Source organism: Homo sapiens, chromosome 2 (genome assembly GCF_000001405.40).
Source record: "Homo sapiens chromosome 2, GRCh38.p14 Primary Assembly".
Classification (NCBI taxonomy): Eukaryota; Metazoa; Chordata; class Mammalia; order Primates; family Hominidae; genus Homo; species Homo sapiens.
In genome coordinates this window covers 64,958,013-65,173,822 of record NC_000002.12, presented here as the reverse complement: position 1 = coordinate 65,173,822, position 215,810 = coordinate 64,958,013, and the positions used below count along the sequence as shown (strand labels likewise).

Sequence of the window (215,810 nt, the reverse complement as noted above, 5' to 3'; positions counted from 1 at the left end):
TAATTTACAAAATTTATCCCAATTTTGTAAAATGTATACTTTCTGGAGAAATAAAAACTTTAATTTGAGGGAGAAGTTATACCAATTACCAAATAAAATTTACTTCAGCAACTCACCCTAGCATCCAGAGCTACCTTCATGCTGTTAAAAATGTTAGAATTCAGCCGGATGTGGTGGCTCACGCCTGTAATCCCAGTGCTTTGGGAGGCTGAGGAGGCAGATCACAAGGTTAAGAGTTCGAGACCAGCCTGGCTGACATTGCGAAACCCTGTCTCTACTAAAAATACAAAAATTAGCCGGGCGTGATGGCGGGCGCCTGTAATCCCAGCTACTTGGGAGGCTGAGGTGAGAGAATCGTTTGGACCGGGGAGGCAGAGGTTGCAGCTCACTGAGATCATGCCACTGCACTCCAGCCTGGGCAACAGAGTGAGACTCTGGATCAAAAAAAAAAAAAAAAAAAAAAAAAAAAGATGGAAAATACCAAGTATGGTGAGGAGGTAGAACAAACAGAAAGAACACTCATACAATCAGACATACAAAAGTGCTTTCTTTATGATTTTATTTACATAAAGTACAAAGACCAGCCAAAACTAATCTATTAGTTTGAAGTCAGCATAGAGGTTATCTCTGTGGGAGGGAGGGTAGTGATTAAAAGGGAACACAAGGAAATTTGGGAATAGTGATACTGTACTGTTTCTGGATCTCGGTGCTGATGACGTAGTTGTGTTCAGTTCATAACAATTCATCAAGCTGTATACTTATGATATGTGCACTTTTATGTATGTATAGTATACTCAATAAAAGTCTTTCTTAAAACTACAATGCAATACCACTTCATACCCAGCAGAATGGCTAAAATAAAAGAGACACAAAATACAGTTGCCCCTTGGTATCCATGGAGGATTGGTTCCAGGATCTCCCTTGGATACCAAAATCTGCAGATGCTCATGTCCCTGATGTAAAGTGGTGTAGTATTTGCATATAACCTATGACATCCTCCTGTATACTTTAAATCACTCTAGATTACTTATAATACCTAATGTAATGTAAGTGCTATGTAAATAGTTGTGATACTTTTTAAAAAAATTTTGCTGTTTATTGTTGTTTTTTATTGTGTTTTTTTCCTGCAAATATTTTCAGTCCTTGGTTGGATGAATCCACGTATGTGGAACCCATGGATATGGAGAGCTGACTGTAACAAGTACTGGCAAAGATATACAGCAACAAGTATGCTCACATGAGGTGGTTGTGATGGTTCACATCTGTAATCCCAGCACTTTGGGAGGCTGAGATGGGAGGATTGTTTGAGGCCAGAAGTTCCAGAACAGCCTGGGTAACATAGCAAGAAAAATAAAAAATAAAAATAAGCCAGGTGTGGTGGTGCATGTCTGCAGTCTCAGCTACTCGGGAGGCTGATGCAGGAAGATTGCTTGAGCCCAGGAGAGATCAAGTCTGCATTGAACTATGATCGTGCCACTGCCCTCCAGCCTGGGCAACAGAGCAAGACCTGTCTCTAAATAATAATTTTAAAAAATTTAGAAATAGAATGCTCATATATATGGTTGGACACATCTAGTAACACTATACACACACACACACACACACACATACACACACACGTGTGTGTGTATGTATATGTAATTTTATTTATATTACACAGGTGTACATACCCAATAGAAATGAGTATATATGGTTATCAAAGGACACTTTTTTTTTTTTGAGACGGCGTTTCCCTCTTGTTGCCCAAGCTGGAGCACAATGGCACGATCTTGGCTAATTGCAACCTCCGCCTCCTGGGTTCAAGCAATTCTGCCTCAGCCTCCCAAGTAGCTAGGATTACAGGTGCCCGCCACCACCCCTGGCTAATTTTTGTATTTTTAGTAGAAACAGGGTTTCGCCATATTGGCCAACCTGGTCTCTAACTCCTGACTTCAGGTGATCCACCCGCCTCGGCCTCCCAAAGTGCTGGGATTACAGGCGTGAGCCACCACGCCCAGCCTAAAACATGCATTTAAGAATATTAAGAGCAGTATCCATAATAACCAAAGCTGGAAGCTGCCCAGATGTCCCTCAATGGTAGAATGAATAAATTGTGGTATATACACATGATGGAATGCTAATGTATCAATGAGAATGAATGAACTACAGCTGCATAAAACAACATAGGTGAACTTCACAAACTTAAAGTTGAGAATCCAGATATCAAAACATAGTATTCTGGCCCAGAGTGGTGGCTCACACCTATAATCCCAGCACTTTGGGGGGCTGAGGTGGGCGGATCACCTGAGGTCGGGAGTTTGAGACCAGCCTGACCAACATGGAGAAATCCTGTCTCTACTGAAAAAACAAAATTTGGGCCGGGTGCGGTGGCTCATGCCTGTAATCCCAGCACTTGGGGAGGCCGAGGCAGGCAGATCACCTGAGGTCAGGAGTTTGAGATCAGCCTCACCAACATGGAGAAACCCCGTCTCTAGTAAAAATACAAAAATTAGCCGGGCTGGGTGGTGCATGCCTGTAATCCCAGCTACTCTGGAGGCTGAGGCAGGAGAACCGCTTGAACCTGGGAGGCGGAGGTTGCGGTGAGCCGAGATTGCACTATTGCACTCCAGCCTGAGCAACAAGAGGGAGACTCCATCTCAAAAAAAAATTACCCAGGTGGGGTGGCGCATGCCTGTAATCCCAGCTACTCGGGAGGTTGAGGCAGGAGAATTGCTTGAACCTGCGAGACAGAGGTTGCAGTGAGCTGAGATTGTGCCATTGCACTCCAGCCTGGGCAACAAGAGGGAAACTCTATCTCAATTAAAAAAAAAAGAAGTGCCCTTTGATCTGAGATACAGTCTGATTTAAACATTACCTGAATGCTATCTTGTTTCTTAGGGTCACTTTTTTTTTTCTTCCAGGGCTTTCAGAAAGACTGTAACTATTAAAAAGGAAAGTTGCTTCTTTCAGCACTGTGAACATAATATACACAAATGTTCTAGAACAGCCTAGTGACACAGCATTAAGCTACATCATTAGTGTGCAATAGCTAACCAGTTTGGGAAAATAGACTGAAACGCAGCGTTGCAATAGATATGGCTTTTACCTCATTTAGATAAATCATTAACCCAGCCACTCTGTGGTACAGGGTATTTGACTAACCTTGTAAACCAAGTCAGGGAGCAAATGCAGAGGCTGTGGTTGCCTTCCTCCCTGAGGAAACAAAGGAAGTGAAATGATTTGGTGAAGAATTCCAAACACCAAGTGTCCCCTGTCTAGCTCTTGATTCTCATCACTAAATGTGTCTTTTCTCTGATTTTGAAGGGAAGAAACACCTTCGGAGAGGATTTTTAAGTGACTGTATAGAAATGTCCAACCAAAACATCCCATTCCCCTGTCAATTAAGCCGTGGGAAAATTTCAGGGGAGTTGGAAAGAGCTGTTGGTTTATCTACCACCAAATGTCGACAAATAATCTAATGAAAGTTCACATTTTATCTTTCTGTGTTAAGCACTTCCACACTCTTTTTTTTTTTTTTTTTTGAGACGGAGTCTTGCTCTGTCACCCAGGCTGGAGTGCACTGGTGCGTCTCGGCTCACTGCAACCTCCATCTCCCAGGTTCAAGTGATTCTCCTGCCTCAGCCTCCCAAGCAGCTGGGATTACAGGCACCCACTACCACACCCGGCTAATTTTTGTATTTTTAGTAGAGACAGGGTTTCACCATATTGTCCAGGCTGGTCTTGAACTCCTGAACTCAGGTGGTCCAACTGCCTTGGCCTCCCAGAGTGCTGGGATTACAGGCATGAGCCTCAGCGCCCAGCCTTTATCTTTCTTTTTCTTCTTTCTTTTTTTTTTTTTTTCACTTATCACTAGAGAAAGAGACTTTTTTTTTTCACAATAAACTTTTCCTTCCCATGGCAACAGCAATTTCTGCATCAATGTCTGTCTTTGTCAGCCACTACAGTTAATAAAATGGCTCATTTGTTGGCCGGGCGTGGTGGCTCACTCCTGTAATCCTAGCACTTTGGGATGCCAAGGTGGGCAGATCACCTGAGGTCAGGAGTTCGAGACCCACCTGGCCAACATGGTGAAACACAGTCTCTACTAAGAATACAAAAATTAGCGGGGCATGGTGGCGTGGACCTGTCATCCCAGCTACTTGGGAGGCTGTGACAGAATGGCTTGAATCCAGGAGGTGGAGGTTGCAGTGAGCCAAGATCATGCCACTGCACTCCAGCCTGGGCAAAAGAGCGAGACTCCGTCTCATAAATTAATTAATTAATTAATTAATTAAATTTAAAATAAATAAGAAATAAAATGACATCATTTAGCGATGAGCGCTTACTCAGCCAGAAGGGGGCGTGCAGAAACAGCAAACGAACATTTTGATTAAGTCTGAGATCTGTTTATATCCCACCTGTGGCTGCCAGATTAAGCTAGCTGAAGTTAAAGTGAGACTTCCTCAAAGACTTTGAACAGCTCTCCACCGCTTCATATATTAGGTGCAAACTCTCAGAAATTCAAGCTTAACTCAAAATAATTATTTCAGTTAAGGATGATGGTGTATTTTGGTCTCTGTTGGAAAAGTCTGAAATCAGATACTGTATATTGTAGCAGTGTGAGTAGTGGGAGCTATGGCAACTTTTTTGTTTCTTTCTTTATTTCTTTGAGACAGAGTCTCACTCTGTCGCCCAGGCTGGAGTGCAATGGCACTTTCTCAGCTCACTGCAATCTCCGCCTCCCGGGTTCAAGTGATTTTCCTGCCTCAGCCTCCCGAGTAGCAAGGACTACAGACATGTACCACCACGCCTGGCTAATTTTTGTATTTTTAGTAGAGACGGGGTTTCACCCTGTTGGCCAAGCTGGTCTGGAACTCCTGACCTCAGGTGATTCGCCCTCCTCGGCCTCCCAAAGTGCTGGGATTACAGGCATGAGCCACAGCACCTGGCCAATTTTTTAATTTAGTGACCTCATTTCCTCTATCTCCTCGCCATTGTCAAAAAGTACATTGCTCTTGAAGGTAGGTCTTATGAGAACAAAGCAAAGAGAGCTTTGCTTTGTTTTTGTTTTTGTTTTTTTGAGATGGAATCTTGCTCTGTCGCCCAGGCTGGAGTGCAGTGGCACGATTTCTGCTCACTGCAAGCTCCGCCTCCCGGGTTCACGCCATTCTCCTGCCTCAGCCTCCCGAGTAGCTGGGACTACAGGCGCCCGCCACCACGCCCGGCTAATTTTTTGTATTTTTAGTAGAGACGGGGTTTCACCGTGTTAGCCAGGATGGTCTCGATCTCCTGACCTCGTGATCCGCCCGCCTCGGCCTCCCAAAGTGCTGGGATTACAGGCGTGAGCCACCGCACCCAGCTGCAAAGACAGCTTTGCGTTGGTAAATACCGAACACCCCAAATGGCTCTCTCTGGTATTTAAATTTAAGCAATTATTTGCACCTATTCTTAATATTCATCCCTAGGCCTTGCAAAGTAACTAGAATATTTTCAAGGACTGTCACGTTTTTCAAGTAACGTTGAGGAAAAAAGTCACAGATTAAAGATCCTCATCTACACACACCTATACAGTCCTAGCTGCTTGAAAGGCTGCAGTGGGAGGATTGCTTGAAGCCAGGAGTTCAAGACTCGACTGGGCAACAAAGCAAGAACCTCCCCACCCCATCTCAACAAAAAATAATTTAAAGTTATTTTTATCTGTATTTAAAACAATTTTTAATTTAAATTTAAATTTTTACAATTATATGTGTTTTAAAAATAAAAATACATATAAAAATCATCTGTAGGCTGGGTGCAGTGGCTCACGCCTATAATCCCAGCACTTTGGGAGGCCGAGGCGGGCAGATCATCTGAGGTCAGGGGTTCGAGAGCAGCCTGACCAACATGGAGAAACCCCGTCTCTACTAAAAATACAAAAATTAGCCGGGCATGGTGATGCATGCCTGTAATCCTAGCTACTAGGGAGGCTAAGGCAGGAGAGCTGCTTGAATCCGGGAGGCAGAAGTTGCAGTGAGCCAAGATTACGCCACTGTACTCCATCCAGGGTGACAGAGCAAGACTCCATCTCAAAAAAAAATAAGATAAAATAAAATCTCTCCTAAAATTAATAAGCAAGGAAAAATCCAAAGGAAAAATAGGCCAATAATATGAAAAGGAAATTCATAGAAGAGGAAACAGGAGAAAGTCCTCAGTCTCACTGGGGGTCAGGAAAAATGCAATGAATTCATGGATATAAGTATATTCATGTGAAGGTATAAAAATACGCAATTTATGAGTGGTTGCAGGGTTAAGGAGAGAGTAATGGGATTGGGATTGAAAGTCAAAGGAGGCTTCAACTTTAATTACAATGCTTAATTTATTTTATTAAAATATATCGCTGGGTGCGTTGGCTCATGCCTGTAATCCCAGCACTTTGGGGGAGGCTTAGGCGGGCAGATCACCTGAGGTCAGGAGTTCGAAAGCAGCCTGACCAACATGGAGAAACCCCGTCTCTACTAAAAATACAAAATTAGCTGGGTTTGGTGGCACATGCCTGTAATCCCAGCTACTCGGGAGGCCGGGTCAGGAGAATTGCTTGAACCCAGGAGGCGGAGGTTGCAGTGAGCCGAGATTGTACCTTTGCACTCCAGCGTGAGCAACAAGAGCAAAACTCTGACCCCCCACCACCCCGCCCCGCCAAAATATATATTAGGCTGGGGCTGGGTGTGGTGGCTCATGCCTGTAATCCCAGCACTTTGGGAGGCCGAGGTGGGTGAATCACGTGAAGTCAGAAGTTCACAACCAGCCTTGTCAACATGATGAAACCCTGTCTCTACTAAAAATACAAAAATTAGCCGGGCATGGTGGCACATGCCTGTAATCCCAGCTACTTGGGACACTGAAGCAGGAGAATTGCTTGAACCCTGGAGGTGGAGGTTCTAGTGAGCCGAGATCACACCACTGCACTCCAGCCTGGGTGATAGAGCAAGACTTTGTCTCAAAAAAAAAAAAAAAAAAAAAATTAGGATTTAAGGTGAAAGTGACAAAATGATAAGAGTTACTGAACTTGAGTGGTGTCTTTTGGTGAACACACATTTGCATTTCTTTTTTTTTCTTTTTTTTTTTTTTTTGAGACTTAGTCTCGCTGTCGCCCAGGCTGGAGTGCAGTGGCGCAATCTCGGCTCACTGCAGGCTCCGCCCCCTGGGGTTCGCGCACATTTGCATTTCTGTTAGGTATGTACCTAGGAGTAGAATTGCTACGTGATAGAATATGCACATGTTCTAGTAATGTTCTGTTTCTTAATCTTTTTTTTTTTTTTGAAACAGGGTCTTGCTCTGTCGCCCAGGCTACAGTGCAGTGACATGATCATGGCCCACTGCAGCCTCGACCTCCCAGGCTCAATCAATCCTCCCATCTCAGCCTCCCAAGTAGCTGGGATTACAGGCACACACCACCACACCCAGGTAACTTTTTATTTTTTCTAAAGACAGGGTCTTGCCAGGTTGCCCAGGCAGGCTATTTTTAATTTTAAACTTACTAATCAAGTGAAGTCAAAAGTTATTCAGTGCCAGCCAGGCACAGTGGCTCACGCCTATAATCCCAGCACTTTGGGAGACCGAGGTGGATGGATCACCTGAGGTCAGGAGTTCAAGAATAGCCTGGCCAACATGGTGAAACACCATCTCTACTAAAAATACAAAAATTAGCCAGGTGTGGTGGTGCGCGCCTGTAGTCCCAGCTACTCGGGAGGCTGAGGCAGGAGAATCATTTGAACCCGGGAGGCAGAGGTTGCAGTGAGCTGAGATTGTGCCACTGCACTCCAGCCTGGGCGACAGAGTAAGACTCTGTCTCAAAAAAAAAGAAAAAGGTTATTCAGTGACAAGGATTGTGATGCTGAGGCAGGAGCTGCTAGTGAAGTCGGTAGGAAAGAAGCAAGGGAGGTGGAATGCAATTAATGTTAGCAGATCGCCTGGCCCTGCGAAATGGACGTGTGGGCTTTTACAAGACACAGATATTTTCACATCAACTCTAGATGCTTTGTTACTGGGGAAGAACTTGAGAAAAAGGGAAGTGTCTCCATGCAACGGCAACAAGGGAAACTCACTATGCAGCCAAAACAGGGAGGAAAACAACTTGTAAAAGATCATGTGTTAGTAAGTCAGTTCATTCATTTATTCAACCATTCAATCAGCATAAACTCCAAAGCACTGTGCGGGAGGTCAAGAACATGGCAATAAATGAGGTATGAAAACAGTACCGTAAGCCACCCCCCTGGCCAAGTCTTCTCCTGGTTGTGTGCTGCCATCTCAGAGGAAAGGTGGGGCTGAGAAGGCTGCACCCCCTCCAAGCCTGCCTCCCACCCCTCCTCAGCCCCACTAACAGTAATACCACTTTCCCTGTCCTCTTCAATTCTCTACCTTCTACCCATGGGGCTTGGCTTCTCCCATCCTCCCATCCACCTTCCCCCAACTACCAGGATAGTCCTCAAACCATAATAATCCCAAGCAATCTACTTCTGAGGCTGACTTTTGCAAATAATTCTATGGGAGTGAGGCAGGGGGTGATTTCTAGGACCCAAGGAAGCAAGAATGGGGCTTATGTCTGGAATGAACAAATTGAATGAATAGTTACACTTTGGTTGTGTCTCTTAAGCAAAATAACCTATAATGAGCACTTTAATAGGCCAGAAATTAAAGGAAGTGTACAAGGCAGAGCAGAAAGGAGGAGCAAGGACCGTTCAATTCCCATCCTCCGAAGTGTTTAAAATCCTGCTGTCTAAGGTCCAGATTACTTGGGTTCAACCCGGCTTGTCCATTTGTCACTTGAGTGACCTAGGACAGATCCTTTCACCTCTCTGTACCTGTTTCCTTATTCACAAGGTTGGAGGAATAGTTATTTCACAAGGTTACAAAGATAAAGCCTTGGGAGCAGCACCTCGCATGTAACAAACACTACATGTTAGCTGAACGCATGATTTTGGGCCCCTGTGCCATTGTGACAGTCAGGACAGGCCTGCCCACTTCCCCCAGCTCTCTTCTGCAACTCTATTCCTGGTGGCCCGTGGGTAGCTCTTGGACAAAACTCAACATACCCAGTCTCCCAAGACTAGCAGCAATTCCTAGTGACAACAGTTTAAATTCATGTTAAGCTGAAAAAGGAAGTCTGCGTCAAAGGAACAAATCTGCAGAGGTTTCCCTGGTCCAATTGTGTAGCTCACCTCTGAGGTTATTACACAAAGTACTTTTATTCTTCTTTTCTAAACTTCCTGCTTCTAGATTAGGCCTAGGGAACCTACTGCTGCATTATAAAGCCCATTTCAGTGCCTTTCTGCATCCCTTGGCAACCCTCCTAGAATGTGGAAGCAGCTCATTTAAAAATAGAACTCTTTTTTTTCTTTGGTCCTTCTACACTTAGTAGACAGTGTACTAAGTGGAAAAATAGTCATCATAGTCTTTCCCCCCATTTTCTTCCCTTCTCTCTGCCCCTCCTCTTTTCTTCTCCACTTTTTTTTTTTATTTTTTTTCCCCTTTTTTCCTCTGTTTCTTTAAATCCCTCCCTATGGGTCAGAATGGAGCTGATTCTGTTCTGGACTTCATTTTGTTCTGAACTTCATTTTGTTCTGAACTATATAGACACAAGTCTAGGAAATGGTAGTTTCTTTTCTGAACTTGGTGCATGGCTGAAAGATGAGACAGAAGAGGTTCCTGGACAAAGAACAGGAGATGAAGAGAAAAGGAGCTGGCTCTGGGAAGGGGCTTAGAGACATTTCCCAAGCTGATTAGTTCGTTACTAGCAATTACTATTTAGCCTCCCACGAGTGGCCAGACTTAGATTCTCTTAGAATGAAATTCATAATGCTAGAGCCAAGCATTTCCTTGGTCTTCAATCCAGTGTCTTTTATCTCTGGATTTCTTTTCTTTCTTTCTTTTTTTTTCTTGATACAGAATCTCTATCTGTCACCCAGGCTGGAGTACAGTGGTGAGATCTTGACTCACTGCAACCTCCGCCTCCAGAGTTCAAGTGATTCTCCTGCCTCAGCCTCCCGAGTAGCTGGGACTACAGGCGTACACCACCACGCCCGGCTATTTTTTGTATTTTTAGTAACGACAAGGTTTTGCCACGTTGGCCAGGCTGGTCTCCAACTCCTGACCTCAGACGATCTGCCCACCTTAGCCTCCCAAAGTGCTGGGACTATAGGTGTGAGCCACCGCGCTTGGCCTTATCTCTGGATTTCTAGCTACAGCCAACATCAACTTCTTTTTTATTATTTATTATTAAATACATGTCTGATGTTAGTTCCACATATGATTTATTTTGTTGGTTGTTATTTTCTGAGTCGTAAAGGGAGGGGTTCCAGTGTTCAGGAAGCCCAAAATGAATGAAATTTGCTTGACTGCTTAGCAACCTCCTACCTAAAAATCAATCTTTTGAGCCGGGCGTGGTGGCTCTTGCCTGTAGTAGTCCCAGCTACTCAGGAAGCTGAGGTGGGAGGATCCTTTGAGCCTAGGAGTTCAAGGCTGTGATAAGTCATGACCATGCCAGTGCACTCCAGACGAGGTGACAAAGCAAGACCCCCTGTCAATAATCAATCAATCCATCTGTTTGTAGTTATGCCCAAGGACCAGGTACAGGAAAGGAGTTTGCCCTGAAGCTGCAGATACCCTATTTTATGTCAGCTGTGGACAGGCTATGAATAATATTTACGACGAAAGAAGGTAGTTTCAGTTTTTAAAAAAAATTTAAATATGTCTTGCTTCTTTGAACAGTCATACTTTTAGTTTTTAACCAGTTTATTTTGTGTAGGTTGATGTGAGGAGCACTTTTTAAAAAGTGTTAACTCTGTGGTTAAAAAAAAATCAAAATTGTCATTCAGCTTCTTAATTTCCTAAATTAGCCTCTGACTTTGATTGATTGGTTTGCTTTGAGTTTGTGCTGAAAACTGAACTGAATCTTTGCCAATTCAGACAGCAATACTGTGACTTGATATCTTCTTCTTCTTTTTTTTTTTTTTTTTTTTTTTTTTTTTTTGAGACAGGGTCTCACTCCTCTGTCACCCAGGCTGGAGTGCGGTGGGGTGATCACAGCTCACTGTAGCCTTTACCTCCCAGGCTCAGGTGATCCTCCCACCAGAGCCTCCCAAGTAGCTGGGACTACAGGTGCACAACAAAGCCCAGTAAATTTTTTTGTAAAGATGGGGTTTCACCACATTACCCAGGCTGGTCTTGAACTCCTGGACTCAAGTGATCTGCCTACCTTGCCCTCTCAAAGTGCTGGGATTGCAGGCGTGAGCCACCATGCCCAGCTGACCTCTTCATTCTTTATGGAGTCTATGCCCCTGGGTGTATTAGGGTGCTCATTTCAAACAATCAAAAGGAATTATTTGATTCCTTTTGTAATTACCCCAGTCTTAAGAAGACTAAGAAAAAAATAGTTTGTTCCACAAGTGTGAAGAAGAAATTCTGAAATTAGAAGGACAATTTGCATGCATGCCTTTTGTATCTGCCTCTTTACATTTTGGTAAATTTCAGCAATCAGCTGGGTGCAGTGGCTCATGCCTGTAATCCCAGCACTTCGGGAGGCTGAGGCGGGTAGATCACCTGAGGTTAGGAGTTCAAAGGCAGCCCAGCTACCATGGTGAAACCCTGTTTCTACTAAAAATACAAAAATTAGCCAGGCGTGTTGATGTGCACCGGTAATCCCAGCTACTGGGGAGGCCGAGGCAGGAGAATCGCTTGAACCTGGGAAGCAAGGGTTGCAGTGAGCGGAGATCGTGCCATTGCACTCCACCCTGGGCAATAAGAGTGAAACTCTGTCTCAAAAACAAAAACAAACAAACAAACAAAAATCAGCAATCAGAAGAAAGTGTCCGCCCGCCCTACATTACATCTACTTTCTCAGGTTCCTCCTCCCTTAATGGCTGCTCCTTCTCCCAGACCTCTTACCCTTGGGGTGCCCCAGGGCTCCTTCCTTGACCCTGGTCATTGTCTGCATTCATTTGCTTCGTTCTCATTGATTTGGGGGATTTTACATTCCTTTCAGGAATGCCAGAGTATTCAAGAGTGAAGCAACAAGATGTTTCCTACTCTGAAATGGCTCAGTTAAACAAACAAATAAAAGCGTGTATAAATAGACAAATATGGCTGGGCGTGGTGGCTCATGCCTGTAATACCAGCACTTTTGGAGGCCAAAGCGAGAGGATCGCACGAGCCCAGGAGTTTGAAACTAGCCTGGGCAACAAAGTGAGAACCTGTCTCTATTTTTATTTTAAAAAGATAGAGAAATATAGAGCTAATATGGCAAAATGTTAATAATTGTTGAATGAAGGTAGAAGGTATATGTACTAAATGTATGCACATTTGTGTATGCTTAAAAATGTTCATGTTAAAAGGATGGGAAAAAATGAATAACTATTATCTATCTATATACTTACAACTCCCAAATTATGTCTCCTGCTCAGCCTCTCTCCTGAACTCCAGATTCACATATCCAAAGCCCACTTATGACCCCATTTGGATGTCAAAGCAGTGTATCCAAAACTGAACTCCTGATCTACCCCCAAGCCTGCTGCATCAGCAGCTTCCCCACCACAGCTGATGACAACTCCATTTTTTGTAGTTGTTTAGGCTTCAAACCTTGGAGTCACTTTGACTCTTCTCTTTCTCTCCCAGCCCGCATCCCATCCCTCTGTAAATTCTGTTGGTTCTGTTTGCAGAACTCATCCAGAATGTGATCCTTTTTTACCCCTGCCACTCTACACGCTGGTTTGAACCACTCCCAGCTCTTGCCTGGATCATTACAGTAGGCTCCCACCTGTACCACCTGGTCTCCTTGTTTCTGTCTTGTCCCCTTCAGTCTATTCTCAACAGGGAGGCACAGAGCCCCCCGCCCCCCCGCCCCCCCGCTTTTATTTTTTTTTATTTTTTTATTTTTTTTTTGAGACGGAGTCTCGCTCTGTCGCCCAGGCTGGAGTGCAGTGGCACAATTTCGGCTTACTGCAACCTCCACCTCCCGGGTTCAACGCCATTCTCCTGCCTCAGCCTCCCGAGTAGCTGGGACTACAGGTGCCTGCCACCATGCCCAGCTAATTTTGTTGTTGTTGTTTTTTTTTTTTTTGTATTTTCAGTAGAGACGGGGTTTCACCGTGTTAGCCAGGATGGTCTTGATCTCCTGACTTTGTGATCTGCCCGCCTTGGCCTCCCAAAGTGTTGGGATTACAGGCGTGAGCCACAGCACCTGCCTCCCCCGCTCTTTTTTTTTTTTTTTAAGACACTGTCTTGCTCTGTCACCCAGGCTGGAGTGCAATGGCATGATCTCAGCTCACTGCAACCTCCGCCTCCTGGGTTCAAGCAATTCTCCTTTCTCTTGCCTTAGCTGCCCAAGTAGCTGGGATTACAGGCGCTGCCACCACACCCAGCTAATTTTTGTATTTTCAGTACAGATGGGGTTTCACCATGTTGGCCTGGCTGGTCTCGATCTCCTGACCTCAGGTGATCCACCCACCTCGGTCTCCCAAAGTGCTGGGATTACAGGCGTGAGCCACTGCTCCTGGCCCACAGAGACCCTTTAAAATGAAAGCCAAATTGAGTTCCTCTCTGCTCAAAAGTGCTTTGTTCAGAGGAAGCAAGGAAACAGTGGAAACTGAAATCCTTCAACAGCCCTAGGCCCTACCCAATCTCCTTGACCTTCCCACCTGGCCCGCTATGCAGTCACTTTGGCCTCCTTGCTGTTTCTGGAATAAGCCACTATACTGCTTTCTTGGGACTCTGTGCAGCTGTTACCACTTCCTGGATTGTTCTTCCCCTAAACATTTGCACCGTTTGCTTAAAATTACTTCTCAACAAAGCCTACCCTTAAGATTGCAACTTGCTTCTCCACACATGCCAGATCCACCTAACCTTGATCTTATTTCACTATAGCACTCACCACCTTCTAACACATTACCTGATTTCCTTATGCATTATGTTTCTCGTCTGTCACCTTCACTTGAATATCAGCTTGGTGAGGATAGGGATGTTTTACTTGCTGTTACATATCATGTGCCTAGAACAGTACTCAGCTCAGTGTGGGGCCTGGCACGCAATATTTGTGGAATGAATAGGTACACTTTGGTTGTATCTCTTAAGCAGAAAGACCTATAATGATAACGTTTATAAGTCAAAAATGAAACTTGGCTGGGCACAGTGGCTCACGCCTATAATCCCAGGATTTCGGGAGGCTGAGGTGGGAGGATGGCTTGAGGCGGGGAGTTCCAGACCAGCCTGAACAACATAGTGAAACTCCATTTCTACAGAAAAATCAAAACATTAGCCAGGCGTGGTGGTGCACGCCTGTAGTCCCAGCTAACTTGGGAGGCTGAGGTGGGTGAATTGCTTGGGCCTGGGAGGTCAAGGCTGTAGTGAGCTGTGATCGTGCCACTGCACTCCAGCCTGGCCAACAGAGTGAGACCCTGTCTCAAAAAACAAAATAAAACAAAAGCAAAAACAAACAAACAAAAAAATTAAACTTGGCTGGGCATCGTGGTTCACACCTGTAATCCCAGAACTTTGAGAGGCTGAGGCATGAGGACTTCTTGAGCTCAGGAGTCAAGACAAACCTGGGCCACATAGCAAGACCCTATCTCTAAAAAAAAAAAAAAAAAAAAAAATCTTTTTGAAAGAAAAGAAATTAAACTGAACCCAAAACTTTTTTTTTTTGAAACAGGGTCTTGCTGTGTCACCCAGGCTGGAGTACAGTGGCACAATTTTGGCTTACTGCAACCTCCACCTCCTGGGTTCAAGCGATCCTCCCACCTCAGCCTCCTGAGTATCTGGGACTACAGGTGTGTGCCATCAGGCCCAGCTAATTTTTTGTATTTTTAGTAGAGACAGGGTTTCACCATGTTGGCCATGCTAGTCTCGAACTCCTGACCTCAGGTGATCCGCCCGCCTCAGCCTCCCCAAGTGCTGGGATTATAGGCGTGAGCCACCACACCTGGCCTCAAAATTATTTTTTTCAACAGAAAAGATTGTTTGCACTCAGATTAGGACCGACTCCACAGGAGTCATTTCACTCTCAGAAGTGCAAAACACTGCCCAAAGGTATACTTGGCCCCACACCAAAACAGCACCCGGAGCCAAGCCTCAATTAAGACAGTGCTTGCTGTTCCAACAGTGAAACACCATCACAGGCATCACACTAGCCAGGAGAGCTAACGACTGCTGGATAAAACTTTTAAAATCCAGAATCCTGAGCTATACTTTCCTTTCACTTCAGTTTGTTCTATATTTTTTTTTTACTACAGTTGTACCAAGCTGTCTGTGAATGGCCTCTTTTGTGAATGATTTCATTGTTCTTTTTATTCTATTTGTTGCAATTCTTGGAACTCCTATCAATTCAGCTGTTTCATTGAAACTTTGTACTTCCTTAAAGGAAAATGACACAACTCGATATATTAGAATTAATGTGGGTTAAAGTCAGAATAAGAATAATCTCCCTTTGACCTGGCAAAATTTAAACAAGTGTCCTATGGGATATGAAGATGTACCTTTGACATCCACTGTTTTTTTTTTTTTTTTTTTTTTTGAGACAGAGTCTCACTCTGTCACCAGGCTGGAGTGCAGTGGCGGGATCTCAGCTCACTGCAACCTCTGCTTCTTGGGTTCAAGCGATTCTCGTGCCTCAGCCTCCCAAGTAGCTATGATTACAGGCACACGCAAGCACGCCAGGCTAATGTTTGTATTTTTAGTAGAGACAGGGTTTCACTATGTTGGCCAGGCTGGTCTTGAACTCTTGACCTCAAATGATCTGCCTTCCTCAACCGCCCAAAGTGCTGGGATTACAGGAGTGAGTCACCACTCCCGACCATGACACCCACTGTCATTAACACTCACCCACATCCTCTACATTCCATGGCAAGCCAGGTTCTTCCTAAATGTTGTTAGTCCCTTGGACTAGTATGAAAAATTGCTTTTTGACAATATAATTAGATTTCTCCCAACCTTTCTTGGCTGACTTCTTAAAAAGCAGAAGCAGAGTTATCACTATGCTCCCAGGAAGAGCTATTTATGAAATGTAACATAATTCTTACGGCCAGGCATGGTGGCTCACGCCTGTAATCCCAGCACTCTGGGAGGCTGAGGCGGGCGGATCACGAGGTCAGGAGATCGAGACCATCCTGGCTAACAAGGTGAAACCCCGTCTCTACTAAAAAATACAAAAAAATTAGCCGGGCGTGGTGGCGGGCGCCTGTAGTCCCAGCTACTTGGGAGGCTGAGGCAGGAGAATGGCGTGAACCTGGGAGGCGGAGCTTGCAGTGAGCCGAGATCGCGGCACTCCAGCCTGGGCAACAGAGCGAGACTCCGTCTCAAAAAAAAGAAAAGAAAAAAACCCACTCACCCACATCCTCTACATTCCATGGCAAGCCAGGTTCTTCCTAAATGTTGTTAGTCCCATGGACTAGTATGAAAAATTGCTTTTTGACAATATAATAGATTTCTCCCAACCTTTCTTGGCTGACTTCTTGAAAAGCAGAAGCAGAGTTATCATTATGCTCCCAGGAAGAGCTATTTATGAAATGTAACATAATTCTTTTCTATAGTAATTCTGCTAGTAAAAATAGCCTATTCTAGAAGGTAGCTCCTCTTTTTTTCCTAGCTTGACCATATTTATAGACATGTTAAATGCCTTTCTTAGTGTCTCAATAATAAATCTCATAATTGTATTTATTTATTTATTTTTGAGACAGGGTCTTGCTCTGTCACCCAGGCTGGAGTGCAGTGCTGCGGTCACGGCTCACTGCAGTCTTTACTTCGTGGGTTCAAGCGATCCTCCCACTTCAGCCTCCCTAGTAGCTGGGCCCACAGGCACCTGCCACCACACCTGGCTAATTTTTGTACTTTTTGTAGAGACAGAGTTTTGCCATGTTGCCCAGGCTGATCTCGAAATCCTGGCCTCAAGCAATCCACCCACTTCCGAAAGTGCCGGGATTACAACAGGCATGAGCCACCATGCCTGGCCAGTCTCGTAGTTTTAAATGGATGAAAAGCCAATGGTTCACAAGTTCATCTGATCCTTTTTACTCCCTCTCCTCCCTTTTGTTGGTGTATGAAAATTGCTAAATTCAGAGAGAAAAGACAACTAATATAAGGCACTAAATGGAAATGAAAGTAAGTTGAACAAAGGATTTAATAAAAAAGACTGATTCCTGAAAGAGAAAATGATAGAGCTAACATGGCAAAAGATGAACAATTGGCGAATTGGGCAAAAGGTATCAGAGAGCTTTTGTAGAATTCTTGTAGCTTTTCTGCAAGTTTGAATTACTTAAAAATAAAGAGATAAAAACATGTCTGATCTTTTTGGGCTAAGTATTAGTAAATAAGTCATCAATATCTAGTAGCTGCTAGGGATACAATGATGAATCATGCATAGATCTCGTCCACAATCTAGAAGGAGAGAGAGACATGTAAATAAATGTCTCAAGATTATGAAGTGGGGCTCCTTCGTTTCAGCAACACTGTGGCACCAGTGAACAGGTAATCAGGTTAACAAAGTCAGCTGAAGCTAACAGTCCTCTCTGCCTAGGAGGAATTTTCAAAGGGAATGGGAAAAAACCTGTTTTACAATTCTTAGACTCCTCAGTTCTACCAAGGTTATAGAAAGGAGAGAGAGCCCATTCCCTGAGGGAGGAGAGCTGGAATGCCACCTTCTTAATCCCACACTTGCAGAACAATGCCAAGAGGATACCTTGGAGAACTTAAAATGCATTTCTTCAGAGGGGACAAACAGAAAACCAAAAACAAAATGGCAGATGTAAACCCTAACTTATTATTGAAAATAAATAGTCTAAAGACAGCAGTTAAAACACAGAATTTGGACCAGGAGTGGTGGCTCATGCCTGTAATCCCAGCACTTTGGGAGGCCAAGACGGGCAGATCACTTGAGGTCAGGAGTTCGAGACCAGCCTGGCCAACATAGTGAAACACTGTCTCTACTAAAAATACAAAATTTAGCTAGGCGTGGTGGCAGGCGCCTGTAATCCCAGCTACTCGGAAGGCTGAGGCAGGAGAATCACTTGAACCAGAGAGGCGGAGGTTGCAGTGAGCCAAGATTATGCCATTGCACTCCAACCTGGGGGACAAGAGCAAGACTTCGTCTCAAAAAAAAACCAACCAACCAACAAAACAAACGAACAAAAAACACAGAATTTGGTCTGGGTGTGGTAGCTCAGACCTGTAATCCCAGTGTTTTGGGAGGCTGAGGCAGGAATATCACTTGAGGCCAGGAGTTTGAGATTACAGTGAGCTGTGATTGCACACTGCACTCCAGCCTGGGTGACAGAGCAAGACCCTGTCTCTCAAATAGTAGACAGGGAAAGTGTAGACCCTGTCTATTATTTTCAACTTGTACCAGAAGAGAAACTCCACTGAATAAAAATGCTGATATTGATAGTATTAAACAATTATGGGGTCTGGGTGCGGTGGCTCACTCCTGTAATTCCAGCACTTTGGGAGGCTGAGGCAGGTGGATCACCTGAGGTTAAGAGTTCGAGACCAGCCTGGCCAACGTGGAGAAACCCCCTCTCTACTAAAAATACAAAAAATTAGCAGGGCGTGGTGGCAGGCAACTGTAATCCCAGCTACTTGGGAGGCTGAAGCAGGAGAATCGCTTGAACTCGGGAGGTGGAGGTTGCAGTGAGTGGAGATCACACCATTGCACTCCAGCCTGGGCAACAAGAATGAAACTCTGTCTCAAAGAAAAACAAAAAAGGAGAATTATGGGCTGGGTGCAGTGGCTCACGCCTGTAATCCCAGCACTTTGAGAGGCCGAGGTGGGCAGATCACCTGAGGTCAAGAGTTCGAGACCTGCCTGGCCAATATGGTGAAATCCCGTCTCTACTAAAAATACAAAAATTAGCCAGTCATGGTGGCGGGCGCCTGTAATCCCAGCTACTCGGGAGGCTGAGGCAAGAGAATCGCTTGAACTGGGGAGGTGGAGGTTGCAGTGAGTCGAGATTATGCCACTGCACTCTAGCCTGGGCAACAGAGCAAGACTCCAGGAAGTGGAGGTTGCAGTTAGCCGAGATTGTGCCACTGCACTCCTGCCTGGGTGACAGAGTGAGATTATCTCTCCAAAACAAAAACAAATAAATAATAAAAGTAAGAATTAAAAAAGAGGCAAAATAAGAGCCTAAAAATGTACTACCAAGGTAAAAGGTAATATCAAAAAGCTACCTGGTGTCTGGCAGGAATGTTGCAAGAGTGTTATTGTATAACAGGGCTTCACAAACTTTCATGTTCCTAGAAATCACTCAGGGATTGTGTTAGGATGCAGATTCTGATTCAATAGGTCTTGGGTAGGCCTGAGAATCTGCATTTCTAATAAGCTCCCAAGTGATGCTGATGCTGCTGGTCCAGGAACCTCAGTTTAATGAGTGAAGTAGAGGACATGTGGACCATGGTATCTGCCTTACTTGATAACCCCTCATAGCTGAAACTGATCATACTCCTCCACGGTCCTCCATTCAGGACTTTTGTGAGGAGTCGAGAGGGGAGCATATTCATTGGCCCCACAGTGGGCTTCTGACTCAAGGAGAACTCTTCCATAGGCTAGGCTTCAAAATGCAAGATGCTGGGGCCTAAGGCAGCTATGACAATTAGCTGGGCCACTTGGACAAGGAATTTGCACGAAAGCACAGGCCAGGCCCCAGAGGTAGTGACTATAACTCCCAAGGGGCCAGATAGGCTTGCTAGTTCCATTCATTCTGTGTGTCCAAAACACTTCCTCCCCTTTTCTTCACATAGTCTGGATACATTCACTCACTCATTTCTTCCTTCAACAAGTATGTATTGAGCATCTACTCTACTGGAGGCACAGTTCTGGGCTCCAGAGGTACAACGGAGAGTAAAATAAGGCCCCTCATCTCAGGAAGTTTGCATTCAGACTTTTCAGACAAATTGGTGCATGAATTATATACACTTCCAGGTGATAAAGAAAGTGAGAGGTGAATGAAAATACTCTTTAATTTTTTCACAATTATACTTTAGAGCAGGGGTCCCCAATCCTCAGGTTGTGGACTGGTACTGGTCTGTGACCTATTAGGAACTGGCCCACACAGCAGGCGATGAGTGGCGGGTGAGCAAGCAAAGCTTCATCTGTATTTACAGTCTGTCCCCATGACTCACATTACCACCTGAGCTCTGCCTCCTGTCAGATCAGTGGTGATATCAGATTCTCATAGGAGCATGAAACCTATTGTGAACTGTGCATGCAAGGGATCTAGACTGCACGTTCCTTATGAGAATCTAATGCCTGATGATCTGTCACTGTCTCCCATCATCCCCATATGGGACTGTCTAGTTGCAGGAAAACAAGCTCAAGGCTCCCACTAATTCTACATTATGGTGACTTGTATGACTATTTCATTATGCATTACAATGTAATATTAATAATAGCAGAAATAAAGTGCACAATACATGTAATGTACTCGAATCATCCCAAATCAATCCACCCCGCCATTCTGGTCCATGAAAAAATTGCTTTCCACGAAACTGGTGACTGGTGCCAAAATGTTGGGGCCTGCTGCTTTAGAGGGCATTTATTTTTAAACAACATTATCTGAAAATGGCGTGGGATAAGTTGTTGGTTCCCACTTTAATGCTGAGCTTTTTTTTTTTTTTTTTGAGACAGGGTCTCGTTCTGTCACCCAGGCTGGAGTGCAGTGGTGCCATCTCGGTTCACTGCAAGCTCCACCTCCTGGGTTCTCGCCATTCTCCTGCCTCAGCCTCCCGAGTAGCTGGGACTACAGGCGCCCGCCACCACACCTGGCTAATTTTTTTTTGTATTTTTTTGTAGAGACGGAGTTTCACTGTGCTAGCCAGGATGGTCTCGATCTCCTGACCTCGTGATCCACCCGCCTCGGTCTCCCAAAGTGCTGGGATTACAGGCATGAGCCACCACGCCCGGCCTGAACATTTTTTAAGTACTATTGTAGGATACAAAAGAAAGTCACATACTTATATTGAATGTATGAACTTAAAAGAAAGACTACAAGTCAGCCGGGACAAGTCTAAAATGGAGCAACTAAAAGCATTTGGAATTCTGACATTCCAAACCTGTCCTTGTTTTCCTTTTTTTTTTTTTTTTTTTTTTGAGATGGAGTCTTGCTCTGTCACCCAGGCTGGAGTGCAATGGTGCAATCTCGGCTCACTGCAACCTCAGCCTCCCGGATTCAAATGATTCTCCTGCCTCAGCCTCCTGTGTAGCTGGGATTACAGGCACATGCCACTATGCCTGGCTAATTTTTGTATTTTCAGTAGAGATGGGGTTTTACCATGTTGGCCAGGCTGGTCTTGAACTCCTGACCTCAAGTCATTTGCCCGCCTCGGCCTCCTAAAGTGCTGGTGTTACAGGTATGAGTCACGGCGCCTGGCCTGTCCTTGTTTTCTACATTAGGAAGCAGTAAAGCACAGCAGTTAAGAACATGGGTCTTAGGGTCAAATATACTTTGGTTCTAATCTCAGCCCTGCTTCTTGGGAGCCATGTGGCCTAGGGAAAGTTACTTAACCTTTCTGAGGCTCACTTTCCACATCTGTAAAGTGGAAATAATAATAATAATAATACCACCTTCACAGGATATTATTATAGGGGTTAAATAAAGCTATCTGTGTGTAATTCAATATCTACTGGCTTTTATGAATTGCTGTACTCATAAAGAGACTCTCAGGCTGGGTGCAGTGGTTCATGTCTGTAATCCAAATACTTTGGGAGGCTGAGGCAGGAGGATCAGTTGAGGCCAGGAGTTTGAGACCAGCCTGGTCAACATATCGAGATCCTGTCTACAAAATTTTTTAAAATAAAAGGTTAAAAACCTAAAAAATAAGAGATTCTCTCCTCCTTCCCTTCACAGTGACCCTGCATTACTATTTGGAATAGCCAAAGGGGTGCTTCCTAGTGCCCATCATGACCTGCCCCCTGCCCCCGCCACCCACCTGCGTCTTCTCCAGATTTGGATCCTCTTCATCCACAGTTGCTGTCTGTGGCCTCATGGTGCTACTACCCCCAAGCTGTGGTCTCTGGGTACCCTTAATGCTTCCGGGTCTCAGAGTCCAAGAACAGTGCTGGGACAAACAGAAGTGGGAGAAAGGGGCCTCTTCCTCTTCCTTCTCTGTTATTGACAGGTCTCTCAAAGTCCCTCTTGAATAATTCCATCAACGTCTGCCTCTAACCCTCACAAGTGAGCTCAAAACCAGTCCAAGGAAGGAGGTAGGATCCTTTTGCTCTCTTCCCATTCTCCAGTTCCTTAACTTCAGCTTCTCCCCTTCTCTGAATGAGCTCAGTGAGTTCCTGTGGGAATGACTTTCTCTCCACATTCTCAGTTTCAAAATAAAAACTCCCTTACATATGAATCCATATATGTTAACTGATACTGACTTAGGTGTAGGGGTTCATGGTAGAAGAAGGGGGACTATGCCATCTATAGCCACCAGGCAACAAATGCCCTGACTTATATGCATTTAAATATTGACTGCACTTCATCCCACATGAGTTGCGTGACAACTCTTTTGCAACTTTGAGTAGTATAGAGAATAATTTTGTGCACAATGCACTCTACTAGAGACACACTCAATTTTTTCTGTTACCAACAGAACAAATCAATTTCACAGACATAGTGTCAAACGTTTATTAATAAGATTTTGTGCAAAGGAAAGAAGTGGGGTGCTGCTTGTACCTTGCTTTCCCAGTCGATGAGAAAAACAATATTAATTCTCAACTCCTAATGATCTGAATGATTTTTGATGTTAATGAACTAAATTCAAGGTTGGGACTCAGAAAAAAAGAATAAAGAGGGCCAATTTCTTCTGAATGTCAGAATGAGCTCAGTGAGTTCCCATGGGAATGACTTACCTAAGCAATTGGATTTCAGGGATGACCGAAATCACTGGATTGACTATAGTGCAGTCCAGCAGGACATTTGGAAACATATTAGATAAAATTCCAAGGAACAGTGAGTATGTCCATGGATATCACACAGAAAAGAGCTTTTGGTGAATGAAATATTAAGGTTGCATGTTTTTATGTACAGTATATATTGCTGAATGTTTGATTTGATTTTTTATTGTGGTAAGATACATATAACGTAAATTTATCATTTTAACTAGTAAGTATACAGTTCTGCGGCATTAAGTACTTTCCCATTTTTGTACAAACCATCACTACTATCCATTGCTAGAACTTTTCCATCATCCCAAAGAGAAACTCTATACCCATTAAAAGTTAACTCCCCAGACTGGGTGCAGTGGCCCATGCCTGTAATCCCAGCACTTTGGGAGGCAGAGATGGGAGGATCACTTGAGGCCAGGAGTTTGAGACAAGCCTGGCCAACATGGTGAAACCCAGTCTCTACTAAAAATACAAAAATTAGCTAGGCGTGGTGGTGGGTGCCTGTTATCCCAGCTACTCAGGACACTGAGGCAGGAAAATTGCCTGAACCTGGGAGGTGGAGGTTGCAGTGAGCCGAGATTGAGCCACTGCACCCCAGCCTGTACCACAGAGCGAGACTCCGTATCAAACAACAACAACAACAACAACAAATAAAACTCCTCATTCCCTCCTCCCTCTAGGCCCTGGTAATCACCATTCTACTTTAGTTTCTATGAATTTGACTAATCTGGTACCTCATATAAGTGGAATCATACAATATTTGTTCTATTGTGACTGACTTACTTCACTTAACATAATATCTGCAGGGTTCATCCATGTTGCGGCATCTATCAAAATTTCATTCCTTCTTAAGGTTGAATAATATTCCACTGTATTTATATGTACCACATTTTCTTTATCCATTCATTTACTGATGGACATTTAGGTTGAGCTCACCTTCTGGATATTGTGAATAGTGCTGAAAGGTACATTTTTGACTAATGGAGGACTTTTCAGTTATCTCAAAGTACTTTGAAAATAACTTTTTTTTTTTTTAAATGGAGTCTCACTCTGTCACCCAGGCTGGAGTGCAATGGGGTGACCTCTGCTCACTGCAAACTCCACCTCCCAGGTTCAAGCGATTCTCCCCGCTCAGCCTCCCGAGTTGCTGGGATTACAAGCACCCATCATCATGCCCGGCTAATTTTATTTTTGTATTTTTGTAGAAAGGGGATTTCACCATGTTGGCCAGGCTGGTCTTGAACTCCTGACCTCAGGTGATCCACCTGCCTCGGCCTTCCAAAGTGCTGGGATTACAGGCGTGAACCACCACACCCAACCTTGAAAATAACTTTCTTATGAGGAAATTAAAAAGAATTCAAATAAATTTCCCAAGATAATGTAGAGTTTTTATAATTAAGAAAACATTAAAGATATTATAAATCTAAAAGAAACAGAAATTATTGAACATGTTAGAAAAATATCAAGAAAGAGCATTCTATAGCTGGGCGCGGTGGCTCACGCCTGTAATTCCAGCACTTTGGGAGGCCGAGGCAGGTGGATCACGAGGTCAAGAGATCGAGACCATGCTGGCTAACACGGTGAAACCTCGTCTCTACTAAAAATACAAAAAATTAGCCAGGCGTGGTGGCAGGTGCCTATAGTCCCAGCTACTAGGGAGGCTGAGGCAGGAGAAAAGTGTGAACTCAGGAGGCGGAGCTGGCAGTGAGCTGAGATTGTGCCACTGCACTGCAGCCTGGGCGACAGCCAGACTCTGTCTCAAAAAAAAAAAAAAAAAAAAAAGAAATAGCATTCTATATATCATAAGTGAGGAGAAGAATGTGAACCCGTTATTAGGTCTATACATCATACAGTTCAAAGATAGGTGTTTGCTCTTGGCTGCCTGCCCGATTTAATAATTCTATTTGTACTTAAATGTGGCCAGAACATGGGCAAGAGGGACAATTTTGATCAAATTGTAGTGTTCCCAGGCCAGGCATATCATGTAATCCCATGCCTGTAATCCCAGCACTTTGGGAAGCTAAAGAGGGAGGATCACTTGAACCCAGGAGTTCAAGACCAACCTAAGCAACATAGTGAGATGACCCCGCCACCTCTACGAAAAATAAAAAAAAAAATTATAGTGTTCCCTTAATGAAAAAATCTTGTCTTTTCCTTTCTATATTAATTCCAGTTCTGAGCTGTAGTTTTTGACCTTCAGATAAAAACTGAATAGAGTTTGGAAATATGTTTAGAACAAACCCACTAAAACAGTGTTTTTCAATTGGAGAACTGTCTGAAACATTTGGCAATGTCTGGAGACAGTTTTGGTTGTCACAACTAGGGGAGTGTGACTAGCATCTTGTGAATAGAGGCCAGGATACTGAGAAACATCCTACAATGCACAGGACAGCTCCCACAGCAAAGAATTATTCAGCCCAAAATGTTAGTGGTGCCACTGTTGAGAAACCCTAATTAAATGAACAATGTATATCAAACAAGTATAATTAACACAGAAAGAATTGATATTTGAAAAAGGATGATAGCTGGGTGCGGTGGCTCAAGGCTGTAATCCCAGCACTTTGGGACAAAGTGGGAGGATTGCTTGAGCTCAAGCGTTCAACACCAGCCTGGGCAACATAGTGAGACCTTGTCTCTACTAAAAATAAAAAATAAAAAAATAGGCCAGGCATGGTAGCTCATGCCTGTAATCCCAGCACTTCGGGAGGCTGAGGTGGGTGGATCACCTAAGGTTGGGAGTTCAAGACCAACCAGGCCAATAGGGAGAAACCCCTTCTCTACTAAAAATACAAAACTAGCCGGGTGTAGTGGCACATGCCTGTAATCCCAGCTACTCGGGAGGCTGAGGCAGGAGAATTGCTTGAACCCAGGAGGTGGAGGCTACAGTGAGCTGAGATCACGCCATTGCACTCCAGCCTGGGCAACAAGAGAGAAACTCTGTCTCGAAAATAAAATAAGATAAAATAAAATAAAATAATAGCTGGGCGTGGTGGCCCGTGCCTGTAGTCCCAACTACTCAGGAGGCTGAGGCAAGAGGATGGCTTGAGCTCAGGAGATCAAGGCTTCAGTGAACCAAGCATCCAGCCTTCTGGGTGACAGAGTGAGACCCTATCTCAAAACCAAACCAAACCAAACCAAAACAAAACAAAAATGCAGAGTTATTATACATAACTTCACTCCACTCCAGCATGGGTGACAGCCTGTCAAAAAAAAAAAAAAAAGAAGAAAGCAAGCAAGAAAGCAAGAAAGAAAGAAAGAGAGAGGAGAAAGAGAAAGAGTTAATCAAAATGAAGCTAAATTTCCAGTTCTCATAGAGGTGCTCAGTTCAGCTGGTAACAGGGCTCCAATAGTTTCTTCCTTCCTCCCTCCCTTCCTTCCTTCCTCCCTCCCTTCCTTCTTTACTTCATTCCCTTCTTCTTTCTTCCTTCCTTATTTTTTTCCTCCCTTTCTTTCTGGTGTAGTGATAAGAGGGACACATATACCATCCGCACTACTCATTTTGGAGTTCTATCGTTCATTTTAAAGTGGTAGGGGCTGAACACAGTGGCTCAAACCTGTAATCCCAGCACTTTGGGAGTCTGGGGCAGGCAGATCACCCGAAGTCAGGAGTTCAAGACCAGCCTGGCCAACATGGTTGAAACCCCGTCTCTACTAAAAATACAAAAATTAGCCGGGTGTGTTGGTGGGCGCTGGTAATAATCCCAGCTACTTGGGAGGCTGAGGTGGGAGAATCACTTCAACCCAGGAGGCGGAGATTGCAGTGAACCAAGACCACACCACTGCACTCCAGCCTGGGTGATAGAGTGAGACTCCATCTCAAAAAAAAAGAAAAAATTAAGTGTGGTGGAAAGTATAATGGGTGGAGGGGTTTCAGATTGGAAGTCAGGCAGCCTGACAGTCCTACTACCTTGAAGTAGAAAATATTGACCATGTGACCGCAGGCATAGCTTTCCCGACCATCCATTTCCTCCTCTCACAAATGGCCAGGGCCGGTTTTCACTGCGGGATCTGCTCTGGCTTTATGAAGGGTTCACTGCTGCCATCACTTCTAACTAGTTCATGTCTCATTTAGACTGGTGGGGTGCCCAAGTCCAGTATCTTCATTATCACCACTAAAAGTAGATATAATAACTACGTTGCCCACCTCAAAGGGTTTGGAAGGATCTCGTGCAGTTATTGAAAATACTTTCAGAAGCATAACAATTATAAAATGTGAGGTCCTGAGGAAAGGAAGGATTGGAAAATACTAAAGATGACAACCCAAAGACCAAAATCTGTATGGTCCCATCTGGGGACTTAGGGAGAGGTTATTTTTAAGTTGTTTTTTTTTAAGCTGAGTTTTTATTTTTTGCGGCGATTTAATTTGAGGGAAAACAAAGGCCATTATGGCCTTGAATTTTATCTCAGAGTTATTCAAATCCCTTTTTGGTCACAGGAGAGTAAATTATAACAGAAAAGAAAAAAAACCCTAAATAATTGGGTCGTCATGGCTTGGATCCATGTGAGCTCTTCTGGGACAAGATTTAATCACTTCATAAATTGCATATGTTGATTGTGTTATAAATAATAATCCTGTGTGCCTCATTAAGCCCCAAATGCATGTTCTTATGTGAAACTCATTCCTGTTCTTGCCAGCCTGACTAGATGCATTGTCCGTGGAGTTCTGTCTTGGGAAACAGGTGCACGTGGCTCAATGTTAGCCAGATGCCAGATGTCTCAAGAGCAGTGAATTTATATGCTCATCAGTTTTGACAACCCATGCACTACATTAACTATGTAGACTTCTCTCCTTTCCCTCCCACCTTAACTGGAGGATCAATTAAAATTAATAAAAATTACCAGATAGGAAAAGTAGCTTGCCTCCTAAGACTTGGGACAATCTGTCTTACGCTACATTTAAGACTTGAGATGGAGTTTTACAAAAGGCAAGCCTGTCCTAATTTCTTCTAACAAAACCATTTAAAATATATTTACCTTGAGCCAACTTTTTTTTTTTGATGCAGCAATGCAAAATAAACCATTGGCTGGGTGCAGTGACTCACGCCTTTAATCCCAACATTTTGGGAGGCCGAGGCGGGTGGATCACCTGAGGTCAGGAGTTCAAGAACAGCCTGGCCAACATGGTGAAACCCTGTCCCTACTAAAAATACAAAAAAAATTAGCCAGATGTGGTGGCGTGCGACTGTAACTCTAGCTACTTGGGAGGCTGAGGCAGGAGAATCACTCGAACCTGGGAGACGGAGGTTGTAGTGAGCCGAAATTGTGCCACTGCACTCCAAAAGTAAATAAATAAATAAATAAATAAATAAATAAACAAGCCATAGAAATAGAATAGATTTTCCTTTTTTTTTTTTTTTTTTTTTTTGAGACAGAGTCTCACCCTGTCGCCAGGCTGGAGTGCAGTGGTGCAATCTTGGCTCACTGCAACTTCTGCCTCCCGGGTTCAAGTGATTCTCTTGCCTCAGCCCCCCGAGTAGCTGGGACTACAGGTGCGCACCACCACACCCAGCTAATTTTTGCATTTTTAGTAGAGACGGGTTTAACCATGTTGGCCAGGATGGTCTTGATGTCTTGACCTCATGATGTGCCCAACTTGGCCTCCCAAAGTGCTGGGATTCCAGACGTGAGCCACCGTGCCTGGCCCTAGATTTTATTTTAATAATAAAGAATGTAATAAGGAATTCGCACCTGTTTTGTTTTTTTAATTTAAATTTAGGGTTTTCTTTTGTTTGTTTGTTTGTTTTTTGACAGAGTCTCACTCTCTGTTGCCCAGACGAGTGCAGTGGCACGATCTCAGCTCACTGCAACCTCTGCCTCCTGGGTTCAAGCGATTCTACTTGAGTAGCTGGTATTACAGGCACATGCCACCATGCCTGGCTAATTTTTGTATTTTTAGTAGAGACAGGGTTTCACCATGTTAGCCAGGATGGTCTCAATCTCCTTACCTCATGATCCGCCTGCCTCAGCCTCCCAAAGTACTGGGATTACAGGTGTGAGCCACCGTGCCTGGCGAGTGAGTTGATTTTTTCAGCAACTCTTCAGAGGGCAAAGGGGAAGTTTCCCTTGGCCTCTACAGCAGAATGCTCTCCACCCCCTCCATCAGCCTTCATAGTGTGCCTCTACCCTCTCACTTCTTGTGCTCCAGCCTCACTGATTTTGCAAGTACTTAAATACATCATGTTCCTTCCTGCCACAGGACCTTTGCACATGTTATCTCAGCCTGCCACATCCACCTCTCCACTTCCTCAAGCCAAACTCAACATTTTGCATTAGTTCAAAGATGAGTTTCTCAAAGATGCTTTTTCTGACCTCTGTAGAATTGGTAAGGTGCCCCAGTTATATGTTCCTATTGCACCCTATATTTCTCCACAGCATATTTCATAACTGTAACTACATATCCTTAATTGTGTAATTACTTTATTTCGCCTAAGGTGCATATTTTTGACATGTTCATGACATAGCTTACCTTAAACATTAACATGGCTTACTATTATACTGCCATCCTCAACATAATTTTACTATTCCAGGAGATGCTTACCAATGAAGATAAAAGTTGAAAATAGCCTGGGCATGGTGGCTCACACCTGTAATCCCAGCACTTTGGGAGGCTGAGGCGGGTGGATCACCTGAGGTCAGGGGTTCGAGACCAGCCTGGGTAGCCTGGTGAAACCCCGTCTCTATTAAAAATACAAAAAACTTAGCTGGGTGTGGTGGCAGGCGCCTGTAATCCCAGCTACTCGGGAGGCTGAAGCAGGAGAATCACTTGAACACAGCAGGCGGAGGTTGCAGTGAGCCAGGATTGCACCATTGCACTCCAGCCTGGGCAACAACAGAGTGAGACTCTGTCTCAAAAAAAAAGTTGAAAATAATTTTATTATTGATTTCAGGACTTCCAGAAAGACCCGTCAATTCTTTAAAATAAGGCATCAAATGACAAATTGTATCCCAAGATTCTTTGAACCCCTTGCCTCAAACTGCTGTGCCTACCAATCCTAAATTGTTGTATCATGACTCTTATCCAGGGCCAGCCAAGACTTCCCTTTTCCCTCATTAAAAGATTCTCCTTAAACCAAATTTTTACAGCTCAATAAATAGCCCAATCTTGCCCTTACTCTCCTCTGAGATGCTACAAACAAAGACTGTCTAGAAAGTGCTCTGCCTTACCAGAATAAGCAATAAACTAAATTTTGTCTTAGTGACGTTGCTTTGGTGATATTTTGGGGAAGACATTTTTGATACTAACATCTAATCAATGTGTATATTTAATGTGGTAGCACTTTTTTTTCTTTCCTGAAAAGCTGTTATGAAACCCATTGTGGCAATCAATGGTGCCTCAGATTTGAGGAAATACAGTAATTGATCAATAGATCTCTCTCATGAAATTTTTTTTTTTTTCGAGACAGAGTCTCAGCCTGTTGCTCAGGCTGGAGTGCAATGGCGCGATTTTGGCTCACTACAACCTCTGCTTCCTGGGTTCAAGTGATTCTTCTGCCTCAGCCTCCCAAGTAGCTGGGATTATAGGTGCATGCCACCACACCTAGGTAATTTTTGTATTTTAGTAGAAATAATATTTCACCATATTGGCCAGGCTGGACTTGAACTCCTGACCTCAAGTGATCCACCCACCTCAGCCTCCCAAAGTGCTAGGATTACAGGCGTGAGCCACCACGCCCAGCCTCTCGTGAGAATTTACATTATCCATGAGGGTCTAGACTTGGTGAGTTTTGATCACTGGTATATCTCCATATCACAACAGAATAGGTAATTAATACATAATTGAGTGAATGAGTGGATCAATGAATAGTTGAAAGATCAACACAGAATGGATTTCATGGAGTATGCAAAGGCAACTCTTACTGATAAGACTTCCTGGCTGACCCTCTTGTGGCAAAGTGAGTAGGAAAAGATAACTGCACTTTCTCACCCTTCCATTCTAACCCAATTCCAGAGAAATCGCTCAGTATATAACATTTCACATGGAGCTCTGATGTGAACTCATATTGTCATGTAGCTGCTTATCTGCTCGTTCAGGATTCTGATTTGCCCAGCCTAGTTATGTGGTATCACCATTAGATGAAATAGAAGTTCTCCACAGGGTTGTCAATGACAAGGGAGCAAAGATGGGTTCCTTTGGGGCACATAGCATGTTGTTATAGCTTGGCTGACAGAAGAGTGTCAGCCCACATTGAGTAACCAGTGAGGAAGGCTATGGTACCACACCCATAGGTGGTGCCACAGCAGCAGCAATCTTTCATAAGAGAGCCATTATTGAGATTTATCAAACAATGGTTTGGTTGATACAAGCCTCTCATTGTTACATACATATTAGAATACAAGTGACCAGAGGATTGTGACTTGCTTTTTTATTGAGTTTATCTAGAAACTTCACATACTAAACATTTCCTCAGTGCTTAAAACATCTTAGACACTGTGTAAAGTGCTTTGAGATATATAATTTTTTTATTTTTTAGAGATGGGGTCTTGCTATGTTACACATGCTGTAATGCAGTGGCACACGACATCCCCCAAACTCCCGGGCTCAAGCAATCTTCCTACCTTAGCCTCTCAAGTAAGTGGAACCACAGACACATATTATGGTGCCCAGTGATATACTGATTTTTTTTGTGTGTGTGAGATGGACAGTCTGGCTCTGTCGCCCAGGCTGGAGTGCAGTGGCACGATCTCGGCTCACTGCAACCTCCATCTCTTGGGTTCAAGTGATTCTCCTGTCTCAGCCTCCCAAGTAACTGGGACTACAGGCACATGCATGCCTCACTAATTTTTGTATTTTTGTATTTTTATTTATTTATTTTTGAGATGGAGTTTCGCTCTTGTTGCCCAGGTGGAGTGCAATGGCGCTATCTTTGCTCACTGCAACCTCCACCTCCTGGGTTCAAGCGATTTTCCTGCTTCAGCCTCCTGAGTAGCTGGATTACAGGCGCTCGCCGCCTTACTTGGCTAATTTTTGTATTTTTAGTAGAGACGGGGTTTCACCGTGTTGGCCAGGCTAGTCTTGCCACCCGCCTTGGCCTCCCAAAGTGCTGGGATACAGAGGTGAGCCACCACGCCCGGCCAGAAAGTGGACTTTAAACTGCATCTTTAGAAAGAGCAAGACTTGAAGAAATAGAGAAAGGAGGCATGCTTCAGGTCTAGATTTTGGGAAAGGAGACAAAAGCAGAGGGAGTTTACATTTTTGAGGCATCCTCTATGGAAGGCACTTCCACAAACATCAGCTTCATTTAATCATCTCAAAGAATGTGTAGGACAGTGATGGTAATGAGGGCCCTGCCCTCAAGGGTACAAATATAACACTTATAACAATGAGACAACAATAGATGTTAAGTTAGAAAACAATGAACTGAATATAATCAGGTGTGGCTCAGCTCTTGTTTGCTGGTGAATTTCTTTTTTTCTTTTTTTGAGACAGAGTCTCACTCTGTCACCCAGTCTGGAACGCAGTGGCATGTTCTTGGCTCACTGCAACCTCTGCCTCCTGGGTTCAAGCAATTCTCCTGCCTCAGCCTCCTGAGTAGCTAGGAGTACAGGCACATGCCACCATGCCTGGCTAATTTGTGTATTTTCAGTAAAGATGGGGTTTCCCCATGTTGGCCAGGCTGGTCTCAAACTCCTGACCCCAAGTGATCCGTCTGACTTGGCCTCCCAAAGTGCTAGGATTACAGGAGTGAGCCACCACGCCCGGCTTGCTGGTGGATTTCTTAGGTTCCAGGAACTAAGTCCTAAAGCTATCCTGATTGACTAAGATCAGTAGGTGGGTGAGAGCTGGGTAAGGTTGGAGGTGTGCTCTGAAACAGGTCATCCAGGTTGACTAACTGAGCCTTGTGTCACCCTGAGCCCAGGGTATCTGGAATGGTTCCGAGCCCTATTTAGAAAATTTCAATTTGACTTTATCCAACACAGTTGTGGCCTGCTCTACCTATTGCTGAAGGCCACACGATGGTGGCCTTGGCAGTACTCTGGCCTCATAAGGAATATTTCACCATGGGAGCTGGGAGTCAGGGAACTAGGTGTTCAGGTAGATGTTCCTTTCAGAAGATCGAAGGTCTGGACTCTGGTATCTACAGTAGAACCCTTCTTTTGCCCTTTCTTCACACTTGCCATGCCTGGATGGACAGAATTTTTTTTTTTTTGGGGGGATGGAATCTCGCTCTGTCTCCCAGTCTGGAGTGCAGTGGCACAATCTAAGCTCACTGCAACCTTTGCCTCCCGTGTTCAAGCAATTCTCCTGCCTCAGCCTCCCAAGTAGCTCGGATTACAGGCGTCTGCCACCATGCCCCAATAATTTTCTGTATTTTTAGTGGAGACAGGGTTTCACCACATTGGCCATGCTAGTCTCAAACTCCTGGCCTCAGGTGATTCCCCCACCTTGGCCTCCCAAAGTTCTGGGATTATAGGCGTGAGCCACCACGCCCTGCCTGAAATTTCTGATCTGTTAGGCATCAATATATTACTCCTCTTCCTGGAAGATGGGCTGATTTATTTTTGGCTGAGGAAAAAGTAAAGAGATTTATGTCATCCTAAAGCTTATTAATATGACAGTTCTGGCCAGGCTCGGTGGCTCATGCCTGTAATCCCAGCACTTTGGGAGGCCGAGGCAAGTGGATCACCTGAGGACAGGAGTTCAAGACCAGCCTGGCCAATATGGTGAAACCCTGTCTCTACTAATAGTACAAAAATTAGCCAGGCATGATGGCGCACACCTGTAATCCCAGCTACTCGGGAGGCTGAGGCAGGAGAATCGCTTGATCCCAGGAGGTGGAGGTTGTAGTGAGCCAAGATCATACCATTGCACTCCAGCCTGGGCAACAAGAGTGAAAATCCATCTCAAAAAGAAAAAAAAAAAAATGACAGTTTTTCCTGAGGAGCACATCAACGAGTATGTCCAACATCTATTAGGTGTAAAGTACTGTGCTAAATGCTGGTGGGAAAGAGTACAGAAGGGTAAAGAAAGCTTCCTGCACTCAAGGAGCTTATAGTCTAGCTGGAAAAATAAAACATACACACGTAGAAAACATACACATGTAAAATTATAACTAATTGTATACTAATTGCTATCCAATGGAACTTTCTGCAGTGATGGAAATAGTCTCTATCTGCACTAATATGGTAGCCACTAGCCACATGTAGCTGTTGAGCACTTGAAATATGGATAGCACAACTGAGGAGCTGAATAATTGAAATTTAACTTAATTTTAAACACATTAAATAGCCATATGCATCTCATGGCTTCTTTTTTTTTAGACAGAGTTTTGCTCTAGTTGCCCAGGCTGGAGTGCACGATCTCGGCTCACTGCAACCTCCACCTCACAGGTTCAAGTGATCCTCCTGCCTCAGCCTTCCCAAGTAGCTGGGATTATAGGCATGCGCCACCAAGCCCGGCTAATTTTGTATTTTTAGTAGAGATGGGGTTTCTCCATGTAGGTCAGGCTGTTCTCGAACTCCCGACCTCAGGTGATCCGCCCAGCCTCCCAAAGTGCTGGGATTACAGGCGTGAGCCACCGCGACCGGCCTTTTTTTTTTTTTTAATGGCTTCTTAATTGGACAGCTTAGTATGAGACATTCCATGCGCACTAAAAAAGAAGAACCGAGGTAGATCACAAAAGATGAAGGTCATCCATTTCAGGTTGATGTGGACAGGTAAGGTTTCCAGGAAGGGGTCCCAACTAGAGTTGGGACCTTAAAGACATGTAGGATTCTGATAGGAGAATAAGTAGAAAGTAATATTAGCTTCTGGGAATTTTCAGAGAACTGTTGAGGAAACCAGAGAGTAAATACGGAACAGAGTAGAGTCCTCTTCTGGCTTTCATTTCATCTATGGTGTTAAAAAGATAATTGGAGGCTGGGTGCAGTGGCTCACAGCTGCAATACTTAGGGAGGCTGAGGCAGGCAGATCTCTTGAGCTCAGAAGTTCGAGACCAGCATGGGCAACATGGTGAAACCATATCTCCACAAAAAATAAAAACATTAGCTGGGCATGGTGGTGCGCACCTGTGTTTCCAGCTACTTGGGAGGCTGAGGTGGGAAGATCGCTTGAGCCTGGGATGTGGAGATGGCAGTGAGCCATGATCGGGCCACTGCACTCCAGCCTGGGTGACAGAGTGAGACCCTGTCTCAAAAGAAAAAAAAAAGACAATGAAAACAAAAACAAAAACAAAACTCAACAATGCTCGAGAATTTATTGTTTGTTCCAGTCAAAACTTGATGATAAGGAGATAAGCCCTGAACCCCCTCTTAGAGCAGTTACTTTAGAAAGTTTGCAATTATATGGCCAAGTGTGGTGGCTCATGCCTATAATCTCAGCACTTTGGGAGGCAAAGGTGGGAGGATCACTAGAGCCCAGGAGTTCAAAACGAGCATGGGCAACACAGGGACACCTCATCTCTCTCTCTCTCTTTTTTTTTTAAGATGGAGTTTGGCTCTTGTTGCCCAGGCTGGAGTGCAGTGGTGCGATCTCGGCCCACCGCAACCTCTGCCTCCCAGGTTCAAGCGATTCTCCTGCCTCAGCCTCCCGAGTAGCTGGGATTACAGGCATATGCCACCACGCCCAGCTAGTATTGTATTTTTAGTAGAGACGGGGCTTCTCCTTGGTCAGGCTGGTCTCGAACTCCTGACCTCAGGTGATGTGCCCGCCTAGGCCTCCCAAAGTGTTGGGATTACAGGCGTGAGCCACCACATCCAGCCATCTCATCTCTATTAAATATATATATATATATATATATATATATATATATATATATATATATATATATATGAAAGTTTGCAATTATACATCCCTTTTCTGCCCTTTGAGATGTAAAGCTACCATCCAGAATGGTTCTTCAAGGACCTGAAAGCCTCTCTTTGAAAGGCCAACATTCAAGGAGGTAACTCTTGCCCTTACTCCCAGCCCAGTGGGCACCTTGCTGTAACTTGCACTACTGCCTCCTGTCATAAAGATGCAAAAAGTTTATTTCTCCTCCAGATAAGTGCCAGTGAACAATCCCTGGTGGCCTAATCATATGGACTAGCCCCCTTAACACCCCTCAATGCCTTTCCCTTAGCACATCACAGCCTTTAAAAAGTCTCCTGCCTTTTGCTTCCACGATGTTGAGTTCGGCTTACACTGGGCACTCTTCCCTATTGCAATAGTTATTTCTGAATAAAGTCTATACTTACTATTTTAACTAGTGCCTGGCTTTGTTTACCTTTGATAGTTCTATTTTTTGTGCTGATTCAGAAGGCGAACAATGTCCAGTATTTCTAGTACTTTCACACCAGGGCAGCTCTAAGTCTGACCTCAAGCCACACAGCACTGCCTGTCTTCCTCCTCCATCCCACTCCAAGCCCCTCCTTGTCTGTTTGCTCACTTGGGGCCCTTGTTCCCTTGTGGGAAGGTAAGCTGGATATCTCTGGGTTATCTTTAGCTCCTCCTTTCATGCCTTTAGAGTCTACCTCCTCCTCTCTGGCATCTCCCCTTCTTTCCCTTCTTGATGCAACTGCCCTAGGTCAGGATACAACATCTCTTGCCTGAATGAATCTAATTACCTTTTTTTCTTATTTATTTATTTATTTATTTATTTATTTATTTATTTATTTATTATAGAGATGGGAGTCTACCTATGTTGACCAGACTGGTCTCATGGAACTTCTGGCCTCAAGCAATCCTCCCATCTCTGCCTCCTAAAGTGCTAGGATTACAAGGCTGAGACACCACGCCCAGCTTTAATTACCTTTTAACTAATCTTCCTACCTCCAGTTTCCACAGAGCTCCCAAGAGTTCCTTCTAAAACACTGAACTGGGCTGGGCATGGTGGCTCATGCCTGTAATCCCAGCACTTTGGGAGGCCGAGGGAGGCGGATCACGAGTTCAGGAGTTCGAGACCAGTCTGGACAACATACTGAAACGCTGCCTCTACTAAAAAATGCAAAAATTAGCCAGGCGTGGTGGCAGGCATCTGTAATCCCAGCTACTAGGGAGGCCGAGGCAGGAGAATTGCTTGAACCCAGGAGTCAGAGGTTGCAGTGAGCTGAAATCGTGCCACTGGACTCCAGCCTAGGTGACAGAGCGAGACTCCATCTCAAAAAATAAAATAAAATAAACACTGAACTGATGAGCTCACATCCCTTCCTTCTCATTACTCTTCTTGGCTCTCCACTGCCTACTGAATAGAGTCTAATTCCCTTAGCAGGCATCAAGGCTCCCCATGATCTGACCTTAGCCTAAGCTTCTCCCACCTCATCTCCCATGGAACCTGTGATCACTATTCCTTAAACTCATGTGCATTTTCACACATTTGTGATTCTGCTTACATCCTCTTGTCATTCTGAGATAAATGGCCTCCTCACTCCCATTTCTGCCAATGATCAAAATTTTATCCCTTTTTAAGACCTAACTCAAATAATACCTCCTTCATGAAACTGTTCCCAGTTGTTTGAGTTGGAATTGTTTCTTTCCTCTGTACTTCCACTTTCATTTTTTGTTTTTAGATGGAGTCTCACTGTCACCCAGGCTGGAGTGCAGTGATGCAATCTCAGCTCACTGCAAACTCTACCTCCTGAGCTCAAGTGACCCTCCTGCCTCAGCCTCCCAGGTAGCTGGGAACACAGATGTGTGTCACCACGCCTGGCTAATTTTTGTATTATATTTTTGGTAGACATGGGATTTCACCATGTTGCCTAGGCTGGTCTCAAACTCCTGAGTTCAAGTGATCCACCCACCTCAGCCTACCAAAGTGCTGGGATTACAGGTGTGAGCCACCATGCCCAGCCCACCTTGTATCTTTTTTTTTTTTTTTTGAGACGGAGTCTCACTCTGTCTCCCAGGCTGGAGTGCAGTGGCACGACCTCGGCTCACTGAAACTCTGCCTCCTGGGTTCAAGTGATTCTTCGGCCTCAGCCTCCTGAGTAGCTGGGATTACAGGCACCCACCACTGTGCCTGGCTAATTTTTGTATTTTTAGTAGAGATGGGGTTTCACCATGTTGGTCAGGCTGGTCTCGAACTCCTGACCTTGTGATCCACAGGCCTTAGCCTCCCAAAGTGCTGGGATTACAGGGGTGAGCCACTGCGCCCGGCCAATTGAGGTACAATTTATGTACAGTTAGGTTACCCCTTTTTGGCACACAGTTGTTGTTGTTGTTGTTTTTTGAGACGGAGTCTTGCTCTGTCACCCAGGCTGGAGTGCAGTGGCACTATCTCAGCTCACTGCAACCTCCACCACCCAGGTTCAAGAAATTCTCCTGCCTCAGCCTCCCCAGTAGCTGGGACTACAGGCACATGCCACCACGCCTGGCAAATTTTTGTATTTTTAGTAGAGACAGGGTTTCACCATAATGATCAGGTTGGTCTTGAACTCCTGGCCTCAGGTGATCCACCTGCCTCAGCCTCCCAAAGTGCTGGGATTACGGGAGTGAGCCACCACGCCTGGCCTCAGCACATAGTTCTAAGAGTTTTGACAAGCATTTGCATTTGAGTTACTTATCATCACCACAATGAAGATACAGGATATTTCCACCAAACCAAAAAGTTCCTAGCCTGGGAAACATAGTGAGACCCCATCTCTTTAAAAAATTTTAAAATTAGCTGAGCATAATGGCACATGCCTGTAGTCCCAGCTGCTTGAGAAGCTGAGGTGGATCACTGGAGCCCAGGAGGTTGAGGCTGCAGTGATCTGTGACCCCGCCACTGCACTCCAGCCTGGGTGACAGAGGGAGACCCTGTCTCAAAAAACAAAAACAAACAAAAAACGGTCCCTTGTGTCTCTTTGTAGAAAATTCCCTCCTCCCATTCCTAGTTTCTGGCAATCATTGATCTGATTTCTGTTCCTATACAGTTTGTATCATTTTAATATATTTTTGCATTTTTCCTATAGGCGTTCTCTGTGTTCTTATCTTTCTCCTGCTGGATCTTAATTTCATTGAAGACAGAAAGCTGTAATAATTTATCTTTATCTTCCTCACTGTTCCAAACACAAGTACAAAACACATTTACTATGTGTCAGGTCATAAACATTTGATAAAAGCAGGAGGGAGGAAAAGGAAAAGGAAGGAAGAAAAAACTTTTAAAAAGAAAGAAAAAAGCAAGCTAATGAACAAATGGACAAACAGCCCTAGGATAATTCTGATTCAACAATAGGGCAGCCAACAAGGCTCACACTAGTTTAATGAATTAGATTCTGAGTTATTCACTTGAGCTAGAAATGTAACTACTTCTAAAAACCTAAACATAAAATATATATTAAAATTTGAGCTGGGCGCAGGAGCTCACGCCTGTAATCCCAGCACTTTGGAAGGCTGAGACGGGCTGACCACCTGAGGTCAGGTGTTCGAGACCAGCCTGGCCAACATGGTGAAAGCCCGTCTGGTCTCTACTAAAAATACAATAAATTAGCTGGATGTGGTGGTGCGCACCTGTAATCCTAGCCACTCGGGAGGTTGAAGCCAGGGAACAGCTTGAACCCGGGAGAGGGGAGGTTGCAGTGAGCTGAGATCGTGCCACTGCACTCCAGCCTGGGAGACAGAGTGAGACTCCATCTCAAAACAACAACAACAACAACAACAAAAAAACACACACGAAAATATATATATTAAAGTTTGAGTCAGCAAAACTTTTAAAAAGTTTAATTTTTAGCCACTTTAAATTTGGAAAGGAAGTCTTAATGTAATTGCACATAAATTTCAGTGGGGGTAGAAAACACCCACCTACCATTCCCAGGCTAAGCTGCCTCTGACCTCTTCGCATAATATTCTACAACACGGAAGCTAAGCTATGAGGCTTTCTGTCCTTGGTACACAGCAGGTACACTTAAGACTTTCAGAGAAGCTGAGAGAAGTAGATGTTGGGGACCAGGACATACCACCTCAAATATCACTCTGGGGGACCAGAATATGCTCTCCTAAAATATTCTTCTTTGGTGGCATATTTTGAGCTGGTTATTCTAAGAAACTGTAGACACAGGAGTAGCTCTGAAAAGCTGTCCTTTTGTAAAATAAGTTTATGTCTACAAAGGAAATCTACATTAGTAACGTATCTATATCAGAGAGAGGGCTGCCTCAAGATAACTTTTATTACCTGAGAGACTTTTTATCTGCATGGCAGGACAATCTTTCTTTACCATGCATTTCCCCTCTTGCCCTCCTGTAGCTTATCATTACCTCTCCGAAGGCCCCAAGCCCCAGTTTTGTTTTTTTTTTTGAGATGGAGTCTTGCTCTGTCACCTAGGCTGGAGTACAGTGGTGTGATCTCAGTTTACTGCAACCTCTACCTCCCGGGTTGAAGATATTCTCCTGCCTCAGCTACCTGAGTAGCTAGGATTACAGGTACCCGCCACCATGCCTGGCTAATTTTTTCAATTTTTTTTTTTTTGAGATTGAGTCTCGCTCTGTTGCCCAGGCTGGAGTGCTGTGGCACAGTTTCGGCTCACTGCAATCTCCGCCTCCCAGGTTCAAGCGATTCTCCTGCCTCAGCCTCCCGAGCAGCTGGGATCACAGGTATGTGCCACCATGCCCAGCTGATTTTTGTATTTTTAGTAGAGACGGGTTTTCACCATATTGGTCAGGCTGGTCTTGAACTCCTCAAATGATCCACCTGCCTTGGCCTCCCAAAGTGCTGGGATTACAGGCGTGAGCCACTGTGCCTGCCCAATTTTTTGTGTTTTTAGTAGAGACAGGGTTTCGCCAGGTTGGCCAGGCTGGTCTCGAACTCTTGACCTCTAGTGATCCACCCACCTTGGCTTCTCAAAGAGCTGGGATCACAGCCGTAAGCCGTAAGCCACCGCGCCCGGCACCAAGCCCTATTCTTTTTTTTTTTTGAGATGGACTCTCGCTCTGTAGCCCAGGCTGGAGTGCAGTGGTGCCATCTCAGCTGACTGCAAGCTCCGCCTCCCGGATTCACGCCATTCTTCTGTCTCAGCCTCCCGAGTAGCTGGGACTACAGGCAGCCGCCACCACGCCCAGGTAATTTTGTTTTTGCATTTTTAGTAGAGACTGGGTTTCACCGTGTTAGCCAGGATGATCTTGATGTCCTGACCTCGTGATCCACCCGCCTTGGCCTCCCAAAGTGCTGGGATTAGAGGCGTGAGCTACTGCACCCGGCCACCAAGCCGTATTCTTTTCTGTAGCTCAGGATGCTTCAATCATCAGACCCTTCTTGGAGTCTCTTATTTTGAGGAACTCCCATGCATATGTACTTAATCAAATATGATTTTCTCCTGTTAATCTGTCTTAGGTTAATTTAGTTCATAAACTAGCCAAGGAACCTAGCAGGGTGGAGGGAAGTCATTTTTTTGCTCTCCTACAGAGAAAAGTAATTAACATTTACCAAGGGTCCCAAAGCCATTGTACTATATGCTTTACATTGTGTTTATTCAACGCTTACAGCTATCCTGTCACTTAGATTAAAAGCTACTAGGAGGTAATTTTTTTTTTTTTGGTGGTTGTTGTTGAGACTGAGTCTCGCTCTGTTGCCAGGCTGGAGTGCAGTGGCGCGATCTCGGCTCACTACAACCTCTGACTCCCTGGTTCAAGCCATTCTCCTGCCTCAGCCTCCCGAGTAGCTGAGATTCTGTAATCTCACGTGCCACACGCCACCACGCCCAGCTAATTTTTGTATTTTTAGCAGAGACGGGGTTTCACCATGTTGGCCAGGATGGTCTCGATCTCCTGACCTCATAATCTGCCCGCCTTGGCCTCCCAAAGTGTTGGGATTACAGGCGTGAGCCACTGCGCCTGGCAGGGGGTAATTCTTTGTTGGGAAAGAAAATAGTTAATTAAAGGAAGTTTGGGAGTATACTTCCCAGGGGAGGACAGATTGTATTTTTGGCTGAGGACGAGTTCTGGACAGTTTTCTGAGGGTTTTTTGGGGGTGTGTGTGTGTGTGTGTGTGTGTGTGTGCCTTTACTAGTGACTCAGGTCACAGTTTTCTGAGATTTTTTTTCTCCCCTCAAGACAGAATCTTGCTCTGTCGCCCAGGCTGGAGTGCAGTGGCCTCTCGGCCCACTGTAGCCTCCGCCTCCCGGGTTCAAGCAATTTTCCTGCCTCAGCCTCCCGAGTAGCTGGGATTACAGGCACGCGCCACCATGCCTGGCTAATTTTTGTATTTTTAGTAGAGACAGTGTTTCACCATGTTGGCCAGGCTGGTCTTGAATTCCTGACCTCGTGATCTGTCCGTTTTGGCCTCTCAAATTCCTGAGATTACAGGCATGAGCCACCGAGCCTGGCCAGTTTTCTGAGTTTTTATTTGAAATCAAAATAAGCTTTTTTTTTTTTTAATGGGCTTTAGAGTCCAGGGTAACGAACACTTTTTGGTGCCTATTACTGAACCATTCAGGGTATTCCTGGGGTGGTGACCGTGTTCATTTCAGAAACCAACATGTTCATTTCAGAAACCAAACTCGGGTAACTTTTGATAAGTTCATCAACTAAGGCCCATGGCAGAATTTGAGGGCTAAGGGGTGTAATTAGTGTATGGGTAGAAATAAGTGCCTTCTTTCTATATTTTGGCGTTGTAGGAATTTAAAGTGATTCTGCAGTAAGTCTCAGGAGACAATTTTCTTAGTTCTTAGAAGTTGGAAGATAAACTTTGGACAATGTATTACACTATGCCCTTTGTAATTAAATAACTCAAGATAATGTGTTAAAGTTTAGCGGAGATTTAAATTCCTGAGCTGATTAAAGAGAGCTGTTAAGGCCATAGGTTTTTTAAAAATGAGTTAATATTACTCCCAGAAATTGTAGGCACTATATAGTGATGAATTGCCTATTTTTATTGCTTATTATTTTCCAGTCTTGCAGAATGGCTCAGGGTTAGTAGCAACTAAAAGATAATACATTACAATTCAACCTGAAGGCCGGGACGAAGGTAGGAATTGGATTTTAGGCTGGCTCTGGGCTGTGTCCCTCCCATCCATGGGATGTGGAGCCATTGAAGGTTGTGGGGTCACGATGCAGGTGCTGTCTCAGAAAGATACATCCGACTGTGTGTGCAAATGGGCTGGGGCGGAGAGGAGAGAGAGAGGTAGAGTCCATTTGGAGACTACTGCAATAGCCAGGCTGACGAGTTAAGAGCGGGGCACAGTAAGAATGGGAAGAAATCTAAGAAGAAAATGGTAGTGCGCGGGGCCAACAATGGACGATGACCGAACCCAGGTGGGGATGGGTGAGTGACGAGAAGAACCGCTCCGTGCCGTCCAGGGAGCCCCTTGACTTCCCTTCTGTTCTTAGAGCGGACGTCCTCCTACCAGCCCCCAACCAGCGCCACCAGGGTGGCGCAAGCCTCAAGCTGGTCAGGTCAGCAACAGCCGCAACGGAGGCAGGAGCCGACACGCTCGTACCCCGGCCCCCTCCCCGCCCCCGCACCCCCGGCAGTCCCTCCGGTTTGACCACTCCCCCCGGTCCCTTGCCTCCCCCGACCCCCAGCCTCCGTCGGCCGCCGGCACCACCCTCCGCCCCTCTCCGCCCCCTCCCCCGTGGGGCGCTGACTCGCCCGGCTGCCACGTCTCACTGATGACATCACTAGGGCAGCTCGGCCTTAGCCAATCCGCCAGGGGGAGTCCGAGCGAAGTCCTAGCCAGCGAGTCAGAGGGGAGGGGAGCAGGGAGGGGCCGAGGGTGGGGAGGTGAGGGAGTGGGGAATGGGGCGGGCGACAACCCTTCAGGTACGCATGCCCCAGAGGCGCGGCGCTTGGCGGGAAGCTGAGTCCTGGCCTTGCGTCGCACTGTCTGTCCTCAGCTCGCGTAGCCGCGCTCGCGACTCCCTTTCCCGGCATGCCAGGCGGTGCGGCCGCCCTCTGGGCCGTGTAAAGGCCCCTCGGTCTAAGGCTTCCCTATTTCCTGGTTCGCCGGCGGCCATTTTGGGTGGAAGCGATAGCTGAGTGGCGGCGGCTGCTGATTGTGTTCTAGGGGACGGAGTAGGGGAAGACGTTTGCTCTCCCGGAACAGCCTATCTCATTCCTTTCTTTCGATTACCCGTGGCGCGGAGAGTCAGGGCGGCGGCTGCGGCAGCAAGGGCGGCGGTGGCGGCGGCGGCAGCTGCAGTGACATGTCCAGCATGAATCCCGAATAGTGAGTTCAGGAGAGCACCGGTCGGCTGGGTCCGTGGGCCAGCTTGGGGGATCTTAAAGGGGTCGAGGAGGGTTGGGGCAGAAGTCGGGGCATCGGCTGGGGTGAGGCGAGGGTGATGGGTCAGGAGAGGCTGGCGGCCGGGAGTCGGGCCCCATTGTCTGACGCGGAGGGGCGGCCGCGCGGGGGAGGGGTCGGGCCGGAGGGGTGAGCCGCCCGGGCCTGGACCGGGTCAGGTTAGAGGGCCTGACTGCGGGGCGGGTGCTGAGGAAGCCTGCCGAGGGGCCTGGGGCGGTGTGAAGGGGTATCTTCTCTCGGAGGCAGTGACTTTTGAAGGAGGACTTGTCTCTAAGGGGAGGGGATGGGGTGGGAGAGCCCTTCTAGAGGGCACTGTCAGACCCTGCGCCCGCACTCTGCGGAGCTGTCAGGATCTTCGGGGTAGAAACCAGCTTTACTTGTAAATCCTGAGCTTGTTGGCTCTCTCTCCTTCCATCCTCCCCGCCAGGTTTCAGGTAATATGGATGCTTTTCGGGACTGCGTGGGATTGAGGGGAATGAGTAGATGGTGAGAAGCAACTGAACATTTATTAGTTCTCTTTTTGAGTTGTGTCTTGGAGGAGTTGTTTAAGAGCTCGCCGGGTCCATTGCCCTCCTATAAAAACCTGGGCATTTGTGAGAATTTTGTTTTTTTTTTTTTTAAAGAGGACACCTAAGTCATTTTGTCTTCTGTGGGTCAAGGGAAAAAAAAAAAACTAAAGCCAAGAAATGTCTTTTTGATACTCGCAGATTAAAGGAAGCTTGCTGTCAAGTTGAAAGAGAAACGAACGGGACCTATGATAGATCTGTATGTAGGTTTTGGATTACCTGCTTGGATGCTTGCAGATAGGGAATGAGGTTCCATGACGTGTCATGAAAAGTTAATGCATTTCTTTTTCTTGCTTACTCAAGAAGTCACCACAGCAGATGTGACACACCTGGCACCTTTCCTGGGAACTGGTGTTCACTTCCCTTGGGTAGAGTTTGTTGGGCTCTCCTCAATGGCCCTTTAAAAATTTCCTCTACAGTTTACATGCATGTAAAGTAATGAATAATTGGAAGAGACCGAATTGGTATTCCTTTTCAGTGTCAAAGGCCTTTGAGGGATGGGGGAACATCAGTATTTGTTGTAAAAGTTGAGTTTATTTGCTGGTTTGGTCAATTACTGCTAGACATTTTCCCCTAAAAGGTCCACCCACCAGTTTAGCTGACTGTCATATGTGTGTCACATGGCTCTTGCAAAATGCTTACAAGTTTTGTAATAGTGTGGCTTGAAGCTGAAATCTTTTGCACTAAACAGAAACCGTAGTATTTTATTAGAATTTCATGTTTTAGAAGTTGAGGGTAGTGTTCTTGTAGTGACATTTGCTGTGTTGACAGTTTAAAAAAAATTTTTTTTCAAGGGCTCCAAGGACAAAGTTGGTTTTGCACAGTTGAACGGAGGTGAACTTGAGGTTCTTAATTTAGTAGTTTTCTTGGTAACAATAAAGAACATGGATTTACTGCTTTATCGAGGTTTATAGACCTCTACTGTTCAGGAAATTTTCTGAATTTGCTATATATATGTTTATTAGTGTAAATAAATCTTCAAGATTAGTTGAGAACTTTGACAAGTTACTCAGCCTCTGAATTTTTTTTCCCTTTTGTAAAATAGGATAATTGGAGTCATTATTCCTGTCAGGGTAGTGGTGAAATTCAAATGTATATAAAAGAATTTGAAAAACCGTGTGAGCATTCTTCAGGTGGTATGCATCATTTTCATGAAAGGCATTCTATTAGTACCAGGATTTAGGAATATAATCCTTGCGCTTAAGAAGTTTAGATATAGGCCAGGCGCGGTGGCTCACCTCAGTAATCCCAGCACTTTGGGAGGCCGAGGCGGGCGGATCCCGAGGTCAGGAGATCGAGACCATCCTCGGTAACACGGTGAAACCCCGTCTCTACTAAAAATGCAAAAAAATTAGCCGGGCGTGGTGGTGGGCACCTGTAGTCCCAGCTACTCGAGAGGCTGAGGCAGGAGAATGGCGTGATCCCGGGAGGTGGAGCTTGCAGTGAACCAAGATCTGGCCACTGCACTCCAGCCTGGACGACAGAGCAAGACTCCGTCTCAAAAAAAAAATTATTTATTGTTTTGAGACGGAGTTTCAATCTTGTTGCCCAGGCTGGAGTGCAATGGCGCAAATCTCCTCTCACCGCCACCTCCGCCTCCTGGGTTCAAGTGATTCTCCTGCCTCAGATTCCCGAGAAGTTGGGATTACAGGCATGTGCCACCACTCCCGGCTAATTTTGTATTTTTGGTAGAGACGGGGTTTCTCCATGTTGGTCAGGCTGGTCTCAAACTCCCGAAGTGATCCGCCCGCCTCAGCTTCCCAAAGTGTTGGGATTACAGGCGTGAGCCACCGCGCCCGGCAGAAATAGATTTTATACATGTCAAATACCAGTAGATATAGCAAATTCCAGATGTGTGGCATGGATGAGAGCAACAAGATTTCAGGGGGATGGTGGGTTGTGGTTGGCTATCTGGGTTTTGGAAGACTTTATAGAAGAGAGACCTGAAAGGGATTTATCAGCAATTAGATTTGGAGGAACAGAGGGAGTGACTAGGAATTTTCAAGGGGGAGAAGAAGGAGGAATGGCTCATAAATGACAAGGACAGTAATTAATAAGTAAATACGGTGTCAAATCATCCTTTCTTTTGAAGACTAATGACCTCAAAGGGATCAAACCCAGAAACAGTTTTTATATTTTTTCTGGGATCAAATACATGGGTATCTGGCCTACTATATTTGTATTCTAGACTGTTTAGTAAAATAATACAGGAATTTGAGAAAACCTTTGCAAAAGTGTTAGTGAAAATTACTTAGGGTGAGAGGAAGTGAGGGATATTTTATTAGGGGAGGTCACAAGGGCAGTGAGCAATCAGATTTTTAGTAATCTGACTTAAGCAGTTTCTTTTTGTTTTAATGAAGCTTGTTATCTTTATAAAAGTAATTAGAGAAAATTTGGAAAATAAAGGAAAGAAAGAAAAGTTCTTTAGTGTTTTATCACGCAAATACAAGCTCATTCGTTTTTAACATCTTGTTCCAAACTCCAAAGTCTTGCTTTCTCTTCAATTAAAACTTTAATGGGTGGATGCTTTTCCTGCTTCCAGTATGTTATCTTAATAACTAACAATGGTATATTAGCTAATGTTTACAAATGTACTCCAGATGTTCCTTAAGTTACTTTGGTTTATCATTACCAATTTATATTGTTTCTTTTAGAAATTTATAATCTTTGTTAATGGGTTCTGCTAAATTTGGTAGTGAAAATGGGATCTTGAGAAAAAAGATTCTGAAGCAACAGAATTTTTAGATTTATATTGGTTTACATAAGAGTTGGTAGCTGTATTACTTTTTTTGTTTGTTTTGTTTTTTTTTTGAGACGGAATCTTGCTCTGTCGCCCGGGCCTTGGCCTCCCAAAGTGTTGGGATTACAGGCGTGAGCCACTGTGCCTGGCTGTTTGTGTTTTTTTTTGTTTTTGTTTTCTTTTCTTTTTCTTTTTTTCGAGATGGAGTCTCACTCTGTCACCCAGGCTGGAGTGCAGTGGCGCGATCTTGGCTCACTGCAATCTCTGCCTCCTGGGTTCAAGCGATTTTCCTGCCTTGGTCTCCTGAGTAGCTGGGATTACAGGCATTTGCCACCATAACCAGCTAATTTTTGTATAGAGTACCCAGCCATCTCTAATGTTGATCAGGCTGAAGCAGGTGGATCACCTAAGGTCAGGAGTTCAAGACCAGCCTGGCCAATATGGCAAAACCCTATCTCTACTAATACAGAAAATTATCTGGGTGTGTTGGCTGGCGCCTGTAATCCCAGCTACTCGGGAGGCTGAGGCAGGACAATCTCTTGAACCTCGGAGGTGGAGGTTGCAGTGAGCCGAGATCACACCATTGCACTCCAGCCTGGGCAACAGAGCAAGACTTGTCTCAAAAAAAAAAAAAAAAAAAAAAAAAAGGCAATTGAAAGTGTAATCTGAACAGTTAAAAAAGTAGATAGAAAGGGTTAAAGCTTTTTTTTGAGGATCTGAAGAAAAATGTGGATTTTTTTTGAGCTACGTTTTGAAGCAGGCAGTGATTATTTCAGCACATTAAGAAATGCTTAACATGGCCAGGCGCAGTGGCTCACGCCTGTAATCTCAGCACTTTGGGAGGCCGAGGTGGGCGGATCATTTGAGGTCATGACCAGCCTGGCCAACATGATGAGACACTGCCTCTACTAAAAATACAAAAATTAGCTGGGTGTGGTGGTGCACGCCTGTAATTCCAGCTACTCAGGAACCTGAGGCAGGAGAGTCACTTGAACCTGGGAGGCGGAGGCTGCAGTGAGTCCAGATCATGCCACTGCACTCCAGCCTGAGGGACAGAGTGAGACTCCTCAAAAAAAAAAAAAAAAAAAGAAAGAAATACTTAACATTATTCTCGTGATTATTCTCATAACATTTTTCATAATCCACTGGCTTCCAGTGGATTTTTTTAGTGTCAAGAAAATAATTTTGATTGGTTCATCTTTAAGGAATGTGTTAAGAATAAAGCATGTCTACCTGTCTTCAGTATACCAGCTAACTATAGTAGGAAGAAATATAGTAGTCTACTTAGATCAACTATAATTCTTTAATGCAGAAAAAGTTTAAAGTATTTACCTTATTTTTAGCCCCCATCCCCTTAAGTATATCATGGCTCCAGAATCTCTGAAAATGTTATCAGTCTTTCAGACTTTGCTCTTCTTTCATGTTATACTCAAGAAACATTTGACCTTTTTTTTTTTTTTTGCTTGCATTGTGTTTCAAATAATTTTTAACAAAACTTAAGTGTTTGAAAGTGAAAGCAGGTTGTCTTTGTGACTTTTGGTGGTGGTTTGAAAAACTCAGAAAAGTTTAAAGAAGAAAGATAACTAGTATTCTCATTGTCCAGAATATGATTTTTTAAATGTCTATAGAATATCACCATCTGTAATTCTTCCGGTAATTTAAGTATTCAGTAGTTGTATAAAACCTTTAAAATATATATATTGAGAATTTTGTGTGAATGAGATGATGAGATAATCTTGTAGGATCATTTAAAGATAAGAACTGAGGCCTGGCACAGTGGCTCATGCCTATAATCACAGCACTTTGGGAGGCCCAGGCGGTAGATCACCTGAGGTCAGGAGTTTGAGACCAGCCTGGCCAACATGGCAAAACCCTGTCTCTACTAAGCATAGAAAAATTAATTGGGTGTGGTCGTGCCTGCGTGTAGTCCCAGCTGCTTGGGAAGCTGAGGCGGGAGAATCTCTTGAACCCTGGAGGTGGGCATTGCAGTGAGCTGAGATTGCGCCACTGCACTCCAGCCTGGGCGACAGAGCAAGACTCTGTCTCAAAATAAAGTAAAATAAAATGAAGATAACAACTGAAATTTCACATTAAAAATTTTTTTGTAGCGACTGTGCCTCCTATGTTGTGCAGGCTGGTCTCAAACTCCTGGCCTCAAGCGATCCTTCCAAAGCACTGGGTGGGCCACCATGTCCAGCCTGAAATTTTGCATTAAAAAATTTCCCGCTTTTGGCTGGGCGAGGTGTCTCACGCCTGTAATAGCAGTTTGGGAGGCCGAGGCAGGCAGATCACTTGAGGTCAGTTCTAGACCGGCCTGGCCAATGTGGTGAAACCCTGCCTCTACTAAAAACACCAAATTAGCTAGGCGTGGTGGTGTGCGCTTGTAGTCCCAAGCTACTGAGGAGGCTGAGACAAGAGAATCGCTTGAATCTGGGAAAAAGAGGTTGCCGTGAGCCAAGATTGGCCACTGCACTCCAGCCTGGGTGACAGAGTGAGATTCTGTCTCAAAAAAATAAAAAATAAAAATTTCCCCCTTTAATCAAATTAAGTTAAAATGAGGGATGTTAGACAGTTTTTAACCATCAAATATTTTAGTTTAGTTTTTTTTTTTAACGTTGTCTTAAAGATGGAAGTGCTTCAAAATCAAATCTTCCTTGCCAGTTCTCTACTTGGCTTCTTTTTTTTTCTTTTTGAGACAGAGTCTCACTTTGTCACTGGAGTGCGTTGGCGTGATCTCGGCTCACTGCAACCTCCGCCTTCCAGGTTTAAGTGATTCTTCCACCTCAGCCTCTCAAGTAGCTGGGAGTACAGGTGTGTGCCACCACACCCGGCTAATTTTTGTAGTTTTAGTAGAGACAGGGTTTCACTATGTTGGCCAGGCTGGCCTCAAACTCCTGACCTCGTGATCCACCCACCTCAGCCAAATTGCTGGGATTACTTGTGTGAGCCACGCGCCTGGCTTCTACTTGGCTTTTAAAGGGAATTTTGCTTTCTGAGTAATTTTATTTCTCAGGTATCTTGGTCTTTTTAATTCTGGAAGCAATCTTAATAATTTATGTATGTGCCCTGTAATCCCAGCACTTTGGGAGGCCGAGGTGGGCGAATCACGAGGTCAGGAGATCGAGACCATCCTGGCTAACACGGTGAAACCCCATCTACTAAAAATACAAAAAATTAGCTGGGCGTGGTGGCAGGCGCCTGTAGTCCCAGCTACTTGGGAGGCTGAGGCAGGAGAATCATTTGAACCCGGGAGGCAGAGCTTGCAGTGAGCCGAGATCGCGCCACTGCACTCCAGCCTGGGCGACAGAGCGAGACTCTGTCTCAAAAAAAAAAAAAAAAAAATTTACGTATGTGCTAACATCCTGCTATATTCACCTTCCATAGCAATCTGTTGGCTGTGTGTTGTGTATGTGTGTGTTTTCTCTTCTGGGTAGTTTTGACTATACCTATGTGATGGTTTCACTATTTGTAGTTTGAATAGTTCAGTTTTATTTTGGATAGTAAAGAAGAGCTTGCTTTTTTTTTTTTTTTTTTTTTGTCTGAGACGGAGTCTTGTTCTGTTGCCCAGGCTGGAGTGCAGTGGTGTGATCTGGGCTCACTGCAAGCTCTGCCTCCTGGGCTCACACCATTCTCCTGCCTCAGCCTCCCGATTAGCTGGGACTACAGGTGCCCGCCGCCAGGCCCAGCTAAATTTTTGCATTTTTTAGTAGAGATGGGGTTTCACTGTGTTAGCCAGGATGATCTCCTGACCTTGTGATCCACCTGCCTCTGCCTCTCAAAGTGCTGAGATTACAGGCGTGAGCCACCACGTCTGGCCAGAATAGCTTTCTTTTGTGGCAAGCTATATACTTTCCTAATATATGAACATGTTTAGGGTAAAATAAGATGCTTCTTAACGTTTTGAGATTTAAAAAAAATTTGCTAATCAACTTTGAGTGTCTGTTTTTTGAGATATAGGGTCTTACTCTGTCACGCAGGCTACAGTGCAGTGATGCAATCATAACTTACTATAGCCTCCAACTCCTAGCCGGGTTTCAGTGATCCTCCCACCTCAGCCTCCTGAGTAGCTGAGAATACAAGCGCGTGCCACCACACCTGGCTAATTTTTTTTTTTTTTTTGTATTTTTTGTAGGGATGGGATTTCAATATGTTGCCCCAGGCTAGTCTCAAATTCCTGGTCTCGAGATCCACCTGCCTCAGCTTCCCAAAGTGCTGGGATTATAGGCATGAGCCCCACGCTTGGCTGAGTGTCTTAAGATGAAGAAAAACTGAAAATGGGTGTAGTGTGCCAGTGCATGAGGTATTTTAAATGTGTAGCTTACCAGCTTTTTTTTTTTTTTTTTTTTTTTTTTTTTTGAGATAGAGTCTTGCTCTGTCACCCAGGCTGGAGTGCAGTGGCACAATCTTGGCTTACTGCAACGTCTGTCTCCCGGGTTCCAGCATTTCTTCTGCCTCAGCCTCCTGAGTAACTGGGACTACAGGCGTCCACCACCACGGCCAGCTAATTTTTATATTAGTAGAGATGGGGTTTCACCATGTTGGCCAGGCTGGTCTCCAACTCCTGACCTCAGGTGATCCGCCTGCCTTGGTCTCCCAAAGTGCTAGGATTACAGGCGTGAGCCACTACGTTTGGCTGCTTATCAGCTTTTTACCACTTTGTCGCCACTACATTTTGGAATTTTCCTTTGAGAATTAGGCAAAATGCCCAGACTCCCCCCCGGCCCCCGCTTTAGAGGGAGAGGGGAGCAATTAGACTATTCCTTTGTTTCCCTATAGAAGGTGGGGCTGAGATTACTGCTTTGATATCTGGAATGTAATTTAGGGAAGAAAATTTAGGTCTTGGCCTTTCTTTGGAACCACCCTGGGAGTGTTGCAGATTATTAATAGGGTAATGGTGGAATGATATTCAGGGGAAAAATGGTCCTGAGGAGCCAGAGAACTAAGTGTTAGTTTGTTGGCTGACTGAAACATGTGAGAGATAGGGTACAGAAGAAGTAGGAAATAGTTTTCCTTGGTACTTCTGTGACAGGTTGGCTCAATTGGCTGGAACACCCTACACTGCTTTATTAAATCCAAGGTTGTGATAGGTTCCAGTTAAGTTTACTGTGTTCTATGCTTGTAGATTTCCTAATTAGGACAAGTAGTGTTAAATATGCATGCCTTTATTCACAAGAGGGACCATTCTTTTGGAAACATCACTTTTTAATAATACTAGGTGCTATTTAGCACTTACTCGGTGCCAGCCACGTGGCTATGGTTTTTTTTTTTTTTTTTTTCGAGACATGATCTAGCTCTGTCTCCCAGGCTGGAGTGGTGGTAGCACAGTCATGGCTCACTGCAGTCTCAACCTCCTGTACTCTAGTGATCCTCCTGTCTCAGCCTCCTGAGTAACTGGCACCATGCCTGGCTAATTTTTTTTTAAGAGATGAGATGTCGCTATGTTGCCTATGCTGGTCTCGAACACCTGGGCTCAAGTGATCCTCCTGCCTGAGCCTCTCAAAGTGTTGGGATTACAGGTGTGACCCACCTCACTTGGCCATCTATGGTCTTTACATAGGGCATTTTGTGCAGTCTGCGTCTCAAACTAGTGATCTTCAACAGTGAAACTCAGTGAATTATGTAATTCATGTTTTCCAAGAACAATGATGGATTTAATTTCTCTGAATGTATTTCCTTTGTATAATAATAGTACTTAAGTGGAATTACTCTTTGTCCTTTCTACTCTCCTTATAGATATTTTCTGGTATCTTGATTTGGGACTGTTACATTTAACCCATTTATGGTCGTGTAGCCATACTCACGTTACATTTGATGCATCTGCTCCCTTTGTGTCTATATACTCATATAACATTTTGCATAAAGTTATAGGCAGTTCACACCAAGGCTGTTCATGAACCTCAGATTAAGAATACTTGATTTAGGAGATTGAAAACAGAAAAGAGAATGTTAACTATCATTATCAATATTAAAATGTGAAAATCTGAGAGTGACAAAGCTTAGCTTTAAATCTGGTATCCCAAACTCATTTGAGTTTTTTTTTTTTTTTTTTTTTTTTTGAGACAAGGTGTCGCTTTGTCCCCCAGGCTGGAGTGTAGTGGTGTGATCTTGGCTCACTGCAACCTCCACCTCCCAGGTTCAAGTGATTCTCCTGCCTCAGCCTCTGAAGTTGCTGGGATTACAGGCTGCGCCACCACGCCCAGCTAATTTTTTGTATTTATAGTAAAGACGGAGTTTCACCTTATTGGCCAGGCTGGTCTCAAACTCCTGATCTTGTGATCCTCCCGCCTCGGCCTCCCAAAGTGCTGGGATTACAGGTGTGAGCCACTGTTCCCGGCCTAATTTGAGTTTTAAAATGTGGAGTTTAAGATGTTAGTCTTAAAGTGGGTTAGATGAAATTTATAAAAATAGTCAAATAGCTAAATTTATAAAAGGCCATTTGAAACAATTTTGTGAAATATATAATGTGGATAATTATGTAGTGCTTTATGTGTAGATTGGTGGTTAGCATCTGCCTGATGAAGAGCAGTTGGATTTCTTACTTACTAAAGCTAGTGAAATCTGAACTCCAAATTAGGCATCTTCACCAGGCTTTTTTGAGCCGAGCTAACTTACTCTCTTTTTTATTTTTATTTTTTAATTAATTAATTTTTTTTTTTTTTTTTTTTTTTTTGTAGAGACAGGATCTCCCCATGTTACCCAGGCTTGTCTCTGGCTCCTTGGCTCAAGCAGTCCTCCTACCTTAGCCTCCCAAAGTGCTAGGATTACAGCTGTGAGCCACTGCGCCAGGCTGAGCTTATTCTCTACTAACACAAGTGTTCTAATTTAATTTAAGCAGTGAATCACACTTTTCTTTGTATTTGGTCAGGTTCTGGGTGCTAGTTTATATATGATTTGATTCATTCTGATAGGGTTTTTTTGTTTTTTTTTGTTTTTGTTTTTTTGTTTTTTTTTGAGACAGAGTCTAGCTCTGTCGCCCAGGCTGGAGTGTGGTGGCTCGATTTCGGGTCATTGCAACTTCTGCCTCCCACCCAGGCTGGAGTGCAGTGGCTCGATTTCGGGTCATTGCAACCTCTGCCTCCCAGGTTCAAGCGATTCTCCTGCCTCAGCCTCCTGAGTAGCTGGGATTACAAGCACCCACCACCATGCCCGGCTAATTTTGTGTATTTTTAGTAGAGACTGGGTTTCACCATGTTGACCACGCTGGTCTCGAACTCCTGACCTCAGGTGATCTGCCTGCCTTGGCCTCCCAAAGTGCTGGGATTACAGGTGTGAGCCACCACACCAGGCCTCAAGAACTTTTTATTTTTGAGACAGGGTCTCACTCTGTCACCCAGGCTGGAGTACAGTGGTGAGATCATGGCTTACTGCAGCCTGGACTTCCCAGGCTCTGGTGATCCTCCCATCTCAGCCCCTGGAGTAATTAGGAATATAGACACACACCCATGCCTGGCAGTTTTTGTATTTTTTTTCTTTTTTCTCTTTTTTTGTAGAGACTGGGTTTCACATGTTGTATCAGGCTGGTTTTGAACTCCTGAGCTCAAGCAATCCTCACTCTTTGACCTCCCAACGTGCTGGGATTACAGGCATGAGCCACTGTACCTGGCCTTTTCTACATTAAAAACTTTTTATTAAAAAACCCAAATCTTCCTTGTGGTTGTATATACATATATACATAGGTACACACATGGAGAATTTTACCTTGGAGGAAGGCTTGGTAAAGAAAATAGCCCTTTGGGCCGGGTGCGGGGGCTGACGCCTGTAGTCCTAGCACTTTGGGAGGCTGAGGTGGGCGGATTGCCTGAGCTCAGGAGTTCAAGACCAGCCTGGGCAACACAGTGAAACCCTGTCTCTACTAAAATACAAAAAATCAGCTGGGTGTGGCAGCATGTGCCTGTAGTCCCAGCTACTTGGGAGGCTGAGGCAGGAGAACTGCTTGAACCCGGGAGGCAGAGGTTGCAGTGAGCCGAGATTGTGCTACTGCACTTCAGCCTGCGCGACAGAGCAAAACTCTGTCTCAAAAAAACAAACAAACAAACAAAAAAGGAAAATAGCCTTTCTCTATCATCAGAGTATATTAAGAGTTGAGTTTTTTTTTCTGTTTTTTAAAATTTTTGTTGTTTATTTTAAATTACAAAACATGGACTCTGCTTACAAATTAAGAAAATGACTCATGTTCAAACAAGCATAATCAATATAACAGTTAATACAAGTTAAATATTGTAATATGTTTACGGAATAGCATGGCAAAATAGTGCAAAAGATTTGGGGAAGGGGCCTATAATTTCTGTTAACAGAAAGTTTTAGTTATGTTGATTCAACTGGAGAGGAACAGAGCTCCCAGAAGGACTCCAGAACACTTGATGCTTGTCTGAGTGGGGTCAGCAGCACTGAGTTCCCACCAGACAGAAAGTTTGTGTGTGTACATTATTTCCCTTAACTGCCACAATAATCCCATGAAGAAAATGCCCTAGTTTTACAAACAAGGAAACAGAGGCAGAGAAGAGTTAAATGACTTGCCCAAGGGCATTCAAAGTAAGCAACTGAATTGGAATTTTAACTCAAAGGCTTGGATGTCCCACTACAACAAATAGGCTGTTTCTGCTTTACTACATGTGCTTACTTCTAAGAATTTAACATTTTAGGCTGGTTGTGGTGGCTCACTCCTGTAATCTCAGCACTTTCGGAGGCTGAGGTGGGTAAATCACTTGAGCTCAGGAGTTTGAGACCAACCTGGGCAACATGGTAAAACCTCATCTCTACCAAAAAAAAAAAAAAAAACTAGCTGGACGTGGTGGCACGCGCCTGTGGTCCCAGCTACTCAGGAGGCTGAAGTAGGAGGATCGTTTGAGCCTGGGAGGTGGAGGTTGCAGTGAGCCCACATTGCATCACTGCACTCTAGCCTAGGTGACAGAGTGAGAGCCTATCTCACACACAAAAAAAAGAATTTAAAATTTTAGTCAAGTAATTAGGCACTAACATTTTGTGGTCAGTTACTTTACGAATTCATGGTTGGAGGCCTGATGTGGTGGCTCATGCCTGTAATCCCAGCACTTTGGGAGGCTGAGGCAGGAGGATTGCTTAAGGCCAAGAGTTCAAATCAGCCTGAGCAACCTAGTAAGATCCCCTTTCTGCAAAAAATTTAAAAATTAGCTGGGCATGGTAGTGTGCACCTGTAGTCCCAACCACTTGGGAGGCTGAGGTGGGAGGATTGCCTGAGGCCAGGAGTTTGAGACCTGGGCAGCATATGAAGACCCTGTCTCTAAAAAACTAAAAATAAAAAATAGCCAGGTGTGGTTGGTGTGCTTGTGGTCCCAGCTACTCAAGAGGCTGAGGCAAGAGGGTTGCTTGAGCCCAGAAGTTGGAGGCTGCCGTGAACTGTGATTGCACCACTGCACTTCAGCCTGGGTGACATAGCAAGACCCTGTCTCTGTGGTGGTGGTGGGTGGGGGTGGGGGAAGGATTTAAGAAGGGTTTGTGAGGTATGTATTATTTATAAATGGGCTTTTAACTTTACCCTTCACATCTTGGGTTGAAATTAATTGTATCCATTCTCAGTTTTTCTGTCTTGCTATATATTTAAACTTGGAGACTTAGAGGTCATGGATGTCTTTCTATGAAAAGCAAATGAAGCAGAGGGCTGCCTTCTCTTGCTGTAGAGGGCACACTTGCTGCAGAGCATGTTACTGTTTTATGCATTGCTAGGCTTTGGGAGTTGTGACTTGTATGATCATAGTACTTACAACTATTAGTTGGCAATTTTTAAACTTTAACTTTAGATTATATATGTAAACTCCTGTGTTCCTTTGTCACTGATAATCTGAACAGAAGCCTTGGATAAATAATTTTGAAGTTTTTGTCTGAACCTCTGAAATTTGTATTGTTATCTCATGGTTTTGCTGGGAGGAAGGAGAAATAACAATGGCCACTTACTGTGCTTCTGTATGTGCCAGACAGTATGTGCTAGATGTTTCAGAAACGTGATTTGTAATCCTGACAAGAAGCCTAATTGGGTGGTAGTGGGTGCTAATTGAACCTTATAGATGAGGAAATTGAGGCTCATGGTGGTAAGTGAATAACTTGCACCAAGATCCTATGGCTGGTATGCAGTAGAGCCTCAATTCAAGTACGGGTCTTCCAGGTCCAAACCCATGCAGGCTTTGAGAGGTAAGGAGGTAGAGAACGTTGACACCCCGTTCTTGGTGTGTTTTTCAGCAAATACTTGTATGCATATTAAAGACTGTCTACCCTTTTGTCATCTTGTGTCACTTGCTGCTTCCTTTGGTACTACCCAAATTTCTTTCAGCATTTCAGCTTTGAATTTTTATTTTTATTTTATTTAATTTATTTATTTTTTTGAGATGGAGTCTCACTCTGTTGTCCAGGCTGGAGTGCAGTGGCGTGATATCAGCTCACTGCAACCTCTGCCTCACAGGTTCAAGCAATTCTTCCTGCCTCAGCCTCCTTAGTAGCTGGGACTGGAGGTGCCCACCACCACGCCCAACTAATTTTTGTATTTTTAGTAGAGATAGGGTTTTACCTTGTTGGCCAGGCTGGTTTTGAACTCTTGGCCTCAAGTGATCCACCCACCTCGGCCTCCCAAAATGCTGGGATTACAGGCATGAGCCACTGCACCTGGCCAGCTTTGAATTTTTAGAATACTGTTCTAAACAGAACTATATTGGAACCTGGAAAATTAATCTATTGTCTCTAAATACCAAAGAAAAACATGTAATTTTAGTGGTTGATTATGGGAACAATTTTTTTTAAGATGGTTCATCTGAATGGAAGCATTTTTTTTTAATTGCTTGACTATTTCTTTAAATTTGGAGAAAAGACCATTGCCCTCTCAGATTTCTGGTAATTGGTCACATTGATCATTTATATTGACTGACAGGCTGCTTTGTCCACAGCTGAAGGATTGTTTAATTTTTTTTAAATTATAGGAATAATATGTGCTCACTGTAAAATTCACAGTACAGAAGCATATGAACTAACTAAAAGTTCTTACCTCTTGTCTCCAGCAAGGAGTAAGTGTTTCAACCTGAAGGTTGGTTTTGAATTGTGTTCTGTGGAGCATACTTAAAGTGAGTGAAGAAGAAAAATTTATGTCAATCATGATCATTGCAGCTGAAGTTTTTATTGTTTCACCCCCTAAAGGTTATTAAAATAGTATGTAGTTTAGTAGTCTTGATAATTTTCCCTTAAGATTTATTGGCCAGTATATCAGGATTTTGTTTTAAATTTGATATGTGAGCTTAGTTTTATGCTATTTTCAAATAAGACATTTAGAAGAAGATAAAATAACATTTCTGTCTTAGTCTGTTTTCTGCTGCTATAACAGAATAGCACAGACTGGGTAATTTATAAACAGTAGAAGTTTATTTGGCCTGTGGTTCTGGAGGCTGGGAACTTCAAGAGCATGGTTCTGCCCTTTGTGCTGTGTTATCATATGGTGGAAGGTGGAAAGGCAAGTGAGTATGTCAAGACAGAGAGCAAGAAGGGGCTTGAACTCACTTTTATAACAGAGTGACTCCAGAGATAGCTAACCCACTTTTGAGAGAATGCATTAATCCATTCATGAGGGCAGAGCCCTTGTGACCTAATCACCTCTCATTAGGCTCTGCATCCTTAAACTGGTTTTTTTTTTGTTTTTTTTTTTTGAGACGGAGTCTCGCTCTGTTGCCCAGGCCGGACTGCGGACTGCAGTGGCGCAATCTCGGCTCACTGCAAGCTCCGCCTCCCGGGTTCACGCCATTCTCCTGCCTCAGCCTCCCGAGTAGCTGGGACTACAGGCGCCCGCCACCGCGCCCGGCTAATTTTTTGTATTTTTTTAGTAGAGACGGGGTTTCACCTTGTTAGCCAGGATGGTCTCGATCTCCTGACCTCATGATCCACCCGCCTCGGCCTCCCAAAGTGCTGGGATTACAGGCGTGAGCCACCGCGCCCGGCCCCCCTTAAACTGTTGTATTGGGGATTAAGTATCTAACACAGGAACTTTGGAGGATACATTTAAACCATAAGAATTCCTGTCATGCAAATGAATCCATTCTAGATGAAAGAGAATGAATTTAGTTTCCATTGAACTTTATAAATAGGCCTTTTCTAAGGTACTTACAGCTGATATTATAAAATTTATATTTGTTTTTATAAATTTGTATTTGTATTTCTGTTTGTACAAATACAATTATACACTATAGTTCTCTGCTGTTAGATTTTTTTTCTTCCTTAGCATGTTTCCAAAGGGTGGAATGTTGAAAGTTGGGTTAATGTCAATCAGCTTTCTTTTGTAAAGTGTTCATTGACATGTGAACCTTGTCTGAGAATCTAAATTTTATTTCATGAAAGAAGAAAACAGTATATTCTCATTTAACCCAGAATTTAACTTCATATACTTGTGGCTGTATTGGGAGTATGCCATTGCTGTCTGTTTACAACCTGACCTACTCTACCTACTTAGAAGTAATTTGTGTTATGATAGGTGTGCTGTGCTGACATATGCTGAACATATTTGTAAGGGTGTTAAGTCATTGAATAAAACGCTTTTCTCCTCCTTTCAAATAACATTTTTTATTTCTGGTTATAAAAGTCATACAAGCTTACTGCAGGTTGTTAAAAAGGTATAAAGAAGAAACCGTCAATCCATTATAGTCCTACAGTTTAGACTTCCTGCTCCAGCCTCTCAGAGTGCTGAGATGAGCTAGCCATGCCCAGCCCCTCAAAAGATTTTTTAAAAAACAAAAATGAGGTTATACTTTAAAAAATTCTATATTCCTTTCACATAACAGTGTTATTTTGGAGGTTTTAGAATTTCCAGTAGCATTTTAGATTCAGAAACAAGCTGATTCATCCTCTACTTTGTACTTTAGGCAAGAAAAGAATTTTACCTAAATAGAATTTTGAACTGAAAATCTGTTTTTCTAACTTTTTATTTAAAGAATATTGTTCCATGCTTTCACAGTAGTGACTTTTAATTTTTATATTTTTTATTTTATTTATTTAGAGATGGGGGTCTCACTCTTGTTGCCTAGGCTAGAGTGAGTGCAATGGTTCTATTCCTAGCTCACTGCAACCTTGAACTCCTGGGCTCAAGTTACCCTCCTGCCTCAGCCTTCTAAGTAGCTGGGACTACAGGTGTGCACCACTGCACCAGGCTTTTTTTAAAGGCATAGAAAATGGTAGTGCTTGCATACAAAAATGGCGTAGGTACATACATCAGCGGACATCAAGACTATGTTCAGATCATAAATGTACATATATGTACCGATGCCATTTTTGCACGCAAACAAATAATGGAAATTGAACTCTAAACTGAAATTTGAAACAAGGGTTCTGGGGTGGGCCCTCTTGCTGATTTGTAATTGAATGTATAGTTCAATTTTTCCCCATCTGTTAAGCAAAAGACAATTCTAATGTTAGCAAAAATCCACATATCCTGTCATTGATCATTTTTTCCTTAATTTTCTTTAAGAGATGGGGCTTCTCTCTATGTTGCCCAGGCTGGTCTGGAACTCTTGGGCTCAAATGATCCTCCAGCCTCAGCCTCCCAAAGTGCTGGAATTAATAGGCACAAGCTGCCGTGCCTGGCCCTGTCATCAGTCATTTAACTTCATGCAAACTGAGTAGAATAAAACTCGTCCTTACTGTACCTTATTGCTTTTGTTTTATTGTTGGAACCTCCAATATTGCGAAAGTAGACCAAAAGTTGACTTATAGGAAAAACTGATAGCAAAAATAATTTTTCTCTTGTTGCTGTATTTCATGCCCACCATCCAGTTGTTAAAGCCTACTGTTAATTTCTCTCAGCCTCCTCCTTTCTGTCCAGGCTTATTCTATGCCATTCTTACCTTAACTGTTTTTAGCTTTCTCATAGAGTGAACTTTTTAAATTAAAATAAAATATCTGCTCGTAGTATTATAAAATTCAAGCAGTTCAACAGAATTTTTCACTAATAGAAATACTTGTACCTCAAAAGCAGCTTTATTTTACAAACCCAGCCCAATTTGTGATTAGATTTAACTTGAGAAAACATGAAATGTCTCTCATATTGTTTAAAAATATCATAAGTGGCTGGGTACGGTGGCTTATGCCTATAATCCCAACACTTTGGGAGGCTGAGGCAGGTGGATCACTTGAGGTCAGGAGTTTGAGACCAGCCAGGCCAACATGGTGAAACCCCATCTCTACTAAAATACAAAAATTAGCTGGGCATGGTGGCACACACCTGTAATCCCAGCTACTAGGGAGGCTGAGGCAGGTGAATCGCTTGAACCCGGGGGAGGTGGAGGTTGCAGTGAGCTGAGATAATGCCATTGCACTCCAGCCTAGGCAACAGAGCAAGACTCTGTCTCAAAAAAAAAAAAAAAATCATGAGCTAGCATTTTTGAAGTGATTGTTTGTCATTTTTCGTTTTGTTTTGTTTTGTTTTTTTTGAGATGGAGTCTTGTTCTGTTGCCCAGGCTAAAGTGCAGTGGTGCGATATCAGCTTACTGCAACCTCTACCTCCCAGGTTCAAGCGATTCTCCTGCCTCAGCTTCCTGAGTAGCTGAGACTACAGGTGCGTGCCACCACGCCCGGCTAATTTTGTATTTTTAGTAGAGGCAGGGTTTCACCATGTTGGCCAGGCTGGTCTCAAACTCCTGACCTCAGGTGATCCACCTGCCTGGGCCTCCCAAAGTGCTGGGATTATAGGCTTGAGCCTCGCCTGGCCTCCTCATAATTTTTTAACCTTTATAAAAACCTTTTCTAAAACCCTTTTTATTTTGAACTAAATTTAGATTTACTGAAATTGTGAAATCAATGTGGAGTTCTTGTATACCCTTCTTTCCGCTTTTCCTAATAGTAACATCTTACATACATGGTACATTTGTCCAAATTAAGAAATAAACATTGGTACAGTGTTAACTATAGACTTAATCTGGTTTCTCTAATTTTTTCACTAATGTTCTTTTTCTGTTCTAGGATCTAATTCAGTATACCATATTGTATTTAGTTGTAGGCCATGTTAGCCACCTTCAATCTGTGACAGTTTCTCAGTCTTTCCTTCTTTTTCGTTATCTTGACAAGTTTGAAGAGTGCTGATAGGTATTTTATAGAATGTCCGTCAGTTGTCTGTCAGTTTGTATTTGTCTGATGTATTTTTTTTTTTTTTTTGAGATGGTGTCTCGTTCTGTCGCCTAGGCTGGAGTGCAATGGCATGATCTTGGCTCAATGCAGCCTCCACCTCCGGGGTTCAAGTGACTGTCCTGCCTCAGTCTCCCAAGTAACTGAAACTACAGGCATGTGCCACCACGCCTGGCTAATTTTTTGTATTTTAGTAGAGAAGCAGTTTCACCGTGTTGCCCAGGCTGGTCTCGTGCTCCTGAGCTCAGGCAATCCACCCGCGTTGGCCTCCCAAAGCGCTAGGATTACAGGTGTGAGCCACCATGCCTGGCCAATATTTTGAGGGATATACTTTGGTGAGGTCATGCAGATATCCTGTTTCTCCTTAGTTTTATCCATTAATTTAGCATTTATCCAGTAAATCTTCCTTGCAGCAATTATTTTTTCTTTTTCTTTTTTCCTTAATTTTTTTTTTAAGAGATGGGATCTCACTCTGTTGCCCAAGTTGGAATGCAGTAGTGAGTTCATAGCTCACTGCAGCCTCAAACTCCTGGGCTCAAGTGATCCTTCTGCCTCAGCCTCTCAAGTAGCTGGGACTACAGGCATAGACCACCACACCCAGCTAATTAAAAAAAATATTTTTAGAGATGGGGGTTTTGCTATGTTGCTCAGGCTGGTCTTGAACTTCTGGCCTCATGTGATCCTTCTACCTCAGCCTTACAAGTAGGTGGGAATTACAGGTGTGAGCCACCACACCCAGCATTGCAGCAATTATTAATGTAGTGCTACTGGTCATTTTCTGTTTTTCTCATTTCTTCAGCATGTGTTATTGACTTGTCTCTTCCCTCCCATTTATAATCATTTATACTGCTATGAATTCATGAGTATTTATTTTGTGAGTTATAATCTAATACGTACTTAATTTATTTTGTGCCTCAAATTGTTCTGGCTTGGCCATTTTTTTTTTTTTTTTTGAGACGGTCTCGCTCTGCTGCCCAGGCTGGAGTGCAGTAGCGCCATCTCTTCTCACTGCAACCTCCACCTCCCGGGTTCAAGCGATTCTCCTGCCTCAGCCTCCTGAGTAGCTGGGACTACAGGCGTGTGCCGCCACACCCGTCTAATTTTTTGTATTTTTAGTAGAGACAGGGTTTCACCATGTTAGCCAGGATGGTCTCGATCTCCTGACCTCGTGATCTGCCCGCCTCAGCCTCCAAAAGTGCTGGGATTACAGGCGTGAGCCACCAAGCCCGACCGGCTCCTGTATCCTTTTAACATGAGGTGCTGTCATCATTTTTTCCCCCTAATATTTTGGCCAAAAATGTTAATCAAGGATGGCACAAATTTTCTGTAGCTGTATCTCACAACGAAAGAGGCCTGATTAAAAATGTAAAACTAAAATGTTCTCTGATCTCTTAGCACATGCTTTGTAAAAGGCACAGTGCTAGATCCTTGTATACGTAGATGAGTAAGTCAGCTTACCTTCCACACCCACAGATAGCTATGTCAAACGTAAGGGTGGAGAAACACAGACCCCAAACTTCTCGAGGGTAGAAAATATGAGGTTATAGTAGATTAGAACTACAAAAAGCTAGAGGAAGTTCTGAACTGGAAACAGTGGATAGGATTTACTAGAATAATTTACGAGGGTGACAATTGTAAATCTTCATAGGTTTCTTTTTTTTCCTTTCTCTTTTTTTTTTTTTGAGATGGAGTCTCGCTCTGTTGCCCAGGCTGGAGTGCAATGGCGCAGTCTCTCCTCACTGCAACCTCCGCCTCCTGGGTCCAAGTGATTCTCCTGCCTTAGCCACCCAAGTAGCTGGGATTACAGGCATCTGCCACCATGCTGAGCTAATTTTTGTATTTTTTTTTTTAGTAGAGACGGGGTTTCACCATGTTGGTCAGGCTGGTCTTGAACTCCTGACCTCAGGTAATCCACCCACCTTGGCCTCCCAAAGTGCTGGGATTACAGGTGTGAGCCACCGCGCCCAGCCAAATTTTTATTGGTTTCTAAACTAGCATAATTTAGTTTTTTTCACTTAAGTCAAAATTATATTATTGTAGGATAAAAACTTAGTGATCCAAATTCATGAGGAATGAAGAATAAATACATTTAAAGTCTTACCATTTGCTAAATTAGTCTTGGCTCTTTGTACCAAAATTCTGTCCTTGTGCTCTGTAATTTTATATTTGTATATTTTCTATCAACATTTTTACTGTGTGGTGTTTTGTAAATTATAAAAACGTTTTAAAGCAAACTCAGAACAATGAATTCTCACGAATATTCAGTATATTTACAGTTGAGAAATAAACTACTTCTGTAGTAGGTAATTTAAAATGTCCCAATGCAAGTTAACGTGTCACTGATCACGCTATTCAAGTGTGTGTCTTTGATAAGGGGAGGTGGGGAAGTTTGTGGGTTTGATTTTATTTGCCTTTCTCATGTGACTGTTGTCATGTTAGTAAACAAATGGTTTGCGAGAGAACCAGTAGTCTTTTGCAAAGATTGTCTTATACAGAGCACTCAATTCTTCATATTATTTATAATGGCTTTAATTTAAGCCTTAAATTATTAGAAACTCATAAATAATTTTTTTATTTGTTTTTTTGAGATGGAGTTTCGCCCTTATTGTCCAGGCTGAAGTACAATGATGTGATCTTGACTCACTGCAACCTCCGCCTCTCGGGTTCAAGTGATTCTCCTGCCTTTGCCTCCCAAGTAGCTGGGATTACAGGCATGCGCTACCATGCCTGGCTAATTTTGTATTTTTAGTAAAGACGGGATTGCACCATGTTGGCCAGGCTGGTCTCGAACTCCCAACCTCAGGTGATCCACCTGCTTCGGCCTCCCAGAGTGCTGGGATTACAGGCTCACTGAGCCACTGTGCCCAGCCATAATGCGTTAAAATAAGAGTGTTATATTTGTAAAACTTAAAAAAATGTAGTGGTTGAAAAAGGTAATTTAAAAAGAATTGACTATTAATTTCTTGAAACCATAATGTAACTTGTAGTGCAATTAGGAAACCTTCATGTTTCTTTCTTTCTTTTTTTTTTTTTTTGAGATGGAGTTTTGCTCTTGTTGCCTAGGCTGGAGTGTGTGATGTCAGCGCACTGCAACCTCTGCCTCCTGGGTTCAAGCAATTCTCCTGCCTCAGCCTCCCGAGTAGCTGGGATTACAGGCGCCTGCCACCACACCCAGCTAATTTTTGTATTTTTAGTAGAGGCGGGGTTTCATCGTGTTGGCCTGGCTGGTCTCGAACTCCTGAACTCAGGTGATCCACTGCACCTGGCCCCCGTTCATGTTTTTTAAAGCTTTATGGTTGCTCTGAAATAGAGTTGTTGATTTTTTTTTTTTTTTTGAGACTCCTCTTTTGCCCGTGCTGGAGTGCAGTGGTGTGATCTGAGCTCACTGCAACCTCCACCTCCTGAGTTCAAGCAATTCTCATGGGTCAGCCTCTCAAGTAGCTGAGATTAAAGCTGCCCACCACCATGCCTAGCTAATTTTAGTATTTTTAGTAGAGATGGGGTTTCACCGTATTGGCCAGGGTGGTCTGGAACTTCTGACCTCAGGCATGAGCCACTACGCCTAGCCTGGGTTGTTGATCTTTAAGGTGATACTTCAGGCAACATCTGAGGCCCAGTACAGTCCTTTACTTCAACTGGCTCCAGTACAGCAAATTCAGGGAATGTTTTTGAGTGTTTACTGGATGCCTGGCGTGGAGTTCAGGGAGATTGGTACATTGAGTCCAGTTGTTGTGTTGAAACTTCTGTTTAAAAACCTCCCTACTAAGTCCCAGCTACTCAGGAGGCTGAGGCCTGAGAATCACTTGAACACCTGGAGGCAGAGGTTGCAGTGAATCGAGATCGAGCCACTGCACTCCAGCCTGGGCGACAGAGTGAGACTGTCTAACAACAAAAACAACACCCCCCAAAAAACCAACCTACTATGGTAGTATCAATGCTGTGATAGTCTTCCTTTCTTCATACAGGTAAATTCTTAACATATACTCATTGTTAATGTTCAGTGTTCAGTATTCTTAAGAGTATTTGGGGCCAGGCACGGTGGCTCATGCCTGTACTCCCAGCACTTTGGGAGGCTGAGGTGAGCAGATTACCTGAGGTTAGGAGCTTGAGAACAGCCTCCAACATGATGAAACTCCCGTCTTTACTAGAAATACAAAAATTAGCTGGGTGTGTTAGCACATGTCTGTAATCCCAGCTACTTCAGAGGCTGAGGCAGGAGAATTGCTTGAACCTGGGAGGTGGAGGCTGCAGTGACCTGAGATTGCTTCACTGCACTCCAGCCTGGGCAACAGAGCGAGACTCTTGTCTCAAAACAAACAAACAAAAAAAGAATATTTGGGGCCAGGCATGGTGGCTCACACCTGTAGTCCCAGCACTTTGGGAGGCCAAGGCGGGTGGATCACTTGAGATCAGGAGTTGGAGACCAGCCCGACCAACATGGCTAAATCCCGTCTCTACTAAAAGTACAAAAATTAGCTTGAGCAACAGAGCAAGACTCTGTCTCAAAAAAAGAAAGAAGAATATTTGGTTTAATTAAGAAGGAACCTTATCAATAGTAGTAAAGTCAGCCAGCTGAACTGCCAAGTACAAATTGTTGGTATTAGGTATCAATCATTTATTAAGGATAATATTCTACAATAGCGATCTTTTTAAAAATTTTAAAATCTCAAACTGGAAAGGATGTCTAGTTCATTCTATGCTTCAGTCCCCTCTTCTGATTTACTTGTTTAGAAGATTTTTGTTTCCTTCTCTGACTTCTATTTTGCTGCTGACTGGCACTTGGGATTTTTAAAAAATTATTTTCCTCATATATAATTAAAGACAATAAGTATAACAATAAGTATAATATGGTAATTTGCTAAAACCCAAACAATGTTTTAAGTAATGCATATCATTATGTAAACCTACGTAATAGTTGAATATTCACAAAGATAATCGCTTATAGAAGTTTTATATCCTCTCTTCTTTGGCAGTGCAATTAAAACAAAAAAAATAAGTTTTATGTCTTGTTTACATGTAAATAATTTTAATCTAAATTGTGACGTGGTTTTCACTTTAGCATATTTTTGAAAGTAAATCAAAAAGGACAAAATACAAAATCATGTATATCTTCTACAAAAACGATATATAAATTCTAAGGTTTTTGTCCTTTTGAAATTGCTTAAAAGAATGCATAGAACTGGTGTCTGAGTTGGGAAGGATCTATGAGGGATTTCCTTGGAGACTGTGGGTGAATAATAATGTTGTCTTAGTTCCATGAAGGAATCTCTGGGGATAGTTTTTGAGTTAGGCCTGGCAATGTTAGAGATACATAAAGAGAGCCTTGTTTTATCACTGGGTGCGGTGGCTCACACCTGTAATTCCAGCACTTTGGGAGGCTGAGGCGGGCAGATCATGAGGTCAGGAGATCGAGACCATCCTGGCCAACACGGTGAAACCCGTGTCTACTAAAAATACAAAAATTAGCTGGGCGTGGTGGCGCATGCCTATAATCCCAGCTACTCGGGAGGCTGAGGCAGGAGAATCACTTGAACCAGGGAGTTGGAGGTTGCAGTGAGCCGAGATCGCGCCACTGCACTCCAGCCTGGGTGACAGAGCAAGACTCCGTCTCAAAAAAAAAAAGCTTGGTTTTCAATGGTTCTGAAAAATGCTTTAATACAAGTGTAGAGTGTTAGTCAAGTTTTGCACTTGGATAAACAGCCTGTGAATTTATCACATTTCTAGTTTATAATATGGGCTTTCAGAAGTTATATGAACATTGTTTTGACGGGAGAATTCAAGCTGGATGCTAGAGAAGGATCGTGAGAACCCCTTCATTGGAGGAGTGCTATGAAATTATTTGATCTTGGAATTTTTTTTTTTTTTTTTTTTTTTTTTTTTGAGACAGAGTTTCGTTCTTATTGCCCAGGCTGGAGCTGGAATGCAGTGGCACGATCTCGGCTCACTGCAACCTCTGCCTCCTGGGTTCAAGCAATTCTTCTGCCTCAGCCTACCAGGTAGCTGGGATTACAGGCATGCGCAACCATGCCCAGCTAATTTTTGTATTTTTAATGGAGACGGGGTTTCACCATGTTGGTCAGGCTGGTCTTGAACTCCTGACCTCAAGTGAACTGCCTGCCTCAGCCTCCCAAAGTGTTGGGATTACAGGTGTGAGCCACTGCGCCTGGCCTGATCTTAGAATTTGAAGGAGAGACTAATATTTCATGGGCAAAAACAATGAAAAGTTACCTTTCTGTATTCTAATACTATAGAGGAGTGGGATTTATTTAGAATGTTTTAAGTATCTTGGGCAGTCCAAGAGTGCGTATCACTTATTTTTCTTTTCCTTCTTTCTTTTTAAGTGGAAGTTCACTGATGTTAGAGATCATAGGTGGCATTGCCTACTTTTTACATAATTTTATCATGTTTAGTGATCTGTCAGAAGGGCTGTGGCTGTTTGCAGTTTTGGCTTAAGCCATGCATGGGCTTTATAGGAGATGTAGTCTTCACAGTGAGTTGTTATTTGTAGCTGTGTTTTTGTTTTTGTATAGCTTATAGCAATGCAGTGTGCTTTTTATTAACATCATTTTCTTTTTCTTTTTGCAGTGATTATTTATTCAAGTTACTTCTGATTGGCGACTCAGGGGTTGGAAAGTCTTGCCTTCTTCTTAGGTTTGCAGTAAGTTGAAATTGAAATGTCTTTACAATTAATGGTACAATTAATGCTATGTATGTTTTCTAGGTAGATAAAATTAAACAGTTTTATTCAGAATAAGTTAATTCTTCCAGAATTTATATATTTAAAGACTCCAAATATACATCCCCAGTGGTATCTTGGACTGTTAAATAGAAAAATATTGTTGCTCTTAAAAGAAATTCAGTGAAGTATGGTTATAAAGTCAGAATGTCTAATACTTTTGGTCAGAGTCAAACAGCAGTTCCAATATAGGCAGCAAGTTAAAGGGGTAGTTGGTGGCCTGTGTTGAAAGCGACTTGATGAAAATAAATCTTTAAATTAAACTTTAGTAGAATAAGAAGAAAAAGCAGAGCCAGGTGACGCAGTGGATCATGCCTGCAGTCTCAGCTACTCAGGGTGCTGAGGGTGGAAGGATCACTTGAGTCTAGGAGTTTTGAGACCAACCTGGACAACATAGCATGACTCTGTCTCTGAAAAAAAAAGTTAATAAAAGAAAAAGTAGGGTCTTGGACAAACTTCGTTGGCCAATGGCATAGTTCTAAATGCTGAAGCTGACAGATAAAGGACTTTTGACTTAACAGAATCCACAGTGTCCTTCATAGTCTTTATCAACTACCTTTAAATTTAGCATGTTTCCTGGCCAGGTGCGGTGGCTCACGCCTGTAATCCCAGCACTTTGGGAGGCCGAGACGGGCGGATCACAAGGTCAAGAGATCGAGACCATCCTGGCTAACACGGTGAAACCCCGTCTCTACTAAAAATACAAAAAATTAGCTGGGTGTGGTGCCACACGCCTGTAGTCCCAGCTACTCGGGAGGCTGAGGCAGGAGAATCGCTTGAACCCAGGAGGCGGAGGTTGCAGTGAGCTGAGATGGTGCCACTGCACTCCAGCCTGGCAACAGAGCAAGACTGTCTCAAAAAAAAAAGAAAAAAAATAAAAAAACAAATTAGCATGTTTCCCTTCTAGAGATCATTGTTTCTCAGAGCATGGACCAAAGACTCCTGGGGGTTACCAAGACCCTCTCAGGTAGCCCATGAGGTCAAAATATCCTAATAATACTAAGATGTTAGTATTTGTAAGGAAATATTTACTTGGTAATAATACTAATATAAAAGATGTTTGCGTTTTTCAGTGATGACATTGGCTCTGGTACAAAAGCATGTGGGTAAAATTGCTGCTGGCTTGGTACACATCAAGGCAGCGCTAAGCTCCAAATTGTACTCATGGTGATGGCATTCTTTACCTCTGTGCCCTCACAGGAACAAAAACAAGCCGTGCCATTTTTATTGAAGATTGTCCTTGACAAAACAGTTAAAATGATTAATTTTTGAAAAATGTTGATCCATGAGTATTCCTTTAAAAATATTTGTGAAGAAATGGGAAGTTCACATAAAACAATGTTTTTTTTTTTTTTTGAGACAGATTCTGGCTGTGTTGCCAAGGCTAGAGTGCAGTGGCGTCTGGCTCCCAGGCTCAAGCTGTTCTCCCACTTCAGCCTCCCAAGTGGCTGGGACCTCCCAAGTGGATGCGCCATCATGCCTGGCTGATTTTTGTATTTTTTTGTAGTGACAAGGTCTCACTGTGTTGCACAGGCTGCTCTCAAACTTCTGAGCTCAAGCGATGCATGTGCCTCAGCCTCCCAAAGTGCTGGAGAAAGCACTTTTTACTGCATACTGGCTAGTGTGTTGGTTATTTTGGAGAAAAGAAAAGCATTTGTAGTTTTTTGAGTTGTAAGCTGAGCTAACTGCTTTATTTTTTTCTGTGGAACACCATTTCTTTTTTTTTTTTTGAGATGGAATATTGCTTTGTTGCCCAGGCTGGAGTGCAGTGGCACAATCTCGGCTCACTGCAACCTCCGCTTCTCGGGTTCAAGCAATTCTTCTGCCGTAGCCTCCCAAGTAGCTGGGATTATAGGCACCTGCCACCAAGCCCAGCTAGTTTTTGTATTTTTAGTAGAGATGGGGTTTCACCATGTTGGCCAGGCTGGTCTCGAACTCCTGACTTCGTGATCCGCTTGTCTCAGCCTCCCAAAGTGCTGGGATTACAGGCGTGAACTACTGCACCTGGACATTTTTTTTTTTTTTTTTAACTTGAAAGAACAGCTAACAGACAGATTAGAACAGAATTGGCTATTTGACAGATTTTCTCAGATGAACTGTGATAGTCATTTCAAGGGAAGTAGCTGCAAGCATTTGTTGGCTGAAATAAAATTTAAGTTTATCATGGAAAATTAGAATTTGAAAAAACTTAGAGTTTACCACTTGACAGTATCCTAAATACATATGACTTTTCTGATGAGTGCCGATATTAATGAAGGTTATTTAAAAAATATTAAATAATGTATAATTCTTTTTATATAACAGTTAAAAATAAAACCATGAGTACTAGAATAAAACATAGGTGGCTCTTTAATCTTGGTTTGTGAAGGTATTTTTTAAAATAAGAAAAAAGCAAGAAATCACTGCTAAATTTGACTATTAAAATTAATTTATCACAGGCACAAAAATGTTAGAAAACTAATGGCAATAGCAAATATATATATATGAGGATTGGTATTCTCAACATATAAAGCACATTTGCACATCAACAAGAAAAGAATATTTCTCCTAATGGAAATAGTGGCAAATACATGAGCAGTCAGTTGAAAAAAGAAGTAATACAAATTGCTGGCTGGGTGTGGTGGGTCACGCCTGTAATCCCAGCATTTAGAGGCTGAGGCTGGCGGATCATCTGAGGTCAGGAGTTCGAGACCAGCCTGACCAACATGGAGAAACCCTGTCTCTACTAAAAATACAAAATTAGCCGGATGTGGTGGCGCATGCCTGTAATCCCAGCTACTTGGGAGGCTGAGGCAGGAGAATTGCTTGAACCCAGGAGGCGGAGGTTGTGGTGAGTCGAGATCGCACCATTGCACTCCAGCCTGGGCAACAAGAGCGAAACTCCATCTCAAAAAAAAAAAAAAAAAAAAAAAAGGAAGTAATACAAATTGCCAATAAATATGGAAAAAAAAAAAGGCTCAACTTTATTTGTAATTAAAGGCCTTTAAGTTAAACTTAGGTGTCATTTAATTTTTATTAAATTGGCAAATATTAAAATTAAGCATAATTCTTAAGCAACTCTCGGTAGGTGGGAAGAATCTAGCTGTAGCCTCAGGCGTTTGTGCCTCAAGGAAAACCCTCTCTGGGATGTCCATTGCTTGAAGTCAAAGGTTTTCCAATAATACCTGGAAACTATTTTTAAAATGCTGATCCCCATACCCTCAAAATATTAATAGAGACAATCGTGAGGACTATAATAAAGAAATGTGCAATAAGCTCTGGGGGCACAGAGGGAAGAATCTATTGGCTGAGGAGTTGAAGAAATTGTTTGGACACTCAGTATTGCCTGAGCTCAAAACTGAAGGATGAATAAATGCCACATGACCTTGGGGCTGGGGAGTAAGTAGGGTTATGCAGAGAGAGATAACTGAGGCTTTTGGGCAGACGAATAGTAACGGCTCAGGCATGGGAGTAAAGGTCATTTAGAGATTTACAAGAATTCAGCATTTCTTTCTTTTTCTTTTTTTTTTTGAGATGGAGTCTAGCTCTGTCATCCAGGCTGGAGTACAGTGGCATGATCTCAGCTCACTATAACTCCCACCTCCCGGGTTCAAGTGATTCTCATGCCTCAGCCTCCCGAGTAGCTGGTATTACAGGCGTGTACTACTGTGCCTGGCTAATTTTTGTATTTTTAGTAGAGATGGGGTTTCACCATGTTGGTCAGGCTGGTCTCCAACTCCTGAGCTCAAGTGATATGTGCACCTCTGCTCCCCAAAGTGCTGGGATTACAGGCGTGAGCCACTGTACCCGGCCAAGAATTCAGTATTTCTATCCAAGTACCTGGGGGATAGATGTGCTACATGAATATTTATTGCATTCATTTTGTTCTCTGCATTTTTTTTTTTTTTTTTTTGGTTTGAGATGGAGTCTCGCTCTGTCGCCCAGGCTGGAGTGCAGTCGTGCAATCTCGGCTCACTGCAGCCTCCACCTCATGGGTTCAAGCGATTCTCCATCTTGGTCTCCTGACTAGCTAGGTTTACAGGCGTGTGCCATCACACCCACTAATTTTTTGTATTTTTAGTAGAGACAGGGTTTCACCATGTTGGCCAGGCTGGTCTTGAACTCCTGATCTAAAGTGAGCCTCCCACCTTGGCCTCCCAAAGTGCTGGGATTACATATGTGAGCCACTGCGCCTGGCCTCTATATACTTCTATAGTACCTGATACTTATTAGGCACTCAATTACAACATAACTTTTTTTTTTTTTTTTTTTTTTTGAGACAGAGACATGCCTTGTCGCCTGGGCTGGAGTGCAGTGGCACAGTCTCGGCTCACTGCAACCTTCACCTCCCGGGTTCAAGTGATTCTCCTTCCTCAGCCTCCCGGGTAGCTGGGATTACAGGCGCCCGCCACCACGTCCAGCTAATTTTTTGTATTTTTAATAGAGATGAGGTTTCACCATCTTGGCCAGGCTGATCTCAAACTCCTGACCTTGTGATCCACTCACCTTGGCCTCCCAAAGTGCTGGTATTACAGGTGTGAGCCATCATGCCCGGCCCATATTTCTAAAAACATTTTCTTATAAAATGACATTGCCATTATCAACCTGCAAAATACAGTTTCCATTTGGTTGTTTTCTTGCTTAGTCTTTTAATCTAGAGTTTTATACCTTATCTTTTTTATTTATATATTTTTTATGTCATTGACTTTTTGCAGAAACTGAAGCACTTGTCCTGTAGATTGTCCAATATTCTAGATTTGTCATTTTGCTTCCTTGTGATGTCCTTATGCTTATTTGTTTGTCCCTCTTTCTGTAATTAGAAGACCTAGAACTGCACTATCCTTAGAGTAGCTACTAGCTCTATGTAGCTATTTAAATTTAAATTAATTAAAATTGAAAAAGTTTGGTGGCTCACACCTGTAATCCCAGCACTTTGGGAGGCCAAGGTGGGAGGATTGCTTGAGTGCAGGAGTTCAAGGCTTCAGTAAGCTACGATTGTACTCTAGCCTGGGAGACATCAAGACCCTGTCCCTTTAAGGGGGAAAAATAATTGAAAAAATCAAAAACTTAGTTTCTTGTTTCACAAGCTGCATAGGGCTAATGGCTACCATATTGGCTAGCACAGCTTATAGAACCTTTCCATTGTCACAGGAAGTTCTGTTTGGCAGTGCCGTTCTCATTAGACCTGATTCGATTAAGGTCCATCTTTGTTGACAGAGTACTTCTTAGGTGGTGCTTTGTGGTTCATATGATGATAGCCTGGTCTGTTCATTCATATATCTTTTCACGAGAAATATTTTTATTCCATTCTGAATAAAATTTCATGGCAGGTACTTGCAAGAAGCAGTTATAATTTTAAAAGTTTAACATTAGGTTAAAAAATTGACAGGAAACATATATTCACAGGAAAACTTGTACACAAATGTTCATGGCAGCATTATTCATAATAGCCAAGAAGTGGAAACAACCCAAATCAATTTATGAATGGATAAAATGTTGTATATTTGTAGTACATGTAATATTATTCAGCCAATAAAATGGGCCAGGCATGGTGGCTCACACCTGTAATCCCAGCACTTTGAGAGGCTCAGGCAGGGGGATCACTAGAGGTCAGGAGTTTGAGACCAGCCTGACCATCATCACGAAACCCTGTCTCTACTAAACGTACAAAAATTAGGCAGGCGTGGTGATGCACGCCTGTAGTCCCTACTACTCAGGTGGCTGAGTCATGAGGATTGCTTGGACCCCGGGAGACAGAGGTTGCAGTGAGCTGAGATCATGACACTGCACTCCAGCATGGGCAACAGAGCAACATCCTGCCTCAAAAAAAAAAAAAAAAAGAAGTACTGTTACATGGTACAACATGGATGAACCTTGAAAACATTCTGCTAAATGAAGGAAGACAGACACAGAGGGCCACATATTTTATGATTCCATTTATACGAAATGTCCAAAATTGGCAAATCTAAAGAGAAAGTAGATTAGTGGTTGCCAGGGAGTGAAGACGGGTTCTTTCTGGAGTGAAGAAAATGTCCTGGAATTCGTGGTTGTAGTTTGCAACCTTGTGAATGTATAAGGACCACTGAATTGTCCACTTCAAAAGGGTGACTTTTATGTTATGTGCATTATATCTAAAAAAAAAAATCATAATTAGGAAGCAAGATTGACTTCTAAGAAAAAGCGGAGTGAAATTGTTGTTTTGTGGTGAATAAATTGGGTGGGTGGGTCGCAAGAGTTTTGCTGATTAGTGATTAGAAAAATTATTCATAATCATTGAAAATATAAAATATTTTTCTATATGATGTATGTAAAGAATTTGGCAAGAGATGATGTTTGGAAAAAATAAAGAATGGCTATTGTAGAGATCTTAAGGAAAGAAACTACAGTTAAGTAGTGCTTTGTAATCAGAATATGAAGTAAGTACTGAAAGTGGATGGAGTGGCTGTTGTCAGCATGTTATACTTTATACATTTCATTCATAAATTTGGACTGTAGATAAAAGTAAACTTTTTTTTTATTTACTCTTGAACAACAGTTTTTTTTTTTCCACTTAGACTTGCATCTGCTCCACTGAACAATACATTTAATTGTTAATTATTTCCCCCTTCAGGATGATACATATACAGAAAGCTACATCAGCACAATTGGTGTGGATTTCAAAATAAGAACTATAGAGTTAGACGGGAAAACAATCAAGCTTCAAATAGTAAGTGACTTGGCTAGTAATTTTTTTGAAATTTATTTTGGTAAATTTGTAATGTATTGTTATTTTGTATATATTTACTATGCTAACAAAATTGAATGTAAAATGTCTTAAGATTCATGTACTTAAGATAGAATGGTAGAATAAGAATTACTTAGATTAAAAATAATATTTTCAAGATTACTTAAGCCTCATTGAATTTTCTATTCATGAAGCAGAGAAACTCATGTTTTAAGTCAAACTTGGTCCTCATCTTTTTCTTTTATCAGTGGAAATCTAAGTTCAAGTTTACCTTGTCCTACACTGCAAATGTTATAGACCATTTTTGTTTGTCTTTTACTGTGCTAAGTGCATGGAACATTAAAGGAACCCTAGGAAGAGATTCTTCATATGTGGCTCAGTTGAAGAGAAGTACTTATGTAGTTCTAAGTATTTTTATTAGATAGTGTGCACCAACTCTGTAGAAACACAGAATTTTGTTGGAAAAAGGAACTTAGTTTTTGTAACATGTTCATTTTACTGCTCAAAAAAACGAATGCTGAAAGATTTAATGACTTGCCTACAGTTACTGGTAGAACCAAGTGACCGAAGCTCTGTCTTCAATATTTTGTGTCTCTGTGCCATCCTATCCCCCTTATCCATCTTTACACCCCCAGCCCCCAATTAAATATAGGCAATTATAATAGTTCAGTTGTGCCTCTTCAGTATGGGTCTGAGTCCTGTCAGTGTGGGCATATCTGTGGTCTTTTAAAAAATAAATCTCTCAGTATTTTTCAGAGTAGGCTATTAGCAAGAAGTAGGCTATAAACACAGGAAACCAGTGACTGCCCCTTTTCATGGAACTGATGACACATGGAATTGGAAGGAGTCCTGCATTAGGAGTCAGAAGACTTAGATTTGTTGTCTTGGTTCTAGTATTTACCTGTTAGAGAATCATGGGTTTGTGTCTCTGGGGAAAAGGCCGAAGTAACCCTGAGACCCAGTTTCCTTTCTAAAATGTGTGTGATGACACCTGATTTACTAATTTATAAGCTAGTTGTGAGAACCAACTGTAATAGCTTTGTGTATGTGACAATACGTGTGAAAGCCCTTTGTAAACTTTTGGGCAGCATATAGATACTACTTATGATATGACATGCCCAGATAAATGGGTGTTTGATAGGTTAAGTTGCTCCCTTTTCTTACATGACTCTGATGAGGAAAAGAAGGTATGTTAACAAAAGATAGGTGGCTGTGGATATTGATATAAGTAAACACACTTGATGTGTCAAATTAGGACTTGCAAGGATTTAGTTTTCAGAAATAGCTTGAAATACTTTCAATCAGTGAACAAATTACCCTCCATATTTTTTCCCACGATATAAGTACAGTCTCAACCTTTTATTTGGCACCATAAAGAGCACATAAAGATCTACCCAAAACTGTACTTTAAAGCACTGGTATGGAATAATTGTATTATGTGTGATCATTGGTGTTTATAAGATTTGGGTGTGTATTCGTGTGTGAAACATTCATATTTTGTTACTTTCCTGTGGCTGGAAGGGATCTTATAGGACACTGTCTTTCATCTTTGTCTGTCTTTCATCTTTAATAGGAATTTCTTTTCCATGCCTGAAGGCCTCATTTTGAACATTTTGTTTGTTTGTTTTTTTATTTTTTGAGATACAGTATTGCTCTGTCTCCCAGGCTGGAGTGCAGTGGCGCGATTTGAGCTCACTGCAACCTCCGCCTCCTGGGTTCAAGTGATTCTCCTGCCTTAGCCTCCCTAATAGCTGGGATTATATGTGTGTACCACCATGCCCGGACAATTTTTTTTTTTTTGAGATGGAGCCTTGCTTTGTCGCCCAGGCTGGAGTGCAGTGGTGCAATCTTGGCTCGCTGCAGCCTCCGCCTCCCAGGTTCAAGCAGTTCTCTTGCCTCAGCCTCCTGAGTAGCTGGGATTACAGGCGTGCGCCACCACACCCTGCTAATTTTTTGTATTTTTAGTAGAGACAGAGTTTCACCATGTTGGTTAGGCTGGTCTCGAACTCCTGACCTCGTGATCTGCCTGACTCGGCTTCCCAAAGTGCTGGGATTACAGGCATGAGCCACTGTGCCCAGCCTTCCGATAATTTTTGTATTTTTCGTAGAGATGGGATTTCGCCATGTTGGCCAGGCTGGTCTCAAACTCCTTACCTCAAGTGATCCACCCGTCTTGGCCTCCCAAAGTGCTGGGATTACAGGCGTGAGCCACCACGCCTGGGTTTTTGAACATTTTTAAGAAGCTTACCATTTTTTCGAAATAGCTAGTTCCATTTTACACATAACTTCAGCTAGGCATGTTGCCTCATGCCTGTAATCCCAGCACTTTGGGAGGCCGAGGTCAGAGAGTCACTTGAGGCCAGGAGTCAACATAGCTCCTGTGACCAGCCTGGTCAACATAGAGACTCTATCTCTACCAAAAAAAAAAAAAAAAAAGTAACCAGGTGTGGTGGTCCATGCCTGTAGTCCTAGCTCCCCAGGAGACTGAGGTGGGAGGAATGTTTGAGCCCAGGACTTCAAGGCTGCAGTGAGGCAAGATTGCACCATTGCACCCCAGCTTTGGGGACAGAGTGAGAGACCCTGTCTCAAAAACAAAATAAGGCTGGGCGCAGTGGCTGTCCGGGCGTCGTGGTTCACGCTTATAGTCCTAGCACTTTGGGAGGCCAAGGTGGGCAGATTGCCTGAGCTCAGGAGGTCTAAGACCAGCCTGAGCAACATGGCGAAACCTCATCTTTGCAAAACATACAGAAAAAAACAAAAAAAACCACAAAACCTCTAGTTGCCAGTTATTTTTTTTATTTATTCCTAGTGATTCTTCTTTTTTTCTTTTTTCTGAGACAAAAATTTCACTTTGTCTCCCTCGCTAGAGTGCAGCGGTCAGCTCACTACATGATTCTTTTAGAGACATGTTAATTCTTTATATTGAGCTGAAGCCTGTTTCTTTTACTTCTGTCTCTTCTTATTCCTCCGCCTTGTAGAGCTGCCTGAATCAGATTAATTCCTCTTTTATTGGCAAGCCTGCCCTTCAGATTGATCTTATCACAACCTTTCTTCTACCTCTGAAGTCCTCATTCTTTCCTGTAATGATATTTTCAGAACCTTGTGCAATTTGGGTTATTCTTACATTTTATAAATGCCTTTTATTAAATTTGATTTCTTAAATCAAGTATGAGATATAACACATGAGGTAAATCCTGTCTTGATTTGGAGCCTGAATGAATTTCTCTCTTGAACTTCAAGGGCTCATGGCCCTTTCTTATTATTAATCAAAGACAACCATTTGTTGTTTCAGTAGCTATATTATTTCTAGTTTGGGTCTTAAGGTTTTTGATTTGCTTGTTTTTTCTTTTTTCTTTTTTTTTTTTTTTGAGACGGAGTTTCGCTCTTGTTGCCCAGACTGGAGTGCAATGGCGTGATCTCGGCTCACTGCAACCTCCGCCTCCCAGGTTCAAGCGATTCTTCTGCCTCAGCCTCCCTAGTAGCAGGGATTACAGGCATGTGCCACCACGCCGGGCTAATTTTGTATTTTTAGTAGAGATGGGGTTTCTCCATGTTGGTCACGCTGGTCTCGAACTCCCGACCTCAGGTGATCCGCCTGCCTTGGCCTCCCAAAGTGCTGGGATTACAGTCGTGAGCCACGGCGCCTGGCCGATTTGCTTGTTTTTAATTAAAATAGGGGCCTTGGCCAGGTGCAGTTGTTCACCCCTGTAATCCCAGTACTTTGGGAGGCTGAGGCAGGCAGATCTCTTGAGTTCAGGAGTTCAAGACCAGTATGGGCAACATGGTGAAACCCTGTCTCTACCAAAAACACAAAATTCAGCCAGGCATGGTGGTGTGTCCCTGTAGTTCAAGGTACTCAGGAGGCTGAGGTGGGAGGATTGCTTGAGCCCGGAGATGGAGGTTGCGGTGAGCCAAGATTGTGCCATTTGCACTCTAGCCTGGGCAACAGAGCGAGACCTTGTTTCAAAAAAAAAAAAGAAGAGGGTCTCACTTTACACTTCTGTGACTGGTGTTTTAAAAATCTAAACACAGGCCGGGCACGGTGGCTCACGCCTGTAATCCCAGCACTTTGGGAGGCAGAGGCACGCAGATCACAAGGTCAGGAGTTCGTGACCAGCCTGGCCAGCATGGTGAAGCCCATCTCTACTAAAAATACAAAAAAATTAGCTGGGCATGGTGGCAGGTGCCTGTAATCCCAGCTACTTGGGAGGCTGAGACAGGGGAATCACTTGAACCCAGGAGGCGGAGATTGCAGTGAGCCAAGATTGCGCCATTGCACTCCAGCCTGGTGACAGAGCGAGACTCCGTCTGAAAAAAAAAAAAAAAAATCTAAACACAAGATTTTACTTTTAATCCTATCATTTCCTCTTGCTTGGCTTCAGTAATCCTTCAAGTTTTCTAGGTCTTTTCAAAATCTTGATTCTGTTGATTTATATTTTAATTATCTTTTCCTTTCAGCTTTTCCTGTTCAGGTGTGACATCTGGGTCTTTATCTGAGTTTTATTAGATTATAAAACATTCAGCAAGATAGGGCAGGTACTGAGTCCAGTTGTACACCATGGAAGGCCTCTTTCTGTGATTGTTCATTCATGAGGCTTTATGAAAATGTCTACATTACACCAGGCACTTGGAGGTTACAGAGATGAATAAAACATAGTCCATTAGGAGGCAGACAATGGGAGAGACAAACATGGGAAAAAGTTACTCTGATTATGAGGAGTAATGAGAATTACATATGAAGGAAAGTATTGTTAGTACTGTTAGGATTTAGTGTCAGGAAAGTTTTCAGAGTAGCAAGGAAACATCAGAAATTTTACTCTTTCTGCCAGGCATGGTGCATGTATTATTCTGTTCTCACACTGCCACAAGGAACTGACCAAAACTGGGTGATTTATTAAAAAAAAGGTTTAATTGACTCATAGTTCTGCATGGCTGAGGAGGCCTCAGGAAACTTACTGTGGCAGAAAGGGAAGCAGGCACGTCTTACATGGCAGGAGGCGAGAGAGTGTGAAGGAAGTGAAGGGGGAAGAGCCCCTTATGAGACCATCAGATCTTGTGAGAATTCATTCACTATCACTTGAATGGGGGAAACCGTCGTCATAATCCAATCACTTCTCCATAATCCAATCACTTCCCTCAGTGATTACAACTTGAGATGAGATTTGGGTGGGGACACAGAGCCAAACCATATCAGTGCCTGTAGTCCCAGTTACTTGGAGGCTGAGGCAGGAGGAACACTTGAGCCCAGGAGTTCAAGATCTGCCTGGGCAACATAGCAATACCTCCATTTTGGATAAAAAGGAAATTTTACTTTTTGGGTGCCATTGCTTACTTTAATCAGCTGTAACTTCTTGTTGACTTTTAGTCAAAAAACAATTTTTCCTTCTATCTTTGTGAAAGAGGTTGGTGAGCAAGGAAGAAAAGGAAACTTGCTTTATTGAGCAGCTTCTATAGTCAGGCACATTTTACAAACATTAGTTCATTTAAACCCCTTTAGCTGTTGTACAAGGTGAATGCTATCTAGCATTTACAGATGAAGAAACTGTTAGGTGACTCTCCCTAATATTAAATAACCAGGAACCTGGATTTGATGTTTTGAAGTCAGGGTAGCTTGATCCTCGAGTTCATGCTTCCTCCAAGGATACACTGAAAGACTTTGAGCCTCTTTTTTTTTTTTTCTCTTTTTTTGAGACAGGATCTGGCTCTCTTGCCCAGAGTGCAGTGGTGTGATCTCAGCTCACTGCAACCTCTGCCTCCTGGGCTCAAGCGATTCTGCCTCAGCCTCTCGAGTAGCTGGGACCACAGGCGCACGCCAGCATACTTGGCTAATTTTTGGATTTTTAGTAGAGACAGGGTTTCACCATGTTGGTCAGGCTGGTCTCGAACTCCTGAGCTCGTAATCCGCCCGTCTCGGCCCCACAAAGTGCTGGGATTACAGGCGTGAGCCACCGTACCCAGTCCCAACAGTTTTTTAAAACCCAGAACTATAATGCAATAATGTTAGCATTTGTTTTGGGAGTTTGAGCCTAAATGGTTGAAGTGCAGTAAATTGTTCTTAAAATACGTTTTATGAAAGTATTTGGAGTCATCTTCCTTACATTTTTTTCTCTAGGATGAAGACAACACCTAGCCAGGCATGGTGGCTCATGCCAGTAATGCCAGCACTTTGGGAGAATGAGTTAGGATAATTGCTTGAGTCCAGGAATTTGAGACCAGCCTGGGCAATGTAGCGAGACTCTGTCTCTACAAAAAAGAAAAAATTAGCCGGGTGTGGTGGCATGTGCCTGTAGTCCCAGCTACTCAGGAGGCTCAGGTGGAAGGATTGCTTGAGGTGGGAGGTTGAGGCTGCAGCGAGCCATGATCATGCCACTGTACTCAGCCTGGATGACAGAATGAGACGCTGCTTGAGAGGGGAAAAAAAAGACACCTGCTTGGGATGATTAAAGTTCTGTCTTGACTGGTAGTTATTTGAATTAGGTCCCTCCAGTGCTTTTAATCATGGTAGAATGTGCTAGCAAGTGAGTTTGTCTTACATGGAAGAGTTCTGTGTTCAAGGGCTTTCGGCCAGTGGCATTCCTAAACACAGTGTTAAAGGCGGTAGGGAATGTGAAAAGTATGACATAGTTCCTGCTCTCAACAGCTTGTAATTTTAGTATTATTATCGTAAGCTCAATTGTAGGTACTACTTCTTTTCTGGACTTTCAGGTGCTTATTACCGTGCAATTTAGTGGTATGAGTTGAGGACTAATGTTTCTATATCACATCCTGATAATCTCCACAGTTATGAAAACTAAACTATTTCCCCTCCCTCCTACACTTTTCCCCAACTTTATTTTAATGGAATTGTTTGGATTTCTTGATTGTTTTGTAATAGTGGGACACAGCAGGCCAGGAAAGATTTCGAACAATCACCTCCAGTTATTACAGAGGAGCCCATGGCATCATAGTTGTGTATGATGTGACAGATCAGGTAAGTTCCAAGAGGAGATTGTGTTACAGTGACCAAGTAGGAAGCCATTATTTGATTAATGTCAGATTCATTTACTACTTCATATATAAGCCATCAGTATTAATTTTATGGCAGAAAACTTTGTCCACTCTCAAATATAAATGTGAATCACTTAAAAGACATTTGTTTTCCTGTAATAAATAAAAGATTAGTAATTAGTTTTACGTTTGCTTTCAAGGGATTCTGGTTGTATTTATTGTCAACTAAATAACTTTGATCAAATAGCCAAGACTCTAACATATAGGCAAGAGTTTGTAGGGAATCGTGAGTTGCTTGGCTTATACTGTGTTCTTGGTGTTAAGTATTAACAGGAATATGGCCTGGTAATTAGAACTTGTCCATCAGAATTGCCAAAAGTGGGATTCGGGGGTCTCTGCCTATGGAGGATGTGGTTCAGAAATAAAGAATTTGAATAGGATAAGCTGTAGGAGGATCTTAGTATGAGAATGAGTATCTGAAGATTAGCTGTGAGAGAGGGCAGAGCGATGGAGGGAACAATGTGGGACAGTGTGAAGCATGTGATCCAGGGGCCATAACTTTTTTTGTTACTATTTTTTTAAATCAGAAACTTAGATTTCAGTGTCCTTTCTATCAAAGAAAAGGACAAAAGATAAACGTTCAAAATTGGAATTTATTTTTCTTTTGGCAAATGTTAAATCTCACCTCTAATGAGAAATCATAGCTAATTAGGAGATAACTTACATGTAAGCATTTAGATTCAGTGCCATTAGAAGTGCTGGGTGGGTGATATCTGCAGGAGAAAAAAATGATGCTAGTTTAAAAAATCTCTACTATTACCGTGAAATATTTTTAAATGAAAACTTTCGTCCTCTAAATATGACTGTGGAAAAGAAAATGAGTATATTTAATAACATCTTTTGACATCTCTAGTAGTAACAGTAGGTCATCTTATTCATAAACCAAAATTTTACCAAATTTCAGGCCAGGCGCAGTGGCTCACGCCTGTAATCCCAGAACTTTGGGAGGCCGAGGCGGGCGGATCACCTGAGGTCAGGAGTTAGAGACTAGCCTCGCCAACATGGCAAAATCCCATCTCTAGTAAAAATACAAAAATTAGCCAGGCGTGGGGGCCCGTGCCTGTAATCCTAGCCACTTGGGAGGCTGAGACAGGAGAATCGCTTGAACCCAGCGGGCAGAGGTTGCAGTGAGCCGAGATCGCGCCATTGCACTCCAGCCTGGATGACAGAACAAGACTTTGTCTCAAAAAAAAAAAAAAAAAATTAATCAAATTTCAAAACCAGGTTTTGTAGTACATTTAAATTGCATATTCCAAAGCAGTTGGGTTTGCCTGCGTTGCAGTTTAATATTAAGCTATACTTCCCTTTCAAATAAGGTATTTTCATCGTTAAGCCTGTAAATTCTAGTTTGTCATTGTTTAGATATTTATAGTCATTTTAATATATCTGTTTACGGCCAGCTGCAATGGCTAACACCTGTAAACTCAGCACTTTTTGAGGCCAAGGTGGGCCGATTGAGCTCAGGAGTTCGAGACCAGCCTGGGCAACATAGTGAAACTCCATCTATACAAAAAATCCAAAAAAAAAAAGACAGGTGTGGTGGCATGTGCCTGTAGTCCCAGCTATCCCGGAGGCGGAGGCGGGAGGATGGCTTGAGCTTGGGAGGTCGAGGGTGCAGTGAGCTGTGATTGTGCCACTGCACTCCGGCCTAGGTGACAGAGCAAGACCCTGTCTCAAAAAAAAAAATCTCTTCACTCCTTAGCAGTGGTTATTTTGTAGCTAGAGTTGTCTCACTAGCTCTTTGTTATTTGTCTGTTAGGTCAGGAACGATGTTTCTGTTTATTCCAGAACTATATTATCGAACTATATTATCAGTCTTTCAAATGTCTTTTTAGGAGTCCTTCAATAATGTTAAACAGTGGCTGCAGGAAATAGATCGTTATGCCAGTGAAAATGTCAACAAATTGTTGGTAGGGAACAAATGTGATCTGACCACAAAGAAAGTAGTAGACTACACAACAGCGAAGGTATGTTTAAAGTTTAATTTTCATACTGAATTTGAAGGTGTTGAATTATGTATGGGTTCTGCAGTAACAGTAAGGCCACAGCCTTTTAAAAATATGTGCACTAGAATACTGTGACAGTGACAATTTGTGTAGCATCTGTTTGGATCCAATGAACTTAGTTCCTCACGCTCCATTATGGATGGTAGAAATGCACTAAGAATTAGTGAAAAAGATTTTTCAGTGTTAATTGTGCCTCATTATTCTCTTAGGAATTTGCTGATTCCCTTGGAATTCCGTTTTTGGAAACCAGTGCTAAGAATGCAACGAATGTAGAACAGTCTTTCATGACGATGGCAGCTGAGATTAAAAAGCGAATGGGTCCCGGAGCAACAGCTGGTGGTGCTGAGAAGTCCAATGTTAAAATTCAGAGCACTCCAGTCAAGCAGTCAGGTGGAGGTTGCTGCTAAAATTTGCCTCCATCCTTTTCTCACAGCAATGAATTTGCAATCTGAACCCAAGTGAAAAAACAAAATTGCCTGAATTGTACTGTATGTAGCTGCACTACAACAGATTCTTACCGTCTCCACAAAGGTCAGAGATTGTAAATGGTCAATACTGACTTTTTTTTTATTCCCTTGACTCAAGACAGCTAACTTCATTTTCAGAACTGTTTTAAACCTTTGTGTGCTGGTTTATAAAATAATGTGTGTAATCCTTGTTGCTTTCCTGATACCAGACTGTTTCCCGTGGTTGGTTAGAATATATTTTGTTTTGATGTTTATATTGGCATGTTTAGATGTCAGGTTTAGTCTTCTGAAGATGAAGTTCAGCCATTTTGTATCAAACAGCACAAGCAGTGTCTGTCACTTTCCATGCATAAAGTTTAGTGAGATGTTATATGTAAGATCTGATTTGCTAGTTCTTCCTTGTAGAGTTATAAATGGAAAGATTACACTATCTGATTAATAGTTTCTTCATACTCTGCATATAATTTGTGGCTGCAGAATATTGTAATTTGTTGCACACTATGTAACAAAACAACTGAAGATATGTTTAATAAATATTGTACTTATTGGAAGTAATATCAAACTGTATGGTGATAAGTATTGTTTTGATTCTTATGGTTAAAGGGAAATAGAGCCTTGCATTATATTCAACACAGCCATTTGTGTGTGCACAATGCAAACTAAGGTATTCTAGACCTATCTTAGAGCAGCATCCAGTATTTGCTTTCTAGATAATATGCCCAATAACATGACCTAGAGGGGCTTCTGTGCTGTGTAGGGATTTAACCAACTTCAGTGGTTCAGGGAGCTCAAACTATATGTAAAACAAGTTTAGAATGTATGCTATCTAGCCCGTTATCTCTGATCCTTCTCTAAAACCATTTGAAATAGCTTCATTGATCAACATTTCATAAATGCATCTGTGGTAGAGGTAGAAAGCAGCACCTTTCCTAATTGGCAAATGATCAGACTAATGTGTGCTAATGTTTTTCTTCCATGCTTTCAGTCAGATTCAACTATTTTATCCTCCACAGTTGCTTAACTTGGTGTTGGAGGAGGGTTTAAGCATTAAGATAGGAAGCAGGAAATTTGATTGCTCTAAATTTAGAAATTATATCCCTAAAAATTAAAACATGAATACTGGGTGGTAATGATAATTGAGGCAAATGTATTTATTTTGGTGACATTTTGCATATATGAAGATTTTCTGAAATAGGACCTTCAAGATCCTAGGGGGTTTTGTTTGGTTTTTAATTGTGAGGAATAAAAAATCTTCTGCCCACACTGGCATTTTAAGGTGACTGAGGTCAAACGTTGTTTCCTTAGGTTGAAATAGCAGCCAAAACATTCTTCACGCAGGGGCTTGGGATATGGCTGCTGGCAACACATTTTGTTGTGGGCTCCTTAATTTAATGATAAAATTTAAGCTAAACACAAGCCAAAAATGAATAGGTTTTTTTAATTTTTATTTTTCACTAAACAGGCAATTGAAATACATGGTACAAAAATAAGTGGTAAGATAATTGTAAAATGAAATGGACAGAATATTCAATTTTCCATCTATGAAAATTTCACAATAAAAATCATAGTTTACTTTGTATTATAGGCGTGCTTGGTGGATCTATTCATCCTCACATAAGGCAACTGACAAATTCCTGAAGTTACCAATAGTTATTTTGGTGAAGATCTTTAATGCTTCAGAAGTTTTGTTTTTGCCTTAATACAGTATAAAGGGGGAAAGAGTTCAGAAACTATTTTCTAAAGTAGCTAAATGACACAAAACAAATGTCAAGATACTGTGATGCCATGCCGTGCACTTCATTTTTACACAGTAAAAGTTGTTTAAATTGTCAGCTTATTCTTGGTGAGTTAGCGGAAACATTACATGAACTTAAGATGAGCATATTTACAGACTTAAGTTTGGAAAATTCCAGCGTTCTTTTCCCCATGGCAGTAAAGATTGGGATTTACAACAAATTTCAGCATGCCTTAAGATTTGCTTCTATGTATACGCCAATAAATGTGGTTCTGGAAAAAATATATACCCCTTTATACCCCCATTTTCAAGTACAAACGGTTCAAAGCTACTACAGGTTTTAATAATCTGTTCACTTAGTAAAGGGAATTACCACTTGTTCTAAATATAAGGTGCTGCCATAAATTAGTTTACATAGTGAAGAAGAGTGTTCTTAAATCTAAGCAGCTGCACACTCTGTGAAATCCTTTCAGAATGATAGTCATTGTGGTCTGAGCAGTAATTTCCTATTCTTCGACCTTGGATTGAATTTCCCTTAGCCTACATCTTGCCTTTCCAGCATATCTTACCTCAAACCTTCTTTGTGTTCCATTCCCACCTAAGCTTCAAAATAGCCGTGTTGACGTCGTCTTCCATTTGCTGAGCTTACCTATGGATCTCCAAGAACCCAGATCTTGAAACTGCTGATCCAGCTTTGAGTATCATCACTTCCCTGTGGATTTAACTTCCATTAATTTTAAGGGACTACTAAGTTATTCCAGTGTGGCATCACAGTGCAGTTAGCAAGCTCAGCTACTTGACTCTAATTTGGCCATGTTTGCTCATAGAAATGCTGCTGGCAGCATCTTACTAGGCTGAAACAATTTCAGCTTGATTTTTTTTTTTTGAGACAAGAGTCTCACTCTGTTGCCCAGGCTGGAGTGCAGTGGTGCCATCTCAGCTCACTGCAAGCTCCGCCTCCCGGGTTCATGCCATTCTCATGCCTCAGCCTCCCAAGTAGCTGGGACTACAGGCGCCCATCACCACGCCTGGCTAATTTCTTTTTGTATTTTTAGTAGAGATGGGGTTTCACCGTGTTAGCCAGGATGGTCTCGATCTCCTGACCTTGTGATCCACCCGCCTCGGCCTCCCAAAGTGCTGGGATTACAGGCATGAGCCACCGTGCCCAGCCTTCAGCTTGAGTTTTAAGGTAAGTCTTAAACTTAAAGCACGGCGGTATAATTAACAGTTGTGTTGATACTCTTCAGTAGCATTCACAGCCAGGTCCAGGGAGTTAGCACCCTTTAGTCTCACCTTATTCAGAGGATGAACAAAAATATCTTAGATCATCTCTAGGTAAGGTAGTACTTTCTTGGGAAACAGGGTATTGTGTAACATTCTGTGCAAATTCCTGTCAGTTGAAGCTGATTATTAGTTGAATGGGAATAGAATGCCACATTCTGCATTCAATTAGTATAATATTGGCCAATTTGTTTCTATAGGGTTTTCATCTCCAACTTTTATGCTAATTAATACACTTCTATGCCTGTCAAATATTAGTAAATAAATGGGTTTAATTTCCTAAGGGCTATTCAGTAACATACTCAGTGGAAGGACATGTTCCTACTTATAAATGTACATCTAAGAGAAGGTAAAATATATCAATTTAAGAAGAGGCCGTCAGACATCTCTACCTTTTTAACCAACTCTAGGTTTTCAAGAATGTTTTACATACAGGTTTATAATTGACAATTATTTGCTAGAGTGGTTTTTCCCTTTTAAAGTCTCAGTGTGTATGGAACTAAGATGATTAATATGGCAAACTCATAAGCCATTTTAATTTTGATCATGCCCTTAAGCATTATGATAAAGCATACCACAGCAGCATCAGGCACTTGAAATACTGCATTTTATGTGTAGCTACTGTTGAAGAGCTAATCTTTAAAGAATTTAATGGCTATTTTCCAGTGACTATAAAGTCTCAGAAATTCTGAAGCAGAAAAGTCACATTAATAATAGGACTTTAGTTTCCATTGTTACTGTGCTTTCCTCCTTCCAGGTTCATTCATGGCCCAACAGAACTTTAAAAGTGCTTTTCTGTAGAATCTGCAGTTACCAGCAATAACTGATCATCTTGCTGCAAAAAGCTATAGAATTGATGCTTTGAATGGTTGATCCATAGTTTTTTTTTTTTTTAATCAAAGTACTTATGTGTCAATGCCAAAGCAACGAAGAATTCCCCTTTTTCCTTCACTATTGACAGCTTCAGTTTCTGTACTTACTGTGTCATCCTATCCGTTCCCTTCCCTGAGCCTGGACTGCTCTTCCAAGGGAGACTAGGAGTGAAGGGAGGAGTCCTCCCAAAGTTACCCTTTAAGCTTGATAATTAGCTCCATAGCCATGCTAAAGCATGACTGTAGATCCCCAAGTCCCTGACACATTTTCTTCTAAGAAACTGGTTAGCCAAGAAAGTAAAGACGTAAGCCCTGAAGATGGCAAAAGGTGTCATAATCTCCCAAAGTCATCTGTATAGATGCTTCATTTAACCCTTTTTCTTTTGCAGACAAAGGGTTAAAAATCTCTTCTTTCTACCTATATCTTTAAAGAGGGATTGACAAGCCCAAATTTCCTTTTATGAAAAGACCCAAGGTTTCTGGCCAACAATTCACTTTTTTCAGTCTCTTAGGTCCTCTTGCATGCCTGAGAATATTGAGTATTCGGAATCTCCTACCAGCCCTTGGTAAATGACCCTACCAGGTGGAATAGTTTGAGCTTTATCTGCTCTTTTTTAATGGGATAGAGGGGAAGGCAACACGTCTTATTTTATCAAAAATTGCAAAGCTACACGCTCTTTGTGGAGAAGCACCAAAAGGAAAACCTTAGTTTGGAAGGATTCATTGTAAATAAAAATAGTAACTCAGCCCTCCATTCAGGGAGGAGAAAGGCATTTTAAAGCTAGTATATTGAAGGTTTCCCCCTTGACTTCAGTGTTGAATGGCTCTTGCAAGGACTTCTTGAAGGTTTTTTTTCTCACTAGCCAGTGTTTGGCCGACAGGTTGCACCTCTGCCTGAGAAGATGCCTGAAAGAGAAAAGGCAGCATTTGTTACAGGCATAATGTTGTAGAGGAAGAAACGACAACAGCAGTCCCCTGCATTCATTTTAGAACCAAGATGACGTCTCACAGTTGCTCTGATAAAAACACAGGGACTCCCTGCTCTTAGCATACCTATAGTGCTCACCTAGAAAATCTATGAGTTAAGCACTACAAACATTTTGTTGTAGGAGCGACGTACGACAGTCCAATTGCAGAATTATGAAAAGCATTGGCAGTAGCAACTCTGTGGTGGACACACCCACCTTTGCTCTCCTAGCTCCTTTTCTGTCATTCTGTTTGACTTTCTCAAGGGAGCAAAAGAAAGTTGTACTACCAGTTAAGTCTCCAAGGTGTCTTTAACCCCTCCATCCCCCTAGCCTTTTTGGAAGGGAGTGGTGTGGGAGATATGTGGAGACCCTTTGTGCAGGGCAGGGGTGGTGGTGCAAAGTTATCAGTAACTCTGGGTTTCTCTAAGCACTTGGTGCTGTCAGAGATGCTTGGAGATGGAGTACCAAATGAGCTGGGGAGAAGATCCTGCAGAACAGGGGTGGCCAGGTCATGGCCCCATACTGGAAAAGTGTACCTGTGCAGAAATAAAGTAGGTGTACAGATAAGTTGTGCTGCTCTTGTCTTGGGATGGCAGGGTTGGTGGTGAAGAAAGTGCCATAGAAATGGCAGCACAGAGGCACCCTCATCCTCAGCAGGCAGCAGGGGTGAACAGTAATGGAAAGCACCGCAGTGAGCCTTCATCATCATAGGAAGACCAGCAACTCCTTTTTTAGTACCATTGGCTGTCTTCTTCCAGTATCTCATTTGTTTAAATAATAGTTCTTGGCTCAACAAGCTTCTAAGTAGTGGCCAACTGTTACAGCAGGGTTGGTGGGCAAATTTTCTTTTTGAGTTCCTCCACTTACCAGGTTAAACCCCTTCACATGGGTGCTCCATTGCCGCCATGGGCTTTTTGTCAGGGATAAGGGTGCAGCCAGCCAGCATGTCCAGAGAGGCCAAGATAGAGTCATACAGGCGATCTGCGTGGCTCTCCAGCTCACCAGACTGCTTTGCGATCCTCCCAAGGACATCCTCTAAAACTAACAATGAGGTTCAAAGAAATTAAACCAGAAATAAAACCCATGCAAGTGTTGTCCAGTAAGCATTTTCAAAAGAACATACAAGGGTATAGTATTTTACACAAAGTAGGACCTGGCAGTAGTTTCTGAATGTCTGCCCTTTTTTAACAGTGATTCTCCAGGGACTTCTGTTGCACTGGAGAACCTATGTTGTTAACTTCTGATTAAAGCTAAGAAAAGAACTCACTGACTCCACTTTGAAATTACGTAATTCACAGAAGGGCACAGAGATATTATGGTTTTCTGATGGCTGGTATTACCTGACTTTAGAGGTAAGACAGGTATCTCTGTAAGGGCACATCCAGATCCTCTTGGGCATAAGGCTTAAATAAAACGACATGCCAAGGTTCAGATGCTTACCCCTGCTACCAGGTCTATCAGTTTCTATTGGCTGGGAAGAATGTTATTTCACATGGGTGGTCTGTAATAGATTTGGGAGTGCTTGAGACCCTTTGTTTTGTGGGCCTCAGTGAACAGACTGAAAAAGAAAATGACCTGGCCAGGCGCAGTGGCTCACGCCTGTAATCCCAACAACACTTTGGGAGGCCAAGGCGGATGGATTGCCTGAGGTCAGGAGTTGGAGACCAGCCTGACCAACATGGAGAAACCCCGTCTCTACTAAAAATATAAAAAAATTAGCCGGGTGTGGTGGCGCATGCCTGTAATCCCAGCTACACGGGAGGCTGAGGCAGAATGGCTTGAACCCGGGAGGCAGAGGTTGTGGTGAGCCAAGACTGTGCCATCGCACTCCAGCCTGGGCAACAAGAGTGCAACTCTGTCTCAAAAACAAAACAAAACAAAAAAATGACCCGAAAGCAGTCTAAGGGAAGATTCACTCCCGCAGTGTCAGAATTGTTGTTCATGTGAGGAAGGGATGGGCTAGGGTCAGAGTGCATCTCACACAGCAGGCTTTTTTCTTTCTTTTTTCAAAAATTTATTTTTGTTAAGCACAAAGGCTGTCTTAGTTTCCTGCACCTTTATCAGCTGTGCTTATACTCTCCCTAGTTTCCTGCCACAGCTGTAACATCTGTCAGTAGAGGAAGGGAAAGAGGAAGCTTATCTGCAGACAATGCTGACTGGATGAGTAGAAGGAGAAGGAACACAGGCTGGCTGTATTGAGATCTCCTAGGGAAGCCACATCAGTGCGGTGTCATCAGGGCAAAGTGCTGTCCACAAAGAGAGTTGGCAGAGTGTGGCAGAGGATTGCAGTCAGGCGCACGGTAAAGCTTGGCTGTAAGGGTGGCTGGGCTGGGTTCTACCCTCCAGTTTCTTTTTTTTTTTTTTTGAGATGGAGTCTCACTCTGTCACCCAGGCTGGAGTGCAGCGGCACAAATCTCGGCTCACTAAAACCTCCGCCTCCCAGGTTCAAGCGATTCTCCTGCCTCATCCTCCCCAGTAGTTGGAATTACTGGCGCCCACCACCACGCCCGGCTAATATTTGTATTTTTAGTAGAGACAGGGTTTCGTCATGCTGGCCAGGCTGGTCTCGAACTCCTGACCTCAGGTGATCCACCCGCCTTGGCCTCCCAAAGTGCTGGGATTACAGGCATGAGCCACCGCAGCTGGCTAACCCCTCTGGTTTCATTAGACCTTTGCCCAGTCTTCTTGTGCGATGTCACAGAAACATTGGTTCAGGGACAACTTTATGTTTTTGAACTTTTATTTATCTATTTATTTTGAGACGGAGTCTTACTCTTGTTGCCCAGGCTGGAGTACAGTGGCGTGATCTCGGCTCACTGCAACCTCTGCCTCCCGGGTTCAAGCGACTCTCCTGCCCCAGCCTCCTGAGTAGCTGGGATTACAGGCGCCCGCCACCATGCCCAGCTAATTTTTTTACTTTTAGTAGAGATGGGGTTTCGCCATGTTGGCCAGGCTGGTCTTGAACTCCTGCCCTCAGGTGATCTGCCCGCTTGGCCTCCCAAAGTGTTGAGATTACAGGCGTGAGCCACTGCGCACGGACGCTTTTGAACTTTTATTTAGACTGTCAGAATGTTTGGTTGGGGCCAAATAAAAGAAGTTGGGAAGGACTGGAACAAAACATGTTTGTAGGCTGGCTCTATGGACTTTTGACAGCATGCTCCTGGCGGAAGAAAAGTTAAGTTTTGCACCCGCTGGAGACAGACACTGACGTCTCAAGGGGGAAACAGCCACATTCCTGATTATTTCAAGCAGATGGATGGGGAAGGGCTGTGTGTCAATCTGAAAGAGCCTGGATACATATCTGAAAACCAAAGAAAACCCCAAAGCCAGTAAAAAACCTCTTGAGAGAGCAAAGTGGGACTAAGCACAGAAAAGTATTATTAAATTGATTTTAAAATGAAGGTCAAAAAACCTGAAGCTTTTAAGAGGCCTTTTTTTTTTTTGAGAAGGAATTTCGCTCTTGTTGCCCAGGCTGGAGTGCAATGGCGCAATCTCAGCTCGCTGCAACTTCCACCTCCTGGGTTCAAGCGATTCACCTGCCTCAGCCTCCAGAGTGGCTGGGATTACAGGTGCTCCCCACCACGCCCAGCTAATTTTGTATTTTTAGTAGAGACGGGGTTTCTCCATGTTGGTCAGGCTGGTCTCAAACTCCCGATCTCAGGTGATCTGCCCACCTTGGCCTCCCAAAGTGCTGGGATTACAGGCGTGAACCACCGTGTCCGGACTAGAGGCCTACTTTTACACATGGCCTCTGTGAAGAGAGGAGCCGCTCAGGCCTCTGCACCTCCAGACACTGGGAAGCTGCGGAAAGCCAGTGCCCAGGGGCTCTGCCAGGCTGCCACTTCTCCTGTGGCCTGTGGCAAATCCACAACTATCCATCTCACAGGGCTGTGATTAAATGGAGAACACTGATGTGCCAACTGCTTCAGTAAAATGCTGGTGTAAATTACATGCAGCAAAGGAGCTTGGCACATGGAATTTCTGCCCCAATAAAAAATCTAAGAACCCTAGTGAAAATGCCAGAAGAGCCAAAACAAAGGCCTTAAAAGGGCAGGGGATTGCAAAGAGCTCATATAATTCACACTAGAGAATCACTTACCTGCTGAAAACTATTCAGTGGTCCCTGTCCACTGATGCCTCTCAACCCTAGAGATTTTTCTTCCCAGGGTACACTTAGCAATGTGTAGAAACATTTTGGGTTGTCACAACTGTGGGGGAAGCAGGGATTTACTGGGGCCAGGGGTGCTGCTAAACATCCTGCAATGCATAGGACAATTCCCCACAAAATCATGCGGCCAATATGGCAAAAGCGCCAAGGCTGAGAAATCCTGCTGTACACCCTTCACGGTATGCACCTGCCCACCATGCTGGTCAGGAAAGTGCCTCCTCATTGCCTCTCAAGCCCGTGGGACCTGCCCAGCTTTGCTTCGGCGGTTGTATTCCAGTATAAATCCCATCTCACTCAAAAATGTAAAATGAGGCATAATATAGGCAGGCTGTCAGCACTTGATTTACAGTCTTGCAGGAAATTAGGGGCTGCCATCAGTTCAAGGCTTTACCCTACCATTCTCTTAGCTCATCCTCCCTATCATATCCTCATCCCCCATGCCCTCGTCCTGTAAAGACAATGAAAACTGTAAATCCTTGGCACCCAGCATGCTTAGATACATGCCTGAGGTCTGTGATTTTCACTTTCCTAAATGGGGAACCCATCCTACAAAATGGGCTCAAGTGGCTGGGTGCAGTGGCTCACGCCTGTAATCCCAGCACTCTGGGAGGCTGAGGCAGGCGAATCACCTGAGATAGGGAGTTCAAGACAGGCCTGACCAACATGGAGAAACCTCATCTGTACTAAAAACACAAAAAAAATAGCCGGGCATGGTGGCGCATGCCTGTAATCCCAGCTACTCAGGAGGCTGAGGCAGAAGAATCACTTGAACCTGGGAGGCAGGTGAACTTGCGGTGAGCCAAGATGGCACCACTGCACTCCAGCCTTGGCAACAAGAGCGAAACTCCATCTCAAAAGCAAAACAAAACAAAAAGGGGCTTGAGCTTGGTTTGCACACTACTGCCACCCTGTCCCCTCTCATCAGTTCTTCATTCAATCTGTTCCCTGAGGACAGACTGACTGTCCTCAGATACTTTTGAGCAATACAATCCTTTTCTGAAACAACTATTTCCCCAAAGCAGGACACAAGGCAGATAATCAGAGAGGAATTCAACCTGGGCTAGGTAAGGTGGGGAACCAAAGGGATACCCACTAAATACCCTAGCCACAAACTAAGGATGGTGGATTAATACTAGGATTCCTACCCAGACTACCACCAGAAAAATACAAAAGCAGAAGCAAAAGACAGCGTCATTCTTGCAGGCTCAATGCCTAATTTGTAATGGGCTTGGTTTTATAACCATGACTGCCTCTAAGCAGGTGTGTAGGGGCAGTGATGGGCAGCGACGCGTGGAGCTGGCAGATGGGGCATGGGGCATCTCGGGCAGTGGGTGTGGGCAGGGGCTCTTGTGGTACCAGCTCCTTACCAGGGATAGTGCGGTCCCTGGGCCTGCTGCTGACAGGGATTAAGCTCTGGCTAAATCCAAAACCTTAAGCATCTCACCTGGGGTGTTCTCCAACAGGCACTGAAGAAGAATCTCCCCCTTCTGTAAGACACTCTCCGTCAGAGACTGATGTTCATCTATATCTTTCTTAAATTGCTTAAGGCGTATCAGAAAAAGAAAAGGCAGAAGCTTCGTTACTATTGTTTTGTAAACGTTATTTGAAAAGCACAGCATGTAGGGAAGCCTTATTCCCCTCTAATGTGTAAGATTCACCCCATCAGGTCTGCAGAATTCCCCAAGTAAACAGTGCAACAGTTTAACTTCAGCTTCTTTGAACCCAAGGTAAATAGAGTCAGTAGTTTTTCCTGTTTAGTTTGACATCAGAAGCATCTTCCCTGACAGAGGCTGGCTCACAAACAGCTTGGAGTTAGGGTCTCCTTCTAGCGCCCTCACCTCATGGGGTTCTCTTTTAATTCAGGGCTATGGGAGTCTCAGAATTTATTCCATTCTAATGGACCACAGGAGATCTGCCATTAAACTGACCGCAGGGAGCCACTGTCTCTACCTCTGCTCCTCCCTCCATGTCTTTGCTCTGTGCAGACCACAGGGGTAACTACCTCAACATCTGGGAAGCTGTGAGTTTCCCAAGCAACTCATTTGCTTTCCCCTCTTGGCTACCGAGCTGGTGTTCTTGATGTTTGTTTAGCAGTTAAGAAGTGTAAAGTCAGCCAGGCGCGGTGGCTCACACCTGTAATCCCAGCACTCTGGGAGGCCAAGGTGGGCGGATCACCTGAGGTCAGGAGTTTGAGACCAGCCTGACCAACATGGAGAAACCCCGTCTCTACTAAAAATACAAAAAAATTAGCCGGGTGTGGTGGTGCATGCCTGTAATCCCAGCTACTCGGGAGGGTGAGGCAGGAGAATCGCTTGAACCTGGGAGGCAGGGGTTGCAGTGAGCCGAGATCACACCATTGCACTCCAGCCTGGGCAGTAAGAGAGGCTCCGTCTCAAAAAAAAAAAAAAAAAAAGGTAAAGTCAAATCCATGACCACCCTTAGTGCAAGGTGTAGAACTTGGTGACTGATTTTTATAAATTTTTAAATTTTTAACAGAAATAGAGACAGGGTCTCACTATTTTGCCCAGGCTGGTCTCAAACCCCTGAACTCAAGTGATCCACCTGCCTCAGGCTCCCAAAGTACTGGGATTACAGGTATGAGCCACCGTGCCCAGCCAGAACTTGGTGTTTTACCATTTTGAAGTGATAGTTTTACCCTTGGATTTACTATTTTCCTGTCTTCAGTTTTCCTTTACCCTGATACCTATACTTATTATTTTATTCTCTAGTACTGTAGTGTGGTTTATGTGCTGCTGCAACCCCGTGTTAAGACAAAATACAAGTATATAAGAAAATGAGTCACAGTTAAAATATGTGAACACAGACACGCTCGCTTATACTAGGTCTTAATCCAAGCAGGAGTCAAGATAGCACACACATACGCATGAGCCATGCACAATTCTGTGCGGGCAAGGGGCTAGCAGTACAGTCCCACTTTGTGACAGCTGTATGGGTGACACAAGAGGCCTATGCCTCACTGACCTGCACGAGTGACTCCCAGCTCAAATCTCAGCTCTACCTACAAAGCAAGCTGGTTGTTTCCGTCTAGCCTAGAAGCTGAGGTACAGAAGGCTGGCAGGAGGGATAAGACGGAGGGATGGAATTATTCTGTTTGCACCTGCTCTGACAAGCCAGGAAAGGCCACTAAGCTAGGTCTACCAGGGCAGCTTCCTCTCTCTGTAGTGGTACTGGTCCTGGGCCCTGCACAGCTGCGTGCATGCACGTGGAGTCTGCATACAGGACCCTTGGAGTCAGCCTTTCTCTCCTTCCTCAAGCTCACTCCACCCTAGTGGGAATGCTGTTTCCTGCAGTGTGGAGAGGAACTCATTGTGGAGTTCCTCAAAGTGAGGAACTCAAAGCAACCTCTCTCCACACTGCAGGAAACAGCATTCCCAGTAGGGTGGAGCAGCTGGCCCAGCCTGCCCAGGTCAAGCAAGGCTCCTCCCTACACTTTAGTTGGCCCCAAGTTGGAAAACAAAGCCCCTCCCTTCCTCTAGCTGGAGTACGGTCCCAGGAAGGCCCTCAGTCAGCTCAGCCCTGGCCCAAGCACATGTAAATTGTGTCCTCTGCTGCTGAAGATATGGTCAGGTTATAAGGTTGTAGGAATTCAAAGAATTGTTTTAGAAAACTCCTTCCAGACTAGCCTCAGGCTCAGACCATGGATATCCCTCTGCTTCTTCATGAAGAGATTAGAAAGGTGCAGCCAACCAGATATGCTAGAAGGCAGGAGTTCAGCCAAGGTTAACGTTAGACTTAGGGATGACAACTATATAATTTATCCTCCAATTCAGGACACTTCTGAGACTGAAAGGGGACCTATTATTATGCCAGAACAACAGGCACAAACTGGGACGCAGTCATCCTAAATCTAGGACCAAGTTAACAAAAATCCACATTAGTATTTTCAAAATAACAAAATCTTAATGAAAAAGAAACAAGAAAACTAAAACCAAACCCAAATACATACACACGCACACAAACTGACGTCAGAGTTTTTGTTTGTTTTTTGAGACGGTCTCGGTCTGTGGCCCAGGCTGGAGTGCAGTGGTGTGATTTTGGCTCACTGTAGCCTCTGCCTGCCGGGTTCCAGTGATCCTCCTGCTAGTGCATGCCACCACACTCAGCTAATTTTTTATGTTTTTTTTTTTTTTTTCTGTAGAGACGAGGTCTCACTATATTGCCCAGGCTGGTCTGGAACTCCCGGGCTCAAGCGATCCTCCAGCCTCAGCATCCCAAAGTGCTGGGATTAATAGTGTGAGCCAAGGTGCCTGGCCTAGATTTCTATTTAAATACCATCAAAATGCCCTATTGTAGATTCTGGAGTCAGTACAATTTCAGCTCAGATCTTTAAATAGTGGTGCAGTCCAATAGGACTTTATGTGGTGATGGAAGTGTTCTACATCTGCACTGTTCTACGTGGTAGCCACTAGACAAATGTGATGGTTGAACATGCAGAATGTGGCTAGTGCAAATAAAAAAATCTGAGTCTTTAATTTTACTTCAATAGCCATACATAACTAGAGGCGTCATAATAGTGCAAGTCTGTATTTATAATCCCTGAGACATTTGGAAAATTATATTGCAAATCACCCTAAAGTATTTTTGTTTTTAATTAAGAAAAAACTTTTTTTTGAGGGGGGGGGGTCTTGCTATGTTGCTCAGGCTGTACTCGAACTCCTGGGCTCAAGCAATCTTCCTGTCTCAGCTTCCAGAGTAGCTGGGATAAAAGACTTGTCCCACTGCACCTGCCAGCCCAAAACCTAAAGTATTTTTGATTTGAGATAAATATATTGTATCTTCAAGCTCCATTTGGCCTGGGAAATAATTCATGCATTTTACAAAGCGTTCCGCTTTAAGAATGTGAAGCTCTAATTAGATTTCAGGTATAATAGTCAACTGAGCTATAACATACCAGACATTGGTTATTTGAGATTTTACTTTGTAATCGAGTAATTTAGCCACACTCTTGTGAGGGAACAAGCCAGAGCCAGGACCGCATATTACCCGGTAAAGCTGCAGAGAAGACTTGAGACTTGTAAGATTGGACCTGGCTGCAGTCCCGTGGTCAGTAACATCTGCAACATTATACAGCCAGCAGATCAGCTCTTCCAGCTGACAGCAAAATGTCTGCAGAGACAAATAAAAGGACACATGGTGTTACTGATCGAACAGCTATTTATGTTATCAAAAGGCTAAAAATATCAGGAGGACTTGGAGACAGACTGTGCACCTTCAGTTTCCTCTCTCCTCCTTGCTCACCTGTCCCGACTCCACGACTCTGTACCTCCCTCTGCCAAAGCAATGAAAACCACAGCCTGGTGTGACATCAAAAATGACAGGCTGAGAAAACCCAGCCTTGCAGGTAGGAATGGAGCAGCCCAGAAGAGGCGTGCCTGCCATGGAAACCAATTCTTGGATCAGCACCATTACTAACTAGAATCAGCATCTTGGAGCCAGATACGTCCATGTTTCTCTGGAAAAGTGAACGTAAAATAAATGACTAAAATCATGACTAACCTGAAGCTATAGCGAAGAACAACTTTACCTCATGGCATCTCAATCTTTTATCAGTAAAGAGGGGTCCATGATAACGTGTCCTACCTACCTCACAAGACAAAATAACCACGTCACCTCCTGGGAAGGTGAAAGCCCCCCGCAAGCGCTAGGACACGTTCCTGGACAGGCACATTCCTGAACCTTCAACATGTCTGGGAATGCACCGAAGCCCTCAACATGAATTATTTAATGCACACAACATCCTAAGAAGGCAGGGCTCCACATTTTACAAATGAGCAAACTCAAGAGGCTGAGCCAACATTCCAAAGACAGCAGTGCCATGTTTCAAATTCAGATGCCTGACACCGATAACCCTATTCCACGCAGTGTTCTTTATACCTCCAGATATTAAGTCATTTGGTTCACAAGATGGTCCGGTGGCCACAAAGTCTAGGCAACAGTACATCCAATGCCCCTAACTTTGCACTTAAACCACTGTGGCAAATGAAGCTCTAGAAGTCCTGCAGTCAAGAAAGCCACTTACCTTTGTTTAGCCCAGTGTTTCCTAAAGGCATCTGTGCACAAAACCTTTTTTGTTCAGAATACCTCTGAGTTAGGAAGCAGCCAAGGGTAGTGGCTAAGAGCTCAGCCTCTGCAAATAGTCTACCTGGGTCTCATTCTTGGCTCAAGCCCTTGCTAATTATAAGTGGGCACGTTACCTAACCTCTCTCTGCTCTTTCCTCCAAAAAGTAAAATGAGAACAGTGCTTACCTGGTAAAAGTTGTGAGGACTGAATAAGATAAGGTACAGCACAATGCCTGGCACATAAAAAGTGCCTGGTCAACATGAACATGTTTTATTATGATGTTAGTGGATTGGGGGAAGAGACAAGACACCTGTACACAAAGCTTCCTAACGTTGAGTGTCATTACCTTCACACATTGCACCAGTGATTCTTTTCCCTGTTCTCCTCCTTTCCTGGGAAGCTGCCCTTCAACATCTGGGTCTGAGAATGGCCACCGGTCCAACCTAGCTGGCAAGGAGGGGCGTGTTTTCAGCAGTCCAGAGGAGACCCCGAGGGCCTGGCTGCTCCCCAGACTGCCTTCCCCTGCGGAGTCGTGGGCACGGACGAAGGAGCGCAGGAAACAGGGATTCTGGCCCTCAGGATCCCCAGATCCTTGGAGGGCAGCTCCAGGGGGAAGCTGGCTTTGGCTGGAGCTTGAAGGGAAGGAAGCTGGCCCATCACTGTCTGACACTTCCAAGGGGCTCTGCCCTTTGATATCCCCAGTGGGCAGGGTAACCAAGGTAGAAATGGATCCTAGATACGAAACCAGGCTAGAAACCTGTGTCAGCCGAGCGGGGAGGGCAAGATACTCGTCATCACTTTCCACTTCCTCTTCTGATTTCCACCTAGACTCTGTGCAGGTAGGGCGCCGGGCACTCTGGCTGGTCCTCTTCTCCCTCTCTGGCCTGGGCGAGGGCCACCCTCTGTCCCGTGTCCTTAGCTGGGGAGAGCCCATATCAAGGTGCTTGCCTATAGTCAGCCGGTCCTTCGCACCCCTCAGGGCTGGCTCTCTGCGCTCCCAACGAGCATCCCTACTGCCTGGGGCTCTGGGGGTAGATGCAAGTTGGCTCCAAGATGCCAAGCCCATGCCACCCTGTTTCTGGGGTACTCTGGAGGGCCACTGCTTAAGGCTTGGCTCTCTGGGCCCAGAAAATGGCAGGGCAGTGGCCTCTGCTGGTGGGCAGTTGGGGGAGACATTAGTAGGTGATTTGAGGGTGCTTGCTGGAGAGACAGAGAAGCTATCCAGGTCTACCCCGGAGTCCTGCAGGACAGGGTCAGCTGGCACACGGCTATCAAGGTGCTTTGGGAGCTGAGGCCCGGGCCTCAGTGGGTAAGTATAGTCAAGCAGATCTTCATACTCTTTATTTGGGTTCCAGAGAGGGGAGTGGCGGTCGGGTGATGGAGGCAGGGAATCTGGCAGCACACAGGCCCAGTACTCAGCCTGGAAGGAGAGGCGTCTCCTGCCTAGCCCAGAAGCATCACCCCCAGAGAACACAGGCTGTGGTGACCACTGGGGCCGAGGTCCTAGCCCCACCACAGAGGAAGGTTCCTGGGGGACGACCGGCTCCAGGGAGGAGGAGACCTTGGCCAGAGAACCACCACGAGGCTCCGCCCTCTCCTGGTGACCCTGGAGACTGCTGCCTGTGGAGGAAGCAGAGATGCTGCAGCTGGAAGGCTGAGCTGCGGAACCTGGGCTCAGCACGGACTTCCACTGTGACAGGCAAGAGAGACCTGAGCTGTGAGGCTGCTGGCTGAGGTCCAGTGCCTGGGGCAAATCTGCTAGGGATGGATCATCTTCGGTATCAGCATCATGTCCTGAGCAAATAGTTGTTGTTCTGGGAAGGCTCAGAGTCTGAGGGAACTCCTCGGAGGAAGAAAGCTTGGTCTTCTCCACCTGCAATGATCAAAGGGACAAAAAGCACTTGGGTAAAAATCAAACCCAATTTCTTTCTTAGATGACAACCCAGGAGTTTCCTTGTGGGTCTAGACAGTATTTAGGAAAGACCTTAAAATGCAAAGTCTGCTGCCTGAGGCAAGAACCAGGCAATATGCACTGCCAGCAGCAGCACTGAGACCCTGCCTGTCTGGGAAGCAAGATGACTCCCATCTCCAGTCCTCTCCAAGGTTCTTCCTTCCTCCACAGGTATCCAGGGTGTGAGCAAGCAGAACTCAGACAGCTCTGTCATGCTGAAGCTGGAAAACAGTCCCTTACCTCTGAGAAGCGTCTCCTGGCAGATGAAACCCTCAATCACTCTGTCGCTAACAGGACACGTCCAAACCCAGGAGGTCGCCCCAGACCCCATCCTGCTCAGTTCACACGCCAGTGGTAACTGAACACTAGCAGAATGACTGGTTCATCTCAGCTTCTTCACTGAATTTTTTATCTGCTTGATGAAGAACTCACCCCCGAGGGAAGCAGGACAGCACAGTGTTGAAGGACATGGGTTTTGGAGCCAGACAAACCTGAGGCCAGCCCCTAACTTTGCCACCTTCCAGATGTATGACTTCGAGCCTCACTTTCCTCCCCTCATAGCACCAGCTCCTCAGAAGGTAAGGATTAAATACACCCATGTGTGCAAAGCACATGGTAAGAGCTTAACGAACAACAGGAATTCTAATAATAAGCACCGGACTCATCCCCGTGAAAGGCCATTTCTGTGTCTGTTTATGATTCGCTTCCTGCCTCACCGAATCTCTGACTCACAGGTGCCAGAGCCTCCCACTGCCCCTTGCTCCCAGGCAGGTGGGGCCCAGCCTCTGTTCTCTCCCAGTCCCGCTCAGAGCCTCCTCACAGGGTGCAGCCCCACAAGGGGACCCTGCAGCAGCCAAGGCTACAATGACACCGAGAAGATCAAAGCCATTCCCAGGAAAGGCCTTGGCAAGCAGAACAGAAAAGAATGTAAGAGCTGGGCAGAACAGATCATTCCGGTCACCTCCCAATGATACTGAGGGCCTGAAAGATCTGGTGATTTGCCTGCAGTCACAGAACCTGGTAGGATTCCCTGCCCCATGTGACTCCCACTAGGAGAAGCTGCCTGGCAGTCAGAGAAGCCCAAGGAATTCTCCTTAACCAGGGACAGTGCTGCCTACTACAGGGCTCCAAGGTTCTGACATGTCCCTTGGGTCTGAAGAGGATTTAGGTTCAGAGCCCCCAGGAGCCCAAAGCCCTGGACACTCCTTTCCCAAGTCTCTTCAGGGTACCCCTAAAGCCTTTAATCACCAAGTCAGAAACACGGCAGGGCTCTCCTTGCCAGAATTCCCCTGGCCTGGACCTCTGGGCAGCAGCCTCTTGGCCTATAATCCCTGGTCCTTAAAAAGTCACCAGTCACTCTTGAGGAACAGGAGATAACCGTGGACAGTCCCCCCGGCCGGTCCTGAGGCCCAGCTCTCTAGCTGAACCCGCAAAACAGAAATCATCATACTCAGGCCCCTCCAATTCCTCACCCTGCACAGTAGCAAGGAAAGGATGCAAGATGGTGAGGAAATCCTGAACAAACTCCCAAAGGACAGCAATGGGTCCATCTACAGTCTTGCCTTAGTACCTACCTGGCTTTCCCCGGAGAGCAGAAGGTCTCCAGACCCCATGGTGGCAGGAGGCAGGCCACTGAGTGCAGGCTCAGACCTCTCAGCTACGGGCTCTCTGTTGGCATCACTGGCCTGTGGCTGGTGGGCTCTAGAGGGGCCGCCAGGGTCAGTCCCAATCCAGCAAGTAGGGGCAGGTATCCCTTCTGCCCCCCATACAGGGGAGATGAGCCCTCCCTCAGCTTCCAGGCGTGGGGGCTGCTCCCCACTCATGGGCCCTGGGATGTCCAGCTCCCGCTCCCTGCAGCTCCCTCTCCCATAGGACTGGGCCTTTGTGTCTTCAGATGCTTCCGCTTCTGCCTTTTCTTCACCCAGGGCCATTGAGACTCCCTACCTAGGTCAGGGTTCTGCTGAAGACTTCAGCTTCCTACAAAACAGGGGAAGGGAGAGAAAAATATAAATCTTCTACATCTGTGTTCAGGAAGTCTTGCTCTTTAACAATTAAGGCAAACATATTTTTGGTCAAAGAAAAAAGGAAACAAATGGTGACTACTTCCTCAGAGGAGCACCGAGTTCCGGCTTTTCCCTGGCCCCAGACCTTTCCAAAGGGGACACAGAAGCACACCATTTCCCCTCTGCTTTCATGGTGGATGGTGCCATCCCCACCAGCAGAAACCCAAGAGGGTCAACACAGGTCCAAAGTCCAATCAAGGCTGGGGTCCTGCCTAAGTCACCTTTTTGCCCTTTTAGCCCAACCCCACTGGGTAAGAGGCCTGGTGGGACCCTTCCTGTGCACAGGCCCATAGTGGTTCTGTTGTCGTAACGGTCCCCTCAGCAAGCAACTCAGGCCTGGCTCTGACTGTTCTATCCTAGAGAACAGCAAGTCAGGGCATGCCCAGGCCTCAGCTGGGCACTGGAAGAATGCCCTCCAAGATGCTTGGCTCTGCCTGGCAGAGGAGGCAGGACCCTCTCTTTTCTTTTCTTTTTTTCTTTTTTCTGAGACAGGGTCTTACTCTGTCACCCAGGCTGGAGTGCAGTGGCATGATCTCAGCTCACTGCAGCCTCGACCTCCCTGGGCTCAGGTGATCCTCCCACCTCAGCCTCCTGAGTAGCTGGGACTACAGGCACATGCCACCACGCCTGGCTAATTTTTCTATTTTTAGTAGAGACAGGGTTTCACCATGTTGCCCAGGCTGGGACCCTCTCAAAGCACAGAAACCACATCCAGCCTGTGGAACAGGTGAGAGCTACTTGTTCCAAGGATGGCCAGTGACCAAAGAGAAAGAGATCAGCAACTCTCCTCAGGCTGGCCTGGGTTATGCTGCACGTGGTGATGGAGGGAAGCTGTGGAAAGCTGGTGGGTAACAGTGGTAGGGTAAGTGTAACACAGCATGTGTGCACATGAGAGCAAGAGCCAATCAGCAGGCAGGCAGGCGAGGGAGCACAGGCCGAGCACTCAGGGAAGGATGATGATTTGGGAGCTGAATCTGCAAACAGGACCATTCCAACACAAAGAGGTTCAGGAACAACAGAGGGACATCACCCTCAGCCTAAGCATGCCAGCAAAAGTTGATGCTGAGAGCCCTGGTGGGATGGGGTAGGGGGCCAAAAAGCCAACAGGAGGAAGACCAATGCTGGGAGGATGTGGAAGGGGAGGTAACGGAACCGTGAATGCCCAGGATGTCGGCAGCCACCCGGAGTGCACTGGGCCAACCTCAAAGCTTAAATGTGGGCAGAAATGGCCTTGTTTCCTTAGTCAGGAGGCAAACAGATGGTAAGAGGAGATGCTGGTGGAGAGCCTGCAAAGGGGGAATGGCTGCGGGCTCATCTTACTCAGCTCACACGCTGGGAAATACCACCTAGATGGGCACTGCACACACTGAGGACGCCTTGCACTGGAATCCAAGAGGGCCCTTCCCTACTCTGCCTGATGGGGCATGCCAGGCTCCAGCCTGATTCAGAAGTGACCCTGGAGAAGAGCATGCCCTTCGCACGGACGCTCGTCTAGTTCCCACAACCACCAGGTGGGGCAGGAACTAATCAGAAAATTATTTTTGAAAGGTAATATACAGCTCAAATGTAAAATGCACAGCAGATGTAAGTCTCTCTCCGCCCTTGTCCCCCATTCCTTTGCCAAAATGAGCCAGGGCAGGCAGAACATCTATGACAGTGCCTGGCATGGTATGGACACTAAGTGTTGGCTGTTGTCATTAGTGTCATGGGGAGGCATGGACAGAATCAGTGTAACAGGTCACCTTACAAGGAAGGACAAAGGAGCCAAATGGGAGAAAAAGCAGCCCATTTTTAAATACAAATCAAACAAAATATTTACTACTAGATACTCCCACAAAATCAGGGAACCAGCCTTACTAGTTTTGTGTATGACCCTTGTTTCCTGATGCAAATATCTATGTTCATCCTTCCCCCACTTTTGTTCCCCCAGAAACTGAGTCTTGCTCCATCACCCAGGCTAGATAGAGTTCAGCGGTGTGATCTCAGCTCACTGCAACCTCCACCTCCCGGGTTCAAGCGATTCTCCTACCTCAGCCTCCCGGCTAGCTGGGACTACAGGCGTGCGCCACCATGCCTGGCTAATTTTTTTATATTTTTAGTAGAGATGGGGTTTCACCATGTTAGCCAGGCTGGTCTTGAACTCCTGACCTCAGGCAATCCACCCACCTCCCAAAGTGCTGGGATTATAGGCATAAGCCACTGTACCAGGCTTATCCTTCCCTCCCTTTTTTTTTTTACATAAAAGTAGCAAACTGTATAGGTCATACTATTCAGAACCTTGGTTTTCTTTTCTCTACAAAAAATATCTAGGGGCTCATTCCTAAGCAATACAGCAGGTCCTTCAGTAACATCACTTGGTACGATATCTTTTTTTTTTTTGAGACAGAGTCTCACTCTGTTGCCCAGGCTGGAGTGCACTGGTGCGATCTCAGTTCACTGCAACCTCCGCCTCCCTGGTTCAAGCAATTCTCCTGCCTCAGCCTCCCAAGCAGCTGGGATTACAGGCATGTGCCACCATGCCCAGCTAATTTTTTTTTGTGTGTGTATATATATATATATATATATATTTTTTTTTTTTTTTTTTTTGAGACAGAGTCTCACTCTGTCTTCCAGGCTGGTGTGCAGTGGTGTGATCTCGGCTCACTGCAACCTCTGCCTCCTGGGTTCAAGCAATTCTCTGCCTCAGCCTCCCGAGTAGCTGGGATTACAGGCACCCACCACCACACCTGGCTAATTTTTATATTTTTAGTAGAGATGGGGTTTCACCATCCTGGCCAGGCTGGTCTTGAAATTCTGACCTTATGATCCACCCGCCTCAGCCTCCCAAAGTGCTGGGATTACAGGCGTGAGCCACCGTGCCTGGCCAATTTTTGTATTTTTAATAGAGACGGGGTTTCGCCATCTTGGCCAGGCTGGTCTTGAACTTCTGACCTCGTGATCCACCCGCCTCAGCCTCCCAAAGTGCTAGGATTACAGGTGTAAGCCACACCGCCCAGCCGGTCCAATGTCTTTTCATTATATCATTGATAAGAAACCCTGATTCCTGACTGAGGTCACTGTCTGTATGGAGTGTGCACATTCTCCCCATGTCTGCCTGGATGATATCCAGTTCATCTGGATACTCGGGTTTCCTCCCACATCCTGAAAACATATACTTAGGTGAATGGGGCTGACTACATGGTCCTGGTCTGAGTGTGGGTAGATGAGTGAGCGTGCCCTGCCATGGGATGAAGTCCTGCCCATGATTGGTTCCCTCCTTACACCCTCAGCTGCTGGGACAGGCTCCAGCTACCTGCGAACTTGAACCCATTTGAGTAAGCAGGTAAATCATAATCTTGTGTTTTTTTTTTTTTTTTTAAGATGAAGTCTCGGTTTGTCACCTAGGCTGGAGTGCAGTGGCGTGATCTTGGCTCACTGCAACCTCCGGCCCCTGGCTTCAAGCAATTCTCCTGCTTCAGCCTTCTGAGTAGCTGGGACTACAGACACTCACCACCATGCCTGACTAATTTTTGTATGGGGTTTCACCATGTTGGCCAGGCTGATCTGGAACTCCTGACCTCAAATGATCCGCCCTAGTTGGCCTCCCAAAGTGCTGGGATTACAGGCATGAGCCACCACGCCTGGCTCATCTTACTTGTTTTTATTCATCTTTCATAAATGTATGTACAGCTCACATTTATTTCACTATTTAATTTAAAAGTGTTTTAGTCTTTACTTAGAAGTTTGGTGATGCTTTCATGACCAGAAATATGCCATAGGAGCTTAACTCTTATTTATATCAATTAGACTATGGTAAAATTGGTTTCGTTATATGTCCTTTCAAGTGGCAGAGTCACGGTTTCCAAGAACTTACTGACGACATCAAGTGAGGACTTACCGTACAAAGACAGCTTCCTCTTTTTCATTACTGACCAGTACTGTATTCTGGTGTAAGGACGCACTAGTTTATTTCACCAGTCCCTTATTAGTGGACATTTGGGTTATTTCTAGTCTTTTTTGCTAGTCCAAACAATGCTATGATGAGTCACTATGCACACACATTTGTGCTGGCACATCCTCAGCATGAATTGCAGAAGTAGAGCTGCTGAGGCGAAGGGTGCTTTTGCACACACTGCCAAGTGGCCCTCTGCTGAGTGGTATCACTCTACACTCCACCAGCACATGTGAGGGCCAGTTCCCACGGGAGCCAGGGTCTTTAATCCTCACGTCACAGATGGGGAAACGAAGCCTCTGAGTGAGACAAGTCCAGGACTGCCCAACTCCAGAGCCCAAGCTGTTTATGAGCCAACTGGGGAATAAGTGATCAAACAGTTAAGCCACAAAGCAGAAGAGAGAGAAGACTGGTGGAGGGACAAAGAGAAGAGTGACAAATCTTGCTGAGACAGAGATCTTACGGAGCCACATCCTCACCTTGTGGCTCATTAAGAAACTGCACATGAAGACGTTTACAGGCAAGTTTTGTTTTCATAAGTAGGGGAACAGCTGCGCCCGTGAGCTAGAAAAACCAGGGTGAAGGCTGGGTATAGCCCATAATTCCCAATTGCTACTTCTTGCTCCATTTCTTTTTTTTTTTTTTTTTGAGACGGAGTCTCGCTTTTTCGCCAAGGCTGGACTGCAGTGGCGCTATCTCAGCTCACTGCAAGCTCCACCTCCCGGGTTCACGCCATTCTCCTGCCTCAGCCTCCCGAGTAGCTGGGACTACAGGCGCCCACCACCGCACCCAGCTAATTTTTTGTATTTTTAGTAGAGATGGGGTTTCACCACATTAGCCAGGATGGTCTCGATCTCCTGACATCGTGATCTGCCTGCCTCGGCCTCCCAAAGTGCTGGGATTACAGGTGTGAGCCACCACGCCCGGCCTCTTGCTCGATTTCTAAAAACTCTCTCAATGGCTAGAGATTCCCCACACCTCTCACTAAAGGGTGCGATCTTGAGACAAGGTGCTGGAATAAGATGATGATGGGGCAAGGGAGGGGTGCAAACAAATTATCCCTTTGTTTTGATCATGTACTTTTTATTCATCTTGTCTGGACCTCATTATTCAAAAAAGAAGGTATCTATTTAGCCTGGAGAGATAGGGAGTGGTGAGCTATTACAAACTATTCAGTTGACATCCCTAAGTAACTTACAAGGATACACACAAACCTAAACTAGGTTAGTAGTGTGGCCAAAGTCCCTTCAGCAACCAGGTAAGAAGATCTGAAATTCAATGATTTTCAAGGAAATTGTACGTCTGTAAAGACGGAATGAAGGTAGTTACTTTCTTAGACTGGATAAACAGTCCCTTCATAATCTTATTAATCTGCCTGACAAATCATGCTTTTCCCCCCTATTATACAAGTTTATTATGAGAACCAAGACAGACACATGTGAAAGAAAATAAAAACCAATCTATAATGCATTCAAAACTGTCTATGAAATGTTACCAAAATGCAACGAAAGGGAGAAATCAGTTGGGATAAAAATAATAGGGGAAAACTTCCTGAAGTAATGACTGAAGACAAACCTCTTTTAAAACAGCAATCATGCCGAAGAAAACACTGGCCCAGGCTATGATAAACGCACAAGTTTTGGATTCCTAGGACTCAACCCTGTCTGCATCTGGCCGGTGGCCATCTGTAACACTGCATGAAGGTCTGGTCTTCATTTCCATAGATCCGAGATTTTACACATCATTCCTCCTAACCCTCTGGGGTAGGGGTGGGGGCGATAGATTCAGGTTGCACTTCTAATAAGAGGCAGCTTATCCTTCTCAGACTGGTGAATAGCGCTTGTTGTCTTGGACCCACACAGTCTCCCAGGTCATCAGCTTTAAACAATTTCCTAATGTGGGGCCTCCCGTTCTCGGATCACACATTTTACAGTGCTCCTGGAGGCTAGCAGCTCCATGATGGGGCACAGGCCCCCGTCGCCTCCCAAATGAAGGAAGTGCCAGGAGGTTGGACTGAATGACAGGAGACATCAGAGCACAGACAGTGAACTCAACCTTACCCTCTGAGAAAGGTCTGTACACAACAGAACTGCCTTGTCCTTTGTCAAACCAAGAGACAAGCCACATAAGCTTCAGGATATTCTAGGGACCATCTGGACTTTGCTATTAAAATTCTGTTAGTTTCCAGAACCTGAAGAGGCTGTATGATCCACCAGATATAATTAGGAGTGATGTAGGCTTGGCTTACTCTTGCCCTACAGTAAAAATACGCCCACAAATCATGCATGTGGTAACACAAACTCTAAGCCTGGACATCTGACCCTTCTTCGTATATGCTGCATCACCCTAGGACACTCCTGTCACAGCTGCCGGGCTTCCTCCCACTCACTTCTGTCCAAGATGGAGAGAGGAGGACTGGGAACTGTGGGAGGGGTGAGGCTCTGCTCTTGCTCTTGACTAAACCCCTCAAACAGATGAATGATCAACTAGAGAGCAATCCTCCTTTCAACAAAAAAGGACCTCCCCTAGGACTATTTTTTTTTTTGAGATAGAGTCTCGCTCTGTCGCCCAGGCTGGAGTGCAGTGGCACGATCTTGGCTCACTACAACCTCTGCCTCCCGGGTTCAAGGGATTCTTGTGCCTCAGCCTCCCAAATGGCTGGGATTACAGGCGTGCACCACCATGCGTGGTTCATTTTTTGTATTTTTAGTAGGGACAGGGTTTCGATATGTTGCCAAGGCTGGTCTCGAACTCCTGAGCTTAGGCAATCCACCCGCCTAGGCCTCCCAGAGTGCTGGGTTTACAGATATAAGCCATCACGCCCCGCCTCTTTTTTTTTTTTTTTTTTTGAGATGGAGTCTCACTCTGTCGCCCAGGTTGGAGTACAGCAGCGAGATCTTGGCTCATTGCAACCTCTGCCTCCCGGGTTCAAGCAATTCTCCTGGCTTAGCCTCCAAAGCAGCTGGGACTCCAGGTGCGTGCCACCATCCCCGCTAATTTTTCTATTTTTAGTAGATACGGGGTTTAACCATGTTGGCCAGGCTGCTCTCGAACTCCCGGCCTCAAGTGACCTGCCTGCCTCGGCCTCCCAAAGTGTTGGGCTTACAGGCGGGAGTCACCGCACCTGGCCAGGACTCTTTAAGTCGTGAGCTCCCTTTGAAACAATCTCATTTATACCAACTTTGCCCAGGGAGCTCTGTTCTGGCAAGGGCTCGTCTCTTACCTGAGCGCACAGTCACCTGTGCCAGCCACAGAGGCCAGGTGTTGCTAGACTGAGCAAGCCCTATGAGTTCAGGGCCAAAACCTCCAAACCTGTTTTCACAGGAGGCCACAGGAATAAGTGATAATTGCCATGAACACACAGTGGCAGAACCTGCCCAGAGAACCAAAGAGGCTTTCCATGCTGCTCTTTCTCCAATAACATGAAACTGTCCACAAGGAAACAGAAGGCAGGACCCAGCAGAGCTTGCTGGAAGAACTCTGGGGGAACTAGATTTATGGAATAAAGGAGCTTAAAGGCAGAGGCCAAGCAGGCATGGGAGGTCACATGAAAGGAGGTAAAGACACGTAGGGGAAGCCAACAAAGGGGCCAGTCACAAAAGGTGACTGAGGCCTGCTTCAGGGTGGCGTGGGTGCCAGGAAAACTGTGGCTGGAGGCCTGAGACTGGGAGGCCAGCAGCAAAGAGCAACTGCTGCTCCACCTGCTCCTGCCCTGCTGGGAAGTCCCCCTGGAGCCCCACAGTCCCCCACACCAGCCCTGTCTTTCACTGTGGGATAGGTCACTCTGAGCACTTTGTCCCCCTTCTCTGCAGGTAAAATCAAAGTAAAGTGAAAATGAAGAAAAGACTCAAAGCTACGGAGGGTAGACTGTGTCTGCTGTGGCTTGGCCATGGGCCGAGGCCATCCCCAGGATCCTTGGGCACCGGGAGCCCCTTCTTTTCTCCCCAGGGCTGCTTCTGGAAGTTTTGCTTAGAGTCAAAAGAACAGAAGGAATCTCCCAGGGCCCTAGGAGGAGCCAGTGGGTCCCTGTAGATCAATGCGGTAGGGAGGGCTGTGGGCTAGGCTGCTTGGCTGTCTGTTCCCTCGCCTTCTCACTCACTTATCTGTTGGCTGACTGACCAGGGCTACCAGACAGCCTCCCAGCAAGGCCAATGTTCTCATTTACAAGGCAAGGTCTTTAGGTAGCCCTTTTTTTTCTTTTTTTTAATTTGAGATGGAGTCTTGCTGTGTTGCCCAGGCTGGAGTGCAGTGGTGCTATCTCACTGCAACCTCCACCTCCCAGGTTCAAGCAATTCTCCTGCCTCAGTCTCCTGAGTAGTTGGGATTACAGGCACCCACCACCACGCCTGGCTAATTTTAGTATTTTTAGTAGAGACAGGGTTTCACCATGTTGGCCAGGCTGGTCTCGAACTCCTGACCTTATGTGATCCTCCTGCCTCGGCCTCCCAAAGTGCTGGGATTACAGGCGTGAGCCACTGCGCCCAACCTAGATAGCCTTTAAAGAGATGTAAGTCACATCTACAAGGAGCTTGACTGAGTCCCAGCTACTCCTCCCCTCAACCCCAAGCTCTCTGGCCTCCTCAGCAGTCAGCAGAGTGTCCATGTGTAACAAAGCTCAATGTACAAGGATGCTGAGGGCTGAATATGTCAATCAACAGCACCTTTTTTCTCACTAAAGAGCAAAGCAGAAAAACACCTTCCTTATAACAAAAGTCACTGTCAGAAGAGGCTGTACCTGGACCACATGGGTGCATTTCCACAGACCACTGCTTTTACTATACTGACAGTTTTTATTTTTATTCATTTATTTTTTTTTAAGAGACGAGGCCTCGCTATGTTGCCCGGACTGGTCTCAAACTCCTGAACTCAAGCAATCCTCCCTCCTTGGCCTCCCAAAATGCTGGGATTACAGGTATGGGCCACTGTGCCCGGCCCTGACACTTTTTTGTGAGGTCATCAGGCTGCACGTATGAAGACTGAGAAGAATCTTACCGCTCTCAAGAGATACTATTAAGATTGCCACTCACTGTACCATAGCATTCTCTTTGGAGAAGCCATGGGAGAATTCTCTGGCCTCAATAACAGAAACAGCTGTCTCCATTCAGCAGACATTTTCACTTTATAAGTACTGGCAAAACTGATAAAAAAAAATTTCCCTCTTTGCTTTGGCTGCTACAAAGCTCAGGGCCAAATACACAATCTCACCTGAGTAAAAGGCATAGGACAGAGAGGTACTTGCCTTTTTGTGCTAATTTCTTCCTTGACTTTCTCCTATTTTTTTTTCACTCCATGTGCCTCAATTGCTGTTATTAAAAATCTTATTACATCAAAGTATGTTGGAACAATTCCTCAAATAGTTTTTTTTTAACAAGATAGAGAAATTGTTAAAACAAAAAATAGAAAAAAGCTCCTAAACCCAAGATTTTATTCCAATACCATAAGAAAATAAAACCCATTTACCCAATACTTCTAAAAAGCAAATGTAGATACTAGGGTTAGCACTTCACTATCAAAGTGTGATCCAGCACCAGCAGCATCTGCATCACCTCAGAGCTCGTTGGGAATGCAGATTCTCAGGTCCTGCCCCAGAACCTTGGAATGAGAACCTGCATTTTAGCAATATCTCCAGATGACTTGGTAAGAAAAATGTTTCAGAAGCACTGGGTTGGTAAGTAAGGCTGTTTCAGCACCCTGAGAAGGAACAACTAAAATAGCTTTACAACCATTCCTTGGGTGCCTATATGCCAGCCACACACAAGAAGAAAATTTATGGCCCTTGTCTTCAAGGCCTTTGCAACAGGACATTAGAAAAGGCTTACACCTTGTGGCAGGTTTTTAATGGCTAATTATAGAATACCACAGCTGAAAGGGAGTCCCCAGAAATAATAGTATTCCCTAGAAAGAATTTGAGATTCATGATGGCTATGTTAAAAACAGAATCACAGACCTGAATTTCTCCTGTGCCAGTTACAAGTGAGGAGGGGAAAGGTATTTGTTTTGGAAACTGGAAATAATTTAAGAGAAACCAATATGCCAAGGGAGCTTACAGCTACAAGGAAATGTGCAACTTAACCTGTTTCCTGTAACCAGAAAGTGGTGCAGGAAAACCTGGAAGTGACGCAGTGTCCCCCAGGAGTTGTATCTGACACTTCTAGCTGGCAGACAGGTCTAAAGCCAACAGGAACATTTCTTGGGCTTTTCATGATGTTGGTGAACAACATTAAAGATAGGAGACAGTTTCTTCATGAGAACAGATTTAAGTTATAAGGAGAGTCCACCTCCATAAGCTCTGCTTCTTTCTGGATGGATCAACCAGGTAAAGATTTTTTGTCAGCCACATGAGGCCCCCATCTATTTAGCTCCTCTGATTTTACATGACCATTTCAGATAACAGACCCCGTTAAGAATGTATCAAGTACTACTGTAACTCTTGGCCAAATTGCTATTTGGCACCAAATCAATCTTTAGTTGGTGGTGAGACTCCAGACACATAAACAGATAATCTTCTACGGAATACTTTCACTGTGGAAAGAGAATCAGGAAAGGCTAAAGGGATGTTTAAAAATCAGACATCAGGCTGGGCATGGTGGCTCACGCCTGTAATCCCAGCACTTTGGGAGGCTGAAGTGGGTGGATCACCTGAGGTCAGGAGTTCAAGACCAGGCTGGACAACATGGCGAAACCCTGTCTCTACCAAAAATACAAAAATTAGCGGAACACGGTGGTGGGTGCCTGTAATCCTAGCTACTCGGAAGGCTGAGGTAGGAGAATTGCTTGAACCCGGGAGGAAGAGGTTGCAGTGAGCTGAGACTGTGCCATTGCACTCCAGCCTGGCCAAGAAGAGTGAAACTCCCTCTCAAAAAAAAAAAAAAAAAAAAAAAAAAGGAAAAAAATCAGCCATCGGATAAGGTGTCAGGCACCGTGGCTCATGCCAGTAATCGCTTGAGCCCAGGAGTTCAAGACAAGCCTGGGCAATATAGAGAGACGTCATCTCTACAACAAAATAGAAAATTAGCTGGGCCTGGTGATGTGCACCTGTGATCCCAGCTACTTGGGAGGCTGAGGTGAGAGGGACTCGACCCCAGGAGGTTGAGGCCACAGTGAGTTGAGATCATGCCACTGTACTCCAGCCTGGGTGATGGAGTGAGACCCTGTCTCAAAAAAAGGGATCGGATAAGGACCAAAAAACAGAGAGATCCTGAAGGGTCAAGTACTATACAGATATTTCATATTGGTGAGTGTATTCAAGTATCCATTTATTTTTCTCCTAACGACTGCTAACAGCTAACAGCTACTGATCATTTTCTTTGTGCCAGGAACTATATTAGGCACTATACATCAATATCTTATTTAATCCTAATAACTCACCACACAGGTACTACTATTATTCCCATTTTTAAGGATGAGGAAACCAAGGCACGGAGAAGTTAAATAACTTAATGACACGCCTGTAATCCCAGCACTCTGGGAGGCAGAGGCAGGAGGATTGCTTGAGCCCAGGAGTTCAAGACCAGCCTGGACAACATGGCAAGACCCCCATCACCATTAAAAAAAAAATTAATCAGAGTTAGTAACATGGCAGAGCTAAAGCCTGTTTGACTTAGAGAGCCTGAGCTTAGCTGCCTTCCTAACCTGTAAGAATAACTCGCTCAAGAAGTTAAATAAATGTTTCTGTTGTGTCACCTTTAGACTACCACGCTGATTTTGTTTCCTTTTGGCTTCCTTCCATCATTGAGTGCCTTTTATGTTCCAAGCATTGTGCTAGGGGCTGGGGAAACCACAATACAGTGTGATGAGTAAAAACAGAGGCTGCAGAAGGTAGCCCAAAAAAGGGAGGAGTTATCAGTCGCAGGGTGGGGAAGTGCTTTAAAAAGCTTTGCGCAAAAGAGGTTAAACTGAATTCCTTGGGTTTTTTGTTGTTGTTGTTTTCTAAGTGGGCCAGAATTGACTCAACAGAGGGTGGGAAAGGGGAATGGAGGGAACAAAGTAAAAAGTGGTGACTTCTAGATCTTTCAACTAAACCCAAGGCAAACTGACCCAACAACCTTTGTTACACACTTTAACACAACACTCTTCATACCCTAGATCTGAGAACTGTTAGATTATTTACAAACGCTACCTCCCTTCGTGGTCCTGATGAATTCCCAGTGAGGTCCAATCTGCCCTGGCAGGCTTCCGCTCATTTTTGTTACAAACAATACACTAAACCCAACCTACTAATCATCAAGGGCCTGGAACAGGTTTTGGACATTCGTCCCCAGGCTGCTGAGAACTGTTCTAGTGATGACAGTTAGAAAGGGTAGCCCTCCGAGGCAAAAAAAATGAGACATCTTGATTTTTTCTCTCCGCATCTGGGCGCGGCGATAAGAAGACATCACTGGTCTCCATCTTTCCAGGGGGAAAGGCCCGAGCTGCATTAGCCCCGACTGGGGAGCTGGGTAAACAGCCCACGCCCGGGAGAGGCCTGAGGGAAAGTGACCTCCCCCGGGGCCCAGGCCGACCAGCGGCGCAGCTGCTCGGCCGCCAGATGCGCGGACTCGCGCACTCCCTCGCCGCGCCCGGGCATTCCCAAGCCCAGCCGCCCGCCTCGGCCCCGACCCCTCGGCCGCCACAGCACACGCCGTTCCGCTCGCAAGATGGAGGCGAAGGCACGAGGCGCCCCCGCCCCCCAGGGAGCCTTTGTGCCCTTGCCGGCGGGGACGCGAGGCCAGACGGCCCGCACCGCAAGGGCCCCGCAGGCACCGAAGAGACGCGGGGGAGGGGGCCGGGCGCGCGCGCGGATCTAGCCCGGGCCACCGCCCCCAGCGCCGCGGCACCCCCGACACCAGCACCCGCACGCGGGACACTGCCTACCTACCGCACCGCGAACGCTTCGCACGTCCGGAGCGGTCTCAGCAGCCCCATGCGCTGGCCCCGAGCTGGCGGACCCTGACTGCAACTGCGGCCCTCCAACCGCAGCCCAAAACGCGCAGGGCAGGACCGAGCGCCAACCACGCCCTTCGGCCGCGCTGACCACGCCCTTCTTCCCGCCCCTTCTCCCTCCGCGGGAGGGCTTTCGGCAATTTCGCGCAGCGAATCGCAGCTCTAAGTCCGCGGCTCCACCAATACGTGGACGCTCCTGCAAGATGAGCCCGCCCCCTACTTCGTCCTGGCCTATGGGAAGCCGGGACTTCTTCAGCGGCTGTCCTCCCTCGCTTTTGGAGCTCCGACCTCAGCTTCGCCTGCGAGCTGGGTTGTGTAAAGGCTGGTCATTTTGGGGCGCTTAGGGGTGGGTGCCGGGGGGCGCGCTTTCCCTCGTGAAGGTCGCTCCAGGAGTCATGCGTACATTCGTTCATTTTGCTCTGGACGCACTGATGTTCCCGGCTCGCCGCCGTGCCGCAGTCACGAGGCTCTCCGAACGCCTTTCACTGTGTTTCTGTTTACATTCGCGTCTGCAAGACCCGGCGGCGCGACCGAGGCCCGAACAGGTGCTGCGAGGCGGGGCGGGGAGCCAGTGCTGAGGGGAGCTCCCCAGGCCGGGTGGTTGAAGACAGCTTCTGGGGGGAGGTGGAGCTCTGGCTCGTGGAGAATGGGAAGGGTGTGGAAAATGAACTGGTAGCTACTTAGCCACTCTGAGCAGCCTGCTCTGATGGGAAATCGGTGATGGAGTCGGAGGGAAGTGGGAGGCAGCTTGTGGGAGGCCAGGGTGCTCACTCTCTCCCCTGCCAGCATGGGACCTAGTAACTTTCATACATCTCTATCTATCTATCTATTTTGCAAAGATGGGGTCTTGCTGTGTTGCCCAGGCTGGGCTTGAACTCCTGGACTCAGACGATCCTCCCGCCTCGGCCTCCCAAAGTGCTGGAATTACAGGTGTGAGCCACTGCATCCCATCCCCTAGGAGCTTAATGACACTGCCCTTTAGCTTTTACTGCTTAGCAGAATCCGGAGGCATAGAGGAACTACCACCAGGGTGGCGTGGGGAAGAGGCCCTCCCTTCTGATGATTTTCTCTCAGCAGCACTTTCAGCAATCTGGCTTCAACTGAATATCTCCCCAGTTCATAAAACAGGCGTCTGTAAATGTCAACCCCAGCTGGGTGCAGGGTACAAATTTTTTCCTACAGAGCTCTTGAGTCCCAGGTAGTTTAGGAGACAAGGACTTGTTTGGTTTTCCCAGACCTGTCAGGACAGCTCAGAGGTTTTGTCTAACCCAGGGGCCACAAACTTTGGACAACAGCAGCAGCTAGCCCACAGATGGTTTTATTTGGGCATCGCATAGCTTTTCTTTGTTTGTTTGCTTTTGTTTTTTAATAAGAATTTGAATCCCACCACCACCACTGGTCCATTAAGTAACAGCCAGCCTTCACACATTTGCTGCCTACCTGAAGGCATTTGTGTTTGTGACCCTTGATCTTTTCTATACACAGAAGACCTCCAGTGGAGTCACCTAATCCCACAGCCAAGTCACCCCTGCTGGACAGAGAACTGTACAAAGTCCAAACAGGCGTACATATCCTGTATGGTTTCCTCATCTATAAAGAGAGGGGATAGGATGAAGGAGTCCCAAGGTTCCTTTTGGTTCTGATGTTCTGTAATTTTGTGTTGTGAGCAGCTTTTGTTTTTGCCTGACGGGAAAACTTTCCTTTGGGAATTGTCTGCAGTCCGCTGGGTCAGATGGTTCTTTAGCACCGCACTTCTCCGGTCTCCCAAGGCAGGATGGGTGTGGAGAAGGGGAGGTGTGGAACCCAGGCCTGACCAGCTGTAGTCTCCCTCCTCTTGTTTTCAGATTTCCCCAGGGATGCGCACATGACCAAACCTGAGATGATCTGAGCCCTTGTCGGGGATTTTAGAGAATGAGGCTGGGAGAAAGAGGCTCTTTCTTTTGGTGTTTCTGAGCGCGGGAAAAGTAGGCCTAGAGCTGTCTGTAGTTATACTCCTTGCAGCAGCAATGCTGGAGAACCAGGCCTGGAAATGTTAGGAACCAGCTAAGCCATCCTGCTTTGGTACTCTGATTAGGGTGCGTACCAGCTCCTTTGGTGGTGACATGAATTATTTTTCAACTCTTCTCACTTAAGATTCAAGTTTTGGGAAGGACCATTTACTTGGCCTAGTCTAGGTTATGTGCCTGTGTTCTGATTGCCAATAGGCAAAGAGAGTTCTGGTTTCTACTGTGGCTTCTAGTCTGGGAGGCCTAGCCTCATACCAAGACTCAGTGTGTGGGGGCCTCCCCTCAAATAAGAAGAATGAGACGCTGGGTTGCCAAAAGTTGCTTCACTATAGTCCGTCTCTTAGGCTGCCCAACATTCACAGAAGTGCTTTCAAAGGTAAATGAAAATGCTGCCATCCAACAAAATGCGAGCATCTCTCCTATAACAAAATTTACTTATCCCTTCCCCAAAGCAGGGCATCTCAAAATCTCCTCATTTACTGTATTTGGCCCAAGTCTAACTTCTGTAGGTGATGTTCCATTCTTCCTTTCAGTTTCATCATCATCCCATCCCATCGTTGTAATGTGTAGACTAAATTGTAAAGTTAAGCATCACTGATAGACTTTAGATACAATTGTGAAAAGAAAGGAAATGAAAGAAAAGGACAATAGCTAAAAACTCCATTTATATATAATACAGCAAGAAGGGAAATACTGTTAGAGGTTACGATCTTCATTTTTGTAACTGGTAATGAAGCTTTATTGTCATTTACAATTTTCCTTCTCCGCTAACCATTCCAGGTCCCTCTTTCCTTCACGCAACCCCTCAGCTGGCCAGGATTCTTTGCCTGGTTGGGTTAAGCAAGCTTTTGTTCTTGAGGAGGTTGCCTGTAGGTAGGTTGTCTGTAGTTTGTCTGTAGGTGGTACAGTACATTGCCATCAACTTGTGCCCTGGCATGAGAGTGATGAGGTGCCTCAGGAGATCTCCTGTGTTCTATTACTGCTCCTCTTGCCTCCGTGGTGTAACAGCAACCCCACTTCCTCCTGAGAGTCAAAATCAGTCACCAAACAACATGTGACCTGTGGCATGAGGAGACCACATCAATTTCAGTTCTCAGTTAATAGGAACCATTGTTGTAGGTTCTGGTGAAAGCATTGTACTAAAATATCTAAACCAGCTGGTTTGAGGAAAAGCAAAGTATAAATTTTGAGAAGAATCATTAGGTATGATTTGAGAAATACCACACCCATTGTTACCAGCAATGATATTCTGCTGTGGAAGAAACTATTGGTCATTGGTTCAGAGTTTTGTCTCCCAGTGGGCACTTGAACTAATTTTTTTTTTTTAATTAAAAATTTTGGTCAGCTGGTGGCTTCTTGCTTGGTGGCCAGGAGCCAGATTTCATTCTGGGCAGGAGCAAGGTGCAGCCAGTGGGAATGCAGGAGAGGCCAGGTGCGTGTTTTGGGACTTTCGGAGCAGCAGCCTGGGAACCAGCAGAGAAGATTCTGTCTTCCAGAGGTTGCCACTGTCTGCCAACTCACTTGTCTCCATCCTCAGTCATCTTTTAAAAGTACATAGCGACACTCTAGCTGTCTGGTTCTTCATGGGGAATGTAATTGAAGTCTGACATCATTCCTATTGCCCTGAAGTCTGAAACTTAGTGTCATTCTCACTGAAAATTGCCTTGGAGTTTGACAAACTCTTTCCCCAGTGATATTGACAGGTTGTTTTGTTTTTGTTTTTGTTTTGTTTTTGAGACAGTGTCTCACTCTGTCACCCAGCTGGGGCTGGAGTGCAGTAGCACGATCTTGGCCCACTGCAACCTCCACCTCCCAGGTTCAAGGGATTCTCCTGCTTCAGCCTCCCAAGTACCTGGGATTAGAGTCACCCACCACCACGCCTGGGTAATTTTTGTATTTTTAGAAGAGATGGTTTCATCATGTTGGTAAGGCTGTTCTTGAACTCCTGACCTCAGTTGATCCACCTGCCTTGGTCTCCCAAATTGCTGGGATTACAGGTGTGAGCCACCACACCTGGTCAGATCCGAGGTATTTTGAACTAAACAGAACAGCAACCAACATCCATATAAAGTAACTACAAGAAAAAAATTAAAAACCATTTTAACTAATGAAAATTCTTTCCACCAACCACAATTCCATCCAACAGCCAAAAAGCAGAGGAAAACTAACAGTATTCTTCATATGAATTAAATATCATTTAGTAAGCAGCTGTAGCTATAAAGAATACCAAAAATCAGACATTAAAAAACTCAAAATAGAAATGGACACAAAGCAGAAAACTATAAAATGAGAACTGATGAAATTCAGGAAAGAAGTAGAAGAAAAAGCCAAAATAATCTTGAGATATGGAAACTAAATTACATTGTGTCCACGGGAAAATAGGTTAGCCTTAAAAGTCAAGAAGGAACATTGAAAATAAATTTAAAACAGCCAAGAGAACCCAAAACAAATTTGGAAAAGAAGGAAAAATATTAGAAAAAAAGTGAGAGATATAGAAGATAGACAGAAGTTAACATATGCATCATTGAAGTCTCCAAAGAAAAGAAACATAACAATGAAAGAAAGCTATAACTGAAGATAGTTTTCTGGATATAAAATAAAACATGAATTTTTGGGACCAAAGGTACCTTGAGAAACACTGAGTCAGTATCATTAGCCTCAGTGAAATGCAAATCAAAACCACAATTATAGCCACTAGGATGGCTATAATAAAAAAGGTAACGTGTTGATGAAGATGTGGAGAAACTGGAACTCTCATACATGGCTGGTAAGAATGTCAAATGGAGGCTGGGCACAGTGGCTCACACCTGTAATTCCAACTCTTTGGGAGGCTAACATGGTAGGATCGCTAGGGCCCAGCAGGTCAAGGTTGCAGTGAGCTGTGATCGTGCCACTGCACTCCAGCTTGAGCAACAGGGTGAGACCTTGTCTCAAAAGAAAGGAAAAAGAAAAAGTATGTCAAATAATACAGCCCCTTTGGAAAGCAGTCTGGAAGTTTCTCAAAAGATTAAGCATAAAGTTACCATATGACCCAGCAGTTCCACTCCTATATATGTATGCAAGGTAAATTAAAACGTATGTTCATACAAAAACTTGTACATGATTGGTTATTGCAGCATTATTCACAAGAGCCAAAAAGTGGAAACAACCCAAATACCCATCAACTGATGAATGGGTAAGTAAAATACAGTATATCCATAATATGGAATGTTAAAATGGCAGTAAAATCAATGCTACAGAATGTAGACGGACATTTTTATACAATGTGGGTGAACCATGAAAACATGCCAAGTGAAAGAAGCCAGTCACAGAAGACCACATAGATGATTCCATTCGTATGACACATCCAGAATAGGCAAATCTATGGAGACGGTGGATTAGCAGTTACCTAGGGCTGCAAGAGTTGAGGGGAATAGGAAGTGACCACTAATGGGTAACAGTTTCTTTTAGGGGTAATGAACTAAATTTGATTGTTCTAAAATTGACTGTGATGATGCTTGCACAACTCTGAATAAACTAAAACCATAGAACTGTGTACTGTAAATGGGTGAACTGTATGGTAGGGAAATTAGATCTCAATAAAGCTGTTTTTTTTAAAAAAAAGATATAGAAGTCAACTTGAAGGACTTTTTTTTTTTTTTCTTTTTTTTTTTTTGAAACAGAGTCTTGCTCTTTCTCCCAGGCTGGAGTGCAGTGGCATGATCTCAGCTGACTGCAACCTCTGCCTCCCAGGTTCAAGTGATTCTCCTGCCTCAGCCTGCTGAGTTATAGGTACTTGCCACCACACCCGGCTAATTTTTTTTTTTTTTTTCCAGTAGAGACAGGGTTTCACCATGTTGGCCAGGCTGGTCTCAAACTCTTGACCTCTGGTGATCCATCTGCCTCAGCCTCCCAAAATGCTGGGATTATAGGCATGAGCTACCACACCTGGCCTTGAAGGACTTTTTCATTGGCCAAATTTGGGACAATCTGCAAATAAAAAATAATGTTAATTACGATTTAATTACATTTTAAGTATAATTGTATTTAAGTATATTTGAGATAATTATATACTTAAATGTATAATTAACTTCAACATAATTAGGTATATAGTTAAGTATATATGCTTAATATATGATTATATTTAAAATATGTTTATATATTAAATATATTAACAAGTATATTAATATATAGTACTATATAATAAATATGTTTAACATAATATATAAATATATAATAAATGTATTAAATGTTAATGTAAAATAAATATTTGTAATCTATAATTATAATTGATTATAATATAATAATTTTTTGAAAATCATGGTCCATAGTCAATCTCAAACAAAACATAAGAAAACAAAGAGAGAAAAAGAAAAGCTCATCTTTACAGAGTGATAACTGTAAGAGGAATGTTAGATTAGACAATTACCCTTTTGGAAACTCAAATGTAATAATTAACCAATTAACCAAGATAAGGATTACTAATGAATGCTAAAACTATTGGGAAAAAAGTTTCTGGGAACAAGGTATTCACACAGACTCCCAAGTATTGCCCCACTGATTATTTACTAATTACAAAAGGGAAATTATGCATTTATAATGGAAAGATCAAACAATTACCACCATAACCAAGTGATCAAACATCACCAATAATGGGACTACCAGACATGTGCCTCCTAAGTAGAATTCTTTCCAAAAATATTTAACCTAACTTCCTGCTTACAGGAAATACAGTAGATACTGGTATAAGATGAACACCATTAGGAAGTAATCATCTCCAGAATATGGGATATTATGTAGCTGCACCAGACCAGTTTGGTTCAACTTTTATGTAACAAAAGTTATGAGTTGTTTTTCAGTTGCTAATGGAGCTTCAGGTCATGTAACCTGAGCAGGCCCAGGTGAACCAAGTGTGTAGCCACAGGGGGGAACCTAAGTGCTCAGAGGAGCAGGGACTGAATTAGGAAGTTGACACTGCATGGCTGGATCTACGATGCAATCAGATTGAGCTCTGGCATCACTCATTAGCAGGATCCAGTGAGATCATGCCTCTTGGCATTACCTCATTGCAAGATCCAGTCAGATCATGCCTCATTACCCTATGCTTATAAAACCTGACACAGCCTGGAGCTCAGGGAGGCATTGCTTTGGGAGCTATCTATACCCAGTGTTCTTTTTACTAGTTGTAAGTAATAAAATCCTCTTGTTAAATCCTCCTTGGTTGTGGCCATTGGTTGTTACTTACCAAGTGACCTAGCCCACCTGTTGTGTGGGCAACAGTTGTACAAAACAATTGGCCTGAACTCTTCAAAAATGTCAACAGTATGGAAAAAAATACCCAGTAATAAATGGTATTGGAAGGAATGGTTCTAGATTAAAAGAGACTAAATAGATAATAACCAAAAACAATACAGGAAACTTGAGTGGATAGTGGAGCAGGAAAAAAAAGAGCTATAAAAGGTATTTGGGGGATAACTGGAGAGAGTTGAATTTGGGCTGATATTAGATGATATTATAGCACAATTGTTAAATTTGAGGGGCGGTGATGGCATTGTGGTTATGTGGAAAAATATTTTTATTCTTAGGAGATACATGCTGCAGTAATTAGAGGTGAAATGTTATAATATCTTTGTATTAGTCTGTTTTCACACTGCTGATAAAGACATACCTGAGACTGGGTAATTTACAAAAGAAAGAAGTTTAATGGACTTACAGTTCCACGTGGCTGGGGAGGCCTCACAATCATGGTGGAAGGTGAAAGGCACGTCTCACATGGCAGCAGACAAGAGGAGAGAACTTGTGCAGGGAAACTCCCCTCTTTAAAACCGTCAGATCTTGTGAGACGTATTCACTACCACAAGAACAGCATGGGAAAAACCTGCCCCCATGATTCAATTACCTCCCACAGGTTCTTCCCACAACTTGTGGGAATTCAAGATGAGATTTCGGTGGGGACACAGCCAAACCATATCAATCTTTAACTTAATTTTGGTTGTTTAACAAACAAAACTGTATATCTGTATTTGTAGCTATCTATCTAAGGGGGAGCACGTGCAAATGTGATAAAATGTTAGTAATTGATGAATCTGTAGTTGGCAGACTCTAAGTTGGCACTCAGTGAATTCTGACCTTCCCTCCTGGAATTCACACCTTGTGTAATCCTTTTCCCTTGAGTAAGGGCTGGGTTTAGAGACTGGCTTCTAGCAAACAGCATGTGGGAGGTTCCTTCCATAATTGAATTCTCTCTCCTTCAATTGCTCAGATGGAGATGGGCTGCCATGTTGTGAGCTGCCCCATGGGGAAGAGGCTCACATGTGAGGAACTGAGGGAGGCCTCCAGAAAACAGCCAGTGAAGAACTGAGACCCTCAGTCCAATAGCCTATGAGGAACTGAATCCTGCTGACAACCATATGAATGAGCTTGGAAGCAGATCCTTCCCCAGTGAAGCCTTCATGTGAGACTGCAGCCCACTTGACACTTTGATTTGTAGCTTGTGACAGACCCCAAGCCAGAAGAGTCAGGTAAGCAGTGCCTGCACTCCTGACCCATGGCAACTGGCATGATAAATGTTTTTTCCCATGAAGCTATGTTTTAGAGTAATTTGTTTTGCAGCAATAGATAACTAATTCACTAGGTAAAGGTTATATCCATTGTAATCTTTCAACTTTTCTGTAGATTTGCAGTTTTATGTGCTGACAGGTGAACACACTGCTGTTGGCACCATGGCCACTGCATACTACGTGCTGTCATGCTAACATTTGATGCTGCAGCAGTAAGTTATTTCTCAATTGATTCTGAGTCTCTGGTTCACTAGCAGGATCATGTGCCCAAGCTCCAGCTTCCAAGGTGTGAGGCCAGAAAGTACCTGACCCTCTCAGCTTCCACAGTGGGAATTGTGGCCCTGTCTCTCAAATAGGGAGGTATTCAGACACTGAGTAGATGAAAAAAAAAAAAGAAAAGAAAAAAAAAGGTGGGGGGGGGCGGTTGGTAAGAAAAGAAAAAGGAAAAGAGGGGGGAGAAAGTGAAAAGAAGAGAAACATCTGCTATACTTTGTTCTACTCCTCTACTCCCAACTGCCCAGAAAGCTCCCCTGCTTAGGAGAGAATCAGATCAGCAGAGTTCCTGATGACCTAGTTTACTTGCCTGGAGACTCATTAGGGTAGCTCAACTACTGACTCTTCCTGTCTCCGTTTTTACCCTCCTGCCAATAACAACCCCCTCTGTCTGTGTCTCTTTAAAGCCCCAAGAGAGATGATCTGATGGTTTGGCTGGTCACTGTTTAATAGAGGGTGTTCTTGTTGGTCTGGATTTTCACTCTAGGCTACGTCAGAAGGTCTGGATTGGCCAATAGCTTGGATGCCCTTGGGGCCAAGCTCCGTCCAATCTGTTTATTTGCCTGCGGGGTGGTAACAAACAGAGAAACTTCCACAAAGGAGCCCCTAAGACCCCTAAGTCATGGACTTGTACAGGCATTTTGAGGCTTTTATAAGGGGGCAGTGTTAGAAACGCTTGTTCCCTGGTGCTGCAAAGAAGTAGCTCTCGAGTTGGAGAGAAGTAAAAGCTCGAACCGGCCTGGGAAGGACCTTACCTAGTGATCCTAACTACTGAAACTGCAGTCTGGACAGCAGAAAAAGGATTGACCCATCACACCCGAGTCAGGAAAGTGCCACCCCCTCCAGAGTCATGGGCCACGGTCCCAGGGGAAAACCCTACCAAACTAAAGCTAAGAAAAATTTAACTCTCTTTCATCCATTTGATTATGACTTCTTTCCTCGCTCTATTGCTGACCACCTAGTTATTAATGTAACCAAGTCAATTTTGCCTCAAACTATTACATTTGATGCTTGCCTTGTTATACCCTATGGAGACTTGCCAAGTCAGAGGCAACTCTCCACTTCAGGAAAGTATCTTTATCCTTCCTAGCGCTCTGCAGACTAAAAATCTGTTAACTGGGATAAATTAGTTTGAGAAGAGTTTGACGAAGATTCCAGTATAAACTGGAAATCTTGTCCTCCTAGAGCAGAGCTTCTCTGCCAAAGTTGGTCCAATGCTCTATAAAATATTAAAGAGCAAGGATCGGCTGCCCCAACTAGTACTTGCAGTTTCTTAAAACCATATATTCATTTTACTAAAGGAGTTACCCCTCCCCATTGTCAGCTAGACCAATGTAACTGAGGACAGATGACCATCCCTGCTCCCCAGAGTTCTTCTATGGCATAGGAGCAGAAGTCTCAGGATCCTTTGAAATGCACTTCATTGCCTTGTCACCTCCTGCACCCCCTTCTCCCTCTCCTAACTTCTCTGCTAACCAAACCTCTTGTTATCTACCCAATGATGAAACCAAAGTAGTTGTAGAGGTTAAAGATTTAAAACAAACTGTAGCAACTGAAACAGAGTATCAGGACGCAAATGCTTGGCTGGAATGGATTAAATATTCTGTTCGCACGCTTAACAAAAGCGACTGTTAACTCTTATGCGACAGGCAGGCCAGAGACCCAGCTTGTCCGCTTTCCAGTTGGGTGGTCCTCTCATGGACTGGGCATGAGCTGTATGGTAGCTCTCTTCCACAACCCCACAGCCTGGGGCGATGAGTCATGCAAGACTCTTTCTCTGCGGTTCACTGAGGTTAAGAGCCCTGTGGGTCAGCCCCCGAGGGCCATGCTGCCACCAGCCCCTGATGTTAACTTCACCTCGTGCCTTTCTCTGCGGGGGGTGGGGGGGGAGTTAGCATTCCTTGAAGACTTAACAGGGTGCAGTGAAACCAAGCCTTTTCAAGAGCTTACCAATCAGTCTGCCCTTGTTCATCTCCAAGCAGATGTGTGGTGGTATTGCAAGGAACTATTGCTGGGTACTCTGCTCTGCCAAGTAATTAGAGCAGCACTTGTGCCCTAGTCCAACTGGCCATCCCTTTTACCCTAGCATTCCGTCAACACGAAGAAAAAAAAAAAGAGAAAAGCGTAAAAAAAAGAAGTGCCTCACATGGGTCCTTTGACTCCCATGTTTATATAAATGCTATTAGACCTCCACGAGGAGTACCAGATGAATTTAAAGCCCGAGATCAAATAGCTGCAGAATTTAAGTCAATATTTTGATGGGTGACAATTAATAAGAACATAGATTAGGTAAATTACATTTATTACAACCAACAGCGGTTTATTAACTACATTAGAGATGCTGTTAAAGGAATAGGTGAGCGATTAGGGGCTACTAGCCAGATGGCTTGGGAAAATAGAAGAGCCTTAGACACGGTATTAGCAGAAAGAGGAGTTTGCGTCATGATTAAAACTCAAGGTTGTACCTTCATCCCAAACACCACCGCCCCTGATGGACGTATAACAAAGGCATTGCAAGGTCTAACCGCTCTGTCTAGTGAGTTAGCCAAAAACCCAGGGGTAAATGATCCCTTTACAAGGTGGCTAGAAAAATGGTTTGGTAAATGGAAAGGAATCATAGCCTCGATTCTTACTTCTCTCGCAGCCGTAGTAGGTGTACTCATTCTTGTTGGGTGTTGTGTCATACCATGCATCTGTGGGCTGGTGTACAAACTCATACAGGCAGCACTTACTAAAACCTCCCTTAATTCTCCTCCACCTTATTCAGAGAAGCTTTTTCTTTTAGAGAATCAAACAGAACAGCTAAGCCAAGACATGTTAAGGAAGTTTGAAGAGAAAGAACTATAAAAATTCAAGAAGGGGGATTGTTAAATATAGTAGACCCCAAGTTTCTCTTCAAAGAATCAGTATGTCAGTATGTTCAGTTCTCTTATTCTTTGATTCTCCATTTTAAAGTTTAACTTCCTGGTTCTCTTCACCCCTTTGCTTCTAGTTTCAGTAAACAACTTTCTCGCGAGTCCTAATCAGTAGTTCACATCTGTTCCCCTGGTCACCTGCTCCATCCTGACTCATCCTGGTCACCTGCTGTGACCTAAGTCACCTTTAGTTACCTGTTCCTAACCGTCCTTCCTGCCACACTACTCACCCTGCCACTCTGGCTCATACCTTTGCTCTCTTTAAAATAGCCAGTTGGAATTAGCTTAGACTGTGCGGTCCAACCCTAGCCAATAGGGAAACAACACAGCAGTAGGGGCTACCTGCCTCAGGAATAAGAACTCCTTGCCCTTCCCTGTCCAGGTGTGCTGTTGCCATTACTCCATTCGCGAGTTACACTCTTCTATAGAAGTAAAAATTGCCTTGCTGAGAAAATTAAATTTATGTTTGAGTGCTGTTTCTTCGTGGCACTGGGGAACAAGCATTTCTAACAGCAGTGTAGAGGAAAGAACTTGGCTGGGACCTTACCCTCCTGCCTCACTGATGGAATGAGACATCTGCAGAGGAAGCTGATTTGGGGTAAAGACAATGAGTTGATTTGGGGCATGAAAGTGAAAGTAAGATTCCCAGATGGTGCTGCCTTTTGTCTTTTTTTAATTTTTATTTTTTGAGACGGAGTCTTGCTCTGTCACCGAGGCTGGAGAGCAGTGGCATGTTCTCGGTTCACTGCAATCTCCACCTACAGGGTTTAAGTGATTCTCCTGCCTCAGCCTCCCGAGTAGCTGAGACTACAGGTGAGCACCACTACACCCAGCTAATTTTTTGTATTTTTAGTAGAGGCTGGGTTTCACCGTGTTAGCCAGGATGGTCTCAATCTCCTGACCTCGTGATCTGCCAGCCTCGGCCTCCCAAAGTGCTGGGATTACAGGCATGAGCACCGCGCCCGGCCCTGCCTTTTCTCTTGTTGGAGACATGGAGCTCAAGTTAGGAAGTCAGGGATGGAGATGAAGATGGGATGGTCGATCATATAGATGTAATGCTTAAAGCTACAGACAGGGAAGAGATTTCCATAGGCATGGAAGTGTAAAGCTGGAAAAGCCAAGGGCAGTTGCTGTAACACTATTCCTTCAGCCGTTTTCACCAGAACTTTGGAAACTTGCATCTGGAATGAGTAGGTGAAGTGAATTAGATTTTCCAACTGTATGGTGCAGGCTGCATCAACATCTATGTGCAACCCACAGACTTCATGTCCAACATTCACATCTTATGACATTGTCTCATTGTTAAGCATCTTGAGGTAGGATAACTTTTTGAGCTACAAATGTGGAATTTCCTCTTGTATTTCCCCACTTTTCCTCCTCAGGCAGGCTTCGTTTTACTTTCCTCAGGAGCTGGCAGGCTGAAGGCAGAAATTGCCTGCAAAACACTTCTTTTCCTGGCTTTGTTTTCAAAAGCCTAAGTCCCCTGATGTGTCTGAGTGTACAGTGTACTGGAGGGAGAGGAGACAGGAAGCAGCTCTGACGGAAACCCTAGCAGGCAGTGGTGGATTTCCCCCAGGGTAAAAGATTGCTCCAAGCCAGGGGAGGGGTCCAGGGTCCTGCAATAGCTGGGACCTGTGCTCTGCCCTCTGACAACACCCCAGGGGAGTGGTCAGATCTCAGAGAGGAACAGTTACAGGGCTCCCAGCCTCACCAAATATCCATATGTCCCAAGGGTGGCGTGAAAGCTAGTGGGCTGTTAGAACTGAGGGAACCAGATAAATTGGGCCCTGGTGGCCTTGACAGTGACCAGTAATGATCTATAACTGCAGGGTCTTCCTAGGACCTTGAAGGATGGCCTGAAGTAGAAAATCCTGTTGGGTTTGGAGTAGAAATTAAGTTGGTTTAAATTTATTATTATTATTATTTGTTTTTCTTTTTTCCTTTTTTTTGAGGCAGAGTCTCGGTCTGTTGCCCAGGCTGGAGTGCAGTGGTGCGATCTCTGCTCACTGCAGCCTCTGCCGCCTGGGTTCAAGCAATTCTCCTGCATCAGCCTTCTGAGTAGCTGGGATTACAGGTGCGCGCCACCACGCCTGGCTAATTTTTGTGTTTTTAGTAGAGACGGGGTTTCACCATGTTGGCCAGGCTGGTCTCAAACTCCTGACCTTGTGATCCATCCGCCTCGGCCTCCCAAAGTGCTGGGATTACAGGCATGAGCCACCACTCCCGGCCTTATTATTTGTTTTGTTTAGAGAGGGGGTCTTGCTCTGTCCCAGGCTGGAGTGCAGTGGCATGATGATAGCTCACTGCAGCTTCAAACTCCTGGGCTCAAGCGATCCTTCTGCCTTAGCTTAGGACTACAGGTGTATGCCACCATGCCTGGCTATTATAATTTAATTTAATTTAATTTTTTTTTTTTTTTAGACATGGGGTCTTACTATGTTGCCCAGGTTGATCTTAGACTTCTGGCCTCAAGCAGTCCTCCCTCCTTGGCCTCCCACAGGCCTGGGATTACAGATGGGAGCTACCATTCCCAGCCTCGTAATGGAAATTTAAAAATTTTATAAGGAATAGCTATACTACATCAATAATACTGCCTGACCATCTTTGTACATATAACTTTTTTATATACAGGAATTTTTTTTTTAAAGATAGATTCACAGAAGTAGAACTACTGATTGAAAGGGTATAGACATTTTTAAGCATCTTGATACATGTGGCTTAAATGCCACATGTATGGCCTAAACTGATTGAGTCTTTTCAGGTTTGGATTTTAAAACTAGAACCCTCTCTTCAGTGGAGTGGGATGGGGGAAACACTGGAAACCTCATGGGAAGCAGTTGCAATATTTCATATGAAATGCGAGGAAGGGCCAGACTGAGATTATGGCCATGGGGAGAGAGAAAGGGATAAAATCCCCTATCATTCAGGAGGTGCTATCAATAACCCATCTCTGCATATGGGTGAAGAAGTGAAGGGGAGGCAACAATCAAGATCCCCTTACTAATTTCCAGTTGAAAATCGAGTAGATGAAAATCCTATCAACTAAGAGGCAATGTGGCTTGGTGGTAAATGCCTGTGTTTTGGATCTAACTGACCAAGTTCAAATTCCAACTGTCCCAACTAATTAGCTGCATGGCCTTGGGCAGGTTGTTAAAACTCTCTGAGCGCATATGCCTAGATTTCCTTATTTGTGAAATGAGGATAGTAGCGTTTATGCCTACCAAAGAACTGTAAGGATTAAATGTGAATTTTTTTTTTTTTTTGAGACAGAGTCTCGCTCTGTCGCCCAGGCTGCAGTGCAGTAGCATGATCTCGGCTCACTGCAGCCTCCACCTCCCGGATTCAAGCAATTCCCCTGCCTCAGCCTCCCAAATAGCTGGCACTACAGGAAAGCACTACCACGCCCAGATGATTTCTGAATTTTTAGTAGAGACGGGGTTTCACCATGTTGGCCATGCTGGTCTTGAACTCCTGGCCTCAAGCGATCCTCCCCCCTTGGCCTCCCACAGTGCCCGGCCATAAGTGTGAAAATGTCTTTAACCGCCTGGCCCATTGGGACTTTGAAGAAATTAATGAAAACAGATAATACTAATAGAAGAGGATGTACAGAGGGTTAAAGAATATATTTGGTTTGAGATCCATTTGTTTAAGATGCATGAAATCTCACGAAATGGACTTTATCTTGGTATGCTTTTATTTTTTTAATTTTAACTTTGAAATAATTTTTCCTTTATACTTCTTTCTGTACACTGCTGCTTTCATTTTTTTTTAAGAGACCTAAAGGTATGATAGGGACAAGGAAAGAGAGGGTGGTGATCCTGTTGCCCTTGTGGGTAAGGACTGCGGAGGCAGTGGTGCAGTTCTCAAGCATGACCACAAGGTGGAGTCCGTAGTAAGTGGAAATGGTTTACCCTGCGTGGGAGGAGACTGGGCAGGATCCTGGAGCAGATTCGGTGGCAGCCGCAGAGCCCTCGGTCCAGTTCTGCAGGCGAGTCCCATCTAGCCTCTTCTGCCTTTTGGTGACTGACTTTTCACGATGTAAAGTTAATCACAGTTACACATAACAGCCACCACACACTCCCAGGACCCCAAAGAAACCATGAAGAAAATAATCACAAGCATAACAGTTCACCTTTTGGTGGTTCTCCATTGCCAGTTGCATGAGCTCCCAACTCCTTGACTTTCAGTTCTGGGACTTCCAGTCTATGAGACCCCACTTACCTTTCTGGAATCTTCTCCTAATACTTTTCTACCTGGCCCATAGGCTCCAGTCAACTGCCTACTCACGGATCCCCAAAAATGCCCCTCATTTTCACCTTGCCTTTTGCTTGTTCTGTTCCCTGTTTCTGGAAAGTGATTTCTCCATTTCTGCTTATTGAAACCTCAGTAATACTCGAAGAACTCGTTACATCTGTGAGGGCTCTTTATGTTTCAAGTAACACCCGGACAATAAAGGGAATCTAATGGCTCCTATACTGAGAAATATCGAGGTATCTAGTTAGCTTCAGGTGACGTCTGTTCAGCAGCTTGGACAGCACCACAGGTGACTTGGTTTTACTCCATTTTTGTCTTCTGCCTTTTGCTGTGTCGGCTTGCGTTCAGAACCCCTAGTGGCTCTTTCAGTCCTCCCCTAGCAGGTAGGTGTGCTCCGTATCTTCCTTCTGCTTCTTAACGTCTCTATTCTTCTCCTCCCTGCTCAGTGCCCTTGGAGGATGACCTGGCTTAGATTTGCGGGCTTCCTTGCCTTCTGTCTTCCACTTGGGTTTGGCCAGTGAGGAGCACCAGCATGGGCTCCACGGATGGCTGGGCTATTAATTAAATCTCTGTCTTCCATGGTGCACAGCACAGGCTGCCTTCATCCCTCATCTATGAGGTGACAGTCTCCATATCTCTATCTCTGCATTCCAGCAACCACCCTCTGTAGGCCTAGGGTGGTAATGGCCCCAAGATATTTCATTATTCCTTAAGTTTTCCCTACACATGCTCACACTTTTGCAAACTGTCCATGTTTTTTTTTTTTTTTAAATAGAGATAGGGTCTCACTCTGTCACCCAGGCTGGAGATCATAGTTCACTGTGGCCTCGAACTCCTGGGTTCAAGAGATCCTCCCGCCTCAGCCTCCTAAGTAGCTGGGATTACAGGTGTGCACCGCCAACAGTCCACTTACTAACTGCTCCTCAAATTGTCCAGTTTGAGTGTGCCATCTGCTTCCTGCTGGGACCTTGACTGATATAGCAATCCCGAATCACACATCTTCATACTACACTGCTCAGTGGTAGAAAGGCGGGAGAAAGAGGTTCTCTTTTGGCCATTTTAACAGGAAAGAGAGTATGCTTCTTGCCCGGCAAACAACTTTTAAATTCTTTTTTATTTTATTTTATTTTTTTGAGACGGAGCCTCGCCCTGTCATCCAGGCTGGAGTGCAGTGGTGTGATCTCAGCTCTCTGCAACCTCCCCCTCCGGGTTCAAGCCATTTTCCGGCCTCAGTCTCCTGAGTAGCTGGGATTACAGGTGCACGCCACCACGCCCAGCTGATTTTTTCTATTATTAGTAGAGATGGGATTTCACCATGTTGGCCAGGCTGGTTTTGAACTCCTGACCTCAAGTGATCTGCCCGTCTCAGCCTCTCGAAGTGCTGGGATTACAGGCGTGAGCCACTGTGCCTGGCCCCAGCAAACATCTTGATTATTTTTGGCCTCAGTTGTAATCTGCCTAAACTAATAAGAGACTTTCTTGGTGCCAAGGGTGGGTCATTTCAAGCCAAACCCCATGACTGAAATAGGCAAAGGGTGGTTCCCCCAGAACAGAATCAAGATGCAGCAGTGCTAACTGGAAGAAGGAGAAAATTCAGCACCTTCTTCCCAAATGCCATCTCTTTCTTTGAAGCTTGTCCTTATTCCCCCAAGAGGATACAACATGATGGCCAACAAGATGGTGTAGTTCCCAAGATGGAGATTATAGTGTAGTTGGGGAAACAATTATTTAATTTAACTTTTTCTTTTTTAGGGTCTCACTCTGACACCCAAGCTGGAGTTCAGTGGCACCATCTCAGCTCACTTTAGCCTCGACCTCCCAGGCTCAAGTGATCCTCCCGCCTTAGCCTCCCGAGTAACTGGGACTACAGGTCTGCACCACCACACTTGGCTAATTTGTAATTTTTTTTATAGAGACAGGATCTCACTATGTTGCCCAGGCTGGTCTCAAACTCCTGGACACAAGTAATCCTCCTGCCTCAGCCTCCCAAAGTACTGGGATTACAGGCATGAGCCACTGCACCCACCATGGGGAGACACTTAAATACACAAAGAATAATGATCTATTACATTAAGTACTGGGAAGGAAACAAATGAGGTGCTGAGGGAAGAAAAACATGGATGACCTATTAAAGATCATGTGACCAGGGAAGGCTCCCCTGAGGAGGTGACATTTAAGCTGAGGCTGGAAAGATGAGAAAGAGACAACAAGTGATGGGAAAGGACAGGAATTCCAGGCATTCTTTTTATTTGTTTGTTTGTTTGTTTGAGACAGAATCTTGCTGTGTCGCCCAGGCTGGAGTGCAGTGGCACAATCTTGGCTCACTGCAACCTCCACCTCCAGGTTCAAGCAATTCTCCTACCTCGGCCTCCAGAGTGGCTGGGATTACAGGCACGCACCACTATGCCCAACTAATTTTTGTATTTTCGGTAGAGACGGGGGTTCCCCATGTTGGTCAGGCTGGTCTCGAACTCCTGACCTCAAGTGATCCACCCACCTTGGCCTCACAAAGTGCTGGAATTACAGGAATGGGCCACCATGCCCAGCTGAATTCCAGGCATTCTGAGGTGCACTGGCTAGAGAATGAATAGATACCAAATGTGGAGGCACTTAGGTGAGGCCACTGTGGCTGAAGTGAGGTGGGCAAAGGGTAGAGCCATCTGGGTGAGGCAGGAGAGGCAGGCGGGGCTTCCTGGACCAGTGTTTGGATTCCAGCTGGGTGCAGAGAAGAGACCCTGAAGGATATTCAGCAGGGGTGAAAATCTGATTTCTGTTTTAAGATCACCCTGGAAATAGAGGCACTCATTTGGAAGATGCTGTGTTGTCTAGGTGACAGATGGCAGAGACGTAGAGAGGGTGCCAGCTGTGGAGATGGAGAAAACCAAACAAATCGAGCTGTATTTTACAGGTAGAATCAGCATGATGATTAGCAGCTGGAACGGGGTGGTTGGGAGGTAAAGAAGAGTGTAGAGTAACTCCTCAGTTGCTGGTTTGATTATTGAGTTGTGGTGATGGGGGAGGGATGGCAATCAGGAGGTCAGCGGCCAGAGGCCACCCAGCATCTCTGGGTCTAAAAGGCAAATTCCAACAGAAGTTTAATTGGCTTCCTTTGAGTCAGACGCTTACCTGGTTCATTAGCTAGGCTGAGGTTGGGGGAGCACACAGGGATGGGTATGCTAGGTAGGGCCTGCCTAAACTTGCTAGCAGCCTACAAGAATGGAGAAAAGAAGCATGTGAATAACTAGAATCCAGAGAATTTTAAGGCCTGGGGCAGATGCCTTCTGGGGTGCCATCCCAGCCCCCCAGTCATTTCCCTTTCTCTAGAACCTGTTCCACCCACCCCAGGGTAGGGACCAGCCGCAGTAGATGGCAGGCAGAAAGAGATTCTGCTATAAAACACCATACACATAAAAGAAAGAACAGCAACAAATGGACAAAGATGGAGTATGGTTTTGTGCCCAAAGAATTTACAACCCCAAAATGAGTTTCGTGATATGCCTGCTTTGATTTCTCATTTATTCCAAGTTATCATTTATATTGTTAATCTATACAGTTTTCTCCCCCCACGTATTAGACAGCTTTTAAAAATGGTTTTCAAGGCTGGGTACTGTGGCTCTTGCCTATAATCCCAGCATTTTGAGAGGCTGAGGCAGGTGGATCATTCGAGGTTAGGAGTTCGAGACCAGCCTGGCCAACATGGTGAAACCCCACCTCTACTAAAAATACAAAAATTAGCCAGGCGTGATGGCATGTGCCTGTAATCCCAGCTACTCGGGAGGCTGAAGCAGGAGAATCGCTTGAACCCAGGAGGTTAGAGTGAGCAGAGATTGCACCACTGCACTCCAGCCTGGGTGACAGAGAGAGACTGTCTCAAAAAAAAAAAAATGGTTTTCAAGTTACTTCGTGTGTATTTAAGTTTTTTGCCTACTTGATAAGCCCTCTGTTGGAAACTTCTCTGCAACCCTTGTTTATGAACCAGACAGGGCTGTGAGTATTCTGGTATACTGATGTCTACTCATTTACTGGTGTAAATTATTTCTCTGCCTCTATGCTAACTAGAGATATAGATATATATATATATGAATAATGAATATATAAAATTTATCAGTTTTCTCCCTCTATCTTAAAAGATTATTCACTGGGCTGGGCACGGTGGCTCATGCTGGTAATCCCAGCACTTTGGGTGGCTGAGGCGGGCAGATCACTTAAAGTCAGGAGTTTGAGACCAGCCCGGCCAACATGGTGAAACCTCGTCTCCACTAAAAATACAAAAAATTAGCTGCGTGTGATGGTGAGCGCCTATAATCCCAGCTACTCGGGAGGCTGAGGCAGGAGAATCACTTGAACCCGGGAGGCAGAGGTTGCAGTGAGCCAAGATCGCGCCATTGCATTCCAGACTGGGGGACAAGAGCGAGACTTTGTCTCAAAAAGAAAAAAAAAAGAAGATAGTCTGGATGTAAGTAATTATTCAGGCAATTTAAAATGACCCCTTGAAATTAAATGCCACTTGTTTTGATTAGACTTTTTTCTAAAATGTCTGACATCATTCTGTGCCATAGGAAATTGAGTTAGTAACATCTTAACTTTTTCTGTTCTTTTAATTTTCCGACTCAGTCATTGTTATGAAACCCCAGGCACTGTCGTGGCTGTACTCCAGCCTTGGGGGCTATTTGATTTTCTGGTGTTATTAGTGCTAATTCGAGAGCTCAGAGGCTTTTATTCTTTTCTAGCTGGCGATCATTCTGTTTCCTTCCATCTTGCTGCGGTCAGCATGTCTGCTTCCTCCCTTCCCATGGAATTATGATCTGTTCTCAGCTCTCCCTGTACCCCTCTCACAGCCTAACAGGGTGCCCTGTACAAGTAGGCACTCAATAACCATTTCTTCCATTGGATTAAACCCAGGAAGACTGGAAGTTTGCCAGAGGAAACAAAATAATTAAGCTTGTTAACTCATTAACTTTAATTTTAGACACATCCCTTAAGCTCCTGAGTATAGTATGGGAAATCATACCTGAGTTCCAAATGGTTGAGGTTGTCAGGGATCTTGGCTGCTGAATTAAGCGGGGTGTATGGCTCTATTATACATGAAAATATGTCTTTGCAGGCACACATAATTGCTGCTAATTTGTACCACAGGAAGAATAAAAGTAGCAAATTGATAAAGAAGACCTATTTCTACTTCTATAATGAAGGCTACTTACCCCCCATACATGTACAACTATTATATATCAATTTAAAAGACAATAGCCCTTGATTACCTTAAGTACAACCCCTACCTTCACTGTAGTATACCAGGATATAAAAGTATTGTCAAGGCCAGGCACAGTGGCTCACGCCTGTAATCCTAGCACTTTGGGAGGCTGAGGTGAGGGGTGTGAGTGGATCACCTGAGGTCAGGAGTTTGAGAGCAGCCTGGCCAACAATGGCAAACCCCGTCTCTACTAAAAATACAAAAAATAGCCAGGCATGGTGGTGCATGCCTGTAAACCCAGCTACTTGGGAGGCTGAGGCAGGAGAATTGCTTGAATCTGGGAGGCAGAGATTGCAGTGAGCCGAGATTATGCCACTGCACTCCAGCCTGGGTGACAGAGCGAGACTCCATCTCAAAAAAAAAAAAAGAAAAAAAAGGATTGTTTATGAAATTCAAAGCTATTTGCTGAAATACAAGCACATTTTTATAAACGAAGGTGACATATTTAAAACACAGAAACAGGTAAATTGGGTGGAAGCAAAATTGACCCATAATTTTATTGGTCTTTCCTACTGACACATTTTAACTATGTTACAAAAACTACTGAAGTTGAACTGTGAGATACATCTTAAGTGCATCCTTAGTGGGCAGTTAATTATTTCTCACTAAATAGAGTTTTGCTCAGGCATAAAACCTTGGAGTCATCCTAGGTTCCTCTGGGCCTCATCTCACATCCTATCTGTCTGTAAATCCTGTTAGCTCTGCCTTCAAAATCTATCCAGAATCCAGCCATCTCAATACTTCCACTGCTACACCCCGATCCAAGTCACCACTCTCTTTTTATTAGCCTCTTAGCTGATCTCGTGCTTCCATCACTGTCTGTTCTGTATCCAGTAGCTGGAGCAACTGTTTATAAGTAGACGGTCTCATCACATCTCTTCCTGCTCAGTATCTTCCAGTGGCTCTTGTGATACACAAGTCCTCATCATGCCCTCTGGCTCTTCCTACCTCTCAGGACTTATTCCTGCATGCTCCCCTCAGCCACTCTACCCGTCACATAAGCCTTCTTTCTGCTCTTTAAACACACAAGAAATATTTCTTGGCCGGGTGTGGTGGCTCACGCCTGTAATCCTAGCATTTTGGGAGGCTGAGGCAGGTGGATCACCTGAGGTCAGGAGTTCGAGACCAGCCTGGCCAACGTGGTGAAACCCTGTCTCTATTAAAAATACAAAAATTAGCTGGGCCTGGTGGCTGGTGCCCGTAATCCCAGTTACTCAGGAGGCTGAGGCAGGAGAATTGCTTGAATCCAAGAGGCAGAGGTTGCAGTGAGCCAAGATCGCACCATTGCACTCCAGCCTGGGCAACGAGAGTGAAACTCTGTCTCAAAAAATAAATAAATAAATAAATAAATAAATAAATAAATAAATAAATAAATATTTCTTGTATGAATGGAATACAATGGTTGCTAAGTGAATGAATGAATTTTATGATAATTATAATCAATTACAGTTAGTACCAGCTATATGCTAGCCCTGCCCAGAGAGATGCTCTTTTACCAACTGGTGTGAACCCGTGGTTCTCAGACTTTACCTGGTATCAGAATCATCTGCAGGGCTTGTTAAAACTCAGATGGCTGGGCCTTACCCCAGAAAAATTTACATTTCTAACAGGTTTCTAGGTGATGCTGGTCAGGCATACACTTTGGCTTAATGATTCTAGGCCAACTGGCCATTCTGAGGAGAAATTTGACAGATTTTGGCCTGGTATTCCTTTCTGCCTCTCTGGGTGAAAAGATTAATTGCAGATGGGTTTGGGGAAAAAAACTCTGAACTTTATTTTTTGATACTTAGCCACAGGGTGGCCCCCTAGCTCCAATAATTACTCCATAGCCCCCACTCCCACCGCATTAAAACACCTTTTGTTATTTGGAGAACTTCCAAGCCATTTCTCTCTCTCTCTCTTTTTTTTTTTTTTTTTTTTGCTTGTTTGTTTGTTTGAGACAGAGTCTCACTCTGTTGCTCAGGCTGGAGTGCAGTGGTGCGATCTCAGCCTCACTGCAACCTCCTCCTCCTAGGTTCAAGCGATTCTCGTGCCTCAGCCTCCCAAGTAGCTGGGATTACAGGCGTGCACCACCATGCCTGGGTAATTTTTTTTTTTTTTTTTTTTTTTTTTGGTATTTTTAGTAGAGACGGGGTTTGCCATGTTGGCCAGGCTGGTTTTGAACTCCTGACCTCAAGCGATCTGCCCCCCTCAGCCTCCCAAAGTGTTGGGATTACAGACGTGAGCCACTGTGCCCGGCCTCTCTCTCTCTCTCTCTCCCCACTCCCCCCACCCCCACCCCCACCCCCCATCCCCCCAACCTTTCTGTCTTTAAATGTAGCTCTAAGGCCACTAGTTTGTTATTCACAACAGGCCGGCCCTTTCATGCATGGGATATGGTGGTGGTTTCCTCAGTAATGTAGGACTCTGGCTCTGTTAGAAGCGACTGTTGTCTTAGACAGAAATGGCACAGGAAAGTAGGTTTGTAAGTCAGAGATCACATGATATCAGAAAATGAAAGGAGATTTCATTTTAGCCCCCAGGAGGGACCCACACACAGGACAAACATCCACTCTTTTGTAGCCCATGCCGCTCTGCACAGGAGGGTCACCCCCTAAGCCTCACCCAGAAGCTCCTCCAAACCTCTTGTCACTGTAGTGGAGAGGAGAGGACCTTTCCTCCCGCTTCCAGCTGCCCTTCATCTCACTCCCAGACAGATAAGAGGGCTGAGGACTGGTAGGAGTGAATGACAAGGACAGAGGGCTGAGGGCTGTGGATGCCACCTTCCTGGGCTGTCACCCCTGGCCTGGTGTTGGTATCTGAAAAGGGGGGAGCGGGCTGGCAGTGACAGACAAAGTGGTGAGTGCAGGGGAATAGGCCCAATCTGCGACCCACGGTCCTCCCTCTCCTCCCCTCTACACCTGTCCTCCTGCTTCTCTTTCTCTGTAGAGTGAAACCCAATTCCAAACGTTAACAGAGTCTGGAAAAGGCATCCAAGTAAAAAAGTGCAAAAGTTGAAAATAGCCTTCCACGTTATAAGGGAGGTTCCACTCCCAGAAAGATAATGACGACTATAAAATTCCAAATGGCACTCTGCCCACTAGCCACATTCTTCAATAACACGGTCTTAGCAGTTTCACGTGTTATTTACAGGTGAAGAGGCAGTAGATCTTTTTTCCCACTGAGGTCTCATTGAGGATATAGATAGGCTGCTTCGGATACTACTGGTAATTTTAATTGTTTCAGTTTCATAAAATGTATGAGACTACACTTCTTATCACAAATATCGTTACTTCACTTCTTTCACTTAGAGAGAGAGGAAGAGGGGTGGAATAAAAGAACAAAGGCAGTGCAATAAAATACTCAAAATAGCTGTAAGACAAATATTGCTCAACAAAGTTGGTGGCAGCACAGAAACAGACCCACTGGCTGGTAGGCAGCAGCACTATGAGAGGGTTTGATGTATTCGCTCATTCACAAAGCCTGCCTTTGTCATGTAATAGGCACTTAGGGGAATCCAGAGCTTGTCTGGAATAGGGGGATGCGTCCTGCAAACAGAAGCAGTTCCAGACCCTGCAGGTTGGCTAGCCAAAGCCCAGCTAACTCCCATCAGGTGTACCTTCCTGAGCTGCACAGACGGAAAACCACAAACTGCTTTTTCAGACTTCCTTGCAGGTCTGCCAAGCAGAGCACCTGTGTGAAACTCAGAAGCTGCAGCTGGGAAGGTGGGCATGGGCCGTATGGGGTAGAGCTTGCTGGGAGATCTGATTGGGGTAGCTCTGAGGGAGGCTCCACTGCCCGGTTCCTAATGTCACAGGTGTGGGCAAGCACCTGCTGCGGAAACTCAGCACTCTTAACTACATTGTTCCTGGCTATTAGCCACCCACCTGTTTCCCTATCCGTCCCAGAAATTCTGTACATTCTTTAATTCTTCCCTGTAATCAGTGCTTTTCTGCTTTGTTGTCTGTACTTGGAACACTTACCAAGAAATTAACCAAATCAGAGATACTCAGCATGGGCTTGAGGAAGATGTGTTTTGACATCATTTTCTCCAAATCTCTCGAAGTTTGTGACAAGTCTTTTTCTGCTACACTTTCTTCTAGTTCCTGTTCACAGTTTTGACCTCTTCCTCCATTTTCTCTGATGTTTAGCTGATTTTTACCGTCTGTTCCATCATCCAGTTCTCCAAGGTGTTCATTTTGACATCCAGCCTGACACTTCCTTCGCACTTTTGTGGCACCTCTAGCACTGCCACTTGCTTGGTTTTTGACAGCTGGTACCATCAACAAACAAATGCCTTGGGGAAGAAAACATGTCAATTCGCATGGCTTGAAATGCAGGAACAAAACAGAAGTGCACACCGACCCGGAGCTTACAGTACAGCGTGCCATGAGAGCTTGCATTGGCCAAAAGCATGCAAGAATACTCACTGTAGCTGATGCATGTTGTAAAAGTCTGCATGAACTCTGTTCTTCAGTGCTGCAATTTCTGATGTGAACAGCACCATCAGCTTTACACAGAACAATACTCAGTGTGGCATATGTACTTTTATTATGCAAAAGAGCGGATGGCAGGACGTTTGAATATAGGGAAGTTGAAAGTCACCTGGAAATGCTTCATGCAAATAGCACTAACTAGGAAGAGAAGGCACCTGTGCTAAGAAAGGGATGTGAAGCGGCCAGTCCAGGATTTGCAGCCTTGTTTGTGTGTTACTATAGAATCGCCTGGGCTCTTTTAAAAAATATTTATTTATTTATTTATTTATTTATTTATTTAGAGACGGAGTCTCTCTCTTGCCCAGGCTGGAGCGCAGTGGCGCAATCTCAGCTCACTGCAACCTCTGCCTCCAGGGTTCAAGCGATTCTCCTGCCTCAGCCTCCTGAGTAGCTGGGATTACAGGCGAGTGCCACCATGCCTGGCTAATTTTTTTTTTATCTTTAGTAGAGGTGGGGCTTCACTATGTTGGCCAGGCTGGTCTTGAACTCCTGACCTCAGGTGATCCGCCTGCCTCAGCCTCTCAAAGTGCTGGGATTACAGGTGTGAGCCACTGCACACGGCCTGGGCTCTTTTTAAAAATGCCAATATATGGCAAAAAACAAAACAAAAATAAAGAGGAAAGTGGGGAGAAGGCCAGGGAAGTTTGGAGGACCCCAGGATTCCACTCACCTTACTGACCCTAGTGGTGTATTGGCTTTTTTAAGACAAGGTCTCACTGTTTCCTAGGCTGAAGTGCAGCAGCATGAACATGGGTCACTGCAGCCTTAACCTCCTGGGTTCAAATGATCATCCCACCTCAGCCTCCCGAGTAGCTGAGACCACAGGCACGTGCTACCACACCTGGCTAATTTTTAAAATTTTTTTGTAGAGATAGAGTCTCACTATGTTACCCAGGCTAGTCTCGAACGCCTGGGCTCAAGTGATTCTACTGCCTTGGCCTCCCAAAGTGCTGGGATTACAGGAGCGAGCCACCATACCAGGCCACTTTCCCCTTTATAAAAATTTAAAAAGAAAAGAAAATCCCAGTATTCAGGCACAAACCCAAACCAGTTTAATCAGAATCTTTGTGGGTGGAGTGCTGGTGGGTTGGTTTTTTGTTTTTTTTTTTTAGCGTGGATGAATCTAATGAGCCTTCAACATTGAGAACCAGTGGATAGGGCTTCTACTCTGCCCTATTTATCCTTGTGAATGTGGCTTTTCTTCCTCTTTCCACAGGCATTGTCTGAGGCTTTCAAATAAGTAACCTCGTGGGTTTTTGTAGTAAGTAGCATTTGTGGCTGGAGGCCAGCTTCCCATTCAAAGACTGTCTCTTCTTAAAGAATTCTTGATTCTTGGCCAGGCTTGGTGGCTCACACCTGTAATCCCAGCACTTTGGGAGGCCAAGGCGGGCGTATCATGAGGTCCGGAGTTTGAGACCAGCCTGGCCAATATGGTGAAACCTCTTCTCTACTAAAAATAGAAAAATTAGCTGGGTGTGGTGGCACACGCCTGTTGTTACAGCTACTCAGGAGGCTGAGGCAAAAGAATTGCTTGAACCTGGGAGGCGGAGGTTGCAGTGAGCCGAGATCGAGCCACTCCACTCCATCCTGGGCAACAGAGCGAGACTCCATCTCAAAAAAAAAAAAAAAAAAAAAAAGAATTCTTGATTCTTAATGGAACCACAGGTAGTCAGCAAGATGAAAAATGGAAATGATGATTCTGTAATTGTCCATGTTACAACAACCAGAGTATGAATTGCATTGCAGTTTTTTTGTTTGTTTTTTGTTTTTGAGACATTGTATTGCAAGACACCAATAGAGGCACTTACAGAGTCTCGCTCTATTGCCCAGGCTGGAGTGCAATGGTGTGATCTCAGCTCACTGCAACCTCTGCCTCCTGGGTTCAAGCAATTCTCCTGTCTCAGCCTCCTGAGTAGCTGGGACTACAGGCGTGCGCCACCACACCTGGCTAATTTTTGTAGAGATGGGGTTTCACCATGTTGGTCAGGCTGGCCTTGAACTCCTGACCTCAGGTGATCCACCTGCCTCAGCCTCCCAAAGTGCTGGGATTACAGGCGTGAGCCACTATGCCTGGCCTGCATTTCAGTTTTATCTGGGGAAAGATCATCTCCTTGGCTGACAGAGTGTAAACAAGAGTAGATTTCCCCTCAAATGAGGTCATCCATGGCCACTGTAGTTAGAGGCTTTTGGGAAATTACCTAGAATGGAGTTTTCCAGAAAAGACCATGAACCAGGGTGCCCACAGATGCTGAGGGTACTAGGTCTGTGATTCTCAAACACTCACATGCCCAAGTATTTGCCAGGAGCTTGTTAAATGCAGAATTCCTAGGCTGCCCACAGTGCTGCTGACCCGGCAGTTGTCAGCCTTGGCTGAAACCCCTGGGCAGCTTTGAAAATACTGGTGCTTGGGTCCCACCCCCAGAAATTTTGGTTATTTGCTTTCAGGTATGGCCTGGGCATGGGATTTTTCAGGGTTCCCAGAGTAGTGTAATATGCATCCAGATTGGGAACCACAGGCAAGAAAAGTGCCACTGTGGACTCTTATTCCTGGTCTGCTGTCCCTCTTGGAAAGTCTTCCTTTCCAATTTTCCTTCACATTCTATCAGCAGTGGAGTAGAAGAGACTTAGAACTCAGGGACCGTCTAGTCCAACCCCGCAGTTCACAGATGAGGAAAACAAGGCCAGGAAGGGGAAGTGGCCGGCCCAAGGACACACGGCTACTACCAAGTCAGCCCCAGAGTACATCCGGCTCACTCTCTCATGGTCCTGCTCCCATCATGCAGCCTACTGTGGAACACAGGGAATTTTATCTGAAGGAAAACACTACAGTAAAACATTAGAAATAAGGAATGATAACGATTCAGTCCTCTAAAGATTTTTAAAGTTCTTCATCCATTTGTCACTTCATACTATCTTCTATATGTATAAAGTGGTGCTGGGTACCCAGGGGCAATGACTCACGTTCCCAGCAGGCCACGGATTTACTAAAAATGGGTGTGCTTTTGTCCTTGACTCTCACTCTTAGGGACAGATTGGATTTGGGTTTTGATGGAAGAGCTGAGCTTCCAGGGAAGTATTTTAGCAGTTGATGGTTGCTTTCTTTCTTAAATCTCCATGGATATGTATACATCAGGTATCTTGTATATATCAGGCTAATGCTTTTCAGTGTGCTTTAGTGAAGTGGAAATGGGTGAGATCAGGGATTCCTGGACAAGTGACTCCTCAGCTAGCACTTTATTGAGGAAGAGACCCTGCTATGCCCACTTTCTCTGTGTGTAGGGGTGTGGGGTGTGGGGTGTGGGGGGAGGTTCTGCTAATGGGGGCTGCTCCCCTGGGGAGCCCTACAAGCCCAAGTCATCCTAGGGCTCGGCAAAGACTTGCCAGAATTTCAGTACCTCATTTTGTTGCAGACCAAAAACTGATAATAGGAAAATCATCCATGCGTCCCTGCTATGAGTGTCAAGCCACCTGTTCACGTACGTCATCCCAATGTCCTGGGGACATTTTTCTGATTTAAAAGCAAATGAAAATATTTTTGTAGGGCTGGAGCAGCGGCTCATGCCTGTAATCTCAGCACTTTGGGAGGCTAAGGTGGGACAATCGCTTTAGCCCAGAAGGTGGAGGCTGCAGTGAGCTGTGATCATGCTACCGTACTCCAGCCTGGGCAACAGAGCAACACCTTGTTTCAAAATAATAATAATAATTTTGTGGGCCCCTAAAAGCATTGTGGGCCTCAGGTCCTGCGAGTCCTGTGCCTCATGGGCAAGTCAGCCCTGACGGGGTGGAGGGAAACACCCACGCTTGGCCTCTGTCGCTCATGCTGCTAATGTGCTGGGGCACTACCCATGGGCCGTACAGAAACAGGCAGTGGGCTGGCTGTGGCCTGTGAGCCATAGTTTGCTGACCATTGCTCTAGATGACCAAGGTGTAATTAGCTGAGATAATTTCTGATGGCTCACAGGACAGCCAAGAAAAGACATGGTCATCCAAAGTGACTGGTAACCGCTACAGAGAGTCTTCCATTGGGCCCTAATTACCACCCCGCTCCTACACCCCTGGTTTTTTCTTCTCACTTTGTGAAAAGTAAAAGCGTACACTTATTAAACATAAATGGCTTGTAATCCCAGCACTTTGGGAGGCCAAGGCGGGCAGATCACTTGAGGTTAGGAGTTCTAGACCAGCCCTGGCCAACATGGCGAAACCCCGTCTATACTAAAAAAAATACAAAAATTAGCTGAGTGTGGTGGAGCAAGCCTGTAATCCCAGCTCCTCGGGAGGCTGAGGCAGGAGAATTACTTGAGCCCGGGAGGTGGAGGTTGCAGTGAACCGAGATGGCACCTCTGTACTCCAGCCTGGGTGAGAGAGCGAGACTCCATCCCCCAAAAGCAAACAAGCCACATAAGTGTATAGCTTAATGAATTATCACAAAGCAAACACCCATCCAGATCAAGAAATAGAGCATTCCCAGCACTTCCACAGGCTGCTCTCCCCGCACCTAAAGGAAACTATGAAACTGACTTCTCCCCTGTAGATCAGTTTGTTGGGTTTATAACACTGTGCTCTTTAGCATCGGGGCTCTTTCAGGCCTGACCATTGTTGTACTGTGTTTCTGGAAGGACTGAATGGAGTGGGCTACCACTCACAAGATCTCAGGGCCATGCTTTTGTCATGAGATTGGTTGTCTTAGAGGGGCTTGGAGGTGAGGAAGGCATGTGAGCAATCCAGCTAGCCAACCCAGGGTGCTCTGAGGACTAGAGAGAGAAAAGGTTCATTGATACCACAAAGTGCATAGCCACAAACACAGATGCTTTGTTAGAGGAACACCACAAATGGAAAAATCATGACTAGTGAAGCTGATTAAGGAAGTTCCTCTAGACTGCAACCCTATTGCTTTGAAACTGATTGGCCCATAACTATTAAAAGGGAAACAATTTATAGGGAAGACAGATTCAACATGCTTTACGTTCGAGTTGAGAATCAAAGCTTTTAACTGCAACTGACCCCACAGTTCAGGGCTGCCATGTTATGGCCAGGAAGGCTATGTACCGCACAACTCCTGCAAGCTCCATTCGCACAGAATACATGAATGGTGCCCTGCGGAACTGCATGCTGAGGCAGCCCCGCCTATGTAAGCATAATCAGTTGCCTAGATTCAGACCACACTTTAACTTACAATGTTGAACTTCATCAGTTATACATGTTTGGGTAAAAGGCTCTTTTTTTTTTTTTTTTTTTTTTGAGACCTCCGCCTCCCGGGTTCCAGTGATTCTCCTGCCTCAGCCTCCCAAGTAGTTGGGATTACAGGCACGTGCCACCCCACCTGGCTAAATTTTTGTATTTTTAGTAGAGATGGGGTTTCACCATGTTGGCCGGGCTGGTCTTGAACTCTTGACCTCAAGTGATCTGCCCACCCTGGCCTCCCAAAGTGCTGGGATTATAGGTGTGAGCCACCGCGCCCAGCCAAGGCTTTTCTTTTTTTAAAAAAAAACTTTTTTTAAAAAAAATATATATATTTTTTGAAACAGACTCTCACTGTCACCCAGTCTAGACTGCAATGGCATGATCATGGCTCGCTGCAGCTTTGACCTCCCAGGTTCAAGTGATCCTCCTACCCCAACCTCTGGAGTAGTTGGGACTATAGGTGTGCAGCTAATTTTTTATGCACAGCTAATTTTTAAATTTTTTTTTATAGTGACAGGGTCTTGTTTTGCTGCCCAGGCTGGTCTCAAACTCTTGGCCTCAAGCAATCCTCCTGCCTTGGCCTCCCAAAGTGCTGGGATGATGGTGTGAGCCACTGCACTCGGTCTCCCAATTTTAAATATGAGACTAAGCCATGGAGAGGTTATCATGCCCAGGGTCATGCAGCAAGCAAGCAGCAGAGCTGGGAGTGGAACCCAGACAGCCCATGGTCCTCCCTGCTACATCGCCTGTGCTATTCAGACACAATTTACAGTTCCCGTGAGCAGGTTCAAGTAGCTCATCAGATCAGCGCTCCTTCTGATCCCCAGGGAAGAGATGGTTTGAGTGTAGATTTGCTCCTCTTGGTCTGGTTACATCAGAAAACTGACTCATCAAGTACTAATCCCAACCTCCAAACACTCTCCACAACAGAGAGTCAAGGCAACCACACTCCAGGGTAAGAATCCAAATCGTTACTCCTAGCAGGCCCCATCAGGCCCCTGATCGGTGTGAACTCTCTCCTCATCCTTTGGGGATTGCCCAGAAATGAAAACCAGTTCCTGTATTATATGAAGAGCTGGAAATGTTCAGGTCAGACAGGGGATCTGTTTCTTCAGAGGTTTCCACTCTGTTTGCAGGATAATTCCTATTATAAGAGGTGTCTAGATTCCCTAATGTTGCTGGAATGTGGTGTCATTGAAAACAAGATTATATAAAAGCATGGGCGAGGTGTGGTGGTGCCATAGTAGAGGCATGGACAACTGCTCTCTTTCAGGGACTTTCCCAGAATTCTAGGGCCTGGGGCTTTCTTCCTGTTGTTCCTACTTAATGCTTGCCTTACAGTAGATGCTCAGTTAGGGCCTGTTGACCTAGTCGTTCTGACAAGACATAACTTTATGGAGGTATGTGGCAAAACCACACACTTTTTACAAGAGCCCTGCTGGTGTGGAGTGGGAAGCCCCTGAGCAGCTTGACGCTTCCCAGTTGCAAGCAGGTGGCCGCAAAAGGATCAGCGACAGCAGCTCCGGCGGTAGCACTGCCCCCTGAGCATGCCTGCCCTGACTTAGGGGCTCGTGCCTGATGAATGGAGCAAGGAAAACAAATCCCTTTAGTCACCCAAAGCCCATCTCCTAGAAGAGCAACAGCTCCTCCATCAGCAAGTGCCGCTTCAACACACAAGAAGGGAATAAAGGAACTGCAGATTCCAGTGGAAACACGGTATTCATTTCTGAGGACTGTGCTAGGTTTTAAGGCAATTGTCACATGTACAAAACAGTCAGATGAGCAGTATCTGAACAGATTTACCACAACATGTTAGAAAGAGAACAGCAGGGGAAATGTTTTCAGACAAGGAGATGTGAGATTTTCCCCAGTCACGTAACCCCTGGTCTACCGACTCTGTGGACTGAAAACCAGGAAGATAGACAGCACATTCTCTCTTCTCGCCTCCAAGGGGAAGGGCCACCTGCACACTCTCGGAAGCACCCTTCTCCAGACCCAGACACGCTTCTTACTGCAGGGCCAGGCCAGGACACAGGATGGTCGGCCAATGAGTCTTAAGTCCAGCTCTAATTTCACGCTTTATGGCTTTGTGAAATTCATCTTTAGAAATGGGAAAATCAAGATACCACAGACATACAACTTGTAGTTAATAGTTAAGTTCCCCTCTATCCAAACACAAACTTGCTTGGCTTGGAGCTAAAACTATACACACACGCACACACACACATGCATATACACAACACACATGTGTGTATAGATATACATATGTGTGTGTGTGTTGTGTATATATATATGAAGGAAGAAAAAAAGATTTACTGAAGCCTGAAGAATAGTGAGTGTTCATTTACCATTTGGAATCAAACAATGTGATTGTTTCCCTTGAAAACAGAAGAGTATCAGCAACATGCTCTACCCAGCGGGGAAAAGTTTCCAGTTTCCTTTGCACGGTTCCTGGTCCCTTTTGGCTTCACAGGAGACTGGAATGGCTTAGCTGGTTTAAAGAGAGCTGGGCTTTCCCCCTGGCTGGGTCAACTCTGTGTCCCATGGCTCTTCTTCACCCTTTCTGCTCAGGCTCATGTCCCCAGTTTTAAGAAGGGGGTGTGGCTTGATGGTCTCCGTTCCATCTACCCATTCTCATCTCAATGGTACACACATCCATAAGCGTGTGCCCCTGTCTGTAGGGCCCAGGTGACACATAGCAACAGGGAAAACAAGGGAGTGAAGGAGGCTGAACACTGGGGAGCTTTAATGGCCTGTTACAGGGTGGCAGAAACAGTGGCTGGGTCTGGGAGTCACAGCAAAATCAGGCGCCCAGAACCATGGTGGAAGGTGGGGTTGCTAGTTCATGAAAACTTGAAGGACATTAGGAAGAGGCGGCATTTGATGCTGTCAAGTAACTACACACAGAACAAGGGCATGATAAAAGTCCTAATGCACATAGAGAACAAAGCCCTGCTCAGAAATGCTGTCCTCACCAGCAGAAAGGACTCTGTGGAGAAAGCTGTCCCTTACATAAAAAAGAAGAACATACTGGGTTAGCACTTGATATCCAAGAAGTGAAATGGTCGTTTTCGAAGATTAACAGTTTGCTTCACCAAATCCCTCTGAGGTAGGTAAGAGGCAGGTGACATTAGCCCCATTTTACAAATGGGGTAAAGTGAGGCCCCAGGACCTGTTACATCACGAATATGCATCAACAGCCACAAACAGCACGCTCTCAGATCTTCCCCTTCACTTAGCTTAGAACCGTGTCAGCAGGTAATTGGAAAAACATGGACCATTTCGCTGATAATTTTAAACTTGGATGTACTGGCAAGAAAGGGCTCTATATTTTGAAATCAGCCAAAGCCAGGGGACCTGGGAACCTGTGAATGGGGGTACCCCACTCCAATTAGTACATGGTTTTCTCTGGGGTGGTGGTGGTTTTGTTTTTGCTGCAGTGCAGCATTTTACAGAGTGTCCAGTTGAATTCAAATAATAGATGATAAATCAACAAGGGTCCTGAATGTGATAACTACATCACACCTCCCCAGGGAAGGAGGCCCATCTCTGGCCTTTTGCCAAATCAGCGTGAATGGAGAAAAAGCCAAAGTGTTATCAGAGGCCCAGGCCTCTGGAAGGAAGCAGAAAAGTGCCCCAGGGCTGGGATGCGAACTGGGACAATTGTATGTGAAACCTGTCCTGTCCTGATTAGATTAGAGAACCCTCTGCCCCGCTTCTCCCCCACAAGGCTGCATTCCCTCTCCTTTTTTCTTTGACCTCAGAATCTAAGTTGTTTACCTAAGGCTGTGGACCAGAGACCACCACAGTGCTAACACCCACCTGGAGTATTTCTAACTTGACAATGTGCGGCACCTGCAGTCTCCCAGAACCCAGGGATCAGAAGCTATCCACACCTAGCTATAGCACAAACTCTTTAAACACCTGAGTCCCAGCTCAGCAAAGGCCAGCCATGGCTAAGAATTTGAGCATTTTTTCAATTACTGCAACTCGAGGCAATGCGACAGATGACTATAAACCCCCTTGGTTTGCTCAGAAAACACCTGATGCAGAGCTGACCGGGGAGAGTGAAATACATCTGCATTTTTTCCAAGATGTAACCACACAGGACCCTGTGAGTCCATGATTTCTTGAGCCTGGCAGCTCAAGGGGTTGTTTCCAAACAGATCCCTGGTGTACACACAGTTGCACCTGGACATGGATCAAGCCGAATGTCAGAGTGTCCTTGTCCTTGGTAACCAGTTCCGGCTGGGGAGCCCAATGCCAGTGCCGAGAGGTAAGCCTCAGGCCAGCGACTGGGCCAAAGCATTGCTTGGGAGGGTAAAAGTTGGCAAGGGCAGTGCCCTGTGTCCATGACTGGCGGCTGGGTGAACAGGGTGGGACATCACTGCTGGCAGGCAAGCCCAAAGCCCAGCCCCATCACAGAACCGACTCCTTGGATTCCAGTTCTGGGGCACTGGCCACGGGGCCAGCGGGGTTCTGGTGTGTCACCAGGGGCGATGTCTCCTCCTCAGACTTGCAGTTGGGGATGGCTTCCACTTTCACCTCAGCAAGTTCCTGCTCGCCTTTCTTTGTTGCCTTCTGATTCAGGTGGTGGAGAATGCCTGCACCCAGGGCATCCCCTTCCACATTCACCACCGTGGTGGTCCGGTCCCTGGTGGGAAAAGAAGAGGCAGCTATTATATCTACTGCTGGGCGATCGGGTCCTGTCACAGGCAGCCTGGATGCCGAAGGAAAGTCATGATTGTGAGGGGCCCTGTTGCTTCCTGGAGAGCATGCTTCTAAGGCATTGGCTTTACCTTATTCTAAATTGATTTTCTTTAAACACTTTTTATTTTTATAGAAAGAATAAAAAAGAGCATAAAGAAGCAAACAAGCCACTCACCCCTAGTCCCCAACTGAGTGAATCTGTATGCCCATTTTAATCTATTTCCTTCCAGTCACCTTTCTATACACGTATTTTATATGTATTAGACACCATAATTAAAAATCACACATAAGCCAGGCACAGTGGCTCATGTCTGTAATCCCAGCAATTTGGGAGGCTGAGGTGGGAGGACTGTTTAAGGCCAGGAGTTTGAGACCAGCCTGGGCAACATAGTGAGATCCTATCTCTACAAAAAATAAACAAATTAGCTGGGCATGGTAGAGTGTGCCTGTAATCCTAGCTACTCAGGAGGCTGAGGTGGGGGGATTGCTTGAGTCCAGGAGTTCAAAGCTTCAGTGAGCTATGATGATGCCATTGCACTCTAGCCTGGACCACAGAGTAAGACCCTGACTCTAATAAGTAAACAAATAAACAAACATATTGGGATAATAGTGTGGATACGGTTTTGTGTCTAGCTTTTCTTCCACTGAATAATACACTGTGGGAGTTTCCCTTCTTTTTCTCATTTCAACGCTACTTTACTGCGGATGTTAATCTTCATATGTGTTCCATTGCCATCGGCAAATATAAATACCATCTCAAAGAAAATATCACTATCCTTTCCAGAAGCTAGCTTGTTGTGTTATAGATTAGCCAATACCATTCCCCTGTCCCTGGAGCTCAGAGGAAGTATTGTGCACATTTTGAAGAGAGGGAAAAATGTGATCTTCCCTGAGGGCACTGGGGAGCTGACTCCCTGCAGAGTGCCGTCCTGCTGTCTGCAGAATCAGAGGGGATGGGGTGGCTGGCAGGCCTGTGTGACTTCAGGTCTCCACTGGGCAGCCGGCTTGGTGCCCTGTTTCCCTGTTCCTGGCCAAGCACCTCTTTGATGCCTCTTCTCCACGCACAGGAGGTGGCTGGGTGAGGAAGGAGAGGGGGCCTCTGTCAGCTCTGGTCCTGTCCAGCTGGCCAGCTCAGGGACGGAGTTCCCTCTGATGAGGTGTCTGCGCAATGCAGGTCTCTTTTGCAGATTTTACCCTCATTGCTCTGAGAAGCCCCTTCAAGTTGGAAAAACCACCATTCCCACCTGCAGCAGGCCAGTCCGTGAGCCCAGTGCCAGGCCCTGCCTGTGACGAACCTGGTCTGGAGTGTCTTTCTTTGCTGACATGAATTGAATGTTTTACCACGTGCTCATTATTCTGTGTGCTGTTCCCGTGCTAACTCGCTCAATCTTCCCCACAACCCTGGTGTGGGTGCTATGATCATTCCCATTTTACAGATGAGCAGACCAAAGCACACACAGTGCACATTACACAACTACTAGATGGCAAATCTGGGATTTCAATCCAGGCACCTGGGCTCCAGGGCTCATTTTCTTACCCACAGGCTCTACTGTCTCAACTTTAGTACCTCAGGCAGCCTTCCCTATAAAATAGATATTATTCATGCCTGCAAAAGGTATCATGTGACTCAAGGAATCCATGCACAGAAACTGTTTTGTGTCTTCACAGCAGCCCCAGAGATGTGGTCTGGATCACACCTTCTTCCCTACCTCCTCCTCTGCTGAGCCCAAGCCCAAGTCACTCACATCAGCATGGTTCATCCTCCCTCCCCTCACAGAAATCACTCCTTAGAATCTTCCAGGCCAGGGACAATCATTCCCAAAGGATCACTGCTCCATCGACTTATTACTCCTATGCAGTCAGCAACTCCATAGACCCTCGTGTCCCTTGGGCCTGCGCTGAGGGCCTCAGCTGTGGACCCCTGCTTTACTGGATGCTATAAGCAAGTTCTTGGTAATGACATCTCATGGTCATTCCTGGATGTTTGGGGGCATGTGACTCTCATATTGTTTAATTTTTCCTAGCTCTAAATCTTGCCCTTTTAGCTCCACTGTAGCCTCCTTCACAAGGCTGGAGTGTGTCTGAAGTTTCTCTGCATGGCCCAGGCCCAGCAGTGCTAAGCTCCTAGGGAACTCAGTGCAGACTCTTTTTGGTGTTCTCAGGACTTGTTACTTACACAATCCAGTCCACAGCCAGGATCAGAGGCAGGTCATGAGTAGGCAGCCCAATGGCCTCCAGGATAATGGCAATGGTGAGGACCCCTCCAGCTGGCACGCCTGCTGCTCCAACACTGGACGCTGTGGCAGTCACTCTAAGGGATGGCAGAGCAGGGCCAGCCATTAACATAGAGCGTGGAGTGGACACAGAGAAATGCAGACCATGCAGCTGCAATGTGGCTGGAAACTAAAAACCGCCCCACCATAGGCTCTGCTGGCTACGCCCTTGAGAGTCAACACACGCTCTTCAAGTAATGAATCCCCACTGTCCTCATTTTATGAGCGAGACACCAAGTTGTGGTGAGATTGGTTTTTCAAAGGAAATCACAAGAAAAGCCTTCAGTTTTGAGCCAGGGAAAGAATGAGGAACTTACAGAATGGTGAAAATCTGTCCTGCGTTGAGCTCTACGTTGTTGAGTTGCGCAATGAACACCGCGGCCACACACTGGAAGATGGCTGCTCCGTCCATGTTCACGGTGGCCCCGATGGGGAGAATAAACCTGCTGATCCTCTTGTCCACACCATTGTTCTCTTCAATGCACTTCATCATAGAGGGAAGGGTCGCTGAGCTAGAAATGGGAAAAACAAACCGCCAGACATGACAACAGTCCGAGGCAGGCTAACATGTGTCTTGTCTCAGACCCCAGAACAGAGCAATTAGCACCATCTTCGTTTCTGGCTTTCTTCTCTTGAAATAAGGGAAAAAACAGAATCACTTTAAAACTTCTGTCACAACATGAGGCTTTGGCAACTCCCAAGATACTTAAAATATGACTGCCTTCATTTACCTATTCTGTCATTTACTTGGATTCACGTGTTCCAAGTTTCTTAAGAACTGCACATTGCCTCCCGGTGCAAAACGTTCCCGAGAGAACAAACAACTAGTTTCTCTACATGTGCATCTCCTCTCTTGAGTGTTCCCCTCCCAAAAGTAAATGGTAAACTATGATTTTTTTTTCTTTTAGGCCAAAACCCAGAAATGGCTCTGTGAGCTTGGAAGAATAACTAAGTAGATAACCATAAGAACAGTACCTGCTCCCTCTAGCTGGCTCTGCGGGCTCTGCAGAGGTTAGTTGGTGCAGCTGAGAAACAGGTTTTTGTCTAGGCCAGAGGAACTTCCTTCCCTAATTTTTTTTTTTTTTTTACTCCCACCTCTGTGTTATATAAATAGCCATCCAGATTGGGAGGAAGTGAGCAGTAGAGGCAAAACTAAATGTGTGAATGAAACGACGTGCTGCCGTCCTTTGAAAGTTTTAACATATTTGGAAAACCCAGTGTTTTTTTTTTTTTTTAAGGTTTTCCAGTGAATGACAGGATGCATCTCTTGTGCCAAATGAGACAATCCCACACTATTGTGGACTCCTAGAGGGCTAAGCATCCATCCCTCACCACGGTGCCTCAGACTCGTTTTCTAATTCACATATCCAGAAAGGGAGAATTGGGCAGGAACCATTCTAGAAACTTCCCTGCAATGCATTTTTGAGTTAGGTGGGCTGCCTTCTTTTACTCAGGGAAAGGTCTTCCTAATTAGGGTGAGGGACCCGCAGCTGGGCTAACTAATGATCTGCTGACCTCTAAGGAGCAAGAGGGAGAAGAGAATGAGGTAACTTCAGTAGAATAGTAAATGAAACAGAAACCCACCCCAGGGGAATACAGAAAAGCTTTGGGGCTGGTCATTTTAAGAAATCATGTGAGGCTTGGTGTGGCTGTGCATGCCTGTAATCACAGCTATTCGGAAGGCCGAGGTGGGAGGATCACTTGAGCCCAGGAGTTCGAGACCAGCCTGGGCAATCACGGGAAGATCCTGTCTCTTAAAGAAGAAAAAACAAAAAAATAACAGAAGACCGATTTAGAGTTTTCCAGGAATTAAAGTATGTCAAGACACTGGTTGTGCATCTACCACTGGGCTCACCTGGTTCCATGTTAACATGGCTCAGAGCAGTGAAGAGACCCAAAACCCACTCACCTGGAGCAGGTAGCAAATGCTGTCGCAAATGGGGCGAGGAGGCCCAGGAGGAATCTGAATGGGTTTTTTCGTGTGAAAACAAAATAAATAAGTGGCAGAACAATTCCTCCATGAATAACATGGCCCAATATAGATGCGAAGATGTATTTCCCCAGGCTGGTCACCAGCACGATGATGTCTTTCATTTCCACGATCTTGCTTCCAACAAGGAACATGATGCCCACAGGTACGTACCTAGGGCACAAGCACAGGGTACTCATCAGTGGGGGATAAAGCTGGGGTGAGAGATGCAGGTCCTTCCTGAGGCAGAATGCAGGGACTTTCAGCCAGGCCGTCTTCATCTCTCCCTAGGATAACCCCGAGGAACCGAAACAGTCAGGGTTATACCATCCCCATTTTACAGCCTGTGAGACTGGGTAAAATGAGGCTGACCACTCACCAAGGGTAACAGAGTCAGGACCAGAACCCAGACGTCTTTCCCCTTGGATACAGTATGTCCTTAACAGAAGGATGCTACCAGTCACAGGGATTCCCAGGAGGAAAGGCAAGGAAATCGAGATCAAAGCCTCCAGGACTGTAAGCCTGACTTTTGGCTTTGCTCAGGCTTGTTCTGAGAACTTAGAAACACAAAAGACTAACACCTATTTCACAGAGTGGCTGTGATAGAAAATTGAGCCAAAGCTAGGACTTTTGTGAAGTTTTAAATTCTTTGTGGCTTAGACAACATGATTCCGTGGGAAAAAGTCATTAACAATGACACTCTGGGAACACGCCTGGAGCGTGAGAGTTTTTTAAAGGCAGGATGGGAAGGAATGGACTGTGGGAGCTACAAAGAACAAAAGTCAGTTGTTTTGAATTAATATAAATTCAGGAAGAATTTTCTAACTGCTGACTTTATTTGTAAATTTTAATTGCGTAGGTAATAATGTCACATAGTTCAAATTTCAAGGGGTACAAAAGAGTGAACAGAGTGAAGTCTCCCTCTCATCTCTCTCCCAAGCACCCAGATTTCCCCTCCCTGGAGACAATGTCACTGGTTTCTTGAGTTTTCTTTCTAGAGATATTCTAAGCAGTAATTATTAATTAAAAACCCGATAGTAATACATGAATACATTCTCCTTTCAAAAAATTAAAACGTAGATGACACCAAAATCCTCTTTAAGTACCATCCTTAAGCCAGGATCCTCCTCAAATAGACACTCCTACCTCCTATGCAATTAGATACATAGGTATGTATTTAAATCTATGTGTTTTTTTCTTTTTCACCCTATATTACATCTTTGAAATCTTTTCATATCAATACATAGAAATCTACCCCATTCATTTTTTAATGTGGTAAAATATACATAAAATTTACCATCTTAACCATTTTTAAGTGTAGAGTTCAGTGGCATGAAGTTCATTCACATTCTTGTGCAACTATCATCACTATCCAAATCCAGAACTTTTCCATCATCCCAAACTTTGAAATCATTAAACATAACAGCCTACTTTCCCCTCCTCACAGTTCCTGAGAATCACTGTTCTACTTCTTGTCTCTCTGAATTTGACTATTCTAGGTACACAAAGGTGGAATCATACAGTGTTTGTCCTTTTGTGTCTAGGTTATTCCACTTATGATGTCTTCGGGCTTCATCCACATTGGAGCATGAGCTAGAATTGTACTCCTTTCTAAGGCTGAATAATATTCTGTTGTATGTCTCTATCTCATTTTGTTTATCCATTCATCCAATGATGGACATTTGGGTTGTTTCCACCTTTACCTCATTGTCTTTAAATATTATCTTCAGAATGGAAATACCATAGGTTATTTTGTCATCGTCCTGTTGGTGGATGTTTAAGTTGTTCCCAGGTTTATCGTTACAAACGACACTGCAAACATACTTTGTGGTAACCACATGCCTTTGTTCTCTAGGTAGAGATGCTAAGAAGTGAACTGCTAAGTTATAGGATGTGCATATTTTAAATTTCAGTAGATACTGCCACTTTGTTCTCCAAAGTGGTTATTCCATATCACATTCCCACCAGCAGTCCAGGAGAATAATCTTCCCTCTGCAACAGTGGTTCTTATCCAGGGATGATTTTGTCTGGAAGACAGTTTGGTTGTCATAACTTTTGGGGCATGGTGCTAGTGGCATCATGCAGGTGGGGGCCAGGATGGTGCTAAACATCCTACAGTCATGAGACAGCCTCCCACAAAGACTGATCAGCCCAAAATGTCAATAGTGTCATGGTTGAGAAACCTCACCCTCACCATTATCAATGCCTGATAAAACCAAATTTTCATTTCCCTTATTTCTAATGAGGTTGAGCATCCCTTAAAATGTTTACTGGTAATTCAGGTTTCACATACTTTGTCTATTTTCTGATGGTTTGTTCAGTGATTTTTCTTTTTCAGTAATCAGAACTCTTTTTTTCTATATATGCAGTATGCAAATATATATATCAATTTTTAGAAATGAATGTCTTGACTTTTAACTTTGTTCAAAGTATCTTTTGCATGCAGACTTTTTATATTTTGATGTGGTTAAGTTTAGCAGCTTTTTATGGCTTTTGCTTTTTATATCTTGTTTAGGAAGGCTTTCCCTGCCTCTATATTTTCTTCTAATATTTTTAGAAGACTCCTCTCTTTCTTTCCTTCTTTTCTTCCTTTCTCCCTGGTCAGTTTAATCCAGGAGTTAGCAGCGTGAGTTTTTGTAAATAAAGTTTTGTTGGAACACAGTCATGCTCTTTCATTTACAAATTGTGAATAGGTACTTTTCTCCTACAGTGGCAGAGTTGGGTAGTTGCAATAGAGAGCATGTGGCTTGCAAAGTTGGCTGACTCTGGGTTTAATACATCTGAAAGTTATTTCTGTGAATAGTGTAGGGTAGGCAGGTACTAGGGTTTTGGAGTGGGTAGTTAGTAAAAGAAAGATTGCAGAAAGCGGTAATACTGACAATGCCTCCCATACTTGGTTGAGATCCCTTAACTAGTTAAGGCATTTTAAACTTCAATTCTGTGTAATATGCATTTCTGAGCAACAGGTCTCTCGCTCTCTTGCTGCAGTTAGACATTCAGCAGGATCTGCCTTACTGAATACCTGCTTATGTGACTGGTACATCAAATTGAAGGAATGACTAAACTGGTTTCCAGATTAAAAGCAAATGTCCGGCCGGGCGCTATGGCTCATGCCTGTAATCCTAGCACTTTGGGAGGCCAAGGTGGGCGGATCACCTGAGGTCGGGAGTTTGGGACCAGCCTGACCAACATGGAGAAACCCTGTCTCTACTAAAAATACAAAATTAGCTGGACGTGGTGGCGCATGCCTGTAATCCCAGCTTCTCGGGAGGCTGAGGCAGGAGAATCGCTTGAACCTGGGAGGCGGAGGTTGCGGTGAGCCAAAATTGTGCCACTGCACTGCAGCCTGGGCAACAAGAGTGAAACTCCGTCTCAAAAACAAACAAAACAAAACAAAATGCAAATGTCCTAACATGGACGTATCAGTGATATGGTTTGGATTTATGTCCTCACCCAAATCTCATATTGAATTGTAATCCCCCACCTTCCCCCTGTCTTTCTTCCTCCTGCTCTGGCCATGTGAAGACATGCCTGCTTCCCCTTCACCTTCTGCCATGCTTGTAAGTTTCCTGAGGCCTTCCCAGCCATGCTTCCTGTATAGCCTGTAGAACTGTGAGCCAATTAAACCTCTCTTCATTATAAATTACCCAGTTTCAGGTATTTCTTCATAGCAGTGTGAGAACGGACTAATACAATCAGTTTTTTTACTTTTAAATTTAATTTAATTGTTTATATTTTGTAGAGATAGGGCCTCACTTTTTTGCCCAGGCTGGTCTTGAACTCCTGAGCTCAAGCAATACTCTGGCCTTGGCCTCCCAAAGTGCCGGGATTACAGGCATGAGCCACTGCGCCTGCCCCAATTTCTTTTTTTTAGTCTAAACTTTGGAAAATATTAATATTTTAGACTTAACAAAAGCCAAGAAAAGAACTTGACATCTAAATACCTTTTCTTTTCTGAAAATATCAGTTCTCTCCCTAGAACAACAATCACATGAAATGGCATTGGCAGTGATAGAGTCAGGCTCTGGAATTTTCAGATTGAAGAAGAGAAATATCACTGGTAGGGGGTCTAAACTTAGCCTCCCATTCAATTTCAAACTTCTAAAATCAGTCCAGCTGTCATCCAGCACTACCTGAGAGAGAGAAGTTCTGGGATCTTTCAGGGTTGAAAATAAGGAAAATGCTTTGTGCATGGAAGGAGAAACTAGTTCTTAACAATTAAGTAGGCTGGGCGCGGTGGCTCATGCCTGTAATCCCAGCACTTTGGGAGGCTGAGGCGGGCAGATCACGAGGTCAGGAGATGGAGACCATCGTGGCTAACACGGTGAAACCCTGTCTCTACTAAAAATACAAAAAATTAGCTGGGCGTGGTGGCGGTCATCTGTAATCCCAGCTACTCAGGAGGCTGAGGCAGGAGAATGGCTTGAACCCGGGAGGTGGAGCTTGCAGTGAGCCGAGATTGCACCACTGCACTCCAGCCTGGGTGACAGAGCAAGACCCTGTCTCAAGAAAACAAAAAAACAAAACAAAAAAACAAGTAGAAGCGGCTGGGTGCAGTGGCTCATGCCTGTAATCTCAGCACTTTGGGAGGCTGAGGCAGGCGGATCGCCTGAGGTCAGGAGTTAGAGACCAGCCTGGCCAACATGGTGAAACCCTGTCTCTACTAAAAATACAAAAATTAGCCGGGCATGGTGGCCGGTGCCTGTAATCCCAGCTACTCGGGAGGCTGAGGCAGGAGAATTGCTTGAACCCAGGAGGCGGAGGTTGTAGTGAACCGAGATCACATCACTGCACTCTAGCCTGGGCAACAGAGAGAGGCTCCGTCTCAAAGAAAAACATTAGGTAGAAGCCACAGAGGTCTGGTTTGGGTAAAACAGCAGGATAAAGCTTATGAGAGATTGATACTGGAATTGGTATGATTTTGGAGTGAGGGAGCTGGTCAAATTTTTACCTTTTAGCAAATAATCTAAGAATTGTTACTTAACAATCATGCTTTCATTGATATCACACAAAGAAACATTTACAAATTAAAAGCCTACATAAAAGGGCCAGGCGCAGTGGCTCACACCTGTAATTCCAGCAGTTTGGGAGGCTGAGGCAGGTAGATCACCTGAGGTCAGGAGTTTGAGACCAGCTTGGCCAACATGGTGAAACCCCGTCTCTACTAAAAAAAAAAAAAATTAGCTGGGTATGGTGGCGGACGCCTGTAATCCCAGCTTCTCGGGAGGCTGAGGCAGGAGAATCACTTGAACCCAGAAGGTAGAGGTTGCAGGGAGCCGAGATCGCGCCGCTGTACTCCATCCTGGGCAATAAGAGCAAAACTCTGTTTCAGAAAAAAAGCCTACATAAAAGAAGAGCATTCCAACTTTATATATGCATGGGGTGAAAATGGACTTGTCCTTGTCCTCTATGCTGTGAACTACTATAGTAAAGGGTCCCTTTGAAGCTTCAAGTCTATCATTTTCAGATAAATGAACCTTATTTCATGCAACAGATAGCAAACTAATGGAATTCACTTTCCCACAAGATGACATGGGCAACCCACATGAACTGGGTGGTGGTAGGAACCCATAAACAGATCCCGGTGATGGAAACACCAAGGGGTCAGTGTGGACACTGAGGAAGTGACTGGTAAGTGTGGTGCATGCCTGGCTCTCTGAGGTCCTGGACAAGAGGAGAAACTGTCTCCACTTCCATCATCCCCTGTACCAAGCCTGGCTCATGGTGCATCAACCACATACACAGCATTGTGCCAGGTGGCCCCACACAGGTACCTAGAACAGCAAGGTGGACTCTTTTCTGGATGGCAGGAGGAAGGAGAGAGAGAGTAGGCAGCAAAGCAGCACTCACCACATAATCCAGGACACCAGCACCATCGTCGCCTCGTTGAGGGAATTGAAGAAACGGATGAGGTCTTCTCCTTCGGAGCCTAGTTTCTTTAAGGCCACTCCTAACACCAGAGCAAACAGGACCAATCCTAAAATGTTCATCCCTTCTATCTCAGTGCCTATGGGGATCTGCAGGATCAGAGAGGATAGAACAAGTTTACAACAGATGAGTGAGAATTAAAGATGTATTTGCTTGGTGTCCCCACCAGACTGAAACACTGTACCCAGAACGAGAAAAAGCTCATATTTTCTTTAACAATTAGCAATTCTGCAAATAAAGGGGTAGGAAACTTAAGGGGAGATGTAGTCTGAGGATACAGAAAGCCAACAAGCAAAAATTTCTTCTAGTTAACTCTGAAAGCTGCCCAAAATGGCATAGGTTAAAGTGGAAGGTAGTGGGCTCCCTGTCATGGGGATATATTCAAGTAGGGGTTGGACAGCCACCTCAAAGGGCTGCTTTTAAAAGAAGAGCTGGTTAGTCAAAAGTTCCTTCAGGCTGGTCGCGGTGGCTCACACCTGTAATCCCAGCACTTTGGGAGGCCAAGGCGAGTGGATCACCTGAAGTCACGAGTTTGAGACCAGCCTGACCAACATGGTGAAACCCTGTCTATACTAAAAACACAAAAATTAGCTGGGCATGGTGGCAGGTGCCTGTAATCCCAGCTACTTGGGAGGCTGAGGCAGGAGAATCACTTGAACCCAGGAGGCAGAGGTTGCAGTGAGCTGAGATCATGCCATTGCACTCCAGCCTGGGCGACAGAGCGAGACTCCGGCTCAAAAAAAAAAAAAAATTTCCTTCAGATAACAAATCAGTGACTGTAACTTTGACTCCTAAATATCCACAGAGTTTTGTTGTGAGGCTCTTACAGTGACCTCCTAGCCGACAAACTTCACAGAAGATTTTCACGATCAACATGGACTTTTTCAGGATACTCTTTCCCAAATCACTGACTTAAAATGCATAGACATACTGTATTCTTAATTTTTTCCAGCAATGCTGAATCTCCTTACTGCAAGCATATATTAGACAAACATTTTATCCCACCAACACATATTATGAAATAATCGTTGGTGTTCCCTAGCCCTTGCAGCTTGAGCGCAAAGGCTGGGCCCTAGCCCAAGTGTCTGGCAAATGATAGGTACTCAAAATCATCACAAATTTCTTTCTAAATACTTTTCTAATTTCCAAATTAACTGGAGACATGTAGGTGGCTGGTGTGATTCACATGAAATGTACCAAAAGCCATGGATTCATATATATCATAAAAATTGTGATGGAGTAGCTTTTCATTTCCTTCCAACTTTTCTTTTTCTTTTCTTTCTTTCTTTCTTTTCTTTTTTTTTTTCTTTTTGAGACAGAGTTTCGCTCTTGTTCCCCAGGCTGGAGTGCAATGGGGTGATCTCAGCTCACCACAACCTCCACCTCCTGGGTTCAAGTGATTCTCCTGCCTCAGCCTCCCAAGTACCTGGGATTACAGGCATGCGCCACCATGCCCAGCTAATTTTGTATTTTTAGTAGAGAAGGGGTTTCTCCATGTGGGTTTCTCCATGTTGGTCAGGCTGGTCTGGAACTCCCGACCTCAGGTGATCTGCCCGCCTCAGCACTTCCAAAGTGCTGAGTTTACAGGCGTGAGCCACCACACCTGGCCTTTCTTCCAACTTTTCATTGTGAGGACAATGATCACCGTATAGGGCGCTTTTGTTTATGTTGATAGATATCACTTATAGAGGAGCAGCGGCAATAGTAATTAAGGAGCATTGGCTTTGGAGCCTGACTTTCACTACTTCCTAGTTGTGGGAGTCTAGGTAAGTTACTTAACGTCTTTGTGACTCAGTTCCCCATTTATAAAATGGAGATAGTCACAATAGCTAATATGTAAAGTTGCTATGAAGATTAAATATGTTAATATATGTAAAGTACTTAGACTGTGTCAGGCAAATGAAAACCAACAAGAACTATTATTATATTAATGGAATATCTTGGAGATCATTCTAGGCTCACTCTGTCTGGAGTGTCTTCCTCTTAAAATGTTATTTTAATTCCATAGACAATAAGACGACTGTTTTTATTTATTTATTTTTTTGGAGACAGGGTTATACCCTGTCATCCAGGCTGAAGTGCAGTGGCGTGAACACGGCTCACTGCAGCCTTGATCTCCAGGGTCTAAGCAATCCTCTTACCTCAGCCTCCTGAGTAGCTGGGACTACAAGCATGTGCCACCATGCCAGGCTAGGTTTATTTATTTATTTTGTAGAGATGGGATCTCCCTAAATTGCCCAAACCGGTCTCAAACTCCTGGGCTTAAGTGATTCTCCCAATTCAGTCTCTCAAAGTGTTATTATTACAGGTGTGAGCCACTGCACCTGGCCAAGACTTCTGACTGTCACTACTCTCTCCTGGGACTTGACTTATTGAAGCTGGGTGCGGTGGGTATAGCTGAAAGCTGGGGGAGAGAGATGATTTGGGGGATTTATTGCTGGCTCTGCTACTGGCCTACTAGGATTCTATGAGCTGGATGGCTAACAACTGGTGATGACCTTGGGGCTGTCAACTCACGCTTTTTGATAATGTCCCAAGTCCTAACTGGAATTAAGGGTCAAGATTCAATTAAACCAGAAAATTCAATTACTATTTGAAAGTTGGTTTTAATATCACATGTTCTCATATGTGGGAGCTAAAAAAGTGGATCTCATGAAGACAAAGAGTAGATTGGTGGTTACGAGAGGCCAGGAGGTGTAGGGGGGAAAGGGGACAAAGAGAAGTTGATTAATGGATACAAATGTACAGGTTGATAGAAGAAATACACTTAGTGTTTGATAGTTCAGTAGGGTGACTATATTTTACAATAATTTACTGTACATTTCAAAATAGCTAGAATAATTGTAATATTTCTACCACAAAGAAAAGACAAATGTTTAAGGTGATGGACATCCCAAGTACACTGATTTGATCTTTGCAAATTATATTAATGTATTACATTATCACATGTACCCCCAAACTATGCACATTTATTATTCAATTTCTTAAATCAGTAAGAAAATTGTTTTAACAATTAAGAGAGCTGGTTTTAGCAGGTCTGCAATTCTAAAGTGTGGTGTTTGAGGTCAGGCAGTTCCAGCTTTCGAACCAACTCTCAGATTTGAGGACAATTACAATAATTTTTCCAATGAAATGACTCCCTTTCTGTAGAGGAGGCTGGTGGCAGGTGGGTTTGGAGCAAGGTATGCTGGCTGCACACCTAGGCAGACTTAGCATTGAATGGGGCTAGGGGACTACAAGCAACCAGAGTTGCATCCTGGCCAGTCTCCCTGGGATTTTGCAGATTCTGTTCCTGCTGCCTACATCACTTTTCCCCCACATCTCCCCATAGCTCCTCCCTCACCTGATCAGAAGACCTCCCTGGCCACCCTGCTAAAATAGTACCCATCACCACAGACACACACACACACACACAAACACACTCTTCCTATCTATTTGCCCTGCTTTAATGTTCTTCTTGGTGCCTATCACTGGCTGACATATACTTATTTATTACATGATTCCCTCCACTAGAACATGAGCTTTGTAAGAGCAGGGCTTTGACTGTATTGAGCACTACTGGAGTCCAGCACCTGGGAAGGGCACCTGGCTGTTGCCAAATAAATCATTGTTTAATGAATTAATGATTCAACTAAAGCCTAGGAGGAGTGTGTCTGTGGCAAGTTATTACGTGGGATCAAAGTGGCCATGGAAGATAGAGCCACGGGTCAGAGGCACCCTTCCAAGTGTCCTTGAGCCTCTGGGTCCTTGATTGATTTAATTCTTTTTAGAGACAAAGTCTCCCTCTGTTGCTGTCTAGAGTACAGTAATCTTAAACTCCTTGGCTCAAGGGATCCTCCTACTTCAGCCTCCCAAGTAGCTGGTACTACAGGCACACGCCACCATACTTGGCTAGTATAGAAAAAAAACTTTTTTTTAGATACGTATCTATGTTGCCCAGGCTGGTCTCAAATTTCTGGCTTCAAGCAATCCTCCCACCTCAGCCTTCTGAGTCATTGAGATTACAAGCGTGAGTCACCATGCCTGGCTAGGTCCTTGACTTTTCATTCTGTCACCAATATCCCAACCTTGGGGACAAGGCCCACACCTGCTATGCCTTTACACAGTCTTCTCGCCACAGGGTTTAGGAAAGCCTGGAACCAGCGAGGACACACTGCTCCTCTTTCTTTCTTTTTTTCTTTTATTTATTTTTTTGAGACAGAGTCTCGCTCTGTTGCCCAGGCTGGAGTGCAGTGGCAGAATCTCAGCTCACTGCAACCTCCACATCCTGTGTTCAAGTGATTCTCCTGCCTCAGCCTCCCAAGTAGCTGGGATTACAGGTGCCCACCACCATGCCTGGCTAATTTTTATATTCTTAGTAGAGACGGAGTTTCACCATGTTGGCCAGGCTGGTCTGGAACTCCTGACTTCAGGTGATCTGCCTGCCTTGGCCTCCCAAAGTGCTGGGATTACAGGTGTGAACCACTGCACCAGCCTCTTTCTTAAAGCCTGACTCCTTAAATGCCTGGGTGAAATTTACAGTGAAGGCAAGTGTATGTCAGCTGAGGTGGATGCTCACAGGTAACCAGTATTTCCAGTGGAGAAGTCACAGCAGCCATATTTGCCAAAACTTAAAGTTATTGAAGAGACAATTAGTGTTCTAGCATTTACTCATCACTCTTGGTTTCTTTCTATTTATTTATTTAGACATAATTTTGCTCTGTTGCCCAGGCTGGAGTGCAGTGGCACGATCATGACTCACTGCAGCATTGACCTCCCAGGGTCAAGCAATCCTCCTACCTTGGCCTCCCAAGTAGCTGAGACTATGGACATGTGCCACCATGCCTGGCTAACTTTTATTTAATTTTAATTTTTTGTAGTGATGGGGTCTTGCTCTGTTGCCCAGGCTGGTCATGAACTCCTGGGCTCAAGAAGTCCTCCCTTCTTGGCCTCCCAAAGTGCTTGGATTATAGGCGTAAGCCACTGCACCTGGGCAACAATTAGTTTTTTTTAAACTGGTCAAAATGGCCTTGATCAACCTTGGAAGACCATCATTTCAAGTAATTTATAGTGGGGGTACTAAATCCTACCTGATCAGGTTGTCCTAAGGCTCAAATGAAATAACGTCGGAAAGTGTCTGTGCCAAGAGGGTGGCATGCAGAAGTGAGCCACTTACCTGGAAAGCAGGCCTAGCTGACACCCACATCCCAGTGAGCCCAGCTGTGGAATCCAGGGCCTGTCAGAAGGGGCCCAGTTGGACGTCCAGCCACGTCCTCTGGCCAGACAGAGTGAAGTGACCTCCATTTTTTAAAATCAGGAGCCACTGACTGGATTCACATTTATGAACAGGGGGATATCATTCACTAGGGGACTGTTGGAATGTGTGTGGGCACTTTGGTTGTCATAATGATTGTGGTGTCTTACTGGGAAATAGTAGGCAGGGTACTAAGAATGCCATCCGTTCTGAAATGTTCAGGCAACCAAATGCAGACTTTCCTACATCCCCCAGGCCTCAGAGCATCCTATCAGACAGTCATATAGGGAGAAAAAGCTGTTTAAAATGCACTGAGCTAGGATTAACTCCATTTTACCCATAAATATTTTTTCTGCATAGTTTTAGTATTCACTGGATTTTCCAAGAATATCAAGTGGATGTAAACTGAAGGAAGACTTTATTTTGTTCCGAACTTCAACAAGTGTTATTTGCCATTTTAGAATAATATCCAGGTCACTAGTATGAGACATAATGTTGGTCTGCACTTGTAGCTGTTGCGTTTGGGGTAATTCTGTATACATATACAAAAATCTTTATTTAGCATGTATTTCAAAATGTGCAGAAAAATAGCAAAAAATGTGCCTATAATATTTAGTTGACTTCTATCTCACTGCTTTTAAATCTCAATTTATTTATTCTAAGTAAATGCAAGTATCTGTAAACTTCATTATGGCTTCTAGTAGAGTTGTATATTTACATGGTAAAATATGGATTATTTTATTAGAAATTATTTTTATTTCTCCCTTATATTGATTTTTTTAAAATGTAATAGGTATAGGGGTAGTTTAAATCACTTATTAATTACATTTCTAGATGGCAGAAAAGGTTTTATAAAATGTTTTCTGGGGCCAGGCACAGGCTCACACTTACAATCCCAGCACTTTGGGAGGCAAAGGTGGGAGGATTATGTGAAGCCAGGAGTTCAAGGCTAGCCTTGACAACATGGTGAAACTCTTGTCTCTACAAAACATAAAAAATAAATAAATAAATAAATAAATAAATAAATAATAAAATATTAGCCGAGCATGGTGGCACATGTCTGTAGTCCCAGCTACTCGGGAGACTGAGGCAGGAGAATCACTTGAGGCCAAGAGTTCAGTTCAGTGAGCCATGATCACACCACTGCACTCCAGCCTGGGCAACAGAGCGAGACCCTGTTTCAAACAAACAAACAAACAACAAATAAATCAACAAACAAAATGTTTTACGGATCCTCTGAGGATTGTAGTGCTTTGAGAGCAACATGGTATTTGGCCATGGTATTTGGCCATAACCAAAGGAGCAAACCTAACCTGTTCGCTCCAATAGCCCATTCAAACCTCAAAGTTTTCAGCCCACGTCCTGTATGCTCCTTCAAAGAAGAAATAAGATTTGTTTTAGACATATTTTTACAAGTGACCTTATAAAAAGCTTTACCTTTTCATGGGTTACATTTCCAGAGCTGCTGTTCTGGGTCACGACTTTATAATCGGTTGCATACTGTGATCAAGAGGAAAAAAAAACCCACTGTTAGTGCACAGGTGAAGACCGACCTAGAGGAACCAAGGGCACTGCTGCACTCTTGGTACTTCTGTCACTGTTCACACTGAGTGTCCTGGGCATTCCTCACTTGGCTGGCCTGACAAAAGCCTCTGAGAACTGTGAAAAAGCTACATTAGGACCAAGTCAGCAGATACTTCAAGAGGTCTCTGGGTTGCTTAGTGTCCCAAGGAAACAGGGAGAATTTCCTTATGTTCTTTGGGCAATGGTTTGGAGAAGGACGGCTGCACAATTTTATGCTGATAATTTGATATTTCCTCAGCCTTATATGTCATATTATTTGAATAACCTTGGCATTAACTCCATAATGCCAAAGTTCATTTTTCATTGTATCATTTTATTTCCATTCATTTATTTATGCCCCACTTTGTTCTAGAACTTATTTGAGCATGACTGCTTCTACCGTCTCTTTCTAATCTGGCTTGAGCCTCCACTCTTGAAAGCCAGGGATGTGAGGCAAGATGGCATCATCTAACTGAGTCTTCAGGGGGACTCAGTTATCAGAAGTGAGACGTCTTTCTAGCTTTGGTCCCCTGGTTGATTTCACATGCTTCTGCATGGTGCACATAGGTGTCTGCCTGTGGCAGTATGTACTAACAAGTGGAATCTGTTAGTACAGTCCTTCCTGGCCCCTTCGAAGGGCACCTGGTCCTTGAACTGTCAGGAGGAGGCAATTAGGAAGTATAGACTTGAAGGCCTGCTTTCTGCCTGCCCTTGCTGGGCTCTGGTTTCTCTCAGCTTTATCAGTGTTACAGAAAGGCAGAGGTGTTCAAACAAACCCACCCGCCTCCTCTGTGACAGGCACTAAAAAAAGCCCCATATACCTATATTTTTTTCCTACCTCACATTATATATACAAGTCACTCCTGTGCTTATATGCAGATCAAAAAACAAAACAAAACAAAAATGAGAGGTTTAAGTAGAAACAGAAAAGTCTTTCATTGTAAAAAGCAATCAGATTAGACCATATAATCTAGGCCTTTATATTCCTTCTCTGTGTAAAGAATGGTCATAGGAGACCAGGCACAGTGGCTCACGCCTGTAATCCCAGCACTTTGGGAGGCCGAGGCGGGCGGATCACAAGGTCAGGAGATCGAGACCATCCTGGCTAACACGGTGAAACCCCATCTCTACTAAAAATACAAAAATTAGCTGGGTGTGGTGGCAGGCGCCTGTAGTCCCAGCTACTTGGAAGGCTGAGGCAGGAGAATGGCGTGAACCTGGGAGGCGGAGCTGGCAGTGAGCCAAGATCGCGCCACTGCACTCCAGCCTGGGCAACAGAGTGAGACTCTGTCTCAAAAAAAAAAAAAAAAAAAAAAAAAGAATGGTCACAGGACTGTTACTTGCAGCATTGCCAAAAAATAGGGGAAAACCAGAAACAACCTGAACATCCATCGGTAGGGGACTAGTAGAGGAGAATTATGTTATACTCTTACAATGGAATACTCTACAGCCGTGGCGTTATGCAGAAGGGTAGCTACCGACATGAGAAAATATTCACAATATACTGCCTTAAAAAAAAACAGCAGGCTATGAAGCAACATGTGTAGTGTGTGTCCATACTATGTATGCTTATCTTTATTTTATTATTTATTTATTTATTTATTTATTTTGAGATAGAGTCTCACTCTGCTGCCCAGGCTGGAGTACAGTGGTGTGATCTCGGCTCTCTGCAACCTCCAACTCCCAGGTTCGAGCAATTCTCCAGCCTCAGCTTCCTGGGTGGCTGGGGTTACAGGTGCACGCCACCACACCTGGCTAATTTTTGTATCTTTAATGGAGACGGGGTTTCACCGTGTTGGCCAGGCTGGTCTTGAACTCCTGACCTCAAGTGATCCACCCACCTTGGCCTCCCAAAGTGCTGGGATAACAGGCATGAGCCACTGCGCCCAGCCTGTATGCTTATTTTTAAAATGTATGTGTATACACGCATAGAAAAAACATATCTGAAAGAGGTATACCAAAATAATGGGTAGCTCTAGACAGTGACTATGGATGATTTTTGTTTTCTGACACTTCTTTGTATTTTATTTTATTTTTTTGCAGTGAGCACATATTATCTTTATAGTCAGAAAAAAAGATAAAAGTGTATTTTTTTAAAAAAGTGTACAATATTTAAGACATCCCCAAAATGTGATTTGAGGGTATTTCTTAGGTAATGTAAACAAATTTTGGAACCAGTGGGACATTTTGGAAAGTTTTGTTTGTTCAGTCTTTATTTATTTATTTTATTGTTGTTGTTTTTTAACTCTAGGTACCCATTGATAAAAGTTTAGGCCAATCTTACCAAGTTTTGTTAACACCACCATCTCTCCCTGTTCTACCTTACCTAACTCTATAGCAGTAATTGGTACATTTCTTCCATCAAAGTTTCATATTTTTAGCAAAGTATCAAGCCTTACCGTACGGAAAGCTGCAACCACAAGATTGGAGGGAAACAGGTTTCTGTTGGAAAAGAAAGCATTCTGTCAGTATTCTTTTAAAACAATTTTTTAGAGATGAGGTCCCTGTTGCCCAGGCTGGAGTGCAGTGGTGTGATTGCAGCTCACTGCAGCCTTGAACTTTTGGGCTCAAGTGATCCTCCTGCCTCAGCCTCCCAAAGTGTTGGGACTACAGGCGTGAGCCATGGTACCTGTCTTCATCAGTATTCTTAAAATTCAGTGTGCAAAGTATCTGCTTTGAGATGTCCACTTCTAAAACCCTAACACAGTGTTCTCTCTCCACCCCTAGCTGACACTGCACCTTTTGCTTGATTTAAGCACCCTAACTGTGCCTGCGCTGCTGGGCCACAGTAGATACTTTGAAGCCACTGATTTTCATTTCCATCTCTCTCATGGTACTCCTTGATATCTGAACTTAATGGTGTCCAACCAAGTCTATAACTGCATTGCTTTCCTCTCACCTAGAGGTTAGGCACCATTGCAGTGGTTTGCAATGTCAAGTGTCACTGCTCACTAGTGAAATCCAAGGGCGTTTTTGTTGTTGCAAAATTGAGGCATTCCCCAATTGGGGGGAGTGTGTAGGGAGAAATGCCAGGTCCCACACATTTGTCCTGTTAAATGCAGTAGAGTCCTGTATAATGAATTATCTCAAGGCCCTCCAATGTCTTGCATGACATACGTGTAGATAAAAACCTTATCTATAATTACTCAAGACTAAACTAATTCCAAAACAAGGTTCTGTTTTTCACAATTTGAACATACGCTGAATTTTCCAGAAGTGTAACTCCTTGTAAATTATGGGGTGGTTTTTGTTTTGCTTTGTTCAGAATGTTTCCAAATATTATTTGTCTTCCTGGAAAATCACACCACCAGTGCAAATTGTAGAATCTGAGTCCCTAATTCCACACCCAGTGTCAAGTAACAGTCTGCATTTATAACTATTTCATTAGCAGTGATTCTGAGTTCAGGAGTAAGCATTCAACCACTTTATTTTAGAGCATGTATATATTGAGACACATTGTTTTTGTTATAATTATTTTCCTTTTGTATATTACAGTTACATCATATTGATATTTTGAAATTATGTGGGCAGGGACATTTTATTTATGGATTTCATCTTAGAATTAAGGATATTATAAACATTTGTTATAAAAGTAGGGCAATCGAGCTGATGGAGCCCAAAATCTGTTCATGCAAATAGTTTTACTGAGGGCTCTGTGTAGGATGCTGGTCTTGATATACAAGAAATTCTATTCCAGCTGACAGTCCATTTGTTCTCACTTCCTGCAAGAAGAGTAAGTCTAGAAGAGCAAAAGACTCTGGATCATTCTTAACAATTTGTGTCAAACTTATCCACTAATTCTTACTTCTGTAAGAAGCTGGGTTGCTCACCAGGATCTCCAGGCAACTATTTGCAGTGCATTGGGTTTCAGAGGTAGGCAGGTCTGGCTGCAACCCAGCTGTGGCAGGCAGAGTCTAAGATGGCCTCCTGGTATTCACACCTTTGGGTAATCCCTTTAGTCTGGGTGGACCTATGACTTGCTTCTAATGAACAAATGCAGCAAAGGTGATGGGATGTCACATCCACGATTTGGTTACATAAGGTTGTAGCTTCCATTGTGCTAGCTGACTCTTCTTATTGTCTTCTGCTTGCATACTTTGATGAAGCAAGCTGCTATGTTAGAAAGGCCCACGAGACTAGAAACTGCAGGTGGTCTCCAGCCAAGAGCCAACTGAGGCTCCCAGTCCAAACTTCAAGGAACTGAATTCTGCCAACAACAACATGACCTCAGAGGTGAATCTCTCCCCAGGTGGACCTGTGGGTAAGAACCTAGCCCTGACCAACACCTCCGATTGCAGCCTTGTAAGAGACTCTGAAGCAGAGGACCTAACTAAACTGTCCCAAGATTCCTGACCCCAGAGAGACTGTAGGATAGTAAATATGTGAGATTTTAAGCTGTTTAAGCTGTTAAATGTGTAGTAGTTTGTTATGCAGCAATGTATCAGCCAACAAAGTTAATAAGATGCAAAAATCAATGCATTAGAACACTTAGGGTGCTCTCACAGGACGGCCAGCATACACAGCCTGCAACACAGCATTTCCCAAACTTGTCCATAGAACCTGAGTTGCTTTTAGCATATTTAGAGAATACCAGAGTACATGTCTGCATTTAAGCAGAAAAAATTAATCTTTAGCTGAATTAAATTGTTGCAAAACTGTGACCAGAAGTTTGATTCTTATCACAGCTATATTTACTTTTTAAAAAGTAGAAACAGACTAGCAACTTATATTGGCTAGTTTTCGGAGTATAGATGAATAACAACTTACATTTGTTATTATTTCCATTACAAAGCAACTTTCTTACATATTTTAGTCTTGGGGACTACCTTTGGCATTTCATTTCCATTTTCTGCCCTAGTCAGAAGCAGCAAGGGGCCCTGTGCCAAAGTCTCTCTGTTCTGTATCCACCACACAACAATCCTCAGTTGTTGACAGACTGAGCTGCTCTAAGTTTCTCTTTCCATGAGGACCGGGAAGTTCAGAAAAGAGTTGGGTTAGAAGACCTCCACTTTCCTCATGGGAAACAATTTCCCCCGGCAAATACCTCACATCCTTCAGGGATTAGCTGTTTCCTCAATTGGTACAAGCACAGCCTTTCCCACAGCCTTGAATGCATTCTCTTCTAAAGAGCACAACACTATTTGTTTAATTCTGTCTATCTGTCCTGCCCAATCTTTTCATACAAGCAATAACCCAGTAACATCTCACCCAGAACAGGCCCTGTCCTTAACCCAGAACTTCTACACCTAACAGCCACTGGCACACCGACCTGTTTTCAGACTGTCTACAATATCTAGTCTGCAAAATCCAATGGGAACAGAGGGGTCCAGAAGCAAAAGAGCAACTTCTGCCCCCCAAAAATCAAGTTCCTAAGAAAAATGTGATGTGTTTTGACAGTTTCTGATAAAGTTAAACATACACTTACCATAGGACTCACCAATTCCATTCCTAGATTTTTTTTTTTTTTTTTGGAGACAGAGTCTCACTTTGTTGCCCAGGCTGGAGTGCAGTGGCAGATCTCGGCTCACTGCAGCCTCCGCCTCTGGGTTCAAAAGATTCTCCTGCCTCAGCTTCCCGAATAGTTGGGACTACAGGTGTGCACCACCACGCCCGGCTAATTTATTTATTTATTTATTTATTTATTTATTTTTCTGAGACGGAGTCTCGCTCTGTCTCCCAGGCTGGAGGGCAGTGGCGTGATCTCGGCTCACTGAAAGCTCCGCCTCCGAGGTTCACACCATTGTCCTGCCTCAGTCTCCCGAGTAGCTGGGACTACAGGCGCCCGCCACCACACCTGGCTAATTTTGTTTTTGTATTTTTAGTAGAGACGGGGTTTCACCATGTTAGCCAGGATGATCTCAATCTCCTGACCTCGTGATCTGCCCCCCTCAGCCTCCCAAAGTGCTAGGATTACAGGCGTGAGCCACTGCGCCTGCCAATTTGTATTTTTAATGCAGACAGGGTTTCACCATGTTGGCCAGGCTGGTCTCAAACTCCTGACCTCAAGTGATCTGCCCACCTTGGCCTCCCAAAGTGCTAGGATTACAGGCATGAGCCACCACGCCCGGCCCACTCCTAGATATTTACCCAAGAAATATAAAAATATATGCCTGCAAAAAGGAACTGTATGCATAACAGCGTTATTCATAATAGTCCAAAACCCAAATGTCCATCAACAGATGAAGGGATACAAAGATTATGAAAACTCCATACAACGGAATACCACTTGGCAATAAAAAGGAGCCAAGTGATATACGCAACAACATGGATAATCTCAGCAACACTGTGCTGAGCAAAACAAGACTGACAAAGGAGAGTGCATACTGAATGATTCTGTTGATATGAAACTCTAGAAAAAGCCAAACTAATTTATAGTGATAAAAAGCAGGTCAGCTGCCTGAGGCCAGGGGTGGAGAATGGGGATTGCTGAGAAGAGTCATAGGTGATGGAAAAGTTCAGTATCTTGATTGTGGTGGTGGTCACATGAGTTATCCATTTGTCAGAACTCATTGAACTGGACCTTTAAAGTGGGTGCATTTATTGTATATAAATCCTACCTTGAAATTGTTTAAAAACTTATATAAAAAAGTATGGTAATAACTGTTAGAGATTTTCCAACTAAAAAATACGTACATTCAATGGGAGGGCTGAACTTTTTTTTAGATTATACAGCTCATTTCTCAGATAACAATCTCTGGGAAGGGCTCTCCTGGTGGCAGTGAGCTGAAGCACCATAGAAAGCATCCTCCTTTGCTTTCATCCTCTGCTTGCCACAGACCAAGAGCAGGAGCAGTGCCCTCCTGCTGTCACCAAGGGCAAGGAGATGAGGCTGCCAGAATAAAGCAACATGTTTCTCTGTCCTCTACTTTCCCTCTCTCCTTTGGCTTTCAGACACAGATGCTGCGGTAAACTCTGGTTCTTACTCCTGAGCTCTCTTCTAATCCGGGATCAGCTGCCTCTCTGGCAAACAGTTTTGCTTCCCAGAGCTCTGTCTTCAGGCATTTTTCCCAACTCCTCATGTTCACACAGTAGCTTCATGGGCTTTTGAAATCAGAGACAGTGAGCTGGAAGGGATTTTAGAGGTGATCCAGTTCTATCCCCTCATTTAGCACATAGAGACACCAATGCCCAGTCACTGAGCATCTCCCATTTCTGCTCCATCTAGGCCAGCACTGTCCAACTGAAATGCCTGCATTTGTGCTGCCATGTTGGACTATAGAGCACTTGAAATGTAGCTAGTGCCACCAAGGAACTGATTTTTAAGTTTTATTTACATTTGAAGTAATTTTAAATAGCTACATGTGGCTAGTGTCTATTGTATTGGACAGCCCAGATGTAGAGTACTGAAATCCAGAGTCCAGAAGTCAGGAGGACCAAATGGTCATCCTGTGTTCGCCTCTGCACATCACCCACTTTCACTGGGTGTTAGGATGCTTCTAAGCACTGAGCTCCTCATCTTATTCAAGTTTGCAAATATTTCCTTTTTCTGTTGTTTGATCCTGAGAGATCTACTTGAATTACATATGTATTAGGCCAAAGTTTCTCAAATATCAGTAGACCATTAAATCAGTGTATTGGCTTTAACCAGTATTTTATAAAAGATGAAATACATTAGACAAAAATATCAGTATATATCACACTTAAAATATTGTTTGGTGGAACCTGTGTTTTGGTTTGAGTATGTGGGAGTTGGGGGGCGGGTATAGTGTGGATGCCATAATGTAAAATGTACTTTTTATGGTAGGTCAAAATTAAAAACGTGTGAAACCTCTAAGATACACTACTAAATCTAGAGGCCCAAGTCAGTCCAAGCCAGGAGATAATGAATGAACAAGCTTTTCCAGCGCTATAAGACTCTTTGAATACATTACTTAAAACAAACAGAAAAACTGGTATGAAATGAGGTTGAACTGGCCAATGCAGAACCACTGTGGGAGGTGCTGTGCAGACCCATGCAGCTCACACAGTGAAAAACTTCAAAAACGTTCTGTAACATCTGATACTGTTTGTTCTTCTGATCCTATTGTCAAGGGTGGTATGCATTTCTCTGTTCTATATGAAAAGAATGTAAAACAATTTACTTTTGCTTGGGCATATTTTGTTCCAGAATTATTTCCTTTTATTTAAGTTCAAAAATTCTTTACCAAATCTATTAAAATTTCAAAGACTCTTCAGAACAGGATATGGCATGGTATGTACACCTGATAAATATTTATTATCGCTAGTATTTATTGTAACAGAGCCAGTTAACAGGGATGTGACCCTTCAGATCTTGGTACCCCCTACAAGGCTGAGCTGAGGAAGGGCTGGGGCTGGTGGACTTGCACTCTGATGATGGGGGTGTGAATCCATCCTCTCTTTAAGGCCTCCATCCAGTTTTAGATTCCAGCTGGAAAGGGTAAGGCTGAACCCCTGGAGTGGGGATCTTTTGGGGGAAATTAAGTTAAGAGCAGCATTCATGCATCATATCAAATAGCCCTCAGCTGTCCCTGAGAGGGTGGGACACACTAGAATATTGGCAAAGCACTCATATATTAACTCATTTAATCCTCACAACCATTCTAGGTTGTAGGTCTCACTAGTCTCATTTTACAGATAAGGACACTCAGGCACAGAGAGGACAAACGACTTGTGCACGTACAGCAAGTACGTCATAGAGCTGGGCTTCAAACCCAGGTGGTTGGCTTTAGTGTCTGCTCTTCATCACTACCCACCTCCCTAGGTTGATGCTTTTTTCTGTCTCTAAACTATTCAGGTGTCCTCCTGGGAGGTAAAAGAAATGGTCAAGAGTGAGAACCTTTTTTTAAAAAAAATTACAAGCTGCTATTATTTTCCTTTCATCACTAGTTAGGCTGAGACAATGCCATTAATTTGGATCCTTGTTAGATGTGCTGTCTTCATCTTGCCTATAGAAGAGACATGGGCATAGTTACAACAACCCGCCACAGTCAATAATGTAAAGAAATTGTTCACAACTCACTCCTCAACTTTGCCATCTGGTGGCTAATATTACTATTTATTTTAATTTAAAAAATATGGAACGCTTCACATTGGAACATCACGTTGTGTGTCATCCTTGCACGGAGGCCACGCTCGTCTCCTCTATTGTTCCAGTTTTAGTATATGTGCTGCCAAGGCAAGCACAGGGGGCTAATATTAAATCTCAGTCTCTGATAGTTTTTTTTTTTTTGCACCTATTCAAGTAATGTGTTCTTTGCAGCTTGAGAAGCATCATACATATTCACACCAGTCCTTGAGAAGGAGGTACGTCCAGCACACCTCCCTCTGTGAAGGGAAAGGCTCAGAGCATGGTTTGCTATTAAGAAAATTAGCACGAGCAGTGAAAAAAACCCTAGAAAACTGGGCAACAGACAAAATCCTAATTGTATTTACCATATACATGGCCACACCCTACTATGCTACTGCAAGATGGTGGCCCTCGGCCATTCTTCTGGCTGCCAGCACAGACCAGAGCCCTGGGCCTAGGCTCTGTCCCTACCTGCCTCCTTGGCAGTTACACCTTGGTTCTCCATTTGAAAACTACAAACTTTAGAGCCCAAAGGAATGTTAGAAACCATTTGCCTCAATCCCTTCAATTTATAGCGGAGGTCAACTGGAGATCATAAGCATGTAAGGCAGGGGAAAAAGAAACCGGAATGTCAGTGAGAATCTGTGGGGACTTCTGTCCCATTTCAGAATGGAAGGCTCTTCTGTGTTTAGTTTTGACTTCTCTCCCTTTCCAAATTTTCCATAGTGTGACTCTATTAATTAGTAGTCTAAAACATAGTCAGTTACTGTTCACTTCTCCTCCAGATGCCATGTGGTTCCCAATACACCTAGAGACTACATTAGCTTCAAGTCATCTTGAGTTCCCCTAAACATTCCTCTTCTTCCCATCTACCCTCATTTATTTCAGGTTACGGAAAGAGGGCCATCCCCATTAGCTCAGGTGAACTGGAAAACCCAATCACTCTATTTATAACAAGAGCACAGGTGTATTGGGCCAGCACTGTTCTAACAGCTTTAGAACCCAGAAGAGCTTTAGAGCTCTTAGACACAACCCAGCTAACCCTCAGAACAATCCTGCGAGGTGGGTACCATCATGATTCCCATAATAAAGATGAGGAAACCAAGGAATGGAAAAGTTATGGACATGTCCCACAACCAGTAAGCATTGTTAGGGACCAAGAAGTTCCACAATGACTAGTTTCCTGATAACCTGTTTCTGTCTCTTTGGTGCCCAACCATTTCATTTTGGATAAAAACCCACAAGTCAACCACTTAGGTCACACATGGTTCTGAAAGTCCTATACTGTTCTGGATTCCCAGGCACAGAACTCCGGGCTGCTCAGGAAGAGACTATGATTCTTCCACCTGCCAGCTACTATTGGCCATCCCTTCTCATTGCTTCTAGCTCCAGCCTTCTCATCCCAATTCTCTATTCTACATTGTTATTTCTAACCCATTGTGTGCTGGGAAATCAAACCACTCAGCAATGACATTCTGAATTTTAAAAAAACATATACACATGTAATGAATACCTACTAGCTTCATCTCTTTCTGACTTGTAGTTCCAGCTTTAAAAACCAAATTAGAAATCATGACAGAGAGACCCTGGGGGATTTGGGGGCACTTTACCATCAGGAAAGGGCATGGACTTTAGCACAAAGCCTCAGCAGCAGCTATGCTGACTCATCAGAGGCCTTTCCCACTCTTCCAGGTGTTTAAGTTCTGAGCAGCTACCTCGAGAGGGCCTGCTGGATAACTGAGGCGTTTACTGGCAGAGTCTCATTTCATTCACGTGCCCCTAGGAAGAAAGGAATGGGGCACTGCCTTTCCAAAGAAGATGCCCAGAGTCACATGAAATCCACATCCGTGAAGTTTCCTTGAAGGAAGCAATTTTTTAATTTTGATGTCAGAGACTCTCCAGACTCAGGAAGCATTTCCGGGTGGCTTGGGACTTAGTTTCCTTTCACAAGCTGCTTCAGCCTGAGACCAAACCTCAGCGGTGCACACATACTTTCCTTCACTTGAGGAGCTCAGCCTCCACGCTGGCTGGAGGAAAGGAGCATTTGTCTTTACCCAGTCATATGCCTACCTGGTTCCTCTCTGGGCCCAGAGAAAGCATTTCTGAGATAGCCACACTAGACTAGGCAGGTGACATTACTAAGGCATGTTGACTTGGAGGAAGAGGGATTAGGAGAAAGAGAGAGAACCCTGCACTGTGGGGTAGGAGACCCACAGTCCTTCTAATCTCTTCTTTATAAGCCACTCCATGACCTTGAGCAAATCGCTTAATCTCTGTCTCAGTTTTGTCAGTCATAAAATGGGATATACCACCTGCCCTACCTTTATCCGTGAGCTGCTGGATTAGATGAAGTTGGCTGTTGGAAGAATTATGAAGCAATACCTATCCCCAGCAAGCCACAACAAAGCCTCTCTTAGCCCTCCATGCAGGTGCAGCCCAAGTCATTGAAAAGTTGCACCCACACTACTAAGCTATGACGCTGGGTCACCATCCATGTCAGAAGCAGGAGGTGAAGGGGCTTGGGTCTAAAACTAGAAAACCATGATCAGGAAACAAGAAGTCCCTTCAGGAGGTAATGAGGTACCCCCTACCACCACTGCCCCCTCTTCTGGAGTTAAAAGATCCTATTGAGGCTCCCGGTGCGGGACCATAGCAGGACAGAGCTGAACATCCATTCTCCCTCCCTGGGCCACAGATCCCTGCAAAGAATAATCCTTTAACCCCATTATTGCCTTTCCTCCCTGAGAGAGCTGACCGACCTCCTACAGGTAATAGGCTAAAGGTGCTCTCAACCTCAGGAGACTTCTTTTCAGCACTCACCTAAAAGTTAGTTTCCAAACTTAAAAAGTGTCTGGACTCCAAATATCAAGCTGCCAGTCACAGAACAAAGGCTGTGATCTAGACCAGCCTGGGCAGCATAGTGAAACCCCATCTCTAAAAAAATTTAAAACAGTTAGCTGGGGCCAGGCAGGGTGGCTCACACCTGTAATCCCAGCACTTTGGGAGGCCGAGGCGGGTGGCTCACGAGGTCAGGAGATCAAGACCATCCTGGCTAACATGGTGAAACCCCGTCTCTACTAAAAAATACAAAAAATTAGCCGGGCGTGGTGGCACGCGCCTGTAATCCCAGCTACTCGGGAGGCTGAGGCAGGAGAATGGCGTGAACCCAGGAGGCGGAGCTTGCAGTGAGCCGAGATCGCACACTGCACTCCAGCCTGGGTGACAGAGCGAGACTCCGTCTCAAAAAACAAACAAACAAACAAACAAAAAGCTGGGTGTGGTGGTGTGCACCTGTAATCTCAGCTACTCTGGAGACTGAGGCAGGAGGATCGCTGAAGCCTAGGAGTTCGGGGATGCAGTGAGCTAGGATCCCAACACTGCACTCCAGTCTGGGCAAAAGAGCAAGACCCAGACTTTAAAAAAAAAAAAAAAAAAAAAAAGCTGTGATCCCCTTAAAAGTCCTAATAGGCCACCACTATCTGCCCTTTTGGCAAGAACTTTTGGTCTCCCTCATGAGTGGTTTTTTTTTGTTGTTGTTTGTTTGTTTTTAAATACGGATGTCCTAGATTTTTGTTGTTTTAAGTGAACAATCTCTCTCTTAAGTGCAGACAGCCATCACATTTTCCAGAAGGAGAAATGGAAACAGTTGGAAAGGCAAGTCACTTTGCCCAGGGTTTGCTGTTTTTCACAACCTCAGCAATGAGGAGCTTTGCCTCAATAACTCAAGACAAAATATATTAATAACTCCAAGGCTCAGAATCCAAAATCATCAGAAATCTGGAGAAGGAGCCAGCTGGACTCCTCACTCAACTGAACCTGGTTAGATCAGTAAATGCCTCCGGGCTGCAGTTTCCCCATTTGTGAACTTTGGGCTAATGGAGAAACCAGGAGAGACCAAGGTTTTGGATAAGTCACAGAAAGGATACTACATCATCTCAAAGGATGAAATGCAACTTCTAAGAATTGCAAAAAGCAGGCAAAACTAAGTGAAGATGCTTCTCTCCCTCCCCTCTAGAACTCACACTTTCGCACAAAGAAAGGCCTTTGAAACACAGCACTCTGCCGTGGTCTTTACTGGGGTGGACAGCAACCTGTCCCAAGCCCCAAGCCCTCAGGAGAGGCATATTTCTGGGCAATATGTCTCACTCAACTAACCCCAGCCCTATTATCCGTGGGTCCACTGATAACTGCAGAAAATTGCCAGCTTCCTTCGCAGCCAAGGACTGTAACAGAGAAGGCCATAGATTGCAAGCCGGATGACCCAAGAGGCAAAACTTAACCAATGCTCCCAGAAGCTTTTAGGCACCATGTGGGAGAAAATGAGGCGAAGCCACTGGGGCGTGGTCGGAACATTTTTACCGGGGAGAGCAGCGCGAGAGTATAAGGAGTAAAGAACAGGCGGGGCGGCTGGCTCTTCCCTAACAAACGCCCACCTAACGGTGGGGACTGGTTCTTGCTCAAAGATGCGGCCCTGCTCTTTCGATTGTGCGGTGCGCCCCAGCTGTTTGCAAAGGTGTGGTCAGCACGCAAAAACTCCAGACGTCATTTTGATATTTTTAAAACGTTAAACGCCACCAGCAGCCAGCTAAGAATTAACTCTTAGGAGTGTATAAGCATATGGGTGTATGAACTGGAGGGCATCCGAGAACTGGCGTCTCCCACTGGGCCCTGGGAGAGGTGGAGAGTGTTACCTGGCCAGGTCGAGGAAAGAGTCCACCGTCTCTTTGGGGACAGGAGGAGGCCCCGAGTCCTCCAGCCCCAGGTCGCTGGACTGAAGGGTCTGCGCACCGGATCCTGGCTTGATGATGAACGCCAAGGCCACGGCGAGCGCCGAGGCACTCAGTGTGGTGAGGCCAAAGTAGGCGACAGCGATGCCGCCCAGACGCCCGAGGCAGCTGGCATCGAGCGAGGCGGCGCCCGACACCAGGCTGCAGACCACCAGCGGCAGGATGATCATGCGCAGCATGCGGAGCAGCATCTCGCCGGGGAAGGCCAGGTAGGTGACCTGCGTGCGGCTCAGGCTGAGCCCGCGCAACGCCGCGCCCAGGCCCGCGCCCGCCAGCACCCCGGACACGGTGAGCAGCACCAGCGCTTGGCGCCGCAGGAAGCCCGCGCAACGCCGTGCGCGTCCCGCCGCGGTCCCCGGAGCTCCGGGCCCGGCCGCAGGCCCCGCCTGAGCGCTGTCAAGGTAGCCGTTGGTCTCGTTGCTCTTCTCCATGGCGCTACACGCCGCTCCGAGCTAGAGGTGGCAGGGGACGTGGGCTCTGGCAAAAGACGGGGTTCCCAATGAATGGGTCGGTCGGCCAGTTGTGCTCCGCAGGTTCTGGGAAGCCGCCCCGGGGGTCTCCGGGCCTGGCGCAGGAGCAGGTGCGAGAAAGGCGAGGAGAGGCGCAGAGTGCGGGTTGGAGCCGCGGGCGGAGAGGATCGCGCCCAGCCTCCCTGGAGCAGCCGCCGGCTGGAGATGATGCAAACGGGAGCCGCGAACGCGGACGCAGACGGGGAAGTAGGAGGGCGCGCCAGCGGCCCCAGCCCGCTCACTTCACGCCCGCCGTCCCGCCCCCTGTGGCGCTGGCCAATCACAGCCCGGGAGCCGCCGCCGGGAGCCGCCGCCGGGAGCCTCTGGTCCCCACCCGTGTCGCGGGTGCCGCAGGGGGCGGCCGGGCGGGAGGCTCCACCCGAGGCCGCGGGGGCGCGGGCGGCGCCGGCCAATCCTGGCGCCAATAGCCGCCTACCCGCCCGGCTAACGGAGGCCGGCTCCGGGCGACCGCGGGGAAGTGCGGGCTGAAGGACCGCCCGGGCTCCTTGGCACCTGCCGGGCCCTCTCCCGCGGCCGGGATCTGAGTCCTCGGGGCCAGAGGGCCCGGGAGAACTTAGAACGCAGCGGCGTTCCTCCTCCTGAGGACTGTGGGAGGGGAGGGAGGGGAGGGGAGAAGAGAGGAGGAGAGGGGAGGATCCCTCTCTCCCGGGTGGCGCTTTCGCCCCGCGCGGCCCGCGCTCCTCTCCAGAGCTCGCCGGCCTCTCCCGCCAGGGGGCCGGGCGCGGTGAGGGGGCCCGGGGCGGTCCTGCCGTCGCGTCCCCTCCTGCGGAAGATCCCTTCTTCCAGGGGTCCTCAGGGGCTTGTGCGGTAAAGCACGCCATGGTGCCCAGCAAGGCCCCGGCCTTGAGACAAAGGACGGACCGGAGGATGGATGAATAAGGGGAGCCTTCGCACGCGCTCATTAGGGCTCTAACGCAGCCATACCGCTAGAGAAAGGGGGCTCGCTGTGCCACCAAACCCGGCGCCCCTGGGCCGCGGAACCGCGCGCACCGGGGCGCTCCTGGGCTTGTGTCCTGGGGCCATCAGGATGGGGCTGGGTCGCCCGCCAGGCAGCTGTCTGCGGTATGGGCGTTTAAGACGCAAAGCTCTTCTAGAAGAAACAGAGCTCTCACGCCACCACTTCCAGTTGGTTTCTGCCACGTAACCAAAGCTGAAACACAAGCCACTGGATTTTAACCTCTTCCGTTCCCAGGCCTGAGCCCTGGCGAGAAAACAGCGCAGACGGCGGTTTGGCCATCCTGAACGGTTCCTTATTGTTCACGTTCTATGGATTTCCTGTTTATTTCATCTTTTATTTGATATCTGCTTTGGCCACGCGAGTTACAAGGGAAACTTCTGCTGAGTCTTTTTACTGTATCACAGTTATTATATTTTTATATTTTTTTATTCTGCTTGTGAATTGTTCTTTAAAGACTTCCGTGGGTGGTCTTTTGTTTTTTCTTTTTCCTTCCTTCCTTCCTTCCTTCCTTCCTTCCTTCCTTCCTTCCTTCCTCCCCCCCTCCCTCCCTCCCTCCCTTCCTTCCTTCTTTCCTTCTTTCCCTTTCTTTCCTTTCTTTCCTCTCTTTCTGGGACAAGGTCTCGCTATGTTGCCCAGGCTGGTCTCCCAGTTCCTGGGCTTATGGGATCCTCCTTGGTAGCTGGCACCACCCACTGTGCCAGGCAAGGGAAGACTTAATTGTGGCTAACCTCAATTAAGGAGGAAGGCAATTTACTATAGATTTCTTGCTATAAAGGAGTCATCTTAAAACATGTCATGACATATTTGTGCAAATCAAAATGCCTTCATAAGGAACTTTAAGGAGCTGTCCAAATTTTGAGACAGTGAGTATTTTATTGCTTGGAGCCAGCCAGCTATTGGCTAGAACTTGTAAGGATTGTGTGTGGGGGGGGGGGGGGTGGGCGGGGGAGGTAGTGTCAGATGAAGAGCTGCACATATTTATATCTGGCTTTCCAGAATGCAGTTCATTTCTCTATGTGCACTGAAGAAAGAGTAATTCCTACAGACACACACTGTGTTTTGCCAATCAGCCCTTCCCTTTGTTTTGACTACCACGTTTATGCAAAAGACTCTCAAATCATGCTCCAGAAATGAGTCTTCGGCTGCCTGTTTTACATCTTCACCTGAATATCCTGCAGGCGTCCCAACTAAAATGTTCAAAACCAAACTCATGGTTGCCTTCCTCAAACCTGCTCATCCCTTCGGTTAAAACATAATTGATGACCCAGTCACCTCTGTGTGAAACTTCAAAGCGAACTTTGATTCTTCCCTCTGTGGTGCCTTCTCTCATCTAATGAATTGCCAAGTCCCACAGAGATTCCTTTCACAATATTTATCACATCTGCCCATCCCATCTATTCCCACTGCTACCACACTGGCTCAGTTCTTATTTCCTCACTTCTTATCTGGGCTATTGAAATGTTCTCCCAATTAGTCTTCCCACCTCCAATGCTCCTCTTGTTCCAACCATCCTGTATTTTGCCTTGCCCCAGGCTAATCTTCCTAATGAGTAATATACATGTTAGGATAAAGTTCAGCTTTCACCCAGCAGAAAAGAAAGAGCAATGAGGGCATGGCATCTCTCTTTAAAAACACTTCCTAAAAGTCATACACATTATTTCTCTTATATTTCATCGATAAGAATTTAGTCAAATGACCATTCTTTTCTGCAAGAAACGTTAGGGAATGTAATTTTTGTTTTACACAGGCATCCACCCAGTTAAAAAATTGGAGTTTCTGTTACTAAGGAAACACAGAAAAATGATATTGGAGGACAACTCCTTCATATCACTTCTTGTTCAAAAGCTTTCAGTGGCTCCCAGTGAATTAAGAATGTGTTCCTCATCCTGGCATTCGAGACCTACCATGATCTGGCCTCAGCCTGCTCTCTAGCCATGTGCCCTCTATGCCTCCTGCAAAAATGGCGCTGTGTGCTCCTTCCACATTGTTTTGCCTCTCCATCCAGTCCCAGTTCAGATACCACATTCCTCCCATAGCCTTTCTGAATCCTCTTTGCACCAACTCTGCTTGCTGCTTGCAGCTTTTTATGCTGTACCTGTGCACTCCAAAGCTGCAATAACAGTCAGTCAACCCTCAATTGGGAGTGGGGAACTCCCTGAACTACTAGACATCGTGTGGTGCTGAGTGTGAGAGCACTGTTTGGGGGTGCCTTATACTATGCCACATATATCTGTCATTGAATTAGCGAAAGGGTCTCTTGGGGCCTTTTATCTCCAGAGGGCTGCCCTGTAGCCATTCTGCCTACTTGTGAGGCAAACCAAGAAATAGGTGTCCTCTTCTGGCCTCCGTGACATTTGGTGGTATTACTATATCTCTCTATGAAAGGGTTCACTTTCTGCCACCTTTTTCCCTCTTTCTTCCTCTCCTTTTGCATTTTTTGGTCTTTTGATAATTTTACATGCCTCCTGTTTGTAGGTATTTTGTGCAAAAAAAAAGTTGATTCCTGTGTTAGACACCTTCCCCCACAGTACTTATATGTGTTTTCCCTGATTTCTGGATGCGTAAGTACTGAATTATAGCAACGCCTTACAAGTGATCCAGCCTGACAGCATTACCGCTACTGTCATCTGATCCCGTGATAGGCTAAAGTATTGTTCAGCCAAAATTTATTCCCTTGTTTCTTCCACTTAGATAGGAGTTTACCTTCCCCATTGCCTTTGAGCTTTGCCATTTAGCTCCTTGGCTAGTGGACTAAGTGGATGTGATGCAAGCGGAGGCATCAAAATGTTTTCACACAATCGCATGTGGACTCCTGCATACGTGTGACCCAGCATGCCTTGGGTAGATGCTGCCCTTTCAGCCTGGCACCAGAACAAAGACAGGAGTGTGCCTGAATTTAGCCTGCAGCCCTGATCAAACCCAGCTGCCTCACAGCCTAAAGAAGAACACCCCAGTCAACCCACAGACCCATGCGTGAGAAAAATAAATGCTTATTGAAACCCACTGAGTTCCGGAGTCATGTGTTATACTGCGTTATTGTAGCAATAACTGAGTAATACAAATGCTCACTTCAGCATCTGTTCCAGTTATCTGTTGCTGCATAACAAACCAGCCTAAACCACGCTGGCATAAAACAACAACCATCTCAAAAAGGAGTGGCATAAAACAACCACCAATTTTTTTATGCTCATGATTTTATAGGCCAGAAATTCAGACAGGGCATAACAGGAGGTCTCATTTCTGTTTCACAATGACTGAAACCCCAAGCTGGGGTGGCTTAATGGCTAGAGATGGCTAGGACAGCTCACTTGGGGTCCTTTGCCTGAGGCCTAGGTTCTGGCTATCTATTAGGATCCTCGTTTCTTTCCCACATTGCATCTATTGAGTCTGGAATGTCCAAGATGCCTCTTTCATTCACACGACTGGCACCTTGGCTAGTGGGTTTGGATCTGCTGGGGCTAGCTGGGCATCTGTTGCTCTCTCAGTGTGGCTAGCTTGGGTTTCCTCACAGTATGGCAATCTTGGTGAAGTCAAATCTCTTATGTAGTGATTGATTTCCCCCAAAGTGAGTGTCTTAAGAAATGTAGGTAGAAGCTGCAAGACTTCTTCTGACCTAACCTCAGAAGTCCCAGAACATTACTTCTTTCTCATTCTGTCAGTCAAGCAAATCATTAAGGCCAGCCCAAATTCAAAGGAGGAGAATTAGATCCCATCACTCCATGGTGGGAATAATCAAGAATTTGCAGCCATCTTCAATCCACAGTAACATTACTGCTTAAATACTCGTGTTTTGTGGGCCAGCGCAGCACACATAAGTCACTACTTGCCCTAGCTCTGGTGTTTCTTTAGACAACTCTACTAGAAATTTGCTTTGGACAGTCTCTCAATAAATGGTGCTGGGAAAACTGGATATCCATATGCAGAAGAATGCAATTAAACCCTCATCTCACACCATATACGAAAATCAACTCAAAATGGATTAAAAACTTAAATTTAAGACCTGAAACTGTTAAACTACTAGAAGAAAATATGAGAAATATGAGAAAAGCATCATGGCATTGGTATGGGAAATGATATTTTAAAAATATGACCCCAAAGCACAGGCAACAAAAGGGGAAACAGACAAATGGGATTATGTCACACTAAAAAGCTCTGCAGAGCAAAGGAAACAATCAACAGAAGGAAGAGACAACCTACAGAGTGGGAGAGTATATTTGCAAACCAGACATCTGATAAGCGGTTAATATCCAAAATATATAAGGAACTCAAACAATTCAACAGAAAGAAAACAAATAACCCGATTAAAAAATGGGCAAAGGACTTGAATAGACATATCTCAAAAGAAGGCATACAAATGGCCAATAAGTCTATAAAAAATGTTCAACATCACTAATTATCAGGGAAATGCAAATTAAAACCACAATGAGATATCACCTGACAGGTATCAGAGTGGCCATTAACAAAAAGAAGAAAGATAACAAATGTTATAGAGGATGTGGAGAAAGGAGAACACTTGCACACTGTTGGTGGGAATGTAAATTAGTATAGCCATTATGGACAACAGTATGGAAGTTCCTCAAAAAATTAGCAATGAAAACAGCAATCCCTGGATGTATATCCAAAGGATATGAAATCAGTATGTTGAAGAGATATCTGCACTCCCATGTTCATTGCTGCACTATTCACAGTAGTTGAGATATGGAAACAACCTGTCTATCAAAGGATGAATGGATAAAGAGAATGTGGTACATAAACACAATGGAATACTATTCAGCCTTTAAAAAGAAGGAAATCCTGTCATTTGCAACCACATGGATCAATCTGAAGGATATTTTGTTAAGGTAGGCACAGAAAGAGAAACCATATGATCTCATTTATATGTGGAATTTATTATACAAAAGTAGAACTCACTGATACAGAAAGTAGAAAGGTAGTTACTAGAGGCTGGTGATTGGGGGGATTGGAGATATGTTGGTCAAAGGAAACAAAATTTCAATTAGATAGGAGGAATAAGTTCAAGAGATCTATTGTACATGATGGTGACTGTAGATAATAACAATATATTGTATACTTGCAAGTTGCTAAGAGAGTAGTTTTAAAGAGTTCTTACCACAAAAAATAAGTATTTGCAGAAATGTGTATGTTAAATAGTTTAGGCATTCCACAATGTATACATATATCAAAACATCATGTTTTACACCATAAATACATACAATTTTTTATAAAATAAAAGAAAGTTATTTTGTCATGATTTAGTCATGTTCTTAAAACCAGGACTGCATCATCCATCATGAAGGAGACTCAGTTTCCCTCATTAAAGAATGGCTATAGATTTTTTACTTACAGAGTGATAACAATAGTTTTATTCCTTTCTTGTCAAAGTGACTGCCACTCCCAATATACTTATGTATCCATGAATAGTGTATTGTACTCACACGCCGGCTTCTGCTAGCAAAGAGGTTGTCTCAGCTCTATCTTCACATCTGATGACCTTTACATATTTTTCACATTATTTCACTAGATTCACCAGGAACATCACCAAAATCATGGAGCAGGAGTTATTTTTCTGCCATGAATGGACTGAAAAAAGAAAATTTTGTCCTTCATCACAGGCAAATTTGGATTTTGGAGTACTTTTTACTTTTCCTAAGAGATACCAGATAGTTGAAGTAACAATTATATTAAAAAGGTTAAATGCCAGTTTAGTTCTTTCCATATCAGCAAAACACAACTTTGTAGGAAGTACGATGTGATTTTTTTTTTAAAAAAAGATTATTTGCTCTCCAAATAGATCTGACTACTTAGCAAACAGAGCAAGCAAAGACAAAATCTAAAGTAATAAATGAATTCTTTTTCTCCTGTGGTGAATAACTTAGTGTACAGTGGCATACTGGCATCAAAGTACTGATGACTTTGTAATCAGTAATCCTTTTTCTAGGCTCCCCTCAGTATCATCCCTACAAACCAAAAAGAAAAAAAGAGAAAAAAGGGGCCATAGAAATGCCCCTAGAACCAAAAGGTCAGGTGCAGACTCAGATAAACAATTTGAGTCAATAGTAAAAAAGGAATTTGGTCAGAATGGGAGTAAAAGTCAGAATGAAACTGAAGTAAAGTGTCTGTCTCCATGGTTTTAGAGACTAGCTAAAGACATAATAACTGACATTTTCTTTGTAGAAGGGTCTGGTGAAATAAGAGCACCGAAGAAGACAAGTTAGAAGATGGGAACACCAGTTAGGTTGGTGTCTGGGTTTTGTGGGTGGCAGTTCTAAGGCTAGGGATTTAATTCAACAACACAATGAGATGTTTATGTAGTTTCCCACTAAGAATAAATCACTCTGCACGGCTCATAGAATGAATACAAAACTGGGGAGTAAGAATTACTAGAGCAGCTGATAAAATGCATATTCCTGAGCCTGGAGCAGGGCCTTGGAACCTGCATTTCAACAAGCCAATCCCTCCCCCACCATATTATTCAATTAAGAATAATTTATAAGGGCATTGAATTAACAGAGTTCGGCATTAAAGAACAAAATAAGATCTAGAGTTAGGCCTTTAAAGCCTGCCAATCAAGTCCTTCCAACTAAGTGCAATGCTATAAGGTGAGAAGCTGGTGGAATTAGAGGAGAGGGGGATTGGATAGGGTGGAGAAGAAATGGGTATCAGTTAGTATGAGTTATAGTTCTCACAAGAATTTATTGTGCTTGGTGTAAGAATTCACTGGAGTGGACTAAAGTCTATTTGGGAAAAAAGATATGGACTCCTGAAAAAGGTAACTCGTCTTACAAGTAGAGCTCAGAGCTCAGGGTTAACTTTCATCAGAGTCACCTAGAAAGAATTTGAAAAGGCCAGATTCCAGGGCTCTACCCTGGAAATTTTGTTTCTGTAGCTCTGGGATAGGACCCAAACATCTACATATATTTTATTCTTCCAGTTAATAAATTAATGAGATATAACAACAAAATGCAATGGAATCTAGATGAAAAGAAAAGTACAATATTGAGGGAATTAAGGAAAATCTTGTGTGGACTATATGTTGAACTTCATGTTGAGTTCTTTTAAGGGGTGACAATGGTGTTCTGGATATTAAGACAATAGCCTCGTTCTTGACAGACCATGAAGGAATATTTAGGGATGAAGTGTCATGGCGTCTGCACACAATTTTTGGGTGGCTTGGCAAACAGGAATTGTATACAAATATAAAGAGAATGATGCAGTGGGGGAGGTAAGATGTTAATACCTGGTAAAACTGGATGAGGATATATGGGTGTTGTTCTGTTCTTGAAACTTTTAAGTAGATTTAAATGTTTTCAAAATTATTATTATTATTATTTATTATTATTCTTTGAGATGGAGTCTCACTCTGTCACCCAGGCTAGAGTGCAGTAGTGCGATCTCAGCTCACCACAACCTCCACTTCCTGGGTTCAAGCTATTCTCCTGCCTCAGCCTCCGGAGTAGCTGGGACTACAGGCACGTACCACCACACCTGGCTAATTCTTGTATTTTTAGTAGAGACAGGATTTTACCATGTTGGTCAGGCTGGTTTCGAACTCCTGAACTCAGGTGATCCGCCCGTCTCGGCCTCCCAAAGTGCTGCTGGGATTACGGGCATGAGCCACCGCTCCCGGCCCAAAATTTTCAAAATTACAAAACATTGTTTTTACAGGAAAGAATAATGATAGAGCAAAAGACTCCACATTTGATTTTGTTCCACAGCAGAGTTGTGCAATTTTAGTAGAAAGGTAAGTATCACAGAAGCTCGGAGCAGTGAGACGTCACAGGGGCCCAGAACTGTGGTTCGCCATTCGTTTTCTCCAAGGGCACACATGACAAATGATGTTTACACACAGTGCCTACAGCCATAGGTGGACCTAGGTTTAGAGGTAATTCCTGGCTACCGGCCTGTAACACAACAGATTTTCTTTCCACTTAAGGAAGAATGTTGGCCTGCAAGTAAAGGATGTTATCACAGGGATAACTTTGAATTCACTCAAATTCATTTAAAAAATAATAATGTCTTAACTTCTGTACATTTGTGTGGAAGGAGTTTGGAAATACAATAAATCATTTGAATGTACAAAGAAAATTTAGATCCTTTGCTACCTGTAACTGATCTAATCTTTGTCATGAGCAGTCATGGCCCTGGGTCATTGCATGGAAGAGAAAATGACTTTAACCCTCTAGTGAATATAGAGGAAGTCTTTTCCTGCTTAGAGAGCCTCATGTGAATAATTCTGAGTCGTTTGGTAAATACACAGTGTTTTAGACTTCCTCTCTATCAAGTGACTCTACAATGATGTGATTATAGAAAGTTGTAAGGACAGTTACAATTTTTTAAAAATTGAGAAAGAAGAGTGCTTCACTTGTAAGACAAATGCATGGATATTGTGATAGATTATGAAAATAGTCCCATTTTTAACCTCTCCCTGTGTCCTGACCCTTTGTCATGTTGCTTTTCAGGGCCCTTCAATTCTGAATCTGGGCTCAATCATGTGCTTCCCTTTGGCCAGTGGGTATGGCTGACCTGAGACAAGCAGAGACTTGAAATGGGCTTACATGTTGAGCTTTTCTCTTGTGCCTGTGCCATTGCCATAAGACCATGCCTGGACTAGCCTGATGGAGGATGAGAGTCACCTGGAGCATGACTGAGTCCTCCAGCTATCATAGTAGAGGTCATTCCAGACCAACGACCAACCAGTCAGCCTGCAGATATGGCAGCAAACCCAGCCAAGATCAGGAGAGCTGTCTAGTTCCTGCCCCTTACCCCACCTCCTGAAACATGAGAAAGAAACACTTATTGCTGAATGCCCCAGAGGTTTCATTTTTTTTTTTTTAGCTGTATTGGTCCAAGTTCTCCAAGAAGCAGATGCCAGCTGGGTGCAGTGGTTCATGCCTGCCTATAATTTCAGCACTTTGATAGGCTGAGGCTGGAGGATCGCTTGAGCTCAGGAGTTCGAGATCAGCCTGGACAACACAGGGAGACCTTATCTCTACAAAAAAAAAAAAAAAAAAAGAAAGAAAGAAAAAAAAAGAAGATAGAATAAAATGTACAAGGGATTTTATTAGGGACTTTCTTATGTAAGAGAAAATAGAGAGGGAGCTGTGAGCTAGGAATGCTGTCAGAAGGCAATGCAAGTCTGATCCCGGGTGAAGGAAAGAGGGAAGGAAGGTTGAATGGAAATGTCCTAGACTGTCCTGCAATCTCAGGAAGGTGTAGCAAAGCTATTGGGGAACCTCAAGTGAAAGCCAGCTGTCAGAGGAGTCTTGAGCCTCCTAGGAACAGCAGAATCCCCACCGCATTCAGCCATTGGCTGGGAGCAGCCTGTGGGAGGCATGGCTTTGACACAAACATGGCAGTGGGTTTCAGAGCACACCAATTGGTGAATTAGACTAATTAGTCTGCAAGGTCTTTCTCATGGCTGCCACAGTTGCACTGCATTATTATGGGAAGACAACTGATACAGGCAGAGACTACTTACTGTAGAAATTTCTTAATATGAGCAGTACTGCCTCCTAAAGGACATTTTGGAAGTGTCTGGAGGAGTCTCTTAGCTGTCATAATGTTTGAAGGCCAGGGATGTTAGATGTCCTGCAATGCACTGGACCATCCTGCACAGCAAATCTGTCCTTCATGGGTTTCCAATATCCTGTATGAAATCCTCAAGGAAAATAATCTGTTGAAAATTATCTGAGCCAATAATCTGATTCTGTTTTATATAGAAACATCAAATATTTCTTGCTTAATATGAATATGCACTGAATTTCTAAGATTGCAATTGCTGTGCATATTGAAAAAAGAGTGCTTTGCTTGAAACTTTATTAAGTGTTGGTTACCTATTTTAGGAAATCATGCCAGTAAGTATCACTACTTGTGGTGTATGAGTCACCAATGCAGTGCTGCCTGGACAGTCTGCATTTGTGACTGTGGCCACCACATGCAATGTGGAGCATCTGGCTCTTTTTTGTTTATTTGTTTGTTTGTTTTTTGAGACAGAGTCTCGCTCAGGCTGGAGCACGATCAGTCGCTCAGTCGCCCAGGCTGGAGGGCACTGGCACAATCTTGGCTCACTGCAACGTCTGCCTCCCTGGTTCAAGCAATTCTCCTGCCTCAGCCTCCCAAGTAGCTGGGATTACAGGCACTCACCACCACGCCCAGCTACTTTTTGTATTTTTTTTTTAGTAGAGATGGGGCTTCACCATGTTGGTCAAGCTGGTCTTGAACTCCTGACCTCAGGTGATCCACCTGCCTCAGCCTCCCAAAGTGATGGGATTACAAGCGTCAGCCACTGCTCCTGGCCTGGCTCTTTTGTTAAATTGCCCTGCATGATCATTCCTGGGCACTGACAATGAAACAAATTTTATTATATTGATTTTCTTGAAATTATGTGGTTGGTAGGCTGTTTTACTTAAGTACTTCATTTTAGGATGAAAGAAGGTGCTAGGTCTCCCATGGCGTAGAACTACTCCTGTAGAATGGGGGTCAAAAAGCTGCATAAAGATTATAAAAGAGAAGAGAAATGTACACACATGTTCGTAGCAGCATTAGCCACAATAGCCAAAAAGTAGAGGCAACCCAGGTGTCTGCTGACAGATGAATGGATAAACAAAACAATCTATACACACTCCTTCCTCAGGAGCCCAAGGTCACACCGAGCTTCACCCTTCGTTGGAAGACTGAGCACCAGATGTGTGGGGAGGTGTCCGAGCCTCAGCCCTCTGAAGTCCTGGTTTCTAGTAACACCACCTCTTCCCTTTCGCTCCCCAGTCCTAGAGGTGGTAGCTTCTCCCTTCGGTTATTAATCTCTGGTTTGCCTCAGCATTCTCTTTTTGCTTTTTTCCCCAGATACCTAACACCATTGTAATCAATTACCTATATCATATCTCTTCTGTTGGAAATTCCTAGTGTGGTTTCCGTTTTCCTGACTGGACACTGACCAATGAAACCTCTTAAAAATACACATTTCTTTGTCAACAAAGTGGTGCAGTAGTGATGTTGCCTCTACCTGTACTCATAGGGCAGAATCTGATATGGATCTCAATAGCAGTTAGATTTCAATCTCTATTTTCTACTAAAAGGAACAAGAGCTCTTTGTTTTTGGGTTGTTTTGTTTATTTTATTTTATTATATATATTTATTGATTTATTTTTGAGACAGAGTTTCGCTCTGTCACCCAGGCTAGAGTGCAGTGGGAAGATGGCTTAAGCCCAGGAGTTTGAGGCTGCAGTGAACAACGATCAAGCCACTGCACTACAGTCTGGGTGGCAGAGTGAGACCATGTCAGAAGGAGAGGGAAGGGGAGGGGAGAGGAGGGGAGGGTGTAGGAGAGGGGAGGGGAGGTGAGGAGAGGAGGGGAAGGGAGGGGTAAAAAGAAAGGAAGGAAGGGAGGGAGGGAGGGAGGGATGAGGTTTATAAGTTTATAAGCTAATTTGATATTAATGAAAACAGTAACATCTAGCATTCTCCATACACAATAGCACTCCATGGATGCTGAAAACCCACCCAACCATCCTCCTTATGATGGGATGGGGAAGGCACCTAGGTAACCCTGTGGTGATACAGGCCCCTCGGGCACTTACTGCTCCATCTCTGGGGGCTGCCTCAGGACTAATGTTCAGCCCCTCCCAGTTGTCCACAGCTGTCACTGAAAGATTGTCTGGTTCTTCATCCTGGTGGATGGATGTCTTTTCTGATTGGCTGGAACCAAACTAATTACTAGACACTTTAAATATCACTGGTTATTTTGGATTGTCATCGTGTTCTGTGCCATTTCCTTTGGTCTCAAAGTTAGCACATGCTGAAGTTCTTTATCCTGACTTGAGGACTCCTCTAGACAGCCAACTCTCCCACACCCCTGAGTGTGCTCATGGTTGTGTGGGAACTTCCGGATCCCTGGCCCTTCTGGGGATAACTGAACCAACAGTGAGATCCTTTTTGCCCGGATCCTGTTTCATTTACCCTGCTATCCTCAGCACCTTGCAAGTTGCTGGGAGCATTGTAGATACTGCTGTATGATACAGAAGTTTGTTGAACAGTGTAGCAGTGGTGCAGTTGTTTTTTGAATGGTGTAGCAGTATAGAGTAGTGGTTTGCTGAATGAGACAGCAGTATGGAGTAGTGTGACTGGCATAGCAGTATGGTTTAGTGTTTTCTTGAATGATGTAGCAGTATGGTGTAGAGGTTTGCTGAATGAATGGTACAGCAGTATGATATAGGGGTTTTCTGAGTGGCTTAGTGGTATGGCATAGTTTGTTGAATGGTGCAGCAGAATGGAGTAGTGGTTTGTTGAATGGTGCATCAGTCTGATGTACAGGTTTATTTGAATGGTATAGCAGTATGGCATGGCAGTTTTTCGAACGGCTCTGCAGTATGAAGTGGGAAGTCTGACGTGTGTATATTTCTTTTTTGTCACTTAGGAGCCTTGTGATCTTGGGAAAGTTACTTAATCTTTCTGTGCCTCACTTTATACTCTATAAAATGGGGGTAACAACATCATAGTGTTGCTGAGCATCAAATGAATGATGTGCACAAAATAATTAGCACGGTTCCCGATACATTATAAAATGCTTCATGAACGTTAACTGAAACAATAATTATGTAACAAAATTTGTTATTGTTGTGTGTGGTTTAGTTCAGTTACTTTGACTAGTTAATGTGTCAGAATAAAGAAAAAACACACTCCAAGTTCTACTTCCATCTAAGGAAAAAGAATTTGAATTCTTGTTCACTATATGTTTGAATAATGCAAGGAAGAATCCAAGCAAAACCTTGCTGTGTCATGGGAGAAGGTTAGGCATTTTCTGGTGAATTTTTCAGATCAAATTCTTGTTTTCTTTTTTCTTTCTCTTGTACTCTGGCACAGCTTTCCTGGATTCTTGCTGCTGTTGCTGAGTGCTGGGGAGTAAGTCACCATCTGCAAGAAGGCACGTGTAGATGAGATGGAGTTAAAAAATCTAAGTGGCACTATGAAAGGTCATCACTAGTTAACAGGAAAAGGAATGGGCATTCGTCCCTGCTTGGCAGCCAATCTTGGCCCTTGGCAAGCATCCATTGTGAGTTTGGCAAGTGGCAGAAGTGGGCATGTCATCCTGACTCTTCTTCACCCCACACCCTCCTCCCATGCCCAGGGCCAGTGTGAAGGTCACATGTCTTTCTTTTGAGTCATCCCCGTGTTTAGGCTGCCTGTGTCCAAGCTAACTAGGGAGACTGACTATCGGAACTGTAACAAGATCCCCACCTTGACATGAAAGGCAAAGGACTTCATTTTAGCAGGAATGAGGAATGGTTAAATCTGCATAGGAGGCAAGATCAGCATCAACAGTGATGCCATGTTGATAATATGTACCATGATAATGATGTGATGAGAATGGCACTTTACTTCTGCGGTTTTTCTCCTCAAAAGCCATCACCCTGTTATTCATGAGAAAAACAGCAGACAAATCCCAATAGAGGGACACCCTACAAAATACACGACTGGCACTCCTTAAAACTCTCAGGGCCATCAAAAGCAAGGGATGTCTGAGAAACTGTCACAGCCAAGAGGAGCCTAAGGAGACATGATGACGGATGTAGCACGGCTTCCTGGAGGGGATCCTAGAACAGAAAAGGACATTAGGCAAAAACTAAGGGAGTCTGAATAAAGTGTGAACTTTAGTTAATAATAATAATGTATTGGTTCATTAATTGTGACAAATGTACCATGCTAACATAAGATGTTAATAATAGGGAAAAGTGGGTGTGGGAATATGAAAGCTCTTTGTATTATTGCCATAATTTTTATGTAGGTCTAAGACGATTCTAAAATTAAAATGTTTATTTTTAAAACTTTGCATAAGACAGGTCTGCATTACACCTTAGCCTGTTAACCCAGGGTGTCTCCAGGAAGTAGACGGGGTGGGGGTGGGGAGCTGCCACTTCGAGCCCCTACTGTGTGCAGGGTTAGGGGCTGGAGAGATTGAGGAGAATGAAAGGCACACGCTTGCCCTCACAGCGTTTAGAGTCCAGCAGGGAAGGGCTTTTGATACTTCTATAATATTTGAATTTTTCTCCCACGGACATGACCTACTTTCAAAATCTGATTTTTTATGAAAAAAAAAAAGGTACAACATAAAGCTAAATACAAGTGAGAAAGAGCAGATTCTCCTTATAAATGTTAACGTGGATTGGGTGTGGTAGCTCACACCTGTAATCCCAGCACTTTAGGAGGCGGAGGTGCGAGGATTGCTTGACCCCAGGAGTTTGAGACCAGCCTGGGCAACTTAGGGAGACCTCATCTCTACAGAAATAAAAAATTAGCCAGGCATGGTGGCACACGTCTATAATCCCAGCTACTCAGTAGGCTGAGGAGGTGGGAAGATGGCTTGAGCCCAGGAGTCTGAGGCTGCAGTGAGCCACGATCAAGCCACTGCACTATAGCCTGGGTGACAGAGTGAGACCGTGTCAGAAGGAAAGGGAAGGAAAGGAAAAGTAAAGGGAATGGAGGGGAGGGGAGGGGTGGGGAGGGAAGCACAGGGCCCCCAAAAATTAAAAAAAAAAAAAAAATTAGCAGATTTCCTTGGACACACTGCTACCTATTCTTGGACTATGGTTTTTAAATTTCTTTTTAGGTCTAGACTAGAGTTCTGTCAGTTGAGAATGATGTTTCCCAAACTTACTTAAACTTGACCACAGAATACATTAAAAATAATACAATCTTGACAGAACAACAGCAGATATGCATATGCTCTAATGCAAACTTGTATTAAAGAAGGCCAGGAAAAGGGCCACCTAGATGAATTTCCTTAAGGAAAAAAGTTCAGTCAAAACATCTTTTATCTCACACGTTCTTATAAAACTTTTAAAATGAGTTTTTAAATCTATTTTGTGTCTTTTATATATTTCTTAAATATTTTCTATCTTTTAGAAATCACTTATCTCCATGTTGGAAACAGCATCATTGTGGCTAAGAGGTGTATGAAGCACAGCTTTGGATCTACGCTTTCAGTGCAGTGTGTTGGGAAAAGTCCACTTTGCCCAGATACACTGCAGCCAAGGGACGGAGGATGAGAGCTGCATGCTGTGTGATATTTGTGCCCTCTTAAATTAGGCTACTTCAAATGCTGTTCATGGTTTCATTTTGGGCAATTTACAACTAGATTTTTTTTTCCTTTTAGAAAGTTCAAGCTCAATTGCTCATCTCTACTTTAAAGTATTCTATATTTGCATTTGATTCAGATATCATCTAGCAAGTGAAGACACTTCTTTTCATCTAAAGCTTTCTTATTTTAGCCGTAGATCTAAGGAGAACAAGTTAGTGCCATATATTTGTTTAGTGCTCAGTATGCATTTTGCAGTATCACAGATACTAAAACACATGCTAAAATTATGTGACAAGGTACATATACATTAGAATTGCATTTGGCTGCATGTAACAGGGATCTGACACCAATGGCTTAACTAAATAGGGGTGTTTGTTTTCCTATGATAAACAATTTGGAGATGAGCAATCCAGGGCGGATGCAGTAACTCTATGATGTCATCAATGACCCCAGCTTCATCTGGATCCCTGGGTGACTATTCTTAGCATGTGGCTTTTGTCCTCATGGTCACCAGCTGTCTACTGCACATCCAGGTGTCAAGTCTGCATCTCAAGCAGGAGGAAGGAGGACAAGGATAAGAGGCAAAATGTGCCTTTCTCATCCACCAGAAAAACAACATTTCTCTGAAAGCCAACTTAGTAGACATCCCCTTACATCTCACTGACCTAAATGCTGTTACGTGACCACTACTAGCTGCAAAGGAGCTGAGAAAAAGCAAGTCCTGTAGCTGGTCCCATGGGTACCTTGAACAAAATCATGGTTCTATTGTAAAGGAAGGCAGAGAGAGTGAATGCTGTGTAGGTGCCTCTCAGGGCCTGCTGCCATCAGCTTACAAGGCATTTGGTAAACACTGCTCCGTCCTTGGCGTACAGAGCAAACGTCCTGCGGGGATTGTTCCAGCTCTTTCTGGTATAGGCAGACTACTACGTAATTAAAATAATATTTTTCACATATGTGCTATTCTAGAATAAATTTTGGTAGGAAAAAATAGCATTGGCATCTGTTATTTTCATGGAACATGTATTAAATTTCTTCAGAGTACAGATTAGGAAACTCCAACCTAAGTCATAGAAATAACCTATTCCAAATGACAGCTGTATTTTATATTAAGAAAACCCAAAACTGGCCGGGTGCAGTGGCTCACGCCTGTAATCCCAGCACTTTGGGAGGCTGAGGCGGGCGGATCACGAGGTCAGGAGGTCGAGACCATCCTGGCTAACACGGTGAAACCCCGTCTCTACTAAAAATACAAAAAAAAAAAAACAAAAATTAGCTGGGCGTGGTGGCAGGCGCCTGTAGTTCCAGCTATTTGGGAGGCTGAGGCAGGAGAATGGCGTGAACCCAGGAGGCGGAGCTTGCAGTGAGCCGAGATCGCGCCACTGTACTTCAGCCAAAACTTACTTAAAGATTTCTTTAAATAATCTCTTAAATTTAAAAATCTAATTTAACTTTAAATTTTAAAATCTATTTATAGGCCGTATGCAGTGGCTCAACGCCTGCAATCCCAGAACTTTGGGAGGCCGAGGCAGGTGGATCACTTGAGGTGAGGAGTTTGAGATGCCTGGCCAACATGGTGAAACCCCCTCTCTACTAAAAATACAAAAATTAGCTGGGCGTGGTGGTATGGTGTGCGGCTGTAGACCCAGCTACTGAGGAGGCTGAGGCAGGAGAATCACTTGATCCCAGGAGGCAGAGGTTGCAGTGAGCCGAGATGGCATCACTGCACTCCAGCCTGGGTGACAGAGCGAGTCTCCATCTCAAAAAAAAAAAAAGAAAAAGAAAAACCTATTTATATATCTCAGTACCAAACCTGTTGTATCCTACTTAGGGCCACTAATTTTCATTTCCAAATTCCAAATGGATAAGTAGTAACAAATTGTACATTTTCTGGATAACTCTTCTGAAAACAAAAATGATAATTTATTCACCTGAATCTTTTTAGTATCTGCCTCACTGTTTTGGCATTCTCATATGGTTTCAACAGTGTGTGATTTGACCTGAGAACAAAAATGGCATGTTGGAATGTATTTCTTTACCTCAGTACTGACTTAGGTTTACAGATGAAGGCCTCTTCCTGCCACCATCAGTTTTTAGTCTATCTGTCTATACTCATCTACATCTGGAGTGAAATTAATCCTCTTTCCTGCACTCAATCCTAAATGATATTTTTTTTTAAGAGAAAGTATCTCACTGTGCACAGGCCAGGCTGGAGAGCAGTGATGAGATCATAACTCACTGCAGCTTTGAACCTGGGCTCAAGCAATCTCTCCCCCAACCTCAGCCTCCCAAGTTGCTAGGGATATAGGCAAGCATCGCCATGCCTGGCTAATTAAAAAAATTTTTTTAAGACAGGGGTCTTGCTATGTTGCCCAGGCTGGTCTTGAACTCCTGGCCTCATGCAATCCTCCTGCCTCAGCCTCCCAAAGTGTTGGGATTATAGGCATGAGCCACCATGCCCAGCTGACTTCATTTTTAAATGTAAAAAATAATGCCTGTTACTTACCAAGATAATACAAGCTTATTATAAAAAAATAAAAACATCACAAACATTTATGTCTCAACTAGCACAAGTTCCTTCTCATAATAATTATTAACATTATTTATATTCTTGCAGAATTTTCAATGCATATATATATGTGATATATAAAAATGTATACATAAAAGACATCGTTGGCTGTCTGTATAACATCTACCTTTGTTCTTTTCTAAACAACCCCATCTTGTTCAGGAAATCCAAGCTAATTCCTGTGCCAAAGGCTGGCTTAAGAGAGGGCCCACAATGCAATTCTGGCCTGTCTTCCTCTGCTGGATGTCACCTTATTTGAACTGGACACTTAGAACCATGACAGCCATCTGTGTCTATGAGGGAGTGAGCCAGAGAACCAAGCTGACATGTTGAATATGGACTTCTTTAAGGGCATGATGGCAAACATCCTCATTGTGTAAGTCGAATAAGCCAGGGTTTTCTGTGTTTTGCACCTGAAAAAACCTTAATTGATAGACTATATTTGTCACCATTATAGAAGTGAAATGTCATTGTCTAGGTTGATCAGTTTGTCCCTGTTTGCATGGGGCTTTTCAAGTCTCAAAACTAGAGTCCCATATCCCAGGAACCCCGTTAGTCCCTAGAAAACCTGGACTACCTGTTGCCCCTACATTATAGATACTTCTGCAACTTTTATTTCACATGTATCTTGCATGTCTTTCCATATTAATATATAAAGACCCATATTGTTACTTTGGGGCTTTCTAGAATTCCTTTGGATGGATCATTTTGTGTCAGGAATTGGTGGGTTCTTGGTCTACTGACTTCAAGAATGAAGCCGCGGACCCTCGTGGTGAGTGTTATAGCTCTTAAGGTGGCGCCTCTGGAGTTTGTTCCTTCTGATGTTTGGATGTGTTCGGAGTTTCTTCCTTCTGGTGGGTTCGTAGTCTCGCTGGCTCAGGAGCGAAGCTGCAGACCTTCGCGGTGAGTGTTACAGCTCCTAAGGCGGCGCCTCTGGAGTTGCTGTTCCTCCCGATGGGCTCGTGGTCTCGCTGGCTTCAGGAGTGAAGCTGCAGACCTTCGCGGTGAGTGTTACAGCTCATAAAAGCAGTGTGGACCCAAAGAGTGAGCAGTAGCAAGATTTATTGCAAAGAGCGAAAGAACAAAGCTTCCACAGTGTGGAAGGGGACCCGAGCGGGTTGCCACTGCTGGTTCCGGCAGCCTGCTTTTATTCTCTTATCTGGCCCCACCGACATCCTGCTGATTGGTAGAGCCGAGTGGTCTGTTTTGACAGGGTGCTGATTGGTGTGTTTACAATCCCTGAGCTAGACACAAAGGTTCTCCACGTCCCCACCAGATTAGCTAGATACAGAGTGTAGACACAAAGGTTCTCCAAGGCCCACCAGAGTAGCTAGATACAGAGTGTCTATTGGTGCACTCACAAACCCTGAGCTAGACACAGGGTGCTGATTGGTGTATTTACAAACCTTGAGCTAGAGACAGAGTGCCGATTGGTGTATTTACAATCCCTGAGCTAGACATAAAGGCCCCACCAGACTCAGGAGCCCAGCTGGCTTCACCCAGTGGATCCCACTCTGGGGCTGCAGGTGGAGCTGCCTGCCATTCCCGTGCCATGCGCCCGCACTCCTCAGCCCTTGGGTGGTCGATGGGACTGGGCGCCGTGGAGCGGGGGGCGGCGCTCACTGGGGAGGCTGGGGCTGCACAGGAGCCCATGGAGTGGGTGGAAGGCTCAGGCATGGCGGGCTGCAGGTCCCGAGCCCTGCCCCGCGGGAAGGCAGCTAATGCCCAGCGAGAAATCGAGCGCAGCGCACGTGGGCTGGCACTGCTGGGGGACCCAGTACACCCTCTGCAGCCGCTGGCCCGGGTGCTAAGCCCCTCATTGCCCGGCGCCGGCAGGGCTGGCCGGCTGCTCCGAGTGCAGGGCCGGCCAAGCCCACGCCCACCCGTATCTCCAGCTGGCCCGCAAGCGCAGCCCGCAGCCGCGGTTCCCGCTCGCGCCTCTCCCTCCACAACTCTCTTCAAGCTGAGGGAGTGGGCTCCGGCCTTGGCCAGCCCAGAAAGGGGCTCCCACAGTGCAACGGTGGGCTGAAGGGCTCCTCAAGTGCCGCCAAAGTGGGAGCCCAGGCAGAGGAGGCACCAAGAGCAAGCGAGGGCTGTGAGGACTGCCAGCACGCTGTCACCTCTCAATTTCACTAACATACTTTTTTTTTTTGAGATGGAGTCTCACTCTGTTGCCCAGCCTGGAGTGCAGTGGTGTGGTCTCGGCTCACTGCAACCTCCACCTCCCGGGTTCAAGCAATTCTCCTGTCTCAGCCTCCTGAGTAGCTGGGACTACAGGCGCCCACCACCACGTCCGGCTAATTTTTGTATTTTTAGTAGAAACGGGGTTTCATTATATTGGTCAGGCTGGTCTCCAACTCTTGACCTCAGGTGATCCACCTGCCTCGGCCTCCCAAAGTGCTGGGATTACAGACGTGAGCCACTGTGCCCAGCCTCATTGATACACTTTTAAATTAAACTGACCTATTCGTTTTGTTAGCAATATTGTTCCCTGTTGGTTTTAAAAGAAGAGTTACTATAAGCACTCAGATCTCAACTCTTTTTTCTCTTTGTAGTCAATATTTTATAATAAAGTGATCTCTGAGTAGGCAGAAGAATACATAAAATAAACAAAGCCCTCAGAGGCTCTGTCTCGTGTTTTAACATGCAGTGTCCTCCTCAGCCTCCCTTGGCAGAGCTGTTCTGTGCCTTCCCTCCACCTTAGTTCCAGCCATCACTTTCTCTTTCATTTGTCCTATCCTCAGGGACTTTGGGTTTGAAGGAAGAATTTGCGGATGCCACACCGGATACAGGGTATCCAATCCTGCATCTCACTCCAAACAAATGTTTTCAGTCTTTTAAACCTGAAATAAATTTGCTGGGATCTAGGTCTTCCCTAATTTTGAAGCATCAGGTATCAGAACACACCAATTTTCTGGGTAATGATTGGTTTTAGAACATTTTGTTCTGTGTCAGAAAATTTTCAGAATTACCCTTGAGAGAAAACTTTGTTTTGGCAAGTTGAATAATGTATCAGTTAGGATCATTTTTACCATAAGAAATAGAAAACCCATTGCAGGTTGGCTTAAGATAAGAATTTTTACTGCCTCTCATTACAAGAAGTCTGGGGGTAAAGGTAGTCCCGGGCTTAGCTCAGAAGTTCAGTGATACTATCAGGGACCTTGGTTCTCCCGATCTTTCCGCTCTGCCATGTTCAGTGATTGGCTCTTGGTTATAACACGGCTGCAGCATCACATACTCATAGAATGGCATCCCTACATAGAAAAAGGAACTGTGCCTATCATCTGTTCCCTTTTGAAAGTGAGGAAACTCTCCCCCCAAATCCTCTTGCAGACTTCCCTCATATCTCATTTGCTCCACTCACATCCAAGTGTTTGTCCAAACCATCACTCAGAAATCCAGGAATGAGACAGCTGTGATAGGCTCAAGCCAATCAAGAACCACCCTCTGCCTCACTTAAGGAACATCAGAACATGGCGCCTGGGAGGAGGGGAACAAAACCAAGTGGCTGGGAGGGAAGTGCCAGGTGAGAGTGAGGTTGGGGCTGTTGGATAAGCAACCAGTAGTTTTTGCCAATGGGACCGCTCCCCAAACTTTACTGGGTTATATAATTGCAAACTCTCTCAAGTCGTGTTTCAGTTATATTATGGCTTATGGTCTTCATTTAAATGGGATAACTAGGAGGGTTTTTTGGTTTTTTTTTTGCCTTGACTGTTGATTCTTTAAAGGAAATCCATGCTAATTAGCAGCAGCAGCTGTCCAAGCCTCGGTTTCCTTATATATAAAAGGAGCTTAGCAAACCTATACTCTGAAGGTTCTGAGAGGATTGGAATGATACACAAAAGCTCTTAGGACAGTTCCTGACACTTGATGAGCATCGTGTAAATATTTGTTATGCGAAGTTTTGATACAAGTCCAAAATAAATGATCTGGTTTCCTAACTTGCACCATTCCGATAAAAGTAGCAAATTACTGTATAATGGTTTACGGGTATCTCATTGTTTTAAAGTTCATTCTGAAAGATGGCCAGCAAATACACCTCATGGAAATCAAAACGATTTCACAGACCCCTAAAAGAATGAGTGCAGCTAGGCTCTAACGCAGGTTGAATTACTGTTCCCTTCCACTTTGCTTCACTGTATTTTCCTTTTCTTAAAGAAAGTTCTTTGTAGAGACAAGGCCTCCCTATGTTGCCCAGGATGGTCTTGAACCCCTGGGTTCAAGTGATACTCCTGCCCTGGCCTCCCAGAGTCCTGGGGTTACGGGCATGACCCATCGTGCCTGGCCTGCTTCACAGTATTTTCTAGTTGTTTTTTATTAATACACTTTAAGATGCTTATCATAAAAAGGGGACTATGGTAGGCTGCATGGTAGTCCCCCAAATATGTTTGAGTCCTAATCCCAAGAACCTGTGACTATGTTAGCTCATATGACAAATGGGAATGAAGGCTGTGGATGAAACTAGGTTGCTAGACAGCTCACCTTAAAAGGGGGAGCATAGCCCGGGTCATCCAGGTGAGGTCAGTGCAATCACAAGGGCCTTAAATGAGGAAGAAGGAGGCGGAAGAGTGAGTGTCGGAGCGATGTGACGGGAGGAAGACTTCACTGGTCACTGCTGGCTTTGAAGCTGGAAAGGGGCCACAGGCCAAGAAGTGTGGGCACCTCCAGGAGCTGCAAAAGATAAGCAGATGGATTCTTTTCTAGAGCCTCCAGAGGGAACACAGCCCTGCCCACACCTTGATTTTAGCTCAGTGAGACCTGTTTTGGACTTCTGACCTCTAAAACTGTAAGATAATAAATTTGTGTTGTTTTAAGCCTGTAAGTTTAGTGTTAGTTTTTTACAGCAGCAATAGAAAATGAATGTAGGGAAAGAATGTAATTTCAACTCAGGCAGAAATGACATTTAAGAACCCCAAATACCCTTTTGTGTCAAACCTTGCCAAACAAAAAGGTAAATACTGAACAGCTGAAACACTTGTCACACTGCTGTGATTATGGGGGTGGGATTGGAATCAAACCTCCCTCTGCATCAGGATGCAGGGTCTGTTGTGGTCCTGAAAATACATCTACAATGAAAAGGCATAAATAGGATGTCATGATTTTATTGAAATATGGCCACACGATGGGGTAAAAGCCAGGGATATTGACCAGTTTGCTTAAAAGAAGCAGAAAATATTAACTGGTGCATATCAGCAAAGGAGGAAACAGTAAAACGGTATGCAAAAACAAAGGAAAGAATGTCTGAACAAATGGTATTTTGGAGCCATTTAGTTTCAGGGAAAATAGGCTTACATTCTTGCCTGCTGTATTTATGGCATGGACATTCAAAGTGATGATGCATCCACATCAAAAAGGAGCTGAAGAGGTTTCTTTTCTTTTTTCGAGATGGAATTTCGCTCTCGTTGCCCAGGCTAGAGTGCAGTGGCGCAATCTCGGCTCACTGCAACCTCTGCCTCCTGGGTTCAAGCAATTCTTCTGTCTCAGTCTCCTGAGTAGCTGGGATTACAGGCGCTCGCCACTGCACCTGGCTAATTTTTGGTATTTTTAGTAGAGACGGTGTTTCACCATGTTGGCCAGGCTGGTCTCGAACTCCTGATCTCAGGTGATCTGCCCGCCTCAGCCCCCCAAAGTTCTGGGTTTCTTATGGTATACTTAAGATGGCAAGAGAATAGGCAAGACATTCCCAAAATGATATAAGTTTGTTTTTAAGCTTTAGGGCTTTAAAAGGAGTAAACCTCAGTTTTCCAAATTACGTCTCACATCACATCCCCCCTCCAAGTAGGAGACAAAGGATGCTTGCTAGGGTTGGGCTCGTGATCTCACACATCAGTGGGTTCAGTCTAGTTTGGGGTTGAGGCTTAGTCAAGTTCTGGCTTCCGTCCCTGTGTTCTGTGTTCTGTGGGCCTTCCAGACACTTGTGTGGCTGCCTGGCCCAGGTCAATGGAGTCTGTCCAGTGGTAGGGGACTCAGTGCAGGAAGAGAGAGAAAGCCTCATATTTTGTTCCTGTCATCTAATGTGTTACCATTAGTAATTCAGGCTTTTCTGGTAATGGGATGTAATTCCAAGCAGAGTGTTATGGTGACCAGGCCTTATATTTCTTTACTTAGCAGTTGTAAATGTCAATGGGATTTTTAGCTGATAGGTATGTTTGTTTGTTTGTGACAGGATCTCACCCTGTCACAAACTGGAGTGCAGTGGCGAGATCTTGGTTCACTGCAACCTCCGCTCCCAGGTTCAAGCAATCCTCCCACCTCAGCCTCCCTGAGTAGCTGGGACTACAGGCACGTGCCACCATGCCTGGCTAATTTTTGTATTTTTTGGTAGAGATGGGGTTTCACCATGTTGGCCAGGCTGGTCTTGAACTTCTGACCTCGAGTGATCTGCCTGCCTCAGCCTCCCAAAGTGCTGGGATTACAGGTGTGAGCCACCATGCCTGGCCTAGCTAATAGGTTTCTATATTCCATTATTGATGTTTTGGTTCTTAGCTCCTCTGAGGAATCTCTATGAAACCATCTTTTAAATTGTTTCAACTCTTATCCACTTATTATTAGTAATAATATAAGATGATTTGGATAAAGGTTCATCTTAACCTATTTGTTGTTACTTAATTATCTTATCACATTCCTTATTGCATGTTGACAGCAAACCCTTAGCCACTTTTAAAATATGTCCCACATATCAAAGCTAATAATAATAATGACTACCTTACACTGGGGCCTTACACTGGTGCCTACCATGTGCAAGGCACCATGTTTTATATGGCTTAATTTCCCCAGCAATTTTATGGGATAGACACCTTTAAGATCACTCTATATGTGAGAAGAAAACTGAATCTTGGAGAGAATCATTAGCTTGTGAAAATCACAAAGCTAGTAGATGTCAGAGCCAGGATTTAAATCTAGCCCATCTGACTCCAGATACAAACTCTTAACCACTCCTGCTAATGTGCAGAACTTATCTGGGAGCTTATGAACACCTGCAAACTAAAGTGGATGGGGCAAATCCATTCCTACCACCATCTAGTGGAGGCTTCTAGAGCCAGACAGAATTGTGTCTCCCTCTGTCCCTGTTCCCTCTTCTGCTCTGAGTCTGCTTCCCTGGCCAGTGGCTGCTGCCTAGGGCCTGCTGATCACCACCTGCATCTTGGGGACTCAACTGTTAATAATTGCCGGGAACTGAGCTGTAGCATGTCAGTCCAGGAGCTGGTGACTTAGCAAGTCACCTTACCTCCAGCAAAGTCCCCTAGGTCACAAGACCAGGCTTTCCGAGAGGCGGGAACCTGGGTGTCACTAGGGCAGAGTAAAACGGATGGGGTAGCTGCACACATGCCCTTTCTACTGCCAGGCCCTTACCCCTTGAGTCAGCAGCTCTTCCTCCCAGGAATGTCTGTAATTAAGGTCAATGGGAAACTACAACAATCCAATCCAAACAGGACTACAAATGGCCCAGACCCTTCAGGAATGAAAGTTTGGGTCAGTCCACAAGGTAAAAATCCACAACCCACTGAGGTGCTTGCTGAAGGCAAAGGGAATACAGAGTGGGTAGTAGAAGAAGGTAGTTATCAATACCAGCTACGACCACGTGACCAGTTGCAGAAACGAGAACTGTAATTGTCATGAGTATTTCCTCCTTATTGTGTTAAGAACGTGTTTGTGCATGTATACACTTGTACTAAGAAAATATCTTCATTTTATTTCCTTTCTTTTTCCTTTATCATGTGACATGAAATTTATTGACTTCACACCTGCATTTAAGTGTTGTTAACTTTATGTAATAGCATTTAAGGATTAGTGTGTTTCCAGTTGTAAAAGAATAGCTGTATTACGTTAGACATAATTATGACCGTATTATTGTCTTTATTTGGAGGATAAGTATGATTTCAGGAGGTGTTTATGGGTTCAAGTTGACAAAGGGTGGACTCATGATGGTTAATATTAAGTGTCAACTTGATTGGATTGAAGGATGTAAAGTATTGTTTCTGGGTGTACCTGAGTGTTTCTGAGTGTTGCCAGAGGAGATTAACATTTGAGACAGTGGACAGGGAGAAGAAGACTCACCCTCAGTGTGGGTGGTATCATCCAATAGGCTTTCAGCACGGCTAGAAAAAGCAGGCAGAAAGCATATTAATCTTAAATTTCATATATGCTTTTATGGTGTTGATACTACTTATGATGCCTAAATGTACAATCGTGTACATTTGTGCAAAAATGTACAAAAACTGGCAAGCTTTCAAGAAAATGACATTCAGTACTATGTCTGGTGATGTCAGAATTTTATATTTGTAAATATATTACAAATATATCAAAAAAAAAAAAAAGAAAGAAAAGAAGAAGCAGGCAGCAGAAGGTGGAAGGAGCTAACCTGCCTAGTCTTCCGGCCTTCATCTTTTCTCATGCTGGGTGCTTCCTGCCTTCGAACATCAGACTCCACGATTTTTGGCTTTTGGACTCTTGGACTTAGACCAGTGGTTTGCCAGGGGCTCTCAGGTCTTAGGCCACAGACTGAAGTCTGCACCGTCACCTTCCCAACTTTTGAGGTTTTGGGACTCAGACTGAGCCACTGCTGGCTTCCTTGCTCCTCAGCTTACAGATGGCCTATTGTGGGACTTCACTTTGTGATCATGTGAGTCAATTCTCCTTAACAAACTCCTTTTCTTTCTTTCTTTCTTTTTTTTTTTTTTTTGAGATGGAGTTTCACTCTTGTTGCCGAGGCTGGAGCGCAGTGGCACTATCTTGGCTCACTGCAACCTCTGCCTTCTGGTTTCAAGCGATTCTCCTGCCTCAGCCTCCTGAGTAGCTGGGATTACAGGTGCCTGCCACCACACCCGGCTAATTTTTCTATTTTTAGTAGAGATGGGGTTTCACCATGTTGGCCAGGCTGGTCTCAAACTCCTGACCTCGTGATCTACCCGCCTCAGCCTCCCGAAGTGCTGGGATTACAGGTGTGAGCCATTGCGCCTGGCCCAACAAACTCCTTTTTATATCTAGATATATCCCATTAGTTCTGTCCTTCTAGAGAACCCTGACTAATACACTTCCTCATGATCCATAATTTGTACCTTACCTTCTGGGGCTTTCGGGGACTTGAGTCTAGTTATAAATCTAGGAAAGAGAGAGGTGGTGGGGATGGGTTCTGCAGAGGATTATTACAGGATCTTTAGACAAAGGGGAACCAGTCCTCTCAGATGATGGAAGGGTTGCTTCTATTAGCAAAGAAGATTCAGCAGAACTTGGGGTTCAAGTTCCCAGCTTTACTGGAATCTCCCCGTATATCCCCTTCCAGTTCTCAGGGCCCCTCTCCTTCCCAATCAGTACCCTTACTTTAACAAAAGAGGTACTACATGGCTGCAAATTCAATTTGCCTTGTAATTCAGCCACCCACAAAATTAGACTTTGGATTTAGTTTCCCTGTGGCTATAGGAGATTAGGGTTTCTTTAAGTAGTCATTGGAGCTTCCAGATTCTTAATGTGAGCCTTGAGCTGGAAATTTGAAGTCCCGAGCTCATCATTTTCTTTCCTTATGTTCTCCAGCCCAATGAGAAGCATGTCCTCCTTATTTTCATTAAAAGGAACTACAGCCTCAAATGCTTAGTAACCTAGAGCCTAGCTTTCTATAAAACTTGATTACAGGTCTCTAAATGTAATAATTTTACATTACTGTCTTGTCATTGCAGGCCATAAAGTATCAGTGCCCTCTTTACCTCTGGAAATAGGCTCATTAATGCCTGTAAATCTAATCAGATCAGAAAATCAATTCTAGATAAGCCAGAACGAATTCAAAGAAATCATCCTAAGATTCTGCTCCTCTGGAACTACTCTGAGTACTGGATTTTTTTTTAAAGTGCCACAATTGACCTTTCAGTGAGAGAATTCTCCCAGTTGAGTTTAAATTCACAGAGAGCAGGCTCCAGACACCCACCACAGACTGAGTGTCCTCTGGCAAGGCTGATCCAAGACGGCCTTCACTTTGTTTATCCTCCTTCCCTCAGAACATCTTGTTTCTCCTGTAGGCTTTGACAAAATAGTTGAGTCTAAATTCTATAAATACAGGGTACTGAGAAGATGGTTTTGCCTGGGAACATTTTTTAAAGCCCAAAGTGTTAATAGGTGGTGTTGTAATTATCTCCTGTGTCCTATTAATTTCTGAGGTCCTGAAAGAACCACACTTATTCTTAGGAGAGATGTCTGATCTTGAAGTTACTGAAGAACCCCCAATTTTATCCAGGTATCGAGGACCTCTCTGAAGGACTCTGAGCAGAATTTAACATTCAGGAGTGATTTCTTTAAATTTTAATTTTATTTAAGAAATTTGGCTCTTCCTATTCTCCATGATGGTGCAGGATCAAGGTGAAAAGAAGATCCCCACTTGGGAACTTCACATCCACAAACTCGCCTCAATATCTGTGTGGGGAGGGTAGAGACAGACTGACCTGAGCAGCTCACAGGCCAGACCCCTGTGTTTTCCAAAGCCAAGTACAGCATCAGATCCTTCAGCATCAGGAGAAATGAAGAGATTGCCGTCCACTGCACACTCTGAGGGGCCAAGGCAGAAACAATCCTGGAGAAAGGTCTAAAGGTACAGGAATATGAGTTAAGAAAAGAAAAAAATAATCCCTCAGATACTAGAAACTTTGGTTTTGGGATCCAGAAACACACCGATATAGGTATCAAATATGACTCAAGCACTGGTATCTATGACCTGGACTTCAATGTGGTGCTGGACAGGTGAGGTTTTAGCATCGCAGACAAGAAGTGTGGGACAGACTGCACTGGGGACAAACAGAGTCAGCAAAGAGGAGGCCATGTGCTGGTTCCAGTGGAAGTGTGATAGGATTATTCTTCCTGGTAAAAAAGTTCCCGTTTCTACCCAAAAGGCCAATACAAAGTTTTCAGTGGGGAAGCAGGGGGAAAGGAAAAGAAACATAAAGTGTAATTCATAGGGCAAGATATATATATATATATATGTGTGTGTGTGTGTCTGTGTGTGTATATAATTTTCAGGCAAGGTCTCACTCTCACCCAGGCTGGAGTGCAGTGATGCAATCTTGGCTCACTGCAACCTCAGCCTCCTGGGCTCAAGTGATCCTTCCACCTCAGCCTCCTGAGTAGCTGGGACTACAGTCACACACCACCACGCCTGGCTAATTTTTTTTGTATTTTTTTTTTGGATGGGGTTTTGCCATGTTACCCAGGCTGGTCTCGAACTCCTGGGCTCAAGTGATCCACCCGCCTCGGTCTCCCAAAGTGCTGAGATTATAGGCGTGAGCCACCATGCCGGGCTGATAATTTTATTTTGGACTCTAGTTCCCATTAAACATTAACTTAAAAATTTTGGACTTTGGGTTCATTGGACTGAATTTAAAAAGTTAATTTTTAGGACTTTAATTTTCCTTGGGCATTTGATAGCAGCAAGGATGTTTATATTCAAATTTGGGCCCTCTCTATTTGTTAGAATTTTATTATTGGAGCATCTTTTTGTTGTCATTTAATTCATTGCAGAACCAATGATGGGCAGCATTAGATAGTGCGGCTGGATGTAATTTTAGATGAAAAACAGAATAAGCTTTGGTACAACTTGACCTTAGAACATGTGGCAAATTGTATTTTATGAAATTGGCCTTCGGTGAAATAAGCCAGACACAAAAGGACAAGCACTGTATGATTTCACTTTTATGAGGTACCTAGAATAGCGAAACTCCTAGAGACAAAAAGTAGAGTGGGGTTGCCAGGGGCTGGAGCCGGGGGGAATAGGGAGTTACTGCTGCATGGGTACAGAGTTCAACTTGGGCAGGTGAAATTCTGGAGAGAGAGAGAGAGAGAGAGAGAGAGAGAGAGAGAGTGGTGATGGTGCACAGCAATGCAAATGTACTAACTGCTACTGCAGTGTGCATGTAGAAATAGTTAAAATGGTAACTTTCATGAAGATTTCACCACAATTTTAAAAAGGAAAACAATAGCCACAACAATATTTCCAGTCCCACATGCTCTTCCAAAACCTTGCCACTCTCCCATTAGGAGTAAGAGTCTCTGTTCCTAATAGAGGACAGCAGCAGTGATGCTGTGTGGATTCTGAGACCCAGTCATGAAAGACGACGTGGCTCCTGCCTGGTTCTCTCTTCATTTCAACATGGACCTTTGGAGCCCTGAGCCAAGCTGAAGCCACCCTGCAGGAAGACCATGTGGGATGGTTACATAGCGATAGAGAGAGCTGCCCAAGGAGCCCCGCTGTGTGAGTCTTCCTGGTTCACGTGCCAGGCGTGCGAGTGAGGAAGGCATCACACTGACTGCAGCCCTGGCCGCTGACAGAGAGACCCCAAGTGAGAACTGCCTGCCGAGCCCAGTCAACCCCACAGCTGTGAGAGACAATAATCATAGATTCTTTTTCTGACACTAAATTTGGTGTAGTTTATTATACAGCAATAGACAACTGGAACACAGCCCATTTAATTTTTGTTTTAAGACAGGATCCTGCTCTGTCACCCAGAGTGCAGTGGTGCAATCACATTTCACTGCAGCTTTGATCCCCTGGGCTCAAGCAACTCTCCCAACTCAGCCTCCTGAGAAGCTGGAACTACAGGCACGTGCCACCATGCCTGGCTAATTTAAAAACTTCTTTTGTAGAGATGAGGTCTTGCTATGTTACCCAAGCTGGTCTCAAGCTCCTGGGCTCAAGAGATCCACCTGCCTCAGCTTCCCAAAGTGCTGGAGTGACAGGCATGAGCCACCAGGCCCAGCACCATTTAAGTAATGTTTTCATCTAACACATTCATTTTTATGGTCATCTGACCCCAAGAGCCTTCTTGGGGTAAAGTGGATGCTGCCTGCCTGCAGTCCCAGGAGGATACTCCAAGGCCATTCAGTGTCAGAAGGTGGGAGCAACACCTCCTAGGTCGTTTGCCATTTCTTCTTTCCTGAGGGGGGCTGCCACATCCTTG

General features: G+C 44.5%; 3 protein-coding genes, 1 long non-coding RNA gene, 1 other non-coding gene and 2 pseudogenes across 17 annotated transcripts, besides 26 other annotated features; 2 read left to right on the top strand and 5 right to left on the bottom strand.

Moving 5' to 3' along the window:
- Positions 1–14,962: 14,962 nt before the first annotated feature.
- On the bottom strand, positions 14,963–15,161 carry LOC124906140 (small nucleolar RNA SNORA74). The gene has a single exon (XR_007088706.1). It is a non-coding gene; the product is annotated as a small nucleolar RNA SNORA74 (small nucleolar RNA).
- Positions 43,219–43,568: a silencer, noted in NCBI's record as "silent region_11577". NCBI's record gives its function as "represses an Ori minimal core promoter by ATAC-STARR-seq in GM12878 lymphoblastoid cells {active_cell/tissue: GM12878}" and the evidence as "EXISTENCE:reporter gene assay evidence [ECO:0000049][PMID:35858748]".
- Positions 43,219–43,938: a biological region, named in NCBI's record as "H3K27ac hESC enhancer GRCh37_chr2:65357023-65357536".
- Positions 43,421–43,934: an enhancer, noted in NCBI's record as "H3K27ac hESC enhancer chr2:65357023-65357536 (GRCh37/hg19 assembly coordinates)". NCBI's record gives its function as "activates a minimal SCP1, AML or CMV promoter by ChIP-STARR-seq in primed H9 embryonic stem cells {active_cell/tissue: H9 hESC(primed)}" and the evidence as "EXISTENCE:reporter gene assay evidence [ECO:0000049][PMID:30033119]".
- Positions 43,679–43,938: an enhancer, noted in NCBI's record as "active region_15926". NCBI's record gives its function as "activates an Ori minimal core promoter by ATAC-STARR-seq in GM12878 lymphoblastoid cells {active_cell/tissue: GM12878}" and the evidence as "EXISTENCE:reporter gene assay evidence [ECO:0000049][PMID:35858748]".
- RAB1A (RAB1A, member RAS oncogene family) lies at positions 43,717–86,969 on the top strand. 3 transcript variants are annotated; one of them, NM_004161.5, is made up of 6 exons: positions 43,717–43,930; positions 69,017–69,089; positions 75,757–75,852; positions 82,745–82,840; positions 84,753–84,884; positions 85,133–86,969. In NM_004161.5, exons 1-6 carry the CDS (start codon positions 43,908–43,910, stop codon positions 85,328–85,330), a joined length of 618 nt encoding a protein of 205 aa, NP_004152.1. In that variant the 5' UTR covers positions 43,717–43,907; the 3' UTR covers positions 85,331–86,969. The 3 variants fall into 3 exon arrangements, with proteins under 3 accessions (NP_004152.1, XP_005264525.1, NP_056358.1); XM_005264468.3 differs by lacking the exon at positions 82,745–82,840; NM_015543.2 differs by lacking the exons at positions 82,745–82,840; positions 84,753–84,884.
- Positions 43,935–44,449: an enhancer, noted in NCBI's record as "H3K27ac hESC enhancer chr2:65356508-65357022 (GRCh37/hg19 assembly coordinates)". NCBI's record gives its function as "activates a minimal SCP1, AML or CMV promoter by ChIP-STARR-seq in primed H9 embryonic stem cells {active_cell/tissue: H9 hESC(primed)}" and the evidence as "EXISTENCE:reporter gene assay evidence [ECO:0000049][PMID:30033119]".
- Positions 44,069–44,118: a silencer, noted in NCBI's record as "silent region_11576". NCBI's record gives its function as "represses an Ori minimal core promoter by ATAC-STARR-seq in GM12878 lymphoblastoid cells {active_cell/tissue: GM12878}" and the evidence as "EXISTENCE:reporter gene assay evidence [ECO:0000049][PMID:35858748]".
- Positions 45,973–46,512: an enhancer, noted in NCBI's record as "H3K4me1 hESC enhancer chr2:65354445-65354984 (GRCh37/hg19 assembly coordinates)". NCBI's record gives its function as "activates a minimal SCP1, AML or CMV promoter by ChIP-STARR-seq in primed H9 embryonic stem cells {active_cell/tissue: H9 hESC(primed)}" and the evidence as "EXISTENCE:reporter gene assay evidence [ECO:0000049][PMID:30033119]".
- CEP68 (centrosomal protein 68) lies at positions 86,819–117,407 on the bottom strand. 5 transcript variants are annotated; one of them, NM_015147.3, is made up of 7 exons: positions 117,295–117,407; positions 104,022–104,424; positions 100,843–102,369; positions 99,419–99,541; positions 95,859–95,955; positions 91,114–91,287; positions 86,819–90,184 (listed from the first exon to the last, which is right to left on the bottom strand). In NM_015147.3, the coding sequence occupies exons 2-6, from the start codon at positions 104,376–104,378 to the stop codon at positions 91,118–91,120; spliced, it is 2,274 nt and encodes a 757-aa protein (NP_055962.2). In that variant the 5' UTR covers positions 104,379–104,424; positions 117,295–117,407; the 3' UTR covers positions 86,819–90,184; positions 91,114–91,117. The 5 variants fall into 5 exon arrangements, 4 of the variants coding, with proteins under 4 accessions (NP_055962.2, NP_001306030.1, NP_001306029.1 ...); NM_001319101.2 differs by having other exon boundaries at positions 101,254–102,369; NM_001319100.2 differs by having other exon boundaries at positions 117,299–117,407.
- Positions 95,914–96,624: an enhancer, noted in NCBI's record as "OCT4-NANOG-H3K4me1 hESC enhancer chr2:65304333-65305043 (GRCh37/hg19 assembly coordinates)". NCBI's record gives its function as "activates a minimal SCP1, AML or CMV promoter by ChIP-STARR-seq in primed H9 embryonic stem cells {active_cell/tissue: H9 hESC(primed)}" and the evidence as "EXISTENCE:reporter gene assay evidence [ECO:0000049][PMID:30033119]".
- Positions 103,185–103,951: an enhancer, noted in NCBI's record as "H3K27ac-H3K4me1 hESC enhancer chr2:65297006-65297772 (GRCh37/hg19 assembly coordinates)". NCBI's record gives its function as "activates a minimal SCP1, AML or CMV promoter by ChIP-STARR-seq in primed H9 embryonic stem cells {active_cell/tissue: H9 hESC(primed)}" and the evidence as "EXISTENCE:reporter gene assay evidence [ECO:0000049][PMID:30033119]".
- Positions 104,720–105,486: an enhancer, noted in NCBI's record as "H3K27ac-H3K4me1 hESC enhancer chr2:65295471-65296237 (GRCh37/hg19 assembly coordinates)". NCBI's record gives its function as "activates a minimal SCP1, AML or CMV promoter by ChIP-STARR-seq in naive and primed H9 embryonic stem cells {active_cell/tissue: H9 hESC(naive and primed)}" and the evidence as "EXISTENCE:reporter gene assay evidence [ECO:0000049][PMID:30033119]".
- Positions 105,487–106,255: an enhancer, noted in NCBI's record as "H3K27ac-H3K4me1 hESC enhancer chr2:65294702-65295470 (GRCh37/hg19 assembly coordinates)". NCBI's record gives its function as "activates a minimal SCP1, AML or CMV promoter by ChIP-STARR-seq in primed H9 embryonic stem cells {active_cell/tissue: H9 hESC(primed)}" and the evidence as "EXISTENCE:reporter gene assay evidence [ECO:0000049][PMID:30033119]".
- Positions 112,141–112,642: an enhancer, noted in NCBI's record as "H3K4me1 hESC enhancer chr2:65288315-65288816 (GRCh37/hg19 assembly coordinates)". NCBI's record gives its function as "activates a minimal SCP1, AML or CMV promoter by ChIP-STARR-seq in naive H9 embryonic stem cells {active_cell/tissue: H9 hESC(naive)}" and the evidence as "EXISTENCE:reporter gene assay evidence [ECO:0000049][PMID:30033119]".
- Positions 116,175–116,254: a silencer, noted in NCBI's record as "silent region_11575". NCBI's record gives its function as "represses an Ori minimal core promoter by ATAC-STARR-seq in GM12878 lymphoblastoid cells {active_cell/tissue: GM12878}" and the evidence as "EXISTENCE:reporter gene assay evidence [ECO:0000049][PMID:35858748]".
- Positions 116,265–116,314: a silencer, noted in NCBI's record as "silent region_11574". NCBI's record gives its function as "represses an Ori minimal core promoter by ATAC-STARR-seq in GM12878 lymphoblastoid cells {active_cell/tissue: GM12878}" and the evidence as "EXISTENCE:reporter gene assay evidence [ECO:0000049][PMID:35858748]".
- Positions 116,945–117,284: a silencer, noted in NCBI's record as "silent region_11573". NCBI's record gives its function as "represses an Ori minimal core promoter by ATAC-STARR-seq in GM12878 lymphoblastoid cells {active_cell/tissue: GM12878}" and the evidence as "EXISTENCE:reporter gene assay evidence [ECO:0000049][PMID:35858748]".
- Positions 117,365–117,474: a silencer, noted in NCBI's record as "silent region_11572". NCBI's record gives its function as "represses an Ori minimal core promoter by ATAC-STARR-seq in GM12878 lymphoblastoid cells {active_cell/tissue: GM12878}" and the evidence as "EXISTENCE:reporter gene assay evidence [ECO:0000049][PMID:35858748]".
- Positions 117,575–117,814: an enhancer, noted in NCBI's record as "active region_15925". NCBI's record gives its function as "activates an Ori minimal core promoter by ATAC-STARR-seq in GM12878 lymphoblastoid cells {active_cell/tissue: GM12878}" and the evidence as "EXISTENCE:reporter gene assay evidence [ECO:0000049][PMID:35858748]".
- On the bottom strand, positions 120,081–143,096 carry LINC02576 (long intergenic non-protein coding RNA 2576). Of its 4 annotated transcripts, none has more exons than NR_183397.1 (3): positions 143,011–143,096; positions 142,564–142,877; positions 120,081–123,338 (listed from the first exon to the last, which is right to left on the bottom strand). It is a non-coding gene; the product is annotated as a long intergenic non-protein coding RNA 2576 (long non-coding RNA). The 4 variants fall into 4 exon arrangements; NR_183398.1 differs by having other exon boundaries at positions 120,081–121,443; NR_183399.1 differs by lacking the exon at positions 120,081–123,338 and adding an exon at positions 135,562–136,420.
- Positions 123,182–123,354: a silencer, noted in NCBI's record as "fragment chr2:65277603-65277775 (GRCh37/hg19 assembly coordinates)". NCBI's record gives its function as "represses an EF-1alpha promoter that drives an FKBP-Casp9 reporter gene in an ReSE screen in both phorbol 12-myristate 13-acetate-treated (for megakaryocytic differentiation) and untreated K562 erythroleukemia cells {active_cell/tissue: K562 | K562(+PMA)}" and the evidence as "EXISTENCE:reporter gene assay evidence [ECO:0000049][PMID:32094911]".
- Positions 133,122–133,211: an enhancer, noted in NCBI's record as "active region_15924". NCBI's record gives its function as "activates an Ori minimal core promoter by ATAC-STARR-seq in GM12878 lymphoblastoid cells {active_cell/tissue: GM12878}" and the evidence as "EXISTENCE:reporter gene assay evidence [ECO:0000049][PMID:35858748]".
- Positions 141,883–142,746: an enhancer, noted in NCBI's record as "OCT4-NANOG-H3K4me1 hESC enhancer chr2:65258211-65259074 (GRCh37/hg19 assembly coordinates)". NCBI's record gives its function as "activates a minimal SCP1, AML or CMV promoter by ChIP-STARR-seq in naive H9 embryonic stem cells {active_cell/tissue: H9 hESC(naive)}" and the evidence as "EXISTENCE:reporter gene assay evidence [ECO:0000049][PMID:30033119]".
- On the bottom strand, positions 149,958–185,344 carry SLC1A4 (solute carrier family 1 member 4). 4 transcript variants are annotated; one of them, NM_001348406.2, is made up of 8 exons: positions 185,203–185,344; positions 172,333–172,375; positions 169,808–169,870; positions 163,060–163,226; positions 157,150–157,383; positions 155,558–155,752; positions 155,144–155,278; positions 149,958–152,911 (listed from the first exon to the last, which is right to left on the bottom strand). In NM_001348406.2, exons 4-8 carry the CDS (start codon positions 163,197–163,199, stop codon positions 152,677–152,679), a joined length of 939 nt encoding a protein of 312 aa, NP_001335335.1. In that variant the 5' UTR covers positions 163,200–163,226; positions 169,808–169,870; positions 172,333–172,375; positions 185,203–185,344; the 3' UTR covers positions 149,958–152,676. The 4 variants fall into 4 exon arrangements, with proteins under 4 accessions (NP_001335335.1, NP_001335336.1, NP_003029.2 ...); NM_001348407.2 differs by having other exon boundaries at positions 185,269–185,344; NM_003038.5 differs by lacking the exon at positions 185,203–185,344 and adding an exon at positions 183,653–184,424.
- Positions 156,718–156,797: an enhancer, noted in NCBI's record as "active region_15923". NCBI's record gives its function as "activates an Ori minimal core promoter by ATAC-STARR-seq in GM12878 lymphoblastoid cells {active_cell/tissue: GM12878}" and the evidence as "EXISTENCE:reporter gene assay evidence [ECO:0000049][PMID:35858748]".
- On the bottom strand, positions 178,963–179,077 carry RNU6-548P (RNA, U6 small nuclear 548, pseudogene; annotated as a pseudogene).
- Positions 183,838–184,422: an enhancer, noted in NCBI's record as "H3K4me1 hESC enhancer chr2:65216535-65217119 (GRCh37/hg19 assembly coordinates)". NCBI's record gives its function as "activates a minimal SCP1, AML or CMV promoter by ChIP-STARR-seq in naive H9 embryonic stem cells {active_cell/tissue: H9 hESC(naive)}" and the evidence as "EXISTENCE:reporter gene assay evidence [ECO:0000049][PMID:30033119]".
- Positions 184,025–184,204: a silencer, noted in NCBI's record as "silent region_11571". NCBI's record gives its function as "represses an Ori minimal core promoter by ATAC-STARR-seq in GM12878 lymphoblastoid cells {active_cell/tissue: GM12878}" and the evidence as "EXISTENCE:reporter gene assay evidence [ECO:0000049][PMID:35858748]".
- Positions 184,415–185,114: a silencer, noted in NCBI's record as "silent region_11570". NCBI's record gives its function as "represses an Ori minimal core promoter by ATAC-STARR-seq in GM12878 lymphoblastoid cells {active_cell/tissue: GM12878}" and the evidence as "EXISTENCE:reporter gene assay evidence [ECO:0000049][PMID:35858748]".
- Positions 187,958–188,027: an enhancer, noted in NCBI's record as "active region_15922". NCBI's record gives its function as "activates an Ori minimal core promoter by ATAC-STARR-seq in GM12878 lymphoblastoid cells {active_cell/tissue: GM12878}" and the evidence as "EXISTENCE:reporter gene assay evidence [ECO:0000049][PMID:35858748]".
- Positions 188,338–188,407: an enhancer, noted in NCBI's record as "active region_15921". NCBI's record gives its function as "activates an Ori minimal core promoter by ATAC-STARR-seq in GM12878 lymphoblastoid cells {active_cell/tissue: GM12878}" and the evidence as "EXISTENCE:reporter gene assay evidence [ECO:0000049][PMID:35858748]".
- RPL11P1 (ribosomal protein L11 pseudogene 1) lies at positions 213,207–213,815 on the top strand (annotated as a pseudogene).

Excerpts from the sequence above, each read along its gene's own strand:
- RAB1A (NM_004161.5), top strand. The coding sequence starts at position 43,908 with ATGTCCAGCATGAATCCCGAATA. Across the intron at positions 43,931-69,016 it reads TCCAGCATGAATCCCGAATA|TGATTATTTATTCAAGTTAC; the intron begins GTGAGTTCAGGA and ends TTCTTTTTGCAG. Across the intron at positions 69,090-75,756 it reads GCCTTCTTCTTAGGTTTGCA|GATGATACATATACAGAAAG; the intron begins GTAAGTTGAAAT and ends TTCCCCCTTCAG.
- CEP68 (NM_015147.3), bottom strand. The coding sequence starts at position 104,378 with ATGGCCCTGGGTGAAGAAAAGGCAGAAGCGGAAGCATCTGAAGACACA. Across the intron at positions 102,370-104,021 it reads TGCTCTCCGGGGAAAGCCAG|GTGGAGAAGACCAAGCTTTC; the intron begins GTAGGTACTAAG and ends TGATCATTGCAG. Across the intron at positions 95,956-99,418 it reads CTTCTCTGCAGCTTTACCGG|CAATTTAAGAAAGATATAGA; the intron begins GTAATATGCGGT and ends ATACGCCTTAAG.
- SLC1A4 (NM_003038.5), bottom strand. The coding sequence starts at position 184,179 with ATGGAGAAGAGCAACGAGACCAACGGCTACCTTGACAGCGCTCAGGCG. Across the intron at positions 169,871-172,332 it reads TGGTTGCAGCTTTCCGTACG|TATGCAACCGATTATAAAGT; the intron begins GTAAGGCTTGAT and ends TCTTGATCACAG. Across the intron at positions 155,279-155,557 it reads GGACAGATTTTCACCATTCT|AGTGACTGCCACAGCGTCCA; the intron begins GTAAGTTCCTCA and ends GCCATCCCTTAG.